This window comes from Zalophus californianus, chromosome 3 (genome assembly GCF_009762305.2).
Source record: "Zalophus californianus isolate mZalCal1 chromosome 3, mZalCal1.pri.v2, whole genome shotgun sequence".
NCBI lineage: Eukaryota > Metazoa > Chordata > Mammalia > Carnivora > Otariidae > Zalophus > Zalophus californianus.
This window is the reverse complement of record NC_045597.1, coordinates 69,029,025-69,317,382: the sequence shown is the minus strand read 5'-3', so window position 1 is coordinate 69,317,382 and position 288,358 is coordinate 69,029,025. Positions and strand designations below refer to the sequence as shown.

At 35.2% G+C, this 288,358-nt stretch overlaps 2 protein-coding genes across 9 annotated transcripts in view; one reads left to right on the top strand and one right to left on the bottom strand.

Annotated features, from left to right (window-relative positions):
- The window catches only part of N4BP2L2 (NEDD4 binding protein 2 like 2), an 83,360-nt gene extending 22,483 nt beyond the window's left edge, over nt 1-60,877 (bottom strand). The window contains exons 1-6 of the mRNA XM_027589356.1: nt 60,711-60,877; nt 57,862-59,123; nt 48,284-48,408; nt 44,329-44,417; nt 43,863-43,939; nt 40,578-40,724 (exon numbers count right to left, since the gene is read on the bottom strand). Of these exons, the coding sequence (XP_027445157.1) occupies nt 40,578-40,724; nt 43,863-43,939; nt 44,329-44,417; nt 48,284-48,408; nt 57,862-59,123 (1,700 nt within the window). The 5' untranslated portion in view covers nt 60,711-60,877. The remainder of the gene's footprint in view (nt 1-40,577; nt 40,725-43,862; nt 43,940-44,328; nt 44,418-48,283; nt 48,409-57,861; nt 59,124-60,710) is intronic.
- A 20,940-nt stretch (nt 60,878-81,817) lies between these two features.
- On the top strand, nt 81,818-277,289 carry PDS5B (PDS5 cohesin associated factor B). 8 transcript variants are annotated; one of them, XM_027590030.2, is made up of 36 exons: nt 81,832-81,942; nt 134,707-134,757; nt 149,433-149,559; nt 152,507-152,710; nt 155,550-155,636; nt 155,741-155,838; nt 156,466-156,592; nt 162,173-162,253; nt 166,347-166,487; nt 171,622-171,737; nt 174,557-174,651; nt 183,308-183,453; nt 185,547-185,698; nt 186,878-186,991; nt 193,887-193,968; nt 196,796-196,844; nt 199,033-199,172; nt 200,982-201,097; nt 206,948-207,053; nt 209,449-209,609; nt 220,426-220,549; nt 223,141-223,299; nt 235,595-235,663; nt 237,028-237,164; nt 239,265-239,388; nt 252,840-253,044; nt 253,914-254,028; nt 255,981-256,113; nt 259,017-259,136; nt 260,300-260,362; nt 260,955-261,100; nt 263,879-263,984; nt 268,540-268,979; nt 269,070-269,180; nt 272,018-272,156; nt 273,455-277,289. In XM_027590030.2, exons 2-36 carry the CDS (start codon nt 134,732-134,734, stop codon nt 273,488-273,490), a joined length of 4,395 nt encoding a protein of 1,464 aa, XP_027445831.2. In that variant the 5' UTR covers nt 81,832-81,942; nt 134,707-134,731; the 3' UTR covers nt 273,491-277,289. The 8 variants fall into 8 exon arrangements, with proteins under 8 accessions (XP_027445833.1, XP_027445831.2, XP_027445835.1 ...); XM_027590033.2 differs by having other exon boundaries at nt 81,867-81,942; nt 149,419-149,559; XM_027590032.2 differs by lacking the exon at nt 134,707-134,757 and having other exon boundaries at nt 81,818-81,942.
- Nucleotides 277,290-288,358: the final 11,069 nt, after the last annotated feature.

The window sequence follows — 288,358 nt, the reverse complement described above, 5'->3', positions numbered from 1 at the left end:
GCCACAGCAAGCAGACAACAAAAAGAAATCAAAGGCATCCAAATCGGCAAGGAGGAAGTCAAACTCTCACTCTTCACAGATGATATGATAGTGTATGTGGAAAACCCAAAAGACTTCCATCCCAAAACTGCTAGAACTCATACAGGAATTCAGTAAAGTGGCAGGATATAAAATCAATGCACAGAAATCAGTGGCATTCCTATACACCAACAACAAGACAGATGAGAGACAAATTAAGGAGTTGATCCCATTTGTATTGCACCCAAAACCATAAGATACCTAGGAATAAATCTAACCAAGGAGGCAAAGGATCTGTACTCAGAAAACTGTAAAATACTCATGAAAGAAATTGAGGAAGACACAAAGAAATGGAAAAACGTCCCATGCTCATGGATTGGAAGAACAAACATTGTGAAGATGTCAATGCTACCCAGAGCAATCTACACATTCAATGCAATCCCCATCAAAATACCATCCACTTTTTTCAAAGAAATGGAACAAATAATCCTAAAATTTGTACGGAACCAAAAGAGACCCCGAATAGCCAGAGGAATGTTGAAAAAGAATAGCAAAGCTGGCGGCATCACAATTCTGGACTTCGAGCTCTATCACAAAGCTGTCATCATCAAGACAGTATGGTACTGGCACACAAACAGACACATAGATCAATGGAACAGAATCGAGAGCCCAGAAATGGACCCTCAACTCTATGGTCAACTAATTTTCGACAAAGCAGGAAAGAATGGTCCAATGGCAAAAAAGACAGTCTCTTCAACAAATGGTGTTGGGAAAATTGGATAGCCACATGCAGAAGAATGAAACTGTACCATGTCCTTACACCACACACAAAAATAGACTCCAAATGGTTGGAAGACCTAGATGTGAGACAGAAGTCCATCAAAATCCTAAAGGAGAACACAGGCAGAAACCTCTTCGACCTCAGCCACAGCAACTTCTTCCTAGAAACATCGCCAAAGGCAAGGGAAGCAAGGGCAAAAATGAACTATTGGGATTTCATCAAGATAAAAAAGCTTTTGCACAGCAAAAGAAACAGTCCACAAAACCAAAAGACAACCGACAGAATAGGAGAAGATTATTTGCAAATGACATATCAGATAAAGGGCTAGTATCCAAAATCTATAAAGAACTTATCAAACTCAACACCAAAGAACAAATATCCAATCAAGAAATGGGCAGAAGACATGAACAGACATTTTTCCAAAGAAGACATCCAAGTGGCCAACAGACACATGAAAAAGTGCTCAATATCGCTCGGCATCAGGGAAATCTAAATCAAAACCTCAATGAGATACCACCTCACACCAGTCAGAATGGCTAAAATTAACAAGTCAGGAAAAGACAGATGTTGGCGGGGATGTGGAGAAAGGGGAACCCTCCTACACTGTTGGTGGGAATGCAAGCTGATTCAACCACTCTGGAAAACAGTATGAAGGTTCCTCAAAAAGTTGAAAATAGAGCTACCATATGATCCAGCAATTGCACTACTGGGGCATTTACCCCAAAGATACAAATGTAGGGATCTGAAGGGGTACGTGCACCCCAATATTTATAGCAACAATGTCCACAATAGCCAAACTGTGGAAAGAGCCAGATGCCCATCGATAGATGAATGGATAATGAAGATGTGGGGGGCGCCTGGGAGGCTCAGTTGGTTAAGCGACTGCCTTCGGCTCAGGTCATGATTCTGGAGTCCTGGGATCGAGTCCCGCATCAGGCTCCCTGCTCAGCGGGGAGTCTGCTTCTCCTCTGACCCTCCCCCCCTCTCGTGTTCTCTCTCTCTCATTCTCTCTCTCAAATAAATAAATAAAATCTTTAAAAAAAGAAGATGTGGTATATATATACAATGGAATATTATGCAGTCATCAAAAGGAATGACATCTTGCCATTTGCAATGACGTGGATGGAACTGGAGGGTGTTATGCTGAGTGAAATAAGTCAATCAGAAAAAGACAAGTATCATATGACCTCACTGGTATGAGGAATTCTTAATCTCAGTAAACAAACTGAGGGTTGCTGGAGTGGCGGGGGGGTGGAGGGAGGGGGTGGCTGGGTGATAGACATTGGGGAGGGGTATGTGCTATGGTGAGCACTGTGAATTGTGCAAGACTGTACCCTCTGAAACAAATAATGCAATATATGCTAAGAAAAAAAAAAAAGAAGAAGATAGCAGAGGGGAAGAATGAAGGGGGGGAAATCGGAGGGGGAGACGAACCATGAGAGATGATGGACTCTGAAAAACAAACTGAGGGTTCTAGAGGGGAGGGGGTGGGAGGATGTGTTAGCCTGGTGATGGGTATTAAAGAGGGCACATTCTACGTGGAGCACTGGGTATTATGCACAAACAATGAATCATGGAACACTATATTAAAAACTAATGATGTAATGTATGGTGATTAACATAACAATAAAAAATTAAAGAGAAAGCTAGTAACTATGGTTTGTAACTGCACATTTTGTTTTCTACATGAGACTAATGCGTTTAAAGGAATTGTTACTTTATGTCTTGGGGCACACAATGTATAAAGATGTAATTTTAATACATCAACAACCAAAAAAGGTTTGGGGATAGAAATACAAAGGAGCAGAGTTCTTGTATGTTATTGTAGTTAAGCTGGCATAAATTCAAATTAAAGTGTTATAACTTTTGAGGTTAAAATCCATACAATAACCACAAAGAAATATCTATAGACTATACAGAAAAGGAAATGAGAAAGGAACTTAAACATTTCACTGCAAAAACTCATACAAAAGAGACAGTAATGCAGAAAAAGATGGACAAAAAGCTATAAAGCATACAGAAAACAAATAGCAAAATGACAGAAGTTCCTTCTTATCAGTAGTTATTTTAAATGTAATGGGTTAAATTCTCCAATCAAAAGGTAGAGATTGATAGAATGGAAAAAACATGATCCAACTACATACTGTCTACAAGAAACTCACTTTAGCTCCAAAGATACAAATAGAGTGAAAATGAAAAGATGAAAAAATATTCCACATGATAGTAACCAAAAGAGAGAAAGGGTGCCTATACTAATATCAGACAAAATAGACTTTAAATCAAAAAAGATCATGAGGAAAAAAGAACATTATATATTATAATAAAAGGTTTCAAGATAAAAGAATGTATAACAATTATAAACATGCACATAATATCAGACCATCAAAGTATATGAAGTAAAAATGACAACACTGAAGGGAAAAACAAACAGGTGTACAATAATTTTGGATATCTTTCATAAATGGATAGAACAATGAGACAGAAGATAAGTAAGGAAATAGAGGATTTAACATAGTAAACCAATTGGATCTAAGAGACATATACAGAACACTGTATCCAACAACAGCACAAATATTCTTCTCAAGTACACATGGGACATTTTCCAGAACAGATTATAAATTAGGCCATAAATTAAGTCACAATAGATTTTAACAGATAGATATACAAAGTATCTTTTACCAAAATGGGATAAAATCAATAAAAGGAGTAAAAATGGAAAACTCACAAATTTGTGGAAATCAAACAACATATTCTTAAATAACTAGTAAATCAAAGAAAAATCACAAGGGAAATTAGAAAATACTTTGGATGAATGAAAACAAAATCACAACATACTAAAATGCATGGCATACAGTGAAAGCAGTGAGAAGGGAAAAATTTAAAGTTATAAAGACATTTAAAAAGACCCCAAAGATTCCAAATCAGGCACCTTAACTTTAAAACTTTAAGGAACTTAGAAATAGAAAAACGAACTAAGTCCAAAGCTAGCAGGAGGAGGGAAACAATAAAGGATTAGAATACAGACAAATGAAATAGAGAATAAAGAAACAATAGAAAAAAATTAATGAAATCACAAGTTCTTCAAAAAGATTAACAAAATTGGCAAGTTGTAGCTAGAGGGCCTAAAAAAAAAAAAGAGGACTCAAATTACAAATCAGAAATGAAAATGGGGACATTACAACCAATTCTACAGAAATAAAAAGAATAATAAGCAAGTACTATGAAAAATTATATGCCAACAGATTGGATAACCTAGATGAAATGGAAACATTCCTAGAGACACAAAACCTACCAAGACTGAATCACTAAGAAATAGAAAATCTGAATAGAACTACAACTAGTAAGGAGATTGACTCAGTAATCAAAAATCTCTGGACAAAGAAAAGTCCTGGACTTGATGGCTTCATTGATGAATTTTATCAAAAAATTTTAAAACACCAATTCCTTCTCAAAGTGTTCCAAAAAAAACTGAAGAGGAGAAAACACTCTGTAATTAATCTGTATTATCAGTATTATCCTGACACAAAAGTCAGACAAAGACACAAAGAAAGAAAACTGCAGACCAATGTCATATGAACATGAAAGCAAAAATCTTTGACCAAACTCAGCAGCATATTAAAAAGATTATAGAGGTGCCTTGCAGGCTCAGTCAGTAGAGCATGTACCACTTGATCTTGGGGTTGTAAGTTTGAGCCCCACGTTGGGTGTAGAGATTACTTAAAAATAAAATCTTTTTTTAAATAAATAAGTAAATAAAAGGATTATAAACTATGACCACGTGGGAGTGATTCCTGGAATGCAAGGATGGTTCATCATATGAAAATTGATCAGCGTCATATACCATGAAGGAAAAAAAAATTAAATTGATCATCTCAATTGATGCAGAAAAAGCATTTGACAAAATCTGGTGTTCTTTCATGATTAAAAAAAAAAGACAGAAACACTAAACAGGAATAGAAGGAAACTACTTCAACATAATAAAAGCCATATATGAAAACCCACAAGAACATCATACTCAATGTTGAACGACTGAAAGCTTTCCCTCTAACATTAGAAACAAGACAAGGATTACCACCTCTATTCAACACTGTATTAGCAATGTTCTAGCCTGAGCAATTAAGCAAGAAATAAAAGGCATCCAAACTGGAAAGAAGGAAGTAAAATTACCTGTTGGCTGATCATATAATCTTATATGTAGAAATTCTAAAGATTATACAAAAAAATTGTTAGAGTTAATAAATAAATTCAGCAAAGTAGCAGGATATAAACTCAATACACAAAAATCAGTTGCATTTCTATACACTAACAATGAAAAATCTGAAGAGGAAATTACAAAAACAATTCCATTTATAACAGCGTCAAAGAGAATAATATATTTAGGAAATAACCAAAGAAGTGAAAGACTTGTACAATGAAAACCAAAAGGCATTACTGAAAAAAATTAAAGAAAATATAAATAAATGGAAACATCCCATTTATGAATTGAAATTCTTAATCTTGTTCAGATGTGACACTACCCACAGTGTTCAAAAGATTCCCTCTCTAAATCCCAATGACTTTTTTATAAAGAAATAGAAAAATCTATCCTAAAATTCATATGGAATCTCTAAGGGATCCTAAATAGCTAAAACAATTTTGAAAAAAATAATAAAGCTACCATAATCAAAACAGTGTGGTACAGGCATGAGGACAGACATATAGACCAAAAGAACAGAACAGAGAGCCCAGAAATAAATCCTCATGTATATGGTCAAATGATTTTGACAAGAGTGCTAAGATGATTGATGGAGAAAGGACAGTCTTTTCAACAAATAGTACTGAGAAAACTGGACATCTACATGCAAAAGAATGAACTTGGACCCTTAATGAACACTATATCCAAAAATTAACTCAAAATGGATCAAAGACTTAAATGTAAAATCTAAAACTATAAAAGTCTTAGAATAAAATTGGGGAAAGACTTCACAACATTGGATTTGGCAATGATTTCTTGGATATGACACCAGAGACACAGACAACAAAAGTAAAAACAGAAAAACTGAACTTCATGAAAATCAAAACATTTTGCACATCAAAAGACTATATGAACAGAATTAAAAAGCCCACAGAACAGTAGAAAGTTTTGCAAATCATATATCTGATAAGAGATTAATATATAGAACATATAGAAAACTTCTAAACTCAACAACAAAACAACTTGATTCAAAAATGAAAAAGGACTTGCAAAGATATTTCTCCACAGAAGATATACAGATGGCCAATAAATACATGAAAATATTATATCACTAATCATTAGGGAAATGCAAATCAAAACTACAATGAAATACTACCTCACAGTTATTAGGATGATTACTAATAAAAAAAACAAGTGTTGGCGAGGATGTGGAGAAATTAGAACCCCTATGCATTACTGTTGGTGGGAATGTAAAATGGTGCAACCTCCATGAAAAATAGTATGGCTGTTCCTCAAAAAATGAAAAATCAAATTACAATATGGTCAACAATTCCACTTCCGGGTATATACCCCCAAATAATTGAAAGCAGTGTCTTAAAGAGATACATGAATATCTTTACAAGGAGTAGAACCCATCTATTAATACTTTAAATAGAATCCAAATAAACAGGTAAAAGTGGAGAAAGTTGATCTGATTGAAGAGTGTGACCAAAAAACCCATTACCCAGATTTCTACCACCTAACTGTAGTAGTGACTAAACTCCCCACTCCCCCGCCCCACCAGCTTCATTAAGGTATGACTGAAAATAAAAGTCTTCTGTGGAATACGTGAAGCCTACCGCTTGAGGCCATCACCCTTTTATCATTTTATGAAGAAGCCTCAGACTCATTCATACTCTGACCCAAATCACTTTCTCTAATCCATTTTGCATTCTCTCTACACCAAACTTATATGCCAATACTCATTTACAGGTATCCAAGACTTCAGAGGATCTGTAAATTCCCTGAAACTGGAGTAAAGTGTAAATAAGTATACGTGAGAAATTTTTATAGGAAGGGGGACTTTCACTGAATTCTGAAAGTGGTCTGTTAGCCAAAAAATGCTGACGCCCTGTTTCTGGTTCATCACATCATGGCTTTAATTCACACCTCAACTCATACTCAGGACCAATTTTCCTGTTTTTTCCTTTGCTTTCCTCCTTGACCATTATTCAATTTCTTCTGTAAATACATCACTCAGGGAGTGCCTGGGCGGCTCAGCTGGTTAAGCTTCCGACTCGATTTCAGCTCAGGTCATGATTTTAAGGGTCCTGAGATCAAGCCCTACATTGGGCTCTGTGCTGAGCAGGGTGTCTTTTCTCTCTCCCTCTGCCCCTCCCTCCCCTTTAAAATAAATAAATCTTTATTTTTCAAAAAAGATTTTACTTATTTGTCAGAGAGCGAGAGCATACACAAGCAGGGGGAGAAGCAGGCTCCCCGCTGAGCAAGGAGCCTGATGCAGACTCAATCCCAGGACCTTGGGATCATGACCTGAGCCAAAGGCAGATGCTTAACCCACTGAGCCACCCAGGCGTCCCAGTAAATCTTAAAAAAAAAAAAAAAAAAAAAAAAATCATTCAGTCTAGACCAGTCTCTAGAACTTATATCTCAAGGCAGATGTCTTACTGCAGCCTCTGGAGCTAAAAGCAAATATAGCCCATACTGTCTTTGTTTTGTGTAATGAACTTCACAGTTTAACTTCAAAATTCAAAACTTAAATGTGTTTGTGTATATGTCAATGCAAATACGTATAATTTAAATCTTTATTGGCTCTGTTGCTTGTATGAAGATATGGGGTAAAAAGTATGTATATAGAAACCATCAACAATATTTATGGCTGGCTGTGAATAGACACTGTTGGCTTACTTTTATCTTTTTTATTTCTTAAATATTGCATGAAAATGTCAATGAAAGTTATAGAAAACTTAACCAAAGCTCTACAATATCCTAGAATATAGCCAATGACTGATTCATAATGGGTGATGAGCAGTAATTTAGTGAATAAGTGAACTCTTATTCATAGTGGGTTTAGTTGTTCTATCAGATTGCCATTAAAATTAGATGACAAAAAAAATGCATTGATCTTTGGTATATCTGAATATATACAATGAATTGTTATAGTGGGCTTTATACATCTAGTGTGATTACAAATAGATTGCCTATAATTAGACTCTTTAGTCTCATCATATTTCATATAGCTTTCCTCTCAGTAGGTAGATGAAAAAAAGACTGCTTCTACCCTGAATCCTAGAGAACAAAAGCAGAGATTATAAAACTAAACATAGTTTACATAAATTTTCATGTTATTTTATTTTTAAAGATTTTATTTATTTATTTTGACAGAGAGAGAGAGACAGCAAGAGAGGGAACACAAGCGGCGGCGGGGGGGGCGGGTTGGAGGGAGAAGCAGGCTTCCCACAGAGCAGGGAGCCTGATGTGGGGCTTGAACCCAGGACCCTGGGATCATGACTTGAGCCGAAGGCAGACGCTTAACAACTGAGCCACCCAGGCGCCCCTTCGTGTTATTTTATCTGTCCTCTTAAGAGCAGTTCGATTTTTCATTTTGTTTTGGATACAAAATTTAAATTTCTCTTACACTAACTGCATGTAACAATATTACCCTTTGCATTGAATTTTGTTATTTGGTTCTATATACTGCTAGTTTGTTTGGCAAACAAACATGTATTCAGACTTCTATGCTTATATCAGTGTATTTTTACATTTGATTACTTTTTCAACTTTCACGGATTTTTTTCCTAATTATTTCACTAAGGAGATAAACCTAAGCATTGATGTTGGAAACACTAGCCATTATTTTAGGTTTACTAGATCACTTACAGCCCAGCACTAATGTTTACGAGAAAAATCAAGTTTCAAGTTGGTAAACCCCCTTCTTACACATGACTATAGACACATATACAGAGACTTTAACAACCAGCATTTTCACAAATGTGTGTATCTGAAGATGAGTCCTGTGAGAGCATGGAATGAACAAAGCAAATCCATCAAGGTACAAGATAAATAAGTCAAGTTCATATGCTACCGATGGAGAGAAGTGCCATCTTGTTTTTGAAAGAACAAAGTCAAAGAAAGAGCAAAATTGGCATTTGATGATTAGACTGTTTCTCTTCAGCTTGTTTTAACCCAATCTATATTCCTATTAAAATTTTATTAAAACTATGTTTCTTGCTTATAAGTACTTATTAGTAAGACTAATTAGTGCACAATAATAAAATATATTTTTGTAGGCTGCCCATCACTAAAGTTCAGATACATCTGGGATCGAGACTGACATATGGTTAAAGACTGACAATTATGGTTAAAGGAACATGCCAAGTACCCTTTTTTATACTTACCTATATGGGGGTAGAGCAGGAGTGGGTAATGGTATTGCATGGGTTACTGTTTATTTTTTTTAAATTTTTGTTTACATTACTTTTTAAAACTTAATTTATAAAATAACAATCTAGTAATTTTATGCCATAGCTTTTCTTACTAACATCCCTTAGCATTTACATAACACATTTACAAGACAGGATTGATACTGTCAGGCTCACTATCAGAAGTTGTATAAGTCCCGGTCTAAGTTAAATCAGTCTGAAGTGCTATAAGTTGCATTTAACTTCATGCATATCATTTAAAAACATCTGGCCAACTCTGGAAAACAGTATGGAGGTTCCTCAAACAGTTGAAAACAGAGCTACCATATGATCCAGCAATTGCACTACTGGGTATTTACCCCAAAGATACAAATGTAGGGATCTGAAGGGGTACGTGCACCCCAATGTTTATAGCAGCAATGTCCACAATAGCCAAACTGTGGAAAGAGTCAAGATGTCCATCGATAGATGAATGGATAAAGAAGATGTGGTATATTCACACAATGGTATATTATGCAGCCATCAAAAGGAATGAGATCTCGCCATTTGCAACGACGTGGATGGAGCTCGAGGGTGTTATGCTGAGTGAAATAAGTCAATCAGAGAAAGACAGGTATTATATGACCTCATCGATATGAGGAATTCTTAATCTCAGGAAACAAACTGAGGGTTGCTGGAGTGGTCGGGGGTGGGAGGGATGGGGTGGCTGGGTGATAGACATTGGGGAGGGTATGTGCTATGGTGAGCACTGTGAATTGTGCAAGACTGTTGAATCACAGATCTGTACCTCTGAAACAAATAATGCAATATATGTTAAGAAAAAAAAAAAAGAAGAAGATAGCAGGAGGGGAAAGAATGAAGGGGAGTAAGTCGGAGGGGGAGACGAACCATGAGAGACGATGGACTCTGAAAAACAAACTGAGGGTTCTAGAGGGGAGGCGGGGTGAGGGGATGTGTTAGCCTGGTGAATGGGTATTGAAGAGGGCACATTCTGCATGGAGCACTGGGTGTTATGCACAAACAATGAATCATGGAACACTACAACAAAAGCTAATGATGTAATGTATGGGGATTAACATAACAATAAAAAATTTTTTAAAAATCTGGCCAAAGGTTTTCCATTCTTAGTAATTTTTTATTAATGTTACTTTTGATGATTATGATCCAAGATAGTAATTACTAAAAAGTAGCTAAAAAATGTATTATTATTTTAAAGTATATAAATACTATTAAACTATGTTGGATCATTTTTACATAGATAACCTCATAATAAATTATTGTCATAATGTCAAACAGACTTTAGCTATAAAATTAAAACTTAAAAAAGAATATAACAATTATGAGAATACTTAAAATGCAGGGAATTTTCAACTTACAAAATGTTTTCTAAATGGCTGTTTTTTACTTTAAAGCAAAACACATACAGTGTTATAAAATGACATTATTATATTCATAGGCCAACCACAAAAACATTTCATTGAAAATGTGTGGTTTGTTTTACTTCCTTTGTTCCCACCTTCCTTTGTTCCTTTTTTTTGTTTTTCTTTTGTTTGTCTGGTTTTGAGAGTGGCATAATATAATTATTATTCTTCTCAAATAAGATTAGGGTCATACTTTTTTACCCACACAAGAAGGAAAGAAAAAGAGTTCCTGAAGTAAATTAAAAACAGTTGGAAAGGAAAGCAAACTACATTTTAAAAGATGTTCAGAACTTCCCACAAAGAAAAGCTCAGGCCCAGATGGCTTCACAGATGAATTCAATCAAGTATTTAAAGAAGAATAATACAGCAACTTTTCATAAACTCTTCCAAAAAAATAAGAAGAAATGTACCCATATTTATTTTATGAAGACAGTACCATTTTTATACCCAAAACCAAAGACATCCCAAGGAAACTACAGACCAATACCTCTTATGGATATATTTGCAAAAACCTAAAATAAGCAACAAACAAACAAAAACTAGCAAACTGAATCCAGCAACACATAAAAAGACTTATATAGCATGATCAAGTGGGATGTATCCCATGAATGCAAGGTTGGTTTAACATCCAAAAATCAATTAGAATAATACACCGTATCAATAAAATAAAGTACAAAAACCCCATGATCATTTCAATAGATGCAGATAAAAGCTTTACAAAATCCAACATTCTTTTGAGACAGAAATGCTTTAAAACAGAAACAGATGAAACCATCCTGAACTTGATATTAGACTTCTATGAAAAAAACCACAGCTAACATCATAGTTAATGGTGAAAAACTGAACATTTTCCCCCTAAAATCAAAAAGAGATAAGGATGGGGCACCTGGGTGGCTTGGTCGTTGGGCGTCTGCCTTCGGCTCAGGTCATGATCCCAGGGTCCTGGGATCGAGCCCCATGTTGGGCTCTCTGCTCAGCGAGAGTCCTGCCTCTCCCTCTCCCACTCCCCCTGCTTGTGTTCCCTCTCTCGCTGTGTCTCTCTCTGTCAAATAAATAAAATCTAAAAAAAAAAGAGAGAGAGAGAGAGAGAGACACAAGGATGGGTGCCTGGCTGGCTCAGTTGGTAGAGCATGTGACTCTTGATCTCAGGGTTCTGAGTTCAAGCCCCATGTTAGGTATGGAGCCTACAAGAAAGACAGAAAGACAGACAGACATACAGACAGACAGAAAGAAAGAAAAAGAAAAAGAAAGAAAAGAAAGAAAAAGACAAGGATGTCTGTTCTCACCACTCTTATTTAGTATTGTACTAGAGGTTCTAGTCAAGGCAAATAAGAAAGAAAAAGAAATTAAAAATCTTCCATACTGGAAAGAAAGAAGTAAAACTATCTCTAGTCACTAGTCACAGATGACATGATCTTATATAGAGAAAATCTTGGGCATGGGTGGCTCAGTCAGTTAAGCATCTGCCTTCAGCTCAGGTCATGATCCCAGGGTCCTGGGATTAAGCCCCATGTCGGGCTCTCTACTCAGAGGGTAGTCTGCTTCTCCCTCTCCTCCTGCCCCCACTAGTGCTCCCTCGCTCAAATAAAATCTTTACAAAACAAAAAAAAAAAATCTTAAGAAATGTACTAAAAAACTATTAAAAACTAATAAACTAGCTCAGCAAAGTTTCAGGGTATATCAATATACAAAAATCAATAGTATTTCTATACATTAGCAATGTACAATCTGAAAATTACCAAAATTCCTTCTACAATATCATCAAAAAGAATAAAATATTTAGGAATAAATTTAACAAAAGCAACTACAAAACATTTTTGAAAAAAATTAAAAGAAGATCTAAGCATATGGAAAGACATCTCATGTTCATGAACCAGAAGATACAGTATTGTTAAGATGGCAATGCTTCCCAAATTGATCTACAGATTCAATGCAATCCCTATCAGAAATCCCACCTGCCTTTTTTGCAGAAATTGGCAAACTGATTCTAAAATTCATATAAAAATTCAAGGTCCCCAGATGGCGATAATAATCTCAAAAAAGAACAAAACTGGAGGACTCATACTTCCTAATTTCAAAACCTGCCATAAAGCTGTAGTAATCAAGGCTGTGTGGTACTGGCATAGGATAAACCTAGAGAGCAATGGAAGAGAATTGAGAGTTCAAATATAAACTCTTATATTTATGGCCAATTGATTTTTGTCAAGTAATTCAATGGAGAAAGACCAGTCTTTTAAATAAATGTTGGACAACTGGATATCCAAATGCAAAGAATCAAGTTGGACCCTACCTCAAACCACATACAAAATTTAACTCAAAATAAAGACCTAAATATAAGAGCTAAAACCACAAAACTCCTATTAGAAAAGATAGGTGTAATCTCCATCATCTTGAATTAGAGAGTGGTTTTTGAGATAACAACAAAAACACATGCAACCAAATAAAAAAATAAATTGGATTTCATCAAAACTTAAAGCCTGTTTTTCAAAGGATCTCAAGATGGTGAAAAGACAATCCACAGAATGGGAGAAAATATTTGTAAATTATGTATCTGATAAGAAATTTGTACCCAGAGTATATAAAGAACTCTTACAACTCAATAATAAAAAGACAAACCCAATTTAAAAATGGACAAAGGATCAGAACAGACCTTTCTCCAAAGAAGATATACAAATGGCCAATAGGCACATGAAAAGATGCTCACCTCATTGCCATCAAAAGGAGGCAAATCAAAGGCACAATGAAATGCCATTTTACACCCGCTAGAATGGCTATAATAAAAAAGATGAACAGTAACAAGAATGAGTGAGGATGTGGAGAAACTGGAATTCAGAAAATGCTTTAATTATGTACTCTTTGCTGAGTTATATACCTTGTCTGCAGTGATAAAATGTGAACATAAACCTTTTGTACATGCAACCAGTAATTATTATAATTAAATTATAAATAAATTATAAAATTACTGTCATTATTTCAATTAAAATTTTAAAAGTAAAAAATAAAATATTCAGGTAATAAATTTCAGTTAATATAGTAGGAAATATTCAGAAAAATAAAGATTGAGCTTGTAAGACTGCTTACAACATACTGAAGTAAAAAAAATTACTATAAAACAGCAATAATGGCTCATATTTCCTATGTACCTGCTATGGGGCAGATATTTGTTATATATATATACATATATATATATAATTTCACTTAATCTTACCTATGAACGACCTGTGAGGAAAGTACTATAATCATCATCTTCCTCATTTAACACATAAAGAAACGGAGACTCAGAAACTTGCCCAGGTCACATAATTAATAAACATGTGGAGTTAGACTTAAACTCAAGTCTAATTCCAAGGTCTATGTTCTCAATCATTACACTATATAGCTGTCAAAATTATATATCCCACAATTATAAAAGATATATATGTATTTGTATATTTACATATTTCAAAATATGTACATATATTTAAAAGCACGGGAATATGCAAAATGTAAGTGGTGGTGAATTATGGGGTTTATTTCTTTGAGATTTTCTGTGTTTCCAGAACTTCCTACATTGAACATGTCCTGCTTTTGTAATAGAAAAAATATATAAATGCATCCCTGAGATGTTCTTCAGTAAATAAATTAGGCAAAGCGAAGAAAAAATATAAATATGTTTAAAGTTTTCTCAACATTTAAGCTTCACCCTAGAATAATAAATATACTTGTGCATTGATTGAACATAAACTTGTCCCACATACAAAAATAGCCTGTGTGCAAATTCAGTTCTAACTAATAATACCCTAAAATTATTGTTAACACTCATCTTCTAAAAAAGCTCTTTATTACTTGATGATTTCTCTATATCCTCATCATTCATGAACAGGAGTAATTCCAATTAGAACTGTAGTACTGTGTTTTGAGCCAGTTTTTTCCTGTTTCTATCATGGGAACTCTGAAGATTTCACTTTGCTTTAAATGCTATTATTCCCAGTAATGATGATGAACTGCAGATTCTCAAAGATAACATCTAGCTTATTCTTAAATATACTGATTTCATTACATCCATACAGAGTCAAATTGTTTAAAAATGTATGAAGAGACAAAGCAGCATATATTTTTAAATATATTGGATAAAAGTCACCATTTTCCTGAAAGTTAAATTCCCCAAGGGAACTAGTTAATTTCCAAATCTTCTAATACGTTTTCAAATAAATTCTCATTACTGCAGTGGGATTGCTTCAAATACAGAAAAGCCTTTTTACTTTCCCTTGACAAGATCATGCTGCTGCATGCATAAAATTCATGATTAACAAGGTAAATGAGTTCAATATTCTAACATATTAACTCCAGTTTTATCAATTACATTTCCCATCTTCTTTTACAAATCTAGTTTAATTGCCAAGATTTGGACAGTTCTAATTCTTTTTAAATGATGCTTGCAGTTCATTTTTACTGCTAATAAATAATTTACACTGACAGTATTGCTTCACAGATACCCACTATTCACTAAGAAAAATGTACAGCTAATTATAATTTATTTTGTTATATGGTCATAAAATAAATACGAAAAAACTTGGCTTGGACTTTATGTTGTTCAAAAATCCCCTTAATAACTCTTTAAACCAAGATTAGGAGAACCAAGGTAGTTAAATGTCACTTTCTCAGGTAAAGCCTATTCTGTCCCCCAAGTTTAAAACTGCAACAACTCCCTCCCTCCCCTACCCCCAACACACGCCCTCTTACCCTGGGCCAGACCCTATCATCTTTCACCTGCTTTATTTTTCTACTTAGCACTTACCACCTCCTAACATACCATGTGATTAGTCTTCTTTGAGTTCTTATGAAGTTTTATCTGTTTTGCTCCCAGCTGACCCCCAGTACCTAGAATAGTGCCTGTGACACTGAAGGTGCTATTAAGTGAATGAAATTTTACTACTAGGTTAACAGTGGGAGCTGTTGCTTTTGTTTGAGCTTATTTGGTGACTTATATAAATATGTGGAAAATGCAATGTTTAATTTTCCAATTAGAGTAAATCCTCATTTTTCACCCTGTTTATTTTTTTATTTTTTAAGACTTTATTTATTTGTCAGAGAGAGAGAGAGCACGCACACAAGCAGGGGGAGTGGCAGGCAGAGGGAGAAGCAGGCCCCCTGCCGAGCAAGGAACCCAATGTGGGACTTCATCCTAGGACTTTGGGGTCATGACCTGAGCCGAAGGCAGACACTTAACCGACTGAGCCACCCAGGCACCCCTTTCACCCTGTTTATAAATGAGCAGGGAAACACTTTCTCCAGTAGCCTCAACTGAGACATGCCAATGCATTCACAGTTGAAGAGAGGCTTATATCCCTAGGACAGTGGCTCAGCACCTGAAAATACAAAACAAACCCAAGCAGAGAAAATTCATAAGTAAGGGATTTTGCAGGAAAGGGGAGCAGGAGGCTGCTTTTCCTTTTTTATATTCTTTGGGACTCACATGACCCTTCTTAGTTATTAATCATATCAATATTCTTCTTCATTGTACTTATATATACTTTACATGTATTATCTTATTTAATCTTCACAACAACCCTATGAGGTAGATACTATTAACAAACCCGCTTTACAAATAGAAGACATTAAAATTTAAGTAATTTTCCCAAACATCTGATAGGTGGTAGAGGTCTCTGGCATTTAAAGTTTGCATTCTTAAACACTATGCAATACTGCTTCCCAATTCAACATGACAAATTATATGGTCATGATGAATTCCAAGAATTCATAGATTCCAACATCACTATTATTACCTAACACTGCTTGTGTTATACAGAGACCAAATACAAGAGAAAGAGAGAAAGAGACAGAGAGAATTTCTGTAGATGTTTTTGGTAAAAAGTTCTAGTAATCTGAAATTATTAACAATATCTTTTGATGTACTAGTCATACCAAAGAAACTTTAGGCTACAAAATAGTTAAACCAATAATCAAAAGGGAAACAAAACAAACAAAAAAACCCCAGAAGTTCACAATAATTTATCAATTAAAAACTGCAAAAAGTGGGGCACCTGGGTGGCTCAGTCATTAAGCGTCTGCCTTCGGCTCAGGTCATGGTCCCAGGGTCCTGGGATCGAGCCCCACACTGGGCTCCCTGCTTGGCGGGGAGCCTGCTTCTCCCTCTCCCACTCCCCCCGGTTGTGATCCCCCTCTCGCTGTGTCCCTGTCAAATAAATAAATAAAATCTTAAAAAAAAAAACTGCAAAAAGTGTTACTTACTTACAGAGATTCTTCCTAATTGAAATGGTCATTTATTATGGAATTTGCATATATGGAAAAATAAATATTACTTCGTAAAAAAAATATCTTTTTTACATATTCTCCCAAAAGGCCTAACTCTGACAATTTGAAAAAGCAAGAAATACTAGCTAAATGACTTTCTGAAAACTACAGGAAAGAAAAATATATTATGAAGCTTGTTTAAGTTGACTTCTTATCCTAAGCCTGAAATGAGATAGGTGATAGCCATACATGATCTCATATGCACATCATCCCTACTGCCTTATGATTTAGCACTTTCTAATGATGCTTATTTTGCTTTTTTTAACTTGTTTTTATTTTTTTAATATTTTATTTATTTTTTGACAGAGAGCGCGAGAGAGCACAAGCAGTGGGAGCAGCAGAGGGATAGGGAGAAACAGGCTCCCTGCTAAGTAGGGAGCCAGACTTGGGGCTCTATTCCAGGACCCTGGGATCATGACCTGAGCCAAAAGCAGACAGACAAACCCTTAACCGACGGAGCCACACAGGTGCCCCAAATGATGCTTATTTTAAACATCCCAAACACCAAGATAAAACTTTAAAAATTGTTTTCCTACATGTATCTTACAAGTATTTTTAGTCTCAACATGTTTTCTTATCAGAAATTAATATGATTAAAGTGAGAATTCATTAATTTACTATGCTTGAAAAGGATATTAATACCCTTTCAAATTGCAAACTTAAGTCCTGCTTGGTAAATCCCATCAGTAGCGCGCAGTCTTAAGATAGCCCTGATTTGCTACAACTTTTCAAGTTCCTAACATGTTTGACACATTTAAAAGTCACAGCTGGTATTTTAAAATATAGTTAACTATGCATCTAAATCTTTCCAAACACGAAAATAAGAAGTATCATCCCCTCTAAGAATAAACAATTTCCAAAACTGGATGTCCTCATAAGCACAATTTTAAAGTTTTATACACTTAAAATTGGGGGGTTATTTTTAAGCCCATCATTTATGCAAACAGAAAGAACTGATAGAAATCAACAGAATGTGTGCATTTGAAGCCCTTATTTTGTAACACACACAAAAAATCATATACAACTTGGTCAATTGACAGATCTCAATAATTCTATTCACTGGAAAATGGTTCATGCCCCTAGATGTTTTTATAACAAATGTTTATGTCAATTAATGCCTTCCATGTGTTGTCACTGCAAATAAGTTACCATTACTGTACTGAGCCATAGTTATTTATACCTTAAATGACTTCAAATGTATTGGAACTACTTTCTGGCTTTCTTTCAAACAGCCCCACTAGTTAAGCTTTTTGAGTTCTTCTATCTACATTTTATAGTGTTTTTGTATCATTAAATGTTTTTAGGCTATCAAATCTAATTTCTTATTCTTCTCTCTGGGACTGCCCAGACTACCACCACCTGCTACTGCTAAAAGATTTGTGGTAGCAAAACCATTAAAATAGCCTTATTGGAATTTTGTACAAAAAACGTAAATTGCCTCAGAAGAGAGAGTCTTTAAATTAAGGATGTGGGTATACAGAGCATGTGCTATCTACTTTAACAAATCATAACTCTTTTCTTTTGAGATTTTAGTCATGTTCCAAACAAAATTCATAAGGCAATAACTACTGACTAAGTGAACTGTTCTTGTATTTGTGATTTGTTTGGAGTGAAAGAATATCTAGAACAGGATCTGGAAGACAATAGGTCCTCAATTAATGTATATACATATAGCCTGCATGTATACATTAATCATACATTTGATGATACAAAAACACTATAAAATGTAGGTAGAGGAACTCAAAAAGCTTAACTATGTGGGGCTGGTTGAAAGAGAGCCAGCAGAGTGTGAGTGTGTGTGTGTGTGTGTGTGTGTGTGAGTGTGTGTGTGTGTGTGTGTGTGTGTGTGTGTGTGTGTGTGTGTGTATTTAACAGACACAAAAAGGGCCTGAAGGATGCACACCAAACTGTTAACTCTGTTTAGGAAGTAGAATGTGAAGGGGATTACGAATAAAAAGGACTGTTACCTTTGCTTCACCTCCTTCTGTGTGAATTTTTTTAGGTCACGCTTGAATTATCTATATGTATAATTTATCCCGGTTTGTGTTTCCCAAGACAGTTCAAGCACAACAGATCATTTCCACACTATGTCCTTGAGATGACTGTCCTCACTGTGTACATGCCAGTCACACTTGGAGTTCTCTCTTCTTGCCACAAGATATGCTCACATGGAGCAGCTCCCACTTAAAGCTGCATAGGATGCTAACCAGTGCTTTTTCACAGTTAAGTAGCATGACTTTAAATCATGCTTCAGAATACACTGGTAGATTTTTTTACTTTCCTGCTTACCGTTGTTCTCTTTTTGGCTCATGACATATTATGTAAGTGGATCCTACCACATACAGTATCAGTGGACTTATGACCCAAACTATATAATCTTTGTAATGGGCCAGCTACATTCCTAGATCTTACCAGTGACCTTATTTTTCCCTTTATGTTCCAAAGGAAAAACTGTCTAAAAAGTTCAATCTTAGGTCATCTAAGTCTATGGCAATAGAGGTCAGACAATGCCATTCTTCTATAGATCTCTGGCTATTTAAGAGTTAGTTTGCAACACATTTTCTGGCTCTCTTCCAGGCAGCAGACAGCTTGACTTCTTGGATTCAGTTTTTACTTCTCCATTTCACACATCCTGTTGTACACATAGAATTGTGACTTTGTGACATGTAGAACTTTAAATCGTCTAAAAGTAACAAAAGCCCTACCTATGTATAGTACCTTCATGTTTAAATTGGTACACGACCTTGATCTTCCTTAGGCTTTTCTCATCAGCCATTATCCCCACAATCATTCAACAGAATAGTTGAATCATGCTTTATGCTGCTTTTAATATATAAATTAAGAAGGAAATCAACTTTCATTTAAGTGCCTTAAAAATCTTCATGATCTTTTCTGGATAGCCAACTTGGCAAATGCCAGGGACTCAGACTTAACGATGAATATTAAAACACTACAAGCTAATATTACTCAGCATAAATACTTATTGAAATTTTTGGTACAGGCAAGAAATGACTGAGGGGCGCCTGGTGGTTCAGTCATTAAGCGTCTGCCTTCGGCTCAGGTCATGGTCCCAGGGTCCTGGGATCTAGCCCCACATCGGGCTCTCTGCTCAGCGGGAAGCCTGCTTCTCCCTCTCCCACTCCCCCTGCCTGTGTTCCCGCTCTCACTGTCTCTCTCTGTCAAATAAATTAATAAATAAATCTTTAGGAAAAAAAAAGAAAGAAAGAAATGACCGAAAGCCAGGAATCCTGGATGCTAGTCCCAGTACCTCCAGTGAAATTAAGTGGCAAGTTATTTCACTTCTTTGGACCTCAATTTCTTCATCTACAAAATGTGAGTTTTTAGCTAGATTACTTTTACCTAAAAATCCCTTTTAGCCCTAATATCCCGTTTTTTTAACATGTTAAAATGCTCTGCCAAACAGAAAACAGCAATGTTTAGTATTTTTTGCAGAATCTAGAGTATACCATAAATAGCACCTCATTAATATTAGCAGTATTTATAAGAAAACAAAAAGGTATTATCTTTTTTTTTTTAAGATTTATTTATTTTAGGGAGAGAAAGCATGAGCAGGAGGGGCAGAGGGAGAGGGAATCTCAAGCAGACTGCGCTGAGCATGGAGCCTGACACCGGGCTCAACGTGACAACCAAGATCACAACCTGAGCCAAAACCAAGAGTTGGATGCTCAACCGACAGTGCCACCCAGGTGCCCCAAAAGGTTATTATCTTTATATGCAATATTTGATTCATGAACTGGGACAGTAATTTGTAAAAGGTCACAAAATTATAACATAATGAGAACAATGATTCTGATCTTTTTTTTTTTTTATTTTGATCTCTTGACTGTAGTATTCTATTCACTCTACTATCTTTGTTGCTCTTTTGTTATATTTAGAAAGCAGTATGTTTTAACCCTTTTCACCCCCAATCAGCCAACCTGCTCTCTAATGTACTCAAAACTACCCTGTTCAATTCCTTACTGCTTGAAGTCTCCACAGCATTCTCTTTCCCCTTCAACTCCTTTACTGGAATAATTACCAATGATAATTTCTTACCTGTTTCCCACAGACATGCCTTAGAATTCTGGGTGCATTATTTGTCTCACTTTCTACATAATTTCTATTAATTTTCTAATAAATTTAAACCACATGCAGAAAGATCTGTCACTATCATCTCTACATTCACGAGTATCCGCTTGGAGCTTGTACCTTTATACAGACCCCAAACATTCTAAGTAGCATCATAGTTGAAAAGGACACCAGAGACGTTTTGTACTATTTGCTTCAATGGTTTGGGACGTTCCTCTTTCAGTGGCCTTTCTCATATTCCCTTCTAGGACTTACCAAGCTCTTGGTCCTTGAAATCAATTTATGAAATTAGCTTTCCAAGTTTTCCAAACATTTGCCTTGAACACTCCTTCTGCATCACTCCCAGCTTCCCTGAGCAAAATATCCCTGCTTACCTGAGGTCTCCAAGATGTAAGCTCTCTCACCCACCTGTCTGACAAGAACCTCAACCAAGTCCATTTGCTCTCACCTCCCTACACAAGTTTTCAGACTTGTCCTAAAACTAGCAAACACAGAGACACTGTTAACTCAACATGTGCAAGTGAGAGGCACACACACTCTGTTCCGTAGATCCAGGAGAGAGGGAAGGAGGCCAATTCTAACTTCCAATCAATTCCCGCCAATAGCAGAGATAAGGAGGTATTCACCTAACTTCAGGCACTCTCATCTCATAGTCTCTCTAGGACACGACCTATCCCAGAAAAGAATTAGAAGAAAACTGGAGACTATACAATTTTCTTATGCATATAAAAACTGCCATGGATACCCAAGAGTCCATGACTCTCAGACCTTAAAGGGCTACAATAATGTGGCCAACACGATTTGTTAAAATACTTAAATTCTTCTGTACCATTTAGTATATAATTATCCCGGGCCCCTTCCAATTTGCAGCCCAGCCCCTTCTCTAGGACCCCGACTGACCCACTAACAAGTTAATGAATGGCACCACAAAGGGCCCATATAGGTTTCCTCTCTAGCACAGTAACCAGCCTCAATCATGACCAGTTGGTGCCCATGCAATCAATCCCCAAAAATCTTGCCTCCTGGACATTGCTATTGGCTCTGTTCAGGGACAGACCCGCTAGGACAAGCCTGTGTTTCACCTGCCTTTCCCACCCATTCCTGGGGAAACTCAAGTGGGTCTTGACTAGGAATAGACCTGGCACTAGCAATCAGCTAGCCAGATCCTGTTCTTTCATGTCCCTCTGCTAGAGCTGGCCTGGAAGATAGTGGGAGATGAGATACCAGTGGCAATACCACTGGCACCCCAGCAGGCCCTTTCGGCAAAAGGCTCCTACTACTCACCAGAGTAGTGATCCCCCCAGAGTTGCCTTCATGTGATTACTTACAGGAACTGCAGCTTCCCCAGGATTTTGACTGAGACAGCCAGAAAGGGAGCAGATGTGCAAGCTGGCCAACAGGCTGACCACACCATTAAATAATTTGAACATTACCTCTGTAAAAACACATATGCAATCAAGCTACCTCTGGGTTTTGACCACCCTTTTGACATACCTGAGACTCACCCCTGGTGAGGAAGACAAAGATACTCGTTGACTGTGCCAAGGGGTGGGTCAGTTAGCTGAAATGCCATCAGATTCCAAATTCCGACTGCATACTCAAGAGCCATCTTGCAATGACCCCCTCACTCAGAGTGTATTTCCATCAATAAGAACTCTCAAATCTATCAGCTACCTTAAGAATATGGGTTCTGACCTAGCACCTCTCACTATTCCTGCCCAAGACTTGACCGGTCAGCCCAAGTCAGGGTGGGTAGGGTTAGGTAAGGCTGTGGTGAGGAGTCCATACAAATGGAAGTGGACTTGTGCTCATCACAGACAAACAAGGCCTTTTTTAAATAACTAAAAAAAAGAAGTCTGATTAAATAACATACTTGGTGATCCCACATCTCTGTCAGATGGTTATATTCACTTCCAGGGTGCAGCTCAGGTCCTTCAGAAAACAGAGAGTGAAACATTACATGGGTTCAGGAGGATCCCATCTTCCTCTGTTAAATGCTGGTGCTTTTAGTAGGGGAACAAGAACAAAAACAGAAAAACAAGGAACACTGGATCTACTTACAGAAAGGCTCATCATTCCACTCATCTTTAATTTTAGTCAATTCAGAGAGACCACCTTGTTCCAAAGTTTTTAGGTTTTTATAACCTATATATCAGACAGCTAAAATAACCCAGGTGATTTTGTCACATAAGCTGGAAAACCAGGAAACAATAAAGGTCATTCTACCGTGGTCCACCCAAATCCTTTGTAACCCTCTGGTCACCACTGAAACTAAAACAAATAATCAAATTTTACTAACCGAGATATGGTTAAACATAAGCTATGCTGGACCAAGTTCAGGGCTACCTGGAGTGGCTCCCCAACCCAGAATGCTGAGGAAATGGAAGAGACCACACACTATCAGAATGTCCGCTTGGACTTATGAGTGGCATAAAGCCCCACAAGTTGTATGCCTGTCAAACCACTGCTTTGAGAGGGTGCCTCAGGCTACTCCACACATTCAACAAACATGACAAAATGTCTGGTGGCTTTCCAACTACTGGTAAGATGTCCACAGATATTTCTTCTTTCTATTACTACTCTGTCAAGTATAATCCATTCCAAACAGTGCTATTCAAAAGTATTATCCACACAGATGACAGTCCATAAGCAGTTTGCTACTAGTCCACAACTACAGAAATTGAGAGTAAGTTTTTAAAAACTTCTATAGTAATCTGGATTTTTATATCTGTTGAATTTAACAAAATATTTATATTTAAATTTTTTTCTAGTAATTCACTTTACAGAAGTATCAGCCTGTGATAGATTATAAATTTTTAAAAACTAAGCTTTCACCACAGTTTGAAAGGTGCTTATCTAAAACAAATGGAACTATGTCATATTTCTGCTGAAATCTCTTTAGTGACACCCATTATCTGGATGACAAAGTCTTAGTTCATTAACACTGTCAGGTTCTCCTTGATCTAACCCTTTGATCAGACTACCTCTCTGGAGCAAAACTTCCCAATAGTGTGCTTGGCAACGCTTCAAACGGTGAAAGGTAAGACCATGAACGTGGCTGTGCCAGATGGAATTTCCAAGCCCTAGGACCAGTAGCTTTGGAAAGAGTAACCTGGTCCATTTACGCCAGCAAATCCTACAAATTTTGTTTTCTGGTATGTGTCATAATGAGGAAAAGACTGAGAACTGATGCCTGAAATTATCTCCCACTACATTATAAGCCCAATTTCACGCTCCAACAATGAAAAACCTGTTTTCCAACCCATCCCCAAATTTGTATTGCTAACCCAGAGCTCTCACCTGAACACACTACATATTCTCCATCTCCATTTAGATGCATTCCTTAGGTGACATCTCAAACTTAACATGTCCAGAAGTGAACATCTGTTTTCCTTTCCAAATGTGCTCCTCCTACATTATTTCCCAGTAAACTTTTTCTCTCTCATGTCTATTATTTGATCTATTCAGCAAATCCTGCCAACCTAGCTTCAACAACTCTTACCAACACCTTTACGCCCCTGGTTGAAGTCACAGTCATCTCTTACTTGGATTATGACAAGAGCCCTGCTTCCACTCTTACTTAAAACTGATTCTCAAGACAGCAGCCAGAACTGACTTGTGTAACTTGAAACATAAGTTCTGAATATAACTCAGAACTCTTGAATAGTTTCCCATCTCAAGAGGAGTAAAGGCCTATGTTCCTTCAATAATTCACAAGGCCCACATTATTTGGTTGCTTCTTCCTCTTGGACTCTCTTCTACTATTTTGCTCTATGATGATCACCTGGCTCCAGGCAAATGGATCTCCTGCTAGTTCTTAACCACACCAAGCACAGTCCCACCTCATTTGGGCCCTCACTTGCAGGATCCACTGTCTGGAATGCTCTTCCCTCACTGCTGTCTTTGCTAATTCACTCTCTTCAAGTCTCTGCTCAAATATGACCTCTTCAGTGAGGCCTTTACTGATGACTCCAGGTAAAGTGTCACCCATTTTCCTAAGCCCCACCTTGCCTGTCCCATTTATGCTGCTTCCAATGTTTCCCATAGCACTTATCACCTGACCTATTAGATGCTTATTTATTGGTGTAGGGTCTGCTTCCCTACACTGACTCTAGGAGGGCAGAGGATTTGTCTATTTTGTTCACTGCTGTATCTCTATCACCTAGAACAATGCCTGGCACACAGTAGGCACTCATGAGATACTGCTGAATATATGCATAAATAAATGCATTACTGTTTCCTGCCTCTACGCCCTTCATCACTCAGTTGGTATTGCCTATAGTCCCTTTTCCCATACTTTTTCCCTTGCTAAAATCCCACATTTAGACTAGGCTTAGGCATCAAACTCTTCCAGGTAGACTTCCCTACGCTTAGTCTTCTGCATTTCATTCACTGACTACCACGTCATTAATGGAAGAGTGGAAAAGCAGAAAACATTTTACTGCCTCTTCTCACTACTGGCTCGTATTTCCCAAACACATTTCTCCAATCAGATTCCACTCCCAGTAGCTACCGCTTCCACCTATTTCCCTACTGCACTGAGTACTCCTTCTACATACTGGCATAGATTGTCCCAAGAATCATGATATGCCTGATGTACTTATTAGGAAAAACATAAAGCATTCTGATATGCACTAGGCAAGACAATTCAAGGAAGACTTGTTTTCCTAGTCCAATTCTGTAACTTGAAATTAGTCCATTTCCCACCAAGAAACGATATAGCTAACATAAATAAAGCATGCCTCCAGCATTTCAACACCATTCATGACATCCTTGCATGCAGCCAACCTTACTTACTAAGTTCTTTTTCAGTTTCTGGTTCCTGACTCTTTTTGTCTTCCAGTTTACCACACCTTTGTTTCATATTTGTTGACTGAACTTATGTTTCCTCAGCATAATCTTAGTGTTTTCTCAGACTTACAGTTAGAAGACCCATTATGGCTCTTTATCCTGCTGTGGGCAAGATGCTCCCCTAAGCTTCAGTTCTGGAGACCTACTATTGGCTCTGCACCCTCGGCAAATCTAACCTAGCTCCTATAAAGGGAGAATTCATATAACCAAACACACACGTCTTGAACATGCCACATCATTTCCATACCACAGCAATTTATTGACATCTTACTTGGGAAGTCTCAAGATTAATTATTATTTTTTTTAAAAAAGATCTTATTTGACAGAGAAAGAGAGAGAGCACGCAAGCAGGGAGAGTGGCAGGCAGAGGGAGAGGGAGGAGCAGGCTCCCCGCTGAACAGAGAGCCCAAAAGGGGGCTCTATCCCAGGACCCTGGAATCATAACCTGAGCCAAAGGCAGACGCTTAACCGACTGAGCCACCCAGGCGCCCCTATTTAACTAATTAAAAACTGCTTTTTCTTCTGATTTCCCTTCTCCATTGAATGCTACTTATTCTGCCTACAGATAACCTCATTTTTCTATAAGCAAATTGTTTCTGAATATAGTAACTTCTTCTACTTCACTGTAAGAGTACATAATAATCTGAGTCAAGAAGAATGGTATGTCATAAAAAATTTAGAGTGCTATCATTTAAAAAAAACAAAATGAGGGGCACCTGGGTGGCTCAGTCAGTTAAGCATCCGACTCTTGATTTCAGCTCAGGTCATGATCTTGGGGTTACGAGACAAACCCTGTGTCAGGCTCTGTGCTCAGCAAGGAGTCTCCTTGAGAGTCTTTCCCTATCCCCCACCCCCACTTGCACACACACGCTCTCTCAAATAAATCTTTAAAAATAAATAAATAAAAATGAGATACTACTAATTATAACTTAAAATATTACAAACTGCCTCTTACCTTTCAACACATACCTTCTTCCCCTTTGCCTAACCAATCTCATGACAACTCATCACTTCTGTAACTGTATTACAAAAATTGAAAACCAACACACAAACTGATGTTCCTATTTTGAGTAACTCATTTCATAGAAGCCCAGGCTGAAATTAACTGTTTCATACAACTACAGGTAAGCTGATATCACACCAAGACACGAACATTAAAGGGCATGTATGAGAAACAAGAGGAAAATTGTCTCCATGAAGACTAAGAGAGGAGGGTAAAGTCTCACTACTTTCATTATGCCTGGCATTAAAACAAAACAGGGGCACCTAGGTGGTTCAGCTGTTAAGCGTCTGCCTTTGGCTCAGGTCATGATACCCGGGTCCTGGGATCGAGCCCCACATGGGGCTCCCTGCTCGGCGGGAAGCCTGCTTCTCCCTCTCCCACTCCCCCTGCTTGTGTTCCCTCTCCCGCTGTGTCTCTGTCAAATAAATAAATAAAATCTAAAAAAAAAAAAATCCTTCTTTCTTCTCTTAGAGAAATGTGTTTGTGTGGTGTTGCCTATACACTGCTCTGTGAAACTAATCATACCAAATTTGTCAGTAAAAATGGGAATATCAAATTGACTGGATCATACCAACAGTCCATACAACACAGATGAACTAATAGTGCTGATATGCATGCTAGAAGGGCACATGCATCATTATAAATTGTTTTGAGCTGTTCTACAGCTTAACTCAAGGGCCTACGTTGATGAGGAAGGAAAATGAAGATTTTTTACAAATTTAATAACCAAAAAAATCAAACTTTATCCTTCTCGATATATCCCAGCATTTCTAACTAGTTAAAAATCAGTTGGTTTGTTTCCTTCTCTGCCTATTCCTAGTATATATCAAAAGAGGTAAAATCATTAAAAAGCAAAACAAAATCACAGAATTTCAGGGCTAACGCAAGAGCTAACTCAAACTCTTAACACACTCATCTCATTTAATCCATCCAATAACCCTATGTTATAGAATGAGAAAGTATTATCCTTACTTAATTATGAGGACAAGTTTCAGAAAGTGGCTTGCTCAAGCTGTAGTCAGAACTGCTAATGTTATCTTCTAATTATGTAATTTCGAATTCTGTGTTTTACTCTAAGTGGAGGTTTCTGTCCTTCACAACAATCCCTAAGGTGCCTTGAAGGACAGTCTGAAACACAGAACTCAATTATACTGTGAACACCTCCAGTGTCAGGCAATCTTCTGAATGAAACACATGCCATTTTTAGAAAGCTCTGAATTAAAAATTAAGAACCACTGATCCAGTCAAATATCCTTATTTTACACATGAAGGAGCTGCAGAAGAGAGAAGGAAATATCTCACAAATGTCTCTCAAATAGCTAGTGTAATAGCTGTGTATTAGTTTGGTAAGGCTGTGACAAAGTACCATGACTGGGTGGGTGGCTTAATCAACAAATTTATTTTCTCAGAATTCGGGAGGTTTCAAGTCTAAGATTGAAATGTCAGCAGGGTTGGTTTCTTCTAAGGCCTCTCTCCTTGGCTGATAGATGGCTGTCTTCTTCCAACATCTTCATATGGTCTTCCTTTTGTGTGTCTGTGTCCTAATATCATCTTTTTATAAGGATACCAGATATTAAATTAAGAGCCCATCCATATGACCTTATTTTATCTGAACTATCTCTTTAAAAGCTCTATCTTCCAAAACAGTTACATTCTGAGGTACTAGGGGCTAGGACTTCAGCACATAAATTTTGAGGGAACATAATTCAGTCTGTAACACTGTAACACTCTACTTTCTGGTCCCTATAATTCATGTCCTTCTCATAAGCAAAACACATTCACTGCATTCCAACAGTTCCTAAAGTCTTAACTCATTCCAGCATCAACTCTTAAGTCCCATACCTCATCTAAATATCATTTAAATCAGGTATTGGGTGGACTTGAGTTAGGATTCATCCTGAGGCAAAATTCCTCTTCAACTGTGAACTGTGAATCTAGGTAAGTTATCTGCTTTCAAAATACAATGGTGGGACAGGCAGAGGATAGACATTCTCATTCCAAAAGGGAAAAATCAGATATAAGAAAGGGGTAATGTGTCACACACAATTCAAAAACTAACAAGGCAAACTGCATTAGATTTTAAGGCTAAAGAATAATCCCTCTTTGGCTCCACGCTGTCCTCTGGGTGGAGGCCCTGCCTTCCAGGCCCACAGGTGTGGTATAGCCCCACCCCCTCAGACTGGGGGCTCTGATCCCATGGTGGCGGGGAGCAGCCCTGCCAGCTTCTGAACCTTCTTCAGGGCCATCCTGTTCCTTGACATTATCTCCAGAACACATACTTTCTAACTTTTCACAAGCATAGGCTGAGAATTTTCCACATCTTCAAGTTTGGTTCCTTTTTGCTTAGCAATTCCTTCCTCAATTTCTCTCTCCTCTTGCGTTTTACTATAAGCAAGGAGAAATGAAGCTGTGGATCTTCACACTTTGCTTAGAACTCTCAGCTAAATATTCAAGTTCATTACACAAGTTCTATTTTCTACAAAACAGAGGAATACAATTTAGCCAGTTCTTTGCCACATTCTAACAAGATCGCCTTTTGTTCATTCTCCAGTAACATTTACATCTCAGGCTCCACCAAAGCATCTTTCTCATTTCTACCAAGACTCTTGTCTGTGATCATATGTATATCTCTCCAAGACAACAGAAACCATCTTTCCTTTCACAGCCCTTACCAGAATTACCTTCAATGTCCACTTATCTACTCACAATCTCCTGAGGCAAGCCTGGCTTTTTCTAACATGCACCTCAAAATTCTTCAAACCTCTACCATACCCAGTCCCAAAGTCACTTCAGTACTTCTAGATATTTATTAGAGCAGCATCCCACTTCCCAGTACCAAAATCTATGTTAGTTTGCCAAATCTACAAGTACCACAGATTGGGTGGCTTAAACTACAGAAATTAATTTCCTCACAATTCTGGGGGTTAGAGGTCCAGGATCAAGGTTTCAGCAGGATTGATTTCTTCAAAGGTCTCTCTCCTTGGCTTTTAGATAGCAGTCTTTCTCCTGGGTCTTCACAATGTCTCCCATTTATGTGTCTATCCTTATCACTTCTTATAAGGACACCAGTCATATTTGATTTGGGCCCAACCACATGATCTCATTTTATCTTAATTACCTTTAAAGGTCCTGTATCCCAAAATAGTCATATTCTAGGTACTGGACTTCAACACATGAACTTTGAGGCAACACAACTCAGCCCATGACAGGCTGAGAATACTCATATTCACTTTTTGTATAAAATACTGAATATTACTCTTTCCTAGCCACTGTGCTAGCTGATGACCATGAATGAAATGGTGAGCTTAACATACAATGTCTGACTCAAAATGTGACTTAAAAATGAGGGGAAACAATCACATAATCATACAAATTAACAAATAAAAAGTACATGAGAACTTATACCATGTATTTTGGACCTCGCCAAGCCTACTATGTCCAAAAAGGCTTCTTTGAAGAGCTCAAATCTGAAGGATGAGTATGGAAGGGGTGTGTACACACAGAACTTTCCAGGAAAGGAAACTGAACAGCAGAGTCAAGGAACTGAGAGGTAGTCAGTGGGGCTGGAATACAGAAAGTAAGAACAGTAATAAAACATAAGGTTGGAAAGGAAGGTAGGGGTCACATCAACCAGGGTCTTAATTATCATTGTATGGTTTCTGGTCTTTAGCCTAACAGTAATGGGAAGCACCTGAAAAGTTTTACACGTGATTATATTTTCATTTTATAAAGATCACTCTGGAAGGAGAGTGCTGGTAATGTTCTATTTCTTGAGCAGAGTTCTGGCTACATGGATATGATCACTTTCTGAAAATCTGAGCTATACACTTAAAATTTAAGTACTTTTCCACATGTCCATTATACTTCACTCTGGTTAGACTGTGCAAAGGATTAAAACAAAACAAGAACTGATGTGGGGACTCAAGTCTCAGAGATAATTCAAACTAGAGAGATGGCAATCAAAAATGGATGGATTCAAGAGATATGTGAGTGGCAAAATCCACAGGCCCTGGTTGGTGGATTGAGTATGAAGGGGGAAAGGAGGTATCAAAGAAGACTCCCAAATTTCTGGCTTGCAGAAATGGATGGTAGATCCATTCACTATGTAAGGAAATCCTAGAAATCCAGAGATGGGAGAGAAAGTCGCTGTTCAATTTTCCAGGCTTAAAAGTAAAAATATTAGGTAGGCAGGTAAGTAAAAAGGTTGAAGCTCAAACACCAAGTCTAAGTAGAAAATACATTTGGGGACCAATACTATTAAAAGCAGTGGGGTACCAAATCCTTCAGCCAATATTTAATGAGCTCCTACCATATTACAGGCACTGGTTTAGATTCTGTGGATACAGCTCAAACAAAAAAACAAGTTCTCATGGGACGTATGTTCTTGTTCAGGCAGACCCCCGACAAATCAGTATCAAATAAACAACTTCAACTACTAATAAGTACTATGATGAAAACAAAATGATTCAACGTATTGAGTGACAGGGATAGGTCTATTTTACTTAAGATTGAAATAATCAGGGAAGCCCTCTTTGCAAAGGTGAATTTGAGGTGAGACCTGAATGTTCAAACAGCACTAGGCAGAGAAGGACAACATTCTAGGAAAAGAGCTAGTGCTTAAAGCAAAATCAAGCTTAGCACGTTTGAAGAACAAACAAAAAGACCAGTATAGATGGAATGTAGTAAGGGAAGGGGGAAGAGTTGTGCAAGTCAGGGTCAGGGAAGAAGTAGAGTTTAAGTGGGGAGTGATGTAATTTACATTAAAAAAAATTTTTTTTAATTATAGATTACTTGCTCTGTGAATAAAATTATAGTGTGACAAAGAAAAGTAGGGAGACTACCACAACCAAGTGAGAAATGATGTAATCTCATGGGGAAAGCTAAAATTAAGAACAGAAGATGGTCTAGAACTAAAACTTAAGTAATTTTAGAAAGCAAAGACCAAGAGGAAGAGAAAGCAGCAAATGAGACCAAGAAGTACTCACAGAGATATGAACAAAAACCTTATCAAGGAAAAGTATTTTAAGGAAAAAAGTGATCAAGAGTCAAATGCTTACTGGGTAGTCATATGAGGACTGAAAAAAGCTCATCAATACAGAGGAACATTTGGAGACCTTAAGATCTATTTAGAATGATAGAGTCAGAAGCTAAAATGGAGTGGGTAGATAGTATCACAGTTGAGGGGAAAATGACAAAAGTCACAATTCTTTAGTTTGGCTATAAAGGAGTAGTGTCAAGAAAAGGGGGCTTTAATGGGAGTGCCTGGGTGGCTCAGTCGTTAAGCATCTGCCTTCAGCTCCCGTCATGATCCCAGGGTCCTGGGATAGAGCACCTGCATGGGGCTCCCTGATCAACTGGGAGTCTGCTTCTCCCTCTCCCTCTCCACACTCCCCCCATCATGCCTGTTCCTCAAATAAATAAATAAAATCTTAAAAAAAAAAAAAGAAAGAAAGAAAGAGAGAAGGAGGCTTGATCGTGTCTGAATGTGGACAGACTAAGGAAAGAAAGACTAAGAAAGCAAGACTGAAGTTACAGAGAGAAGGAATAACTGACGACATAAAAAGAGTCCGAGAAAGCAGTAAGAGATGCAATCCAGAACACAGGTGAAGGTGTTTAGATTGGAGGAGGGCTACCCTCTCTACTGAAATAGAAGAGAGAATGGATACAAACGGAAGTGGAACTCAGATTGCCTGACTCTTAAAACAATGTGTTCTTTCCACTAAAATTATGTCATGAATATGCTGAAAAGTAGAACTGAAGAAAAGTTAAATTGAGGTTACTTAGCCTAAAGAAAGCAAATAGTAACTCAATATATATTATTTTTCAAACCAAAAATAATTATATGAAGATGTCTATCAGTACCAGGTATTCTTTATGCTGAATAAAGACAGATGTGTTCAAAATGAAAAGAGATAAAGCACTTGATCTCTCTCTCTGAACTGATCACAGTTCTTTGGAAGAAGGGCTCTGAAAAATGACTTTAGGATAAATACCCAAAGTATTTTTCTCAGATTTTTTGAGAATTCTGCAAAACTTTAAAGCAAAAAGCAAGAGAATAATTTTTAAATGACCCTAAAAGAAATGGATAATCAAAAGCCTGAAGGTTGCTTTCGTTGTCTGTATTCTAGGATTGAATTTCTTGATCCTAAATCATGAATCTAAAGACTACTGGTTCAAAATCTGAAATAAAAGGCTCTGATGTGTTAGATACGACAAGTTAAATGGATGAGCATTCCCCTCTGCTGGTCTGCACATTCTCACCTCTAGCAATTATCAAACCCAAGTACCTCACACTCCATCTCCATGTCTCCTAAATTACAAATTACCCAATAAAGTTGCTCTACTTAGATCAATTGTGTCCTTAATATCAAAGGGTTGTTGACTGTTTTAGGGAGAAGACTATGTCTACCGTTCAACATTTTATTGACTCTTTTTAAAGGACAAAGATCCAAAGGCCTAGTTGTGACCAAGGGTGACAAGGAAGACCCTGTTTTATGGCACTTAGGATACAAGATAATCTTTTTGAATAACTTGGGCTCTACTGGTTTTTGAAAAGCAAAGGGAAGAAATAGGGAGGGAGAAATACCACTTTTGACCACTATCCTTCTAGCCTTAACAATTTCTTCCCTATCATTCCCCAGAATATATATATATTTTAAAGATTTTATTTATTTGACAGAGAGAGACACAGCGAAAGAAGGAACACAAGCAGGGGGAGTGGGAGAGGGAGAAGCAGGCCTCCCGCGGAGCAGGGAGCCCAATGCGGGGCTTGATCCCAGGACCCTGAGATCATGACCTGAGCCGAAGGCAGATGCCCAACGACTGAGCCACCCAGGCACCCCTTTTCCCAGAATATTTTTAAAAATAGGTTTTTTTTCTCATTAATTTTAAATTAATTCAAAATGTCTAGCCCAGGCCAAGCCTCCTAACACATTTCCTGTACATACTTGAATTTACTTATATTTGAATTAAAATGTTTTAACCACATCTTTGCCAGTGTTACATTGTACTATATTCCAACAACCTCAATTTGATAATGTGCTGCTTTCTAGGCCCTGAACTGAAAACTACTTTAAACTACTGATGAAACTAATGCTATTTCTTTTCTATTCTGATTTCACATTTAGAAACAGTTTAAAAAAAAAAAAAAAGAATCACAATCTACTCTAGGGATTAAGAAAAACCAAACAAGATCCAGTCCTTCTATTTTTTAGGTTAACTAAAACAAAATAAGGCAAATACTCAATAATTCTTCATTCTGTACTTAAAGGTTTTCCTTGTAGAATCTTACTCAATATTTTATATAGTAAACTTAAGTAACTGACTATTTTATTGTTCTTTAATTTTGGAAAATTAAACAACACAGAAGAAAAAGATGCTATTATAAAAGAAATGCTTAATCCTTCAGAAATTCAGAAAACTGATGTATCAAATTTCCATAACATCTACTACTATAGCACACTTAAGGAATATGTGAACATTGAAAGAAAAATAAAGACCACTTACATAACAGTGCTGATCTATTCTGGGAAATATTGCCTCAAAATCAGCAAAACAAACAGCTTATGTAATTTAACAATCCATTTATTGAATACTACACATTTCAAAAGCTAATTAAAATAAAAAATTAAATTTTTGAACATTAAAGCATAATAGCATATGTAAAAATTCAATTGAAAAGATGTTGCTGAAATATGATTACCAATTGTATCAATATATATTTTGTCGAAACATTAAATACTAAATATATATTTTGTCGAAAACATTAAATACTAAATACTCTACTTTCAGTCTTGACTTTTTAAAAATAGGACTCTAAATAAATGGCGACTTACAGGTTTCTTCATTCAATTTCGTTGATAAATTAACATACCTTCAACCCTACAAATTCAAAGGTACAATTAAGACTGATGAATCACTGACCTCTACCCCAGAAACCAATAATATATTATATGTTAATTAAATTTAAATTTAAAAAAAAAGAAAAACAAAACAAAACAAAGGTACCATTAAAGTTGCCCTCAACTCTTCACTGGCATTTCTTTCCTACCTTAAAAAAAAAAAAAAAGATTATATTGGTAGTAATTTTTAAAAAGATGACTATGTCTAAAAGATAAAATGGGCTATAGTAAGGACTATGTCTGACCTAGAGTTGGATCCCAGTTACATCTCTCCCCAGAGAAATTATGTTGGAGAACTTTGCTTAACCTCTGTTAAGTTTTTGTTTCTTCTTTATAAAACCCTTGTAGGACTGTTATGAAAACTTGGAGCCGTTGACAATCACAATTACAAGAGAGCTTGGCACTGACAGGCATTAAATAAATGGCAGCTACTTAAATGAACATTATTATATTAAGGCTGTTGCTATTAAATTCTTATTGCTCATTGTAGCAGCATTGCACAGTATGAAGCACTTGTAGAGACTGAACTCAAAACAAGTTATCAGCTTTCCTTCAAAATCACTCCGTTCTTTAATAAGGATGGACTGGAGAATCATGATGTAACAGTGAATTCTACAATACTGAATTCCCAACTACTACTTACCAACAAGTCTATCATCATGACACTTAAGTATTATAAAATAAATTTTTCTTGAATTCATACATCCAAGTACTATGCCATGTTTATGGGATTCTTAACTAATGAGTAACACATTGTTAGACTTTTATAAATCTTTCCAAGCATTTTCATATCTAAGTTCTAACTAAACGGCAGGGTCAGGAAACCAACTGCAAAGCTGCTTGTCTATAAATATAACATGGTTAATTATATAAGGTTCCTAAGGAACAATGAGTTCACTGAAACAGGAGGGAAATAGTTACCTCCATTTTTGTCAGCCACTTACCATCCCACCATCGTCATTAAAAACGTTATGCAGTTACACAAGGATGGCTGAGCAGAAAATGGACAGAAGAAAAAAAATGTGTACAGGAAAAGATTATGAAAGAAACAAGAAACATGATTTATAATACTATTAAGAAAAAATAATAAAGGCAGAGAAAGAACACACAATCCCTTCCCAAAATCAAATTTCATTTCTTTATACTAAAAAAACTTAAGAGTTCAGGATTATAATTGAAGAGACACTACGGAGTTGTACAACTGTAATTAACAGTTGTAGGTGAACTAACCCCAAGGGTAAAACCTTGATTTTATATGTCCTAACCAGGAATGCAGTTAAAACTGCAAGACAAGAAAATAATCCAAATAAAGTGTGTTTCAATGGACTCTACTGAATTTGAACACAATTTTAACCATGAATGAACAGATTATTCTTTTTTTGCCTTAGTTACTAATAAGTTTAAAGGCAAAAAAGCCCTAGGTCATCTTAAAAATCTCTCAGTCTTCCCACTAATTTACAAAAAATTCAATTAAAAATACATTTTTTACAACTGGAAGACACTCCCAGATGAAGTCTTCAGTTACTCACCAAAGTAGGGATAATGCTTGTTAATGTGATTGTGTCTTGTTCTAAGATGAGGAGACAAATTGTAACTGCGTCCATGCTAAATAAAAGAATCTATTTTATTCATACTTAAATTTAAGACAGCTTATTGAAGTTAATGGATCCTATATTGGGAAGTGTATTATAATATGTGATTACCACAATTATCACACCTGGAACGCAACAGGGCTATCATTCAGAGAACAAAATTTGTTAGGAAAAAGGAGAAAGAAGAGATTATTTCTAAACTAAATTACTAAAATAAACTTCTATTAAATGCACCCAAAGTCAAAATTTTCCCACAGACACAGCCTTAGCTTGAGGCTCTCTCTTCAAAAAGTTATTTGTGCTATTCTTTCCCCTTGTTCCTGTGCACAATTTGACAGCGACAATGTGTTAAGAATTTCCAGAGAAGATATATTAAAAATTAAGCTCACAAATGTATATTCTATTATAAAACTTATGCCTTCTAGTGTAAATGTAAATAAAGATATTGAATGTAAATGATAACCAATCTATTACAAGTTTTCTGAACCTAGCTGTAAACATTATAATTATAAATTTTCAAGGTTTGCAATTTACAAACCATGCAAAAAGTGAGAATTTTTTAGACTTAAGATACTTAGCAATTTGAATCAACTGAATTAATTTAAATGTTGTTTTAAATATGTAAAAAGGAATCAGAAAGATGCAAGAGAAAATCACTACTCCTCTTTCAGAACTTATGTCATTGAACAAACTAAACAGTACCTTTTACCATCCTAAGGACATTTTAAGAAGAAATCTGATATACATATAAGGAGACCGATTATTTTAATAATACCTTAATCTTAAAATAAAAATTGGTATGCCAATCTTAATTAGTAAAGAGAAAGAAAACCATCAAAAGGGAGCTATTCATTACTTTTTTAATACAATCCCTCCTTCCTCTGTAAATTCACAAGAATTACATCTAACAATTTTAATAGAAAAAAACTTTATTTATAAATTGTAACCTATAAAACTTAACTCTGAAACCATTAACTCAATCTTCTTTTTCTGCTACCACCAAATATTTATTCTGAATGGTCATTGTAACAAAACTAAACCATGCTTTGTTATGATTCTAGACTAAGGTGTTAATTCTATTTAATGAAATGTTAATAACAATCACACACACACACACACACACACACACACACACACACACACACACACACACACACACACACACACACACACACACACACACACACACACACACACACACACACACACACACACACACACACACACACACACACACACACACACACACCCCCCCCTTAGGCCCTAATAACAAATTCTCAGTTACTGCATTCATGTTAGAATACTACACAAAATTTCAATAAAGACTAGCAAACCTATACAATCAAGGCACTAATATATAAACAACCACATTTCTTCAACATTTTCCAAAGAGAACACCACCAATTTTCTTTATAAATACTTATAAAACCAGGCTCAGAAAATCAGATATTTCTGCAATAACAAAAACTCGAATGTGGTCAAAATAAAGATTTCATATCCTTTAAAATCATGAACTCTTTCAAAACTTACCTATGCATAAGACTAGAAAATTCCACAGTCTATATTAGACAAGAAATAACCAAACTTCAAATACTTAAATCCACCCTACTGCTCCAACAAAATACAACCCAATCTTTTATAACAATCTTACTTTAAAACAGACATAAAATACTAAAAAGTTAACATTTTTTGAAAAGATGAATACTGAAAATAAAGATTATCTATTTAAAAAGCAGTACCATAAGTTCAACTTAATTACCACATTAAGTATTTTTGCTAGCAGGATTATGACATATAGAAAACTATAAATTTGTTTATCAAAAAGGAAGTGGTTTTTATACCAAGCCTATGAAAAAACAACTTAGGTTAAGCTGCATTCTACTTAACTAAATGTATTTTATCTTAGTTAAATATGATGACTAACGCCCCACGTTTATTGTTTGGGATGGAGAGACCATCTTAGGATGGGGCACAGGAACTGGGGGCTATTCCATTAAGAATATAACTGGGGGCATAAAAAAACAAGAATATCTGAATACAAGAAAAATCTTGATGAAATATCTTTAATCAGTAAGTTTTTTGATTTTTAAAGATTTTTATAGACTTAAAACCAAAGCAATGACTTGTAACAGTGATTTTGGTATCTTTCATTGCATATTCATACTTCATTGTTATTGTTCAAAAAATAAAAACAAAATTAACCAGAATGCTAATGGGGGAACCATATTAATTTAATATGCTTAGAGGAACTATTAATCTTCTGTCTTTAAAAAAACCTTCAAACCTTTTCAGAATGTTAATTTCCCTGCCTCAGTATGGATTTATACTAAAAAAAAATCAGCAATGATTAATGATCTCTGCATGATTATTTAAGTACTCAGCAGTATTGAAAGATGAAGTTGATCCATAATAAAATCTGGAAATTTATTTCAGACTTACTAACATGAACATATTTCTTTATAATTTGTATCTTTCAAAGGCAATTCTCTACTTCCTTAAAATAAATTTGGCTAATTAAGCATCTATTAATCAAAAAACTATAGATTCATAGCACTATTACTCCTAACAGTTTTATAAAGACAGAGGGAAAGGAACACACAGTATACATCTGACAGTTGTTTCATCTGTCCCCAAATTAAATCCTCTATACTATTTTCAAAATGTGCTAATGTACATAATAAAATACTGGAAAAACACAAGCCTAAATACCAAGAAGTATTACTCTGAAACAAAAGAATACATGAAAATAGTGAAGAAAATGTGTGTATGTATAAATATGTATACATTTACACACAAAACATGAGTTAGCATATTTGCTGTATCATATTTAGTTAAGATGAATACATACAAACACACGTTAAACAAAATAAAGCAAAGTAATACCAATTCAAACGTAAACAGCAGTGAATAGTACAAATAAATAGAAATCATATTCTTATCTCACTAAAAGCAATGTAATACAGACCTTGCTGAGAGTACTGTATTTAGTTTTGAGACTTGCGCTTAGTATTACTTAAAAAGTAATATATAGATGTGGGAGAACATTTAAAGTAAGGTTGAAAAGAACAGCAAAAGGTTTAAACAATGTATGATGAAAAATTACTAGATTTAGGATGGGCTGGGTTAGGAGGAAGTAAATAGGCCATGAAATATTACCATGTAAAACATCTGAAGGATCATAACATTTTTTTAAATAGGATATAACTAGCTAGGGTTTCTTCCTTAAAAAGAGCAAATCAAAGATGAGGATGAATTACAAAATCTCAGAAATGAATTCCATCTCAGTTTTTAAATTTTAAGTGACAAAACACAATCTAATAAAGAAAACTATCCAATGAGACATATAGTTGGTCTACAAAAAAACTGAAACCAGGAGAAATAAAATATCCTACAAGGCAAATCTTACAATTAATGCTAAGGACCTGTCCAAAATATTTTTTATATTAGAATTATACAGTGTTAAATAGAGAAAAGTGATATATTACCAGAATAACCTGAAAAGCTTTTTCTAAGTATACAGTGATTTCCCTATTTATCCATTCCAGAACCAGAGATTGTGGAAGGATAGGGGGATGGTTTGAGAAGGGTGATGAATATGGATATATTATATATCATGAAAATGTATATTATGGAGAAAACAACCCAGGTGGTTGATACACCTACTGCTGTATAGCATTTGATGGAGAATTTAAGTGATATGCTAATTATAGCTTAGAAATATTTTTGTCATATAGATGAATTTGCAGAAACATAATTTTACCTGTATAATGAATAGAAAAATCAACAGAGGTGCCTATATCAAGTATTTCTTATATATTTAAGGTAGTTAAGAAAAAATACTAGTATTTTATGAAAAGTTAGATTTAGGTATGAGCTATAAAACTACTCAATATTATCTACAAAACAGATACAATTAGTTTAAAATTCAGTTGTAGAAAAACTATTCTAGTCCTACCCACTCTACTAAGGTGTTTTCATAATTCAAAGGATTAACAACAAAAAATTATAAAAACATTTAAAAAACAATTTTATATAATTTTTATTTACACTTTAGGATTTAAACAACTTGCTGGGAACATCCTTTGTGAGGCAACATAGTCTTTTTTTTTTTTTCATTTTAAACTATTTAAACTTCAAGATAGGCTCACTAATTTTTTTCAAGGGCAAGCCAACAAATGTGTTAGCTGAAAATAGCCAGTTTAATGATTATTTGTAACAGAGACTTGATTATGTGAGCCTAGAGAGCCTCCCCACCTCTGTCTCCCCTGTGAAGGAGGAGGTCTTTGTGTGCTTTTGTGTGACGGTTCCACTGAATTCATTACAATAGAGATGGACATTTCGTATTCGTAACGATCCAACATCTGAGCAATCTTCTTTCGAGATACACCATGTTTATTCCTCCTACCAAAAAAGAAAAGGATTTTATTTCTTTAGAATGTATAAGCTTAGAGATTAAACTGTTTTAGAGTAACAGAGTACAGATTCTAAATTATATTTTACAAATAAATACTAAAAGATACATCTCATTCACCCACATTTTAGACAAAAAAAAATTTATACTGGCTCTCAAAATTTTTAACAATATTTTAAAAAGGTTTAAAGATACCATAAATCACAGCAAAATGTTAACTGATAAAATCTTCCTCACATAAAATTACCAATTCATTGAACCATGGAGTTAATCTTCCCCCCTCTTTTAATAACAAAATCAAAGATTATGAGACAGTGTTTTGGGAATTATAGAGGAAATGAGTGGACTTTTAGGACTATAAAAATCAATATAAAATATCACTTTTCAAAGTTATTTTAGGACACTTCCTTTTGCATTTTTAAAATTTATTATCAATACCAAATTATTATTAGAGATGTAACAACTTGGACATATTTCACAATGTTGAGTGACAGAAACTAGACACAATGAACACATACTGTACTTTATTTACATAAAGTTTGAAAAAAATTAAACTATGGTGTTAGGCAAAATATGTTTTAGAAAAAAACACACATTAAAAAAAAAGAAAGAAAAAAAGACACATTCAAGAGAAGGAAGTAATTACCAGGGAATTCTTACTGGGAAAAGGAATTCAAATAACTTCTGAGGTGTTGATAACGTTCTTATAACATGGGTAATGGTTAAATGAATATTTGCCTTTACAAGAAATTTGTTAAGCTGTGTATTTATATTTTATGTAATTTTCTGTGAGTTTAATTATGACAACAAAAAGTGGTTTAAAAATTATTCTTGACCCTCAAAAAACATTTTACAATTTATTTTACCCTTGTAGTTTTCTATAACTTGACTTGGACATGGCAAAACACATAGGAACATATTTTACATTTAATGTTATAGTTCTAGATTTACTAATGCTAATTAATTTTTCCCAGAAAAGAGACACAAAGGAAATGTTTACTTTTTAAAACTATTGATGTTTATGTTCAAGATGAGAAGAAAAAAGAAAAAAGGACTATAAGACAAAAAAAGAAAAAAGAGGAGGGATCTGAAGTTGAAACTGGCAAGATATGACTAAATCCACAAGATGTCAAAATTGGTAATTCCATCAATTTACCAAAAAAAAAAAAAAATCTGTCAAACTATTCTACATATCAGTCAAACTGATTTTATTTTGTAAAGTCAATTATATTAAGAATTCTAATAAATTTCAACAGTCCCTCAATGTTAATGAAGCCTAACTGTATTTCACCAATTCATTTATTCTGCATAACCCAAACAGCTCGTCTACCTGGGGTGTATTATACACACAGAAGCAGATGAATAATACTAGTTATTAATAAACCTATCCATTTTACTCACATATGAACACATAGTGTGCAAATCAGAAAGGGAAAAACGGGTAACCAAATGAATAAAAGGCAAGGGGAAAAAAAAATTAGTTGAACATCATACACAGAATAACATTTAAGCTGAAAGAGGGCAAGCTGAGGTGGGGGGAAAAAAACTGGTTTTTAAAAAAAGGAAGTCATGGCTGCACAACTCTGTGCATATACAGTTGACCCTTGAACAACATAGGTTCAAACTGTGGCAGGTCCACTTACATGTGGCTTTTTCAATAAATATAGTCCAGTAAAAAAGCCACATGTAAGTGGACCTAGGAGGGCACTTGGTGTAATGAGCACTGGGTATTATATGCAACTGATGAATCACTAAACTCTACCTCTGAAACTAATAAAACACTGTATGTTAACTGATTTAATTTAAATAAAAAAATAAAAAGTAAATATAGCATAGTACTGTAAATGTACTTTCTCTTCCTTATGATTTTCCTAATAACAATTTCTTTTCTCTAACTTACTTGATTGTAAGAATACGGTATATAATACAGGTAACATACAAAATAGGTGTTAATCAACTGTTTATGTTATCAGTAAGGCTATTAGTAAAGATTTTGAGGGAATCAAAAGTCATCATCAAAAATGGACTCAAAAATCCATTATCTGTGGATTTCCGACTGTCCCAGGGGTCAGCACCCCTAACCCCTGCCTTGTTCAAGAGTCAATTGCACTGAAAACCATAAATTGTAAACTTTTAATGCATAAAATGTAAGGTATGTGAATTACATTTCAAAGCTGTTAGGAAAAGCAGAGAGGGAGAATAAAAACAAAGAAAAAGAGTCAGGAAAACCAGTGACATGAGGGGAAAGGGACAAAGGTAAACACAAATCGAAAGCCAGGGCTGAAGGTAATAAAAGTCCATAATCTCTCACTACAAATTTTGAAATCTAAAATGGTCTGAAAACTCAGTTTTTCGTTGATTCATATGGCAGCAAAATCTAACCAAACCTGTACTGTATTTGGCAGCACAAAGTATATTTTAATCTAATAGCTTACTCAGAACGAACACTAGATTATGTAGAATCTTTCTTATCTAATTAGAGGACTAGTAGTGATTTGCCACAGAAAAAATAAGATGTGTGATTATGACATGCTGCCCCAAACTCTGCTAGGGGTATTATGATTCTGTATATGTACCATATTACCTTTCTATTAAAAAAATAAACAAACAAAAACAAACCCTGAATTCTAAAACACACTGGTTACAAGGATTTTGGATTATGAATCTACAGATTACGAACCTGTAGTAGCAAAGATGGAAAAGAGAAGGAAGATGAAAGCCCCAAGTAAAAAGGTGATGGGAAGAAAAGTCTGAAGGGCAATGCAGGTAAGTGGTCTGCAGAAAACCAGAAGGAAAAGTTCTAACTTTTCCAAAGTGTTCTGGATTTCCACTAGCATTCAATGAACTATGAAACAATGTAGGAATTTACATATGAAAAAATAACACACACACTTAACAAGGAAAATTTAATAAAACTGACCAAGGCAAGGTACCCCAAGAAACTTTAAGTCAATGTTCCTCTTGACAGAAAGTGAGTAGTAGTCCCTATGCACAAATAGCAAACATATGACAAGCAAAAGCTAGTAAACAGTAAAGAAACTGTGTAAAGGAGAAGAGAAAGAAAAGAAGATAAAGACTCAAAAAAATTTTTCAAAGATAAGGATTCAAAAAAAATTTGAGCGCCTTACTTTTCTAATTCTTCAGGATCAAATTTCCACCAAGTTTCAGGTTCATGAAACTCTACTCTGTATCCTTTTCCTATGGCCTACACAAAGGAAAGGAAGAAAACAAAAACCCAGAGAATACTTCTTAAAGTAAAAAAGAAGGCAGATAAATAGAAGTTTCATTTAGACAATACTTCTAAATTTGTTTGACCAAGAAACATTTCACTTTTAAATAATATGTCCACAAAAATGTTAAGACCACATAACCGGACAATTTCGAATTACTGTCTTCAAGTCCAGGCAAAACTAACAAGATGAGCATATTTCTTAATAAGTACCAACCCCAGTTTTTTAAAAACTAAGTTAACGAACACACCTCTTTAGAAAACAGGGACAAATGTTTATGTAATGATCAAAGTAACCAAAATTTCAGAGTATGAAAAAATGGGTAAGAATAAAATATTAAAACTCTCTCATATCACATATTTACCATTTCCACATATGGTTTCATTTCCCAAGCTTGTGTATTAGTGTTGTCTATTATAACTGGAGATCTCCCCTGATTGATAGCTTGTTTTGCTGAAATAAAAAAATAAATTTAAAAAACAAAAACCAGAAAACTATTAGATTAAAATATACAAAATAAAACTTAAACATTATTAAGAAAATTTCTATATCTCTAAAACTAAAACTATGCAATTTCCTGAGTTAGTGCAGTGAACAACAACAAAAAGACTCCACTAGGTTAAAAGGGAATTAAGAGACATAAGCACAGGCAATGTGTATTCTCTGGACCAGATACTGGTTTTGACAATGACATTTGGGGAAAAACATTTTGTTGAACTCACAACTAAGAAAGCCTTCAGTCTATAGCTAACTTTGATTTATAGGAAATATATGAACAAGTTACTTAGAATACAGTCTGAGTATGAAAAGAGATGAGCCTTTACTGACATGGAAAGATGAAGACTGTTAACTGAAAATGGCAAATTATAACACAATATGTAAGTATGACCTTATTTTGGTCAAAATATAGAGATCCAGGAAGAGTTACTAAATATCAAAAGTGGTCATCTGAGGGTAACAGGAATATCAGCAATCTATGCTTATCTGTATTTTCCAAAGTTCTACAATTACAAATAATGCTTCTGAAATACGAAACTTATATACCAAGTAGCTAAGTACTACAGTTCAACTGACTTTGTAAGTATTTTTTAGGACGAGAATTCTCAAATTAGGAGCTGGGATCACATGGAAATTTTCTACACTACATCTTCCTATCCCTTTGCCATCTCTTCCCCCACGAGATAAGAATCACTGCCACAGTGAGCCACTGTCAACAACAGGAGTGTGTGTACCCCAAGTGTAAATAGACAAGAAACATAATTAAGAACCTACAATAAAATTTAAAAGGCTGAGGCAAAAGGCAATGATATGGAAATTTTGCTGGGACTTAGAATTCAAAACACTAAGTTCTACATAATGAAAACACTTAAACAGATGTCTAAGGGCAGAGAGTATTCTCAAGGTTAGTTAAGTAGTAATGACTATGGTGGAATACATATTTGGGAGAGAATGTCTCTAAATACCAAAAGAAATTTAGAATTTGGGTCATAAATAGGATATCAAGATGCTATCATCTTACGTTGCTCTATCCCTAATCATAAACTGTGATCAAATCTTTCATTAAAAAAAAAAACTTACTAAACTAATCCTCTTAATGTCTAATGGTTAGGCTGGCACCTCCAAGGAGAAGCTTAAGAATCAAATTAAATCTCTGATTTGCAGGAATGGGGAGATTATCCTCTTTCCATGAAAAATCATCATACGATACCACATTCCAGTGTACTCCAGGAGGAAAGAGTTCCTAAGTAAATAATGTTTGAATACCCTAATAACAAGAGTCATTTCTTAAACAAAAGAACCACCATACTCTAAGAAACAGACCGACACCTCAAAGAGGTTTTTAATTTATAGGTGGTCTAACATGAATTTAAGATTCTTCTAATAATACACATGAAGCATACGAGACTCCCAGAATGGTAACTGGCATTTAAAAGTGTTCAATAAACATCTATTAAAGAGAAATTTAGTCTTAAGTAAGTCATGCTTATAATTTTCAGAACGTTCAATAATCGCTAGTTATCATTACCTTGGAAAAATTTATGCTATACTGATAATAAAACCAGCAGTTTAAACACCATTTTTTTATTCAGCAAGTATAACTCACATAGCATAAACATTTATTGTAATATTCTAGACTGGTATTGCAAAGAGAAAAAAATGTCCGATACAAATTTCAGTCCACCAAAGGTATACTTTCTCTGTTCACTGCCCTTATTCATTCCACTCAACACCTACTACTATTTTCCTTAACTTAGTCCAATAACTCCAAACATTTTTTGGAATTGCAATTCATCATTACTTGATTTACACAGTAATGTTCTGTGGCATAATGTTCTGTGAAGAACCAATACTAGGAAACAATCTTATAATCAAACTTATTTCACATTAAACGTTTTACTCAAAAATATCCTCACTGTAATTCCTTACTGTGAAAATTGACAATTAAAAAGAAAAGCATTCATCCTGTTTTTCCTGTGTATACTGTACTAAATTTAGGACAACCCTAATTGCTATTTCTAGGTGAAAGTTCTTCATTACAGAAGAATTCTAGCATGGAAGGAATGTTAGACCTAGAAAATCACCATTTTGCTACCTTTAATGAAAAGTCTCATTCAGGAAACAATCCACTGTTGGATAAAACCATTACACATAAAGTTGATACGGAACTTGATAATGGAAGGAGTAGGCTGTCCCTTTGTAGCTATTAATCAATCTTAACATCACTAAAACTGGGACAACCAGAAATATGCTTACCAAAAAAATAAGTTGAACCTAATAAATCCTCCTGTCTAAAACTAACTTCTATTTAAGGAAATACAGGAGAAAGAAAAACAGGTTAAATAAGTTACCACAAGGAAGCGAACAGACAACCACAAAATATGGGACATTCTATAGGACAACCAACCAACTTCTGCAACAAATTAATGTTATAAAGGCAAAAAGAGGGGATAAAAAGAGGAAAGAGATTAATATACTTAAAAGAAACATAAAACTAAATGTACTGCCAGGATCTGGCTTGTATCCTGATTCAAAAAGAACAACTGTAAAGAAATACGTAAGACAATGGGAAATTTCATTACAGGCTGGGTATTATATGATGTCAAGGAACTGTTTGGTTTTTTGTGTTTTTAGGTGTGACAATGGCACTGCAATTAAATAAGATGCCATTAAGTAAGAAAAAGGTTAATTTGAAATGCATGCTATCTGATGTCTAAAATTTGCTTTAAAAACCTTAGCAAATAAAAAGAGAGGGTGTTAAAACAAAAAAGATAAAAGCCAATAAGGCAAAATCTTGATAACTGATAATAATTCTGAGTGATCGGAGGTATGGGGTTCATTGTAACTTAAGTTAGATTTAAATTTTTTCGCAATAAAAACAATTTGTTTAATCATTAATACTCTTCATCTTTTAAAAAAGAACTTACTTAGTTCTAGATCAAAAGTTTTCAATCCTTATTGCAACATTAGAATATCTGGGTAACTTTCCCAAAAAATATTGGTGTTTAGATCCACTCCAGACCAACTAAACCAGAATCTCTGGGGCTAAGATTCAGGCATAAGTTTTTTTATTTTTATTTATTTTTTTTAAATTTTTTAAAGATTTTATTTATTTGACAGAGAGAGAGACAGTGAGAGCAGGAACACAAGCAGGGGGAGTGCGAGAGGGAGAAGCAGGCTTCCTGCCGAGCAGGGAGCTCGATGCGGGGCTCGATCCCAGTACCCTGGGATCAGGACCTGAGCGGAAGGCAGACGCTTAACGACTGAGCCACCCGGGCGCCCCCAGGTGTAAGTTTTTTTAAAAGGTTCCCAGGTGATTCAAATGTGCAGTCAATTCCAGAATGAGAAAAAATTGAGAGATATAGTTCTAAAAAATGAATTAAGTAGATTTTTTGTAGAGTAGTATCAATGGGAAAAACTTTAATATTCACAGGCATTTTATTTCTAGCCTTAGAAAACATTAGCATTACTCTTAGGGAAATACCTTTTGAGAATATACAATAGTATGAAGAGTTGTCTGAATTTATTCATGAGGTATAAAATAAAGGATATCAAAATATCCCACACCTCTATTTTACCAGCTTATATGGGTACACTATTTACAATTTGCAAAATACACCTATCTAAATTCTCTAACAACAACCTTGATCAAGTAAGGCAAGTATAACTATCCCTTCTAATAGATGAACAAATTGGTCTCAAAGCTATTTAAATGGCTTGCCAAAGTCATTCAGCCGGTAAAAGTCAAGTTGAGAATAAAAACTCAAGTCTTCTGACTCCTAGTCAAATATTCCATCCCAGAGACTTGGCCCAAAACAAACCTCTGTTCTGGTTCCAGTCATGGGCATCACCAAGTTGATTAACATTATACCTGTACCCATCTTGATGGTGAAAATAGTCATCAGTGCTGAATACAATGCCATCACGACTCTGACCAAGCAGAATTCTGTTAATGAAAGAAATCATAAGGTGCCATTTATAAAATCTATAACCATCAAAGATAAGTCACACAGGAAAGTTTATTAAATGAATCTCTGGTACTTACCTGTAAGTATATTGCAAACAGAATAGCACAGGAGCTGAACCTTAAGAAGTTTTCAGATTTCAAGTATCACTTCACACTTAAATCTACACAATTACAACCAGTAACAAAAACTTTTTAGGTGGCATTTGTACTAAGCGGCATTTGTATTGCCACTTTTAAAAACACTCTTCAACCAATCCCAAAATTATGTCATTATCTGTGTTTTAACTTTAGTGAATTTTTTTCTTTAAATTTTTATTGTTATGTTAATCACCATACATTACATCATTAGTTTGTGATGTAGTGCTCCATGACTGTTTGTGCATAACACCCCGTGCTCCACGCAGAACGTGCCCTCTTTAATACCCATCACCAGGCTAACCCATCCCCCCACCCCCCTCCCCTCTAGAACCCTCAGTTTGTTTTTCAGAGTCCATCGTCTCTCATGGTTAGTCTCCCCCTCCATTCTTCCCCTCCTGCTATCTTCTTCTTTTTTTTTCTTAACATATATTGCATTATTTGTTTCAGAGGTACAGATCTGTGATTCAACAGTCTTGCACAATTCACAGCGCTCGCCATAGCACATACCCTCCCCAATGTCTATAACTTTAGAGAATTTTTATGTGTTAAAGTTGCCTAAATTTAGTGCAATAAGTAACCTAAAAGGCAAATAAGCCTAAACAAGCAATTCATCTGGGGAAAACTCTATTTGACCTAAGATAGCTTTACTGAACTCATTTCCACAAAGCGCAAACATATATGACCTAAAAGTGGAAGTCAGAAATAGCTTGAGACTTAAGGTTGTGAAATAACCTGTGATCCTCCAAAGTATAATCAAACTTTAAAACTGCTAAGAGATTACATTACTAAATGAAGTCAACTGTTAAGCACTAAAGAATACACTCTTCACAATAAATCAATAATCAAATTTCATTCTCACAATATGATACCACCTTAAATTTCTAAGTACGGATTGATTAGTGTTCAGAGAATTCCCAAAACCAGTGACTCATGAATAACACTAGGAGTGTGCTGAGAAAAGGTAAAACACAGTTAAGAGAATAATCTGGATCTAACAATAACAGAAATATTTTGTTGTTTCCCCCCCACCAGCCATTAGGCAACTGGGTATCACTCTGTAACTTTTTGAGGGGGGAAGGGACTGGAAAGTGGTAGAAGAGATTGAGAATAGAAGAGTATTGTCATGGAGTGATTCAAGAATACATACCCCCTTATTCAAAGGAATAAGAAGGACTCTATTAAACATCTCTCTCCTTTCCTCAGCTTATTATAAAATTGTATACAGGTATACCTCAGAGATACTGCAGGTTTGGTTTCAGACCACCACAATCAAGTACCACAATAAAGGAAGTCAAAATTAATTTTCTGGTTTCCCAGTGCATAAAAGTTATTACTAAAAAAAAACAACATATACACCTTAATTCAAAAATATTTTATTGCTAAGAAATGCTAACCATCATCTGAGCTTTCAAAGAGTTGGAATCTTTTTGCTGGCAGAGGGTCTTGCCTCAACGTTGATGTAGGCTGACTGATCAGACTGGTGGTTGTGAAGGCTGGGGTGGCTGTGGCAATTCCCTAAAATAGGACAATGAAGTTTACCCCATCCATTGACTCTTTCCTAAACAATTTCTCTGTAACATGTGATGCTGTTTGATTGCATTTTACTCACAAGAGAACTTCTTTGAAAATCAGACTTAATCCTCTCAAACCCTGCCACTGCTTTAGCAACTAAGTTTATGGAATATTCTAAATCTTTTGTTGTCATTTCAACAATCTTTACAGCATCTTCACTAGTGGACTTCATCTCAAGAAACCACTTTGCTATCCATAGTAAGCAACTCATCTGTTCAAGTTTGATCATGAGATTGCAGCAATGTAGTCCCATCTTCAGGCTCCACCTCTAATTCTAGTTCTCTTGCTGTTTCCACCACATCTGCAGTTGTCTCCTCCACTGAAGTCTTGAACCCTTCAAAGTCATCCATGAGGCTGGCATCAACTTCTAAACTCCTCTTCATGTTAATATTTTGCCCTCACCCTATGAATCATGAATATTCTTAAGGGCATCTAGAATGGTGAATCCTTTCCAGAAGGTTTTCAATTTACTTTGCCCAGATACATCCAAGAATCAGTATGTATGGCAGCTACAGCCTTACAAAATGTATTTCTTAATAATAAGGCTTGAAATTCAAAATTACTCCTTGATTCATGGGCTGAAGAATGAATGTTGTGGTAGCAGGCATGAAAACAACATTAATCTTGTTCTACATCTGCACCAGGGCTTTTGGGGGACCAGGTGCATTGTCAGTGAGCAGCAGTATTTTGAAAGGAATCTTTTTTCTGAGCCATAGGTCTCAACAGTGGGCTTCCAATATTCAGTGAACCATGTTGTAAACAAATACGCTGTCATTTAGGCCTTGCTGTTCCATTTGAAAAGCACAGGCAGAGTACATTTAGCATAATTCTTAAGGGCTCTAGATTTTCAGAATGGTAAATGAGCACTAGCTTCAACTTAGTCACCAGCTGCATTAGCCCCTGAGGAGTCAGCCTCTATTGAAGCTAAGGCATTGACTTCCCCTCTCTACCTATTAAAATCCTAAATAGTAACTTATTCCAGAAGGCCATTTGTCTACATTGAAAATCTGTCATTTAGTGTAGCCACTTCTGTTGATTATCTTAGCTAGATCTTCATTAATTATCTCCACTAGATCTTGCTGCAGCTTCTATACCAGCACTTGCTGTTTTTCCTTGTACTTTTATGTTACGGAGACAGCTTCTTTCCTTAAACCTCATGAACCAACCTCTGCCAGCTTCAAACTATTCCCTGGTAGCTTCCTCATCTCTTTCAGCCTTCAGAGAACTGCAGAGTTAGGGCTCTGGGTTAGGCTTTGGCTTAAGAGAATGTTGTGGCTGGTTTGATCTACTATCCAGACTATTCCAACTTTCTCCATACTAAAAGGCTGTTTTGCTTTCTTATCATCTGTGTGTTCACTGGAGTAGCACTTTTAATTTCCTTCAAGAACCCTTCTCACACTCACAATTTGGCTGCCTGTTTGGCTCAAGAAGCCTATCTGGACTTTTGGCATGCCTTCCTCACTAACCTTAATCACTTCCAGCCTGTGATTTAAAGTGAGAGATGTGCAACTCTTCCTTTCACTTGAACACTGAGGCCACTGTAGGGTTATTTACTGGCCTAATTTCAATATTGTTGTGTCTCAGGGAATAGGTAAGGCCTGAAAATAGGCAGAGATGGGAGAACAGCAGGTTGATGGAGCAGTCAGAATACACATTAACACATATCAATTAAGTTTGCCATCTTATATGGGCACAGCTCATGGCACCCCAAAACAACTACAATACTAACATCACTGATCATGGATCACCATAACAGATATGATAATAAAAAACTTTGAAATATTGTGAGAATAACCAAGTGACATAAGGACACTAAGTGAGCAAATGCTATTGGAAGAAAGGAGCCAAAAACTTGCTCGACACAGGGTTACCACGAACCTTCAATTTGTAAAAAGTGCAGTATCTATGAAGTACAATTAAAAAAGTTATGCCTGTATATTTTATAATAAAAATAAAATTGCATAGACAAAAATAAAAAAAGATTTAAACATGCATTTCCACTTACAGAATTACAGTTCAAATTATTTCAAGCAAAGCAAATGAAATTAAATGGTTGTGAGTCTAGAGTTGGATTTCTTTCTTAAACCACCGTACTTTTTCCAAAATACACCACCTAACATATTTGACACCTTATTTGTTTATACAGATAACCTAGAATATAAAACTGCTACAATATGAGGCACCTGGATGGTTCAGTCGGTTAAGCATTCAACTCTTGATCTCAGCTCAGGTCTTGATCTCAGGGGTGTGAGTTCAAGCCTCGTATTGAAAAAAAAAAAATGCTACACTATTAGCATTCCAAACCAAAGCTCAATCACCTAAAATGATTCTGATCATAATCAACCTTATGATAACCTAATTATATTTAACAGTACCAGAAAACTGATACCATCTTTCTTAGATACCTTGTTTCATTTTTTCCATTCTATTACTTTATTTGCCTGATTTTTCAGACGTTAGTAATACCATACTGTAAGAGTAGAGTAGCTTTTGTATCCAAGGAATGTTTTAACCTCAAAAAAGGTGGGGATGGGGGAGGCGTGGAGAGAAAGGGTAGGAGACAGCACATCAATTTACATCATTAAACCAAGTAAACATCAAACATGAATAAACCTCTTTGAAGAACATCTTAAATATATAAATCATAATTATAGCAAATAACTTTAGCTTGGAGAGAGACTTTTTTCTTTCCAGGCTGTTCATGCAGCTTTTTAAAATTCCATGAATTATCTGGGGCACCTGGGTGGCTCTAGTCGTGGGGCGCCTGGGTGGCTCAGTCGTTAAGCATCTGCCTTCAGCTCAGATCATGATACCAGAGTCCTGGGATCGAGCCCCGCATCAGGCTTCCCTGCTCGGCAGGAAGCCTGCTTCTCCCTCTCCCACTCCCCCTGCTTGTGTTCCCTCTCTCGCTGTGTCTCTCTCTGTCAAATAAATAAATAAAATCTTTAAAAATAAAACAAAATAAAATTCCATGAGTTATCTCAAATTATGAAGCTTTATTTTGGGGACTTATATTAAAAAAATACTTATGATCAATTTGGATATATCTGATGCCATACAAACCATCTGAATAAAAGATAAATTACTTAGGAATATTAGTATTTTCAAAATTCTTGTAGTCAGATTCTATTAAAACTCTCACAAGTAAGGTATTAAAATGAATTCTCCAAACATCAAAACTTAGAACTCTGAAAAATGAAGTATCTACTAAAAAAAAAATCAGATATAGGCCCACTCGCTACTTGATTTGTATTTTTTCAGAATGTCATGACCCATTTAATATTCATAACAACGTTGCTAATTTCATATTTACAAATCCAGAAAAAGAAAATGACTTCAGAAATCAGGCCACCAGAGTTACATAGCTGCATGGGAGAGCCAAAACTAATGGCTTACAATGATCCCGGTATTCACACCCTTATATAATCCCTTCCCCTTGAGTGTGGGTGGGAGTCAGTGACTACCTTCTAACTAATGGAATATGGCATTGACAGAATGTCACTTCTGATACTAGATTACAGGGAAAAAAAAGTGGCTTCTTTCTTGGGCTCAGAGCTGGCTCACTTTGTCTCATCACGCTGTGTGTGGAAAGCAGCCCAGGGAGCAAAGAACCAAGAGAGGTCTCCAGCCTGTATATAGCCAGCAACTAATGGAGGCCCTCAACCTAACAGCTCACAAGTAACTTAAGTCTTGTTGACAACCTCAAGGGAGATCTTCCAAGAAGATCCACCCCAAAATAAACCTTCAGACCAGAACACAGCCCTAGCCAACACCTTAATCAAAGCATTGTTAAAGACCTTGACCCAGAGGCACCTAGATAATTCACGCAGGCGCCTGTCCTTCAGAAACTGCGAGATGGTAAATGTTTGTTGCTTTAACTCAGTTTTTAATAAGGTAATTTGTTACACAGCCAGATAACTAACCCAGTCTGTGCTTCTAATTCTTCACTGAAGTAAGGAACAAGTGAATCCTGTTCCTTAACCCTGTTTTGAGAACCCTACTTCCCCAAATGGCCTATTACTGAGTTAATTTTCATAGTTTTTATTTTTTTCATACTTCATTTTTACAACTTCTAAGAACTGTACATTATTTTAATACATCCGTGTGCATTTACAAAGAGAAGTGATTTTCTCAAAAAAAATCTGAGAACTGACACTTCATAAACCCTTTACCTCCTTATTTACTGAGTGGCCCCTGCATACCCCTACCCCAAAACCACTTTACTGGGGCACCTCATTCTCTAAACACTCCTTAAATTAAGAATAGAGATCAACATAAGGAAAGGTCAATCTTTCCTCTGGAGTTTAAACCGAGATCTCCAAAAGCAGGGAGAAAAAAAAAAATCTCTTCCCCTCTCTCTTTAAACTGTAGTTTCTTATGGCTGCTATAACAAATTACCACGTATTTGGTGGCTTAAAACAACATGCACTTATTGTATTATAGTTCTGAAGGTCAGAAGTCTGAAATCAGTTCCACCGTGCTAAAATCAAGGTCTGGGTAGGCTGGCATTCCTCCTGGAAGCTCCAAAGGAGAACCTGTTTCCTTGTCAAATTTTTCAGCTTCTAAAAGCCACCTGCCTATCTGGGCTCATGGTCCCTTCCACCATCTTCAAAATCAGCAGTGTAACATCTCTCCTCTCTGAAAGTGCTTCAGTGTTTATCTCTGTGATCAACTCCCAACATTTTGCTAATATAATAATGAAATTAGTGGCCTGTTTCTGAAAATATATTCACTCATTGGTGAAATCAGTACAGCAAAAGAAATGCATATTAGCTAAAATATTTTAGGTTCACCCTTTCTCCTCATATGAACAGGGTATATGAATCTAGCAAAATCTATAGCCCAGACCCCTAGGAATGACACCCAAGGCTTGATCCCTGAAGGGTCCTGTGTCAACCACAGACTCAGAGGATTCTGTTTAGCTGATGTCAATTACAATGGTAACAAAATTCCACAGCTAGAAATTGTTGAATTCTGCCTGAAATAAACCTTTCATCAAAGCGCTGTCAGTTTGCCTAAAAGGACAAAGAGCTAGCACTTTCACATACCTACAAAGGTGTATGAACTGTTTTGCACTAGCTTATTCATAAATATTTAAAGTCTGTGCTTGTGTTAGAATTTAACCTAAAACGTACTTCATTAAAATCTGTTAGCAAATTTGTGGGTAAACAATTAAGTAAAAACTTGGTAACGGTAAGTACTATATGAGTTCAGAAGGATTACGGAAGACTGAGATGATAAACCAAAACCTCAAAAAGCAGAGGCATTTGAGAGAACCTTTGAATAAGTAGAGTCCTGAGAACAATGAATGAACAAGTATCATGTGTCCTGCAGTGGAGGGTAGGTGCTAGTCCAAATGCAGAAGGACAAAAAGACAAACAGGTGGGTAAGGACTAAATTAAGGAAGAAGAGGACTTGAAAACTACCCCCAAAGAATCTGAACTTTACCCTCCTATGCTTACTACCACACAGCAAAACTAAACAATGCTACCTTTTAATTTAGTGCCCCAAATCAACCCAACTTTGATCTACCAAATCTTCACTCCTTTCTTTCTTCAAAGCTCATTTTGAAAGTTAACTCCTACGTAAAGCCATTCCCCCACCACAGAATATCTAGCTTTCTATCCAGTCCCAACCAACCAATCTTACTTCATTCAAAATGTGGTGACCTAAACAGCTACTCCTACCTACTTCTTTAAACAAGCTCCTGAAAGTCAGGAGACAGTTATAGGGCCATGCTTGCAATAGATACTAAAGTGAAGGAGCAGGGAAGAAACATGCTATCATTTGTATCTCTAGTTTGACCTCCTACCAGTTCTTACTTCTCCCAAGCCCTTTAACCCAAACTTAATTCTCTTAAGCCTCTGCTCCTTCTGTGAAATGAAAATAACACAACCCATTTTACAAGATTTTAATATACGAAAGTACTCTGTAAACTGAAATCATGACACAAATGGCAGTTACTACTATTCTTTTCTTACAACATACATCTGATTCGTCAAATATACGTTACCATATATATCACCTCTATCATCTCCCACTACAATTACATCTCCTTGAAATTCTATTGCAATACCACTACTTTATTCATCTTCAGTTTCAACATACCCCAATGTTGTTCCAAATCTAATCTTTCTTTCTTACATTTATTCTATACCCACGCATAGTCAGGTGACCCTAGCTAGGAGATTCCTTCACATAATTTCCAAATTTCAACTATTTCTTTCCTCTGATATTACATTCTAAATCTAGGAGACTGCCCGTGTTTGTGACACTTCATTCTTAATTTCTATCCTTTCTAAAGAGTTGAAATTTCACCTTCTCTACAAAATCTTCATTAAAATAAGAATAGGGGCTCCTGGGCGGCTTGGTTGGTTAAACGTCTGCCTTCAACTCAGGTCATGATCCAGCGCCCCCACTCCTTTGTCTGGCTCCCTGCTCAGTGGGGTCTGCTTCTCTCTCTCCTTCTCCTGGTGCTCTCTCGATCTCCTTCTCTAACTAAATAAAAAAAAATCTTTTTTTTTTTTAAGATTTTATTTACTTATTTGTCAGAGAGAGCGAGAGAGCACACACAAGCAGGGGGGCGGCAGGTAGAGGGAAAAGCAGGCTCCCCGCTGAGCAAGGAGCCCGAAGCGGGACTCGATTCCAGGACCCTGGGATCATGACCTGAGCTGAAGGCAGATGCTTAACTGACTGAGCCACCCAGGCGTCCCAGTAAATAAATAAATAAATAAATAAATAAATAAATAAATAAATAAATAAGAATCAAAATGCAAAATTTAAATTCATTTACAAAGATCACAGCTTACAGGCTAGCTTGAAATGTATGGTAAATTTAATCTTTCTTTAATTTACTGCTTCTGAAGAAACTTCTGTTTAGACTGTTTTGCAAGTAAATATAAAACATTTACACAATGGTTCTTTGGATTTTATCCTTGCTGGAAGACATCAAACAGTTTTCTTTTTCTCTTGATCAGTCATAAATCCTGAATCATCCTACAAAAGCTACAAAGAATCTGTAATGCTTTTCTTTGTACTATTTTTCACAACTGCACAAATGAATTTAAGTGCATCAATATTCTTTTTTAAAAATGCAAACAAAAACAGGAATTTGAAACATTCTGTCATACAATAAAACATAACCAGTTCTAACTCCATTTAACTCAGGTACTGCTCACTTGAGAATCCTGAAACTTAAATAAAAAAAGAGTTCCCTCTGCCAAAGATATGAACCTGCACAGTGCTGAAAACAAACTCACAGCTCCTTTTCCTTGGTTTATCTCATTTGCTTCTCACAATTATTCCAGAAAAATAAGTATTACCCTGTCTATTAACAGATAGCAAAACTTGTCCAAGGCCATAAAGTTTGAAATAACTGGGTCAAAAGCCCAAATCTTCCAACCCTAAGTCCAGCTCTGCTTGGATAGCTGACTTAAAAAAGGAAGGCCAGTACAGTTCTCAAATAGCATTTACTTGCATCACTGTCATAATTATACACGGTGTATCTATTTTTAAAACCCTTAGCAGAATCTTTATGTCAATTCTCCTTTCCTCCATCAGAAAACATCTTTTTAAATATTTACAGTGTCAGATGTCATTCTCAAGTGTTAACAAATTAGATTTTCTACTAGAAACATGAAAGCATTTGTCATTGATAACTACTATCATCTATGATTTTTAAGTAATGAATTACCAAGCATTCACTTGGTATCCTTTACTCACCGAGACAACGTTGTTTTCCCAGAACCAGGCAAACCTCTTAAAAGAATAAGTAACTTCTGCAATTTATTTAACTTTTCCTCTTGAAACTGCTGGTTCATAAGCCTGTCTGTTCCATTATGCTTGTCCATAGAAGGATCTTTCCAGCATCCTTCCCTGGTTTCACAGAAACCATTACTCACATATGCATCTTGCACACTGTAACCATTTGTAGGGGAATGATCTCTACTGGTATACTCACTACAGTCAATATAGTCATTGTTCTGATCAAAAGAAAAACAATGCCAGTTAATGTGACAACTATTTACATAACAGCCATTTTGATGCTGAGACCCATCTGGAGCATGGAAAATATTTGATGGTGGATTTAGTGGAGCATTAAATCTTTGCATATTTAAATGATAGTTAAAAATGGGAGGAGGAGGACCTTGGGGTACTATAAAAGAATGCACTGACTGCCATTCAGGCCCAAAGGAAATTAACGAATCTTCACAGAATGCAGGTATTACTTGTCCATTACAAGGATATTTGCCTGGTTCATTCTCCACCTGCTGCTGAAAACCACAATGTGACTGAAGAACATTACTAATATCTCTTTCCTTTCCTTCTTCAGATTTTAACAGCTCATTATAATGGTCCTGATAATACGTAGTAAGTTTTTCCTCAGAGGGTTTGGGTTCTTTACAACTGCCTTCCAAATCATCTTTTTCATTTTCAAGCTCTTCAATTTCCTTATAAAACTGGAATAATTCGTTGTCAAGCTCTGATTTTTTGGAGTTGAATTTCTGTTTCTGTTCTCGTCCTCCTTTGCCATCTGTACCACTGATTGCATCTGAGTGATTTCCCCTTTCATTACATTTCTTCTTCTCAGGAGGTTTGTAAATGGGTCCTATAAATGCTTTACTTGTGCTATATATCTCATCATCTTTGGATACCAATGCAGGACTTGCATCCTGTAAAATCTGTGGATCAATGGATTCAATAACATCTGATCTATTATTGCCAGGAATCTCATCATGCACAGGTTTCACCAAGTCTGTAGTTTTGGTTTTGTCCTCCTGAGGATAACTATGACCTCTGACATCAACAATGGTCACAGGGACCCAATCATTCCCAGTTTTCTCTTGGATTCTGTGGAAATTAGCACTACCATGATGGGAAAAAACATACGCCTCTTCAGTTGACTTCAGTTTTTTATAGCATGGTTCACCTGTTAGTTCTTCACCATGATCCAAAGATTTCGCTTCAATTTCACCATAAGGCATCTGAGGAGCAAATAAATCATGTAATTAATAACTAATATTTTAAAAATCTAAACAAAAGTTTTTCAGAAACAAGAAAACAGAAAAGACATTTAAATAGTAAATTTTCCTAGAATACAAAAATTACAAAATTGTAATTTTAGAACCACTTACTATTTAAGTATTGTTATCACAATTTAGGGAGGGGCCTCACTGAAGGTAAGTAAGGATCTTTTTTTTTTTTAAAAAGATATATCTCACTTTTAATCCAAATGATGCATTTTTTAATAGATTTTATTTGTCAGAGAGAGAGAGCACAAGGAGGCGGAGCAGCAGCTAGAGGGAGAAGCAGGCTCCCTTCTGAGCAAGGAGCCCATGCGGGGCTCAAACTCAGGACCTGATCAGACCTGAGCCCAAGGCAGATGCTTAAAGGACTGAGGCACCCAGGCATCCCTAAATGCATCTCTGAACTTAAAAACTTGGAAGAATTTAAGTAAGTTTGGAAAATTGAATCAGTAATATGTTTTGATGATATACACAGCTGTGTACTAAGATGAAGAGTAAATCTGCTAGCCAAACTGACACCTATCCAAACTGGCTGTGATAAATGTCTTCATAAACTCTTACTGTTTAAAACCACTATATCCTTCGGAGTAAATGGATTCAGCTCTCAAACCTCAGCATCTCCTTAGCAATCAAATGTTAGATACTCAAACGCCGAACTTTACAGACCCTTTTCCTGTGAAGAATATGAGTGGTTTCCAAATGGGTGTACAGCATTTTAAAAGAAAAAAAAAACAACTTCAGTTGCACTAAGAATGACTCAAATATATCAAACATATCATATATAACCTGAGTCCCCTGGCCTTCTGACCTCCAAAGAAGGTGGCCCGGGCAAAAGTGCGTCACCCAGTGATATATATAATTTATACATAAATCTGGCAACTCCCCAAATCAACGCGTTCATCTTTTCCACATGCTTGGTCAATCTGGAAGATAAATTCTGCTTCCCTTGAAATTTCTTAGGGGCCCTCAAAAGTGCAATCCCAAACGCTGTTTTACTCAATACTTCATTCTGCTCGCTCTCTGGTATTCCTCCAACAGGGCAGAACAAGAAAAAGGCAAAAAAGACGAACTAGACAACGATACAAGTAGGCCCACAGAAACTGAAAAAAAACAAAAACAAAAAACAAAAAACGACTGTAAAGAACGCGGTCCTATCGGAAACGCCCCTCCCACCCCCACCCCCGCCTCCGACCACCTCCCAGCTTCTCATTTCCTCATTCGAAATACCATAAAAGTCTCAAGGAACAGAAAGACGGTTGCACTAACAGAGCGTGGCCTATACACAACCTGAGTCCCCTGGCCTTCTGACCTCCAAAGAAGGTGGCCCGGGCAAAAGTGCGTCACCCAGATTCTTTTCTCCCAACGGAGACATGTTCAGGTTCTGTCTAGGAACTCAAGAGATATCCTAGACTCAAAGGTTCACTCCGGGCTTCCACGTTTACGGCTAATCAAAAGGGTCCGGCCAAGAGCAGACGAGAAGCCTAAAAACCCGAGAAACGTCACCACCATTACCCCACCCTTACTTAAAATGGGGTATTTACTCACCTTACACTACATTGACTTTTACCTCGCAATAAAATCGTGGTCTAGAAAGATACGAACATCTGAAAAGGTGAAAGCAAAGCGCAAACACACCCCAAAGCACAGAGGAACTAAAACCCAAGCCCTCAGCGTCTGGGAAACTGCACCGCCGTACGCAAGATGGCGGCCACCTCGCGATTACCCCGGCAGAAATTACAGATTTGCGCTCGGCATTGTGGGAACTGAAGTCCAGCGTTTACACTGGGCCTGTTAACCTCAGTCCTCAGAGACTGGGTCTCCCAGAATCCATTGCGTGATATACGCAGAAGCGATAACCAACGTAAACCCTAACTAGTTCCTAGATTTGGAGCTGGGAAGTTATTTAGAACTGTCAACTTTGGCTAAAAAAGGCAGCGACCCGCTCTGGAATTCATCCGTAAAGGAAGAGAGAACGTGAGTGCCTGGCACCCAAACAGATACATAGGCCGCTCGCAGTGCATGCTTTTAAGACTTTCTAGGATACAAAGAATCAGGCTTTTCAAAGGGGTCTCCACATTTGGTATCACCAAGTAGGGTTGCTGGCGTTTCTACGAAAAACCACTCGGTAATCTCAGGCTCACGTTCTTCTATCCATGTGAACAATCACTGCAGCAGAGCCTTAAGTACTTATGAGAAAGTTATTTCGTATCGTAATTGTGTTGTGTTTTGTTTTGAGAAAGACCAATTACTGAGCGTTCCCACTTAAAGAGTCAATTTCTGACAAGCACTTAGAACAGCAGCTGGTAAAAAAAAAAAAAAAAAGAACAACTTGGCAATCTCAGCTCAGAGTCCCATCTCTCTTCCCACCACCTCCCCACACTCTCCATGGTCGCTCCCTCCCCTGCATCCTTTCCTGCCACTACAAGTAAACTGCTAATGTCTGCGTATTGGAATAAATCTTCCTGTTGTGGTAGTTTCTAATTTATAAATATAACAGTTAAAATCACAGTCTGGAATATTTGCATTTGATTATTTAATAGCTTTATGACCAAGAGGGCTTAGGCTTATGACCAAAGCAATTCATCCCCTTACAAAGAAAGACTCTTCTCAAATACAAATTCCCACATCAACCTTTGATGTTTCCTCGTGGTTAGATCCAAGTTATGCATCCTCGGTGGAAACAACCACGTAAGTGAAGTTGTGTCTTTCTCAGGTTATTATATTTGAAGGTTCAGGATGTATGTCCATTATAAGATGATATTAATCTTTATCACCTGATTATCAAGGTGTTTTCCAGGTTCTCCACTGTTTATTTTATCCCTTGCAACTAATAATCTGTGAAAAGCTACTTTGAGACCAAGCAAATACCTTGCTCCTAATCAAACTCTACCTTGTGGTTCAACCTCCATTGGATGATCTTGCTGCAACCTATCTTTACAATGATGGTTACAAACTAGCTTTCCCCCCCCCCCCACCTAATTCCTTCAAGGACTCCACATTTATTAGTGATGATGCTACTATAAAGAAGAGCTCTCCTTATTTACTATCAGCATGAATTTATGTTTTCCTTTTTGTTCAAGAAGTCCATAAAAAAATCCATTACTGTCTTTATTATTTATTTAGTTAGTTAGTTATATTAGACTATTTTGAGGACAGTTTTAGATGTACAGAAAAATTGAGTAGATGTAGTACACAGTTCCCATGTACCACACCCACCCACGTTTCCCCTATTGTTAACCTCTTATTATTACGATACATTGTTATAATTAGTGAACCAAATATTGATACATTCACATGAATTACAGTCCATAATTATTTCTTTAACTTTTACCTAATCCCTTTCTGTTCCAATATCCCTTCCAGGATACCATATTACATGTAGTTGGCATTTCTCTTTAGGCTCTTCTTGGCTGTGACAGTTTCTCAGATTATGCTTGCTTTTGATGACCTTGACAATTTGGGGAAAAACTGGTGAGGTATCTTGTAGGATGCCCTTCTACTGGAATTTATCGGTGTTTTCCCATGATTAGACTGGGGTTATAGGTTTTTGAGGGGAAGACCACAGAGGTAAAGTGTCACTTTCATCACATCATAGCAGGGGTACACACTACCAACATAATTTGTTTATGTTAAACTTGATCACCTGGCTAAAGCAGTTTGTCAGAGTTCTCCATTGTAGTTTTTCCCCCTTTCCATACTGTACCCCTTGGAAGGAAGTCACTGTGCACAGTGCACATTTCTGGTTGTTAATCTCCCCCTCCCTTGTTTGTATAATTTATTTGGAATTCTTCCACATGGGATATTGTTCTGTTCTTCCCCATCCTTATTTTGATCCTCAAATCATCAGATTTGGCCAGCTTCAGGTTGGCTCCCTTTGACCTGGGGGCACCTGGGTGGTTCAGTCCATTAAGTGTCTGCCTTCGGCTCAGGTCATGGTCTCAGGGTCCTGGGCTGGAGTCCCACATCGGGCTCCCCACTCAGTGGGAAGTCTGCTTCTCTTTCTCCCTCTGTCGCTCTCTCTCAAATAAATAAGTAAAATGTTTAAAGAAAAAAAAGAAGAAAGAAAGTATCCATCCACTTCTATTTTCTCAGGAGTTTTAAATTAGGAATAAGTGTTGAATTTTGTTAGTGCTTTTCAGCAACTGGACATATTAATATGGTGAATTGTATTAATATTTCCTAATATTAAACCATACTTTCATACTTTATATAAGTCCCACTTGGTCATAATACATTATTTACTTAGTGTATTACTGGACGTTATTCACTATATTTAGGATTTTTGCATTGGTATTTGTAAGTGATTTTGGTTTGTAATTTTTTTGGTCTTATCATAATCGGGCTTAGGTATCAAAGACTAGTCACTGATGGAGAAATTAGAAACAAAATAGACAAAATAGTTGAGAGTTCTACTTTCCCAGTGTCCTTTGATTTTCTTTCTCTGAACATCCTTTAATAAGCCATATTTTGTTGTCTTCACATTTTTTGGTTCTTGTGGGCCTTCACCTTTCCCATTAATATTTTTATGAGTAAGGACTACCCTTGGTGTGAACCACCTTTGAACTTTTGCATATAGCCACATTGTTTATGCTGAATTGTTTAAAAATAAACTATAGACAACTTACAACAGGTCACAAACCAAGTCCCAGTTCATTTGTCCTGCCTGTCTCATTTATATTGCCCTGCTTCCAAAATGACACTGGGAGGCATTTTGTAAATAAAACAATACATTTATTTACTTATTATGCTCAGTGCACTTGTCCCTGAAAGTGACAGTATGAGTAAATCCTAAACAGAGAAGCAAGAGAGAGCATTTTTCCTTAGCAGTGGTGACAGCAAGGAAGGTGGTAGGTAACAACACAGGTGTAATTAGGCCAAGGCTAGCTTCTCAAGTTGGTCCTGCCCTTGCAATGCCCACCATTCAATCTTCTAACAAGTATGTTCTCTGGTGATGGGCATTATTACCCTCACTCATCTTTCAGTCTGTCCTCACAGAAAAACCAAACTTTACAAAGGATATGACGTACCAGACTTCACACAAATAAAATGATACAAAGAAATGGAAGTTGAAATAAGCAATTCTTTTCAAATGAACGCTAAGGAAGCTCTTCTTAAAACTATCTTGCTGGTGAGCGCTGTGAGTTGTGTAAGACTGATGAATCACAGACCTGTACCTCTGAAACAAATAATACATTATGTGTTTAAAAAAAAAAAAAAGAAGATAGTAGGAAGGGAAAAATGAAGGGGGGAAATCGGAGGGGGAGACGAGCCATGAGAGACTATGGACTCTGAGAAACAAACTGAGGGTTTTAGAGGGGAGGGGGTGGTGGGATGTGTTAGCCCGTTGATGGGTATTAAGGAGGGCACGTATTGAATGGAGCACTGGGTGTTATTCGCAAAGGATGAATCATGGAACACTACATCAAAAACTAATGATGTAATGTATGGTGACTAACATAACATAATAAAATAAAATAAAATAAACTATCTTGCAACAAAACTACATAAATTTTTATCCTATTCATAAAGAAAATCTGCATTTGACAATTTCTATATCTACAACAGGAAATTTCAGGAGGTTGGGTAAAAAACTTAATTTATGCAATAAAATATTTTATAGTTTTATTTCATGCAATATAATTAATTCCCACAAATTTTTATGGATCTGGACATGAAACCATTTCTAATCAGGAGTTGCAGAAATAACATCTTTCTTGGCTGTTTAGTGCCAAGGTCATTGGAAAGTATACCTTGTAGGCAATTTTTCAGAGCAGCTAGTCAATATATTTGCTTTTTAAAAAAACTATGGAGCTTCAATAAAACCTCATATATGACTTCCAGGGCTTCACCAATTTCCATCAGTGGTGTGATTTATTGATTTTTCCATTATAAATATTTGTAGTTACCATGCAGTAAAATTTATTTTAAAAAATAGTGACATTTCATTACATAAAGATGATATTTATTATTTTTAGAACCTACAAATGCAGAAGCTGAATTTTTTTTTAACTCAACCATTGTTTAAAACTGCTGAGAGGAGAGTGATTGGGGGATGGTTTAGTAGTGTTTTTCCTATTTAAAATTTTTCCCTCTATTAAAGTGATGCGTTGTTATCATAGAAAATGTGGAAATACTGAAAGGATAAAGAAGTTATATTATTTGGTGCTAGCCATAGATACCAACTCTGACTAGATTAAACAGAAGGGAATTTAGGGGAAGATATCAGAGGTATGATAAAGAACCCAGGCTACATTACATTGGCTAATACTTCCAGCACAATATAGTAATGGAGATAGTAATCATCTTTGCCTTATTCCTGACTTTAGTGGAAATGTCTTTAATTTTTCTCCATTAAATATGTGTGTATACATATTATATTATATTATGTTATATTATATTATATTATAAGTATCCATCTGGGGGCACCTGGGTGGTTCAGTCCATTAAGTGTCTGCCTTAGCAGTAGTCCCCATGAGGAAAATGGCTTTGTCGGTCTTGTTTGCTGCTTCATCTCTAGCAACTGGCATATTTCCTGGAACCTAACAAGTGTTCAATAAATATTTGTTGAATGAATGAAACATAGGACATTATTTTATCACTTACCAAGGAAGTTGACAGGAAGAGGAAAAAATGACTGGGGAAGTTACAAGAAACACTAAGACTTAAAAAAGGCCAGGTGACCAGAGGATTGAAAGGAGCTAGACCTGGGTATGTGAAACAGTGTGCAAGTCAAATCAGCAAACATTTATAAAAGCTCTGCTCTGTTCAAATCATGAGGTCATGTGGTATTTCACTCTAGTGTCTTCTAATCTGGTCAGAAAGAAAGAAAATTAGCATAAAAATAAGAAATAAAAGCACAATGTAGTGAAGCAACATTTTTTTTTTTTAAGTACGCTCTCCCCAGTGTGTGGCTTGAACTCATGACCCTGAGATCAAGAGTCTCATGCTCTACTGACTGAGCCAGCAAGGCACTCCGTGGAGCAACATCTTTAAATTAATGAAAGAAAAAGTGGTCAATTTAGAATTCTATACCCCGTGAAACTATATTTCAAAAACAAAAGTTCAGTTCTATAAATACTGAACAAATATATCATTGATGGTGCTGAAAAAATTGGATATCCATATTTTTTTAAAAAGAGAAAGAACTAAGATCCATGATTTGTATCATATACAAAAATAGCACAAAATCTATTATAGGCCTTTAAAAAAATCTCCAAAATACAAAACATCTCAAAGAAAACTTAGGAGAAATTATTTTTTGCCTTGGTTTAGGCAGATTTCTTAGATCCAACATCAAAAGCATGATCCATAAAAGAAAACAATAGAAGTGGTTGGCAAATTATAATTGCCGTGAAAATTAAGAACTTGTGTTCTTGGAAAGGCACTACTAACAATAAAAAGACAAGTCATAGACTGGCACAAAATATTTGCAAATCACATATCTGCTAAGGGATGTGTATCCAGAATATAAATAATTCTCTAAACCCAAAACACTAAAACCCAATATTTTTAAATGGGCAAAAATTTGAATAGACACTCAACCAAAGAAGATAAATGGATGGCAAATAAGCACATGAAAAGATGCTCAACATCATCAGTCAAAACAAAAGTGAAAATTAGAAAATTAAGTCAATTATATATATGAATATATATAACTACACATCTATTAAAAATGTCCAAAATTTAAGAACAACCATAGCAATATTGACAAGGATGTGTAGCCTCTGGAATTCTCATACATTGATGGTGGTGTAAAATGGTACCACCACTTGGAAAACTATTTGGTAGTTCCTTCAGAGTTAAATATCCACCACCATATGATCCAGCCATTCCAATCTTAGGCATTTACCCAGGAGAAATGAAAACATAACCAAATGAATATTTGTACACACATGAAAAATATGTTTATAACAACTCTATCTCTAATGGTCCATAATTGGAAACAGTGAATATTGGAAAATACCCATCACTAGGTCAATGGATAAGTAAATTGTCATGCCATACAATGGAAGACTACTCAGCAAAAAAAGGCCTATTGATACATACAAAACACGGATGACTCAAAATAATATTGTTGAGTGAAAGAAGCCAAGCAAAAAAGAGTACAGACAGGTACAGTATGATTCCCTTCATCCAAAGTTCTAGAAAATGTAAACTAATATATAGTGACAAAAAGCAAATTAACTTAGGGGTTAGAGGAGGGTGAGATGGGTTAGGAGTTGAAGAGTAGGAGGGAGAGAACTCAAAAGGGCACAGAAACTTTCGGGAGTAGTGGATATGTTCTTTAATTTGATGGTGTTGTGGCTTTCGTGGGTGAATATGTCAAAACACCAAAATGGTACACTTCAAATATGTGCATTTAATTGTATAGCTTTTTTATTAACTCTATTTAGTCAATCTTATCACCATTATATCTTCCAAAAAATTCCTCAAAATGTCTGGCTTATTTGTGGCATTCTTTCTGGCTTCTATTTTAAACTGGAAACATTTTAAACCAGCTAGACTCTGGCTTTTGTATTCAACTAAGCCATAGATATTCCAACACAGGATTCTCTTCAGAAACTAAAATCATCACCAAATGATGAAAAGATAAGAGATAGAAAATTAGATACCCACATAAATATAGGCATGTCTATAATTTACAACTTAAAAAGCGTTGGCCTCCCAGTACTCTCTCCTATCCCACATCTTGCTGCTCTCATGTGACCCCTACATCTATATTTACCTTCCCTGTTTGCTTTGGGAAGTGTTTCTATGCTGCTTTGATGTTTCCCCTTGGTAAGATGCTACTGGTTCCTCTGCTTCATTCCATTGTAGGATTCTTGCACTCATTTACTTTCTTGTAACATGCCATTGGAGTGACCACCATCTCCTCCTGAACAAGCATTCTTTTCATTTCATAGGGCTAGAGTGAAGAGATAGAGGACTGTGCCACTACACATCACAGGTGTCATGCCTTAGACCTAAAGACAACGAGGTTTCCGCCTGGTCTCATGAGATGGTCCTACCTTACATGAGCAAGTTGTTTCCATTTCAGAAACCCCACCCTTGTTACCAGTTAACTTTGATTCCCCTCAGATTAGCTAAAATATCTCTAAAAAAAACTGAAGGAGATGAAAGACAAACAGATTGAAAGGAAACTTAATGCTTTCTGAAGGTTTTTGATGACAAGATGGGGGCATAGCTCAAATGTCATTTCAAGATCAGGTATGCACACATTCAATCTGATGGTCTCTTGGATATCTCCATCCAACTATGCAACCATACAACTTTGGTTTTTCTGTTTCTGTGATGGTAGTTGGTTGTGCACTGAATAATAGAACAGCACAAACATGGCAACAGCAGCATGGATGTGTGGGGATAAGTGAGTGGAATTGTGAATAAATGCCATGCATCTCAGATAAAATTAACACAGCAGGATGGGTGGGAGGGGGAGATTATTCTCTATTTTAGGTATGCTTAGTTTGAGGGAGTGGATTCTTCTAAAGGAGATTCCTAGTAGGCAGTTGGGAATGTGTGACTTAATTTCACTAGAAAAACAACAACAACAACAAAACTCCCCAAAATCAGAGCAGGAGATAACTTGGTTGGCAGCTGCCTAGTGCCTAATAATCAGTAAAGCCATAACTGAATGAGATGCTTCAGGGGAAAAATATAGAATAAGAAAAACAAGAAGTTCAGAACTGGATCTCAACATTAAGAAGAAAAGATTGGAATCAGCTTAATGTCCATCAATAGAGGACTAATTAAACAATTATGGTACATTCTTACAATGGAATGCTATGTAGCAGAATAAAAGATGAGAAAGTTCTTTCTGTATTTATATAGGATGATCTTTGAGTTAAGTTGTTATTTGAGGAAAGCAAAATGCTTAAAAGCATGTACTGTATGATACTATGTATAAAAAGGTGAAAATATAGGCACACACATATGTGTGTATAAAATGTCTCTGGAAGGAACACGTGAAAACACACTGGTTGCTTTTGGAGAGGGGCTGGGGGATGAGAAGGGATATTTCGCAGAATACCCTTTTGTAACTTTGATTTTTAAATGATGTGAATGTGTATTTATTTCACTATTAAATAAATCAACATTTGAAAGAAAAGATTAAGCTTCTGTGTGCCTCTGTTCAGAGATTTAGGATCCAAAGAGCTACTGCACTGTATAAGGCATAGAGGGACAAATGTAGTGAAGTGCCCCAGAACGGAGCAGTAGGGAGGGGGACGATGGAATTTGACACTGTTGTTGGGAGTGATGAATGCCCTAGAAAGTCAAGCATGGGGTAGATGGAGAGGAGGTTCATGGTGAAGAGGCAAGGGGTGAAAAAGAGAAAAGCCATGTTCCTTAGGACATTATCTAAAAGGGAGAAGACTTACTTACTTATGGAGGGAAGATAGTCTACAGGCAGTGTCTCTTGCCTGGTTGTGCTCAAGGCTTGTTTCCACCCTTCTGGTTGTGAAGAGTCTGGTGAAGTGTTCTATAAGGTAGCACCAAGCCTATCTACTATTGTCTTCTCAGTACATCCACATCTCTGCATTCACCAAGGTCCTACCACAGCCCAGCCCACAGTGGTGGGCCATTTTTCAATCCTTAAGTGCCCATTGTTGTTTTCTTGTAATAGATTGGATTGTCATGTAAAAGTGTTCTTGTTGCCTCCTTTACTCCATGTTTATTATTCATGTAGTTCAACCTGAGAAACTTCTTTCATTATAATTTAAACATCTTAATAAATAGGATATTTTAGTGTTATAGATAGCATATTACCTCAAATTCATAGTGCATGGCCGTTTTATTTGCATTTGTCCAAATATATTACTAGTACTGTGGCAATAAAAAATACTTTATTTCAAAAGCCTCAGCTTCTATAATCTACATCCATAAATGATGGGTTCTCAACCCAGAGAGCTTTAAAGTAAGTAACAAATAGTGCCAGACACTCTTCTAAATGCATTACATATTTGAACCATTGAATCTCCTGAATAGTTCTATGAAGTAGACACTATTGTGATCCCTATTTTACAAACCAAGAAACTGAGGTTCAGAAGGGTTTTGTAACTAGAACTTGCTTAAGGTCATAGAGCTGGTAAGAGGCAGAACTCTTACTATTTGAAACTCTGCAATATATGCCTTCTGGGTCCACACTCTTAACCATAACCATGTTGACTTTAAATTTAAAGTAGAAATAATGTCTTGAAGAAAATAAATTTAACCTTAGGAGAATTTGAATGTGTTCCTGTTAAAATTATTATAAAAATTTTAAGTTCGATCTATAAAAGGATATTATAAAATGTCATTGAACTTGTAAAAAACATACATAATATATACTTGTTATAACAAGTCAAAAATACATGTATATAAAGGAAAAGATAATCATGTCCCCACCAGCCCTCCCTCCACCCAACTCCTCTGAGGTAACCAGTATTACCACCATGGCATGTCTCCTTCCACATCATTCTCCATGTTTATACAAATATATACACACATATATCAGGTTTCCTCCTTGCTTCTTCTCTTCTTTCTGCTCCCTTTCACAAAATGGGATTGTTCCCTCCACATGTTCTTATAGCTCACTTTTTTCCAGTCCTTTGCTGGGAAACATTTCACTTTGATATCATACCCCATTGCTCTGTGGAAATTCTCTCTTCTGATAACTGTGTTGGGCAGAAGGACCTTTGGAGAAAAATGAATCCTGCCCAACTAACAGCCTGGGTCTGTGAGTGGAATTCTGACAAGGCTGAGATGATCCTGTGGCCATTGTAGAAGGGATACTGTAACTGCACACAACAAGGGACATCACTGTGACACTGTGTTACTGTGAAGTCTTTGGAATCGTTCCTTTGGTAATTGTGTTCTCCTTACAATTGTTAATAGGCAAATCGATAAAACAAAAGGCATTTCTGTATTTTTCTGGGAGAAAGGGGTAGTTGGGGAGTGGGTATGTGCTATGGTGGGCGCTGTGAACTGTGTAAGACTGTTGAATCAGACCTGTACCTCTGAAACAAATAATACATTATATGTTAAAAAAAAGAGAAGATAGTAGGAAGGGAGAAATGAAGGGGGGGGTAATCAGAGGGGGAGATGAACCATGAGAGACGATGGACTCTGAGAAACAAACTGAGGGTTCTAGAGGGGAAGGGGGTGGGGGGATGGGTCAGCCTGGTGATGGGTATTGAAGAGGGCACGTTCTGCATGGAGCACTGGGTGTTACATGCAAACAATGAATCGTGGAACACCACATCAAAAACTAATGAGGTAATGTATGGTGATTAACATAACATAATAAAATAAAAAAATAAAAAATAAAAATAAAATAAGCTCTGAAAAAAAAAAGAAAAAGAAAGCATTCTCACTTCTCATACATAGTTCAGCCCTGCTGCAACCTGACTTCCATCTCCCATTGTGCCGTGAAAAGTGACTGCACTAGTATCTCCTTTGGATCCTAACCTCCAGATCCACGGATTCCTTTTTGTCCTTCTCTCCCTGTGGCATTTGACATTGTGGACCGTGATTTTCTTTTTGATGCTTTCTCCTCCTACCTCTCTGTTCTGCTTTTGCGGGCTCTTCTTCCTTCTTGCTTATCCAATATCAATGATCTTGACGATTTTGACCTCAGCCTTTTACTTCACTATTAGTCTCCATATTCTCTTTAAAAGAGTGCATGCAAGTCCTAATGCTTCAACTAGTTCTTCCTTACTGAAAACTCCCCTTATTTTCATCTCTAACCTTGCTCCTGAATCCAGCCAAATGTATCAATTCAATACCACCACTTGGAGATCTTCCAGGCAAATAAAAAGTGCCATGTTTGAATTCATCATTACCTATTCCGCACTACAAGGCCCATTCTTCTTGCAAGTTTTTTTATTCCAATTTCATGATACCACTGTCCAACTAATTCCCCAAGCCCCAAACTTGAATGTCTTGACTTTTTGCTTACTCTGTACACCTCATCTGTCACCTTTTAAATAGCTCTTAATTCTGTTCCCTCTTCTTTGCTACCATGGCCTGACACCTTCATTATTTCTCCTCTGAATTACTGAAATAGCTTCCTAAACAAACCATCTGCTGCCATTCTTCTTTTCTATAGCCCATTCTCCACAAGGTGACAAGTTATTTTCTAAAAAGTAAATCTGATCATAAATTATAGAAACCTGTACAAGGGGCACCTAACTCAGACTTGACGGGTCAGAGAAGGCAACATCTCAATCCGGGCTAATGAGATTTCATCTCAAGGAAACTATTGGAATTAGTTGATAGTGGCTGTCAAGTGTCCTGGCCTTTCAAAGGACTCGAAGCCTCATCAGGGCTTAGGGAGAAATATGAGGCTGTGTCATTTAGCAGGAGATAGGTGGTTAAGGATCTTGTAGTGATTCTAAGTGGGACTTCATCCTGAGGGCAGTGAGATGCCATTACATCCAGAAAGTCACTTGGTCAGATTTCCATTTTAGAATGTACTCAGTGTAGAGAGATACGATAGAGGTCTGTAGTGGAGGGTTGCAAAACATTTTACAAGCGAGGAAATTTGAGGTTCAAAAAGGTTAAGTATACCTCCCAAGATCATATAGCTAGCTACTAAGTCTGGAGCCCAGTTGCCTCGATCCTAGGACCCCGGGATCACAACCTGAACTGAAGGCAGATGCCCAATGACTGAGCCTCCCAGGTGCCCCTAAGAGGTTTCTTATAGAACACAGAATTACTCACCTATAGAATTTAATAATAAGTTCCACTTACTAAGTGAATACAATATCCCAAGAATTGTATTTGCGGCTTCATATACGATATTTTGAATTATCACAACATCTCTGAAAGGTGGTTGATATTATTATTTAGATTTTCCAAATCATTAAATTGAGTATGTGAAAGGTTAAGTAACTTGCCCAAAATTCACAGTGTGGGGTTGGGATCTAACTTAGTTTTATTGGACAGCAAAGTCTACTCTCTTTACACAGGCTTACGATGCCTTTCTGTGCAGATGTGTTGTATGTATACTTATATACTTTAGGTAGGTTTCACCTTGAGGAGTTAACTCATTTTTAATTAGGCTTCTTTATAATTTACTTCAGGCTGTCGCTAAACCAACTGAGCAACACAGCTACCCTCCTCTGCCCATTTTTAAAATCAGTTTGTTATTTGTTTGCTATTGGGTTGTATAGGTTCTTTTAGATATTAACTCCTTATCAGAGATATGATTTGCAAATATTTTTCCCATTTAGTAGGTTGCCTTTTTATTTTGTTGATCATTTCCTTTGCTGTGCAGAAGTTTTTTAGTTTGATGTAGTCCCACTTATTTTTGCTTTTGTTTCTTTTGCTTTTGGTGTCAATCTTTGGAATTTAATTTAGAAACCAGGATATGTTTTTCTTTATTTCTTGTAAATTGGTACTTCCATCTAGAGGCCTGATCAGATTTAGTCTAGATCATTATGGCAATATTACTGCCATAGGTGCTGCTATGTTCTTCCATCGGAGAACATCCACTGTTTGGTTGTCCTTCTGTGTGATGTTAGCAGATTTGTATGCTCAGTGTCTGCATCTGTTATTTTCATCCAACTTTTAAAAAATGATGATATTCTAATTCTATCATTCCTTCTTTATTAGCTAGACTTCTGTTCAAGGAAAACTATATGATTATCCACTGGCACAGTTTGTATAGACAGGTAGGATAAATGATGGATTCTTTCCCTTTATTTGCCAGATTTCAAAATAATGAGTTGGTTTGTTAGCAATCTCCTACAATGATTAAGTGCTTTTATTTAAAAAACATATCATGAACTTATGGATTTAAACATTTTATTTTACAATTCATTACTGAACTGTTAAACAATGAGGGTATGTTAAATAAATTATGATATATAGACATGATAGATTGGTAGTGTATAGTCACTGAGAATAATGATAAAAGTATATGTTTATTCACCTGAAAGTTATTCATGATATTTTTTTCAAAAATTATTTTCGATGTTAAATAGATAATCATGGTACCAAAGGTGAAAAATTTCTCTTCTACCATTGTCCCCAAGCTACCCAGATCCCCTCCTAGGAGTCCACTGAGTTTCTGTATCCTTATATATACTTTCAGGTGGTTTAGAGTTGATAGTTCAGCTGCTATGCATTGGTGTGACTGTATTAGTTGTTAAAATAATGAAGGACTTCCATAAGTCTGTTACATAATTGGTTCCCTGAACTCTTGAGTACTCTCCTTCCTCCTTGGGCATTCCAGCCCCTTTCTTTCACCCCCCAGACCTTGCCCACCATCCATCAACAAAAGGGTGAATGCGAGGACGCCTGGGTGGATCAGTAGGTTAAGCGTCTGCCTTCAGCTCAGGTCATGATCCCAGGGTCCTGGGATTGAGTCCCACATTGGGCTCCTTGCTCAGCGGGGAGCCGGCTCCTTCCTCTGCCTGCTGCTTCCCCAGCTTGTGCTCTCTCTCGCTCTGACAAATAAATAAATAAAATATTTTTAAAAAATAAAGGGTGAATGCCTGGCACACCAGGGAACATTCAGCATCCTGCTCAAGCTACAGCCAATATCCATTCTGATTTGTTCTTGCCTGTTCTGTACAGTTGCAAATATTTTAAATATTATCCCTGGAGGTTTCCATACAAGCAAATACAGCTTATATTTTTAAGAAGATAAGGCAAATTATAAAACATTATAAATATGTATTTAATATATACTATATTAACATTACAAAATATATAAAAATTACAAATTTTTATAAAATGTAAATGTATGGATAAAATATATTCTGGACTGACATACAACAAAGCATTAAAAGTAACTTTCTATAGTGGCATGATTATGATAGGTATTTTTTCCTTTTTTAATAAAAATTATGTATTTATCTGAGAGAGAGAAAGCGTGTGCATATGTACACACAAGAGGAGGGTCGGAGGGAGAGAATCTTCAGCAGACCCTCAGCTGAGACCAGAGCCCTATGTGGGTCTAGATCCCAGGACCCATGAGATGATGACCTGAGCCAAAACCAAGAGTGGGATGCTCAACCTAATGAGCCACCCAGGTGCCCCGTTCCCTTTTAATCTTAACTGCATCTCCAGATTTCTCTACAATAAACACAATTTACATGTCAAAAAAAAGAGAATATACCTAAATTGGTTTTATTTCAGCAAACTAAAGAAACAAAACAAAACAAAAACAAAAAAACCCCAAACTTTTTAAAGTAACGTGAATATTTTTCAACAGCTCCATCTGCTGGTCGCTGAATAAAGTTAATTTTCAAATATTACTGTATTTATATTTACTACAGCCTGAAGAAGAAATACAATAGGATGCTTCTCACATATCTTTGAAGAGTGAGTATCAGGAGTCAAGTTAATTTGCCTGCAATGAAAAGTGGTAGAAACTTGGGTAGCTATAGGGTGGGCTCTTACCCTAGACACAAACACAGACCTGTTTGCCTAGAACAGAAACATGACATTGAAAAATTGGTTTGGTGTTTTGGCTATCTTACAATGGAATGCTGATTTTGATGATTGTGCAAAATAAAAATACTGATTAGATATTGAATATATAAGTATATGAAATATATCATATTGTACAAATTCATCCGCTTTTGCCCAAATATTCAGAGCTGCAGTCTAAACTCTCCTGTGTCATTCTCATTATTTTTCAAGTGAAATTGCTCTATTATTTCCTGAAATTGAATTGATGATAAATGCTTTCCTAAACACAAATCTCTTTAGATGGTAGTGAGAGATATGATGTTTTGTATAAAAATCTCTGTTATCTAACTTTGGAGCTGTTAAAAAGTAAGATTTATCATTATGCTAAGTAAAATAATCTAGTCATGAAAAGATGGATACTATACAATTCCACTTATATGAGGTATCTAAAGTAGTCAAATCCACAGAAACAGAAAATAGAATGGTGGTTATGAAGGACTGGGGCAAAGGAGAAAAGGGGTGTTGTTATTTGATGGGTATAGAGTCTTAGCTTTGAAAAATGAAAAAGTTCTGAAGATCTGTTTCACAACAATGTAAATAATACTTAACATTATTGAACAGTGCACTTAAAAATGGTTAAGACATAAATTTTATGGTATTTTTTACCACAATAAAAAGGTTTATTATATATATAATATTAATGTTATATATTATATAATACATAATATATACACATATATAATGCATTCAAAATAACATATTGAGGCAAACATGCACCACACTTGAGATTCCATTTTTCTTATCTTCTCACAGGTCAATCTTTATTTCCATAAATTCATAGCATTTGCTTGTGACTTACATTTTAAAAACATATTTCAAACATGTTTTTGAGATAGAGTGAATCCCAGTGAAATTACTTTCTAAATTAATTGGAAGATGTCAAGATTCACTAAAAATTTCTCCCTATTTATGTATTCCTGGACAAGTCATTTAGCTATTTGGGTCTCAGCTTCTTTATGTAAAATGAGTTGAAAGAGGTGATCATTTCTATGCTTCGTGAACCCTAAAATTCTCAAAATGTTTTCATGCCAATCTTTCTGATGCCCTTCCCTAACCAGCTCTAAAGCAATTATATCTGTAAACACACTGGTAATAAATTTTAAAAAGGTACCATCAAGTAATTAAAGGTTTATTAGGTGCCTTTTATACAAGACATTACACCTAGTTTGAGCCTATAAAAAAAGAAGTCTCCCCTCTACAATGGGTAGAAGTGACATGAGCTTATAAAGAACATACTTGTTAAATATACATACATATGTATAATTAATATAGTATCCACACCTTATTTGGAGAGATGATTGAGATCTTGGACAGGAACAGGGAATGTTTTATTTTTACCCTTATTAAAAAAAAGGTGAGGTGAAAATTTTCTACAGTTGTAAATAGCATAGGCAGTAGATTATGGACAGAAAAAGAAAATTAAGAGGAAGGGTAAACCTATAGGCAAAAAAGTCATGGGACAAAGTAGCATGGGTGTGGAAAGTAGGAAAGAAGTAAAGAGTAATAAATAAAAGTGGCTAAGTAAAGGAATCAGGTTGAAGTAGGGGTGGGCCCTTATATAGCTTCAGACTTACTTAATTGACATGAGTAGGAGCTGCCTTGGATGAAAGACAATTAATTAAAATCAAAATATAAATAAGAGATTTGGGAGAAAGTCCTCATTTTTATTCCACTCAGTCATCTGGTCAGATCATTCTATTACTCATTATGTCTAACAATGTGTAAAGAAATTTATTCTAAACAAAAATATGTTTAAAGAAGCTCATGTATTACTATAGGTATGCTTCTGTTATCAAGTTTAACTGCTTGCTGTGATTATGGTTAGTTCTAATGGCTAATCATAATATTTCTTAAATTAATTCTCATTTGCTTTCTTACAGAGCTAAACCAATGATATATTTGATATAAATATGAAATTTAGAGTAAGTCATTATTCTACATTAAAAACATGAACATAAAATAACCATATACATATATACTATATATGTGTAATACTATGTAAGTATATATATGTCTGTATACCATATATATTGAAATATATATGGTATTAGCATAATTCATAACAAGCTTCAACAGTTGCAAAGAATATATAGTGAAAAAATGTTTGCTATTTATTACAAGTTGTTAAAAAGTGGCATTTTCGATTCCAGGGTCTATTGGCTGTGCTGTCAACAATGGGAAATCACTTGTCTCATGTGCTTACAGAGCACTTGAAATATCACTAGCAGGAATTAAGATGTGCTTTAAATATACAGTGTGAACAAAAGAATGTAAAATATCTCATAAAATATTTTATATTGATTGCATGTGGAAATGACAATATGTTGGATATACTACGTTACATAAAATACTATTAAAAGTAGTATCACTGGTTTCTTTTTACTTTTTAAAATTGGAAGATTTTAAATTGCATACATGGTTCACATCATATTTCAGTTGGACAGCATGGATTTACGTGTAAATAAATGCAATTTTCTCCCATTAATCAAGTGCAGGCCCATGTATTGCATACACTGCTGAATGCTGACTATGGCTAAGAGTGAATGGTCTTTGCTTTGGCTGTTCTGCCCTAAACATTCAGGAATACTCAGCATTCAGCAGCTCAGACCTCAATCACAATGGTGACCTATGCTATTCAACTCCCAGGACACCAAGTGTGTATATTTACCCAAACGATATTTGATAACACCCACACACATTTCTTCAAAGATCCCGGAGAGTTTTTCAGAAAAAAAATTTTAGTATAGTGTCTGCATAGCAGATCAGGAATACCATTCGTTATTAGGTAGGTAAAAAGATGGTCTAGAATTCTTTAAGGAACAAAATGTACTTACAACTTGTAAGACCATTGACCTCTAAGACCATGTTCAAAGGCAAACGTTTTCCTTTCTTTAAGAAGAAAGTGAAAAGGAAACTGTCTTGCTTATGTTTGCTAGCTCTGGTATTACGAAGTAGGCAAAGGTCACCTTCCCCTAATCTTCCTTTGTGGCATCCTTCCCCTTCTAGCTCTTCTCCCTGTTTGGAAACCCCAGCACCTTTCTCAGCTCTGTCTCTTTTATCTGTCTCTCTCCATAGGAAGGAAAATAATCTGTTATTGTAAGACAATAGAAGGTTGGGCTCAGAGGCACATGCAGTTTGCAGAAATTTCCCAGGTGATTTTGGGATTGTTCCACTCCACTCCAGTTGAGAACCACTGCCCTGAGACCAGACGAATGTGGCATTCTTCTAGCAATATTTGCATTTTAAAGAGGGTCACAGAAGGGGCACCTGGCAGGCTCAGTCAGTAGAGCATGCCACTCATGATCTCAGGGTCTTGAGTTCAAGCCCCACATTGGGCATATAGCTTACTTTTAAAAAATTAAATAAATAAGTAAAAATAAATAAAAGGAATGGGCAAAAAGAGAACAATATTTAAGGGGTGTCTGGATGACTTATTTGGTAGAACATGTGACTCTCGATCTCAGGGTTGTGATTTTTGAGCCCCACGTTGGGGGTAGAATTTACTCTAAAGAAACAAAAATAAAGAGGGTCACAGAATGGGCACAGTGCTTAATACAGGGAATTAATCATGGAGGGAGGAATTCTAGGCACCAGGAACTGAGTTTTGGATGAGGGTGGAGGAGAAGAGCCTTTATGCTATTTTTCCATGATGGCTGCTTCATGAATAAGGGTCTGACTTCAGAGTTTTGGAGAAGATGGCTTCAGTCCGTCACCTGATTGCCTAATGCCTAAACATCACAAAGTTAATTTCTACTTGGCTTAGTCTCTGCTAATAGATACTAATGGGCTAGCAGGTTACACTTTTCAAGTAACATAACCACGTTTCAACATGTTTTCTGGAGATCCAAAGTCTTAACCCAAAGAATTAGTCTAGTGGGAATTTCAGCACTGTTGGAGGCTGGCAGGGGTCATGTTTGCAGCTTGACTGGCCTTTGGGATGTACTTCAAATTACACAGAACAAATAACAGCCTATATCTATGTAGGGCCCAGTCTCCTCATTTACTAACTAGTTGTCTAGCATGCTGATATCTGATACAAATCTTACTACTTTTAGAATGAAATGATAAATGTGAAAGTAAAATATTCTGATCAGACACGGCCTTTCAGAAATTCTCTTGTTTTTTTTTCTTTTGACATACTCACACAGTTTCTTACAGCTCAGCATACTTCCCCTGCATTTTGAAAGTGATTCTGACTTGCATTATTTTTGCTATTCATATATTTCAATAAATATAATTGCCAACGCTAAGTACTATATTTCTAGAGGAGTACATTCATACAACATTCTATTTTCTTTTTAACCTGGAAATTATTTTCTTTCCAATAGCATTAACTGAAATTCTAGACCCTCAAGAGACAATTTTTCAGCATACATCTGCTGACATACTTCCTACCACAGCCTGCAAGATTCAAATGTCCCCTAGATGGGTAGGGCGGATAGTCAAGACTATATGATTTCTGGCTTCAGGTGTAGAATAACAAAGATTTCAGAAACCATGCTCTAGTGTAGTGAAGCTAGTCTAGTAGTGTAGCGGAGTGTAGTAGAGGAGTATTCAAAATGTACTGGGGCAATGTCGGTGTTTTTAGGGTTGTTCATATTAACTATGTGCATTAATGATGTCTTCCAACTTCCTAATCCCCTTAACCTCAGCTTTATACCTTTCCAAAAGAAAACAAATGTCCAGATAACCCAAATACGAGTAATGTGGTAGGCAGAATAATAGCCCCCAAAGATACCCCTGTCCTATTCCTCAGAACCTGCGAATATGTTAGTTTATATGGCAAAGGGGAATTAAGGTTGCAGGTTGTTTTAAGTCACCGACTTTGTGATAATTTGTTACAGCAGCAGTAGAAAACTAGTACAGCTGGTGACTGGATTTGTGGTTCTTTATAATCAAAGATAATTCTCCTAACCAAGTCTGTATAAAATCAGCATTTTTTTTACATCATTCCCACATAATTCCTCTTTCTCCAAGTAGGCAGCAGTCACAGCTAATTTTTGAATGGTTTATATTCTTAACGATCTTAAATTATGCCACATCCAATTATATTTCTCCTGATATATTACAATTTGGTTATTTTTTGGACTTTATATTTATTAGATCTGTTTTAAGTTCACAGCAAAATTTAGAGGAAGGTACAGAGATTTACTACATACACTTTGTCCCCACACTTGGTTATTTTTTAAAGCCTAAAACACAGAGTTTATTTTTGTTTGAAAACCAATTTCAGATTCCAGTTTTCTTAGTGTTGCTTTAAATGAAGGTTTATATTACTAATTTCTGTAAATCCACTTGCTGTTGTATAAGACATAGTTTCTTTTGTTAGAAACTAAGCTTCTTTGAGGCCTTAAAGATTTTTCCCTCTCTCTGTCCTAATAGTAATTGCCAGATCAACTCTTAATACACTCCCCCCATGCTCCCTTTGGCAGCACATATATTAACACACTCCCCCAAAGCTGCAGGAGGGAGAAGCGGCACCTCCTGGGGGGTAAAGGGGTTAGAAACCTAACTCCTGGAAGGCGTCTTCGCGGTATCCAGATTATTTCTCCCTCCAATAAGGACAACCGTGATAACAAACGAGTGAAATGCTTTGTTACAGGTTGAATGACTGTGTCCCCCTCCCCACCTGGCGCTGAAACAATTCCTCAGAATGGGAAAGCTGTGGATAAAGTAGAGACCTAGTACACACAGCGTAGAAAAAACTATTTTTATGGTATTTTGAGATGACTAGGTAAGAGTTACCAAATAAAATGCAAAGTAGTTAATACCAATTTCATTTACATGGCACGACATCAGTATTCAGTTTCAGTGTCTTAAAAAATACCCAACTTCTATCTCCAAAGTTAGAGATAGGTAACAATTTATGTGATTTCGGCAAAAGTCGAGGAAGCCGCAGAGGCAGAGAAAGCATTGACAGCTGCGAGTCTCGCTGCCACCACGGCCACAGCGGCGGCGTGCCGGTGTGGCTGCGTGCGCGCGCGATGGGGCGGGGCGGAATTGGGCGCGCGCGCGGAGACGGGGCGGGGACAGGGCGGGGCGAGCCCAGCGGGCCGGCGGGCGCGCGCCCGCGGCTGTCTGGTCGGCAGGGGGCGCTGCGCACCCACGCCGCGCACTGCCTGCCCCCGGGTGCTGTCCGCGGCGGTTCGATTGGAGCAGCCGCCGAAGAGCGCTTGGCGCCATTTTGAAGCGGAGAGGAGGAGGAACGGCCGGGCTGGCTGCGGAAGGGGAGGGGGGGGAGGAGGCGATTGGATGCAGCGGCGGCGGCGGATCCCGGAGAGCAGCGGAGTGAGAGGAGTAGCGAGTCGGGCACCCGGAGGTAGGAAACAATTCAGTTAACGGAAAGAAAATGTCTCTTCTCTGGTCGCCGTGCTCCATTTTTCAGCGCCCGCCACCGCGGCTGTGTCTGTGGCGGGGCTGAAGCGCCGCCCGCCTGCCAGCCGAGACTCGCCTCCCGGCATTGGGGGCTGCAGCCGCCGGCTGCCTGGCGGCGGCCCGGGCGGAAAGTAGTGGGGCGCGGGCCGGGGGCGTGGGCCGGGCTGCGCGGTGGGGGTGGGGAGGGCCCCGCGGCCGGCGCGCTCCCTCCACGCCGCGGGCTCAGTCGCAGCCTCGGGAAATTAAACTTGCCGCCCTGGCCCCAGCCGGGGCGCCCGCGGCGGCGGCGGGCGGTGACCTTGCGCGCGGGCGGGGGTCCGCGCCCCGCAGCCCGGCCGCCCGCGCCCCGCCGCCGCCCCTCCCCCCGCGTCCCGGCCGGCCGGCGGCTGTTTCCCGGGCGGCAGGCGGGCGGCGCGGTGCTCCTGTTGAATCCTCCCGCTGGCGGGTTTTCCCCCTTCCGGGCGAGGGGTGGGGAGCGCGGGTCGGGGCTGCACCCCGGGCGGCGTGCGGGCCTCGGGCGCCCTCGCTCCTCCGCCAGGTCCCCGCGCACCTCGCCCGCGCCGCCCAGCCTTTGCTCCGGGCGAGGAAACGGGCTGCTAGAGTGACATTTTTACACTGTTACTTGCCAGTCGCCGGAGATAAAGCGCGCTAACCGCGGGCTCGGAGCTGGTGCTGGGGTAACCTGAGGACCTAGTGGAGGAAGAGCTCAGCACTGGCTGAAGGGACTCCTCCCGGGCGACGACTGGGCTCTGGCTTTCCTTTAGGAAGCCTCGGAATTGGAATGACAATGAAAATGGTGTGCAGTTGTAAATAGTTGACATTTTTGCACCAGTTATCTTAGTGACACTTGAAAAGTTTTTGGTCAGAAGGAAAACCTTGTATGTTGCTGCTGCTGTTGATTTTTGGTACATACGTTCAAGCTACGCCAAGCAGAGGTACAGTTATTTGAGGGAATGAATCTGAACCCTGAAATGCAGCGCCTCGCCTTTCAGACTTGCCATGTTACTGCTTACCTTCCCGGAGAGCGTGTAAACTCAGGGAAGGGTTTGAAAGAGCAGTTCCCTACTCTCTCAACACATGTTTTAAGAATCCTCACTAACCCAATAAAAGGGAACCCTTTATTTTGCTTTGAAGAATATGCTATGAACTCTCTTTTTATACATTTATTATGAAATGTTGGATGGGCAGTGCTATCCTGAACGACCCTACCTTTATTAAAGAGTTCCGGAGACTTTGGATACAGCCTTTAATTTCGAAGGCTGGTCAGCGGACTCCAGTGAGTTGGGAGTCTTCTACTGTCTTCCTAATGAACTTTAAAAGTTCAAGTGTGATTATAAGGTGAGCTGTAAATAAATTACAGTTATTTAAAACTTGAATGGGTATACAGTCGTTGTTCTCAGCTAACACATGTAAAGTTCCAAGATAGAGCATTTTCTGTATTAGCTTATGTAGTAGTACTTAAGTAAAACAGTTAAAAATACAAAAGTGTGGTATTAAGCAAAATAAAGGCTAAAAGGACACTAATTATGTAGTACATTTGTCAGAGATGTTAGCATTTTTAGGGACAGTAAGATGAGCGTTCCCATGGTGTATGCAGGTCAGTTTGTGGAACAATTAATCTTGTATCACTTGGTGATAGCAGAAAACCTAATTGAAATTTATAGTGGTAAGTATGTAGGTGAAAAGTTTCAACGTAGGACGTCTTATGTTAACATAGATTTATTCTCAAAAACTTAACTGTAAAAAACACGTCTTCAATCAGAACATTACTCTCTGGAAATAAATTTACAAATACATATAGAAAAGGTGCACTTTAGACATTCTTTGATTACCGAAGAGCTGAAGTAGTGCCTTTTTTTTTTTTTAACGGCTTAAAAAAATTATTTTTCCGGGTGGGTGTTACTTCAAGGTGTGAATATTTTAATTGACAAGTAAAGTTTGAATTGGTCTTTTTTTTTTTTTTAAGAACTTTTGTGCCCTTTCTTATTTTCTCTTTTTTTTTTGAAATTGATTCTCCTTGTATTAGCTTTTTTTTCGCAGCAGCTTTTGTTTTCTTACTGTTGCTTTTAATCCTGTCGAGTTATGTCTGTCTTTCCCCTCACTTTTTCCAGGAATTACAGGAGATAATGTGAGGATAGTGATTCTTGTCACGAGATGTCATGTAATGTTACTAAGCTTATTTGACAGGTAGTCTGAGTTGGCTGTTGGATAAAAGTTGCTTTATTTTTAAATTTATTTAAAAATTGTTCTGCAGTTTTAACGGATCAAAGAATAACATTTTGAGGACTTGGCTTTATCAATAATTTGTTAAGCCTAAATTAAAGTGATACCCTGTTTAGACCGGACCCTGATGAAGAATGAAATGATAGAATATACCCAAAACTTAGTGAGGAGGGGACTATTTTGGGAAGTGTTTTTTTTTTCTCCCCTGCTTTTCGCTCATGAATTAGGATTGTCCTTTGGCTTCCTCATTGCTACTTTTGTTTTGATCATGTGTGTCTACAATTAACAGAACTCAACTGTGATTTGGCTTGGATGACAAGTACTGTAAATAAGTTAGAAAAGAATAAATTGATGTTTCCTTTGTCAGTGTTAGCTATAAGGAAACTTAAAGATGGTCATCAACTCACCATGTGCATGAGAAATTAGGTTCAGGTTGTAATTTAATTGATTTATTCAAAGTCACAGTCCTCTTCATATGGTGGAATTGGGGTAACTCAGTTTCTTGTGGAAGCTTAGAATCTTCTATATTGTCTGTATTGTTTAATTCAGGACTTAAGTAATATTTAAAATTACTACCAGATAGCATATTATCCTTTATTACTTTCGCTCCTCTTCTTTTCATTCATTCAGTCAAGAAATAAAGTTTCGAGGTTAACCATCTGTTTCAGAGTCTGGTTTTAATAATTTTTATCCAGAATTCAGTCCCCTTAAGTTGTCTTAGAAGATAACCTCTTGCATGTCTTTCTCTTCTGGAGCTGCTTGATCTTTCATTGTGCAGTGTTACTCGACATGGCATTTATTTATTTTTCCCGAAACTTGTAAGCCAGAGTAATTTTGAGGTTAGTATTAAACTTTACTTTGTTATAAGATGTATGTGTGTGTATGAGTGTGTATTTTTTTTTCCCACTTTTAAACTCAGTTTGCTGTATAAGTCATTTGTCACTTCCAATTCAAATACATATTTGGAGAAAATTGTGTTTAGTTTGAGTATTCCTGTTTGGAAATGTTAAAAATTCCAAAAATACTTAGTTTAAAAATAAGCCCAGTAATTTCTCTGAGAATGTATTTACTTTTTAAGCGTATTTAAGAAGCTGCCAAATGGTTTGCAGTTCTGACTCCTTTGTGTGTAGAAGTCAGCTGTTCCTCACATTATAATGTTATCAACCTGATTATAACCATTTTCCCCAATACGTGGAAAAGATTTTTAGCTTTTTCTCACTAATTAGTTCAAAAATAGGGTAAGTTTGCTGCTTTGAGACTGTAATTGTTTTAGTTGGCAGGGGTGATCATGCACAGTGAGAAAATTATGAAGATTAAACTCAAATGAGCAAAATTTAGTTGTTTAAATCTTAAAGCCATTAATCTAAGATATCTAAAAAATCCATAAGAATTACTGTGTTCTAATGATTAGAAATTAATAAGAAGCAGTAATTAGAAGTACTTGGCTTAGTTGTAAAACTTAAAAGTGGCTAAGGGGATTGGAGGAAGACTGATTAAAGCAGGAAGCATCTTTAAAGGGCCATGACCTGGAAGTACTCCTCTAACCTGCCTCTCCCTTCGACACAGAATGCTCTAACCTGATTTAGGTAAAATGAGCAAATATTAAGCTTGCATATACATCTAGTACCAGAGATGATGCAATAAAAAGGACTGAGATTTTGCCCTATAGAAGTTTAGAGTAGTGGTTGGCCACCTGCACCAAGGTGGTGAGAGTTGAGAAAACCAGACAGTAAGATCCCTGCTGTTAAGTGATTCTGCAAGGGTCTGCGTCCTCTTAAGTAATAATTGAGATTGTTCTTCTTTATGTGGGAGAGTGAAATTAGCCAAAACTAGATATAAAACTGTGATAGGAGGAGAGGATATTATAACCATAAGCATTGTCTTTCTAGGAGAGGTTGTTAGGGGCCTGATAGGAAACGAGAGTTTAAGGTTCCCTGGGCAGTGTAGGGATTCTTTTTCTCATTTTTCATCTCAGGTGATTTTAGAGTGAAGCGATTTTAAAGAAAAATCCCAGATACAGATCCAAGATAAATCCTCTACTAGCCGAAATTGGCATCAGGCAATTTTAGTCAGCCTTTAGATATTGAGATGAGGGAGGGGGAGTGTGTGGACAGTTGATGGTGAGAGTAGTGGTTAAGGTTGTAGGGATTAGAGGAGTTTGTATGTTTTAAGTTAAAAGTTGTACATGTAGGGGTGCCTGGGTGGTTTAGTTGGTTAAGTGGTTCTGCTCAGGTCATGATCCTGGGGTCCTGGGATTGAGCCCCGCATTGGGCTCCTTGCTGGGCAGGGAGCCTGCTTCTCCCTCTCCTTTTTCCCCTCCCCCACTCATTTTTTTTTTCCTTCTCTCTCTCTCAAGTAAATATATAATCTTTAAAAAAAAAGTTGCACATGTATATGATAAAAAACCTTCTGATGGTACAGAAAAGTAAAAATAAGAGTTATTTTTCCTGTTCCTCCCAAAGGTAATCCACTGTTAACAGTTTCCAGAAAGTTTACTTTTCAAAAAATTTATACAAATAGTATTATATTGTTTACCTTTTTTAAACTGCAGTTTACTTTTTGCCTAATTAATGTTACAGAGCTGTTTTCATATCGGCACATACAGATTAACATAATTAAAATGATTAGAATATTTTATTATATGGATGTATAATAATTTTTTTGTTCTGACTCCTTTTGAGTGATATTTAGGTTGTAACAATTTACACTAACCAGTGGTATATGAATATGCATGTTACATGTTCACTAACATTGGACTTTATTAAACGTTATGCTTTTTGCCAATTTGATAGGTGAAATTTTTATCTTGTTTTGGGTTTGCATTTCTTTGATTATGAGTAAGGGTAAACTCTTTTTTTGTACAATTATTGGGCAGAGGTTACTTGTAGCATATACTTTAGATTAAGTGGCTTAATTTACTTGACTCCTCCTCCCGCTTCCTCCATCTGAAATGAACTGAGAAGGGTGCAGCTTTTAAAGAGAATATTTTAGAGACTGTGACACCTTGAGGGATGCATTGCTTTGAATGGAGAGACTACAGTCCTAGACTTTGAACTACCAAGGGCAACATTGTGGGTATTGATAGCCCTTAACTTGGTGTTAAAAAGATATATAAAGGCAGGAAGGGAGATTTGAGAGTGAGGGCAAATAAATTTTGTATAGGGTCAGCTCTGTCTTCTACTGTCTGCTTCTCTTGTCTCACTACTCCCCCTTCCCACTCTCAACTGTCATTTCATTTTTATTTATCCTGTCATTTGGTTTGCTCCTCTTCCCTGGCTGGGATGGCAGCCTTGACCTTGTTATTTCAGTAGTTCCTCCAGAGATGAGGGACACTTAGTTTTAATTATAAGGAAAACTGATTTTGCTTCAAACCAATCAAAGAGAGAGGATGTTATTTCTAACATCCTTTACATCTATTTTCTGATCTTTAGCAGTACCTCTCTATAGTTGATATTCTGCTAGAGTGTCAGAAGCTGAACTGTATTGAAATCTGGGGATGTTGACATGACTATATGGGTTTTGTTCCTGTTTAATCCTTACATACTACCCTCAACTACAGCTTCATTTTTTTTTTTTTTTTAATGAACTGAAATTTTTCCTTGTAGCCTTGGGAGGTGATTGGTTTAAAGGGCTCTTGCCCATCACCTGGATCCCCTCCCTCGCCCCCCCCCCCCACAAGTGTTAACTATGTAGAGGTGATGTTAATTAACTTGACTGGCGATCTTTTCACAGTGCATATGTATAGTATCAAAATATTAGGTTATATACTTTAAATACATATAATTTTTGTATGTCAAAGATACCTCAGTAAAGCTGTAAAAAAAAATAAAAGCTCTTGTCTGTCTCCAGTTATCGTATACACTAGTTAACATCAGATAGCTCACCCTTTTTCATCATTACCTCGAGTCGTGGCCAGTGGTTCTCAAATGTAGGGGTTTGAGACACCCCCCCCAACCTCACACCAGGACATTATTTGGCAATGTCTAGGGACATTTTGGATGTCATAAGTGGGGGGGGAGTGGGGACAGTGGTGCTACTGGCATCTAGCAGGTGGAGGTCAGGAATGTTGCTAAACATCCTATATTGTGTGGAGGCAGCCCTCCACAATAATTTTTGGCCCAATATGTCAATAGTGCCAAGGTTGAGAAACCCTGGTCTAGGTAGAACTAGTCCAGGAAGACTGTAATTCACCCCAGCTCAGCCAAATTAGGCCTGCCTACCAACTTTGATAGTAGCAGTCAAGCTATTTCATGTGTATTTCATGTAGTCTTATGCTCAAAATGGCAAGCTTTGAAATATAAGTCTTGAATACCTTTTTATTTTCTTGGTCTCTTTGGTAGCTTTCTTTTTAGCTTTTGACCTTCTCCCTTACCTTTATGATGTAACCTAATTGGGTAAAGGCATTTTTTTTTAAACTTTTTTTTTTTTTAATTTGACACAGAGAGACCGCAAGAGAGGGAACACAAGCAGGGGGAGTGGGAGAGGGAGAAGCAGGCTTCCTGCTCCGCGGGGCTCGATCCCAGCAGCCTGGGATCATGACCTGAGCGGAAGGCAGACGCTTAACAACTGAGCCACCCAGGCGCCCCGGGTCAAGACGTTTCTGACTTGAGCAGCGGTAGGAGCATATGTAGGCATTTGAGGTAATGCTTGATGAGTGAAGCCCTTTCTAAGGAAGGCAAAAGAGCTTGATTGAGTATATAGACTTAGAGTGAAGACTGCTTAGGTTTTTACTCTGTTTCCATCACTAGTTAGCTCTGTCACCATGGGCAAATTACCTAATTTTTCTAAGCCTCGGTTTCTTAATTTGTAAAATGGGGATAATAGCAGAAATCTCACATTTAAAAACAGCTTAATTCAGCTATAATTCACATGTAATACAATTCACTCATTGAAGTGTACAGTTGGGGTGCCTGGGTAGTCGGTTAAGCATCTGCCTTCAGCTCAGGTCATGTGATCCCAGGGTCCTGGGATCGAGCCCCACACTGGGGCCCTGCTCATTGGGGAGCCTTCTCCCTCTTCCCTGCTTGTGCTTGCACGGGCGCGTGCGCACATGCTCGCTCTCTCTCTGTCAAAGTGTACAGTGTTCTAGTACATTCACAGGTTTATGCAACCATCACCATAATCTGATTTTAGAACATTTTTTTTATCTCCCATAAAGGAGATAGCTGTCACTTCCTATCACCGCTTATCTCATTGTTTTTTTTGGGATAAGCCAGACCAAATGCTTACTCTGGTACCAAGTTGGTAAAAAAACTCAACAAAAAACTTAAAAGTTGATGCAGGAATACTGCATTTGTTGCAAAAGTCCATGCACATCACTTTAGAGAGGGCAAAGATGGATCATTGTTTGTTAAATGGATATTTACATGCTATATTCAAGAAATTTGTGCTCAGAAATAAGAGGAAAGATATTTTGTCAATTATGAGATGTATATTCAAGTAGGAAGAAAGACTGGTAGTATAAAATGCCAGTTATAATTATAAAATAATTTACGACAAGGAAGAATAAAGTTTTTTCAGAAAGGTATAAACAAAATATCTGAAAATTTGGAATTTCTCACATTTAAATTTGGATATTTCACATTTAAAAACAGTCTGCTTCTCCCTCTACCCTTCCCCACCTGCTTGTGATATCTCTCTCTCTCTCACACACTCTCTCTCTCTCAAATAAATTCTTTAAAAGGAATTAGATAAAAGGAGATTGAGTAATCATGTTAGGCTGAGAGCAAGGGAACCATGAAAAACTTCTTGAAAGAGGGACTATTTTGGCCAAGTCTTAGATGGTAAAATAGATTTTGACTCTATTAAGAACACCTGAAGAATGCTGTACTTTTTGAGGTATTGGTGTTATCATCATCATCATCATCATCATCATCATTTTTTGCTGCCTCATGCTGCTGCCAAATGATTGCCTCTGGTAGCTACACCCCTGGTCTTTTTTTGATGTTTCTAATCTGTTGTGAATTTGGGAAATTATCTAGATTATTAAATCAGATTTTAATGAGAGCTTGATGTCTGTGAGAAAACGATATGTGTGTGTGGCCTTATGGTGTGTCTTTGAATTAATTGCATTTTTAGTTTATTTTTTGGTTTAATTGGGTTTATAGAATAAATAATGCCTAGATAAGTTAGGCTGATATAAATGTTTTCTTCTCCAAGGCTTCTAACAACTGGTATCCCTGACCTCTCTCCTAAATTTCCTGTCGTCCCTTTCTAGTGTAGTATCATATGGGACACAATACCTCCAGTACAACATGTTAAAAACTGAGCTGCCTTCCTCTACCCTTTAACATCCTGTGTTGGTTAATAACACAGATATCTTTTTTTTTAATAAGTTGTAAGAGTTGACTAGATTTGTTATCAATTCAGAAACGTGGGAGTCTTCTTGATATCTCCTTCTTCTTTACTTCTCCTATCAAATGAGTTACCAAATCCCGTTTTTTCTGATACAGCATTTTCAGAGTTTTTTTTTTTAATAAATACTGTATGCACATTCATACTTCAAAAGTGAAACAGCAAAAAGAGGAAAAAAGATACACAATCAGAAGTTTCTCATCCATACCTCTTCCCATCTGCCAAAGAGTTCCCAGATTCTTTTCCATCTGCTGAGTTCCCAAATTCCTATCCCAAGTTTACTAATGTTATTGATTTCTTATATATCCTTTTGGGGATTTAAAAAGTACAGCCATATGCAAATAGGTTTATCCCTTCTCTCAGTACTCCCTCCCCTCTGTCCCGCCCCCCCCCAGATGTTTTACATCAGTGTTGGAAACTGTTTTGCCTTTTACTTTTTTCACTTAACAATATACACTGGAGATCTTAACTTACTAGTGTATAAAGTGCTAGTGCTCACTCACTCTCTCTCTCTACTTCTATCCCACTTGACAACTGCAGAGTGTTCATTTTTCTTATGAACCACAGTTTAACTGGTAGTTTAAAATACGAGTTATCATTGTACAGTAATTTAAAAGAAGGCAGAATAAAGTTTTTTCTTATGAAGCCCACTGATGGGCTTTATAAGCTAGATTGTTTCCAGGTTTTACTGTTACAAAACTTCTGCATTGAGCAACATTGTACATATATCATTTTTGTACATATGCAGGTGTGTCTGTAGGATAAATTCTTAGAAGTGAAATTGCTGGGTCAAAGAATCTAACAGGTATAATTTTGATAGATACTGTTAAGTTGTGTTTCATAGAGGTAGTAACAATGTGTATGTGAGAATACTTGTTCCCTTATACTCTTGCCAACACAGTATATAATCAAACTTTGGATTCTTGCCAATATGATAGGTGAAAAATGGTATCTCATTGTAGTTTTAATTAATGTTTCTCTTACATGTAAAGCTGAGTGTCTTTTCATATGGTTAAGAGCCATCTTATTTTTTTTTCTGTGAACTGTCTGGCATTAATCTTTGCCCATTTTTCTGTCCATTTCTTAAATTTCTCTTCAGTCCATGCGCCATTGGTTGGTTTACTAAAAGTAACCATGACTTGCTTGTTTGCCTGCATTGCCTTCTGTCTCTCTGCTTCCACCTTCATTCTCTTCTAGGCTATCTCTTATACTCTTAGTGGAGTGACATTTATAATCACAAATTTGAATGTGCCATTTCCTTGCTTAAAACTATTCAGTGGCTCTTCGTGGTCTCTGTAATCTAAATATCTTACCATTGGTTTCGTACCTACCTCCCTACCTTGCCGGCATTTCCTGTCACTTTCTCTTGGACTCTCTAAACTCCCAAAACACTGAACTGCTCAGAGCTTCCCATTGTATTAGACCCTTTGTCGCTGTGTCTTTGTATGCAGTAATTCTCTGCTTTAATGGTCCATTCCTGCTTGTCCACATGTCCAGACTCCTGCTTTTCATCCCCCACCTAATAGAAAGGCTTTTCTGATACCTGACTCTTCTTTTGGGCAATATGTGGTGCTTTTTTCTGCTTTTCACAAGATCCTCTGTGTATCTCTATAATGGAAACCCTCATTTTAATGTGTTTTATTTAAGTGTGTGTTTCTTGGTTAACCTTTGAGGGCATGAACTTTGTTATTTTGGAACCTAGCATAGTGTTTAGCACATAGGAGATGATAAATATTTACTGAATACACATAAATGTATATATATATACACTAAACATACATCTGGACAACCCAAGACTGAGGGGAAAAATGGAAAAATAATACAATGAACTCACAAATTCTTTTTTAAAATTTATTTGTATTTGATTTATTTATATCAAGATGTAAACTAAATACAGTAAAATGTACAAATATTTTGTGCTCACTCTGATGAGGTGTGACGATTATATCCATGTAATCAATACCCAAAAGATGATACTGAGCAATTTTGTCAACCCAAGAAGGTTCCTTGGTTGCCTTTTCAATTCATTTCCCTCTCCCCCAAGCACTCTGATTTCTAACAGCATAGATTAGTTTTGTTCTGTCTTTATACAGTGTGTGCTTTTTTGCATTTAGCTTCTTTGACTTAACATATATATCCAGATTTATTCATGAAGTTGAATGTATCACTTTTTCTTTTTATTGCTGAGTTGAATTTCACTGGATGAATATACCAAAGTTTATCTTTTCTAATGTTGATGGACATTTGTGTTGTTTCCAGTTTTTTTACTGTTAAGAATAAGGCCTATAATGGATCTTCTTGCGAACAGTTATTTTCATTTCTCTTGAGTAAATATCTAGGAATGGAATTGTGAGGTTATAGGCAGATGTGTGTTTAACTATATAAGAAACTCCCACATAGTTTTTCAAAGTGATTTTCCATTTTATACTCCCACATATATGAAAATTCTAGTTGCTGTACATTTTGTCAGCATTTGGATAATCAGATTTTTTAATTTTAGCCATTTTAATTGGTATGAAATGATTTCTTAGTGTGGTTTTATTTTGGATTTCCTTGATGGGTAATGATGTTGAGCAATTTTTCATATAGTTACTGATAGTGTATTTTCTTTTGTAAATGCCTCTTCCAAGTTTTCTGCACATTAAAAAATTGGATACCTTTTTATTATTGATGTATAAGAATTCTTAATACAGTTTGGATACAAGTTTATCAGATGAGTGTATTGAATATTTTCTCTCAGTTTGCAGGTTTGTCTTTTCCTTAATAGTGTATTTTGATGAAATTAATCAATTTTTTTCTTTAATAGATTGTGCTTTTTGAGTTGTAAGAAGCCTTTGCCTATCCAAAAGTCATGAAAATAATTTTCTGTGCTTTCTTTTAGAAGTTTCATAGTCTTAACTTTTACGTGTAGGGCTCTGATCCATCTTGAATTGATTATTATGTATAATGTGAAGTAGGGGGTCAAGGTTCATTTTTAAAAGTACATTTATCCAATTCCAACATCATTGTTTGAAAAAAAAAAAAACTCTTTCATTTCCTGCAGTGAATAGCCTTTGTGTCTTTGTTCAGAATCCTTTGAACTTACTTGTATAGATTTATTTCTGGACTCAATTCTGTTTCATTTATCTATTTGTTTCTTCTATGCCAGTGTCATACTGTCTCTGTTACCGTAAGTTTTGGAATCAAATAGTGTAAATCCTCCAACATTGTTTGACCAATCTGATTCTTTTGTTTCCATATAAATTTTAAAATCAGTTTGTCAATTTCTATTAAAAAAGGCTTTTGGGATTTTGATTAGGATTGTGTTGCTCTGTAGAGACATATAGGGAAAAATGACCTGTAGCAGTATTCAATGTGGTAGCCTGTAACATGGTTCCCATTTGTCTCCGTGTCCTTTTCATAGCTACCTTGCACATTTTATTAGGATTGGTCTGTGTGACCAATAGAATATGGTAAAAGTGATGGTATATCACTTTTAATTTTAGGTTAAAACAGACACGGTGGCTTGTTACTGGTCTTTTTCTTTCTCTCTCATCACTCACTGTAGAAGAAACCAGATACCATAATGTAGAGAGACCCATTGTCAAGATTGTGAAGGATCTGAGATTGTACCCTACTTGTAAGCTAACAAGTTAGCTTACTTCAGTTTCATGGATGCTGATAGAAAAGGACATGAGGCTCCTGGGTCAGAGTCGAAAGACTGTTTACTGTCATTAATGTGCTATAGTAGTAGCTAGGGTATCAGCATTTTTGTACCAGTTCCTTGAGAAGTATGGTTTATAATGCTTTCTGGAAGCATGGTTGTGCTAGCCTTTTAAAACTGTTAAGGAAGGATTTCCTCTTCTGTGTTCAGAAGTAGTTTATATAAGATTTGTATATCTTTAATGTTAACCATCTAAGCATGGAGGGTTTTTTGGTGTTTGTGTGGGGGAAGGATTTTGATAACATATTTTGTTTCTCAGCAAATATATGGTTATACAGATTTTCTATTTTATCTTGTGTTTTTCAAGCAGTTGTTTTAGGTCATCAAATCTCTTGGCATAAAATTGATAATTTTCCATTGGGTCCTTTTGATCCTTTTAATACCCATAGGATCTGTAGTGATTGCTCTTTTATTCCTCATGTTGATAGTTTGTATTTTACTACTTTTCTGGGTCATTCTTACTAGGTTGTAGCAATTTTATTTCTTTTTTCTCACCACAGTTTTTGGTTTCAGCAATTTATATTAATTGGCTTCTGGTTTTATCTTGATAATTCCTTTACTCTTTTTTTCTGTTGGTTTAACTTTTTTTCTAGTTTCTAGTTTCTTAGTGTGGGAATTTAGATATTTAAATTTAAGACTTTTTAAATATAAGCACTTAAAGCTATGATTTTTCTCTAAGCATTGCTTAACTACAAATCAGATGTTTATATATTTTATTTTCATTATTAAAAATTTCTGTTTTTTTGTGATTTCTTTGACTCATGGATTATTTAGAAGTGTGTTGCTTAATTTCCAGGTGTTTTGAGTTTTCATAGCTAGCTTATTATAGTTGATTGTTAATATAGTTTTGTTGTGGTCGGAAAACATACTCTAAGATTTCTGTCTTGAAATTTGAGACTTATTTTTTGGTGCGGTATATGGTCTGTGATACAACTGGGTCAAGCTGGTTAATAGTGTTTTTCAAATCATCTGTATCAGGATCAGAAAACTTTTTCTGTAGGGCTATATAGAAAATACCTTAGGTTTTGTGGATTATAGCCTTTGTTGTAGCTATTCTCATTGTAGTGCAGAAGCAGTCATGGCAATATGTAAATGAATGGGCATGGCAGTGTTCTAATAAAACTTTATAAAGGCAGGAAGAGGGCCATGGATCTACCTTGTAGTTTGCTGAACCCTGATCTGTATGTCTACAGGAGATTTTTTTTTGTCCATTTCAGTTGTTGAGAGATGGGTATTGTAACTTCCAGCTATAACTGTAGATTTGTTCATTTTCCCGTAACTTAATCAGATTTTGCTTCATATGTTTCTCTAATGCAGTTTTTGCCTCAAGGTCTCTGATTTTAGGTGCATTCTCATTTAGTATTGGTATGCCTTCTGGATGAGTTGATCTTTTTGCCTTTGATTATTTTCCTTTACTGAAGTTAATTTTTTTCTGATATTAACGTAACCATGTCACTTCTCTTATGTTTACTATTTACATTCATGATGTATAATTTTTATACTTTTAACCTGACTTGTGTTTTTTCAAAGTGTATCTCTTATAGACGGCATATATTTAATGAACTTCCTTTTCATTTTTTAAAAGTTCCCCTTTATTTTTTATTGTAATTGACACACAGTGTTACATTAGTTTCAAGTGTACAACATAGTTATCTAGCAAGTTTATGTTATGCTCTGCTCACTGCAAGTATAGTTATGTGTCACCATATAACACTGTTACAGTACCAAAAACTATATTCCCTGTGCTGTACTTTTTATCTCTGTGACTTATTTATTCCATAACTGGAAGCCTGTATCTTCCAGTCTCCTTCACACTTTTTGCGGTATCCCCTCACCCCCCCACCCCTCTGGCAACCATCAGTTCTCTGTATTTATGAGTCAGTTTCTTTTTGTTTAGTTGTTTACTTTTTTTAGACTCCACATGTAAGTGAAACCATTTGGCATTTGTCTTTCTGACTTATTTTACTTGTCATCCATGTTGTTGCAAGTGGCAAGTTCTCATTCTTTCGTTTTTTTTAAATCTCATTTTTTAAAATATTTTTTCAATGAATTTTTATTTTAGAATACATTTAAATCCCAGAAAAACTGTGACTAGTAGAGAATATACACCACACTCAATTTCCCTTATTAATATCTTAACATTAGTGTGGTTCATTTGGCACGATTAACTAATATTGAAACATTATTATTAATTAAAACCCACCATATATTCAGATATCTTTAGTGTTTACCTAATGTCCCTTTCTGTCCCAGGACCTTATCCAAGATGCCATTTTACAGTAAGTGTTTTTCATGTATTTCCACTGAAAAGTTACTTTCTGTTCCCCTCCCCTTTCCATACTATACTTTTTGGAAGGAGGTTACTATATGCAAACCACATTTAAGGGGGTAGAGACTTACATTCCAGTGCCTTGAGGGGGGAATATTTACATAAATTTCTGGAAATTCTTCTGCATGGAAGAATAGAATTGTCTGTTTTTCTCAACTTATTTTTTTAAATATTTATGTATTTTTTTATTCTATTGTAAAGTTGGCTCATTTTATTTTTATTTTTTACTTACCATTTTTTAAAATTAATATATAACGTATTATTGGTTTCAGAGGTACAGGTCTGTGATTCATCAATCTTATATGATACCCAGTGCTCATTACATCACATGCCCTCCTTAATGTCCATCACCCAGTTACCCCATTCTCCACCCCCTTCCCCTCCAGCAACCCTCAGTTTGTTTCGTATGATTAAGAATCTCTTATGGTTTGTCTCCCTCTCTGGTTTCATCTTGTTTTATTTTTTCCTCTCTTCTCCTATGATCCTCTGTTTTGTTTCTTAAATTCCACATATCAGTGAGATCATATGATAACTTGTCTTTCTCTGGTTGACTTATTTTGCTTAGCATCATACTCTCATTCCATCCACGTCATTGCAAATGGCAATATTTCATTTTTTTGATGGCTGAGTAATATTCCATTCTGTGTATATACCGTGTCATCTTTATCCATTCATCTTTTGATGGACACCTGGGCTCTTTCCATAGTTTGGCTATTGTAGACATTGCTGCTATAAACATTGGGGTGCATGTACCCCTTTGGATCACTATATTTGTATCTTTGGGGTGAGTACCCAGTAGAGCAATTGCTGGGTCATAGTGTAGCTCTATTTTCAACTTTTTGAGGAATCTCCATACTGTTTTCCAGAGTGGCTGCACCAGCTTGCATTCCCACCAACAGTGTAGGAGGGTTTCCCTTTCTCCGCATCCTCACCATCTGTCGTTTGCTGACTTGTTAATTTTAGCCATTCTGACTGGTGTGAGGTGACAGCTCATTGGGGTTTTGATTTGTATTTCCCTGATGCCGACTTATGTTGAGTATTTTTTCATGTGTCTGTTGGCCATTTGGATGTGTTCTTTGGAGAAATGTCTATTCATGTCTTCTGCCCTTTTCTTGATTGGATTATTTGTTCTTTGGGTGTTGAGTGTGATAAGTTCTTTATAGATTTTGGGTACTAGCCCTTTATCTAATATGTCATTTGCAAATATCTTCTCCCCTTCTGTCAGTTGTTTTTTGGTTTTGCCGCCTATTTCCTTTGCTCTGCAAAAGCTTTTTATCTTGAAGTCCCAATAGTTCATTTTTGCCTTTGTTTCCCTTGCCTTTGGAGACATGTCTAGGAAGAAGCTGTTGCGGCTGAGGTCGAAGAGGTTGCTTCCTGTGTTCTCCTCTAGGATTTTGGATTCCTGTCTCTCGTATAGGTCTTTCATCCATTTTGAGTCTATTTTTGTGTATGGTATAAGGGAATGTTCCAGTTTCATTTTTCTGCATGTGGATGTCCAATTTTCCCAGCACCATTTGTTGAAGAAACTCTTTTTTCCATTGGATGTTCTTTTCTACTTTATTGAAGATTAGTTGACCAAAGAGTTGAGGGTCTGTTTCTGGCTTCTCTATTCTGTTCTATTGGTGTGTGTGTGTGTGTGTGTGTGTGTGTGTTTTATGTGTGTGTTTTTGTGCTAGTACAATACTGTCTTAATGATTACAGCTTTGTAATAGAGCTTGAAGTCCAGAATTGTGATGCCACCACCTTTGGTTTTCTTTTTCAACATCCCTTTGGCTATTCGGGGTCTTTTCTGGTTCCATACAAATTTTAGGATTATTTGTTTTATTTTTTTGAAAAAAGTTGATGGTATTTTGTTTGCATTAAATGTGTAGATTGCTCTAGGTAGCATAGACGTTTTAACAATGTTTATTCTTTCTACGAGCATGGAATGTTTTTCCACCACTTTGTGTCTTCCTCAATTTTTTTCATGAGTGTTTTATAGTTTTCTGAGTACAGATCCTTTGCCTCTTTAGTTAGGTTTATTTCTAGGTGTCTTATGGTTTTAGGTGCAATTGTAGATGGGATTGACTCCTTAATTTCTTTCTTCTGTCTCATTGTTAGTGTATAGAAATGCAGCTGATTTCTGTGCATTGATTTTATATCCTGCCACTTTACTGAATTCCTGTATGAGTTCTAGCAGTTTTGGGGTGGAGTCTTTTGGGTTTTCCACGCGGAGTATCATGTCATCTGGAAAGAGTGAGAGTTTCACTTCTTTGCCGATTCGGTTGCCTTTTCTTTTTGTTGTGTGATTGCTGAGGCTAGGACCTTCCTGACCTTAGGGGAAAAACTAGCTCTCAGTTTTTCGCCATTGAGAATGATATTCGCTGTGGGCTTTTCTTATATGGCATTTGTGATATTGAGATATCTTCTTTCTATACATAAACTGTGAAGAGTTTTAATCAAGAAAGGATGTTGTACTTTCTCAAATGCTTTTTCTGCATCTATTGAGAGAATTATTTGCTGCTTGTCCTCCCTTTCATTAATGTAGTGTATTACATTGATTTGTGGATATTGAACCACTGTGGCAGCCCAGGAATAAATCCCACTTGGTTGTGGTGAATAACTCTTTTAATGTACTGTTGGATCCTGTTGGCTAGTATTTTGGTGAGAATTTTTGCATCCGTGTTCATCAAGGATATTGGTCTGTAATTCTCCTTTTTGGTGGGGTCTTTGGTTTTGGGATCAAGGTAATGTTGGCCTTGTAGAAAGAGTTTGGAAGTTTTCCTTCCATTTCTATTTTTTGAAATAGCTTCAGAAGAATAGGTGTTAATTTTTTTTTTTTTTAATGTTTGGTGGAATTCTGGGAAGCCATCCCACCCTGGTCTCTTGTTTGTTGGGAGAAATTTTTTTTTTTAAGATTTATTAGAGAGAGTGAGTGAGAGAGAGAGCATGAGCAGGGTTCAAGGGCAGAGGGAGAAGCAGACTCCCCGCTGCGCAGGGAACCCCGTGTGGGACTCGATCCTGGGACTCGGGATCATGACCTGAGCTGGAGGCAGACACTTAACCAACCGAGCCACCCAGGCACCCTTTTGGGAGATTTTTGATTACTGCTTCAATTTCCTTGGTGGTTTTGGGTCTGTTCAGGTTTTCTATGTGTTCCTGTTTGAATTTTGGTAGTTTATATGTCTTTAGGAATGCATCCATTTTTTCCAGATTGTCTAAGTTTTTGGCATGTAGTTGCTCATAATATGTTTTTATAATTGTATGTATTTCTTTGGTGGTGGTTGTGATCTCTCTTCTTTCAAGGTTTTACTAATTTGGGTGCTTTCTCTTTTCTTTTTGATAATTCTGGCCGTGGGTTTATCAGTCTTCATAATTCTTTGAAAGAACCAGCTCCTAGTGTAGTTAATCTGTTTTACTGTTCTTTTGGTTTGTATTTCATTGATTTCTGCTGTAATCTTATTATTTCTCTTGTTCTGGGTTTAGGCTTTATTGACTGTTCTTTCTCCAGCTCCTTTGGGTATAAGGTTAGGTTGTGTATTTGAGACCTTTCTTGTTTCTTGAGAAAGGCTTGTATTACTGTATACTTCTCTCTCAGGATCACCTTTGCTGCATCACAAAGATTTTGAACAGTTGTGTGTTCATTTTCATTTGTTTCCATGAATTTTTTTTTAAAATTCTTCTTTAATTTCCTGGTTGACCTATTCGTTCTTTAGTAGGATGCTCTTAGCCTCCATGTATTTGAGTTATTTCCGAATTCCATCTTGTGATTGATTCCAGTTTCAAAGCATTGTGGTCCAAAAAATATGCAGGGAATGATCCCAGTGTTTTGGTACCACTTGAGACCTGCTTTGTGATCCAGTATGTGATCTATTCTGGAGAATGTTCTGTGTGCACTTGAGAAGATTGTGTATTCTGTTGCTTTAGGATGGAATGTTCTGAATATATCTGTGAAGTTCATTTGGTCCAGTGTGTCATTTAAAGCCTTTATTTCCTTGTTGATCTTCTGCTTAGATGATCTGTCTATTGCAGTGAGGAGGGGGTGTTAAAATCCCCTCCTATTATTGTATTATTATCAATGTGTTTTTTTAGTTTTGTTATTAATTTGCTCATGTAATTGGCTGCTCACATGTTAGGGTCATAAATATTTCTAATTGTTAGATCTTCTTGTTGGATAGACCCTTTAATTATATAGTGTCATTCCTCATCTCTTACTACAGTCTTTGGTTTAAAATCTAATTTGTCTGATACAAGGATTGCCACCCCAGCTTTCTTTTGATGTCCATTAGCATGATAGATGGTTTTCCACCCCCTCAGTTTAAATTTGGATGTGTCTTTGGGTCTAAAATGAGTCTCTTGCAGACAGCATATCGATGGGTCTTGCTTTTTTACCCAGTCTGATACCCTGTGTCTTTTGATTGGGGCATTTAGCCCATTACATTCAGAGTAACTATTGAAAGACGTGAATTTAGTGCCATCATATTACTTGTAAAATGACTGTTACTGTGTAATGTCTCTGTTCCTTTCTGGTCTATGTTAGTTTTAGGCTCTCTCTTTGCTTAGAGGATCCTTTTTAATATTTTTTATAGGTCTGGTTTGATGATCACAAATTCTTTTAGTTTCTGTTTGTCCTGGAAGCTTTTTACCACTCCTTCTATTTTAAATGATATTCTATCTGGATAAAGTATTCTTGGCTGCATATTTTTCTCGTTTAGCACCCTGAATATATCATGCCAGTTCTTTCTGGCCTGCCACGTCTTTGTGGATAGGTCTGCTGCCAGTCTAATGTTTCTACCCTTGTAGGTTACATATCTCATGTCATGAGCTGCTTTCAGGATTGTTTCTGTCTCTGTGATTTGTAAGTTTCACTAGTAAGTGTTGGGTTATTGATCTGTTTTTGTTGATTTTGAGGGATGTTCTCTGTGCCTCATGGATTTTGATGCCTGTTCCCTTCCCCAGATTAGAGAAGTTCTCTGCTATAATTTGCTCCAGTATACCTTCTGCTCTTTCTCTTTCCTCCTCTTCTGGGATCCCAATTATTCTAATATTTTGGTATCACATACCTCTCGAATTCTCCCCTCGTGATCCAGTAGTTTTTTGACTCTTTTTCTCAGCTTCTTTATTCTCCATGATTGGTCTTCTATATCACTAATTCTCTCTTCTGCCTCATTTATCCTAGTCATTAGAGCATCCATTTTTTATTCCATCTCATTAATTGCCTTTGGATTTCAACTTGGATAGATTTTAGTTTTTTTATTTCTCCAGAAAGGAATTCTGTAGTGTATTCTATGCTTTTTCTTGAGTCCAGCTAGTATCTTTATCGTTGTTATTCTGAACTCTAGTTCCAACATCTTATGTCCATACTGATCAGGTCCCTGGCAGTCAGTACTACCTGTTGTTCTCTTTTTTGAGCTGAGTTTTTTCATCTTGTCATTTTGTCCAGAGAAGAATAGATCAACGAGAGAAAAAATACTAAAATGGCAACAACAACCCCAGAGAAATATACACTAAACAACTAGAAGAGACACTCCCACCAAAAAAGGAAATAAAATAATCTGTGAAGTGAGCAGAATAGAGCAATACCCTGGATTCTGTGTGTGTTTTGGCCCGTTTTTTAGAAAACTAGATCCCAAAATTGTAATGAAAGAAAAACTTTTGTATGTATAAAAATAAAGTTAAATACAATGAAAGGATAGAATGTGACTGTAAAAATGGAAATGAAAGACAAGAAAAAAACAAAAGAGAAAAAAACAACGAGAAAGAGAAGGGGTATAAACCCCACATGAACAGAGCAGAGCAATACACTATCTTCTGAGTGTATTTTGGTCAGTTTGTTAGAAGAAACTACATCTCAGAATTGTAGAGAAAGAAAAACTTATACACAAAAATAAAATTAAATATGTGGAAAGGATAGAATATAACTGTAAAGATGAAAATTAAGACTTCAGCAAAATAAAAAAAGGAAGAAAAAAACAACAAAAAAAGGAATATCATACAGGTGACTAGAACAGAGCCATAGACTAAATTTTGGTTGTATTTTGGTCTTTAGGAAGAAACAGCATCCCAAAATTATAAAGAAAGAAGAACAAATATATACAAAAATAAGGTGAAATACAATGAAGGGATAAAATAACTGTAAAAATGAGAAATAAGATTTAAAAAAGTTGATAAAATAAGAAATTGGTTGAAAGAGGAAAGAAAAAAGTTAAAAACAAAATTAAAGTTGAAAGACTGAAGAATCATGGGAAAAAGCCATGAATTCTATGTGCTGTATTCCCCTAGCGCTGGAGTTTTGCAGTTCTCATTGATGGGTAAACTTGGTCTTGCCTGGATGTTCTTTCTGATCTTCTGGGGGAGGGGCCTCGCCTGTTGTGTTGATTCTCAAGTGTCTTTTCCTGGGCGGAATTGTACAGCTCTTGCCAGGGGGCCAGGCTAAATAATCTGCTCCGGTTTGCTCTATGTGGCTTTTGTTCCCTGAAGACTTTCTGCACAGCTTTAGTGGATGAGAATGAAAGTGGTGGCCTCCCAATCTCTGGCCTCAGAGCCCAAAGCTTGTGGCCCCACTCCTCACTGAGCCCTTGGAGAAAAGCAGTCACTTCTGTTTTCCTGGTCTCTGGCCACACTCCGTGCTCACCTGGCCTGTGACTGAGCGTTATCTTAGGCACACGACCCCATTTTGAATCTCCACACCCTGCAGACTCTGCAGCGTGCACCTGCCCCGCTCCTCCTGGGGGAGCAAGGGAGGACTCGCTGGTTCTGCTGCTTGTTGGACTTTTGCTCGGAGGGCATTGGCCTGACTGTGCCACAGTTTGTGGTTTATGGCAACCCTGAGCTGAGAGCCCACTCCTGGGCTCACTCTTTGCAGCCAGTTTCACTGCTCCAGTTCCTGGGAACTCTACCACTCTCAGGCACACCTGGTCTTTCTCTGATTCGGAGGATCCTGAGACCACACTGTTGCAGCTAGGGTTCTGCCCCTGCTTAGCCACCTGAGCCTCGTCCCTCACTAAAAGCAGACTTCTAAAAGTTCTGATTTTGTGCTCAGCTGCTATATCACTTTCTGGTAGCTGGCAGTAGAACTTACTCATCCTATAATTGGAAGTGTTTACTCTTTAACAAAGTCTCCCCAACTTCCCCACACCTCAGCGCCTGGCAACCATCAATTTACTCTCTATGGGAGGTCTGCTTTTTCAGATTTCACCTATAAGTGAGACTATACAGTATCTGTCTTTCTCTGATACATTTCACTTAGTGCAATGTCTTCAAGTTTCATCCATGTTGTTGCAAGTGACAAGATATACTTTTTCTTGACTATGTTTTATCACATATATGTGCGTGTGATACAGATTATGTATGTGACGTGTATATGTATACCACATCTTTATCAGTTCATCGTTTGGTATTTTCATGTTTTGGTTATTGTGGACAATGCTGCACTGAATATGGGGGTCTTTTTATGCCCTTTTTAAAATAACATACCCTTCAGTTTTAGTATTTTACTTTTTTTTAAAAGCATTTCCACGTATCTATGGAGATTCCCCCATGTGATCATGTTCTCCATTAAGTCTTTCAATATGTTTATAGTAGCTGCTTTAACATCCTTGTTTGTTAGTTCACTTAGCTGAATTATTTCACCATCTTTTTCTTTTTTAACTGCTTTTCTCTACTCTTGACAATATGTCAAATTTTCCTGCTTATTTTCATGTCTAGAAAGTTGTAATTGTAGAGTGGACATTGTGGATGATACATCATCTCTAAATTCTCTTTATCTTTCTCTGGTGAGTGTGATTAAATTTCTGGCTGATCATGTTGAACTTGTGGTGGCTTTGTCTTACACTTTAAGATGGGTCTGTGGAAAGCCTGAGGTGATTTGTAATGTCTTGTAACTTGGCTCGATTCATACTCCAGGCTCATGTCTCTGCAGTGGGAAGCAGCTGATATTGCTGCTGAATTCTTTCAACTTTCCACTTGTTTTCCGCTGGGCTCCTTGGAATCTTCCTTGAACATATACAGTTCAAGGGTCCTTGAATAATTTGATGGAGTTTATATTAGTTTTTGAGGCTTCCGTTGTTGTGGCTCATTCCTTTACTGAATTTCCTCTCTGAGTTTTTAGCCACTCTTTGACCATGAACTTCAGTAAAACTGCACCTTTCTGCTTGACGTCTAGTGGACTTGTGTTATTGCAGACTAGCAGTGGCCTCGGGAAAGACCGTATAAATTTGAACCTGGTGTACTTCTCCTCTTTCAGTGGTTAAATCTCCCAATTTCTGCCTGCTCTTGCTTGCTTTTTTCTGCCTTCAAATCATTTTAAAAGTATTCTATCCAGAATTTATAATTGACGTCTGTGGAAGGGTTAGTTTAATGAGTAGACAAAAGCTACCCCACCATTGTTAGAACTCTTCACAGACTAATTTTCATTCATTTCAAACTAGGCGTTTAAGCACAGTTGCTGTTAACATACACCTTGTTTTAGAGTTACACATTTTTAGAGTAAGGTGGAAGTTCGCTATTGTTTCACTTACTACATTCACTTGGCCTAAGTAGGTAATTATGTAGTGAAGAGCCAGGAGCTAAAGAATGTTTATGAAGGCTGGTAAAAGGGACAGCTATGTTTTTGCTGCTGTTCCATCTCCCCTTTTTTGGGGGGAACCTTTGATAGACAGCAGTGGGACACTTGGGACCAGATAATATTGGGGGAAAATGTCATTTTTCAACTGTCTTTGACCTTTTCTTATTATTTTTGCTCTGTAGGAAAAGTACTAAAATGCAAATGTTTCAACTGTTTTTCTCTTAAAATTTATGTTCATGGTAGGGCTGTTAGACATGTATTTTTCTTTAAGTGGCTAGCTGGGGACCAGCTCAGGTTCAGAGGACCCTTCAGGATCATTCTACAAAAACTTGAGTTTATGGTTCTGCCTTCAAACAGATTTAAAAAAATGTGCTTCAGAGGGAAATGGGTGAGTTGGTTTAGAGATGGCGTATCTTCTAAGAGATTTATTGCTTTATGTTTTCAACACACATCTAAGGTTAACATTAACGTAGTCTAAAAACACTAATACATTAAGCTGTGTTGATTTTTAGTTTTCTTGAATTTGGACAGTCTATTTTGTTGTTTTAATGTGACTATAACTTTATAAGAAGGTAGATTTTAAAATTTGGACTTGTCCCTTTAGAAAGTAAATGCACTTGAAACTTAACTATTCTTCAGGTAAATCCTAAAGTATTTTTGCTGATGGAGGGAAAGTGAGGTATGTGATAGCCCCAGTCTATATTTGACTTTTTCTTTTTAGTTGGGTGTTATGAGGTGGAGAAGAGAAAGGTAGACACATTCAGGCCTTTGTACAGTATTCTAATCCCAAATAACATTTCCATCTCTATCAGTTAGAGTTTGGTTAGAGAAGTAAAATTATTGCAGTGATTGATTTTTACCAGTTGTGGGAACTGGTTATATACTCCTGAGTGTGGTGCTAGGCTTGAAGTCAGCCGGGCCGACATGTGGAAAGGAAAGATAATCATTAAGTAAGGTTAAACTGGAACATGGAAAGAACATTTGAACTTAGAACCAATAAGCCTGAACTTCTACCTTTATTGCCTTCTTACTGTTACCAAACCTGCAACTCTGATGATGTAGATAACCTATAGTAGGTGTGGCACACCTGACCATGGAGCTGCACCCAACCTGCTGCAGTATTTCTTGGAAAAACAAAGAAGGAGATCCAACAGGAGCTAGGGGAGCTGTGGCCGCAGTTGCTACCTCATGCCAACACAGGTGGGCCCAAAGATCCATGACAATGTGAGAACTGCAGTACTACCTGCCCTTACGTTGAAGTTCTAAATATGGCTGTTGCTTCACTTTTATTTCCTAAATTTCATGGGAATGTCTTCTGAGGCAAACCTTAACCTGCAACCATGCAGGGAGTGAAAGTTGGAGAAATGTAGTTGCAGCCTAGCTAAGATGACAATAAAAAGTCATCACAATCCATTCTTTGACATCATGGCACCTATATACACCTCTTTTAATCATATTCAACTTACAAAGACAGTTGTAAAACTGTACTTTTGATGAACATAATGCAACTATTCTTTGTCCAACTGATAACATACAAATATTCTTAAAAGAGGAAGAAAATCTGTTTATCCATAGTTGGGTTCATTTTTTTTTTTCTACTTAAGTCACATTTTCTACTTAATATCCTGTAACTTAAATACTGATCGGAGATTAGCTACTGTTAGATGATTGTGGAAAGGGAGACCAAAAAAAATAAAATTGGTCAATATATATATACACACACACGTACACCCACCCACACACATATATCAATTTCTTATATCAAAATAAGGAAGAAATAATAGAATGTTCATTTCTGTAACTAGTCACGTGGTTGTAGTTGCTATCTATAATTGGCTTTTCCTGCTGTCATTCCACATTCCTTCTGTTCTCGGCAAGTACCTCACCTGGTTGTGGTTGCTTGCCTGGTGGGGTGACTCAAACCTTTATTCCTTAAGGGTCTGGGTCATTAGCAGTCCTGCCTAGATTGTTTCCAGTGACTTTTATCACATTACATGGAAATACTAAGTGGTGTCCCAGAGGAACTCCTGCATTTCAGACATATTTTTTCTTAGCCCCTCTGTGTGGTAGCAACCTAGCTTCCTCATGATAGTAAGATCAGTCCACCCCAGTTAGTTCTGTAACCTTCTCCTTTGTTGATTCATTGGCATGAAAGGCCCAAAGTGGCTGGGTGGTGGTCTCAACTTCAGTTTAATGGAACCATTGCTGTATCCCTTGGTGGAAACTAAGATCCACCAAGGGAACTATATGGGCATAGATGCATATAGGTGGGTAGTTGTTGTGGTGTGTTGTATATCAGTGAATTGGGAAGCAAAGTACATCAGTAAAGAGCAAGAATGAGTTAATAAAAATTAATATAGGTACATTTCAGAAAACACCGGGAGTTTATCAGGATACCTTGTACACAAATATTTATTTACATTGAAAGAAATTAACTATATCAAGAAAAGTACATGTGGTTTTTCTTTTTTTATTATTTAATACTTCAGCTAATGAGAAGGTGGTTATTAGCAATTTAGTTCTTTTTTTATTTTTTATTTTTAAAAGATTTTATTTATTTAACAGAGAGAGACACAGCGAGAGAGGAAACACAAGCAGGGGGAGTGGGAGAGGGAGAACAGGCTTCCTGTGGAGCAGGGAGCCTGACGTGGGGCTCAATCCCAGGACCCTGGGATCGTGATCTGAGCCGAAGGCAAACCCTTAACGGCTGAGCCACACAGGCACCCCAGCAATTTAGTTCTAATTCTAGGTCCAGTATACTTTTTGCATTTTTTAAACCTAAAGGAGAAAAACAAGAATTATATTTAGTATTTTGAGCTTTTATAAACTTTCAGTAATATGGAATAGTAAGCATAAATGACATCTCTTTTTCACAAAGGAAAATGCTATAGTAGTATTGTATGTCATGTTTATTCAGAAGCTGTAGGTAATATAATGTAGTAAGTAGGAGGGTGAGCTTGGGTACAGACTGCCTGGCTTTAAATTCCAGCTCTTCTGTTTACCATGAATTTCTATTAGATTATTGCTCTGTAACAATCCTGCCCCCTGTCAGAAGAAAAAAAAATTGGTGGCTTAAAACAAGTGTATATTATTACTCATGAATCTGTGGATCAGATGGACCGTTCTGATCATCTGGGCTAGATCTGGCTCGTTTCATCTGGGATCACTCATATATCTTTGGTCACCTGGCAGGTTGGTGGTTGGTGGTGGGGGTGCTGCTTTAGGGTGCTTTCTCACATTTCTGGTGGGTTACTGGCTCTTACAGGGGTGACTGAGGCACATGTCTCTCATCATTCATCAGACAGGTCTGGGCTTGTTCACATGGCAGTATTCTAAGAGAGGTAGTGGAAACATGTGAGATCTCTTGAGGTCTACACATCGAACTGGCATGTCACTCTACCATGTTTATTGGCTAAGGCAAATCAGGAGGCCAGGCAAGATTGAAGATGAGGGGAAATCAACTTTGCCTTATGGGAGGAACCATAGTGTCATTTTCAGGGGTTATGGATACTAGAGAATTGGGGCCATTTTATAATCATTCTGCCATACAGTGTGATCTTGCACAGGTCTCTTATCTCTCTAAATCTGTTTCCTAACCTGTAAAAAGGGTTAGGAGAGTAATGATATTTTCTGAGATGATTTTGAGGATTAGTTAACTTATATAAATTGCTTATGGTAGTGTCTTGATATACTAAGGGATTTGTTTTGTTGTTTTTAATCTTGAGATACTTGCCTTTGAGAGCAAGTACGTGTTTAAAAATATGGATTCTGGAACTGACTGTATTGGAGTCTTTGCCCCACCCCTTCCTGGCTCTTCAGCTTTGGACAAACTGCTTAGCTTTTAAAACGTTTTTGAAAAGTGTAGATGAGGCTAAAATTACCATCCTTAACTGTTTAGAGCCATCTAATTTTTATTTTTATTTTGTTAAAGATTTATTGGTCAGAGAGAGAGAGGGAGAGCGCGTGCGAGTGAGCGCATGGGCAGGGGGAGCAGCAGCCAGAGGGAAAAAGCAGGCTCCCTGCCGAGCAAGGAGCCCGATGTGGGACTCAGTCCCAGGACCCTGAGATCATGACCTGAGCCAAAGGAGACGCTTAACCAACTCAGCCATCCAGGCACCCTGCCATCTATTTTTTTAATGAAGCAGTATTAATTTCAGTGGTTAGTTTGCTAATACAATTATGGATTTTACTGATTTTACCCATGTGAATTCATTACACAGAGATATTTCAGGTTGGAGAAAAACTCTCTCATAATATTTTATCTTTATTTATTTTTTAGTCTTCTTTCTAAGCTTGTCCTGCATAATGTCATTTATTTCCATCTCTTCCATTCTCTTTTGGTTACCCCCACACCAACATCTGAAGTTTAACTTCCCACCTGATTTTCATTCATTAACTGATTTTTCTTTCTTCTGTTCAGTTAATCATTAAATTTACTTTTTCCAAACCTAGGCAGAGGATTTTGGATGAAATTATAAGCACACACAAAGTACAAGAGAATATATGACAGTCCTCAATAATTTCATATATCCAGGACTCAGAAATTCCATTGCAAACTAACTAAAGATTCTGCTGGAAAGGGAAGCACAGACAGATTCATAAAGAACCCTGAATGCTCAAATTTATTTTTTCTTGAAAGCAATGAGAAGTTTAAAAAAGAAATTTTAACCAAGGAAATAAAATGATCCAAACGTCTGTTACATAAATTATCTTGATAGTTCCTGGAGGATGGAGTGGAAGAATGGAGTTGGGAAACTGGTTAGGAGGCTACTAATTTAAGAAAAAAATGAAGACTTGTACAAAACCAAAAGCCACAAACATAAAGGGAAGGGGACCTGGACTAAAAGAAAAGTAACAGGCATAAAGGAGGAGAAGAGTGTGAGAAAGGAAAAAGTAAATTATATATGGAACTAATGGAACCAAAGTGATAGTAAAGTTAAAACATTTTCCTAATTGAGATATAATTGACATACACCTGAAACTAATGTAATGTTATATAACATGATTTGATAACTTGTATCTACTGCAAAATGATCACCACAATAAATCTAACATCCATCACCACATATAGTTATAATTTTTTTTCTTATGGTGAGAACTTTTAAGATTTACTCTTTTAGCAATTATTCAGATATACATTGCATTATTATTAACCGTAATCACCATGCTGTAGCTTACATCCCCAAGACTTTGTTATCTTGTCAGTGGAAGCTTATACTTTTGACTGCCTTTACCCATTTTGCCCACTCCCCACCTTCTGCCTCTGGCAACCACCAGTCTGTGTCCTGTATGTATAAATTCAGTTTGTTTGTTTTTGACTAACGAGGCTACATGTCAGTGAGATCATACAATATTTGTCTTTCTCTGACTTACTTCACTTAGCATAATGCCCTCAAGATCCATGTTGTTGCAAATGGTGAGATTTCCTTCTTTTTTATGGCTGAATGATACTCCACTGTGTGTGTGTGTGTGTGTGTGTGTGTGTGTGTGTGTGTGTACACACACACTTTCTTTATCCATTAATCCATTGATAGGTTGCTTCCATTTCTTGGTTATTGTAAATAATGCTGCACTGACCATCGGGATGCATATGTCTTCTGAATTAGTGTGTTCGTTTCCTTGGATAAATGCCCAGAAGTGGAGGGTATTGTGTGGAGGCACAAAAGTTTTTAATTTTAATCATGTCCAGTTTATTTTTGTGGTTACCCTGTGAGCTTTTGATATGTCTAAGAAACCATTGCCTAATCCAAGATTGCAAAGATTTAAACATGTGTTTTCTTCTTAAGAGTTTTATAGTTTTAGCTCTTATATTTAAGTCTTTGATCCATTTTGAGTTAATTTTTATATATTATTTGAGATATGTGCAAATTCATTCTTTTGCGTATTGATAACTTGTTCCCTAGTACCATTTGTTGAAAAGCCCATTCTTTTCCCCCATTTAATTGCCTTGACATCCTTGTCAAATCGATTGTAAATACGAGGGTTTATTTCTGGACTCACAGTTCTGTTCCATTATTCTGTATATATTTGTGGTAATACTACACTTAGTTACTGTAGTTTTGTATTTATGAAATTGAGAAGTGTCAGTTTTCCAGCTTTGTTATTCCTTTTTAAGGTTAGTTTTTGTCTATTCTGGATTCCTTGAATTTCCATGTGAATTTTAGGGTGAGCTTGTAAATTTCAGGAACATTGTTAGCTGGAATTCAGAATGGATTTAATAGTTGCTCTTAAATATTTATCTAATGATTGTTTTTTTATAATCTGTGAAGTAGGCCAAGTAGATACTACCATGTTTATTTACTTTTCCAGAATTAGAAACATTTAAAATGGTTAAGTGAGTTTTTATGGTCACATTTAGTGCGTCAAGCCAAAAGTTTTTGACTATTGACTCCAATTGTCAGCTTCTTTTCACTCCACCTGCCAACATGACTTACCTTCTTTTCTTTAAGACTCTTGTTAGAGGTTTAGTGTTTCTCTAAGTCTGTTACTATTTAATATTAGTAGAGATTGATTTGGCTGAATGAGTTTGTCCCTTTTACTGATTTTTATTCATGTATGTATAAAGTAAACACATGGTATAAATGGATAGATTCATGAGTTTTCACAAACTAAATGTTCCCTTGTAACTAGCATCTGGATTAAGAAACACACATTAGCAACACCCCAGAACTCCTCCTTTGTGCCACCTTTTAGTACCCCTCCAGGGGGCTCTTACCCAGACTTGTAACATCATACATTAGTTTTTCCCATTTTTGAACTTCATCTAAATTGACTCATACTGTGTATAGTCGTTTATGTCTATTTTACTCAAAATGATTTTGAGACTCATCTGTATTATGTGTGAATGTAGTATGTTGCATGTAGTAGAATAAGCAGAGGTATTCCTGGCACTTTATTATTGAATTGCTTCATGTTATTTTCATTCACTTACCAGTTAATTACATAATTATTTGTCCAAAGCTGAACTGAGATTCTTGGTGATTAGAATTTTGGTAGGATAAATAGATAACTGATATATAAAGGTGAAGTAGGCTACTGTGATAATTTATTACATGAAGCTTATGTATTGAATCATGAGTAGACAGCTGCTACTGAAACTGCAATTTATTGCTTTGGACCTTTTCTGTAATTTTTAGCTCTTTGTGACATTTTTATAAGGAGTATGATAAGAAAGTCTGTCTTTGAACATTTATTGACCTAGTCATCATGGTTTAATGAAGAGAGTATGGGCTTTGGAATTAAATCTAGAATTCAGTTCCAGTATTATCAATTACAAGTGTTATGACCTCGTGGGATGTGGACATGTTGCTTCTTTTAATATCTAATCATGAACATCATATATCTCAGGATTGCTGGAAAGATGAGTAATGTAGTATGTTGCATGTAGTAGTTCTTAAAAATAACATAATTCCTGGAAAATAGGTACTCAGCAAATACTAGTTTTATTCTTTCATTTACTATGTGGTAAGTACAATAATTTGCCAATCCAGGGATAGACTTCTGTTTTCAAAAATATTAAAGTATTTTTATAACATACCTGCCTACAGCCGAAGAATTCCTTAATTCTGTGAAATATACTACATTTTGGGTTCTAGAAATTTCTCAAGATGCTAAGCTAGCAGTGGCAATTACTTTTTCTCTTCAAAAAATGTTTATATTTAAAATACACAAGTGGGTATTGTATATACCATTTTGACTTTTCAGTGTAATTTTGGCCCTTGATCTGGGTCAGTACATAAATTGCCTCATCAATTTTAGTTTTGCATGTTTATACCAAAAATTACTTAACTTTTCAATTGCAGAAAATGTAGGTAATTTTTGATATTTTGCTATTGTACCCACCTTTGCATGTATAAATACAAAAAAAAATGTAGCCCAGGATGCAGTTGCATGGTATCTTGGCATTTGGAGAAAGGAAGAGTCAAGAGAATGGGACAAAAACAGAGCCAAGAGCAGAAATGGAACCATGCCGGAAGCCTTCTCTACTTTGGGGTTATTTGTTTCCCAAGACAATAAATCCCTTTTTGTTGTTGAAGGTAGCTGGACTGGGGAATTTTGTTCCTTGACACTTCAAGAATCCAAATGTCTATTGTGACCACCCTTACCTTGTATTTGTCTAAATGGAAATGCTCTAGTATTTTGTAATTAAGTTTAATTATTTGCTCTTTACTCTGAAAAGTAGTTTATCATAGTTAAGAATTTTCCTTCTCTTCCTTATTTGTTCTGAGGAATTTAAATAAATCAGGAATAGTGAACAGTTTAATGTAGATGATTCTGTGCTTTTTCTTCTATCTATTAATATAATTCATTCATTAATAGATTTTCGGATGTTGACAGTCTTTGCAGAAAGAACTCATTTGCAAGAAGAGAGATCACACTTTAGTGTGACAATAAAATCATGTGCATTTTATTTGTCTCATCTAAAACAAATTCTTGAGCGATGGTTCTCTGGCTAAGAGTGTTGTATCCCCATTTACTTAAGTCGGTTTTATCCTAAACCATTTATTTACTCTCCAGAGGGATGGAATTATCCTGATTATCTTGGCCAGTTAGGGACTATTTAATGAAGTTACATGTTACTACTACCCCAAATTTATTGTGGCTGCATCATCAAAGAAGATGTGATGGTTGTGGTTGGAGGCAGCAACATATCCACATTGTTTTGGATATCTTGGCATTTAGAAATATGAGATAAATAAGAGTCTGAATATTGGAAAGGAACAGGCCAGGGTGGCATATACTGCTATTGGCTTTTTTCTTTTCTTTTTTTTTAAAGATTTTATTTATTTATTTGAGAGAGAGAATGAGATAGAGCATGAGAGGGGGGAGAGTCAGAGAGAGAAGCAGACTCCCTGCTGAGCATGGAGCCCGATGGGGGACTCCATCCCTGGACTCCAGGATCATGACCTGAGCCGAAGGCAGTCACTTAACCAGCTGAGCCACCCAGACGCCCTATTGCTTCTTTCTTGCAGATGGAATTCATATTTGTTACGTGTGCTTGGGAGGGGGCTGGTCCCTAGTGGATCCCAAGGTTTAATAAGAGTTTAAGTCATTCATAGCAACTTCATTTCCCTTGTTAGCATCTGGCTTTAATTATGCCTTTATCACCTGTTTCATTTTTTTGCTAGTTCAGTGGGTATAAAATCTTTCCTCACTGTGGTCTTAATTTGTATTCTCATTATTAAGGAGAGAGGAGACAACTTGTGAAATGTCTATTGGATATTTTTTCTTTTGGGATGCACCTGATAGTGCCAGTTTTTCCTCTTCTTTTTGTTTTTGTTTTTTTTTGCTATTATTAAGTGTTCTTTGGAAAAAAAAGTTGGTTGAGTTGCAAATATCCTTGCCCACATTGAGATTTGTTTTTTCACTTTTTTAGTGTTTTGTGAAAAACAGACGATCTTAATGTAATAACGTTTATCAATTTTTTAAATGTCTTATGTATTTATATTTAGTTTGGTTTAAGAAATCTTTCCAGACTTGGGTAATAAAGTATTCTTTTTAAACTTTTGTCTTTAATCTCAGCTTACTGGGGATGCTTTTCTTTTTTTCCCACCAGTAGGGTAGTGATTAAAATTTATTTTTCCCTGTATGGACAATCAGTTTTCTGAGCTTCATTTATTAAAGAGCTCATCTTTTCTGCAGTGGTCTGCAAAACTAATTGTCGTAATCAAGTTTCTGTATATATGTAGGTCTGTTTGTAGACTCAGGTCTGTTTCATGATCCGGTTGTTTCTCCTCACTGTAATAATACCACACTGACTTAATGAGTACAGTTTCATATAAGTTTTGCTACCTAGTAGGGCAAATCCGTGCACTTTATATTTATTTTTATTTATTTTTTTAAAAGATTTTATTTATTTATTTATTTGAGAGAGAGAAAGAGAGAGCATGAGAGGGGGGAGGGTCAGAGGGAGAAGCAGACTCCCCGCTGAGCAGGAAGCCCGATGTGGGACTCGATCCTGGGACTCCAGGATCATGACCTGAGCCGAAGACAGTCGCTTAACCAACTGAGCCACCCAGGCGCCCTGTGCACTTTATTTTTAAGGGATGTTTCAGCATTTTGCATGTCCAGGTAATTTTAAAATCCGGTGCTAAGGTTTTGGGTAGCTCCATTTAATTTCTGTATCTGTAGAATACTTTGGGTGAAAATTGACATATCTGTGATGTTGATCATCTTTATGATATGAGAATAGTATATCTTTGTAGTTATTTAGCTTTTATAGGATTAGTAAGATGTTATAATTTTCTTTAAATAGGTTTTAGGTATATGATTCTAAAATATAAATTCTAAAAATGTTCCTTATAATCTGCTTTTTGGTTTTTTTTTTTTAAAGATTTTATTTATTTGACAGATACACAGCGAGAGAGGGAACACAAGCAGGGGGAGTGGGAGAGGGAGAGCAGGCTTCCCGCCGAGCGGAGAGCCCGATGCGGGGCTCCATCCCAGGACCCTGGGATCATGACCTGAGCCGAAGGCAGACGCTTAATGACTGAGCCACCCAGGCGCCCTTCTGCTTTTTTGGTTTTAAATTACATTTTTACTTGCTTTGGTTGGTATGTGGAAATCATGTTTTTTTTGTATACTAATCTGTCTACCTTGCTAAGCTTTTAGTTTCCAAATATTTTGCTGTTTTTGAATTTCAGTATAGTCAACTGTATCATCTGAAAATAATGAGGCTATTTTTTTTCTAATTCTTACACCATTGATTTTTTTAGTGTACTGGCTAGAATCTTCTGGTAAATAGCAGGAAGTGGTAGTGATAATGGGATTCTGTTTGTTTTTTGGCTTTAGAGGGAATGCTTGATATTTTTCACCATTAAGAATGTTGTTGGTTTTTGGTAGATAACCTTTATCAGGCAAGCACATTTTCTTTGTGTTCATTTTAGCAACTGTGTACTGATTTCTGCATCTATTGAGATAGTTTTCTTCCTTCAATTTGTTGATGTGGTGAATGATATTGATAGATTTTTTTGGTTATAAACCAATCTTGGCATTGTAAGATATCCCACCCCCTCCCCTCTAGAACCCTCAGTGTGTTTTTGAGTCCATCTTCTCGTCTCTCATGGTTCGTCTCCCCCTCTGATTTCCCCCTCTTTATTCTTCCCCTCCTGCTATCTTTTTCTTCTTTTTCTTTTTTTAACATATATTGTATTATTTGTTTCAGAGGTACAGATCTGTGATTCAACATTCTTGAACAATTCACAGCACTCACCATAGCACATACCCTCCCCAGTGTCTGTCACCCAGCCACCCCATCCCTCCCACCCCCCACCACTCCAACAACCCTCAGTTTGTTTCTTGAGATTAAGAATTCCTCATATCAGTGAGGTCATATGGTACATGTCTTTCTCTGATTGACTTATTTCACTCAGCATAACACTCTCCAGTTCCATCCACGTTGTTGGAAATGGCAAGATTTCATTCCTTTTGATGGCTGCATAATATTCCACTGTGTGTGGGTGTGTGTGTGTGTGCGTGCACACACACACACACCCACACACCCACACACCCACACACCCGACATCTTCTTTATGCATTCATTGTCGATGGACATCTTGGCTCTTTCCACAGTTTGGCTGTTGTGGACATTGCTGCTACAAACGTTGGGGTGAATATACCCCTTCGGATCTCCACATTTGTATCTTTGGGGTAAATACCCAGTAGTGCAATTGCAGGATTGTATGGTAGCTGTATGGATTAGCCTGGTGATGGGTATTGAAGAGGGCACGTTCTGCATGGAGCACTGGGTGTTATACGCAAGCAATGAATCATGGAAGACTACATCAAAAACTAATGATGTAATGTATGGTGATTAACATAACATAATAAAAAAAATATAAAATAACCCAGACTTGGTCATGGACAGCTGCACTGTCCAGTGTAGTGATCACTAGCTACATGTGGCACTTTGAATTAATGAAAGTTAAATAAAATCCAGTTTCCTGGATATACCACCCACATTTCAAGTGTTAAATGTAGCTAGTGGCTATCGTATTGGACAGCACAAAATATACATTTCCATTACTTTGGAAGGTTTCCTTGGGCAGTGCTGTGATATAGCCATCTTTTTAAATACATTGCTGGAGTTAGTTGGCTAATCCATGTATGTATGTTTGCTTATGAGTTTGTAATATTTTGTGGCTTTCAAGTCAAAATTACATTAGTTTCATAGAAAGAGAGGGAAAGTATTGTTTTTTATTTCTGTTCTCTGGGAGAGTTTTTATAAGATGAAATCAGTCTTAGAAAATTTGAAACACCTCATCAAGCCTGATGTTTCTTTGCAGAAGATTTTAATTTAATCAGTTTCATTAATGGTTGCTGATCTTTTCAGATTTTTTAACTTGTTTTTGTTACTCATATTTGTTTTGGAAATTATATCATCTGAGTTGTCAGATTTATTGCCATAAAGTGGGAGTTTGCAAACTGTTGCCTGCAGGCTGCCTGCTCCTTTTTGTAAGTAAAGTTTTATTGTAATAGAGCCATGCCCATTCATACTGTCTGTGGTTGCTTTAGTGCTATAAATGCAGAGTTGAGTAATTATGATGGAAGGCATGAACAAAAACATTTACTATCTAGTCCTTTAAGAAAAAGTTTGCCAATCCTTGGCTTAAGTATTCTTTATCATCTTAGCAATACTTCCTATAATGTCATAGTTACATCTCTTTTGTTATTCCTAATGTTAATAATGATTTTTCTATTCTTGATCAGTTTTTTTCTGAAGATTTTATTTATTTGACAAACAGCGAGGGAGGGGGAGCAGGGGGAGCAGCAGGCAGAGGGAGAGGGCGAAGCAGGCTCCCCTTTTGAGCAAGGAGCCCGGACACGGGGCTCGATCCCAGGACCCTGGGATCATGACCTGAGCAGAAGGCAGATGCTCAACTGACTGAGCCACCCAGGAACCCCTATTCTTGATCAGTCTTGTCAGATTTACCGTATTTTGGCTGTTTAGGTGTATTCTTCTAATTAGTTAATTTCTGCTCTTAACTTTATTATCTTCTTTATTCTTTGGGTACATTTTTTCTTTTCCTGGCTTTCTAAATTTCATGCTTAGCTTATTTATTTTAAGGCTTTCTTTTTCAATATAAACATATAAGGCTTTCAGTTTTTCTTTCTGTACTAGTATCTCTAATTCCATCAAGTTTTGTGGTTTTTTTTCAGTATCACTGAGTTATAAGTATTATTTGTGTGCTTTTTCTTACATACGGAAATATGTATCTTTTTGTTTTCTAATTTAATTACATTTTAGTCAGGTGTGGTGTGTGAGATTTAGATTCTTTGGAATTTTTTGAGACATGCATCATATATCAGATTGTCCTCAGTTTTTATAAATGTATGTGTCTTTGATAAGATTATGTAAGGGTGCAAGGTTAAATGATTCACAAATCAAGCTTCTTAATTATCTTAATTCAGTCTTCTGTATCTACTAATTTTTGTAGTGTGTAATTTATCAATAGTGGAAAAGTATGTTAAAACTCCTGTATTGTATTGGTGGAAAGTCATTTTATTTCTGTGGTTTTATCAATTTTTGGTGTATTTTTATTTTATTTAATAGTTTATGTAAGTTTAAAGTTACTTTCCTGGTGATTTGAATCTTTTACTCATTTTGTGATGACTTTTTTATGTCTTACCATTCTTTGTGTTTTAAAATGTTTAGTCTGATAAGAACGTAGGTATTCAGCTTTCTTTTTCTTACAGTTTTTATTTGCCCTATTTTTTCCCTTTGTCTTTTTTTTAAAAGTTATTTTAATATTACTGCAGACAATTTTTTAAAAGTTTTTTTTTAATTGAGTAAATTTGACGTATAATGTTTTACAAGCTTAAGGTGTACGGTGTGTTTGGTAAATTTATGTGTTGTGATACGATTGACAAGGTAGCCGTATTTATCACAGTACATAATTATAGTATAAGATTATTGTCCAAATTTATTATGCTGTGCATTTATTTTAGTACTCATTGCAAATTTGTATCTTTAAATACTACCCATCTTATTTCCCCTAGGCCCTAGAAATCAATGTTTTACTCTGTTTTGTATAAGCTTTAACTTTTTAAAATTCCATATATATGTCTTAATCATATGTACTTATGTTTAAGTCTTTGATTCACTTTGGATTAATTTTTGTGAGTGATGTGAAATAAAGGTCTAGTTTTATCGTTCTGCATGTGTTTCTCTATTTTTCCCAGCACCATTTGTTGAAGAGACTATCTTTTCCTCCATTGGATATTCTTGGTTCCCTTGTTGAATATTAGTTGACCGTATATGCCAGGATCTAATTCTGGGCTCTTTATTCTGTTTTATTGGTTGATGTGTCTGTTTTTGTGTCTGCACCATACTGTTTTTTATTACTTTGAAGTATAGTTTGAAACCCAGAAGCATGGTACTTTTGGCTTTTTTCTTTTTTCTCAGAATTGCTTTAGCTGTTTGGGGTCTTTAGTAGTTTCATACAAATTTTAGATTGTTTCTGCTATTTCTATGAAGTTTGACTTCGGTATTTTAATGGGGATTGTGTTCAATCTGTAGATGGCTTTGGGGAGTATGGCAAGTTTAACAGTATTAATTCTTCTAATCTATGAACGTGGGATGTCTTCCTATTGTTTGTGTCTTCTTTAGTTTCTTTCAGTGGAGTCTTGTAATTTTCATTGTGCAAGTCTTTGATTTTCTTGGTTAAAATTAATCCTAAGTATTTTTTGTTGTTGTTGCTATTGTAAAGCTGATAGTTTTTTCTTTTGTATGTATTTCATCATTGGTATGTAAAGGAGTGCAACTGATTTCTGTGTTTTGATTTTGTATGGTGCTATTTTACTGAAATCGTAGCTTATTATTATTATTACTTCTTTAAGATTTGCTAATATATTTTGGAGAGAGAGTGCACAGGGCTGGGCAGGGGCAGAGGGAGGGTGGAAGCAGACTCCCTGCTGAGTGCGGGAGCCAGATGTGGAGCTTGATCCCACAGGACCCCGAGATCATGACCTGAGCTGAAACCAAGAGTTGTACACTTAACTGACTGAGCCACCAGGGTGCCCCTATTGCTTAATTCTAAGAGTCTTTTGGTGGATTCTTTGAAATTTTTCCATGGGAAATTGATCCTTGAACAATACAGAGTTTAGGGACGCTGACCCCCTGTGCAGTCAAAAATCTGTTATAACTTTTGACTTCCCCCCCCAAACTTTAATACAAATAGCGTACTGTTGAGTGGAAGCCTTAACCAGTAACATAAACAGCCAGTTAACATGTAGTTTGTATGTTTATATGTGTAATATACTGTATTCTTACAATAAGATTAGCTACAGAAAAAATATTAAGAAAGCCGCAAGGAAGAGAAAATACATTTATAGTACTGTACTGTGTTTATTGATAAAAAGCCACATATAAGTGACATGGGCAGTTCAAACTTGTGTTAAGGGTCAGCAGTATAAGATCATATCATCGGCAAATAGTGACTTCTAATTTTCCTTTCAGATTTGATTGCCTTTTATTTCTTTGTCTTGCTTAGTTACTCTAGCTAGGATTTCCAGTGTTATATTGAGTAGGAATGGTGGGAGTGGGTATTCTTGCTCTTGATCTTAGAGGAAAACACTTTGAATTTTTCTCCATTGAGTATAATGTCAGCTGTGGGTTTGTTTCATATGACCATTATTATGTTGAGGTATGTTCCTTCTATATCCAGTCTGTTAAGGGTTTTTATTATGGAAGGATATTGTATTTTGTCAGATGCTTTTTCTGTGTCTTTTCAGGTGATCATGTGATTTTTGTGTTTCATTTCATTGATTTATGATACATTTATTGGTATGTGTATGTTGGGCCATCCTTGCATCCCAGGGATAAATTACACTTGGTCATGTTTTATTATCTGTTTGATGTGTTCTTGAATTGAGTTTGCTGATAATTTGTGGAGAATTTTTGCATCTGTATCCTGCTCTATAGTTTTCTTGTAGTAACCTTATCTGGTTTTGGTATCAGGGTAATGCTGGCTTCATAGAATGAGTTTGGAAGCATTCCCTCATCCCTGATATTTTGGAAGAGCTTGGTGTTAATTCATCTTTAAATGTTTGGTAGAATTCTCCAGTGAAGCCTTCTGGTCCTGGCTTTTCCCATGTAGGGAGCTTTTTGATTACTTATTCAATTTCTCGGTCTGTTCAGATTTTTCTGTTTCTTCCTGAGTCAGTGTTGGTAGGTTGTTTATTTCTAGAAATGTAGCCATTTCTTCCAGGTTATGTAATTTTTTGGCATGTAATCGTTCATAGTAGTTTTTCATAGTTTTGTTGTTGTATCAGCTGTAATTTATCTTGCAATATTGATAAGCAGTTTTTCCATTTTCATTTGTTTCTAGATAATTTCCCCTTTGATGTCTTTGATCCAGTATTGGCTAGAAGTATGTTGTTCAGTTTCCACATATTTGTAGAACTTCCTACTTTCCTCATATTGATTTCTAGTTTCATATCTTTGTGGTTAAAAAGATAGTTGGTATGATTTCTGTCTTAAATTTGCTCAGGGGTGCCTGGGTTGCTTAGTCAGCTAAGCGTCTGACTCTTGATTTCTGCTCAGGTCATGATCTCAAGATCTTGAGATTGAGCCCCATGTTGGACTCTGCACTATGTGGAGTCTGCTTGTCCCTCTCCCTCTGCTCCCCTTGCCCTCTCCTCCCCCATACATGCACATGCACTCTCAAATAAATACAAATCTTTTTAAAAATTTTGTTCAGCTTTGTTTTGTGGTCCGTCATATGTTCTGTCCTGGAGAATGCTCCATATGCACTTGAGAAGAATATGTCTTCTGTTGCTATTGAATGGAATATATTCCTGTTAAGTCCATTTGTTCTTTTTTTTTTTTTTTTTTTAAAGGTTCTATTTATTTGAGAGAGAGAATGAGAGATAGAGAGCATGAGAGGGAAGAGGGTCAGAGGGAGAAGCAGACTCCCCGCCAAGCAGGGAGCTCGATGCGGGACTCGATCCTGGGACTCCAGGATCATGACCTGAGCCGAAGGCAGTCGCTTAACCAACTGAGCCACCCAGGCGCCCAAGTCCATTTGTTCTTAAAGTGTGGTTCAATTTCAATGTTTCCTTGTTTTTTTTCTGTCTAGAAGATCTATCCATTGTTGATAGTGAGGTATTGAAGTACCCTACTCTTACTGTATTGTTGTGTATTTCTCTTTTAAGATCTGTTAGTAATTTGCTTAGTATATTTTGGTGGGAATATATTTATGATTATTGTATGTTCTTGATATACTGACCTTTTTGTCATTATATAAAGACCTTCTTTGTCTTTCGTTACCCTTTTTAGCTTGAAATCTTATTTTGTCTGATGTAAATATGGTTATTCCTGTCTTATTTTGGTTTCTGTATGGAATATTATTTTCTATCCTTTCTCTTTGAGCGTATGTGTGTTGTTAGAGCTGAGATGAATCTCTTTTAGGCAGGCTGTAATTGGGTCTTGTTTTTTTAATCCATCCAGCCTCTCTGGGCCTTTTGATTTGTAAGTTCAGTCCATTTATATTTAGGCTGATTACTGATACGTAAGGATTTACAACTGCCATTTTATCTTTTGTGTTCTGGTTATTCTGTCTGCTGTTTCTTTTTTCTGCTGTTTCTGTCTACCTTTGTATGTTGGTGGTTTTCCATGATAGTTTGTTCAGTGTCTCTTTTTTATGGTTTGTGTCTGTTCTAGATTTTACTTAATGGTTGCCATGAGGTTTACATAAAACATCTCATGGATAAAATAGTCTTTTTTCTGTTACTAGCATTTTGTCTTCATTTACCTATAAAGATGTTCCATCCTTCTCCTTTAATATTTCAATCTCACGTTATCTCTTTTTATGCTGATTTTTTTTAAAAAGTTACAGAAGCTATAGTTATTTTTAATGCTCTTTTCCTTTACCTTTCATGCTGTAACTTAGAATTTAATACACTCTCCTAAAAAAGTTATAATTTTCTAATTATATTTATCATGTTAATCGCTCCTTTCAGCATTTTTCATAAGGCAGGTCCAGTGGTGATGAACTTTAGCTTTTGTTTGTTGGGGAAAGCCTTATTATCTCCTTCATTTTTGAAGGATAACTGCTAAATAGAGTGTTCTTGGTTGGCAGTTTCTGTTTCAGTATTTTGAATATGTCATTCCACTCTCTCCTGACCTGTAGCATGTCTGCTGAGAAATCTGCTGGTAGTCTAATAGGGGTTCTTTCGTAGGTAACTTTTTTTGGGGAGGGTTGGGGTGCCTTTAAAATTTTTTTCATTGACTTTTGATAGTTTTAATACGCTGTTTTATGGAGAAGGTCTTTTGTCTTGAGGTAAGTTTTCAGCACTTATTTTTTTAAATATACTATTTGCTTCCTTCTCCCCTTTTTCTCCTTCTGGCATACCCATTAATCTTATGTTGGCTATCTTAATGGTGTTTGGTAGTTCTCATAGGGTTTCTTCACTTTTTTTTTTTGAAGGTTTTATTTATTTATTTGACAGAGAAAGACACAGCAAGAGAGGGAACCACAAGCAGGAGGAGTGGGAGAGGGAGAAGTAGGCTTTCCGCCGCTGAGCAGGGAACCCTATGTGGGGCTCAGTCCCAGGGCCCTGAGATCATGACCTGAGCCGAAGGCAGACCCCTAATGACTGAGCCACCCAGCCGCCCCAGGGTTTCTTCACTTTTTAAGAATCTCTTCTTCCTGAATTATTTCTGTATTCTTATCCTCAAGCTTGCTTATTCTCTCTTCTATTTGATGTGCTTTATTTTCAACGATTTCTAATGCATTCCTTAGCTCATTTATTGAGTTACATTCCAAATTCTGTTAGTTTTTTTTTTAGAATTTCTCTTTGGTAAGGTACTCTTTGTGTTCATAAACTTTATTCCTGAGATCATTGTCTTGCCTTTCTGAGTTTTCTTTTAGCTCATTGAATTTCTTCATGATGGCTATTTTGAGTTATCAGTTAGATGACAATATTTTGTGTCTTTGGATTTTGTTGCTGAAAAATCGTCATTTTTTAAATAATTTTTTATTGTTATGTTAATCACCATACATAACATCATTGGTTTTTGATGTAGTGTTCCATGATTCATTGTTTGTGCATAACACCCAGTGCTCCATGCAGAATGTGCCCTCTTTAATACCCATCACCAGGCTAACCCATCCCCCACACCCCCCCTCTCTAGAACCCTCAGTTTGTTTTTCAGAGTCCATTGTCTCTAATGGTTCGTCTCCCCCTCCGACTTACTCCCCTTCATTCTTCCCCTCCTGCTATCTTCTTTTTTTTTTCCTTAACATATATTGCATTATTTGTTTCAGAAGTACAGATCTGTGAAAAATCGTCATTTTCTTTTTGTGATATTGTATTACCACAATTTTTTATAGTGTTTGATGAAAAGTGCCTTTGCTGCTTGCATTTAGGTAGTAAACATCTTTCCTATTTATGTAAAGCTTTATTTCTTTTCATTCTAAAGTTCAACAGGTTGGTAATTAGAAGCCTTTTTGTTTTCCAGAAAATAGGGGGGAAGAAAAACCCAACAGTAAAACTGCCTGAGAAAAAAAGTGTGGCAGCAGATTTAGGGGAGGTGTGTACTTAGCACTTGGGGCTTTGGGTTTGCCCACAGCCCAGTAGGGGGGTTCCTCTGGTGGTTGGGGGGCTCCTTGGTGGGTCCTCTTGCCATAATCTTGTGGCAGAGAGTAGGAAATGCTTTTCTTCAGTTCTCCTTGTCTTCTTCCCTTTACCCTTTCCTTCTCTAAGTCACTGTGGTTTTTTTCTCAGAGAAAGCAGTAGGTTTTTCCAGCTGCAGCATGCATGGCTGAGCAGACTCCCAGTGATTGCCTTCATCCTCCACTTTCTTTGCCAGAAAGGCCATGCTGCCTCCCTGCTGGATCTGCTGCTTTCTCTGCTGCTGCTCGCCTCTGCAGCCTCCTATCCACCCACTCTTGGGTACACAGATAGGTGGATTGTTTGGGTGTCCTGTTGTGCTGTGCAGAGGTGCTTTTTATTGGATTATGGATGTGTGATTAGTTACAAGTTTAAGGAGAGAGAAAAAAGGAACTCACTATGCGATGATGTTGAGATCTTCCTACATTTTTTTTTCTATTAGGTGTGGTAGTTATAGTCTGTTTCTTCCCTTTAAAAAATAGTTGATACCCTTTAAATTCTCCATTGCACAGTTAATTTTAAGATTTAAAAACTTGGCCCTTTTCAAAATTGACACAAAGTTCTTTTTACTCTGATCAGCACTCTCCTCCCAATTTCCATGATGATGTTGCCCAGGATTTTAGTTCTCTTTTTTATCCCCCATATGAGACTTGTTATTATGTACAGTGTTTATTTGTATTTTGCTTTCCATGTTTATAATTTCTTTTTAGAAAATTTTTATTAGGGTTTTGAAGTTTGCTATCATCTGATATCTCTTAATTCTTTGAATTTTTCATGTTTGTTTCTTAGTCCTGTATTTTAGGTAGTTTCTTCAAATTACTGATTTTTATGACTCTTTTTCTACCCATTTATTTTATTTTATTTATTTATTCATAAGAGAGAGAGAGAGAGAGGCAGAGGGAGAAGCAGGCTCCCTGATACAGGACTCAATCCCAGGACCTTGGGATCATGACCTGAGCTGAAGGCAGATGCTTAACCATCTCAGCCACCCAGGCACCGCCTTTCTGCCCATTTTTAATCCATTTAACCCATTCATTGCAATTTTGAAATCAGCCATTAGTATCTTTGTTCTTTTTCAGTTTTTCCTGGTGATTTTCAGAAGCTTCTTTTTGCTAGCGTATCTTGTGTTTTAATTTTAAAAAACCCCTTTTACATTTCATTTGGCAGTTAAATTTTAATATTTGAATTCAGTGATTCATGTTCACACTTGGTGTTTCCTTAGGTGTGTATGATTTGTGAGCAGGACTTCTATTTTGTTGAGCTTAATACGTGGAAAATTGGGAGCTTATATTGAGAAGTTTTTTAATTCCACAGAAGCTTTGCTTTTCCATCTAAGAAATAGGACTTGTTATATATTGGGAACCTCCTGGGGTTTATATGTTTAAAGCATGACTCTCAGGTTCAGCTTGCCTCCTTGTAGCTGGCACAGAGCTGATAAGGACATTTGTGTGGAAGTGAAGGTGAAGTGTAGAAATCTCCTTATAGATTTTCCTTTTTTTGAGTTCAACGTGGTAACAGGTTTCTGCTGGATCTTTTGGGCTCTTTATAATACATAGTCTGTGTTACTGAATACGGATGTCTCAATTTTTTTTAAGTTGTATTCATTAGGCTCTTCACTGTCTCTGTTGATATTTAAAATTTTTAGTAAAGATTTTATTTTTTGCAAGAGAGAGGGAGCGAGAGTGCACTCATGAGTGGAGGGGAGGGGCTGGGGGGGGGAGGAGACTCCCTGCTGAGCAGGGAGCCCAGTGTGGGACTCAATCCTAGAATCCTGGGATCATGGCCTGAGCCGAAGGCAGACACTTAACCTACTGAGCCACCCAAGCGCCCACTTTTGTTGATACTTAGTTATCTCTCCCCTCACCCTTAACGGAAGGTTGGGACTATTGTGCTTTCAGGTCTCCAGAATTTTCTTGTTTTACCGTTGCTGCTTTTCAGATAGTCTACTTTTATTATGTATATAAGTTTCTCCAAGTTTCATTCAGAGTGTTAATTTAAAAATTCTTTAAAATTTCTTTTGTACCTTTCTGTATTTATTTTTATTTCACTTGGCCTGTTTGCTCTGATTTTCAGTTTGTGCACCTCTTTTGGACCCTCTGAGTCTTGTGTGCATGTTGATTTATCCTTATGCAGTTATAAGTGGGATTCTGAATTAGTCATTATTGATAGTGGGTGTGGGCTGCTTCAGCAATTGTACCAGTTAGGATTATTTTCTCTAGATGAGTTCTGCAAAGGAATGGGTGGCTCTGATCTTCTCCTGTGTAGGTTATCTCTGGTATGGTAAATGAACTGAGACAGGCTTTAAAAAAGTAGAATTATTTTTAGGGTATGTGGGTTGGGAGCATACTGGCAAGTCTTATGTCTCCCTGGAACAAGACAAATGGCTGAGAGAGCATTTGGGTCACAAAATTCCAAATGATTTATCTTGCAGTCTATGCCAAGTCAAGAAAACTCATATGAAAGCTCTTTGCCCATCTTAGTTCTGTTTTGATTTCTGGTAGCATTTCAAAATCCTGTTTGCTGTGTTATCTGAGCTGAGATTATTAACAGGAATTAGGAAATAAGTTGCTATAGAGGTAAGAGTATGTTACTGGAAGATTCTGTTTGCTTGTTTGTTAATTATGGTGGGCCAAAGCTAGGGAAGCTTCCATTTTATTGTCTTCAGTCCATTCCACCCCATTTCTTCTTTGTTGGGGTGGCTTCTGGAGTTTTGGTTTTCCTTCTGTCAACTATCAGCATTGTCAGTGACCTTCTGATCTCTAACGCTGCTTCTCTTTCTTTGGTCATTTTGATGGATTTGGGGAAGAGGAGAGATGAATGTTATAATGTGGTTGACAGCTGGCAAAATCAGTTGTGTTGAAAAAGATTCAAAAGTTTATTCTTTTGTTTTCAGGTAGAAAAGTTTTTTCTTAACTAGAGAAAAGATTTTGATGATTTTATTTTTTACGTTGAGCTCTAACGTATGCATGTTCACTCTTTTCATATTGTTTCCCTCCCTTTTCCCCACCCTTTTTCTGTTGTTTTTGTTTGGTTTTTGGTATGCATAATGAGGTGGAAATCGTAAGGTTTCTCTTTTCTCTCTTTTTTTTGTTTGTTCCTTTATTACCAAATAACTTTTTGTTCTCTCCTTGCTCCTCCTGTTCGCAAACACTGAAAAAAATTTCTTTTGATAGCTTGAGAAGTCATTGAGGCAATTTCTTAGGCCAGAGGTTTTTTGTAAACTGGGTTTCAATTGGAATAGAAGATCTTATGAATTACACACAAAAAGGTTATTTAATGAGACTTTTTTTTGTTGTTGTTAGCATATTTATGTATTGGGTTGTATTGCAGTTAAAAAAAAAAAGGTTTGAAAGTCATTGTCCTGGCCTTAGGCTGTTGATTGTAACCTGTGCCTCCCAAGAGTCAGTTTTTCAAAGGAGATCTTCTGTGGTGCTGAGCTGTTTTAATTGAAAGGCTGGGGCGCTTTTGCCCCTTTACCTTCAGCAGCCCTAGCTGTTTGTTGAAACCTCTGGGTTCCAGTGACTGCTGTTACCTGTGTGGAGGATGTATGCCAGAGTGTGGTCCTAGGCTCCTTCTCAGCCACAGAGACTTCTGCTTTTTAGATATTTTGTAATTTAGAATTTGGTGGGGGATTTTGAAAAAAGGGCTCAACTGCTAAAAAGTGTTTGAAAAGATTGTTAGATAACCAAGACTTTGAGACTAAAGTAGTCCTTGTCTTTAAATAAACGTAAGACAGGCAACATTTGGGTACTTTTTTGTTTAATTATTGTATTCAACTTTTAGTTTTGTTTCCTGGTTTTCTAGAATGAAATGTGATGTGAACGCCCTATCATTTTCATTTTTTATGTTTTCAGTCTTTGCAGTTTTTTATTTTCTTTAGCCCATTACCAACGAAGATAGGGTAGAGATGATGTACCCTAGTGCAACTTACAAATATCTGTGAGAATCCCTTGTAAATACACGGTGAGAGGTTCCCAAAAGTGCTTGACTTACAGTGCCCTTAGTGTTTCATTCCATTTTTCATAGAGCCAAAAAATAATACTTAATAGTCCTATTTCAGTTAGGTACAAATAACTTAAGTATTTATGGCCTTGGAATTACATATACACTGAAAGAAAAAATATTTTTTATTCTTAAATAACAATAATTACTTATTAGTGGGATGTGTTTGCCTATAGGTCATAGACAAGCCCTCAAGTCTTAGAATCAAATTGGATTCTGCAACCTCATTTCCTATTTCTCATTGATTTCCATGCAGTACTTTTTATCACATCAGCTGCCTCCAAACCCAGTTTCTCAAAGATGTGGTACCTTCAGAAGGAATGTAGAATGATCTCATGTTGAAATGAAATTACCTTGAGCTAGTAGTTCATTTGGTGTCTGACAGATTTTGAGAATTGTTATGTTTTCTTTGATAATTAAAAAAATCCCATAATGCCTGTGAGTTTGCTTTGGTGTCCTGGGTGTTTTCAGATGTCTTGGAGCATCATTTGGTAATTGCAGGTGTAGGGGTTTACAGTTTTTAGAGCAGTTAAGCAAATTGTTACTGTCTACATTTTATAAAAGAGAAAATGAAGCCATTTCTATAGGATAAGCTATAGGTATTTGTATGAAGCCTATTCAGTTGCATCTTAAAAGACAGTCTGTATTCTAAAGTTTACTTCTCATGGCTTTTTTTTTTTTTAAGTACTTCATTTTCTGTGAGTTTTTATGCCCTTTTTGGAAAAGAATACTTAGGTTTGCTAGGGGATTGAAAAGAAATATTTTCTTTCAAAGTGAAAGATAGCAAAACCATTTTCTGTATTGATGTTCTTTCTGTTACTTTGTTTTCCTGGGAAAATAAATGAAATAGATCAAAAATTAATTTTCAAGTGAGTAATTGAGTAATTGCATTAGTGGATTTGTGAATAACAACTCAACCAGTGTTGGAGAGCTGAATAGTAAGAATTGCAGATAACTGTGTAAGCATATGATATAATAAGATAATAAAATTGTAATGTTTCAGACCTGGAAGAGATCTAAGATGGGTTGAGGATGGAGATGAGGGTTCGGTCATCAAATGGAACTCACTGGGTCATGTAATTGAATTCTGTATCTTTTAGGATCTTCTAGTGGAAGGTGATGAGAGGAAGGAAGAAAGAGGACTGGTTAGAGAGAGATATTGTGATTTTATTCTTGTTAAAGTCAGAGGTGTCTTTGACAGTTCAGAATATTTGTACTCTTGGCTCCTGCCATGATATACAACCTTGAATACCTTTTGCCTAGTCTTCATTTAAAAATTCAATTTTAAGAAAAAAATGTTAACGAAGAAAAGCAAAGCTCAAAGAATAGCAGTCCATAGTAATTGTAGATTATTGGCTTTTTGTTCTTTAAGGATTGCTTTTAAAAATGCTTTATTACAAGTACTTTGAGATAACATATGTATAGGAGGAATGTTTTCCATCCCAGGCTCAAATCGTGTTTATATTCCATTTTTACATGCGTAACATTGGAAATAATTTTGAATTCTGTATTTCCCATTAATTTCTGTACGTATTTTTCCATCTTTCTAGAAGGGCTTTTATTTTTGGTAAATGTGGTGGTACTTATTTTATGAAAATGTCATTATACCCATATTTGTGTGTGTGCGCGCATCACGCGCACACACACACTTGAGAATAATACTTTTCTCCTCAGCATTAGTATAGATTAGCTGATGAAACTTGTTCATTTTAACAGCTGCACAATATTCCATAGGAAGATTTACCACACTTCATTTAGCTGTTTCCTTGTAGATGTCAGGTTTTTTCCATGTTTTTTGTTTTATTTTTCCACTATCAATAGTGCGAAGATGAATATTCATGTACAATTTATACTGACATTTTTGTTCTTGTGAGATCGAGTGAGAAGAGGGTTTACTGGGTTGAAGGGAATGTGTCTTTAAAATTTAATAGATATTATGAATATATTTCTTCTTAGAAAGGCTGTAATAATTCACATTTCCAAAAACACTGACAGATAGCTGGTTTTCAAGTTGTTCCTTTGGGATTTCCTTCACAAGAAGAGTTGGGGTCATTGGGGTACTGATCACCCGGTTCAGCAAGAGCAGCTCTTTTAATCTGTTCACTATATTAGACATTGTTATAAGATTTTGGTTAGAAGAATGAGTTTCATGATTAAAATAGTTTTGAAGTTTGAAGAATCATTGCTCTGTGTAATTAGGGTTTTTTTTCCTAGATTAAATTAGACATTGAGATTACTAACTTTTTCGATGCTTGTGTTGGCTCCCCATTCCTGTAGAATTGTCTTTATTGAATCATATTTTAAGTACTTTGAATTGGGGCGCCTGGGTGGCTCAGTCGTTAAGCGTCTGCCTTCGGCTCAGGTCATGATCCCAGGGTTCTGGGATCGAGTCCTGCATCGGGCTCCCTGCTCTGCGGGGAGCCTGCTTCTCCCTCTCCCCTCTGCCTGCTGCTCCCCCTGCTTGTGCTCTCTCTCTCTTTCAAATAAATAAAATCTTAAAAAAAATACTTTGAATTGTGCTTTGACTTGCATTGAGGGATTAAAAACAGTAAATAAAACTCACTTCTGTGCTTATTCTAGGTATGTTGCAGGGTTATCCTTCCTATCACTTAACTGACCTACTGAGGGTTCAGTGAGGATTCAGGTGTCAGAAAAAGTTTCACTTACCCTAAACAAATTTTAGGTTTTTCAGTCATAGACAATGTTAGTCTTACAGTTGATATATCTGATTTCTTCATCTTATGCTCTTTGAGGTTAGTTTCCTAGTGATTTATTGGTTATGTACCATAATTAATAGCATTCCCTATTTTGCTTTTGAAATAAATAAAACCAAGAAGTTAGGTATGTTCCTGTGGCTCTTTCCTGTCATATAACCATGTAAATAACTTCCAATTCTGTTATTCAAGAGCTTTCTGATCCTGGATAAATCAATCAACTTTTCTTGACCTTGGTTTGTTCATTTGTTAAATAGGGATGATAATAAAATGACAGTTGGTGATGATTTTTCAAGAACATCTTTTAGTAAATTCAGTGACAGGTTTTATAGGCTTTTGTGATGAAAGAAAAAAAGGAACCATAGCACAGCCCATTGATATTAAATACGTGACCGCTAGGACAAATGTGGCTCAAACCTGGAGCTTTCAGATGTTAACAAATATGTATATATATATTTCAGGTTTTGTTTTTGTTCAGATTTTGTATTTTTTCCTGATTCAGTCTTGGAAGAGTGTATGTTTTTAGATATTTACGCAGTTATACAATCTTCCTAGTTAGTAACCCAATTAAAATACTAAAGCATCCCTTAATTTTATTTTTTTTGAGTCATTAGCCTTCTAGATATTATAAGTTCTGCACCTTCTCTCTAGAAAAAAGCACATTTTCGCACACATGCAGACTTTACTCTTTCAGATGACTACACGGTTCATAGACCTCTTAAAGACCATTTTTATGGGTTTCCTACATGGAACTTCAATTTAAGGACTGATTGGGAGTCTTGTTCTCAATCTAGAGCGCATTTTGCCCTGCGGGGGAATTTGGCAATATCTGGAGACATTTTTGGTTTTGTCTAAAACTAAGGGGGATGGTGAGGTGTGTGTGTGTGTGTGTGCGTGCACACGCATGTGTCTCTGTGGTACTGGTATCTGGTGGGCCAAGGCCAGGCATGCTGCTATCTTGGAATGTACAGGAACACTCATATGCTGACCCACAATAAAGAATTCTGAGCAAAAACATCAACCAGTGGTGCTTAGGTTGAGAAGCCCTGATCTAGAGGAAGAAATGAATTGGATTTCCATCAAGAATCCTTTATAATCCTTGAAATCTAACTGGGCTTCATTGCTGACAGTTGAGTAGTATGTTGTTCAAGCTTGTAATCTTTGGGCCTCACTCTGTCTTGAATATTCTTTTTTTTTTAAGATTTTATTCATGAGAGAGAGGTAGAGGGAGAAGCAGACTCCCCACAAAACAGAGACCCCAATATGGGACTCGATCCCAGCACCCCAGGATCACGAGCTGAGCAGACGCTTAACTTACTGAGCCACCCAGGCGCCCCTGTTTGAATATTCTGCTGTTGGTATTTGTATAATTTATTTTCTTACTCTTATTCAGGTTTCTGCTCAAATGTCACTTCATCAAAATGTCTTTGCAATCTAAAACTGCTTCCTTCTCCACTTACCCTTAATTTCCTTAACATTTCACATTACCTAACACACACACATACTTATTTGTTGTCTGTTTCCCGCCAACTTTAAGTTCCACGAGAGCAAGAATCTTTACTGCTGTATCCCCTGTGGCTCAAACAGTGCTGGGGTATATAATAGATGATCACATATTTATTGTTAAAAGAATGAATGGCATGAGTCTGTATTGTGGTAAGCTTGTGTTGTTTATTTTGGTAAAGCCCTATGTTTTAGAGATCAGATGTGCAGATGGTAAGGTTAACAACCTTTTGTGAAAATTAAGGGTTTCTTACCTAACTCCTCACCTGGATGTAGCATAAGCTGAGTGTATCTGCTAAGCAAGGATTAAAAAGAAATAGGTCTTTGATCTAGAATATGAATCAAGTACTTGAAGTTGTATTTACTGTTCTTCAAACTTGTTTGACCATAGTAAATATCTGAGACATCCTTAAAAATGGGAAATCTGAAGTCCCTCCCCAAATCTACTGAATCAAAATTTCTAGAGGAGAAACCAGGACATCTTTATTGAAAATAAACAGGAAAAGTATAGTTTTCAACAAATGATGCTGGAAGAACTGTATTTCTACATGCAAAAGAATGAAGGTTGAACCTATATTTCAAACAATATATAAAAATTAGTTCAAAGTGGATCAAGAACCTAAAGAGTTAAAACCATAAACTCTTAGAAGAAAACATAGTGGTAAAATTTCATGACCTTGGATTTGGCAATAAATTCTTAACCATGATATCATCAGCAAGAGCAATAAAAAAAAAATGGATAAGTGTGGCTTCATAAAAATTAAAAACTTGTGCATTAAAAGACAATGTTAAGAAAGGGAAAAGACAGTCTACAGAATAGAAGAAATTATTTGTAAATCGTATATCAGATAAGGATTTACTATCCAGAATATATAAAGGATCCTGCCACTCAACAGCAAAAGGACAAATAACCTAACTTAAAAATGTCAAAGGACTTGAATAGACATTTCTCCACAAGGAATCCGTAAAATCCTAAGTATATACCAAAAAGAATTGAAGGTGGGTTCTTGAAGAGTTATTTGTACCCCTATGTTTATAGCAGTATTTATAATAGCTACAGGTGGAAACAATCTGTCAACAGATGAATGAATAAACAATGTATGGTATATATGTACAATGGAATGTTATCCATCATAAAAAAGAATGACGTTTTGATACTTGATACAACATGGATGAATCTTGAAAGTATTCTGAGTGAAATAAGCCAGACATAAAAAGGACAAATACTGTATGATTACATTTATATGAGATACTTAGGCAAGTTAATGAAGACAAAGTAGATTAGCGATTACCAGGGGCTGGGGAGAGGAGGGTATGGGGGCTTCTTTCTTAATGGTTATACAGTTTCTGTTTGGGGTGATGAAAAGTTTCAGAAATAGATAGTGGTGATGGTTGTATAACTTTGTGAATATAAACAGTGCCACTGAATTGTACATTAAAAATGGCAAAAATGGCAAATTTCATTTTATATATATCTTACCACAATAAAAAATTAATAATGTATACCAAAAGCTGTTGAATTGTGTACTTTAAGAGTGAACTGTCTGGTATGTGAATTATACCTCAGTAAATCTGTTTAAGAAAACAAAAACAGGCATTTATGTTTGGGCAGCAGTACCAAAGAACAAAATTGGGTTGATTTTGGCCAGGAAGAATATAAGGTAGATATTGGCAATTATCTGTTATAAACATAAAAACTCTTTCTAATTCTCTCATGGCAGGAGCAGCAGTTTCCTAGTCAGGGTGATGCAGCTGCAAAATACATCTAATAGGTAAAGAAATTATTGGACATAATGCAATTGTGAATAACTGAAACAAGTAATATTAATGAGATTAAAGTACTTGTGCACACTTTCAAAATTTATATATTAAGGAATATCTTCAAATATTTATGTACTATGTTTGTTTTGGTATGTTTCCTATTATAGGGAAATTGTGAGAACTTTATCAAATTAAACTTTTTGGTGGACTTCATATACAGATTTATCTTCCAGTCATTCTCCTCCCAGTTTAGTAATTATATTTCCATCTACAAGGCACATAACTTAAATTTTTAAAAAATTTTGTTGTGGTAAGAACAGTTAACATAATAGAGAACAGGAGAGAAGTATGCTTTAGTGGGAGAAAAAAGGTTAAGACAGTAAGAAAGCTCTGCCCATGAATGGAAAATATCCTGACCCTTTCTCAGACCATACCAGGTATGGTCATTTATCTCATTGGGATCCCTGTTACTTCCCCTAACCTTAACGTCCCTCACCCAGGGAACTGAGAAGAAAATTGTTTACAGAGGGCTGCTATGTTCAGTTATAAGGCGTATGGTGTAAGTAACTTAAATAGTGCCAACTCAGAGAGACCTGTACTTTTATTTTTTTGAGACCTACACTTTAAAAATCCAGTACATCTTGCATAATACTACATTGTATCTCTTTAAGACTGCAATAAAATGGACATAAATGTACCATCTGTATTGATACCTAAGGACCAGAGCATACTGTATGTAAAATGAAGTGCACTTATTAATTCTACCTAATTAAAAGTAATATAGTATTTATAATGACCAACATTTAATTAACAACTTTATCTTAAAGGTTTTGTAGTTACAGTATTGTAAACTTAAAAATTTTAAAGTTCTCTTCACAAAAAAAGAAAATTTGTAACTTGTTAACTAGACTTATTTTAGTGATCATTTCACACCATATACATATACTGAATCATTATATTGTACCTCTAAAACTAATATTAATGTTATGTGTCAATTATATCTCAGTAGAAGTTTAAAAAACTTTAAAATGTGGGACCATATATTATGTTTGAAGTTATAGTGGATGTAGATGTTTGACTAAAAAGATTGTTTAGATTTATTGTGTCATGAAGAAAAATATGTTCTATAACATATTTTTAAAGAACTTTTAAAATATGTTCTATAACATATTTTAAAGTGATCATCTAGATCTATAGATGCAAAAAAAAAAAAGCCTGAAAATCCTGATGCAAAATTGCCTTTTTTACAAGCAGAAGATTTAATAGTGTCAAGAATCCTTAAATCTGTGTTCATCTATTTAGTACAGCTTCAAGTGCAGATGAGATATCTGTGAGACTGTTTCCCTCCGTTTAACAAAAAATTGAAGGCTGTTTTTAATTTTGCTGAATCTTTTTCTCTTACTAATACAGTACTACCTTCAAGGGCCTACATCTTGAGAAAACCTGAACTGTTATATTTAAGGCTGAAAAGTTTGATTATGATGCTGGGAACAAATGCCAGTGGAGACTATGCCTGTATGTTATTTGGATTGCTGTTGTTTTGCTAATGTTCTGTTTTAACCATTATTTTGAAAAGTGATTTTGCAAAATGTGAGATTTTTCTAGAAAGGCACATATAACAACAGATACCTGTACTGTTTGTTTTTTCAGACCTAGCATATTTTCGTGCTTTTTTTTCATTGTTCAGTGTTTCCTCTGCTTCACAGTTACCTTGAATCCTAGAATCCACACCTAGCCATTCTATTGTCTTCCACAACTTAAATTCCAACTCTGTGATACGCTGCTGACAACCTTCTCTACCATCTGACAGAATGAATTGTTCTCTTTTGTGTTTTCTTTATAACACTCATTTTATGTGTGTAAGTCCATGATTTTTAGTAAGTTTAGAGTATATAACCATTGTTCTCCAAAGATTACTGGTGTCCATTTATGGTGATAACTTTCTCAACCCCAATCCCAGATGACAACTCATCTGTTTGCTTTTTTATGGATGTTTCATGTAAATGTAATCTGTGCAATATGTAGTTTTTTGTGTCTGGCTTTTCTTATTCAGAGAATGTTTTTGAGGTTCATCAGTGTTATATATCAGTGTTTTATTCCTTTTTATTCCTAATTAGTTTTCCATTGTATGGATGTACCACATTTTGTTTATCCATTCATCAATTAATAGATATTTGGGTTAACTTTTCGGCTGTTAAGATGCATTGTTACTTAACTTTGCATATAAAAATCTTCATGGAACACTTTTTTAAGTGCAGGTGTTTGGGCCTGAGTGTTAGGAGATTCAGTTGAGTTCCAAAAATTGGGAACCATTAGGTTAAGGTTTGGGAATCAGGTATGGATTAGTTCCAGTATAGTTGCTGGATAACTTCAGCATAGTTAATCTCTTTGATCCTCAGTTTCCTCATTTATAAAATGGGCATAATCATGTAGTTCATCTCATAATTAAGAATATTTGTTGAGCTCTTGCTTTTTTGCCCATCACTGCATTATGCATTTAGGTATACAGTAGTGAACAAAATTGGATTCTTGTTCCTGTACAAGTTCAGAAGGGACATAGACATTAGAGGATAAACACCTATAATTATTATAAATCCTTTGAAGGTAAAGTACAGGGGTGATGTTGAGAGCATGTAATAGAGATTTAATTTAGTTTGGGCAGACTCAGGAAAGCATACCCGAGGATTGACATGTGAGACTTGAAAAACCAGAGAAGGGATGACAGGAGGAAAGAGTTTTTGAAGCGGAAAGAATAGTACACACTGAGACAGAAGGATCTTGGTTTGGTGCTTTTAAGAAATAGAGGTGTGACAGGAGTATAGTGATTAAAGTGGTCAGATTAGTATATTTAGAACTTATTCTAAGGGCATTGGGAACCTATTTAAGTATTTTGAGTTAAGGCAGTGATATGAAGAGATTAATGTACCTTAGTACATTAGATCATTAGTGTTACCATAGATCGTCCTAGCTGCTGTTTGAAGAATGAATTGGAGGTGGCTTAGATTAGTTGTGGTGAAATGATGGACAAATAAAAATTTGTATTTAGCGGGTAGCATTTACGGGACTTGGTTGCTTTTAAATGTTGAAAGGGTCACTCCCCCAATTTTCTGGGAGGAACGAGTTGGGTACTCTAAGTCACCATATACAGAGAGAAGATAGAAGAAGGAAGGTTATTTTGGAGGGGGAAGAAGTTGGGAGATAGTTTGTTGTTTAGTTTTGGGAATTTTAAGTTCAATATGCCTTTGTGAATAAACCAAGTGGAAATGTTAACTAGTTGTATATGTGGACTAGGGTTCATAAGAGATCTGTTGGTGTAGGGTATGTATTATTTTAAAGTCTTTGGAGTAGGTTTTAAAAAGCCTAGGGCAAAATTCTGGAGAAAAAATATAGGTTAAAAAGTGAATAGGGGTGCCTGGATGACTCAGTAGGTTAAGCATTCGACTCTTGATTTCAGCTCAGGTCTGCAGGGTGTGAGTTCAAGTCCCGCTTTGGGCTCCATGCTAGGCATGGAGCCTACTTAAAAAAAGTGAATAAAGGGTAGGAGGAATTGAGTTCTGATGAATTACTAATATTTAGAGCCTGGATAGAAAAGGAAACAACAAAGAGAAGAGTGACCAGTAAGGTAGGTGGAAAATCAGGAAGAGATAAAATGGAGTAAAAACCAAAGGAAAAGAATGTTTCAAGAAGGAGGGTTCGATCAACTGTGTTTCATACTGCTGAGCGATTAAGGATTAGAAAAGTGTTCATTTGATTCGACAACATGGAAGTCAGTGATGACTTTTAGTTAGCTTTTATTGCATAGTGAATCACCCCGAAACTTAACAGCTTAAAACAACCACCATTTATTTGGCTCCTGATTCTGCAGGTTGGCAGAGTTTGGCTTAGCTGGGCAGCAGCTGGACAGTTCTACTCATCTGGGTCAGCTTTAGTGATCTCTCACTTGGGCTTCCTCATGCATCCGCAGGTATACATCTGTGATCACCTGCTAGTTTGGCTGGGGCTGGCTTGTTCATGATGATCATGGCTAGAATAACTGGGACCTCTCATTTTCTAGTGGAATAACTTCTGGGCTTGTGCACTTCAGTAGAGTTCCAAGAGCAGCAAGTCAGTAACCTCAAAGGCAGAAACACTAAGCTTGCCAAATGTCCCATTGGATCAAGTCATAAGATCATTTCAGATTCAAGGGCTGGAAAAACACTTTTCTTGATTGGAGGAGCAACAAGGGTGTAGATGCAGAGAAGGGAAAAATCTGCTGCTGTTTTTGAAGTCCGCTACAATGATTATGGCAAAAGCATTACTGCTGGTGATGGTGGGTGTTGGAAACAAGATTGTTAGTATAAAGACTAGATGGGAACTGAAGACGTGAAGGTAGGAAATACACTTTTTGAGAAGCTTGACTGTGAAGGTAATTTGAGAGAGAAGATAGTAGTAGCTGGAGGGGTATTTTTAGTCTAAGCAGGTGTGCTCTAGTATTCCTTCCACTCAAGAACAGAGTCTATTGGGTGCTAAGAGAAGGGATCTAGTAGACACAGGGTACTTATGCAGAGGAGAGAGGAGACAGCTAGTGAGGTCAGTCTTTGTGGGATTTTGTGTACCTATGAGAGGATTAGTTTTTGATAGAAGGCTAACATACTTTCTAATAACAGGAAGGAATGAGAGAATGGGTATAAATACAGTAGGTGGGCCAGTAGATTAGTGATGGGAGACTGAGGGAAGTTCCTGTTTGTTAGAGCTTCTATTTTCTCAGTGAAATGAAGGCAAGTTTAAGAATAGGGGGTTGTGCAAGAATGTGTACAGCGTGAGGTTTGATGTGCATAGAAGAATACATAATTTTATTCCCCCACTGAATAGGACATTGAGCTGATGACTGACTAGAGAAATACCAATCATTCAATAAATGAGAGATACCATCATTATTAATATAAAAAATACTATTTTAAAAAGATTTAACAATACTTTTTGTACTGTTAGTTAGAAACTGGTATTAGTTGAGATGTTTTAGGTCCTGGGGCTCTTTCTCTGTTTGAACCAGTTAAGTTTAACCTTACTCCCTTCTGTAAGATTGATGATCCTTAAAAAGAATGTAGGCAAGAAATACATTAAACATTTTATAAATAAACATTGCCAAAAATATGAACAAAATGAGTTTGTTTTCTGAAAGGACTTTCTGAACCATTTAAAATTACTTTGCTTAATCAGAACTCATAGGGATAACTACTAAATACACTTAATTTGAATTTAAAAAAGATTATTTCAAGTTACATGGTGCCTTAGTGGTAACATTGTATATGGAAAAAAGCTTTTTGTTCGAATAGTTGGAAAATAGGTAAATGTGGCCTTAAGGTTATATACTTAGGGAAAATTAACATAATTTATTTATCTTTTATTCTCTTAGAAAACACAATAGCTTTTTAATTGTCCCTGGCCTAAGAATAAGCCTAACAACTTCTTTGTAATGACTGTGTACTGGAAGGGTTGTCTTTATGGAGGGCACCATCTGCTGGTTATAAGAGGTACCGGTTGTGGGAAGACTGCCCTTTGCAGTTTCCAGACTCTTCACAAACCTTTTTTCCTTCTAATTCCACCTTTACCTGAGTAAAGTCCCAGGAAGAAAAAGGGTTTTTAATAAACATGGGAAAGTAGGGATTCTAGTAGTGGTTTGATTTGATTTGTGACCCTGAACTTGTCACAGATTGGGTTTTTAAGCAAATTCATCATGAAAATGGCAGATGCCTGTCTTTATCTCTTCTCACATCAATTAAAAAGTGATTCCTATTACTCTTAACCTTGCTCTTCTTTCCCATTCACTGAAAGGATCTTTAAATATTTTTGCTTCAGTCTTATTTCATCTTAACACTTATTTACATCTGATAATATCAGAATGAAGAATGATGATACCATTGATTTTTGTTCCTAGAACTGTCAGTATGATTTTTAAAGAGACTGATATATTTCCTTTAATTAATAATCATTTTGTTTGAACTTATTCAAAGATTGTACAAGCTGTTTAGTATTAGAATATTTTCTTGTGTTATTTATCGTTCATACTGGACATAAAAATGTAAATATAACAACACATTGCATACAATGAAATTAACTGTTTTCTGAAGGTATGCATTTCACATTACCCTGAAAACAGGGAAATTCTGGATTATCATGGTTTTGCTATAAATTGGTGAAATTTGTGTACATGTTAAATGGAGAAAGGAATTTGTCCTTTGTTTTATAGTGTATATAGTACATAAAATGTATTCTGACACTGGTCAGTTTTATATGTTTTTTAAGTACAGTTGTTATTTTTTCATTTTCAGTGTATCTACCCTACCTTAAATATGAGTAATTGTAATTCCACGGAGATGAAATAAATTGTCAGATAATTTCTTTGACAGTCTTAAACCTAAGAGGAGCAGCTATATATCACTATCTCTTATTTTTATTTCTGATAACAATTGAAGATCCTACGTATTTCCTATATCCTTCCCTTCTTCCTCAGCATTGCTCCCTTTCCATCTTCTTTACACCTTTTTTCTCTTTCTTTACACCTTTCCCTCTTCTTTGCACCTTTTTCTCTTTCTTACACCAGTTTGCTGTTTATTCCTATTATTCTCTGAAAACTTCTTTCTTAAAGATCACCTTGCCAGGTCCAAGGGAGTATTTGCTGAGGTCGTTTTGTATGTTTCAGTAGTATGTATTTCTGAAATATTGAGCACTGTATGCCACCACCCCTTCATCTTCAAACATTTTTTTTGAGGCTTAAAAAAATTATTTTTTGCTTTTTTACCTTTTCTGACTCTCTTCTCTTTTTCTTCCTGTCCCCTCCCCGTATCAGTATAGATGTTTACTCAAGGTTCAGTCTTGGTGTCTTAGCTAATCCTACACATTTTCTTAACTGATCTTGTAAATTCATAAAACATGAGCTGTACATGGTCCTAAAATATTTTCTGGCCTTGGTTTTTCTCTAAAACTTCAGATCTACATTTTGAGTTGCCTTCTAGACCAAATTTTTTTCCCAAGACTTAATCTCTCGATCGTTTTTCTCTATCTCCATTATTATGAGGGCAGAGATTTTATGTATTTTGCTTATTATTGCATTTCTAGTGTCTAGCATAGTATATTGCACTAAGTAAATTCCCAGTAAATATTTAAGTGATTGACTTTCAAGGAACAAAGGTTTGAATCTTGTAATCATCTTCTACTTCTCTTATTTTTTTTTCTACTTCTTTCTTAAAATCATTCATAAGTCTTTGAATCCGTTTTCTTATTTTCCCATGATTGCCTGCAGTCAGCTCCCCCTTCTGACCTGGAATTTTGTAGCAGTTTCCTAATTGGTTTTACTGTATTTGATTTGATTTTGCCTCTCTCTGGTTTGTATTGCCTGTTGTAGCCACCATTTCTTAGAAGAGTTCTGGTCATTTATTCAGCAAGGATTTCCAGAGTACCTGCTTTGTGCTAGGCTCTGTAATAGATGCTAGCATAAAATTGATATGCTATCCTTGGCTTACAGAGCTTACAGCCCTAGTAAGAGAAACAGACATAAAATATGTTCACTAAATATGATGTGGTAAGTGCTAATTATGATGTGTTCAAAGTTTTTAGCTGTAGGGGGAGGAGCCTTGCTCTGCTTGGAGAAGTCAGGGAAAGTTTAAACATAGACTTATAGACTTGAGTGAGAATTTGAGGTACATAGAGTTTGCTTGGTAGACAAGGGCCAGTAAATATGTCTTATGCTGAAGAAACAGCTTATATATATTCATGGAGATATTTCAAATCTGCTTCTCCTGTTTATAAAACTGAAGTGCGTACTGAGTAGACCTGCCCCTTTGTTGGTTGGCTCTTATCTTTTCTTCCTTAGCTCCTTTTATTTCCTTCCACTTTTTCCTTCAGTCACACTTCTAGATCCTAAGTAACAAATTCTGAACTTTCTTCTCTAGATTAGTAACACATTCTGAACTGTTTTCTCGGTCCTTTTTTTTGTTCTATATATTATTACCAAGTTCACTCCCATTCACTTACAGAAGTGGGCTTTCTTTCAGTTTTTTATTTTCTAAGCTTGTTATTTCTGTTAGGATAATTTTAGAATTTATTGTGATTTAATTATTTAGGGGGACTTTGTCGAATAGATTTTTGAGATCCGTCTTACTCATTTTGCCCTATAGTCACTGCTAAAGAGTTATGTAAGTAACAAGCACTTGACAAATTTTTGACTATGACAAATTTTTTGACTGTGTGGATGAGTTTATTCTGCAAAGGCACCATGTCTACATTAATTTAGTTGCAGTTTGTGGTTACAGTTGTGTATCTCTTGTTAGGAATGGTCAGTATCAGCTTTTACTTCTGTCAAGAAAGGCAGAGACTTTGTTACGTTCCACGTGCTGTGGAAAACTGGGAATCCTGTCACATTTATTTAACTTCCCCTGAAATGATTTGTTCTGGGCCTTTGTTAAGTATCTTCTTTGGTTGAAGGAACACAGCTATGACTTTGGTTCTTGCTTTTCCTAACCTGAGGTCATGTAATTGTTCTCCTGCATTATATTCTAAAAGTTTTTATATTTTGCTTTTATATTTAGGTCACGAATCTACCTGGAATTCATTTTGTGTAAGGTGTGAGGTATAGGTATGATGTTATTTGAGGGGGGGGGCTATTAGAATGTCTCAGAACTTGAAAAAATTTAAAAAAACTTAAAAACTTTATTGAGCTATAATTTACATAGCATAAAATTAATAAATTTTACCTATTTCAGGTGTACAATTCAGTGATTTTTAGGCAAATTTACTGAGATGTGCAGTCATCACCCTAATTACAGTTAATCCTTCAGTGGATTCGGGTGCCTGGGTGGCTCAGTCATTAAGCGTCTGCCTTCGGCTCAGGTCATGATCCCAGCGTCCTGGGATCCAGCCCTGCATCGGGCGCCCTGCTAGGTGGGAAGCCTGCTTTTCCCTCTCCCACTCCCCCTATTTGTGTTCCCTCTCTTGCTGTCAAATAAATAAATCTTAAAAAAAAAAAAATCTTACAATGGATTCTTTTTAGGTTTTTCATCTTGAGCTCTCTGCACAGTCCAGTAGTGTTGGCCACTCTCTGTCTTGAATTGAAACTTGGTGTACCCCCCTACTTTCCGATACGGCTTCTCTGCATCTTCTCCCTACCTCTTTGATCATTTTCAGATTGCTTTGCAAGCTCTTTTTTGTCTGTTTCTTAAAGACGTGTCTTCTCTTATCTTTTCTCACTTTACAAGACTTCCTGAATGCTCTCATCTGTGCCTCTGGTTTTAACTGTCGTTGAGGATTCCCAAATCTGTCCCTAGCTCAGACATCTCTTTGGAAATCTAACTGCCCACTGGCCGCTGCCATCATCATCATCATCATTTTTTCCTCCTCCTCTCCCCCCCTCCTCCCACTCCTCTTCTTTTTTCCCAGCAGATGGGGCAAAGCATTTTATTTCCCAGAGGGTACTTGAAAATCCTCTAATTTTTTTTATAAGATTTTATTTATTTATTTGAGAGACAGCAAGAGAGATCACAGAAGGAGAGGAAGAGGGAGAAGCAGACTCCCCTCTGAGCAGGGAGCCCAATGCAGGAGGGCCCATCCCAGGACCCCAAGATCACGACCTGAGCCGAAGGTGGATGCTTAACCCACTGAGCCACCGAGGCGCCCCAATCTTTTCTTTCTTTAAAATGGATTTATTGGGGTGCCTGGGTGGCTCAGTCTGTTAAGCTTCCGCCTTTGGCTCAGGGATCGAGCCCCATATCCCTGCTTCTCCCTCTCTCTTTGCCCCCTCCCCCCGGCTCATGCTCTCTTTCTCTCTGTGTCAAATAAATAAATAAAATCTTTAAAAAATTGATTTATTGAACTGTAACTGATACAGAGAAAAAAAATGCATGCTTATTATATACAACACCTGTGATACCATTACCACACAGCTGTCACTTGAGATAAACACAGTTATTACTTCTAAATGTTTCCTTGTGTCTCTTTGCTTTTTTTTGTAAGAACACACTTAACATGAAATCTACCCTCTTAACAAATTCGTAAGTGTACAACACTGTATTAAGTGTAGGTGCTATGTTGTATGGAACATTCTACAATTTAATCATATTGTCTAACTGTTAACTACACACATGGAATAACAAATCCCCATTTTTTCCTCTCATCTCCTGGCAACCACTATTTTTATTTTCTGTATCTGTAAGTTTGACTTTTTTTTTTTTTTTTAAGATTTTGTTTATTTATTTGACAGAGACAGCCAGAGAGGGAACACAAGCAGGGGGAGTGGGAGAGGGAGAAGCAGGCTTCCCACTGAACAGGGAGCCCGATGTGGAGTTCAATCCTGTGACCCTGGGATCATGACCCAAGCCAAAGGCAGACGCTTAACGACTGAGCCACCCAGGTGCCCCAAGTTTGACTATTTTAGATACCTCCTATAAATGGAATCATGCAGTATTTGCCCTTCTGTGACTGACTTAAATCACTCAGCATAACATCTTCCAGGTCCATCCATATTGGTGCAAATAGTAGGATTTTCTTCCTTTTAAAGCCTGAATAATGTTCTGTTGTACATGTAAACCTTTTTTTCTTTATCTATTTATGTTGCTCATGTTGATGAGCATTTGGGTTCTTTCCATATTTTGGCTATTTTGAGTAATAACTGCAGTGAAAAAGGGTGTGCAGATACCTCTGAGAGTTAGTGATTTCCAATTTTTTTGGGTATATACCCAGGGTCAGGATTGTTGGATCATATGGTAGTTCTATATTTAATTTTTTTGAGGAACCTTCATACTGCTTTCCATAGTGGCTGCATCATTTTAGAATCGCACCAAGAGTGTACAAGAATTCTTTGTTCTTCACATCTTTGTCAACACTTGTTAGCTTTTGTTTTTTTGATAATGGCCTTCCTTACAGGAGTCAAGTGATATCTTGTTCTTGATTTGCATTTCTCAGTGGTGAAAATAGGAAGTTTCCTTCTAAGATCAAGAACAAGACAAGGATGCCCACTCTTGCCACTTCTATTCAACATGGTACTGAAGTCCTACCCAGAGCATTTAGGCAATAAAGTAAAGGCAAGAAATAAAAGGAATCCAAATTGGAAAGGAAGAAGTAAAATTCCCTGTTCACAGATGACATGATCTTATATGTAGAAAACCCTTAAAGACCCTTCAAAAAATTTTGTAGAATAAATTGTTAAGTTGCAGGATACAAAATCAACTTTTTATGTACTACCAGTGAACTATCTGAAAAGGAGATTAACAAAAGAATTTCTTCACAATAGTATCAAAAAGAAGAAAGTTACTTCACAATAAACTTTACCAAGGAAGTAAAAGACTTGTATACTGAAAACTGCAATATGTTGGTGAAAGAAATAAGACAAATAAATGGAAAGATATCCAGTGTTCATGGATTGGAAGACTGAATATTATCAAAATATTAGGCAATATTTGGAACTTTTTTGTTTTCTCTGATCTTTTCTTACTGATATGCCTCGCTGCTGTTTTCATATATTAAATTTCATGTATATAATATGAAGGGTCTGTTTCTAGGCTAATATTTCCCATTAATCCTTTTTTTTTTTCTGCACCAGTACTACATCATCTAAATTACTTTAGCTTTATAATGGGTTTTAATATTTGAGAACGAATCCATCTACAGTGTTTTTCTTCAAGTATCTTGCTACTTTGGCCTCTTGCATTTACATATAAATTTTTTAAAAATTTGCCATGTTTCAAAATCAAAACCTAGGCTTGATTGGGATTGTACTGACTACATAATCACTGGAAAGATTTGCTATCTTTATAGTATTTGAAACTTCCAATCCAGTCTATGATATCTCTTTATTTATTTAGGTTTTCTTTGATTTCTATCAGTAAAGCTTTATGATTTTCTCTGTAAAAGTACATCTTTTGTTAGATTAACTTGTAGTTTATGCTCTTCTATGTAAATTGTATTTTTAAACTTCCTATTTGCTATTCATAGGAATACAGTTGATTGGTTTGCTTTTAAACCTTTTTATTTTGAAAGAATTATAGGTGTAAAGTTGCAAAAATAGTACATAGAATTCGGTAACCCTTCACTCATCTTCTGCCAGTGGTGACATATTTTGTAACTGAAGTACAATATCAAGTAAGGAAATTGACATTTGTATAATGTTAATTAGATTACTGATTTTATTCCGTTTTCTCAAGTTTTTGCACAATATTTTTTTTCTCTCTCTCTTTGTCTCTGTGTAGTTCTGTATATTTTGATCTTGTTTATAGATTCATGTCATTACTATCACAGTCAAGATACAGAATTATAAAGGAATTCCATAATGCTACCTCTTAGTTTCATCTGTGTACCCTAGCAACCACTAATCTGTTCTCCATGTTTATAGTTTTGTCATTTTGAGAATGTTAAATTAATGAAACCATATAGCATGTAACCTTTTGAGATTGGCTCTTTCAATAAGCATAATGACAGTAAGTTATTGCATGTATCAGTAAGTCAGTTCTTTTTATTGCTGAGTAGTATTTCATTGTGCGGATCTATCAGAGTTTGTTTAACCATTCATTCATTGAAGGGCTTTGGATTGCTTCTGGTTGTGGGGTATATGAATAAAGCTCTTACAAATATTCTTGTACAAATTTGCATGAACACAGGCTTTCATTTCTTGGGAAGAATTCCCAAGAGTGCAATTGCTGATTTGTATGGTAAGTACATGTTCAGTTTTATGAGGAACTGCCAGATTATTTTCAACTATGGTTGTACTAGTCTATGTTTCCACCAGCAGTGTCTAGATTCAGTTTCTTCACATCCTTGCCTATATTTGATGTTATTGCTATTTTCTATTTTAGCTATTCTAATAGTATATGAGATCTCATTGTGGTTTTAATTTGCATTGCATTTTCCTAATTATTGGTGTTGAACGTTTTTTCATATGCTTATCTGCCATTTGAATTTCCTCTTCAAATGTCTGTTCATGTCTTTTGCCCATTTTGTAATTGGATTGTTTAGTGTCTGCATGGTATTATTTTCTCAACCTTTTACTTTCAGCATTTCATATCCATATATTTTCTTTATGTTTTTTTGTAAGCTCTTTATAGTGAAATTTTAAAATCAGCGTTTTTTAACGTGATCATGTATAGCATATATGTATAGTGTAAAGTGCATAGTATGTGCTAAGCAATGTTGGAAGTGCTATATATATTTACTTATAGCTTCCAACTTTTGTTTGGCTAATTTATCTGTATTTTCATCCTGTTCTTGAAAATTATATTCCTTGGTTGTAAACTTTAGCTTTGCAATTATATTCTTTTCCCACATTGAGGATGACATTTTGCTGTCTTCTGGCTTATATTGTGCTGACTTACTAGTTTATAAATACTGTTCCTTTCAAAGTAATATGATTGCTTTAATGCTTTGTTTTCTACAATTCTTCTTACTGAGTTTAATTCTGTTTGGCTTCTTGAATTTTATGCTGTTCTACTCAGATAGGGGCCTGTGCCTTCATTTGTCTTTTGGTACTCCCATGAATCATAAGTTAAACTTCTCTGTCCTTTCTTCTTTATATTCTTTTGATTTTTCTTCCACTTCACTAATTCTAATAGCTTTTTCTAATCTAATAAACTTGTCCATTGAGTTTTTAATTTCAGTTTTTGCATTTTTGTTTTAGAAGTTTGACTTTTTGTTCTAGTTTGCTCTCTATAATTATTTCTTGAGTTATTTTAGACTTTTATTTCTTTAAAACAATAAAATAGTAGTTTTGTAATCTGTTTGAGAATTGTAATATGTGAAGTCTTTGTGTATCTTGTCTTGGTGCCTGGTATTTCTGCAGATTTTTGCATACAGTGTCATGTGGCCTTAGGTGCTTGATTATTTTTGACTTGATAATGCTCATTGTCCTAGAAACCTCATGGTGGGGATTCTTTGAGGTATAGAATTTTACTTACATTTGGTGCTTTGTGGTACTACCAGACAGGGGTCACTGCATTTATGTGTTGAGGTTCTCTGGATAATTTAGGTAATGTGAACCATAGCAAATGTGCAGGCCCATGGCAGAAACTAATTAGCTGAATCTGTTATTATGTTGCTCTGCTTAGTACCAAGGCAACTTTCTCTGCTGTTCCCTGTGGCTGTTGATGGGGGCATGGGCGCATGTTGATTTCTGGCTTATCTTTGTGGGTGTTATCTTTCTGGAGACACAGTAGTATTGTGCACTCATGTCAGGAGAGTCTCTTTTTTGATGTTCTACCTTGCCAGGTTAAGAGTTAGCTCTGTCCCCCTTGCCTCATAAGACCACCAAAACTGAATTCTAGATTTGTCAGGGTTGGCAAATGCCCTCAGGGTTTAAATGGATATAATGCTCAGTGCTCCATTTACCTCTCTGGATTCCTGTATTCTCTTTTATTTGGGACAAGTAATTTGTGGTGCTTTAAAAAATAAGCTTATTTTGGATTTTTTTCTATTATTTATAGTTTTTGTAGTTGGAGGGTTAAGTGCAAATAACCCAACTTACCATTAGTAGAAATGAAGTGAAAATACAATTGAAAAAAATTGGGGAAATGCTTAATAAAATGTTTTTCATTAATTAGATAAGTGAATTACTATAAATTAGGAAGTAGTTATAAATTATTTAGTTGGGACAGTTACTTTTCATGTTTATTATTAATTTTGTTTATGCCTGTTTTTTTGTTTGCTTCTAACAGTTTTCTTATTTTAGGGGTAAAAATATTTCCATCATGGCTCACTCAAAGACAAGAACCAATGATGGAAAAATTACTTATCCTCCTGGTGTCAAGGAAATCTCAGACAAAATATCTAAAGAGGAGATGGTGAGACGGTTAAAGGTGAGTAGAATTGTGTTATGTTTTGGGACATCTGTTTAGGGTGGGGGGTTACCTGTGGAAATCACATAGGGCTATATTTTGTTAGGGCACCTTAAAAAAGCAAATGAAAGCTAAAAATGGCAGGGAAAGGATCAAGGAGAGGGGAAGTAGGTACAAAACTGTAGGGTTTCCTTAGCTACTGTTAATGGGAGAACAACTGGAAAGGTGAAGCTTAGATTTTCTAGGGCCTCCTATACTTGGGTATAAAGAATAAATCTGTAGTACTCTTATATTCATTGTTGTCTGTATAAAGTTCTCCTTTGTCCTTTATCTCATTTATTTTACAAAAACAATCATTTTAATCTAAGAAAGGAAGTTTTAAGTCTTTGTACTGAGCACTCAGTCTGTATTTTACTTGCAAGTTATTTTGGAGTAGGTTAAAGAGCTTTACTTTCAGCTTTTCTCTCTGCTTCTGATATGCAGCAATGAATCAAGATTAATGGTGACCTTCCATAGATGAGGTGGTTGCTGTATGGCTAGAGTCTCTTTATATGTGTTTGAACAATATTTTACCTTTTCTTCAGGGCAGTGATGGCCCCTGTGATTGTAAAATGGTTAAAGGAGCAGAGTGGCCAAGCAGAATGCTGAGCTGATTTATCAGTTAGTTGAGATGTTCTTTATTTTTGAACATTTTCCCCCTTCTAAAATTGCATGTACCTAGACGTTTATGTTGCTTGATACATTATTATTTGTCTCTATTTCAAGACTGGAAAACCTGCATTAATTAGTCATTGAAGACCCTGGAACCTTAAGGCAAAGTACTGTTTTATAGCTGTTGCTGCATGGTTTATTTTTATTAGAAGAAAAGGACTCTAATACTCATAAATTCCATATAAAGTCTTAGTTTTGTGCATATAGTATTAGAATGTCAGATATCAGATTTTTTTTTATTCAAAGGAAAAGACATCTTTGAGCAGATTAAAATTACTGATATGTGCTAGTTAGGAACTTGTGTATATTTTGTTAAAAATAGTGAAGCTACAAATCCTTTGTATGTGACACTTTTCATTTTCTCTGTATCAAATTCTCTTGACCTTGTTGAATTTTTAGAGAAGTGAATACTTTATTTCTTCAGATTAGTTTATATTTTAGCAATGATAGGTAAACATCTCTGTTTGCTACGAAACTGTTAAATGCAGAAGCTATACTTATAAGTTGATTAGCATTTCCTGTCTTTTAGAGATGTTATTTCCTCAGACATCTTCTTTAATAGATGACTTATACATGAGCAGTTGGGTTTAATAACACCATTTGAGTTGTAGACAGTTTTGAGGAATTCTCATTATCTAGCCCTTGCGTACACTTTATTGTTAGTTTTGGTGGAATGATTTCCACAGTGTTCACATTTAGTGTTTGTGATATGTTTTCATTATTTTTTAGACATTTATGCCCAGCAGTAATCTAGTTAATATACTTTTTTCATTTATTTTCCTAATTTACACTTACTATTTTTAGCAACCTTCTTAGAGAAATATAAAAAGGATTTAATGTGGGCTGACAGTAATTTTTGATATGTACAATTACAGGAGTAAGTTTTATAAATTAAAAGTTTGTTAACATATAAGGTGTCATTATTTATTATATAATTTCTAGAGTTTCCTATAATATTCTATTCAAAATATACTGAACCTCTCTTTTGTGAATAGAGTCTAGAAAAAGAAATGGTTTCCTGCATGTAGGTCTTTTTTTTTCTTCTTTGCCTCTTTTCATGATATGCCTAAGCCATCAAACATATATCTTAAGATAATAAAATTTAAAAGTTAGGAGAGTAGTCCTGGACCTTGTACCCATAAACTAACTATAGTGCCAGACTGAAAGGATTAGTCTACAGTTGGTTCTGGCATCTGGTATAGTAGAACTGAGGGTCTGCCCTGTGAGGAACACTGTTCCCCAGCAAGGCATTGGAGAACTTATTACTCAGAAATCTAACTCTGTAGCAGAGTAGAAATCCTTGTATTTTTCAAGGACCAAGTCATAGATACTGATAGTTGGTGGCTAGCCCTACTTGTTGATTAGTATTTGCAGCACCACCTAGTGGATGCCAGATGGTCACCTTTCCATTAGAGTTTTATTTAAATGTGTGTTCCTGTCAAGTTAGGCAATTTAAAGTCTCATCTGAGGTAAGAATAGTATGACTGAGGGTTCATTGTGACAACTAATACTGAAATTAGAAAAAGCTTTTTATAAAATTCAACTAGTACCATTCCTCACCATTTTTATTTCTGTCCTACTACTTTTATGTAAATGTTTTTGCAAAAGGAACCATTTCCTATAGGTTCTTTCTGCTTACTCCATACGTGCCATTGAGTCCTACTAATAAACTGTCCATGTCATGTTCTCTTTTACTGTGGCACAAGAAATATTTTGTTGGATGCTATGGTAGTCACTTTGTGGTAGCTTTTTAACGTTTAGGAATACATCTTCATCATCCTTTCTTAAATCTGTTTATTCTTTTTTAGCTGAATGTATAAATCCATGTATCTGGAGTGGTTTATGGGTCACATGGAAGAATAAATTGTTTTCTTCTTTTCCTAGGTTTTTTCTTTAGAAGTATAATAAAAGGAGTAGGTATATTATAAAAAGGGGTTGCTCTTTTTAAGAAGGACATAATCCTTGTAGTCCATTTGTAAAAGTGAGACCAGAAACTCCATGCAAGGCTAGTTTTAAACTTTTTATCTGGTTAGCAGGTATGATGGGTACATGAAAAGTATTTTAGTCTTTTAAAAGAAAAATTATTTTTCTTGTAGTTTTAGAAGGATCTTGTTCTCTCAGATACTTTCAAGGGAAAAATGAAAGTACTGTGTATTTTTTATTTGAAGGTTAATCTTTGCAATTAATACGGTTGTTATTTCAAATGACTATTTTTACATGAAGGATTTCATTATTTCATTATTTTGTTTTTGAATAGATGGTTGTGAAAACTTTCATGGATATGGACCAGGACTCTGAAGAAGAAAAGGAGCTTTATTTAAACCTAGCTTTACATCTTGCTTCAGATTTTTTCCTCAAGCATCCTGACAAAGATGTTCGCTTACTGGTAGCCTGCTGCCTTGCTGATATTTTCAGGATTTATGCTCCTGAAGCTCCTTACACATCCCCTGATAAACTAAAGGCAAGTACTGATTTAAAGAACTTCCAAGAAATACTTTCATTTATCTTTCTAACTAAAATGGGACTTAAAGTATTTAGATAATTTCTTGGGATTCTTTGACATTGACTGCAGCAATCTTTGTTAAACAACTTCTTCTTCTTCTTCTTCTTTTTTTTTTTTTTAAACAACTCCCCCACTCCTCATTTAGTACTTACTTTTGTAAAACAGTTTTTGATCTTTAGGATAAGAAGTAGATTAGTGCAGTGTATTCTATACTTTTTATATTTATTATCATTAGTTCTGTTTCAAAAACACTTGGTGGGGGGGATACTTCCTTTTCCCTTTTGAACATCTATACTGAAGACCATATTCATTATTTAAAACATAGTATGTAGTATAAGCTTGAATTTATACTATATGAATCCTAGTGTGTGTGTGTGAGATGTGAATTGTTTGGAAGAAAATACAGTGAACGAAATTTTAATGGAAAGGTAGAAAAGACACCTAGTACTTGGTTAAAGTAGTTGTAAGTAAAGCCATATGAATGGAAAATCTTTACAAGATGGAAAAAGGGGAATAGCACGATTAATTCAGCTGCTGGAAAGTGTGAAATTACTAGAGCTGTACAAAAAGATATTGAATAAAACAGATTAGATAACTAGAAAAATCAGTAGTAATAAAAGATAATTGTTGGGGGGGGGTCCTGGGTGGCTCAACTCAGCTAAGTGTCTGTCTTCAGCTCAGGTCATGATCCCTGGGTCCTGGGATCCAGCCCAGTGTCCAGCTCCTTGTTCAGTGGGAAGTCAGCTTCTCCTTCTCTTCTCTCTCTGCCCCTCTCCCCTGCTTGTGCTCTCTCTCACTTTCTCTCAAATAAAATCTTTTTAAAAAAAAGAGGTAATTGTGGAAATTGTGGGTTAGAGAATGAGTCTATAGGAAGATTATTAATACCAGTGTGGAGAAAATGATGGCAATTCAGGTTTATTTCATTTAACAAGTATTGATGTTAATTATGTGTTAGGAACTGGATTTACAGTGGTGAAAAAGAGTCCTGATATGAATGATTCCTGATAATTGGGAGTGAGGAACCTGCTCATTTGATCAAGTCTGCCAAAATTCTAGCGTGGAATGCCCAAACTGGTTTGGGCATGATTGTTTAATATTTTAATTGGTAAAGAATCTCAGGATAGTGAGAGTATTTGTCACTTGAAGGTAGAATTGAAATGCAGAATTTGAGAATGGTCAGAGGTTTAAGTAGATAACATGAGCTGATCTGTGGAGTTGTGTACCCAGGTATATATTTTGCTTTCTAATTATAAACCTCTAATTTGGAAATGGCCTGTGGGGCTCTTCCTTACTAATGTCTTGTTGTCATTTCTAATTTAAGAATGCTGCTACAGGTTTCTTCTACCTCTCCTGTGTTTCTCATTTTGCATAATCATTGACTTATTTCAGGGCTTTAGGGTAATAAAAAGTCCTCCTAAAAGAATACCTACACGTCTGTCCTATTTATAACAGGACGGTTTATAAGAAGAATATTGAGCTGTGATTAAATTAGAGTCTTTTGGGATTATTCCATAGCTGAAAAATTTACAGTATCTTACTTTTTCTGGTCAAAATTTTTGGTCTTCTTTAAATGCGTCTTTTCTTTTTCACTGTTGATTAGCAGAAAATTTGTATTTTTCTTTGTCTGCAGTGGCAGGAATAGAAAATTGTGACACTTTGCTCATATTTCCACTGTAAATTTATCGTTATCAGAAAACTCTTTTTATACACTTGGCTTCATGTGTAGGTCAGTGATTGTTGGAAAGGTTATAAATGAGTGACTGTTGTCTATCTCCAGGTAGTCATTGTGGCACTTGGTTTTCTTTTAGTCACACTAGGAGGATTTATTCACAAAAGATGTATTTTGTACAGTACTACTGTCAAAGTGACCATTTTTGAAGGTATAATTTCCATAGTATTTTTTTGAAAAGCTAGTCATTAACTGCATATTTTTCCCTTTTAAAAATATTTATCATTTTACTTATACGGAAAACATTTTTTCTCTTTTCTTTTTATTTATTTAATATTATTTATATTTATTGATTAGCATGATTCCTTTGCAGAATTAGCTTTTATAATTACCCTTTTCCAAAATTTTAAGAACATCCTCTCCATAAAAATTGCCTTAAGGGACATTGAACCTATCTCTATCCAGGTAAAAAAGGAAGATGTAGTAAAAAAATCAAAAGCCAACAGATGGAAATAGATTGAGAAATGGTGGGAAAGAACAAGTAACTTTAATGATTAGGTAGGAAGCTTGAAAGTTAACTTCTACATGTCTTTTTAAAATTTCTAAGTTTCTGTGATCTTTTGTCTTTTCACTTGGTGATTTATTTTGGAATTCTAAGTTTCCTACACTGTGTTTTTGCTGTATAATTACCTATATAGTGCTGTTCAGCAAACCTAATTAGCTCTCAGTTACATTATTAGTATAACCTTTGTTACTAGTATGTAATACTAATACTAGTAACATTATAGATATAACCTTTGTTATAATGATAATAGGATAAATTTTGGTTTACTAGTTTCCGGGTCTAGTTTTTTAACTTGCTTTAAGATGAAGTGTTCTTCTCTAAGATCATAGTAAACTATTTACTTATTTTCCTGTGAAGGGTAATAAGATATTTAGTGTTTTCATATGACAAGGTTTTATATGATAAGGTTCTTTTAAGAAGTTCCAGCCAAATACAGTCTTCCCCCTGGTTTTTAAATTTATCATGGTTGATACACATGAGTGCTGAATTAGCTTTAGGAAGTTAGTGAATATTTTCATTTAAGATTCATAATCTAAATAATACTTTGTCTCTCTTTTTTGAAGGATATATTTATGTTTATAACAAGGCAGTTGAAGGGACTAGAAGATACAAAGAGCCCACAATTCAATAGGTATTTTTACTTACTTGAGGTAAGCAGTATATCTTACAATGACATTTTAAATTGGTTTTTGTGCTTGTATGTTTTTACTAATTAAAGTATTTAACCTTTCTTTTTTTTTCTTCTTATTTTTAGAACATTGCTTGGGTCAAATCATACAACATATGCTTTGAGTTGGAAGATAGCAATGAAATTTTTACCCAATTATACAGAACATTATTTTCAGTTATAAAGTAAGTTTATTTTATTAGGCATGTAACTTTTTTTTAATATAAAGAATTTAGAACTTACAGGTGAATATGTATAAACTATATTTGTTATGATGAATATTTGTAACGCTAAGAGTTGTAACTTAAGAACTCATTAACATTTTTTAGAGATGTTTTAAAAATGAATAGAACTTAATTTTATATTGTAAGGTATATACAAGAGTGGCATAAGGCAATCTATAGCCAATATAAAAATATTTTTTGGCTTATATTTTTATCTTTTAATTAAATATTACTCTCTGATTCATGTAAATAGTTGAGTTTTTTGGTGTATTCTTTAATATCTATTAGAATTAACTTCAAAGCAATTTGATTTTCTGAACTTAAGGTAAAACTAAAGATGACATTTGATTTAATTACTTTTGATTGTGAGACCGGTTAAAATTAGGGAAAAGTAGTCCAGGAAATGTAGTTTAAAAATATATTTTTGATACCACTGTAAGATTTGGGAGAGAGGGAAACTTTAAATGAATATATGGAATTTGATTTAATTAATATTTTAATACCATGTTTTATAAAGTAGTGTTTGTCAACACCATGTTATGAGTAAATCCTGTACACTTTAAATAAAATATCTATTTTGAATTTCAGCAATGGTCACAATCAGAAAGTTCACATGCACATGGTAGACCTCATGAGTTCTATTATTTGTGAAGGCGATACAGTATCTCAGGAGCTTTTGGATACAGTTTTGGTAAATCTGGTACCTGCCCATAAGGTAAGTAGCAATATATACTGAAATATGTCTAAAGCCCGTTAATATTAAGGTCAAGAGTTTGTGCTTATGTTCTGAATATAATTTTTCCTGCTTCAGCCTTAGTTTTGGAGGATCTGTTTTAATTGATTAATATTAACATTAGTCATGTTTAATGTTTAATGAAACATGGTACACTTGTAGTTACTAATTAAATAGATGTAGTTTATATGATAAAATATCTGTAATAACTCAGTTTTGTATGTGATATGTTTCAGGAGTGATAGCTACTTAGATGCTATCACATAACTTTATATGTCAGGAGATGCTGAAACCAATTAGAGCCTTAAGTGAAAGATAGCAGTAGTGTAGGTGGAGAGGAGGGGTGAAATTAAAAGGGAAGTCTTTACTAATTTGTAGATAAAGGATATGTTGATGACAGTGTTTCTTCCCTGGGTGATGTTAATCAAGATGTGTGTTTGTGTGTCATGTTCCTTGAAAATGATTAACTCTCCAGTAAACAGTTGGAAATAATGGTTCTGTGAAAGAGAGAAAAGAGAGAGGTTAAAGAGAGGGACCAGTCACTAGTATAAAGATCTGTGCAAACTGAAGACCTTTTTGGCAAGGTATAATCTAAGTTTTATAGGTATATGACATTCACACAAATAGTGCTTCAATGGAAATGACCTCATAATTTAATATTTCCAGACTCTTAAAGAAAATAGTCCATCAATGCTGAAAATCAGATACTGCAGATAGATTTAAAAATTCATATAATACATTAGATAAAAATAATAAATACCCTTAAAAGAATTTAAGATCACATATGCTTAAAAGGATCAAAGACATAAAAATAAGAGTTAAAAACATGATAGCTAGATATATGAAAGGAGAAGTTTAGGAAAAAGGTAAAAATGAGAAATGGTCATTGAAATTAAGATCCCTATAGGATTATAAAAGATATTTAGAGAACTGGGACACAGATCAGAGGAAATTACACAGATAAAGAGAGATAAAGTAAACATAAAAGATACTGAGACATGAAATATAGAATGAAAAGGACCAGTATATTTAGTAGTGATTTCAGAACACAAAATAGAAAGTGGAGAAATGTTTAAATAGGAATTTGCTTAATATATTCCAGAACTGTTGAAAAGCATGAATTTATGGTTTAAGTAGCAAAAGTGTCGTGAGAGGAATAAATAAAAATAAATCCCAGTCCAGGAACATCCTGGAGAAGTTGTAGAACACCAAACCAGAGATAATCTGTAAAGCACCCAGAGGGAAAAGGCATAGCTCTCACCAAGGAATAATGATTAAACTGATTGCTCACTTCTCAGTGGCAAGGATAGATGCCAGAAGATAATGGAACTATATTTCCAAAATGCTAAGAAAAAATAATTGTGCATTTGTGTGTATATATGTGTGTAGTTGCATATCCAATTTGAGTGAAATTAAGACATTATTCATTTGTCAAGATTCTTCATGAAAGAACTACTATGGGAGTACTGTAGAATGATGGAAATTGAATTAATTGAAACAAGGAAGAAGAAATAATGGTGAACAAAGAAATGCTTTAGATAAGAACTGATCTATAAAAAAAATAGTAGCAGTAATAATTATAATGATTAATTAAAGAGATTAACAAAATGGTCCTGAACTACTGGATACAAATAATGTATAAGATTGACTGGCTTAATGGAGTTAATGAGTCATCTAATCTTGGTGGTGATCAGGAGTATAGAGCTATTGATTAACTTCTAACTTGAAGTATTCATATTAAAATTTTCAGGATTATAGTAAAAGGAATTACAATAAATATAAATGGTCTAAATTTACTACTTAAAACAGATTGTCAGATTTGATTGAAAATAATCCAGCTGTCCAATAAGAAATAAGAAGAAAATACTGTCACAAAAAGGTTGAGAGCTTTTAAAAGGTTGGAAAAAAGACTTGCCAGGAATGTACTAACTGAAAGAAAACTGAAGCAGCTTGTACTGATATTAGATATAATCATCTTTACTGGGTAAAGAAGGAATTTGTAGAAGGATAAATGGTTTAGTTTCAGGAAGGTATTCAAACTTGCATGTACATAGGCTGGAAATATATTAAGTATAAATTGAAAAAATTATAAAGAGAAAAAAACACTCACAACTTGGTGGGCCATTTTATATCACTTCTCCCAGTGATTATAAATTAAGTAGATCAGTATAAAAAGCATATTGAGGATTTGAAACAAAAACAGGTTTATAGCAACCATAATTTATCAAAAGAATAAATCATAATGGCAATTATAAAATATTTAGAAATGAGAATTAAAATGATATTTATTAAAACTGTGGGATACAACTTAAAATGTTTTTTAAATCTAATTTTATTAGCTAAGTGTCCAAGAAGTTATAAAAATATCAGAATATACAGAGTATGTAAGGAAGAAAAGAAGGAAATACAGAAATCAATGAAATAGAAAATGCAGTGATGGGTGCTTGGGTGGCTCAGTTGGTTAAGCATGTGCCTTCAGCTCAGGCCATGATCTTCGAGTCCTGGGATTGAGTCCCGCATTGGGCTCCCTGCTCAGCAGGGAGTCTGGTTCTTTGTCCCTCCCCTGGCTCATGCTCTCTCTCTCTGTGTCTCTCTTACTCTCTCTCTCAAATAAAATTAAAAAAAAAAAAGAAAATATAATGACATTTCACAAAACCTCAAAGCTGGCCATTTGAAAAATGTATTAAATAAGCAAATCCTTGGCAAGTTGAATCAGGAAAAAGGAGATCTCAGTATCAATACACAGTTTTAGAATGAGATGGGAACAGTAGCCATTAAAAAAATAAAAAGATAATCCTATGAAGAATATTTTATGGTAACATACTTGGAATTAGGTAAAAGAAATTCCTAGAAAATATAACTTGCCAAATTTGTCTTGAGAGAAAAATCTTGAATAACCTTTAACCAGCAAAAGAAATCTAATTGGTTTTAAAAACCATATTCATAAAATGAACAAAATCCCTTCCTTCCAAACAACAATGGCAACCTAAATAGAAGCAACAGCAGCAGAACACAAACCTACCACAAAAGAACTTAAACTGAGTCAGGAGATACCTACTAATGTAGCATTACAATCTTAATATCAAGCAAACTTTTCCAAAGTATAGAAAAGGAAGAAATGCTCCACAGTTCACCTTATGAGTGGAATATAATCTTCATAGGGAAACTAGACAAAACTAAGCAAGTAAGAAGAATCATAGGCTAATTTAATCTAAAGTTATAATCACATAAATTCAACATGAAATAATAACATTTGGAATGGTATAAACTAATATTGATAATGAGCAAACTGGCTTTATTTTAGGAATATAAGGATGGGTTAACATTAGAAAATGTTTGCCATAGACGAAGATATTTATGTAACTTAACAGATCAAAGAAAAAATATCAATAGATGTAGAAAAAGACCATGTGATAAAATTCAGTATAATTTATGATAAAACCTCTTAGCAGATTTGAAATAGAAAGGAACTTCCATTAAATGATAAGGATATATATGATACTGTACTTCATGGTGAAATGCTGAAGCTTTTTTTTTTTTTTAAGTTCAGTAACACTTCTCAGGGAAAAGGCAACATTGCCATTCTAATTAGCATGAATTTAAAGGTCTTAAGTTAGTGGAATAAAATGAGATAAAAGATAAAAGGATCAGAAAGAAGAAAACTGAAATTATTTGCAGATAATATGACTGCAGATAACACAAAACCGTATACAGATAAGTTTCTAGAACAAATAAGCAAATTTTGCAAGGTTGCTAGATATAAGTTCAGTATATGAAAAGCTGTTGGTATAAGTTAATAAATTTGTAGCTTTAACAAAGACTTGAACTGCTTAGCAATTTCACAAAAATGTGCAACTTTATGTTAAATCATTATAGTTTACAAAAAAGTATAAAGACTTAAATATGCTGCGTGATTTGTTATATTTATGGGATGGGAAACTCAGTGGTATCATAATGATGCCAAATTTCTGCATAGGAATAGATAATCCAATCAAAAGAGAAAGTCTGAACATGCGTGGGTGATTTGACAAACTGATTTTAAAATTCACATTGAAGAGCAAATGGCCAATAATAGCTAACCATTTTTGGAGAGGAATAGAAAGTGGGGACTTAGTCTACCACCTGGTGTTAAGACACTATTTACAGTGTCTTTACTTTGACTATAATCAGGCAGTAATAGACAAAGGGACATATGGAAGTAATGGAGAATTTACAAGTGGCTCCATAGTTATAGAAACTTGAGAGTGTGGGTATTATAGGTCACTGCAGGGAATAACAGACTATTTAATGACTTGTTTTAGGGTAATCAAATATCCATATGGGAAATAATTTATTTTTACACCATATATAAAAATAAATTACAGGTAGAATAAAGTTCTAAATCTGAAAAACAAATCTTTAAATTTTTATTTGGAAATATAAAGCAGCATCTTAATCTCATTGTGGAGGAGAATTTCTTAAGAAAGATACAGCAAGCACAAGCCAAGTAGGAAAATATTGATATATTTGATTACATTAAGTCTAGAAACTTCTCTATCTCTAAAATACCATAAACATTGTGAAAAGACAAATACAGACTAAGATATGTTATACATAAAATTGACAAAGTTTTAGTGTGTAGAATTTATACAATAAGTAAATAAGGAGGAAGAAAGCCCATATGAAAAATGACAGAGGTGGAATTTACAGAAAATTATTTCTTCTATGCCCAAAGAGTCATGTACAAGACATACAATTTAATGTCTGTGAATAGGAGAATGAGAAAATAAGCTGTAGTATATTATATGATAAAATACTAAACAGCAATTACAAATGAAATAATTCAATAGAAGCATCAGTGCAGGTAAATCTAAAAATATGCTAAATGTGGGTTTCAGGATATCTACAGTATACCTGTTTTCTGTAATGTTTTTAAATTGGAATAGCAATTCTCTTTTAGATCTTTGGTCTTGATTGTTTTTGTCATCATCAGAATCTCTTAGAAACATGTTTTCTTAAGATATTTTTTTCTTGTACCTTTTTTCTTTTCATATTTTACTGTTTGCTATGTTTCTTATTGTATCATCAACCTTATCTATGCTCTGAGATGTGCTTGAGTAAATCTGTCCCATAGCTGCCCCAAACTCTTGTTTTTCCCCAGCTGTGGGCCCTCCATTCTTGTTCACATTAGAACCCAGTTCATTCTCTTAGGATGTTTTGGTTCTTCTGGACCTGGGGTAAAACAGCCTGTATTTGTACTCAGCTGAACTGATTTGATTTCGGGACTAGGTTTAGAATGACTCTCCTCTTCTATCTGATAAACATTTATTGGTCTTTTCTATGGTTTACCTTGTGCTGTGAATGAGATGGGAAGAAAATGTAATTATCCTTCCTTGGAAGGGATCTTATGATGTAGGTAGACCAGTTAGTCTTAAAAGAAGAAAAGTGGCTTTGCCTTCTCTTTTGTTCTAATTGAGTTTAGTTTTCTCATTCATTTACTCAGGAGTAGCTTTTGGAATACAGGTAATATTTTGTTTTTCATAGTTAGAGATATGTAATATAGATATTGTTTATGTTTTTCAGAATTTAAACAAACAAGCATATGATCTGGCAAAGGCTTTACTGAAGAGGACAGCTCAAGCTATTGAACCATATATTACCAATGTAAGTCTTTCGTAATTGGTTGTCAGAAGGATTAGCCAACATTTTAAAGATAGCTAGAAGCAAAATTTTGGTAGGTAGTACATACTTTTAAATTTTGTATTGTTTAATCATTAAATAATGTATTTTCTTTCTCTTCCTTATTTAAAATTTATTTATTATTATATGGAAGGTTAGCTCTCATCTTGTTTGTTCATTCATTTGCTTCTTTTCAAATTGCCTAAGAACTAAAATAGGTCTTATTTTGGTTTGCAAGATACACTGCTTGTTTCTAATGTTACAAATAAGCTAAATGTAATTAGATAAAACATATGGAACTTCTCATTATTCAGGGAAGTTACAGCTTTTTGGAGATTATATTGATTTATACAAGAAGTAGATATGAATTAATATCAAGACTCTATAAAGTTGAAGGCAAATATGAATGGTAGCAATTTGGTGACAATTGTCTATCTTGTTGTCCCTGGGGTAGATTTCATGTACATCAACCTTTTCTGAAAAAGGGGAGAATTGCGATGATGTGAGCCCCTCAGTATCATCCGAAATCTGCTTATTTACAATTGACCATCTTTTAGCTATTTTCAGAAGAAATGTATTTTAGCTGATAGGTACACTGATAAAAGCTTATTTTAAGTTTTATTTTCTCTCCACCCATAGTTCTGTTGAGTTGCACAACTCTTGAGGGCACCATTCATATGGAATGTATTCACATGAATGGTGCCTCCTGGAACAAATCTAGAACATTAGATTAATGTTAATGTTAATGTTGGCCTCTGGAATTATGTAGCAGTTCTCGCTACTTCACGCTTTCACCCACCTTCAAATATGTAAGGGATGTTAATCTGTCTCCTGAAAAAAAGTGAGAAACAGAGTCATGTATAATCACTTATGTATTTAATTTTCCTGAAGTTTATTGACGGAGCATGTTTCCTGTAGTATATAAAAAATAAAGTCAGTATATAAAATACATCATGAAAAGATGTGCTTTGAAAAAGTAACAAATTTTATAGAACAGTATCTTGGTAAATCCCAGTTTTTGTTTCTGGCTTATGACCTTAAATAATTCTAAACACATGATGATTTGGAAAAATGTATTTGATTTGTAAGAAAATTGTTTTGGAGGGTGAACTTTCAGAAGCTGGACGAATTGTGTAATCTATTTTAATGGCTCCAAATTGTCAGGGAATTCTAAATAATGATTTCTGCAAGTTTTGTGAATCTTGGGTATTGGCCAGAATAAATTGGTTGGATTGAGTGGGTTGAGTTTTTTTCATTATTGACCTAATGGCTTTTGAAGTGTGTAGACCCCAGACATAAGCATTCTGTGTGTGATTAATTAGCCTTCCCTTTTCCTTTGCTTCAAGTGCATCTGACTATCTCCATGGCCCATTAGATACACTAGGTGAGCTCCTCCTGGTGGTCACTTATTTAAATTGGTATTGCCAAGCCAGATGTTTTTTAGGGGAATACTTAAATTTTTTTGATGCCTTTTTTTCTGGGGGGGAAAAACAAAAAAAACCAAAACAAAACAAAAAAAGAAATGGCACTATACCATGTCAGTATGTTTTCTAGAATTGGGGAAGGAAATATTTGATTGGATAATAAAAGAAAAAAAGGTCCAAGATGGAATGATGGTATTTGTTGGAGCTAGGTGATTAGGTTCATTATACTATTCTCTCAACTTATGTTTATGTTTGAAAATACTTATAATTAGAGCTAAAAGAAAAAGGACCAGAGAAATACTTTGAGCAATCTCAGGTGTTTACATTTCCTTGTTACTAATACCTTATGTTAATTGCCTGTTCTTAGTTCTTGCCTGCAGAAGTAGAACTGCCTCTCCATACTTTCTTGTGGTATCTTTATCAGAAGTTGAGGGGCAAGAGGCACAAGATTAGAATGGTCCGAGCACACTTCCAATTGTATATTCCCAGTACTTTGTCCATTGTTTGATCACTTGTTTTCTTGTTCCTTGCTTTATTTGATGGTTAGCTAAGAAGTCATTAAGAATTGCTTTTCCCCCCCTTTTGTTCCCTTATACATCTTTTTTTTCTACCTCAAATTTCGATCTAGTGAACTTAATTGTCTTATAGTATAAAATGAATTACAATATTAAAATATTCTCAGCTTAAAAAAATATTCTCAGCTTTTTTGAATTTGTACATATAGTAGCCATTATTCATTTGTCTTTCTAGTAGAGAATTAGCAAGCAAAAGTACAGGTAGGATACTGAGGTAATAATAACCACATTTCTATCTCTTTTTTACTTATTTTTTTTCACTATCAGGGATATGATATAGACACATGCAAGTTTGTTCTTTAAGTGATTCTTACATATTTAGGACTTAAATCACTGTGGTTATTATTTTAGATTATTATTTTAGGTTATTATTATAGATTATTTCTTAAAAATAAAATTTGTTCTCACTTGACAAGAAACTAAAAAGTATATGTATTTTTTGAAAAGGTCAGACTATCAGAAACAAAAAGTATTTAGTGACAGATCAAAAAATTTTCTGAATGAATAACTTCTTGGTAATTTTATTTTTCATCGGAACTTTTTTTTTTTGAGAGAAAGAGAGTGTGCATGTGTGTGAGCAAGCAGGTGGGGAGGAGCAGAGAGCGCATCTTAAGCAGGCTCCACAATGTGGGGCTCGATCTCATGACCTGAGACAAAATCAGGAGTTGGGACACTGAACTGAGCCACGTAGGTGCCCCAACAATAAAGTATTTTTTAATTACTGTATGTATATGTTTTTTTTTAAAGACATGATAGTATGGTACACTTAATAGACTACAGCATTTTTTTTAAAATTTTCAAATGTGGTTTCTCTAGACTGATAAAGAGGACAATTACATCATGTGACAAGGTGATGAGATTGGAAAGGATTATTGTGGTCTTGTTAAGGAAAGGTTAGATTTACTATTTTTAAACAGAAAATTTATGAATGGAAACAAAGTCATTTTATTTTGAGTCTGAATGAGAATTTAGCCTTTGATGTCATTAAATTCTTTTCCTATGACATTGATAAACAAGGACAACAAAGAGGTGAAGAAAGAATAGTAAAATAGAATTTGTTCTTTTCGCCCCTTCATGGCTAGGTAGTTTGTACAGGTTCATAGACATAAGAAACTTCATTTAAGAATAATCTAAGACTTAAAGCAAGCAGAAAAGACATAGAAATGTGAAATATTTGACTTTGTACTTTCCATATAGTAAGCCAGGTTGTATTAAGTGTTACTGAGGAGAGATCAGGGCTTATGCGGTGTAAAAAATTCTTAAACTACTTCTTCAAGGAGGCAGAAGATACTGTTGAGAATATGTGACATATGCTTTGGGTTAACTTTTTATGAATTTGGAAGACTTTAAATAGAAAGGAACTGGACCATTATGCCATGTATCTTTACCAGTTTTAGTAGTAATATGGTAAACAGTCTGAATGTGGAAACTAGTTATAGCTGGTTCCTTATAGAAACAAAATTGTTCAAATTTGGATTTTCTGTGTGTGTGCGTGTGTGTATGCTTTTAATTGGATTTTAATTAGTGCTGTAAACTTTGTACATATGTACACACTGTTTATCAGAATATAAAAGAAGACAAAAAGGAAAGGATTAGAAAGAGGTTGTTTTACATTATAAATGTAAAATTACATATATTAAAAATGGAATCAGCCCCCTCTATGAAAGGTGCAAGATTTTGTCTTTAATGCTGTTGTCTCCCATATGTGCTAAGGTGAACAAGATGTGATCCCTTGACTTTAAGAAATTTATATAGTAGGGAAATTAAGACATGTACACAAATATAACCATGTTACAGGATAAAATAAAGTACCATAATGGGAAAAAAAGTGCATTTGACATAGTGTTGATTGATAAGCTAATTGATAAGTTAGTACAAATTATCTTTATTGTATATGAGGTGAATTTCATGCGCAAGGTAAACTAGCCTGTAGTTGTTTTCCACTTACTGTTAAAAATGTTTTAATAACCCTAGTTTGACTTTGTGTAGAATAATGATTAATTTAATGATAATTAAGATTTTAGAAAATTCATTTTATCTATGGCATTTCTATTAATGATAAATTTTCTTTCTCAAAAGTTTTTTAATCAGGTTCTGATGCTTGGGAAAACATCTATCAGCGATTTGTCAGAGCATGTCTTTGACTTAATTTTGGAGCTCTATAATATTGATAGTCATTTGCTGCTCTCAGTTTTACCCCAGCTTGAATTTAAACTAAAGGTAAATATTTTAAAAATATTATGGTTCTGTCAACTGGATTAGCAAAGAGCATTATTCGTTGCTCTTTAATTCTTATGGTAGTTTTAGCTGAATGCTACAGATGAAGTGGTGTATTACGGTTACTTATTTACATGTGTGTACCTTACCTCTTTGTTTATCTGCAATGCCTGGCATGGTGCCTAGCATTTAGTAGCCACTTTTTAATGATGGTATTTTCCTTCAGATAATTTCCAGATAAATTCTAGATTGTGACTAACTTTTGAGGTCTAGCTTCTTTTCAAGGCACAGTTTATAGTGGTTCCCAAGACCTTGATTAGGCCATAAAAATGGTTTAGGGTCTGTTACCCACATGTTGTGAAGTATTTTCCCTATGTGCATATTATCTTACACCTATGTTGAAAGCTCCGTTACTTTTCACATAGTTCTCTGGAATCTTTTGGTGGCATGTTCCTATTGCCCTGCCATTAAATTATGCCATAAAATTGAGTTTCATTTGTAGATTTGGGGAATAGTCTTTGCTCTTTCAAATTATTACAGGAAGATTAAAAAAAGCTGGTTATAATTAATCATCTTAGATGAAACCTGATGTAACACCCAGAGAAATTCTTAAATGATTTCCATGTTATATTTCTTGTTTGTAAAAGTTTTATCTGTCTCTTTCAAAACAAGAAAATAAACAATCCGTATTTGTAGTGTGAATACCGCACAAAACTAGCAAGTGATTATTCTCATTTTATTCTGGGGTGTATTTTTGGTGTATTTCTCAAGTGAACCACTTGATTCACTGGCCTGCCTGACCCATATTTTCCCATGTAGTTAGCAATTTTGATGAGGCAGAAGGCATTCATACTTTTCAATTTTTTTATTGGTCTGATTTTCTTTTTTTTGTTTGTTTTTTAAAGAATTTATTTGACAGAGAGTTAGAGAGCACAAGTAGGCAGAGCAGCAGGCAGAGGGAGAGGGAGAAGCAGGCTCCCCCCTGAGCAAGGAGCCTGATGCGCGGGGCTCCATTCCAGGACCCTGAGATCATGACCTGAGCCAAAGGCAGACGCTTAACTGACTGAGCCACCCAGGCGCTCCGGTCTGATTTTCTTTAATAAAAATAGTGAATACTGTAAGAAATATAAAAGTAAGGAATTATCATCCCTGTTTTAAGCAAGTGTAACATCTAGCATAGAAGAGGAAAAAAATTCAGATTTAATAAGCCAGATATTGTAAGTATGCTAAAAGATAAAGAACATACAATTGAAACAAAGGAAACAGATATAGAAACATATAGAGGTAGGAAGTTGCTGGGTGAATTTGTGGAACACAAAGAATTTTATAGTTGGATAGTGGCATAAAGTAAGTTGAAATCATCCCTGACTGCACATTAGAATCTTCACCTGTGGAGCCTTAGTAAAACAAACAGATGTCCGGGCATTACACCAGAGGAGTTGTTTTGGTCAGAATTTTTGGCAGTAGAGTACAGGCGTTCAGTTTTTGTGTTTGTTTTTTTTTTTTTTTTTAGAGTTTAGAGGTCATTTTTTTAGATTGTTTTATTATTTATTTTTCTTTTTGTAATAGCTTTATTCAGATATTCACATACCATAAAAATCACCCAATTAAAGTATACAATTCATTATTTTTTAACATATTCACAGAGTCATGCAACTGTCATGACAATTAATTTTAGAACATTTTTATCATCCCCCAGAAGAAATCTTATACCCTTTAGTGGTGACCTTCCATTCCGCCAGGACCCCAGCTCAAGACAATCACTAATTTACTTTCTATCCCTATAGATTACCTATTCTAGGCATTTCTATAAATGGTATCATAGTGTATGTAGTCTTTTGTGACTGCAATCTTTAACTTAGCATAAAGTTTTCATGGTTCTTCCATGTTGCAGTTTGTGTCAGTTATTCATTCTTTTTTATTGCTAAATCATATTTCATTGTATGGATATACCATATTTTATCAGTTGATGGACATTTATGTTGTTTCCACCCTTTGCTGCTATGTATTATGAATAGTGCTATTATGAATAGTTATGGACAGAGTTTTTTTTTAATTTAAATTCAGTTAATTAACATATAATGTATTATTGGTTTCAGAGGTAGAGGTCAGTGATTCATCAGTCTTGTATAATACCCAGTGCTCATTACATTACATGCTCTCCTTAATGTCCATCACCCTGTTACCCCATCCCTCCAGCTCCCTCCCCTCCAGCAACCCTCAGTTTGTTTCCTATGATTAAAAGTCTTTTATAGTTTGTCTCCCTCTCTGGTTTCATCTTGTTTTATTTTTTCCTCTTTTGGGAGAAGATACTTGCAAATGACATATCAGATAAAGGGCTAGTACCCAAAATCTGTAAAGAACTTACCAAACTCAGCACCCAAAGAACAAATAATCCAATCAAGAAATGGGCAAAAGACATTTCTCCAAAGAACACATCCAAATGGCCAACAGACACATGAAAAAGTGCTCAACATCACTTGGCATCGGGGAAATACAAATCAAAACCTCAGTGAGATACCACCTCACACCAGTCAGAATGGCTAAAATTAACAAGTCCAGAAACAACAGATGTTGGCGAGGATGCGGAGAAAGGGGAGCCCTCCTACCCTGTTGATGGGAATGTAAGCTGGTGCAGCCATTCTGGAAAACAATATGGAGGTTCCTCAAAAAGTTGAAAATAGGGCTACCCTACAACCCAGCAATTGCCCTACTGGGTACTTACCCCAAGGATACAAATGTAGTGATCCAAAGGGGCACCTGCACCCCAATGTTTGTAGCAGCAGTGTCTACAGTAGCCAAACTATGGAAAGAGCCCAGATGTCCATCAGAAGATGAATGGATAAAGATGATGTGGTATATACACACAGTGGAATACTACTCAGCCATCAAAAAAAAAGAAATCTTGCCATTTACAGTGACGTGGATAGAACTAAGAGGGTATTATGCTAAGTGAAATAAGTCAGAGGAAAAAAAGTGTCATATGAACTAACTGATTTGTGGAATTTAAGAAACAAAACAGAGGATCATAGGAGAAGAGAGGAAAAAAATAAAACCAGATGAAACCAGAGAGGGAGACACACCACAAGAGACTCTTAATCATAGGAAACAAACCTGTTTTACTATTATTTTTATTCTTTTCCTCCAAATTTTTATTTAAATTCTAGGTAACATATAGTGTAATATTGGTTTCAGGAGAATTTAGTGATTCATTATTTAGATACAATGCCCAGTGCTCATAATAAGTGCCCTCCTTAATACCCATCCCCCATCTAGCCCATCCCCCACCCATCTTCCTCCATTAACCCTCAGTTTGTTCTGTCATTAAGAGTCTCTTATGGTTTGCTTCCCTCTCTCTCTTTTTTTTTTCTCCTTCCCGTATGTTCATCTGTTTTATTTCCTAAATTCCAGATGTGAGTGAAACCATATGGTATTTGTCTTCCTCTGACTGACTTATTTCACTTAGCAAAATACACTCTGGCTCCATTCACATCATTGCATTTGTCAATATTTCATTCTTCTTGATGACTGGGTAATATTCCTGTGTGTGTGTGTGTGTACACACACCACATTTAGAGGTTATTCTGATGTGCGCCTGGGGTTGAAAGTACTTATTTAGAGGAATAATGAGAGAAATAAGAGATGAGTTAGGTCATATTATGGGAGCTCTTAATGCTAGGCTGAGGCATTGGTTAAAAAAAAAGGTGTACAGTGTCTTCGTAGCACCTTGAGTATCGGTGTTTTTTGATATGGTCACATTTTATGTTCAGGTGTAATATTGTGGCTGGCTCAATCATTTAACCATTGTGTCATTTGTTGGAGGTACCAAAATCAATAATAAAATTGAGTTCTTTTCCTGACTTGTTAATTTCAGCCGTTCTGACTGGTGTGAGGTGGTATCTCATTGAGTTTTTGATTTGGATTTCCCTGATGCTGAGTGATGTTGAGCACTTTTTCATGTGTCTGTTGGCCATTTGGATGTCTTCTTTGGAAAAATGTCTGTTCATGTCTTCTGCCCATTTCTTGATTGGATCATTTGTTTTTTGGGTGTTGAGTTTAAGAAGTTCTTTATAGATTTTGGATACTAGCCCTTTATCTGATAATATCTTCTCCCATTCTGTTGGTTGTCTTTTGGTTTTGTTGACTGTTTCTTTTGCTGAGGGTTGCTGGAGTGGTGGGGGGTGGGAGGGATGGGGTGGCTGGGTGATAGACATTGGGTAGGGTACGTGCTCTGGTGAGCGCTGTGAACTGTGCAAGACTGTTGAATCACAGATCTGTACCTCTGAAACAAATAATACATTATATGTTAAAAAAAAAAAGATAGCAGGAGGGCAAGATTGAAGGGGGGGAAATCAGAGGGGGAGACAAACCATGAGAGATGATGGACTCTGAAAAAAAAACTGAGGGTTCTAGAGGGGAGGGGGGGTGGGAGGATGGGTTAGCCTGGTGATGGGTATTAAGGGGGGCATGTTCTGCACGGAGCACTGGGTGTTATACACAAACAATGAATCATGGAACACTACATGAAAAACTAATGATGTAATGTATGGTGATTAACATAACAATAAAAAATAAAAAAATTGAGTTCTTGTCTCCATGCTACCCATAATAGAGTAAATAAAGCAGAAATTAGTGTTTGCACGTGCAAGGCTTCATCGTATTGTTGAACTCCATTTTGAATCTGGTATGTGTAGGTGAACTGATTCTCCTTTTGGGAGACTTCACATATTTATTTCTACAAAGAGCTTAACCAGTAGAATGATACAGAATTTTCTGTTTACTGTAGGCCTGGCCTCTTCGTGTCTGTTTTTAAAAACCACAGTTTTTCAGAGGTTTGCATAGCTTTGATATGCAGTTAGTTTTTGAATTTGACTGTGAATGGAAATAAGCCTCAAATTTAAGAGGGGCCTCTAACATTTAATCAAACTTTGGGATGTATTTTCACGTAGGAAGTATGCTTTAACAAGATGATTAATTATTTATTTTTTGCAAAGTATATTGAGCATTTTTATGTATACTTTTCCATCTGGAGTTCATGAAAGTTTTTCTGTGGAATTGGGTGATGAGGAAAATCATGGGAAAATTATAATGACAATATCTACCTGATGGTTTTAAAGCTCTTTGTGTTTTGTTTTAGAGCAATGATAATGAGGAACGCCTACAAGTTGTTAAACTACTGGCAAAAATGTTTGGTGCGAAGGATTCAGAATTAGCGTCTCAAAACAAACCACTTTGGCAGTGTTACCTGGGCAGGTATATGATTTTGGTGTCCTTTTTAAAAGTAATATATGTTTCTGTCTATTTATATTATTTAAAAATGCCATCCATGTTTAATATTTTCCTGAAATTATAAAAATGAAGGTTTTATATTTTGAAAGGGATTTTTTTTTTTAATTTTATTTATTTATTTGAGGGAGAGAATGAGAGAGAGAGAGAGAGAGAGAGAGAGAGCACATGAGAGAGGGGAGGGTCAGAGGGAGAAGCAGACTCCCCACTGAGCAGGGAGCCCGATGTGGGACTCGATCCCGGGACTCCAGGATCATGACCTGAGCTGAAGGCAGTCGCCCAACCAACTGAGCCACCCAGGCGCCCGAAGGTTTTATATTTTGAAATTTTTGAGTGTTAGTACTGATTGGCCATATTTACAATTTCCCTTTCTCTTTTCATCTTATTTTGCTCTTAGTAATTTTTGAAAGATGATATGCTTAAAAAGCTATCTCAAAAAGTATTATAATCATGAAATTAAAATGTGTTATTACATAGCAGTGATTCATTCCAACTGAAAATAAATCATTGTGAGATATTGTAAGGACAAGGGTATCCACAGACTGAATAAATAAATGTTATGTGTGAACCTCCTTTGTACATTTCTCTTTTAAAGGAAGTGATAACCTGGGTTCCATATATGCTTTTAATGTCCACAAACCTGAAATTTGTTGCAAAATTTTGAGTGTGTTTATATATTTCTTTTTTTCTATGAGAAGGGTTCATTTCATTATGTTTCTAAAGGTATCCCTGACCTTGAATACATTAAAACCACTTAAAGTGTCCTGGCTGAAACCTACTTTGACCCAGAAGATAAAGGAGAATATTTTTCCTCCGTTTAAATTTTTCTCATAACAAATAATGCAATTAAGTGACAAATACATAGGATTTAAAAACTTACTCTTCTTTTTGTATTGAAATATTTGCGTGTTATAACCAGTTTTCTTTCCATCTTAATACTAGAACTGTCAATGATTATAATAAATTTATTCTCTTTTGGCCTTATTTTTCTAATTTATTAAATGAAGTATAAAATTTTATAAATGCTTGCTAAGTGCTGAATTCTTAATCTGATTTCTTATCTCTTATGTAGCTCAATAATATTTGACAACGTGCTTTAAATGAATAAATTTTAGACCGTTGTCATTTTGAGTTTGATTTCTAGACTTTTTTCCTTTAAATACAATGGAAAGTTCTTGGGCAGTAGAGCAGAATAGGTTATATGATTAAATTGTACTACTCAATTTAAAGTCCACTTAATGTGGTAAAACAAAAATACAGTTTTTACTTATAGACATTAACTATATCTTTAAATCAGGACTTGGATTACCCAGACTTTATTTTATAGGTTAAAATTTGTCACATTTCCATTACATTGTAATTTTTCCTTTCCTTTTAAAATCAATGACCTAAAACTGAAACTCACAGATTATTATCACTTTTAAGGAGCTAGAGTATTTTTTAAAGAGGTCTTACTATATTTATTTATAATGGTTAAATGGTACATGTTTAGTTGAAAAATGGTAAAGTACCTAGGGATGGAGTACTTAGATTCAAAACACTCTGGAAACTTTATATGAGACCATAGGCTAAATGTCATAACTTTTTTTTGAGTATACTTCATAGAGCATTTTTTTCTTATAATAAGGTTTTATGAATAATTTGGCGCTCATTTTGAAGATTTTTTTTTTCTCCTTTATAATACTAAATTTGTTATGGTATTAGGTGATAGAAGATTTGGAAACCTTTTGATATCACAGAATAAGATATATGAAAATGTTGAATGGAAAATTCGCACATTACTTTGATGTTTTTGTTGTTACTTAACAAGATTTTTTAAAAATTGCTCTTTTGTGGTCCAGGATAAACTAATGTATATAGGCTTTCAACATCAGTGGTTTAGAGACAGCTAGGCATCATGGGCTTTATGATGGAGGAACAGGATTCCATCTATGAAATAGTCTTGCTAAAACAGTGAATCTGGATATGATGAAGTATCTAGATCTAACAATTTGTAAGATTTAGGAGAGAAGGGGAGCCTATTAACTGAAACCAGGATAATACAGATTAGCAAAATCTAAACTGTGGAAAAACACTACATATACAAACACAGAACAATTGCTTCATCAAATAAATTATAAGGAGAAAAAAGATGGAGGAGAAATACAAAATTAAAAGTTACTTAAATAACATATCTTTCAAAGAGTTTTAATATTTTAGAGATATATACTAAGATATTTACTTCTTCATGTAAAAATTGGCTTTGGTATTAGTAGAAATGTGATGGTTACCTGGATAGGAGTTAATTTGGGCTCAGTTTTCGAGTCATGTAAAATAATACGGGGTTTAGTGCAAGATCTGCCACACTTTTGTGAATGCCCTACATTTAAGAAAGAATACTTTGAAGAAAGTATTTCTTTTCAGACACAGTTTGGGTTTTATGTAATGTGTCTTTGACCTATGCACACACATAAGCTTATAAAAACATACATATTTAAAAGAATAATATTTATAGGAAAAATCTTATTCTAATTTTTGTGCTTCAGCCAAATGTGTATTGTTTATACATGCTCCTTAAAAGTACATAGTTCTCACAGACGTCTTAGTTTAATTATAGACATTCCAAAGCATTCATAAATATAAAGCTTATCAAAACTTTGTTGAAATAGTCTAGCTTTGCTTTGAATTATTCTACATAACTTGTTTTTTTCTTTTAATTAGAGAAATAAATATAAATTGAGTATAGATTAAACACATAATTGTTTCTCTTATTTTAAAGATCATTCTATGCCTTTATATTTTATCAGGTTTAATGACATCCATGTACCAATCCGCCTGGAATGTGTGAAGTTTGCTAGTCATTGTCTCATGAACCATCCTGATTTAGCAAAGGACTTAACAGGTATTATATACCCATAATAGCAAATATGCCTAGATGTTTTTTGATGAAAAAATTCAGTTTTATGTATATGGGGAAAAAAATCCCGTTTTTTGGTTACTATGATTGGTAGAGTCATCTTCTTTCAATTCATCATCCTGGAAAGTACACTCTGAAGCTAGAATTTTTACTCCTTATACCTGTTAGTCTAGAAACACCTATTAAAAGTCAGTTTACCAGTTGAGCGCTGTGAATTGTGCCAGACTGTTGAATCACAGATCTGTACCTCTGAAACAAATAATGCAATATATGTTAAGAAAAAAAAAAGAAGAAGATAGCAGGAGGGGAAGAATGAACGGGGGGAAATCGGAGGGGGAGACGAACCATGAGAGTCAATGGACTCTGAAAAACAAACTGAGGGTTCTAGAGGGGAGGGGAAGGGGTTGGGGGGATGGGTTAGCCTGGTGATGGGTATTAAAGAGGGCACATTCTGCGTGGAGCACTGGGTGTTATGCACAAACAATGAATCATGGAACACTACATCAAAAACTAATGATGTATGGTGATTAACATAACAATAAAAAATTTAAAAAAAATTCCAAAAAAAAAAAAAGTCAGTTTACCAGAAACAATGAGTTTTTTAGTTTAAGAACAATTCTAAAGATATTTCAGGTATTTGGATTTGAACCTGACTTTGATGTTCTTTTCTCTTTTAATGTTTTGAGAACTTAGGTAAGCGTCATTAATTTGTAAACTATGCTAAATGGAGGTAACTTTCCTGAAATCTGTAATTACAAGGCATTTCAGAAATTTGCATTTTTGTACTAATAAGGATATCATGTATTTGAATATTGCTCCTCTATTAATTTTTTTTATTTTCTTCTTTTTTTAATTAAAGATTTTATCTCTTTAGGGATGTCTGGGTGGCTCAGTCAGTTAAATGTCTGCCTTTGGCTCAGGTCATGATCCCAGCCAGGGTCCTGGAATGGAGTCCCACATCGGGCTCCTTGCTCAGCGGGGAGCCTGCTTCTCCCTCTGCCTGCCACTGCTTGTGCTTGCGCTCTCTCTTTCTCTGACAAATAAATAAATAAAATCTTAAAAAGATTTTATTTATTTGAGAAAGAGCAAGCAAGAGAGCACGAGTAAGGGGGAGGGATAGAAGGGGAGGGAGAAGCAGGCTCCCCACTGAGCAGGGAGCCCCATGGGTAGGGCTTAATCCCAGGACCCCAGGATCATGACCTGAGCTGAAGGCAGAGGTTTAACCAACTGAGCCACCCAAGTGCCGTTAATTTTTTTAAATTAGGAAATTGTTCAGAAAATACAGATGACTATAGTAGCCACTATGTCTTCTTCAGAAATGTTAGCATTTTGCTGTATTTGCTTAAGAGATTTAAAAAAAAGAAAATAAATTGCAGATGTAGTTGAAATGCCTCTCATAAACTATTCTTCCTGTTTCCACAGAGGGTAGCCACTCTACTAAATTTGGTCTGCATCCTGTTTGTTTTTCTATCTATGTCACATGTATATTTGTCCATAAGTGATATATAGTATTGTTATATGCTTTGAAAATTTTATTGAAATGGTATCATTTGAATTTGATGGAGTTAAACTTTCGTACTGTCTTATGTTTTTTATTTCCATGCTTCTTGCTTTTCTTTTCTTTTTTTTTCTTTCTGTTTTCCTCTTTTCTGCTTAATTGATTAATTTTCTTTGTTTTCATTTTTCCTTTTTTCCCCTGTGGGCTTGGAAGTTAACATTCGCTTTTGTGCTTTTACTGCATAATTGATTAATGAAGTCGAAAGTTAATCAGAATTCTCTAGCTTCTTTCTGAGCAATCAAAGAACCTTGAAAGCTTTAACTCTGCATGTTCTCTTCCCATCATTTACATTATTGTTTGTTATTAGTTATTTACTCTTTTTAAAACTTTACCAACTTGTAGTACATTTTTAAATGATTTTTTAATGGTCTTTGTTTACAGTTCCTTCTTAAATCTTCCTACTTTTGAGTTTCTTTTGATAAAATGATAAAGTGTATTCTTTCATAATATTTTTAACAATAGTTTGTCATAGTAATGCTTTCAGGTTTCATTGAATTTCTACCAGTTAGGTTTAAACAGCAGGTATTTCTCACTTTCATCATTTTTGGGGGTGATATACTGCCTGGAACCCACTACCTGCCCACTCATATCTGAATTTGGACTGCTTGGTCTTTGAGCTTCTACTTTATAGCATTGATCTTCAGAAGATCTGTTTTCCTCCCTCTTTCGTCTCCCTCCTCTCTTTCCTTTCATTCTGTTTTGTGTGTGTGTGTGTGTGTGTCTGTTTCTCCTTTCTCTTCCTCCTCCTCTTTTCCCTGGATGTTCCTTTTACTGTAACATTCTATTCTTGTGTTATTGATGCACTGTTCTCTGAAAAAATTAATGGTAGTATTTTGGAGAATTTTTTTTTTCCTACAAAATGTTGTTTTAGTTAACTTATTTTTCCCACATGCTTTTGTCTGTATTTTCCCTGTTACAGGCTTTCCTCAAATGCTTGTCATTCGGTAGCTCTATGCTTATAATTAAGAGTGGAGGACTAAAAAAGAGCTGTTTAGAAAGCCCTGAATATTTGGATGGGATTGCTGACTCTGAACTTCGATTTAGGGTGATCAGGGTGGGTTGTTTGTTAGCAAACCTTTAGTTTAAATACTTCTCTTCAGATTCTCTACTGAAGAGTATCCTATCAGGAGTTTAAAAGTCTAGTTGCTGGTGTCTTTGGGACTCCTGTATTATTACTTTATTCTTTTTTATTATTGAATGGTATTCATGATAATTTGTTTATCCACTTTTTTGCTTGGTGAGTTTCTGGGTTATTTTTGATTTGGGGCTATTAAGATTACTCTGAGTATTGTTACAAGTGTTTCTATGGATTTATGCTTTTATTTCTCTTTGTAACTACTTAAGAGTGAAATTGCTAGTCATAGGGGAAATACATGTTTAATTTTATAAGAAATGACTAAGTTCTCCATATTAGCTGTACTGTTTTCCACTTGCACTAGAAATGTTTGAAAGTTCCAGTTCTTCAGTGTTCTTGTCATTTTGAATCCTAAGTCTTTTTGATTATCATCATTCTCATAGGTCTTGCTGTTTTGTTGTGGTTTTAATTTGCATTCTCCTGATGACTAATGAAATTGAGTATCTTTTATGTGTGTATTGATATTTTCTTTTATGAAGTGTCTGTTTAAATTTTAAATCCATCTTTTAACAATTGGCTTGTTTTTCTTGATTTGTAGTAGTCAATATATAGTCTGGATCTTTTTTAAAGTACAAAGAAAACTTAAGTAATTTTCCCAAGTCAGAACTTTAATGCAAAGTTTGTTGTTAGCTAAATAATAGATGTTTTGATTTTTTTTATAGCTATCTAAAATACATTTTAGATGTGAATAATTTCACCAGTAACCTTTTAAGTCCTTAAACCATTGTTTGGAATGTTTGGATGTTTACCAAAAGATAGTATGTAGTTTTATTTTTTTATGAAACATTTATGTTGTTATGTTATATGACATACAACTACTTTTCAGCCTCTGGGCACATTTTAATTTTTTTTTCTTTAATTCCCATCACTTATTTCACCTATCCCTCCACCCATCTTCCCTCAGGTAACCATCAGTTTGTTCTCTACAGTTGAGTCTGTTTCTTGGTTTGTCTTTCTCTCTCTCTCTCTCTTATTTTTTTCCTTTGCTCATCTGTTTTCTTAAATCCCAATATAAGAAATATGGGGATTTCTCAATAAATATGAGTGAGATCATATGGTATTTGTCTTTCTCTGACTGATTTCACTTAGCATTATATTTTCTAGCTTTATCCATGTTGTTGCAAATGGCAAGATTTCATTCCTTTTTATGGCTGAATAATATTCCACTGTATGTATTCTGGAATACAGTGGAGTGAGTGTGTGTGTGATATATATATATCACCACTTCTTCATCCATCTATGGATGGACACTTGGGCTTTTCCCTCAGCTTGGCTATTGTATGTAAATAATGTTGCAATAAATAGGGGTGCATGTATCCCTTTGAATTAGTGTTTTTGTATTCTTTGGGTGAGTACCCAGTAGTGCAATTACTGGCTTGAAGAGTAATTCTATTTTTAACTTTTTGAGGAAATTCCATACTGTTTTCCGGAGTGGCTGCACCAGTTTGCATTCCCACTAACAGTGCAAGAGGGTTTCCCTTTCTCCACATCCTCACCAACACCTGTTGTTTCTTGTGTTACTGATTTTAGCCATTCTGACAGGTGTGAGATGATGCCTCATTGTAGTTTTGACTTGAGTTTCCCTAATGATGAGTGATTTAAGCATCTTTTCATGTGTCTTTTGGCCATCTATTTGTCTTTGGAAAAATGTCTGTTCATGTCTCCTGTCCATTATTTAAATATTGGATTATTTGGGGTTTTTTTTGTGTTGAGTTGTATCAGTTCTTTATGTATTTTGGGTACTAACCCTTTATCAGATATGTCATTTACCACTATCTTCTCCTCTTCTGTAGATTGTCTTTTAGTTTTGTTGGTTGTTTTCTTTGCTGTGCAGAAGCTTTTAATTTTGATGTAGTCCCAATAGTTTATTTTTGCTTTTGTTTCCGTTACCTCAGGAGACATATCTAGAAAAATGTTGTTATGGTCAATGTCAGAGAAATTACTGCCTGTGCTCTCTTCAAGGATTTTTATTTCAGGTCTCACATTTAGGTCTTTAATCCATTTTGAGTTTATTTTTTGTGTATGGTGAAAGAAAGTGGTCTAGTTTCATTCTTTTGCAATGTAGCTGTCCAGTTTTCCCAACTCTATTTGTTGGAGAGACTGTCTTTTTTCCATTGGATATTCATTTCTCCTTTGTCGAAGATTAATTGATCATGTAAGTGTGGGTTTATTTCTGGGTTTTCTATTCTGTTCCATTGATCTATGTGTTTATTTTTATGCCAGTACCATACTGTTTTAATTCTACCATTTTGTAATATAACTTGAAGTCTGGAATTGTGATACCTCCGGTTTTGTTTTTCTTTTTCAAGATTCCTTTGGCTAGTTGAGGTCTTTTGTAATTCCATGCAAATTTTAGGGTTGTTTGTTCTAGTTTTGTGAAAAATGCTGGTATTTTGATAGGAATTGTACTAAATCTGTAGATGGCTTTAGATGGTATAGACATTTTAACAGTATTTGTTCTTCCATCCCATGAGCATGTAATATCTGTTTCTTTGTGTCATCTTGAATTGATTTCATCAGTGTTTTTATAGTTTCTAGAGTACAGGTTTTTACTTCTTTGGTTACGTTTATTCCTAGATATTTTATTGTTTTTGGTGCAATTTTAAATGGGATTGTTTTCTTAATTTTACTTTCTGCTGCTTCATTATTAGCGTATAAGAATGCAACAGATTTCTGTACAGTGATTTTGTATCCTTTGACTTTACTGAGTTCATTTATCAGTACTGGTGGTTTTTTGGTGGAATCTTTAGGGTTTTGTATGTATAGGATGTCATCCGCAGATAGTGAAAGTTTTACTTCTTCCTTATCCATTTGGATGCCTTTTATTTATGTTGTCTGATTGCTGTGGCTAGGACGTCTCAGTACTGTTTTGAATAAAAGCAGTGGAAAAGTACATCCTTGTCTTGTTCCTGACCTTAGGGGAAAAGCTCTGATTTTCACCACTGAGTATGATGTTGGCTGTGGGTTTTTCATATAAGGCCTTTATCATGTTGAGGTATGTTCCCTCTAGACCTACTTTGCAGAGGATTTTCATCATGAATGGATCTTGTACTTTGTCAAATGCTTTTCCTGCTTCTGATCATATGATTTTTAAAAAAGATTTTATTTATTTGTGAGAGAGAGAGAGTATGAACAGAGAGGAGCGTCAGAGGGAGAGGGAGAAGCAGACTCCCTGCTGAGCAGGGAGCCCAAACGCAGGGTTGATCCCAGGACCCTGAGATTATGACCTGAGCCCGAAGGCAGACGCTTAACTGAGCTACCCATGTGCCCTTGATCATTTGATTTTTATCCTTTCTTTTACTGATGTGATGTATCACGTTAATTGTTTTGTGAATATTGAACTGCCCTTACATCCTCGCATCCCAGGAATAAATCCTACTTCATCGTGATGTATGATTTTTTAAATATATTGTTGGATTCGGTTTGCTAATATTTTGTTGAGGATTTATGCATCTATGCATTTATACTGACCTGTAGTATTCTTTTTTTGTGTGGTTTCTTTATCTGGTTTCGGTATCAGGATGATACTGGCCTCATAGAATGAATTTGGAAGTTTTCCTTCCTCTTCTATTTTTTTTGGGATAGTTTGAGAAGAATAGGTATTAACTCTTCTTTAAATCTTTGGTAGAATTTGCCTATGAAGCTGTCTGGTCCTGGGCTTTTTTTTTTGGGAGTTTTTTTTTTTTGATTACAGATTCAATTTCATTGCAGGTAATCGGTCTGTTCAAATTTTCTATTTCTCCATGCTTCAGTTTTAGTAGGTTACATGTTTCCATATAACCATTTCTTCTAAGTTGTCCAGTTTGTTGGCATATGGGTTTCCATAATATTCTGTTATAATTGTATTTCCGTGGTGTTGGTTGTTATTTCTCGTCTTTCATTAATGATTTTATTTATTTGGGTCCTCTTTTTTTTTTGGATGGCTAGAGATTTATTAATTTTGTTGATCATTTCAAAGAACCAACTCTTGGTTTCATTGTTCTGTTCTATTGTTTTTTAAGTTTCTATATCATTTGTTTCTAATCTAATCGTTATTATTCCTTCCTTTTCCTGGGTTTGGGCTTTGTTTGTTTTTCTAACTCTTAGCTGTAAGGTTAGGTTGTTTATTTGAGTTTTTCCTTGCTTCTTGAGGTAAGCCTGTATTGCTATAAACTGCACGTTTTTTGTAGTTGGCTAAAAGATAGCTCTGAAAAACCTAGGGGTCTAACTACTTTATATGCACATTTTCAACCATTCCTCATATTTCCGGCTGCATTCTTCATCTCTGCCTTTCTCGTTGCTTGGTGCCTTGAATTTCTAAATGTTTTCATGGTTCTTCTACCCTGGAAATGAACTTATTTATTATTTTCTTCCCTTTTTGGATTTCATCTTTTTCTTTTGTTTACAAGTCATATATCTGTCTCAGTTTTGTTGAAAAATCACTTTTGCTATGATCTTTTCTCTTGTACTTGTCCCTTTTAAAAGACATTTTCTTAGGGTTTCAGGAGTGAGCTGAGATTAATATATGTTAGACACACGTTTATCTTACCTTTCTTGACAGTGTGTTTGTGAGATTCATCCTTGTGCCTTCAGCCACATTTTGAGGGACCTGGCCATATTGTGAAGAGTATTAATAGCTGCTTTGTCATGCTAACTATCAAGAATTTCTTCTTTCTCTTTTTTTCTCTTCCTCTGCACAGTTAGGATCTATAAGTTAATAGCTCTTGTATATATCTGTTTAATATGAATGATTTGTTTTAGGGAAATTGGGATGCATCTTAAAATTGATGGTGTTTTCATTGGTTTTGTCTTGGTGGCACCTGAGTATAATATCTATTGCACTTGAAACAAGTAAAGTGAAAGATAAAACTGTCTTTATCTTGGTGGGGAAATGAACTTGTGATGTATTTAACAGGCTCCATTTGAAATCAGTACTTAAAGTAATTTTCTTTACTGAGTTAGGTAAAATGACATTTCAGAAGGTTTTTTTTGGCAACATATGGTCTTTCTCATTTTTGGAAATAGTTCCTGTTATGGAATGCTTCTGGTGAAAATGCTTAAGACCTGGGCGGTAGCTTTATGGGTGTTTGCATTGTAATTATTTGTTAAACTGTCAATTTACAGGGAAGTAAATCCATTTACAATCATAAGCACTATTTGCTGTATATAGGCATGGCTAGACATATTGCTCCAAATCCAAACAATGAAATTTTAGCTTACTGGTAGTCTTAAAATAAAAAGCGGAATAATATTTTGTTATGTTCATGTTCAATTGTGGTATCTCTTCCTTAAGCCTCTAATATATCATTACTGAAGAGTGTTAATTTTTTCTTTCAGCTTTCTTAGTGTCAGGTCAGAGCTGTCATGTTTTTGACTAAATTTAAGGTCTTCCTCCAGCCACTCTTAACTGTTAAATGTTTAATTTCTTCTGTTCCCTTTGCCTTTCTTTTAGTCCAGTTACCTGAACTTTCCTTATGGTCTTCCCTATAATCTTATTTCTTGGTGGCTGGTATTTTAATTTTATTCTTTCCTAAACCTTACTCAGGGTTTCCCTAGTTAAGGGATAGAAGCTTAAATATTCTAGCCTTTTCCCAGTAGAACCACTTGACTTGGATATTTTAACTATTTAAACAAAAAACAGAAATGAAATATTTAAAGTCATATACTTCTTAGTTCATTTGTATGGTTTAGTTAATGAGGTTCAGAACTCCTTAATACAACTACCCTGTCCCCCAAATGGGTAGGGGTTTTAGTACTCAGTTGCATGTAAGTAAACTACTGTATTTTAACTAATGGACTGACCTTCATTTCTGCTCCCCTTCCTCCTCTGCTTTTAATTTTCTTGAAACATTGAACCTTCTACTTAGGTTTTATTTTGTTGTGATTTACTTACAAAGGACTTATGCAATCTTTTAAAACATTTTAATTGTTAAAGTTCCATTTTAATCAAATAAAATTTTGTCTTTCAGAGTATCTTAAAGTGAGGTCACATGACCCTGAAGAAGCTATTAGACATGATGTTATTGTGTCTATAGTTACGGCTGCTAAAAAGGATATTCTTCTGGTCAACGATCACTTACTTAATTTTGTGAGAGAGAGAACTTTAGACAAACGGGTAAGTAGGAATAATAATTAGTAGTAGTAGGCTTTTACTTTGAATACTTTAATAGTATTTCATTGGAAATATTGAGATTTAAGTGTAATTAGCCCTTTTTAGGGGGCATTTTAATATTTATGAGGTTTTATTTTTTATATTAAATTTTGTTAGATTTTTAAATTCAGATTCTCATCTTAAAAATGAGTTGGCTCTAAATGGTAGTCAGATGTTTAGCCTGGACACTAGTTTTAATAAGTGATTTGTAATGGCCTCTGACACAACTTCTTATGTTGTTGGCTCTCTTCTGTTTCTTTTCCTATGGGTATCAGTTGATAGTCTTTTAGCTGGTTGTGTTATAATTTCTGTGGAGTAGAAAATAACATGTTTTCAACTTAGCACAGCTAAACCTAGCAGAACAGCATGCTTCCAGCCCTATCTTCTGTGACCCTAAACCTTTCCTCTTGAGTGAACACCCACTTGCTGCACTCAGTAATCATTGACTTCTTAAGGAGGTACCATGTCTTCTTATTCTTGTATTCATATTGCCTGGAGTATATTAGAGACTCAGTAAAGTATGTGAGTGAATGTTCATTCCCTCCTCATCCCCAGTGCCTTTCCTTTCTGGTGTGGGTTTTACTGGATTTAGGCTTGAGTGATTTTGGTGAAGGATGAAAATCATTGATGTATTTGGGGGTTAATTAGCAAAGAAAGTGGGAGGCCTGTTGGTAGTTGTGAATAGTTTTGACTAGTAAATACTTTATGACATTTTAATAGTTGCTTATAAGGTTGATTGTGCTGTCTTCATCATTTAATGCTCTCTTTGGTAATGCTGGTTGTGGATAGAGAATAGATGGGCAGGAATTGCATAGTTTTCTCTTCAAATGTATAGGTATTAGGAATAACGTATTTTAACTAATAAATTTAGACTTGTCTTTATTGAATATCTCATAGGGTTTTAATGAAAGGTCCAAAAGGCATAAAGAAGGAAAAGGAGATTTGCCTCGTGGTAGGATAACAACCTTCTAAGTGTTCAACTAATCTTTTTCTTTGTTAGACTTGGAATTTGAGCTAAGTATCTGTGTATTGTTGGGGTCACATAAATTCACATAATTTTTGATAATCATGTTGTATTCATCATAGGGCTGCTTGGTTCATTCATACAAATATTAATTGGGTACCAAAAAATAATGGAATATGTTTATGTTCTTGGCAGTATTAGAATATGCTCTATCTTTAAATTCTCCTTAAAGCAGCAGTTTGGGGAATTAGAGATAATATAGAGAATTAGAAAATTCCTACAAACAAATTGAATTCTTATGAGTAAAGCTTTTTGAAGTCTTTTATTTTAATATGTATCAGTGGATGGTTGAGATAAGGACTGTTCTTAATCTGCTGTAAGTAATTTAAAGAAAAACTAAGAGAAGAATATACAATGAATGACAGACTGCAAAGAAAAAAAAAGACATCTGTGTAGCTTCATGAAGTTCTAAACATTACTAACATCTTACTGATTATAGTGCTGTTTGTGTAAAATTAAAGAATAAACTCATCCCAAGTTAATGAAGCAGTATTAGATATATTATAGCAAATATGTATTTAAAAAAAATAGTTGAATACATTCCTCTTACACTTAAACTTGATTCTTAGATATACAAAATGAACTGAGTGTGTTTACTCAACATTTGATGAAACCAATGTCATGTACCTTTAATTGAAGTATATTTAATATACACCATAAATGGAAAAAATGTTTAAGGGATAGGTCACAATTAGCTCATTATTTGCCTTTTAAAATTTTGTAGCATACTTTCCCTTACCAATTCTAAGTGACTTTATGTGATGGTGATTAACTTTTGTTTTTTAGGGGTAACAATGGGTCTAAGATGCATTAGAATTCTTTATACATGTTGATATCTCTGTACCTTATATAGTAGATGTATTAAAATGATAGTTGTGTTTTTTTTCATAGTCATTATAAATTGATATCCAGTAACTGAGGATTGATGAAGATATATTGTGTAAAGCAACTTAAAAACAAGAAAACAGACTTTCCTGAAATATAATGTGAGCATTTTTAAATTTTAAGAAAGCGTTTTTGTTTTTACTTTAAGTGGAGAGTGCGCAAAGAAGCCATGATGGGACTTGCCCAAATTTATAAGAAGTATGCTTTACAATCAGCAGCTGGAAAAGATGCTGCAAAACAGATTTCATGGATCAAAGACAAATTGCTACATATATATTATCAAAATAGTATTGATGATCGGTAAGTTAAGGACACCATATCTAAAATATATGGTGCTTTTGGTGTATTAAGCTGTTTTGATCTGTTGTTTTAGGTAAAGTGTTTTCTTTATAACTTTAAAGTCTCTCAGTTTTTACTGCAAGTTAAAGGTAGTGAGTGACTAGTTTTCTTCCACCAAAGCCATAAATGAAGCAGTAATGTACATATAACTTTAGGGAGGAATACAGCTTTTATGTTCATTTTTGTATACTATTTTTAAACAGAGCTGTACTTAAGAGTAGAAATGTGTAATAATTTAAATTTTATTTCATAGGTTATTTTTCAAATAAAATGTTTTCAAATAAATGAAAATAAGCCTTTTGGATTATAGACATTTTAAATAAACAGTTTCTACCGAAGAATAAAAAGACAGTTTATAATTTTATTTGAAACACATTATCTGAATATAATCTTTGTATTTTTCTATTGCAGTATAAGATTAGATCTTGTATGGATCCTAACCATTTAGTAGTAGTAAATAGATCTGTGAATCCTGCTTGCAGGATTTCACTTGATTGGATTTATTTTAAATTTTTAGATCCAAATGGTCTCACCCATAATAGATGAGAATGAGAAAATTAAGAACCAGTAGGCCACCTTACAGTTTTAAAAGTTATTAGGAACTAGGAACTAGATATCTTACGTTAACATTGAGGAACTTCATGGTTATTATTTTTATAAAATTGACATTTTTAGACTTTTTGAGTGTGCAGCATCATTGCATGGAGATTTGCATTATTATTTGCTAGTACCTTTTTATTTTAACTTTTAACCAGGTCTTTTCATGTTGCTTACTCCAGAAACTTGGAAGAATCTTAAAAATGTCTTTATAATTTTAACTTAGAGATGCGTAGAATTTGTCATTTGGAAGGACCTGGTTTTTTAACACTTTATTATTCAGATAAGGAAATTGAATCCCTCATATACACTCCAGGTCATGCAGAGGTAGTTATCTTAGCTGGGTATAGGGCTGTTGCCCGTACATCCAGCTAAATCTTTTTTCAGCCCTTCTTCTTTTAGAAGGAAATCATTGAGTTGAAATCTCCTCTCCATTTAGAAAGCAGAAACTTTTTATATGTATTCTTTGTGTGTTTTGGAATTTTATATACAAATTTAATACGTAAAAAAAATCATTACAGTACCTTCTCTGTGTTTTTATAGATTGCTTGTTGAACGCATCTTTGCCCAGTACATGGTTCCCCACAATTTGGAAACTACAGAACGGATGAAGTGCTTATATTACTTGTATGCCACACTGGATTTAAATGCTGTGAAGTATGTTTCAAACGTCAAATTTTGTTCTTTTCATCTTTTTCAGTGTATTGGATTTTATGGGGAATAAAACCACAACTGTATTTTTAAATGTTAACAATTTATGTAATACAAACATTGTTTAAATGGTCAGACACAATAAAATACTTGGCTATTTTTTCAAAGGTACTGCTATCAACATGAGATTAACAAGGATTTTTGTAAGCAATTAAAAAATAGAGCTGATTGACATGGCATCTTTCAGGATTTGATTTTTTTCCCCAGACATTCATATTGTTGTTTCAAGAAGTATTGATGTACCTTTTTGTTTGTTTGTTTTTCCTTAAGGCGTTAAGGTTCATACTGAGAATATCCTACCACCTTATTTTGACCTCATGCTCATTTGAATTTTGCTGTAGGGCAGTAGGGTACATATTTTTGTGCTGCATAGCCTCAACATAGTGTTATAGTTTGGCATACGGGTAAGCACAAATATATTTTAATGGCCATTTTTCATTCAGAAAATACTTTTGAGTGCCTTTATACAGAATTGGCATTTTGGACATGGAAGAGACATTACTAATGGAATCATACTGATGGTTAGGAAATTGAAACCTAGAGATTGATTTGCTCTAGGTTTTAGAAAATGTAGGTCCTTTGCATTCCAGCAAATGTAGTTCAAGTGGGGGATTAAGGGGCACCTGGGTGGCTTAGTTGTTAAGTGTCTGCCTTTGGCTCAGGTCATGAGCCCAGGGTTCTGGAATTGAGCCCCTCATTGGGCTCCCTGCTCAGAGGGAAGCCTGCTTCTCCCCTCTCCCATTCCCCCCTGCTTGTGTTCCCTCTCTCACTGTGTCTCTCTGTCAAATAAATAAATAAAATCTTAAAAAAAAAAAGTGGGGGATTAAATGTTCAGAAATTGGAAGTCTAAGGAGCTGCATATAATTTTCATTCCTACCTCTGCTTAATGGGACTTTTGACTTCTTGCATGGAAATTATTATATGTGCCAATTACACCTTTCATAGAAACATTGAAAAAAAGTCGTAGAGGGGAGAATGTAAATTTCTTATTATCTGCTGTATTTCAGGCAGAGGAGTTTATATTATCAATGGCTGCTTTTGTGCTTTAACAGAAGAATTGAGTAGTTTCAACAGAGACTGTCCATAAAGCTTAAAATATTTATTATCTGGCCTTTTATAGAAAAGCTTGCCAACCCCTCATGTGATATTTTTTCCTATTTTTCACATGAGGAACTGAATTCCAGAGGTCAGTTAACTTGCACAAAATCACACAAGTAGTAAGAGACAGAGTCAGGATTTGAACTCTACCTGGTTCCAAAGTTCATTCTTTTTATACTGCATACAGTAAAATATGTTACTACCATATTTAATTGATTTTAAAGCATACAATTGTCATATGCTAACACCTCTAGAATTAGAGTGCATCCTTATCTTCATGGTGCAATTGATGGCTTCTTGGAATGAATGAGAATAAGATACATAGCACACTCCCCACTCCATCCCTATTTGAGACAACCTGTGTCAAATCATAGTCTAGGCTTCTGACTCAGCTCACCTGCCATTCATGAGTAAGAATGAAAGACACTCTTAAGCAAAAAATGAGAGTTCACCACTCATATATCCTACTTGAGAAAATTACTAAAGAATAGTAATTTCTCTTGGTAAAAAAGGAAATTCAGAAGGAAGGAATAGGATGTAAAAAGTGACAAAATTTTCAAACACTTTTGCAGGTCTAAATAATCAATGCCTATAAAAACAATAATAATAACAACAAAGTTTTTTTTACAAGGGAAGGAGGTGTACATTAAAAAGTAGGTTAGCATCTGGCTGATATTTAGCCAGCACACACTTCTTGGAACAGTATGTAAGATGTCTTGAGAGTCCCTGGGATCTTCTCCCCACCCCACTTTCGCCTGTGCCTGGGCACAGCAGAAGGACCTTCAGGCCCTTGTTCTACTGCCACCTGTTCTGATTGATTGGTGCTGTGCCTTTGTGAAAAGTTTTGAATACTAGGTGGATCCTATCAGATAACGGCATGTAAGATGGTAGCTAAAATGTTCTGTGGTTCTTTTATCATAGAAGAGTGAGGACAGATATTGTTAATTAGGCTGTAAATTAAGTGTACGAATTAAAAATTTGAGTTGCTCTGAAAGAACAGAATTAGAATGTTGGCTTCCAAAACCATAGGACCAAAAAAGAATTAATGAAAACTGTAAGAAACATAATTGTAAATCGAAAACACTAAATAGCAGTTAAAAAACTGTGTGTGTGTGTGTGTGTGTGTGTGTGTGTGTGTGTGTGTGTGTGTGTGTGTGTGTGTGTGTGTGTGTGTGTGTGTGTGTGTGTGTGTGTGTGTGTGTGTGTGTGTGTGTGTGTGTGTGTGTGTGTGTGTGTGTGTGTGTGTGTGTGTGTCGATCGGGGCGCCTGGGTAGCTCAGTCAGTTAAGCATCCGACTGTTGATTTCGGCTCAGGTCATGATCTCTGGGTCATGAGATCCAGCCCTGCAACTGCCCCCCCCCCCCCCCGCCTTGCACTCCTGCTGGCTTGTGCACTTTCTCTCTCTCAAATAAATAAATCTTAAAAAAAAACTACATATATCAGATATCACTCATCATTTAAATAACAAGTATGTTTGATTGAATTAAAAAGTAAAAATGCTAATCACAAGAGATACACTGAAAAATAATGCCATGGAAAAGTTGAAAGTAAATTCCAATCTATGGACCAATAGATTCTGCAAAAATGGTTGGTAAGTGAATAGATTTTTCTCTGTTTTAAGTTAAAACACTTAAGGTATTTATAATATTTTTTAAATGATTTTTTAATTTTAACCAACATTTTGGAATTAACTAACCAACTGTAAATCTAATACTTAACATTTTACTTTAATACTTTTAACTTTACATTTGTGATTTATTTCTCCAAAAGTCTTTACATTTATTGTTATGAAGTATTTAATGCACACAAAGAAATCACATACGAGTTTTGAAGCATAGTAATAAAGTAAATATATTTGTGAATCTACAGCCAACTTGTGAACTCTTCTCCCTTTCATCCTCCTGTCTTTCACCCAGAGGAAACCACTAACCTTAATTACGTATTTTTCATTTCCTTTTTAAAAAATAATTTTATCATGGGGCATCTGGGTGGCTCAGTCAGATAAGTGACGGACTCTTGATTTCAGCTTAGGTCATGATCTCAGGGTCCTGGGATCAAGCCCCATGTTGGGCTCCACTCTCATGCGGAGTCTGCTTCTTTCCCTCTCCCTCTACCCCTCCCCCTGCTCTCTGTTTCTCTCTCTCAAATAAATAAATAAATCTTTAAACAATAGTTTTATCAAAATAAAGTAAAACATAGTTTCATCATATCTATGTATATGTATCCCTCATAATATTTATTTTTGCTTATTTTTGAACATTATGAAAGTGAATTGTGGATATAGTCTTCTGTGACCTTTTCCCCCCATTTTCTTATGTTCCTAAGATTCATCCATAATATATATAGCTTGTTGGTCATTCATTTTCTTTGTCTTTCTAGACATTATTAGACATCTTATTTTTTGTAAATCTTTTGGGTCTTTAAATTTTGTCTCATCTTTTATTTATTCATTTTCCCGAATAGTAATAATCTTGATATTTTCAATAATGTTTTTAATCCTATCACAGTCCTCACCACTCTGTATTGTAACATCTGTCCTACTTTATTCATTTACATTATTATTCTAGCTCAGAATTCATTTGAATTTATAATCTCTAATTAGTTTGAAAGGCACTTAAAAATAGCTGCTTGGCAGGCAGGTTCATGGTGAGAACTTGTTTGATAAGATCTTTCTTATGAAAGAACCATATATTTTATTCTGTGACCATGTTCTTTTGGGGAAGACAAAATACTTCCTATATTTAAAATTTTTGATGTGTATCAATTTTGGGTAAGCCCATAAGTTAACTATCTTTTTTTTTTCTTTTTTCAGATTCATTTATTTGAGAGAGGGAAAGTGTGCACATGCACACGTGCCTGCGCAAGGGGGAGAGGCAGGGGGATAGAATCTTCAAACACACTCCCCACGGAGTGGGGAGCCTCACTCATGGGGCTTGATCCCGCAACCCTGAGATCATGACCCAAGCCCAAACCAAGAGTTGGACACTTAGCCGATTGAGCCACCCAGGTGTCCCACTAAATATCTTGATTAGTGAAAAAGAGAGCAGAGGCAGGCTTGAGTACTCTCCGATCATGATGTGTGTTGCCACCTCCCCCAGGCTTCCTAGAACAACTGTTAATGACAAGAGTTAGTGGTAGTTTCAGGTGTCCTGAATGTGATGTCTTTCGTTAGGCAGGCTTTCATCTAGACCGTTTTTGTACTGCTGTGTCTGGTGGGCAGTTTTGCCAACTGGGAGCAGAATATTGGAGGAGAGGTTCTCTTCAACATTTGTACAGGTTTCTGACAGCCACCCGATGGTAGCTGTCTTTTTCTTTGAGTTAGTGCAAAGCCCTAGTGAGAAGACTAGACAGGTAATAACTAAGAATATCCATTCTCTAATCAAATTTTTCATGTTTATTTAGTGACAAAGCTGGAATTCAGGCTCATATTAAATTATATTTGTCTTCCTGTTGTAAAATTATTTCTACTTTTTTTTTCTTTTTTAAGGATTATTTAGGAAGGCAAGCACAAGGATAAATTGTCTTTGCTGCTTAAGATAATTTTATTAAAGTACTTGAGAGGATGGTTTCCCTAAAAATACATTACAATACAAAATCTTAGTGATGGTTACTTTTTGATTTACACTATAGCCATCATAGTTTATAATGGAGCTTTGGAGTTGCTTGAGATTTCATCTTTAAATTAACAAATAGCTATTAGAGGTGTAATAATTCCTGCTTTATTTTAAGTATTTTAAGTGAAGGCAAGTTTCAAAATCCAGGCCTGTCAGAAGTTGTAAGTAATGATGAAGTGTTAAGAAGCAAGAGACAATTCATTGACTTTGGAGTTCAGAAGTAATTTCACAGATGACTACTGTTTCTTTGAAAATTATTTTAATTACATAACTCTTAGTTACTAGATTTTTACAGTCCTCTGTATACTGGTCATTTTTACTGTGTACATTCTTAAAGTGTTTCAATTAAATTTTTAATGGAAATTTAATAACTTGAAAACAGTATAGTTATTTTGGTGGCTCAGTTGGTTGAGCGGCTGCCTTCGGCTCAGGTCATGATCCTGGAGTCCATGGATCGAGTCCCGCATCGGGCTCACTGCTCGGCAGGGAGTCTGCTACTCCCTCTGACCCTCCCCCCCTCTCATGCTCTCTCTCTCGTTCTCTCAAATGAATAAATAAATAAAATCTTTAAAAAAAATAAATTTAACTTCTAAGATAAAATGCTGTTGCTTTGCCAAGTACGATTTTGAGATGACCACTGTAAAGGCATTTAAGTGTCCAAATTTAAACTATTTCCATAAAAGTATCCAAAGGTATTTTTAAAACAGAGTGTTGAGGAAAATGAAAATTTTTAACAATTGTCTTGCCAATGAAAAAAAGAGGTGGTTTTATATGCTTTTGTACTATATTACTGTTTTATGGTAGTGCTTAATATGTGTGATAGTGGAGGCTAATGAAGTGTAGGTAATTGAAAACAAAATAATGAAAAGTATTTGGTTTTGGAAAATTTCCTTTTCAAATATTAAAATATGTGTGGTTCTGAATTCTGTAACAATATTTCAATAACATTAATTTCTCATGATTTCTGCATATTTTCTTGAGTGTATAATTTTAGATTTCAATTTCTGTCTGAAAAAAATATTAAGAGGACATCAGAAATTTTGCCATATAAAAATAATATTCACTTACATATAGTAATATGTAAATACATATTTATATAACCTAATAAATATATACAGGATATAAATACATGTACATGTCAAATTTATGTAGTATAAATATATATTTTATATGGAGTATATAGAATATATATTATAGTTATATATTATAGGTAATAATGTTTTATATAATTTATATAATACATTATTTAGTTAACTGTAACAGCTCAGTGAGTCCTTAAAAATCTACACACATGGGGTGCCTAGATGACTCATTTGGTTGGGATTCCGACTCTTGATTTTGGCTCAGGTCATGATCTTAGGGTTTTGAGATCAAGCCCCCTCTTGGGCTCTGCACTGGGTGGGGAGTCTCCTTGAGCTTCTCTCTCCTTCCCCCACTCACATGTGTGCTCTCTCTTTCTCTCTCTCAAATAAATAAATAAATAAATAGATCTTTAAAAAAATCTAAACACATAGATTCTACCTCTCAACAGAATTTGAGGATTAAATAAAACAAGTGAGAGCTTATTTTTTTTTTACATCGGTTTGGTTTATACATTTTAATCTTATTATAATGACTATGTATATTTACCTATAAGTACATAATCTACATTTTGTAATATACATAAACATGTAATATACAAAGTTACAATATAAATATTTCTGTTTTAGGAAAAAGTATATCCCATTCTCTCAGCACTAGAACTCTTCTGTTTGTGGCTTTGATTCCTTTTCATCCTGCCCACTGCAGGACCTTACTCCATCAAATATTCCTTTGTTTCTCAAGTTTATAATCTCTGTAGGTAATTCCTTTATCCTAGTTTATACACATGTTGCAGTTAATGATAGCTCTTCCCTATTTTTATACAAAACAAAAAACAACCACTTATGTTCTTTTTGATACAGATATCCCTTCACGTGTTCGTACCTCTTCCCTTTTGTTCCATACATCATCAGTTGCTTAGTTCTGTGAATTTTATCTCATCTCTGTCATCTCTTTTTTTAATTTGAACTTAAAAACAATGTATTTGGAATATTCTGGAAGGATTTTTATTGTTTTGTTATTTAAATTTATGTGTTTGTGTTTTGCAGAGCACTGAATGAAATGTGGAAATGTCAAAATCTGCTCCGGCATCAAGTGAAGGATTTGCTTGACTTAATTAAGCAACCCAAAGTAAGTCAAATTTAATGAAAATTTTCCTTTGATGATAAGTTTTGTAAAACGCATGTATTTCAGTTACTCCTTACCATTGCTACAGTGGTGTTGAACAACTGTTACTGTGTGGAACTGTTCTACTCCAGAAACTATCATCTCTAATTTAGAACAATGAAATCTTTAAGAAACTTATTGCATAGAAAAATTTAAAGTTTACACTTACTATATCTATAAAAGGTGATACCCAACAGGAAAGAGAATGTATTTCTTTGCATTCAGAATTAAAGTTTTTTTGTGGCTTTAAAAAAACCAGAAAATGGCTCCATATCCTTGAAAGCACAGAAAATAGAGTAAAATTGCATTCTCTCTTGCCACACTAAAATGCTCCCATTGTATAGTCTTGTGGTTTTAGAAAATTTTAATGTCATGTAATTTTAATTTCATATCTTTATATTTTTACTTATAATTAATATTACAGTAATGTTAATGTACTACTTGGTTTTCATAATTATAAGTTAATGGTGGTATTCATCCAGATGATGAATTATATTTTAGTTTTTAGACTTTTAGAATGATTCTGGGTGTTCTTTTTCCCTAGAATGTTGTTTGAGAGTGTTGTATATAGACCTATAAAAGTTATAATTCATCAAAAAAGCAGTATGTGTGGCCATTTTAAATTGCATCCAAGGAAATATATAACATACAAAAATAACAATATACTGTTATTTTTAATTTCTTCTCAGTCCTTAGTGAAACCCCCCCCAAAAAAAACCATATACTGCATGCTCATAGAACAGAGGTCAATAGAGAGGAGTTGTTTCATGTAAGGGGAGGCGAATAGTAACCTCTTTGTTTATGGTTTATTGAAACCTGTAATTATTGAACCTGCTAGAATAAGTTTTTTCTTATAATAGATAACTTAAAACTAATTGTAGTGATTCTGCTGTTTCAGTACTTTGCCGAGGAACAAAATTGGAAAACTTCCGATTAAGTTAGTGTGCTTCAGCCAATAAACATGTATTTTCAGTCAGTGTTCTAATGCAGTAAGTTAGTGTATTTCAGTTAAGCTCTGGATAAAGTGCTCTTGTTTGCTACCTAGAGCTGTATTAATTTACTTCCTTTTGGTCAAAGTTGCAAAGGTGTTAATTAAAAATACCAGATGTTTTTATATGCATGTATATAAAACTATTCCTGATTTTAGGCATTATTGAAGTCATATAATAGCAGTAGAGTAGTATGTTAAGTGTGCAGATCATATGTTGAACAGCATGATGTGTGAGACTAATAAAAAATAACTTTGTTTTTGACTCTCACTGTCCCTTTAAAATTTATTTAGTGGGAACTTCTTCCCCTTGCCTGTTGATAGCAACTCGGGAGGGTCTCATGACTTCATTCTCATGTGAAATAACAAAATACATCTCAATTCAATTAAAATGTTTTAATGTCTTCTACTTTGTGGAATTTTCCTTTAAATTGTCTTAAAATAATTACTGAGTTGTCCAGGTTAAAGAGGGAATTCTCATTAATGTGATGTGAGGTTGAAGCAGAAACCAAATGGAAGAAGATGGTAGCCCAAAGTGGAATCCTAATGAGAGGAGAATTAATAGTCTCTTATTACTTAGTATTCATTTTATACCAAGAAATATAGTAGACATTATAGAGTTAAAGGTAGAAAAAATGCAAAGCTGTGTTTATCCTTTGGGTGTTTGTATTTCTTCCTATTTTACTAGGAAGACTCTTACATGCTTATTAATCAGTGAATGTTTCTTTGCCTTCTTCATTATTCAGTCTGATAAATATTCTTATTTAGTTCAGCACTGTAGCCCTTCTACTTTATTTAATTAAATTCATTTGCTCAGTGTCACTCAAAGTGACATTATTTCTAGAATTGTACTTTTGTTGATGCTGTTTCTTTTTCATGTGGATCAACTTCTTGACAGCCCAGCAGTACCTATTTCTCCCCAAATTAAACAACAGAAATCTTACATGATTCTAGACAGATATATTCAAATACTTTAAATTCCAAATATTTGGGAATTAACTCTTGTATTTTATGTTTTGTCTCTCGCTTCCTCTTAGGAAGCTCCTTGTGAATAGGGATGGTTTATTTGTGTATTTATTTGATTTGTTGCCTTCACACCAATGTTTTTCTAGTTCAGTGTATTATAGAGTTGCTCAAAGGCATCTCTTTTTAAAGAAATAACACTAACTTGATGCAATGAATAACTAGCACTCTTAGAAACCATCATTTGTACGTGTGACTTTACATGGGGTACAGTGTGGTGAACACATTCATTCACTGAAATAATGCTAAGTTGATAAAGCAAGTAAGTAGCACTCTTGGAAAAAATCTTTTGTACATGTCATTGGCAGCTTTTTAAAATTGTCTATATCCAGTATCTTCCCCGTAAGCTTCATGACTATGCCTCATAATCCTCAGGCTTAAAAATTTTAGGAACACCTCAAGTCATTCAGAATTATATACTTGTGAACTTTTTGTTTGAGATAAGCTTAAAATTTGAAAACCAGGTTATTTTGTTCCTTTTTTACACTTAGTTGCCTTGTTTCATTGCTAGAAAAAACAAAATATCTCCCTGTTTCAAAAGGTTGGTGTAGTAGTCTCCTTTTGTTTAGAGGATGACAAAACAGGCTGAGGGGGAAGAGATGACGACAGCAGAGCATTCACCTTTCATTCACTTCGGAGTTTAAACGTAGCTCAAGAGGGAGCTCACAGCTGTGGTGGTCAGGGCATGGGCCTGGTTCTTCTTATCTAATTTTCTGAAGGGTATAATGAAGATTATTGTTAGGAAATGTTAATTTTGCTTTTTTTGTGTGTGATTTACAGACAGACGCCAGTGTCAAGGCCATATTTTCAAAAGTGATGGTTATTACAAGTAAGTTATTTCAAATATTACATGTAGAATTTAAGGTTTAATTGAAATATTTCTTTTTGATAATTTAAAGTATTTCATGGAGTTTTCATTTTTGGCTATGATAATATAGGAAAAGAGTATAAAATGTTTCTGATTTTTTTTTTCAAGACAGCTTTAGCTTTTCTTCTTTTTTTAAATTTTCATTTACTTTGCTACACAGAATTTTTCTTTTTGTGCTGGTATGAGCAGGAACTGGAGAAAGGATTTATTACATAAATTTATTTTTGGGAATTCATTCAAACTGTTACATAAGCTTACTGTGAAAACTGAATCTGTGCTTTGGTGTTGGTTGCTCTAATGTGACTCTATTTGAAGCTAATTTCGTTCTAAGCCAAATTTTAGAGCAAAGTATACATAATAAGTACAAAAGAGCTTCTTTGAAAAAAAATACTAATTTGCTTTTTTGCTTTCCAGTGATTTCAAACAAAACGTTATTTAATTGCATTTAACAGTAAATACAAAAGGATTGTGTAGCACATCTCTTTTGTTCAGTGCAGGGAATGGGTAAAGTAGCTGTTTTTGTAGGGCATTTGCTTTTCCTCCTGCTTTAGAGATCACTTTGTATAGTGTAGCACATGGACAAAGGGAATATCGGGAACACCTGGAGGAACATTTCTACTGAGCTTCCACTTGGGAATAGTGAAGAGATCTATCTTAGGTGGATTTCTGAGATGTTAACAAATATTCCAAGATGTGTATGGAAGTAATGCTCAAATACTGAAGAGAACAGTAACCGAATTAACTGAGTTTTAGACTGACAGGAGTTTTAGCATGAGTAAGGCTTTAAGACCAAAATATCTTTTAGTCTTGGGCAGTTAAACATAAATTAGTTTTCAATTTCTTTAGCAAGTGATTTTCTGCTGTTTTTAATAACTGTCTCCTTTTTGTTTGGCTGTGGATACTCTCTCTTAAAGGAGGTCATCTATAATTTTCTATTTTTTACCCTTATCTGTTTTCCCAAATTCTGTTCTGAGGAATGCTAGTATCCTGTAGGTGCTAATAGTATTGTTAGAAAAAAGGGTTTCATGGTCAAGTACGTTTGTAGAATGCCGAATTAAAGGGTTTTTTTATTTGTTTCCTCCCTCCCTTCTCCCTCTCTCTCTCTTCCTCCCACTCCCCCCCCCAAGTCTATTTGTTTCTTGAATAGTAAACCTTATTGTAACCTTTAGTGTGATGCCTGTACATTATGGAGGGGCTGTAAAGTGACATCTTCCAAAATTATTTGAAGACAGTACAGTAGATTTTTTTGTATTATAGAAACATGAAGAGATCATACAGTCAAGTATTTATAATAGGGACACTTTGTTCTTATTATCCTCAGTGATCTAGCTGAGACTTAAAGTGGACTTTCAAAGTTGTATATGAACTTGAAGACTGCACTTACTGCATTTATATTTTAAGATTTAGTTGAGTTTCTACAATTTTTATTATAATCCATAGTTCTATATTATAATTTCTGTTATTGGAAGTATCCTAGTCTGGTCCTCTATAACAGTTGTGAGTAGCCACCCCTCCCCCCCAGAAGACACTGGGATCAGCATTTTACTAGCTATAAACACTATAAGTGTTTTGATACATCAGTATATTAGGAGAGTGGTATAGAAATCATCTTTGATTCTACAAGGATTTATCCTTTCTCATGCAATAATGACACAGCCGACAGTAACACCTGAAACATTTTGCTCAGCATGTTTTATTGACTGATAGCATGTGTATATGAATTATCTCTGGATGGTTTAACAAATTAATACAATACAGGAAAATAGTTTCTTAAAGGTAAAACTTACTGATCTCTTGTTGGAAGTTACAAGAGAACAATGTACACAACAAGCTCAAGGAGACAGTAATAAATTGGTATCATTCAGGTTGACATTTAGTGCCCTTAAATATTATAAGGGGTTATTTAGAAATAGCCAGTTCAATCTTTTCCTGCAAAGATGTTCCTTCACAGTGATCTTGTTTCATATTTCTAGAGAGCAGAATTTTGTGAAAATTGACTATTGAAGTTGTTCCACAACTTCTAATTAAACTAAACCGAATTTGTAAATTAGGATTATTAATCAAAGTAATAAAAATGAAAAATGTTGATCTTTTATTATTTTGAGAAATTTCTAAAATCGTATTTTTACTGAATTTTAATTTATTTAAGGAAATTTGCCAGATCCTGGTAAGGCTCAGGATTTCATGAAGAAGTTCACACAGGTGTTGGAAGATGATGAGAAAATAAGAAAACAGTTAGAAGTACTTGTTAGTCCAACATGCTCCTGCAAGCAGGCTGAAGGCTGTGTGGTAAGGAGAGACATTTAAAAAGAGTTGGGACTCCTGGGTGGCTCATTCGGTTAAGCGTCTGCCTTTGGCTCAGGTCATGATCCTGGGGTCCTGGGATTGAGTCCCGCAGGGAGCCTGCTTCTCCCTCTGCCCCTCTTCCCTCATGCTCTCTCTCTCTCTCTCTCTCTCTTTCTTACAAATAAATAAATAAAATCTTTAAAAAAAATAAAAAATAAAAAGAGCTAATGTTTGGGGCACCTGGGTGTTTCAGTTGGTTAAGTGTCAGACTCTTGATTTTGGCTCAGGTCATGATCTCAGGGTTGAGATTGAGCCCCACGTTGGGCTCCATACTGGGTGTGGAGCCTGCTTAAGATTCTCTCTCTCTCATAAAAAAAACAAAACAAAACAAAAACAAAAAGAGCTAATGTTTGAAGAAGCCCCCAAACCTTTTTTGACTTCTTTAAGGAAATAATGTATGTTCATTATGTAGAATGTATATTCATTATATAAAACAGCACATTTTAAAATATGCGTTATTTTACATAATATTCATTATGTAAATTTTTGACACCTTTAATAAAATAATTTGTATTCATTTATGTGAATTTTGTATTCATTATGTGAAATTTATATTCATTATGTAAAATATCACAAAAATGACAGTAAACTATAACCCCTTTATAGAGACAATTACTGTTAATATTATGGTGTATATCTTCCAAAATAAGATCATATATTACAGCATTGTACATTTTACTTATTTTTATTAGTCTTGAATAGCAGTGTAGCATACCATTGAATATATGTACCATAATTATTGAACAGTCCACTGTGTTACACATTTAGGTTTTTTCCCAGTTTTTAAAGAACACTTTAGTATCTTTATAGCCAAATAATTTTTCACAGTCTTGATTATTTCTTTAGTATAGATTCAGTATTGGCTTCTATCATTATTGGAAAGAACCAGAACTCAGAAAAACATAATTATTTTGGTAGGATTTGTATTCTTGTTTGCTAATCATCTGACCATTTTTTCTTCTTGGGCATATTAGCCATTTATATATTTTTTGTAAATTGTGTGTTTTTAGTCTTTGCCTATTTTTCTGGAATGACATTTGTTTTATCTTATTGATTTGTTAGTCATGTATGTTAATTAAGCTGCAAATAATTTTCTCTCATTGTAGTTTGCCCTTTGATTTTGTTTATGATGTCCTTTACATACCATAGTTTTATGTAGCTGAGTCTATCAGCAGACTCTTCAGGGTTTTTGCATTTTATGTCCTGCTTACACAACTCCATTCTATTGCAAGTCAATGAAAGTATTTACTAATGTCAATATTTCTCAATCTGTTGCCCATGCATCTTCCAAGAGGCTTAAAAAAAAAAAGATGATTCTTGGCTCCACCCCAGATTGACTAATCTTCACAATGAGGTCCAGGAATCTGTTGTTTTAAAAAGCTTCCCTGATAATTTTACTCTCTGAAGTTTGTGTCTCCACTGAACCTGGTTTTATTCTTTTGTATTTGTTTTTATCTTTTTGGAATGTTTGTGGCATAAGGTATGAGATAGGGATCTGTTTTTATTCAGAATGTCTGTTCAGTTATTTCAACACAGTACATTGAATAATCCATCTTTTTTTCTTGTTAGTTGAAATGTTACCTTATGCAAAATTTTTAATTTAGTTTGTTTTTCTGGACTCCTTCAATTGTTGATTTGTTTATTCCAACACCAGTATTACATGGTTTTAATTATTTTAGATTCTTAATATTTTAATGTGATGTAATTTTTTAAACATATTTTTGTAATAGTTAAAAAAAATCTGCCTTACAGCGTGAAATAACTAAGAAGTTGGGCAACCCCAAACAGCCTACAAATCCTTTCCTGGAGATGATCAAGTTTCTCTTGGAGAGGATAGCACCTGTGCACATAGATACTGAATCTATCAGGTATTTTTATATAAAAATATTAAGTTTTCATTACTATTCATTCATGCTTCAGTCAGTTGCTTATGAGTACCTGCTATACGCAAGGCACTTAACCTATACAGATTTTTGTATATGTGAAATGGCTATATACTTATCTATTTATATCTGTACGTATATCTGTTCATATATATGTGTATGTGTGTATGTATATGTACACACTCATATATCGTATATTTAATTTTTCTTGTTATTTATTTTAATTTTAAGTATTACTTCATTTGGATGAGAAAATGTCAATTTAAGCCTAGTTTCTATCTGTTACCAGTATATCAGGAATTCCTCTTTTTTAGTTAGTTTGCATAGGGTAGGTAATACAAACAATTTAAATTATACTCTCAGGAAAAGAAAATTAGGTGAATATGTTGTAAAGCAGCATAGGATGCATTTTCACAGGTATTTGAGAACTGAAAGTGTTATTTTTAAAACAACCCTCATTTCAGCTTTGATATCACCTGACTGGAAAATACTTTCTTTTTATGGCTGTATTCCCTTATGTGAAATGTTCTTTTTTTTTTTTTTTTTTAAACATTTTCCTAAAATGTTTCGACTGGTTGAAAAAATAAAGTGCTTACAGAATGTATATATATATAACATTCTGGTTTACTGGTTATTAGTAGTATCTTTTAGAGATACATTAGAATCTAAATAATAATATCCCGTACCCAGTGGACCCTTTCTGGGGATTTGTTTTGTTTGGGAGGGTAGAGGGTGTAGCTTTTGGCCTGTGATCCCCTGCAGAGTAGGGAGACCCTGTTTTCGATACTCAGCAGTCACTTTGGACTCCTACTGCATCAGTTTTCATTTGAAGAAAGGACTCTAAGGTTTGAAAAACAATATAAAACAAAAAATCAGAACCCTCTGTATTAGTACAAGGAAGACACTGAATCAGTCTGAAACTCAATCCTTAAATAATCCCATGCTTTATTCAAGACAGTGCTAGTTAGGTATTGGCAAAGCATATTTTTTTGCTTTTCATTAACCCTCTGGTAGTGCAATAAGGAGTTTTAATCAGGAGATTATATTATAGTTTCATAAAATTAATGCAGATAGTGTCCAGAGGACTGAAAGAGGATTTCTCTAAAGTAGTATTTGACCTAAGAGGAAGAATGGGTAAGATTTGTTTTTATAGAGTTGGGAGAATGAATATTCTAGGCACTCAATTAATATAAACCAGCTAACTGGACAGGAGAGGACAATTAGAAAATGATTGCCATGAAAAGGTATAAAAGTGTTATAAGATAATGCTAAAAAAATAGTTGGAATCAGATGTGGAAAGCATTTAAGGTTTAACTTTAGAGCTTTTACTGTTTTAAGTCTGTTGAGGACAATGGATGCTTAATGATGGATGGGAGGAGGGAAGTAGAATGGATAGACTGTTAAGGTGTTACAGATTGTCTGTGGATGCTGGTAGTGGGATGGAAAGGGAAGATTATGTTTGAGGAAGGTTTTAATAGATGGCTCATCTTACTGGAAATGGGGAATAAAGTTGATGAGGAGTCAGAAGTATAAGAGCTCAAGTCCGAATGATGAAGCACGTAGTAATACTTTGAAAGGAATTAAGGGAACTGATGTGCTTCTTATTTGGACATGAGAAACAGTTAAAAAATCAAGGCAAATTGAGCTTAATGTGAAACTATGAGAATGGATTTGTTCCCTGCACATGAGATTGTGTAGAAAGAAGTAAAAGGATTAGAAGATCATGGACAGAACCTTGGAATTTTGTTTTTCGACAGTAGAAAAATTACAGGAGTGTAAGAACACCAGGTTATTGTAGTGTTTTGAAAGTTAAGATGGAGAAAGTTTTTACAAATAATGTGTACTATGAACAGTCAAACTGAGGTCTTTGGCTTTATTATCAGTAGTTTGTAGTGATATAGAAGGTAAGTCAAAATATAAATAAGAGTAACAAGTAGTTTAGCCCTTCTAAAGTGTCTGGGATGAGTCCAAATATTTTACATGTTTACTTATTTACCTCTTAACCATGTGAGACAAGAATTAGTCCCAATTTACAGATAAGGAACAGTGAGTTACACAGATGTTGAATAACTTCCCCACTGCTAGGAAGTGGTGAATGGCATTGAAACCCAGGAAGTCTGGCTCCAGAGCCCTCTTGGTTAACCACCACACTATCTAATAGGTCTCCAGAAATATTCCACACTTAGTCCCTTGCACCGATAGTCACTGAGTGTCCAATTCACCTAACTCTCCTGTTAGTGGTTATTAACCTTTTCAGTCCTTGCCATTTCATAGGTAAATGGTGATACTCTTTTTTAAAAAAACAATGTGTCACTAATAAAATTGAACATTTTTCTTCCCCATATATTTCTTGGTTAATTGCTTTTTAAAAAACTTTTCTATGAGGGGCTTGGAGGAATTGTCTTTTTCTTATTGATTGTAAGAATGCTTTATGAAATAGATGCCTGGGTGGCTCAGTCGGTTAAGCATCTGCCTTCGGCAAAGGTCACCATCCCAGAGTCCTGGAATCAAGTCCCACATTGTGCTTCTTGCTCAGTGGGGAGCCTGCTTCTCACTCTGCTTGCTGTTCCCCCTCCCTGCTTGTGTGTGCTTGCCCCCCCCCCGACAAATAAATAAATACATCTTAAAAAAAAAAATGCATTCCATGCTCATGGATCGGAAGAATAAACATTGTTTTAAAATGTCTGTGCTGCCCAGAGCAATCTATACTTTCAACACCATCCCGATCAAAGTACTAACGGCATTTCTCAAAGTGCTGTAACAAACAATCCTAAAATTTGTATTGAATCAGAGAAGACCCTGAATCGCCAAGGAAATGTTGAAAAAGAAAAACAAAGCTGGGGGCATCACGTTCCCTATTTCAAGCTATATTACAAAGCAGTGATCACCAAGACAGCATGGTACTGGCACAAAAACAGACACATAGACCAGTGGAACAGAATAGAGAGCCCAGATATGGACCCTCAACTCTATGGTCAAATAATCTTCGACAAAGCAGGAAAAAATAAGCAATGTTAAAAAGACAGCCTCTTCAATAAATGGTGCTGGAAAAATTGGACAGCTATATACAGAAGAATGAAACTCGACCATTCTCTTACACCATACACAAAGATAAACTCAAAATGGATGAAAGACCTCAATGTGAGACAAGAATCCATCAAAATCCTAGAGGAGAACATAGGCAGTAACCTCTTCGACATTGGCCACAGCAACGTCTTTCAAGACACGTCTCCAAAGGCAAGGAAACAAAAGAGAAAATGAACTTTTGGGACTTCATCAAGATAAAAAGCTTCTGCACGCAAAGGCAACAGTCAACAAAACAAAGAGGCAACCCACAGAATGGGAGAAGATGTTTGCAAATGACACTACAGACAAAGGGCTGATATCCAAGATCTATAAAGAGCTTCTCAAACTCAACACCCAAAAAACAAATAATCCAGTCAAGAAATGGGCAGAAGACATGAACAGACACTGCTCCAAAGAAGACATACAAATGGCTAAAAGACACATGAAAAAATGTTCATCATCATTAGCCATCAGGGAAATTCAAATCAAAAGCACATTGAGATACCACCTTACACCAGTTAGAATGGCAAAAATTGACAAGGAAAGAAACAGCAAATGTTGGAGAGGTTGTGGAGAAAACAGAACCCTCTTACACTGTTGGTGGGAATGTAAGTTGGTACAGCCACTTTGGAAAACAGTGTGGAGGTTCCTAAAAAAATTAAAAATAGAGCTACCCTGTGACCCAGTAATTAACACTACTGAGTATTTACCCTAAAGATACAGATGTAGTGAAAAGAAGGGGCACCTGCACCCCAATGTTTATAGCAGCAATGTCTGCAATAGCCAAAGTGTGGAAAGAGCGGAGATGCCCTTCAGTAGATGAATGGGTAAAGAAGACGTGGTCCATAGATACAATGGAATATTACTCAGCCGTCAGAAAGGATGAATACCCAACTTTTACATCAACATGAATGGGACTGGAGGAGATTACGCTAAGTGAAATAAGTCAAGCAGAGAAAGTCAATTATCATATGGTTTTACTTATTTGTGGAACATAAGGAATACCATGGAGGACATCAGGAGAAGGAAGGGAAAAATGAAGGGGGAGAAATTGGTGGGGGAGACGAACCATGAGAGACTATGGACTCTGAGAAACAAACTGAGGGTTTTAGAGGGGAGGGGGGTGGGGGGATGGGTCAGCCTGGTGATGGGTATTAAGGAGGGCATGGGTTGCGTGGAGCCCTGGGTGTTGTATGCAAACAATCATGGAACACTACATCAAAAACTAATGATGTACTACTGTATGGTGACTAACATAATAAAAAAAAAAGATTGAATACCTCAAAAAAAGAATGCTTTATAAAATAGGCTATTAATCTAGTTCGATTGCCTTTTAAATTTGTGTAATTTATAATAAATACTATATAATTAAATCTATCAGTTGTTTCCTTTATGATTTTTCTGCCTTTCTTTTCATACCTAGGTAGTTATGTTTTTTTTTACGTGAATCTTTAGTTGGTCTGGAATTCATTTTAGTGTAAGGTGGAAGTAGATATTCATCCTTAAAAAAAAAAAACATATCATAGCTAGTTATATCAACTCCATTGATTGAAAAATTCTTTCCTTCCTAATTTGTAGTGTTTCCTTATTATAAATTATTGTATGATTTGGACTCTTTACTGAATTTTCACTTTGGTTCATTTGTCTTTTGAGGTGTTAATGAAACATTTTTATCTTGTTGAGAAAGTTCTTTCTTCCTTCCCCCTCCCCCCAAAATTAATTGGCTGTTCCCAGACGTTAATTGATTTTTCCAGTTGAGCCATAGAATGCATCTATTGAATCTTGTCCCATACCAAGTTGTGTTCCCCTGATAACATTTGGATATTTAGTGAAAAAATGTCATTACTTGTCTTGACTTATTCAAATCTCTGTGTTCCCGTTCATATAATTCTAGAGTTTACACATAGATTCTGTGCATGTAAAACTTATTTTATATGTTTTAACTTATTGTGAATAGATTTTTCCCCTCTGTGTATTTTTTAGGTGGTTTTGGCTGATACAGAAAAGCACATTGATTTTTTTTGTGTTTTGTTGGTATCACCTCACTGAACTCCTAGTATTTTTTTAATAGTTTTTACTGCTCTAACTGTAGTGTATGTTATTTATTTTTTATAAAAAGAACAAATACCTAAAAGTATGAATGATTATTTTAGACAATTAGTATTGCATTATAAATGTTTATTTTAAAATAACCTATGCTTGTTTTCAGAAGAAAATTTCAGAGTTTTTTTTTTTTAATCTCTTCTAATTTCTAGTGAAGTTTTATTATATGTCTGTTATCTAGGTATTTTTACACCTTTCAGGAACAGGCCTGTGTGTTTCTGGCTCTTAGAACAGTGCCTGACACATAGTAATATCTGGTAAATATTTTGAAAGTGCTTAATGTTGGCATTTATCCTTATTTCAGTATACGTTGTTCTATTTACTCAATAATGAATTTCAGATAATTAGAAAACACTTATTCATGTGTTTGGGCATAATTCTTCTATGGAAAATGCAAGAATAAAAATATAGGTAGCATTAATAAACAGCAAATCAAATAACATTTGGACTTCCTTTGAATGGATAGGAAAAATACTGTTTTTGAAAAGAAGTATCTTAAAATACCTATTATAATTTTTTGTTTTGCAGTAATGTTTGGGAAACAGCTTTGTCAAATTTTTATGTGTTTGGATGTGGTCTGCATAGAAAATATTCACGATTATTTTTCATAGACATTAGTAATAAAGAACAGTTGAAAATATGACAACTTTTTTTGTCATACTTTAGTGCTCTTATTAAGCAAGTGAATAAATCAATAGATGGAACAGCAGATGATGAAGATGAGGGTGTTCCAACTGATCAAGCCATCAGGGCAGGTCTTGAACTGCTTAAGGTAAATATGCTTATGGTGAAATTAAGTGCCTAATTAGATAACTGTTTAACATACATAGAGTATATATTTTTTATTCTTGAGATTTGCTTAAGTTTTTATAGAAACTGAAATAAAATTTTCTCAGTCATTTTAGGTAATTTAGAAATTGCACATTTCCTCTAACATGTAAGCTAAATATTTTCAGGTTTAAATTGTATAATATAGCCTACCTAGTATTGTTACATTAAAATAGCAGATTATAATTTGAAGTTTTCATTAGTGAGTAAAGAAAGTGCTAGCCCTACCAAACATGGAGCCAGATTCTTCCTAAAACTCCATTTTATCTTTTATTTTGTTAGCTAAAATATACTACTGGCTTTTACGTATTATAAAAATATCAACTAGTTATTGACAAAATACAAAATTATAAAGAAGAAAACATTCATAAGCCTATCACACATAAATGTTCCTTCTGTTTTCCTTTTAAGTTTTAAAAAAATGCACACTTACCTAGTTGAGATCAGACTGCATATATACAATTTTGTATCTTGACTATTTTCCCTTATTATAAAGCATTTTTATCAGTGTTTTTTAAGAAGTGTTTTTTTAAGAGTGTCAAAAATTGTTTTTGGCTGTCATTTATTAGATGGATGCTTTTGGGCAGGTTCATTGCCTCCAGTTCTTCATCTGTAATGGAGATAATAATAGCACTTATCTCACAGAGGAGTAAATTAAGTCATGAACATAAGTTTTCGAGCACAGTGTCTGGTTCATAGTAAAAATACAAAAAACATTATTTTTTGAAATGGTATTTAGTCCACTTTTGCAGTGCCATAGAGTTCCCAACTATTTCCCTGGATATTTAGATTTTTCTAATTTTATTCTTATAATCACTACAAAGATAAATATATCTAAGATCTCTTGCTGATGTCTTTTTTTTTAGTGCTGGAATATAAAGAGAATGATCATTTTCAAAATTTTTGGATGTGTATAATTTAATAAAATTCCTTTACAGAAAAATTATACCCATTTATAATTCTGTCAACAGTGAATGTGTCTCTCCTATCTTCAGAAACATGGAATATTGTAAATCTTAAAGATTTGCTAATCTGATAAGTAGAAATAATGTTTTAATTTGTGTAATTATTGCACTGAGGTACAATCATTAGTGTTTTCCCTATGGTGAATTCATTATTTTTATCCTGTGTTCATTTTCTCTCTCTCTCTTTTTTAATCTTGTGTTCATTTTCTACTGACATCTCAATTTTTTGTTCTTTTTAACTGATTGAGATTTTTTATTCTCTTTGCTTTTTTATAGGACATATTTGATATATAAAAAATAAAATGTATTCTATTATATATGTTATAAAGTATAGTAATAAAGTGAATACAGTGAAGTAAATAGGATGCTAACTCAAATAGAGTATTAACAATACTGTTGAAGTTCCTTGAGTAGTTTCTTTTCTGTGATTCACATCCTCCAGGTATAATTGTTTTGAATTGTTCTGTTGTTTGGGGTTTATTATTCATTCTCTTATTGTCCTTTTAGTTTTATCATCTGTGTATCTCTAAGTAACATTACTTATTTTGCTTGTTTCTGAATCTTACAAATACGGCATTATGTTTAATGTTATTTTTCTACTGCTTGCTTGTTTTTACATTGCAAGCTTAACAATCGTGTCTTGTTCAGAAGATTTTTATTGTTTTTGTTTTTCAATCTGAAATATAACCCATCTGGAATTTATTTTGAAAGTATATATTGTGGGGGAGGATCTAATTGGATTTTCTCCAAATAGCTGTGTATTTTTATCAGGACTCTTTATTAAAAATCCCATCCATTTTCATTTTCTATTCCTTCTTTATAATCTACTTTAATCTAAATTCTTAATGTATGCTTGGACTAAAAAGTTTACTTTTTCTGTTTTGTTTCTTCTGATGTTAGTACAGTGTTGATTTGTTAAATGTAACAGTTGTAAATGTTACAATAGCTTTTACGATCTGCTGTTTTACCCTTTCCTAGATAATTTTTTTCTAAAAATGTTATTAGTCTCTTTTAATGACCTTTATTTAGAAGACTAGAGCTATTTTGTTAAATTCTCTCTTCTTGTTCCTTTTCTCCTCATCCTCCTCCAAAAAACCCAAACATTAACTAAAATCTAAATTTTGAGTAGAATTATATTGAGTAATTTAATTTTGAAAGAAATGACTTTGTTAGATCATGCAGTTTTCCTACACTAGAACATATCTGTTACATATTTAAGTTTTAAACTTTATTTATAGTGCTCTCATGTACTTGTTAGCATAATTATTTTTATATTTACTTTGATTTGCGTATTTCCAGTATGTAATATTTTGGATTTATACTATAAAGATGGAAAGGGTTTACAGATCATTTTTATGACTCATTTTTTTTAAGGTACTCTCATTTACACATCCCATCTCGTTTCATTCTGCTGAAACATTTGAATCTCTCCTGGCTTGTCTGAAAATGGATGATGAAAAAGTAGCAGAAGCTGCACTCCAAATTTTTAAAAACACAGGAAGCAAAATTGAAGAGGATTTCCCACATATCAGATCGTAAGTTTATTCTGATAAATATACTAGAAAATGGAAAAATAATTTACTGTTTCTTGATTTACGTAATTGTTGGAATCTTTTAAGTTTTGAGGAAATCATGTCTAGGTTATCTTAAGTTTATACCGTTCAGTTTAGATTGTCATTTCCTGGGGGAGATAGCCCTGATTGGTATTTTAGAAGATTCATGAAAATGTGGAGCAAACATGGCATTTCTTTTTGAAGCATTGATTTTGCTTAAATATTTTAATGAAAACAGTTTTATAGTAAAACGTTCTCTTGATATATCATGGCATAGAATAAACAATTCACATAAATTTAGAGTCTAATGGGAAATTTCAAAGGAATTTCAGCAGGACTGTGCATAGGACTCTTCACTATGTGATTATTAAAAGTATTGAATTGAAAATTTTCAGAAGCAGTGCTTTATTTGACTCAGGGAAGCATGGAGTAAACTTCCTAACAGCAGTGTATTTTTGTGTGTGTTTTAGTATTTCCAAGAATTGGAAATTGTGCTGTTATCCTTGTTATCTCTAATGCTGGTTGATTGTTCAAGATTCTATAATACCTCAAAACAATAAGTCTTCATTTTCTGTGGATCCCTGCTTACTTCTCTATGTGCATCTCTCCACCCTGTTCCTGGAGGGTTTATCTAATAGTTGGTTCTGATCTTGCCATAGTCTTGGTAATTAGTTTTACATCTACCTCATTACTTCTGGCTTAGCCAGTAGTGCAGTTAGTTGTGGCTGGGGTAGCATGCTTCTTCATATGGAGGAAAAACCTCAGAAAGAGACTGGACAAAGGTAGCTCTTAAAATCTCAGGTACGCTTTTTGTTATTCCTTTTTGTTCATATGAACTTAGTTCTGGAAACTCTTACTAGGACAAAGGCATTATTTAAGTGATCATTGAAACATACCAGAATTTTGTAATCATATTCTCTTTGGCAAGAGTAAGAAACTTTATTGTTTAGAACTGACTTTTTGGGGCCCCCGGGTGGCTCAATTGGTAAGCGTCTAGTCATGATCCCTAGGTCCTGGAATCGAGTTCCGAGTCTGGCAGGGAGCCTGCTTCTCCCTCTCTCTCTGCCCTTCCCCCCTGCTCATGCTCGTACTCTCTCTCAAATAAATAAAATCTTTAAAAGGAAAAAGAAAGAACTGACTTCTTAATTTTTAAGGGAATTCAGAGCATGAATTTTCCTTTGAATGGTGCTGTGATTCTCCAGATCAGAGATGAGTTTGGAGATACGCACAAAAAATACATAACTCTATATTACTGAATGCCTACTTACTGTACTATCTCATTTAAACCTTTTAACAGTTTAGTAAAATGTAGAAATTATCCTAATCTTCCAAATGAGAAATCTGATATTCACTCGAGGTAAATGGTTTTGGGTCATATAGCTAGCAAGTAGCAGAGTGAAGATTTGAATTTAGGCCTATTTGTCTGAATGCCTATGGTGCCATGTCCATAATGGCACAATTCCTTTCTTAATTAGGGTTTTGGGCAAGTTTTAGTTTGATTTATTCACTGGAAGTTTTTATTTTTATTCTAGACTGTCTTTCCTAGCACCCTTTATATCTTAAAGAAACTTTGTTTGATATATTTGTAGAACTACAAGAGCAAGGTTGAAAGGTGGACATTTTAGAACATGCAAAGGGCATTTTAAAATATCTGCTTTAGTATGGAACTGAAGTATTTAAAACTATTTGATTTATATGCTGAGTATATTTCAGATGTTTCTCATGAGGAAAATTAACTGATACTGAATACCTGCTGTGTGTGCATGCACTGTTCTTGATGAAGTAGCTCTTAGTATATGTCTTCCAGGAGATAAAAATGTATGCAGATTTTATGTTTTAAATGATTAAATTGAGTGAGTCGATATTGAGGAGAAATGATAGAGTTGAGTGTTTATTAAATTATCTTCCTTTGAATTCACCAAAATAATTCCAAAGAACCAAAAGAAAAATGTATCTGAGTAGAAGCTACCACAAACTGGACAGAATTGTTGCTAAATAAGTCATCTAGAAGGAATTGAATGTGAGAACATTGACAGTTGTTAACACATATTCCTGAATCAGGAGAAGAAGGGAATGGAAAGTAAGTGTTCTGTTGTTGGCTAATTTAGAGGAGGAGATTGAGGTATGGGCAGGCTTTGAGAGAAATAAGGAAAGCCTAATTTCTGCTGTCGTAGAACTAAAGGAGAGACTTGTGGTCACACCATTTTTCTTTGGGCTGACCTGTTTTCCTTAGCAGGAGGAGCAAAGCTTAGAGGTGAGGCTTAGAATTGTGACGCAAATGCCTTATTACCAGCTTTACAGGCACAGAAAAAATTGTGTGCTTCTCCACTAAACAAAAATGATGATGTACTATCGTTTCCGTTCTGACTTCTCCTGTCTCTTAGGAGTCTGGCTTACCCCCTGAGTAGGCAGATTTGCCAAAACTAAGAGTCCTCTTATAGCATAGGATATAGCCATAGTTCAGGTGGAGCTAGTTCTCATCATTGGCAGGGTTTCAGTAGACTCAGAGAGAAATTACACAGAGATAAAGGACTTGCTACGTTTAGTCCCAGGTCCTTCCTCCATGCTACTTACTTGGCCAACTGATTAATGAGTTGGGAGCTTTGATGTTAATTTTTTAAGAGAGGCACCCGATGTTCAGTCATTAGATGTTAATTTTTTAAGGGAGGCACCTGATAATTCAGTCACATCAGGGAGATGCTATCTGCCTTAAATGGCAGAGCCAGAGAATTTCTCTTATTCAAAGATGCATTAACAGAGTACAAATAAATTAACGTGAAACCTAAGCAGATATTTTAATATTCCAGAGAAAACTGATAATCACTATTTGGAAGAATTGAATTTTTCTAGGAAAAAAATTTTAAACCATTCTAAACTGCCAAGAAAGTTAAGCAGCAAATGATATCTGGAAAAATAAGAGAACAAGAAATATATATAAAAAAAGGGAAGTGGCAGGACTAAGGATAAAGAAGACAGGAACATACTTGTATTATAAAGTGTAATTTATTATAAGCAGCAAGGAGCAGAGTAAACAATATAGAAAATATAATTAGTAAGCTAGAGATAGAGCATGAGGAAACTGTATAGAACGTGGAAACAGTGGGCATAGAAATGAAGGCAGTTAAAATCATTTGCAGATAATGAAAAGCCCTAATTGGTTTCTGTGAAGGAAACAACAGAATAATGGAAAATGGAAAATAGTTAAAAAAAAAGATAAATGTTTAGAATGAATGAAAATGTCAATCCAGAGATCAAGAGGACTCCACCACATTCTGGTGGAATTTACTGAATTTTCAGGGATTACAGAAGTGATTTCACAAACATCAATAGCAAAGAAAAGGAAGTGTATTGTGTACAATGGAAAAATAAAGAGGTTCACTTCTTTCAACCACATAAGATTTCTGAAGTTAATGATTCAACAGCTAGAGAGTTTCAGGGACAAAAAAGAATATAACTGAACAGTTTCCTGAGTAGCCAAGTTGTGCTTAAGGACAAGTGAAGGATATTCTTTAGGACATAAAGACTCAGGAAATGTATTAATTGCCCGCTTTATATTGTGAACTTTGTCTACCAAGGTATATACTTTTTTCCTTTGCATTCAGTTTTGCTTAAGCCCCTAAATCCAACTTTCGTTTTCTTTTTGTTTGCATATCTGATTTGTCTTTTCTTATCGTTTTACTTTCAGTATTTAAATTTTAGATGTGTCTGTATCTACTTTTTAAATCTTTGAAAACTTGGATTTTACTTTTAAGGATGATGTAAATAAATAAAATTGGCTCAAGAAGAATGGGAGAAAACCTAATTAGGCTGTAATTATAAAAAAAAAAATTTTGAGAAAAGTATCCGCTAATAAAAAGTGCCAGTAAAAGTGTGTGTTATAGGAAGTATTTCACATCTACAAGAAACCAAGGATTCTAATTCTTTTTAATTGTTTAAAGCATAGGGGGAAAAAAAAAGCATTCAGATTACTTTTTACATAAAGCCAAGGTAACTAGCAGGAGTGCTAAAACTGGATAACAAATATTCCCTCAAAAGAAAACTTAAGGGCGCCTGGGTGGCTCAGATGGTTAAGTGTCTGCCTTCGGCTCAGGTCATGATCCCAGGGTCCTGGGATGGAGTCCTGCATCGGGCTCCCTGCTAGGCGGGGAGCCTGCTTCTCCCTCTGCCTCTGCCTCTCTCTCTCTGACTCTCATGAATAAATAAATAAAACATTTAAAAAAAAAAACTTAAGACAGATCTTACTAATATTACTGCAAAAATTGTGAGTAAATTTTTAGTAAAAAGAGAGTTTACTACATTAAAACAAACCATACTAATGGCTGGGGCTCCTGGTTAGCTCAGTCAGTTAAGCATCTGACTTTGGCTCGGGTCATGATCTCAGGGTCCTGGGATTGAGCCCTGTGTCTAGCCCCGTGTAGGGCTCCGGGCTCCTGGCTTTGGGTTCTGGGCTCTGGGCTCAGCGGGAGTCTGCTTCTCCTTCTGTCTCTCCCCCCCCGCCCCCACTGTGCTCTCTCTCTCAAATAAAATCTTAAAAAAAAAAAAAAATTTAAAAATATATATTATGGTCAAATGTGGTTAATTTCAGGAATACACAGAAGGTTGGTGTTAGTAAGCCTAATATATATGTTACAATTTACTATAAAATTGAGTAAAAGGGAAAAGGGCACATGGTAGGTCATTCTGATAGATGTTAAAAGGGCTTCTGACAAAAAAAATGAGTCTTATTTGTAATTAAACCCAATAAAATAGGATTGTCTTTATAACATAATAAATTTGTATCAAACCAGTAAGAATCATCGTATAGTGAACACTAGAAGCATTCCCAGTAAAATTAGGAACAAAATGAGGAAAATACACTATCTCTGCCATGATTTAACATTGCTTTAGAAGCATTAGCCAATATAATTAAATAAGAAAATAAGAGGTACAAGTGTTGGAAAGGAGGAAGCAAAGTTACCATATTTCATGGAAAATCCAAGAGAATCGACTGAAAAACTACCAAAACCAAGATAGCCAAAGTAAGTATGTAAAAATTCAGAGCTTTCCATATATACCACTAACAACTGTTTTGAAAATACTGTAGGAGTAAAAACCCACAAGACCTAGGAGTAAAATATACAAGAAATTTGCAACCTTATATTAGTGAGTGGAGGAATATAATATTCATTGAAAAAATAAGTCAGGAAAAGTTACATTACCCACTAAGTAACTGGCAAGCTCTTTTGAAAGGAAAAATCAATATAGACTGCTTATCTTGATTTTTCATATATTTGAGATAAGTCTAAGATTATCAAAGATTTTATAAAATGAATTAATAAATATTAATAACCAGCACATTTCTGTAATTCCTTTTTTTTTGTGGTGGCTGAAGGAATGCCACATCATGAAATATTGATGGATTGTACAATTAAATATCCATTTGTTGAAATATATTTATAGAGCTTCTGTATATAAGGCATTGGAGTACATAAGGTTCTGTTGGAATGAACAGACTCTGAGGGAGAATACCATTTAGACAAATGCAAATGGTATGCTGGGAAACTATTTTCAATATTCATAACTTAGAAAAAGTTAATATCTCTAATGTATAAAGACTCTTAACAGAAATATAGCAGGTTTCACAGTAGAATACTAGCAAAGGAAATGAAAAGGAAATTCATAAACTGGAAATTCTTCCAGCCCCTCAAATCAAGAAAAGACATTTATGCCAATTAAGACTAATTGAGGCACATACAAATAAAAACATGTATGTGCTATAACCAGTGTTAGCTAGCATTCCAATGATGCTCTCTTGATTGGATTATAAATTGATTCAGTTTTTCTGAGTTGGTAATGTGGTAGTACATACAAACTTAAAATGTGTGTAGTTTTCAGCACTGCAGTTTCATTTTCAGGAACTTATCCCAGAGATAATTAGAAAAGATATCTACCTAATGATTATGTGGGTCAGGGTCCAGTCAGAGAAACAGAAACCATATCAGGTATTTTAAACATAAATAAATTAATACATATGTTTGAAGGATGAAAGAGCAACAGGTTGCTTTGGTAACCCAGAGATTATGAATTCCTGGAAGCAGCATCCACCCTTAGGGCTGGAGGAACCACTGAGAAGTGGTGTTAAGGACTGTCCGTTGGATGAAAGAGCTCTGTCAGCCAGCTGACCAGAAATGCCTAAAGAAGCTCTGGGGTCTCTTATTGCAAGAACCTAACAAGAAGTCAGCTCTTGAGGGAGTCTAGAAAGTGTAATTTCAGATTTATATCTCCAGGATCTGCTCAGAGCAGATTATGGCAGGCTTAAAGCTTAAAGCTCAGAAACAAGATAAATGATTAGCATAAGGATGTTCATAGTTTTGTTGATAAGATGGAAAAAAAAATCCAAAACATCTAAATGCTCATCAGTAGGAGATTGGTTAGAATAGTTGTGGTATAGCTATCCACTAAAGAGCCATATGACCATTACAATTATTGTTTAGCCATACTTGACATAGAAGGTTCTCTCCAGCATTGTTGGTGAAAAAGTGTTTCCAAATACTATATATTTTGTATCCTCATTTACTTAATATATGTATGCATGTGTAGAGAAATTTTAGACATATATTCACCAAAATGTTAACAGTAATTATTTCAGGGTAGTGGGATTTTGAGTTTTTTCTTCAATGGTTTTTAAATGTTTTTTAGTTTTGTTTGCGTTTTCTACATGTGTATGATTATCATCGGGGAAAAAGACCTTGAATTGGAAAATCAGTATAACAAGGGAATAAAGTATTTCTTTTAATAGGAACTTATTAATAGAAAAAGCAGTCAGGAGATAGTTGTTTCATTTACATTTCACTAACATCTCAGACTCTGCCTAGTACTTCAGAATTCTTGAACGTGTTTTTTCTTTGTCTGTTGTTTTGGTTTCTGTTTTCTGTTTAAAGGAATATGCAAAACATTGGATGAGCTTAAAATTTCTCATTCTGTCTTTAAAAATTTTAATCAGAATTGCTTTTTACTTGTGTGTGACCTGTAATTTTCTCTTGATTACTAAGAAAAGGGATTATGGATGTTTGTATTGGCAAGTCTGATCTATGAGAAGACATAATCTTATCTAGGGAGTTTAGTTACTGAAGTCACTAGAAGATACTTTTTCATTTCACAAAGAAGCCATAAACCATAGACTAAAAGGATCATTTGGTGAGACTCTTATTTTTTATACATTTTATTACTGAAATTTTCAAACATACAAGGAAGTAGCTAGAATATTATAATGAACTCCCATGTATCCAATAACTAGCTTATGTATGAATAACTTAAACAGCTGCTTTTGTTTAATTTATAATTCTCCTTACTCCCCATTCCCCTTCTTTTGAAAGCAAAGCCAGACTATATATACCATTTCATCTGTACATCTAAGTAGCTCTAAAAGATAAGAACTCTTAAAAAAATAAGCATAATGTCTTTATCACATAGTTGACATTAATTGTTTAACGTTAATAATACCCAATTTTCTCAAAAATGTAATTTTTTAGTAGTGTTTTTTTCAGGATCCACATTGTTATTTGTTGACAAATCTCTTAGTGCCTTGTTTCCTGTAGGCTCCCCCTCCAATTCCCTTTTTCTCTTTGTATTTGATAAAGAAACCAGGTTTCTTTTGCAGAGTTTCACGTAGACTGATTTTTGCTAATTGTATGCCTTTGGCATATTTCAATGGGTTCCTTATATTTTCTGTAAAGTGAGAGTTGAATGCAGAGACCTGGTTGGATTCCAGTTCAACTTTTTTGTTGTTACAGGACCACTTTATAGATGGTGGTATGTTCTATCAGAAGGCACATGATATCTGGTTATTTCTCTTCTTATGATAGTTAGAAACTGATGATACTTAGTAATTACTGGTGATATTCTGTCATTCTTCACTTATTAGCTGAATACTTTTATAAAGAGGAACTTCCTATCTATTCTTTGGTTCCCCAGTGTTGCATCTGTTGTTTTTTTGTGTGTGTTATAGAACAGTGTTCAAAATAGTGAGTTTACTAGCATCCTCCAAATGTGACCAGTTAACTTGTTATCTTTTTAAAATATGCTCAGATTTATTTGTATACATACATTTACCATTTCTGTCAGTCTTCATTTTTTAGATACCTGTATTTTCATCTGGTATCATTTTCTTCTTGAATAACTTTATTATTTCTTATTGTATAGTTCTCCTTGTAAGTAATAATCTCAGCTTTTCTTCGTCTGAAAAAAATCTTTATTTTGCCTTCATTCTTGAAAGGTATTTTTTTCTCAGAATAGAATTCTAGACTGACAGTTATTTTCATTTAGTACCTAAAAGATGTCACTCCATTATTTTCTGGACTGTATAGTTTTTGATGAAAAGTATTCCTCTGTATGTATTGTTTCTCTGTATGTGATGTGTATTTTTTTTTTTTTGACAGTTTTTAAGATTTTTTTTCTTTATTGTTGTTTTTACCAAATTGATAATGGCATGTCTTGGAATGGTTTACTTTGTGTTTCTTCTGCTTGAGGCTTATTGAGATTTTGGGGACTGTGGGTCTGTTTCCATCAGATTTAGAAAAATTGTGGCTACTATTTCTTCAAATATTTTTTTCTGTTCTCCTCTCCTCACAACTTTGTTTTCTGGGACTCTGGTTTTATGTATTTTTGACTCCTTAATATTGTCTTAAAGGTCACTGATGCTCTGTTCTTACTTTTTTCCCCTGTCTTGTTTTGTTTTGTTTTGTTTTACATAGTGTCTATTGCTATGTCTTAAAGTTCACCGATGTTTTCTTCTGTAACAAAAAATCTACTTTTGATCCTATTAGTATATTTTTCATTGCAGGCTTTGTATTTTTCATATTTAGTAGTTCCATTTAGTTTTTTTTAAAGTATTTCATTTCTGTTCTCATGATGTTCATATTTTCTTCTTGGGCATATGGAGCATAGTTATAACTGCTGTTTTAGTGTCTTTGTTAATTTTGTCACCTATGTCACTTCTGGACCTATTTCTGTTGATGGATTTTTTTCCTGGTTATGTATTACCAGGTTCTTTCTACTGTGGCTGGTGGAAACATGAATCACTAGCAGACTTGTGTGTGTAGGGAATTTTTTGACTTACTGCTTTCCATTGTTCTTTTCCTGGTCTCGGGTAGTTTTTTTTCTCATGCATGGCAAAACTGATCATTATTCAGCCAATGACTTGAGACACCGCTCTGTGGATCTCCAGAATGCAAGCTCTCTTGCTGTCTTTGTAGCTCCCTCCTCTGTGGAACTTTGCCCTAGAAATTAAAGCTGCCTCAACTCCCATCTTGGTCTCCCTCAACTCCGTGCGACCCCCAGGCTCTAATTGGGTTACTTCTCCTTACATGGCAGTCTGGAGCTTTGCATGCAGTAAGTGGGGATAGATGTAGGACTCTTCTAGTGTGTTTCCCATCTTTTAGGGGTTATAGTCATGTGCTGCCTGTTGCCCAGTGTTTAAACCTTTAACATGTTTGTCTGTTTTCTGCTTGCTTAAGGTCGGAGAGGATGTCCCATCTCAGATATACTGTCATCATGTAAAGCAGAAGTCTTCTCAGTATAGTTTCAATTCATACATTTTTTTTGTAAATGAATGAAAGTAAACATCTTTTCACACATCACAGGGTAATTTGTACATCTACTTTTGAAAAGCTTTCTCTTTTTTTTTTTATGACCAACCCATTTGTCCATGATATTGCTGGTCATTCTGTATTTGTAGAAAGTCTTTACGTTAGGGATATTAACCCTTTCTTTGTGAAACAAAATGCAGAATTTCCCCTCAGTTTGTCACTTGTCATTTTATTATATTTTGCTGCTGGTGTCTCTTGTGATACTCAGTTATTATTGTGATTAATTACTGCATATCTGAATTCTTAGTACTGGAACACTGGGTTGGAATTGGGCAAGAAGGTGGATTCTGAAGTTGCTTACACTGTGAGATGTTCGAATAAACAGTTGAGCCAGGAGATCCTGCTGTATTCAGTATTCATTCTTAAGTTTTTGTGTAGTGTAATAATACTGTCCCTGAATGTTCTTCCCGGTAGCGACATGGCTCACTTCTTACTTGCCTCAGAACTCTGCTCAAGGGTTACTGTATCTGGAGCTCTTCTGTCGTGCCTTCTTTCAAGCTGTAATGCTCACGCACCACTCCCCACTCCCTAGCCTGTCCTTTCTCTTCCGTGGTTTCCTCCACAACAGCTACCGCTATTTGACATAACACGTATTTTGCTCATTTATGTATTATCATTTGTCTTGTCCCTAATATGCTAGCACGAAGTAGCATGAAGGCAAGTAGTAGTAGTATGAAGGCAAGCACTTGGGACCTTTAATAGTGCCTCCGACCTAGGAAACACTTAATTTTTATAGGCTTTATAATCCGAGCCCCCTTTTGTCGGTTGTGCTGGTATGAAGTGAAAGACGAATCAGCGGGAGAGACTTGGAAAACAGTTTAGGTCCCATTGTAGGGGTCTTATGAATAAGGTGGCAGCAGCTTAGCCGGCGTGATAGCAGTGAGAATAAAAAAGAGAAGACTGATGGGACTGACGTTAAGAAGAAATGGGTTACCATCCATGTTTCTGTTTAGAATTGTTAAGTAAAAAGGAGGGAAAAAAACCCTTGTATTTGGATTATATTTTTAATGTAGCTGTTTATGAAGCAAATTAGAGACCATTATTGAAAATGAGTTCAGGTAGATTTTTTTTGTTCTTAACAAAACATTACCTAAAAAAATACAAATGGTCAAGTATCTAGTGGAGTCTTGCTGATTTTTCTGGTTTATTGTTTTTCTTTCTTTTTTTTTTAGAGCTTTGCTTCCTGTTTTACATCACAAATCTAAAAAAGGACCCCCCCGCCAAGCCAAATATGCCATTCATTGTATCCATGCGATATTTTCTAGTAAAGAGACCCAGTTTGCACAGATATTTGAGGTAAAAAGAAAAAAAATTGTTTGTTTCGTATGTTATAGTTAAAAAACATATTAATGATTTTATAGAATGTTCACATTTGGAGAATGTATCATTTTATAGTATGTTTTCAGAATTTGAATCAGTATAATCAATTTTGATGAGTGGTTAAAATATGAAAATGATTATTCAGATGTTTAGTACTAACAAGTTCAGAAATCAAACAATTGTATAATATTTTTTGACATACATTTAGGATTAGGAAACTATTTTTTGGTAATAAGTAATTACATATAAAATTGTACTTATTGATAATAGGTAGTAGATGATTCTGTCAGTTTACAGGTTTGAAAATTAGAGTTCTGTTTATGAGATACTGCTGAAGTATGTGGAATTTTGTATGGTATAGCACAAATAATTGATATATAAAACAAACAAATTTATACTTATATAATCACTGACCTAATTTTATGTCAGATTAAATTGTCTTTTTTAAATATCTATTTCATATTATTTTTTCTACCCTTTAAGTTACTATTACCCTTTCTAAGCATTGCATTTTATTTTAATATACTGTAATCTGGGGCTATCTTTAGTATTCTTATTAGATACTTAGCATTTTTACATAAAATCCAAACTTGTAATTTTAGTTCAGGAGCCTTGAGTGAAATCAAAACAGTTCGGAAATTATGCTGAAGCTACTGTTTTAGAAACATTTATGCTAACTTTTTCATCTTTTCATGTATTATGCTAAAGACCTGAACAAGGAAGAAAAGTAGTTGTCTTTATCATATATCCTCTTGCTGTATATAGCAAATAATTTATTTTAAATTTTGTGCATTTTGCGGGGGGGAGGTATTTTCTGTGGTCTGTTTTTGTATATCAGAATGACTTTAATGAATTCATGTTGATTTAGAAAGCTTTTGTTTTTTCTTGATTAATCTCCTTTCAGTGGTGATAAAGAGCAGGATAATGCTGATAATAACTTGAATTTGTAGGGTACTTTTATTTTCATTTTGATATTATATAGCTGATATTTTATCTTTACCATAACCTAATCTGTAACCCTTCTGCTATAATGTGTAAGTTTGCTAGCTTTCTGAGAAAAGGTTTCATAGAGCTGTCTTGTCTGGCCTTCATGAGATGACTGTTAATCCAGGGTCTGACTATTAATTTCGCTTTTCCAGAAATGACTTTATTATCTTATTGTTTAAAATTGTCACACTCATTATTGAAAAAGACTGCATGGTCATATTTTTATTTATAATGTAAACAAGCTGGCATTTAGGTGTACAATGGAAGTATTGAGGGAAGTCATCAAGAATAGCAAGATGCAAATTCATTTAAATATACTTTTGACTAAATGAAGCCTCACATTACTCTAATATGTTGGGAAAGAACAGTTTAGTATTGTTTTTCGAGCCTAGAATTTTTGGTGTTCAGTATGGGAGGACAGCATCGACTCTATTAAAAGTGTTACTAAAATTTTTAATAATATATTTACTTGCTTCCAAATCAAAAGACACAAAACAAATCCAAATAGTAAAATAGTAAGTTTTCTCCTCCACCTTAGCCCTGTATCCCTAGCCACCCAGTTCTCATTCCCAGAGGTAACCAATGTTACCAGTTTCTAAGATACTTTTCTGGAGAGTATTCATTCACATACAAGTAACATAATACACATACATATGTGCGTGCACACACACACAATCACATACATACATTTTGTCCCCTTCCCTTTCTGCTTATGCCAGTGATAATATACTATAGTCACTCTTCTGATTTCTCTATTTTAAAAATTTAACATTACATTTTAGATATTATTCTATATGGGTATACGAAGAATCTCATTCTTTTGTCATGGCAGAATGTGTATTAATGATTGGGTTTTCTATCAGAATAATAAAAATAATTTCATTAGTTGTGGTATTTAATATTTGATGCTATAAAAATCCACACAAATGCATGTGACTCTGTATAATAAAAGCTTATTTCTGGCTCCTGATAAAAAGTCCAGGTGGGTGTTTAGATTGCATTCTAATCAGTGGTTTAGTCCCATAGACTTTTTTTGACAAGTGGCTTCTCTTTAAGTCCCACTGGATGCTTGGTATTAAGCCTGCCAGTGAGTAAAGAGAGAGAATATGGAGAAGATACACTTCTCATCCTTGCCTTAGTGTGGGCATGGCATACCTCACTTTTATACCCAGTCTGTTAACCAGAGCTTATTCAGATATTCTCATCTAGCTGGAGAGGACGCTGCTTAGATAGCCATCCTTTTGCCCAGGAAGTAGAACAAAAGTGGATATTGCTGAGCCCTAGCAGTCTCCCATATTCATGTAGTGTGGTCATAAAATATACATAATATGATTCTCCATGCTGACATTTTTTTTTATTAACCTACTTCTAAGATACAACTTGGGCAAAACCTGACAATATTTGAATGTGATGCCTTTTAGACATAACCTATAGAAATTTAAATGTGAGTTTAAGCTACTACTTAAAACCACGTATATGTCTTGAAACTACTGTAATTTTTTTTATTTGAACATGAAATATGTGACTAGTTTATTTGCATATTTATAGAGTTGAATGTATTTTCCTTTTCTCATTTTTAGCCTCTGCATAAGAGCCTAGATCCAAGCAACCTGGAACATCTCATAACACCATTGGTTACTATTGGGCATATTGCTCTCCTTGCACCTGATCAATTCGCTGCTCCTTTGAAGTCCTTGGTAGCTACTTTCATTGTGAAAGATCTTCTCATGAATGATCGGGTAATTGATATTTTTTCGACCTGTGTTCTTCACAGCATTATCTTCTAAAATTTTATTCAACAAAGAGAGAAGTGAAATGATGCAAATAACACTTCCATTTGGCTGCCTTCTTTTAGGTTTTCCTGTCTTTTTTAACAAGCTGTCACCTCCATTAGAACAACATTGAAACATCTCTTTAATTGAGCATAGGCATGTAACCTGCAATGCATTCCTTGATAAATACAAAATATCATTTGGTTCTTTTTCATCTTTACAGTAGGTTAATTTTTTATAATGACATCTATTTTAAAAAATGTGAAGACTGACAGGCTAGTTCACAGTATGGTTGTCATGACAATAGTTGTTTCTTTCCCTTCATATGGTAGAGAATTAAAAGAGCCCTGGGAGAAAACATTAGGAAAGAAATAGTGATTTTTGTCTGTCTTCCATTTGTCTTTGGAGCAGTGCTTGTTTGGGTGTGGGAGAACTGATGCCTTACAGTCACATGGAGTTTTATGTATGTGTGTGCATATTTATGTGTACACACACATGCAAATGTGCATGTGCAGACACATATGTAACCATCAGTTTTGTGTCTGTTGTGTGCTCAGCACTGTACTGGGTTCTTTGGAGAATTAAAAAAAGTATAAGATAAAGTTTTTCCTCTTAAAATACAGTTACAGTTCTTGCAATGTATAGCTATATTACTACATGTTTCATATCTGTCATTCTTATATTAATATGCTTTAATACTGTTAATACTTTTAAACAAATTTGTTATGGAAAAATACTTTGTGGGGATAATAGTCAAGATAATTGTATGTATTAGATCTCTAATGATTTGTGACGTTTAACTTTAGTTGACTAGAGCCCTGTAATTTGAAGACAGGTGGCTCCTGTGTTAATTACCATTGTCTCTGGCTGTGTTCTTTAGCTGTGTCTCTCAGTTTTCTTCCCCTTAAGTACAGTATTTCATATGTTCTTTAGGTCATGTGTGTTAATCATGTGTTTAAAGTTTTCTGAATCCTTACTGTGTTTTGTTTTCTTTAATGAAAAAATTTTGTTGAGATAAAATGTATCAGAAAAGTGTACACTTTTTAAGGGTATGGTTCCTTGAGTTATCATAAAGTTAACATTTTTGACCAGCTGACAATCCAGGTAAAGAAATAGAATATTACCAGCCCCCAAAAAGCTCCTGTGTCTTTTTCTTACTATTATCCCCCTCCATTCTCCCTGAAGATAACTATTATCCTGACTTCTAACACCAAAGATTAGTTTTACCTATTTTTGAACTTTTATAAATGGAATCATATAGAGTAAATTTTTTATGTCTGGCTTCCTTCACTCAGTATTACATTTGTGAGATAAATCCATCCTGTTGTATATTAGTGGTTTGTTCATTTTTGTTGCTATATAGTATTCCATTGTTCATATATACCATGAATCTGTTCTCTTGCTAGACATTAGGTTATTTCCAGTGTTAAATGCATACAGTTGTTACAAATACTCTTTTACATATTTTGTGCACTAATGTATGCAATTTCTGTTGTAGTGTAATTGTGTATCTTAGAGTATGTATAAGTTGTTTTATTTTTTTTTTAAAGATTTGTTTCTTTATTTTAGAGAGAGAGCGTGCGTCCATGCACGAGTCAGGGAAGGGGGGAGGAGGGGAGGAAGATGGAGGGAATTTCAAGCAGACTCCCTGCTGATTGAGAAGCCCAATACAGGGCTTGATCTCACAACCCTGAGATCATGACCTGAGCCAATACCAAGAGTCGGACAACTCAACCGACTGAGCCACCCAGGGACCCCTGTATAAGTTGTTTTAGTACATTTTGCCAAATTGTTTTTCTTTCTTTTCTTTTCTTTTTTTTTTTTTTTTTGCCAAATTGTTTTTCAAAGTGATTATACCAGTTAACATTCTTGTATGTGCTGAATGAGAGTTCTAGTTGTACCATTTCCTTGACTGTACTAGATATGCCAATCTTCAACATTTTAGCCATTATGTGAATGTGTAATGAATAGTACGCCCTTAGGCACTTTTTCATATATGTATTGGATATTTTGGCTGTCCTCTTTTATTAAGTGTCTGCTCAAGCCTCTTCCACATTTTTCTATTAAATTGTCAGTCTCTCTTTTACTCTCTCTTAAGATTTCCTTATGTATCCTCTTGGCAGTATGTTTAGCAGATACCTTTTCCCACTTTGTAACTTGCTCTCTCACTCTCTTAATGAAGTTTTTTGATGAACAGAAGTTCTTAATTTGGGCGTCTGGGTGGCTTAGTCGGTTAAGCGGTCTGCCTTTAGCTCAGGTCATGATCTCCGGGTCCTGGGATTGAGTTCTGCATCCAGTTCCCTGCTCATCAGGGAGCCTGCTTCTCACTCTTCCTCTGCCCCTCCCCCTCCTTGCGTGTGTGCTATCAAATAGATAAATAAATAAAATCTTTAAAAAAAACTAAAAAAAAGTTCTTAATTTTAACAAAGCCCATTATTTTCTTTTTAGTTAGTACTTACCTGTCTTTTTTGTCTATCCCAAGGTTGTGAAAATAGTCCCTAAATTATTTTCTAGAAGTATGGTAATGTACAAGCCTCTAACCACATGTAGCAATTTAAGTTTAAATATAATTGTAAATGTATTCACACATTTCAAGTGCTCACTAGCCACATATTGCTAGTGTTGGACAGCACAGAACATTTCCAGCATCTCAAAGTTCTGTTAGACAGTGTTGCTCCAGAAGCTTTATTTATTTAACTTTCACATTTAGCTATATAATCTATTTAGAATTGATTTTTATATGTGCTATGTGATAAATGTCAAGATTCATTGTTTTATTTCCATCTGACCCCACACCATTTATTGAAAAGACTGTCTTCCCTGCTGCATTTTTTTTTTAAATTGAGGTAAAATTCATATAACATAAAATGGTTAATTTTAGTCACATTTTAGTACATTCACAGTTTTTGTGACTACCACCTCTATCTAGTTCCAGATCATTTTCATTAAGCAGTCATACCTCATTTCCCCCAGCCCTGGGCAACCATCAATCTCCTGTTTGTCTTAATGGATTTAACTATTCTGAATGGTTTTTATAAATGGAATCATACAATATGTGACTTTTTGTGTCATTCTTCTGTCACTTACCATAATGTTTTTGAGGTTCATCCACATTGTAATATGTATCAGTACTTCATTCCATTTTATGGCTGAATAATATTCTATTGTGTATATATATATCACAATTTGTTTATCCATTCATTCATTGATGGGCATTTAGGTTGTTTCCCCCTTTTGAATACTGTGAAAAGTGCTGCTATGAATTTTGTGTTTGAGTATTTGTTTGAATACCTGTGTTTAGTTCTTTAGATATATTCCTAGGTATATACCTTTGCTGGATTATATGGTATTTCTGTGTTTAACTTTTTGAGGAACTGACAAATTGTGTTCCACAGAGGCTACATCATTTTACCTTCCTACCAGCCATGTATGAAAGTTCCAATTTCTCCTCATCCTTGCCAACTTACTATTTTCTGTTAATTTGATTATAGCCATCCTGGTCAGTGTGAAGTGGTATCTCATTTTGGTTTTGATTTGCATTTCTCTAATGATGTTGAGCATCTTTTGATGTACTTATTAGCCATTTGTGTATCTTTTTTGGAGCAAAGACTATACAAGTCCTTTGCTCATTTTTTAGGGTTGTGTTTTTGTTGAGCGTTAATAGTTCTTTATATATTCTAGATACAAGGCTCTTGTCAGACACATGGTCTGCATTTATTTTCTTCCATTCTGTAGGTTGTCTTTTAAGTTGTCCTTTAATCTTTTTTATTGAGCTATAATTGATATATAACATTATTTTTTTTAAGTTTTTTTTTTAAAGCTTTTATTCCTTTACCTGTCACAGAGAGAGAGAGAGAGCATGTGCACAAGCAGGGGGAGCGGCAGGCAGAGGGGGGAGCAGGCTACCCGCAGGGCAAGGAGCCCCATGCGGGACCCGATCCCAGGATTCTGGGATCATGACCTGAGCTGAAGGCAGACGCCTGACTGACTGATCCACCCAGGCGTCCCATAACATTATATTATTTTGATGTGTATAACATAATGATTCAATATTTTATATATTGTGAAACGATCACCACAATAAGCCTAGTTAGTATCCATCCCCACACAGTTACAAATTTTTTTTCCTGTGAAAAATCTAAAGATTTACTCTCTTAGCAACTTATCAAATACACAGTAACTGTAGTCACCATGCTGTACATTACATTCCATGACTTATTTATTTTATAACTGGAATTTTGTACCTTTGACCCCATTCAGTCATTTTGCCCACCTACCCCTGCCTCTGGGCCCTACCAGTCCATTCCCTGTATCTTTGATACTAGCCAGTCTGATAGATGTGAGGTTATATCTCATTGTGGTTTTGATTTGCATTTCATTGATGATTAGTGATGTTGAGCATCTTCTCATGTGCCTGTGGGCCATCTTTATGTCTTCTTCAGAAAAATTGTCTATTCAAGGCTTCTGCCCATTATTTTTTTTTAAACATTTTTTAAAAAGATTTTATTTATTTGAGAGAGAGAGAGAAAGCACAAGAGGGGGAAGTTTCAGAGGGAAAAGCAGACTCCCCGCAGAGCAGGGATCCCAGTGTGGGACTCTATCCTGGGACTCCAGGATCATGACCTGAACTGAAAGCAGACGCTTAACCGACTGAGGCACCCAGGCACCCTCTCTGCCCATTATTTAATTGGGTTGTGTTTTTTGCTGTCAAGTCGTATAGGTTCTTTATATATATTGGATATTAACCCCTTATCCGATACAGGATTTGCAAATATCTTCTCCTGTTCAGTAGGTTGCCTTTTCTTTTTGTTGATGATTCCTTTGCTGTGGAAAAGATTTTTAGTTTGATATTGTCCATTTGTTTATTTTAGTGTTTGTTGCCCTTGCTTGGGGAGACTGTTCCGAAAACATATTGCTAAGACTGATGTAAAAGAGCTTACTACCTGTGTTTTCTAGAAGTTTTATGATTTCAGGTCTTATATCTAAATCTTTTTCCCTTTTGAATTTGTTTTGTATGTGGTGTAAGGTAGTGGTCCAGTTTCATTTTTTTGCATGTAGCTGTCCAGTTTTTCCAACACTCTTTATTGAAGAGACTGTCCTTTCCCCACTGCATATTCTTGCCTCCTGTGTCATAAATTAATTGACCATATGTACATGGGTTTATATCTGGGCTCCCTATTCTATTCTGTTGATCTCTGTGTCTGTTTTCATGCCAGTAACCATACTGTTTTGATTACTGTAGTTTTGTAGTATAGTTTGAAAATCCGGGAACATGATATGTCCAGCTTTGTTGTTCTTTCTCAAGAGTGCTTTGACAGGTTTTGCTATCTAGTAGCTTAAGCCTTGCAGATGCCTTCAGTGACAACTGCTGCTATTACCACTGCTTCATCATCGTCATCATTATCTTTTTCAAGGTTGTTTTGACTATTGCTAGCCTTTTGCATTTCTGTCTAAATTGTTTTGTTTTGTTTTGTTTCTGTCTAAATTTTAGAATCAGCTTGACACTTCTCCCTGTACCACTCCCAACCCAACATATATACATACCTGGCTGGAATTTTGATAGGGCTGGTGTTGAATTATAAATTTCAGACATCATCGTCATAATACCGCCTTTCACTCTGTGAACATGGTATTCTAATCCTGAGCTTTCTGTTTCATGAAGATGGTATATGTCTTAGTCTTTAATATCCCTGGATAATGTTTCTAAGTTTCTGTGTAGTTGTCTTAGCTTTCTTAAGTATGTTCCTAGGCATTTTATGTTGTTTGATACTCTTATAGATAATAAAATTTTTAATATTTATTTTCTAACTGCATTTTGTTGGCATATGGATATGAAATTACTTCATTTTTATATTGACTTTTAGCCTAGGATCTTGTTAAAGGCAATTTTTAATTCTACTAGTTCTTTCATTTGGGGGGTTTTCTCTTTTCACAGTCATGTCATTTGTTCATAAAGACAGCTTCTTTTTTTCTTTTCCATTCTTAATGCCTTTTCTTTCTTTTTCTTGCTCATACCTTGGCCAGGACCTTCAAAACAATAGAAGTGGTGATAATGGACATTTTTATCTTCTTCTCAGTCTCAGAGGGAAGGATGGACTAATAGTTACCCAATAGAGGACTTGAAAACTTCATCTAAATGGCATATATATGACACTGCACTGAACCTAGTTCTGGCATGCTTCTTTCAACTTTGTCTTTTATTTTTTAGTCTGTTTACATGTAATGTAAATAGTGATTTGGGTTAATTTGCCATCTGTTTTTTGTGGTTTTTTTTTTAAAGAATTTATTTTTTTGACAGAGAGAGAGACAGCAAAGAGAGGGAACAGAAGCAGGGGGAGTGGGAGAGGGAGAAGCAGGCCTCCTGCGGAGCAGGGAGCCCGATGCGGGGCTCGATCCCGGGACCCTGGGATCATGACCTGAGCGGAAGGAGACAATTACTGGGCCACCCAGGTGCCCCTGCCATCTGGTTTTTATTTTCAGTTTGTTCTATCAGTTCTCTTTCCATTTTACTCTTCTTTCTTTCCTTGTTTTTGATTAAATATTTTTATTCCGTTTTCCCCTTTACTGACTTGGTTTTTACATTTTCCTATTCTTTTAGTAGGTGTCCTAGAGGATATAGCATTCTCCCTTGACTTCTGAACGCCAGTATCAATTAGTCTGTCTTAAACTTTCAGGACAGCAGGTTCAGTATTTTAGGAGCCTTAGCATACTTTAATTCCCTTTATTTCCTTATACTTTTTGTGCTCTTTTTCACACAGGACCATTACTATTATATTTTCTACAGTTAGTGTTTATTTAGATTTACCAATATCTTTTCCCTTTTCTCTTTTTTTTTTTTTAAGATTTTTTATTTATTTATTTGACAGAAAGAGAGAGACAGCGAGAGAGGGAACACAAGCAGGGGGAGTGGGAGAGGGAGAATCAGGCCTCCCGCGGAGCAGGGAGCCCGATGCGGGGCTCGATCCCAGGACCCTGGGATCATGACCTGAGCCGAAGGCAGATGCCCAACCGTCTGAGCCACCCAGGCGCCCCTCTCTTCTTTTTTCATTCCTTTTTGTGTATGTGATCATTTTCTTTATACTTGAAGAATTAAAAGAAGTATTTCTTTTAGTGTGGATTACTGCTCATGCAGTCTCTCGGTTTTTATTTGTCTGACAATGTCTTTACTTTGCCTTCATTTTTTAAAGGATATTTTCTCCAGGTTTAGAATTCTAGCCTGGTATATTTCCTCCCCTCAGTAATTTGAAAATATTATACCATTATTTTTCATTTTCTTATCTTTTCTCTTGAAATCGGCTGAGAGTCTTGTTCCTTTGAAGGTTTTCCTTTTGCTTTGAATAATCTTTTCTATTTTGCATTGGCTCCAGTTTCACAATGATGTGTCTGGGTGTGCTTTTCTTTGTATTTATCCTACTTGGGGCTTGTAGTTCTTCTTGAATGTATAGTTTTGATGTTCTGAATAGTTTTTGTTTCATGTTCTCTTTCCTCTCTTACTGCAGTTCTAATTATACACTCAAAACATACAATTTCTTTTGCTGTGATCCAGCTGTTTGACACCTTTATGTACTTTTCTCCATGTTCATGCATCATTTTTTGTTTTCTTCTGACCTGCATTTGAATTTACTAATTCACTCTTCATATTTGTCTAATCCTATGTTAAGCCCATGTGTTGAATTCTTAATTATACTTATTTTATCTTTCAATTTTATAATTTCTTTGTAGTTTTTAATATAGCTTTTAGTTCCCTGCCAGAATTCTCTGTCTTGTCATTTAATTCTTGAACTTCTTTAATTAAGTTAAAGTTTGTATCAGCCTTAATTTCTAGACCTCCTGTGGCTCTCTTTGTCTTGTCTGTTTTTTTCTCTTATGTTTTGGTAAAATCTTTTCTTATACACTTTTTTTTGTTTTGTTTTTGTTTTTGTTTTTTAAAGAGAGCACAAGCAGGGGGAACAGCAGGCAGAGGGAGAAGCAGGCTCCCCGCTGGGCAAGGAGCCCGATGCGGGACTTGATCCCAGGACCCTGGGATCACAGCCCGAGCCAAAGGCAGACTCTTAACCGACTAAGCCACCCAGGCACCCACACATGTTATTTTTGATTGCATGGTAGACTTTGCATATGAAGAATGTTACAGATAATTTGAGGACCTGAATGACTTTGTAATTCTTCTAGAGACGACTTTTCCTTCTGACAGGTAGTGGAACTATTGTCAGATCAGTTTGGTCCAGGCAAGAATGCACTGATTGGAAGCTGGGCTTCAGGTTTTGACAGGCTGATTCTTTTTCTGGTCACCTTATGTGTAGGGTATATTTGTTAGGGAGCCATACAGAACTCTAGGGTGTTTAACAGGGACTCTGTTCTTTATTGGGCCCAGAATTCCATTTTTTTTCCTTCCTGCTCTGTGACAGTGATGAAGACATTTCTCAACCTTGTAAGTCTTTCACTTTCAGAATCAGTTATTGTTTGTATGAGAAAAGCAGTCCTAGTGCCAGACTCAAATCTTGATTTGTCTCCTCTTTTGAAACTTTGCCCTGCAAATTCTCACTGCTTTGGTAGCTCTTTTATCACCTTCACATTGATTTTTAAAAAGATCTTTTATCCAGCCTTTCCATTTGTCCCAATGGAAGATAGGTTCAAAAAACCTAATCGGCTCTTGCCAGAACAGAACTTTCATCTCTTTTAACCCATTAATTTGTCTTATTTTAATGTTATATTTGATATGTACAAAGGAATATATATTTAACATTTGTGTAACTTGTTTTATAATAATACAATGAACATTTATGAACTGTTAGCTCCTGGTTTATTACTCTCCAAACTTTTCTTTTTGTTTCTTCTCTGCCCAGGTAACTACTGTGTTGAATTGGGATTTATTATTCCCTAACTAGAACAGAACACCACTTTAGCACATATATGTCTCTGAGTAACATACTTGTTTTGGTTTTGCTTAATTCTTGAGGTTTATGAGTTACACCATATGTATTCTTGGCTGACTTGCCTTTATCATTACACATTTGTTTCTTAGAATAACCCTCCCTTGTTATTGCATCTAGCTGTGTGCGATTCATTACTCTGTATTATATATCACGTGTGAAATTTCTTATATTTATTCTCTTAGTGGACATTTGGAATATTTCCGTTTCTTTCCTCTTTAGAACAGTGCTCCTGGGAAGGTTCTTAGGCCTTATGATGCAAATGAGCAAGAATTTCTCTAGATTATATTTATACAAGGAAATTGATGAATAACAGTGTCTAGACACATTTAACTTTTCGTTTTATTCCTGAATTACTCGTCAAAATCATTGTTAAAACTTATTTTTTTATTAGCAGTATATTGTACCCATAAGTGTCAGATCTTCTAATTTTTGCCCGTCTAAAAGTTGGAAAATAGTGTCTCATTATAGTCTTAATTTGCATTTCTGTGGTTACTGATTAAGTTTTTATGTCTAGTCACCATTCATGTTGCCTCTTCATGAAATTCCTTTTGAGGTCTTTTGCCTTTTTTCCCGAGCTTTTTGTCTTTTCTTCATAGGTAATCTTTACACACATTAATACTTTTTCAGGTATATGTTGCAATATCTTCATAAAAGATGCATAAAATCTCATTTATGGTGTGTCTTTTTACTCCTTTTATGGTGTCCTATGAACAAAAGTTATTAATTTTAACGTAGCTAAATTTATCGTTCCTTTCTTTTGTAGTTAGTGCTTTTTACATCCGTAAGAAATCCTTCCCTACTCTAGTGTCATAAAAATAGTCTCCCATATGTTCTAAAAGTTTTAAGATTTTCTTTTCACACTTAAAAAATTTAATCCATCTGGAATTGATTTGTTTGTTTGTATGCTGTAACTTAGGATTTCATTTCTTTTTACTTCCCATAGGACAACCAAATTTTCCATCAAAAGTTATTGAGTAACCTCTCTTTCTTTCAGTCCTCTGCATTGTTACCAGTCATAGGGTGTATAGCCTCTGTTCTTTACCATTGCTTTGTTTGCTCATCTACAAGATGTCTTTCATTAAAGTTTTGTAATTTTCTTTGTAAAGAAAATTTAAAAATTTTTCTTGTACAACTTTGCTAGGTACTTCGATTTTTTAAATTACATTTTTATGTTTGTGGTTGATTTAGATAATTATTTTATAGTTTTGATCTTCTATCCATCTTTCTTGCTAAACTTTTTTCTCCTTATTTTTAATTATTTCTGAAGAATGCCATTTTGGGGACGCCTGGGTGATGCAGTCGGTTGAGTTTCCAACTCTTGGTTTCAGCTCAGGTCATGATCTCTGGGTCGGGGTGTCGTGCCCCACATCGGGCTCTGCACTCAAAGCAGTAGCTGAGTTACCTGAGTTGCTATGCTGTGGTATCGAGCCCCGCATCGGGGAGTCTGCTTGAGACTCTCTCTCCATCTCTCTCTGCCCCTGCCCCCAACACATGCACACACGTGTTCTCTTTCTCTCTCTCTAAAATAAAATAGATCTTTTTAAAAAAAGAATGCCAGTTTTGATTATTTTCTAATCCTTGAATATTTTGTCTCTATATTAATTTCCTTATATTTCTATATGTGCTTCCTCTACTTACCATTTTTTCATCTCAACTTCGTCTATCAGTTTTTTTGGAAGTGGTGTATATTCAAGTCACTGTGGTACTGAAGTTTTCTATCTACTCTTTTTTTAATCATTTTTGTTTTGATTAATTTTGATACTCTTCTGCTGGTTGTCCAAATGCTCATGAATTTTATATCTTATTGTGGTGTAAGATTTAAAAAAATACTTCAATATCCTTTTAATTAAATCCATATTCCATTTCATGTTTTTTATCTTGACTAGTGTATTTTTTCATCCTATTATTTTTAGATTTTCTGTCATTGGTTTTGTTGCATCTATTTTGGTTTTATATTATTTTTTGAACCATCTGATAGTCTGTTGGTTTTATTTATAATAACTTTTTCTATTTTGTAATATATGCTGATGGAATTTTTTCTTATGAATTAAATATTTTAGTGGAGTATATCTTTGAATAATTCTTTCAAAATGGCTTATTAATTTGGAAACTTTCTCTCTGTCCTAGCTTGCTAAAAATATTTTTTTTCCTTATTCTTGAGTACTAGAATCCTGTGTTTCAGGGTACTTGGCTGCAGAAAATCCAGAACATTGTTTTTTGGCATCTAGTCTTGCAGCTGAGAATCTGAAGTTGATCTGATTCCCGCTTCTTTTCCCCCATGGAATCTTTCAGGATCTTTTTAATATACTTAGTTCAGAAATTTCATCAGAATGTTACTAATGTGATTGCTTTTTCATTATTTCCACTTTTTACTTCGAAGGCAGTTCTGAAAGGAAGTGCATCCTAAGTTATATGTGTTTCATGAGTTTGCCTTCCGGATGTTGGGGCTTTCTATCCTGTTGCCAGAGGGTTACCCGATCTGCTATTTGATTTGTTTCCTAGGCTGCCTCTGGAAATCACTCCTGTCAGCTGGCGGTACACTGGATCTCCAGTGTTCCAAGATTGGGTTCAGCTCTTTTGTCACCTTACTTTAATTTCCTGGCTGCCACTGTAAATGTACATCTTGAAATACCTGCATTCTATCATCTCAGGATTATTCTGTGATTGTGCTGAAAAAAAAAAATCTAACTTTTTTGGAGGATGTTTCCTTTCTGTGCTTTTTATGGAGATATAAACCTAGCCCTGTTAATGTGTTTGCTGTATATTTTGTGTTTTAAAAAATTTTCTAAAGATTCTGGTCTTCTTTTTGGACCTTTTTGTTTTCCAGCCTTCGTGTGTGTGTGTGTGTGTGTGTGTGTGTGTTGCCATTTTGGTGGGATTTCGGTAGGAAGATACTAATGCATCTTCTTTCTTACCTACAGTCAACTGCAAACCTTTCTCATTTTTCTTCTGCTCAAGATATTTTGTATATACCCTTTTCCTTGTTTAAGAACTACGCTTTTTGACTGTGTTGATTTTTATCCTACTCCTTGCCAGCCGCCTTAAATAATTGAATCATTATATTCAAAGGCTAAGTTAGGAAGTATATATAAAAGGTTAAAGTCAGTCCTACCTCACACCTGAAAAGAACCAGCTGCTGATGGATGTGTAAGTGCTTTATGTGGGTGTTAGTGAAGATAAATCTTTGAACCTTTTTGAGAAATAGATGAGATATTTTAGTCATCTGTAATGACTGTCCCTGCAGAAGGTAAAGATTTCATTCATTCACTAAAAATTAATTAAAGATGAACATTCTTATTTATGTTTTAAAGTTCTTCATTTTTGTTTAGCTCCCAGGAAAAAAGACAACTAAGCTTTGGGTTCCAGATGAAGAAGTTTCTCCTGAGACAATGGTCAAAGTGAGTAATATGCATAGATCTATTTATTTTAATATACTCATTAGATTGTATTATCATTAAAGGTGTTAAAATTTCTATTCCTGTTGTAAAGATATGGCTATTAAAATCATCCAAGTTTTATATTTATTGTATGACATCATTCCATGTACTCTGAGAGTATAGGGCAATAATGAGAAACCTGGGGCCCTATGGGCAGTTGCACATAATCTGACTTGGGGAAAAAAAAGTGTTTGAAACTGCCTCCATGTTGCTGCTTCTTAGCTATCAACCTTTTAATGGCAAAAGACGTTTCTGATTTTCTTGTGTGCATCTCCTGTTCAGCAAAGATGGCCATCTAGGTTTTAAGACTATTCATCTTTTCCATGGGATTTGATAAAATTTTTTATTTTTATTTTTAAAAAGTTCAACCTGTTATTCCTTGAATTACAAGTAGTACATAAAAGACTGCTTATTGCTAGTGTAGAGAGTATTGATTTACTAAAATGATCTGTAGTCTCTGCCATAGACCTCATTTCAATCCACTGTCCAAGGTGTGTAGGCCAGGAACAAATATATTAAATACTGTTTTTCTAGTTGTAGTTTCATGTAAATCCATTCATATTGTGTATGTATGTGTATACTGGTTTATATTTCATATTAGGAACTACTTTGTCATGCTATTCCAGCTTCAGATTCTAATACTGTTTCTGTAGACCTATAGAGTAGCTGATGGAATGATGCTTGATGCTTCTGAGTTCCAGTATAAACCTGTTTTCTCAGCATTGGTATTAAGCAGCAGTTTTGTGTAGTCAAGCACTGGACTAGAAGGCAGGCTTCCTGAAGTTAAGCTCATGCTTAACAAATGGCCCAGAAAAGGGATCTGAAGAGTGTCTGCCACATGCCATTGTTCAAGACACACTTAGCTCCTTAGCCATAGATCTGTAAAAAGCTAAGATAATATGTGAAAAAGAGTTGTTGGAAATATGAGAGGCAATAACAGGGTTTGAAGTACTTTAGTACTTCGTAATTATGTAGCACAAAAAATGGGAATATAATTTGCAGTTGGGAAATTAAGTTTTCTGACTAGGGAAGTTAACATGATTTTACTGTGAATTTAAAGAATAGAGTTTATGATGGGGAAACGTTAAAAAAACAAAAAGAACCAGTCTTTAGTTAAATCATTCATTTGTCAATTGCCTGGGTGGGAGGGTAAAACATCTTTAAGACATCCAGTTATCTTGATATATGCAGAAAAGAATGATTCTTTTTTCCTTTACTTTTCTTAAAAAGCATTCATTAAAACCATTTCATTTTTTTTTAAGGTTGATAACGGAATTTCTTTAAAATGTAGTAATGTTGTATTTGTCAATTTGTCTTTTAAATAGATTCAGGCTATTAAAATGATGGTTCGATGGCTCCTGGGAATGAAAAATAATCACAGTAAATCAGGAACATCTACCTTAAGATTGTTAACTACAATATTGCATAGTGATGGAGACTTGACAGAACAGGGAAAAATTAGGTATGTAATTATTATTTCAAAATTCTTGCACACTATCTCAGTATCTGGTATAATCTCAGTATCTGGTATAATTGGTATAATAATGGTGCAGTTTCTTTTTAAGAAAGTAGCTAGTTGAACACTACATCAGAAACTAATGATGTGCTATATGTTGGCTATAATTGAACATAATAAAAAAAGTAAAAAATTAAAAATAAAATACAAAAAAAGTAGTATTCCTGTGTATGTGTGCATATATTTTTATTGTAATATGCTTTTGTATAGTGGTCATTTCAAAATGGCAGTCATATGTCAGAGGCAGGGTATTGCTATATATTGTAAATATTTTTAAACAACAGTTGTTTACTTTTTTGAATATCTAATATGTGAAAATGGTTAGTAACTTATCAGTAACTAATGTTTTCCATTCTTGTTAATGTCTAAAGGAAAAAGAACACACTAGATAGAAGACGACGTACTGAATCTATTTCCAGAAGTATAAATATATGCAAACTTAAAAATGTACTAGATGTAAATTATATAAATGCACGCACTTTGTTTTGTTTGAAAGATGTGGTTTAGTATGATGAATGAAAAAGTGGACCCTGGAGCCTGGAATCAAATCCTGACACCACCATTTACCAGCAAATTACTTTAACCTTATGTCTCAGTTTCTTCATTTATAAAATAGAGATAATGATTATACTTATCTTGTCTAGCTATTATAATTAAATTAGTCATTATTTATGGGCTTATTTAGATCTCATCTCACCTGCTTTTATTCATGTTATTCTTTAATGAAATCAAATGTGTATTTGAATTCTGCAAATATATGTGAATTACATTAGTTCACTTTTAAAACAAGTCTTTATATAGAAATTCAGTCTTCAAAAACTTAGTTGTAAAATATTTAATTTAATTATTTATCTTTATACAAAATAAGCTCCACTAAGAAAAACAGACTTTCCTTTAGAGGTGGTTGATATAATAGCCACTTGGAATATTGCTGTTGATGCACTGAATAGCACCTCTGGGACATGTAACTCCAGAACCTTATAAATGTTGGCATGCATTCAGTCAGTATTTTTACATGATCCTTAGAAAGTTAAGTGGGGGTTGGGGTGCCTGGGTGGCTCAGTCGTTAACCGTCTGCCTTCAGCTCAGGTCATGATCCCAGCATCCTGGGATCGAGCCCTGCATTGGGCTCCCTGCTCTGAGGGAAGCCTGCTTCTCCCTCTGCCACTCCCCCTGCTTGTGTTCCCTCTCTCGCTGTGTCTCTCTCTGTCAAATAAGTAAATAAAGTCTTTAAAAAAAAAAAAAAAAAAGAAAGTTAGGGGAGGTTCTTAAATCAATTCAATCATTAGATTTTAGAAGACCAAGAGTGTGTCTTTTATGTCACTCTCAGTGCTTGCTATATATATGGTAGACACATACTTGTTTTATGAATATTGAATCTTTTACTGTGGACGAACATAGGGGGCACTAGTTAAGAAGTTACAACTTTCCCTCCTTTTCAGTCTGAAATCCCTGTAATTTATCTAATATATCACTATATAAGGAAGGATTGTTTAGATGTGTTTTATTAGTTAAGAGTTTACTAATCTTTGAGGTGTGTCCCATTAAGCAGAAGTTTTCTTAAATTAAAAGGAGCTTCTTGGTAATATTTGAAAAGTTGAATTCTAACTAAAAATTGTGATGTTTTCCACTACACCTGATTTCATTCTTCTTTTGTACTTAGCACATTAGTTTTAGTTGACTTGATTAACAAGTTAGGACATTTTTGTACCTAATCTGTAGGTAAACACATATCCATAAAAAATCCATGGTGGAAGACTTTAGACCCAGTAACTAAACATACAAATAGATTGTTCTAAGCTTGGCTAAAAGCTGTTTTGTGTAGGATGAGGGAATTAAATGACTTTAGTGTAGAGAAGAGTTTTGTAGTATTAGACATCATTTTCCAAGGTTAAATAAACATAATAGGGTGTTCATTATCACTAAGTTGTGTTCCATCCTTCTTTTGGCCACAGAAATTTTTACAAAATTAGGTATAGCAAATAGGAATGTTTTTGTGTAAACATTTAGAACTCTAACTTTCTTTTTTGCTTGCTTATTTTTTAGTAAACCAGATATGTCACGTCTGAGACTTGCTGCTGGGAGTGCTATTGTGAAGCTGGCACAAGAACCTTGTTATCATGAAATCATCACATTAGAACAGTATCAGCTCTGCGCATTAGCTATCAATGTAAGGAAGATGGCCAAATAGAGTATGACTTTATATGGTCTTTGACTTTTAGGAAGAAAAAAGTCCACCATGATGGTAGAGATATGTCTTGAATTGTCTCCTTTTGGAAAATGTATTCATGAGAAATGTTTCAGAGTTCTAAAACTGTTCTTTGATTTTTGGGTTGCTAACATAGTACATTTGCTTCTTGTTACTTGTAGTAGTTCTGTTCTACAGAGTCACCCCAGTCACTGAATTAGCAAATACTGAACCATTGCTTATAAGGAAAATATACGGGTGGTTTCGCCAAGCCTCTGGTCACATTTTTGTCAGCCTGTCAGTACATAATTTAAAGATAAATTATTTAATATATAGTCATGTCATTAACATTGAATTCATGACCAACAGAGCTGTAACTCATGTCTCAATGAAGCTTCACTAACATATTTTCTTCCTAAGGCACATCACAACCTTCTTGCTTTTAGGAACACTAAATAGCACTATGACTGGGAACTATTTTAAACAACAAAATCACCAACAAATGTACAAAAACACAAAAAATGTGGAACTAAATAGACTCTCAAAAGGACATTTGTTTCTAAATATGAGAGCTGACATAACAGGCAAAGCATTGCTTTGTTCAGCTTCAGCTGGGACATGGGTCAGACAATTCAGATTGTTTGTTGCTCTGCTCATGTACTCACCAGTGACCCTGAAGATGCTTCAAGCTTTGATTTTGGGGTTACAAATAAATTTTAGTGAGTAGGTGAATTCACAGATTTGGAATGTTTGTAAATAATGAGGATTTGAATGTATTTAGTTCTTTTTTTTTTTTAATGTTATGTTAATCACCATACATTACATCATTAGTTTTTGATGTAGTGTTCCATGATTCATTGTTTGTGTATAACACCCAGTGCTCCATGCAGAATGTGCCCTCTTTAATACCCATCACCAGGCTAACCCATCACCCCCCCCTTCTAGAACCCTCAGTTTGTTTCTCAGAGTCCATAGTCTCTCATGGTTCGTCTCCCCCTCTGATTTCCCTGCCTTCATTCTTCCCTTCCTGCTATCTTCTTCTTTTTTCTTTTTTAACATATAATGTATTATTTGTTTCAGAGGTACAGATCTGTGATTCAACAATCTTACACAATTCACAGAGCTCACCATAGCACATACCCTCCCCAGTGTCTATCACCCAACCACCCCATCCTTCCCACCCCCCACCACTCCAGCAACCCTCAGTTTGTTTCCTGAGATTAAGAATTCCTCATATCAGTGAGGTCACATGATACATGTCTTTCTCTGATTGACTTATTTCACTCAGCATAACACTCTCCAGTTCTATCCACGTCATTGCAAATGGCAAGATTTCATTCCTTTTGATGGCTGCATAATATTCCATTGTGTGTGTGTGTGTGTGTGTGTGTGTGTGTGTGTGTGCGCGCGTGCGTGCGTGTGTGTGTATATATATATACGCACACATACACATACATACCACATCTTCTTTGAGTTGTATATAAAGAGCCCAATGGACATCTTGGCTCTTTCCACAGTTTGACTATTGTGGACATTGCTGCTATAAACATTGGGGTGCATGTACCCCTTCGGATCCCTACATTTGTATCTTTGGGGTAAATATCCAGTAGTGCAATTCCTGGATCGTATGGTAGCTCTATTTCAATTTTTTGAGGAACCTCCATACTGTTTTCCAGAGTGGCTGCACCAGCTTGCATTCCCACCAACAGTGTAGGAGGGTTCCCCTCTCTCCACATCTCCGCCAACATCTGTCTTTTCCTGACTTGTTAATTTTAGCCATTCTGATTGGTGTGAGGTGGTATTGAGGTTTTGATTTGGATTTCCCTGACACCGAATGATGTTGAGCACTTTTTCATGTGTCTGTTGGCCATTGGGATGTCTTCTTTGGAAAAATTTCTGTTCATGTCTTCCTCCCATTTCTTGATTGGATCATTTGTTCTTTGGGTGTTGAGTTTAAAAAGTTCTTTATAGATTTTGGATACTAGCCCTCTATCTGATATGTCATTTGCAAATATCTTCTCCCATTCTGTCGGTTGTCTTTTGGTTTTGTGGACTGTTTCTTTTGCTGTGCAAAAGCTTTTTCTCTTGATGAAGTCCCAGTAGTTCATTTTTGCCCTTACTTCCCTTGCCTTTGGCGATATTTCTAGGAAGAAGTTGCTGCGGCTGAGGTGGAAGAGGTTGCTGCCTATGTTTTCCTTTAGGATTTTTATGGACTCCTGTCTCACATTTAGGTCTTTCATCCATTTGGAGTCTCTTTTTGTGTGTGGTGTAAGGAAATGGTCCAGTTTCATTCTTCTGCATGTGGCTGTCCAATTTTCCCAACACCATTTGTTGAAGAGACTGTCTTTTTTCCACTGGACATTCTTTCCTTTGTCAAAGATTAGTTGACCATAGAGTTGAGGGTCCATTTCTGGGCTCTCTATTCTGTTCCATTGATCTATGTGTCTGTTTTTTTGTGCCAGTACCATACTGTCTTGATGACAGCTTTGTAATAGAGCTGGAAGTCCGGAATTGTGATGCCACTGGCTTTGCTTTTCTTTTTCAACATTCCTCTGGCTATTCAGGGTCTTTTCTGGTTCCATACAAATTTTAGGATTATTTGCTCCATTTCTTTGAAAAAAGTGGATGGTATTTTGATAGGGATTGCATTAAATGTGTAGATTGCTCTAGGTAGCATTGACATCTTCACAATATTTGTTCTTCCAATCCATGGGCATAGAATGTTTTTCCCTTCTTTGTGTCTTCCTCAATTTCTTTCATGAGTATTTTATTGTTTTCTGAGTACAGATTCTTTGCCTCTTCGGTTAGATTTATTCCTAGGTATCGTATGGTTTTGGGCGCACTTGTAAATGGGATTGACTCCTTTATTTCTTCTTTTGTCTTGTTGTTGGTGTATAGAAATGCCACAGATTTCTGTGCATTGATTTTATATCCTGCCACTTTACTGAATTCCTATATGAGTTCTAGCAGTTTTGGGGTGGAGTCTTTTGTGTTTTCCACATAAAGTATCATATCATCTGCAAAGAGTGAGAGTTTAACTTCTTCTTTGCCAATTTGGATGCCTTTTATTTCTTTTTGTTGTCTGCTTGCTGTGGCTAGGACTTCTAGTATTATGTTGAACAGCAGTGGTGATAGTGGACATCCCTGCTGCGTCCCTGACCTTAGGGGGAAAGCTCTCAGTTTTTCCTCATTGAGAATAATATTCACTGTGGGTTTTTCATAGATGGCTTTTATGATATTGAGGTATGTACCCTCTATGCCTGTACTCTGAAGAGTTTTGATCAAGAAAGGATGCTGTACTTTGTCAAATGCTTTTTCTACATCTATTGAGAGGATCATATGGTTCTTGTTTTTTCTTTTATTAATGTATCACATTGATTGATTTGCGGATATTGAACCAACCTTGCAGCCCAGGGATAAATCCCACTTAGTCGTGGTGAATAATCCTCTTAATGTACTGTTGTATCCTATTGGCTAGTATTTTGGTGAGAATTTTTGCATCCATGTTCATCAAGGATATTGGTCTGTCATTCTCCTTTTTGATGGGGTCTTTGTCTGGTTTGGGGATCAAGGTAATGGTGGCCTCATAAAACAAGTTTGGAAGTTTTCCTTCCATTTCTATTTTTTGGAAAAGTTTCAGAAGAATAGGTATTAATTCTTCTTTAAATGTTCGGTAGAATTTCCTTGGGAAGCCATCTGGCCCTGGGCTTTTGTTTGTTGGGAGATTTTTGATGACTGCTTCAATTTCCTAGGTGGTTATAGGTCTGTTCAGGTTTTCTATTTCTTCCTGGTTCAGTTTTGGTCGTTTATACATCTCTAGGAATACATCCATTTCTTCCAGATTATCTAATTTGCTGGCATATAGTTGCTCATAATATATTCTTATAATTGTTTGTATTTTTTTGGTGTTGGTTGTGAGCTCTCCTCTTTCATTCATGATTTTATTTATTTGGGTCATTTTTCTTTTTGAGAAGTCTTGCCAGAGGGTTATCAATCTTGTTAATTCTTTCAAAGAACCAGCTCCTAGTTTCATTGATCTGTTCTACTGTTCTTTGGGTCTGTTTCATTGATTTCTCCTCTGATCTTTATTATTTCTCTTCTCCTGCTGGGTTTAGGCTTTATTTGCTGTTCTTTCTCCAGCTCCTTTAGGTGTGGGGTTAGGTTGTGTATTTGAGACCTTTCTTGTTTCTTGAGAAAGGCTTGTATTGCTGTATACTTTCCTCTTAGGACCGCCTTTGCTGCATCCCAAAGATTTTGAACAGTTGTGTGTTCATCTTCATTTGTTTCCATGAATTTCTTAAATTCTTCTTTAATTTCCTGGTTGACCCATTCATTCTTTAGTAGGGTGCTCTTTAACCTTCATGTATTTGAGTTCTTTTCGACTTTCTTGTGATTGAGTTCTAGTTTCAAAGCATTGTGATCCAAAAGTATGCAGGGAATGACCCCAGTCTTTTGGTACGAGTTGAGACCTGATTTGTGACCTAGGATGTGATCTATTCTGGAGAATGTTCCATGGGCACTAGAGAAGAATGTGTATTCCGTTGCTTTGGGATGGAATGTTCTGAATATATCTGTGAAGTCTATTTGGTCCAATGTGTCATTTAAAGTCTTTATTTCCTTGTTGATCTTTTGCTTAGATGATCTGTCCATTTCAGTGAGGGGGGTGTTAAAGTTCCCCCACTATTATTGTATTGTTGTCGATGTTTTTCTTTGCTTTTGTTATTAATTGGCTTACATAATTGGCTGCTCCCATGTCAGGGGCATAGATATTTACAATTGTTAGATCTTCTTGTTGGATACACCCTTTAAGTATGATGTAGTGTCCTTCCTCATCTCTTATTATTGTCTTTGGTTTAAAATCTAATTTGTCTGATATAAGGATTGCCAGCCTGGCTTTCTTTTGGTGTCCATTAGCGTGGTAAATGGTTTTCCACCCCCTCACTTTCAATGTGGGGGTGTCTTTGGGTCTAAAATGAGTCTCTTGCAGACAGCATATCTATAGGTCTTGTTTTTTTATCCAATCTGATTAGCTTGTATCTTTTGATTGGGGCATTTAGCCCATTTACATTCAGGGTAACTGTTGAAAGATAGGAATTTAGTGCCATTGTATTGTCTTTAAGGTGACTGTTAACTGTATATTGTCTGTGTTCCTTTCTGGTCTCTGTTACTTTTAGGCTCTCTCTTTGCTTAGAGGGCCCCTTTCAATATTTCTTGTAGGGCTGGTTTTGTGTTTGCAAATTCCTTTAGTTTTTGTTTGTCCTGGAAGCTTTTTATCTCTCCTTCTATTTTCAATGACAGCCTAGCTGGATATAGTATTCTTGGCTACATATTTTTCTCATTTAGTGCTCTGAATATATCATGCCAGTCCTTTCTGGTCTGCTGGGTCTCTGTGGATAGGTCTGTTGTCAGTCTAACGTTTCTACCATTGTAGGTTACAGATCTTTTCTCCCGAGCTGCTTTCAGGATTTTCTCTTTGTCTCTGAGACTCTGTAAGTTTTACTCTTAGATGTCGGGGTGTTGACCTATCTTTATTGATTTTGAGGGGGGTTTTCTGTGCCTCCTGGATTTCGATACCTGTTTCCTTCCCCAAATTAGGGAGGTTCTCTGCCATAATTTGCTCCAGTATACCTTCTGCCCCCCTCTCTCTTTCTTCTTCTGGGATCCCAATTATTCTAATATTGTTTGGTCTTACAGTATCACTTATCTCTCGAATTCTGCCTTCATGATCCACTAGTAGTTTATCTTTTCCTCAGCTTCTTTATTTTCCATCATTTGGTCTTCTATATCACTAATTCTTTCTTCTGCCTCATTTATCCTAGCAGTTAGAGCCTCCATTTTTTATTGCATCTCATTTATCTCTCCAGAAAGGGCTTCTCTAGTATCTTCCATGCTTTTTTCAAGCCCAGCTAGTATCTTTTAAAATCGTCATTCTGAACTCTAGTTCCAACATCTTATTAATGTCCGTATTGATTAGGTCCTTGGCAGTCAGTACTGCCTCTTGTTCTTTTTTTTTGAGGTGATTTTTTTCTGTCTTGTCATTTCGTCCAGAGGAGAATAGATGAATGAGAGAACAAAATGCTAACAGGGTAACAACGTCCCCGGAAAATTTACACTAAACAAATCAGAAGAGACTTGAAACCGGGGGAAAAGAAATGGAAAGAAAGAAAAAAAAAAAAGAAAAAGATGAAAACAAACAAAAAAACAGAATATGATCAAATATAATCAGGCTGGTACATAGATCAGTGCCACACACTAGATTTTGGGCATATTTTGGTCTGTTAGAAGAAAGTGCCTCCCAAAACTTTAAAGAAAGAAAAACTTATATATGTACAAAAATAAGGGTTAATATGATGGAGGGGTGGAATATGATTGTAACGATGAAAATTATAAAAGATTTTATAAAAGGAATTGATAAGAAGTTGGTTGAAAAAAGAAGAGGATTTAAAAAAAGGAGAGAATGTGATCAGGCAGGAGACTAGAACAAAGCCATACACTAGAGATTTAGGGTATATTTTGGTCTGTTAGAAAAAAACTGTATCCCAATATTTTAAAGAGAGAAAACATATATATACCAAATATAAGGTTAACTACTATGAAGGGATAGAATATGACTATAAAAGTGAAAAATAAAAAAGATTTTTTATAAATGGGATTGATAAGGTGTTGGTGGAAAAAGGGAAAAAAAATTTGAAAAAAGTAAAAGAAAATGAAAGTTAAAAAATTGAAAGTCTAAAGAATGTGAAAAAAGCCATGAATTCTATGTGCAGTATTCCCCTAGTGCTGGAGTTCTGCCGTTCTCATTGATGGGTAAACTTGGTCTTGGCTGGCTGTTCTTGCTGATCTGGGGGAAGGGCCTGTTGCCGTGGTTCTGAAATGTCTTTGCCGGAGGCGGAATTGCCCCGCCCTTGCCGGGTGGGGGCTAAATAATCTGCTCCGGTTTGCTCTCTGTAGCTTTTGTTCCCTGCAAGCTTTGGAGGACGAGAGTGAAAGTAGCGGCCTCCCAATCTCCGTCCCGGAGGAGCCGAGAACTCAGGGCCCCACTCCTCATTGCGCCCCCAGAGAAAAGCAGTCAATCACTCCTGTCTCCCCGGTCTCTGGCTGCACTCCGTGCTCACCCGGCCTGTGACTGACAGTTTCTGTCTCTGGTATCGGACCCTGTGTGGAGTCTCCAAACCCAGTAGTTCCCTGCGGTGTGCTCCCGCCCCGCTCCTTCCTGGGGAGGAAGGGGAGTCTCCCCGAATCTGCTGCTTGTTGGGTCCCTGCTGAAAGAGCAGTGTGCGGATCACGGTTTATGTCAACCCTGAGCTGAGAAACCACTCCTCGGCTCCCTCTCTCCAATTGGCTTCCCTGCTCCCCATACCTGGGAGCTCTGCTGCACTCAGGCACCCCGGTCTTTGTTTGACCCGGAGGGTCCTGAGACCACACTGTCCCAGCGAGGGTTCCACCCCCCGCTTAGCCACTGGAGCGACGTCCTTCAGCGGATCCGACTTCTAAAAGTTCTGATTTTGTGCTCTGTTGCTCTGTTACTTGCCGGTAGTGGCCTATGGAGGCCCCCTCCCCCGCCGTCTATCCTCTGAATATCGTCTCGGATTCACTTCTCTGCATGTCCTACCTTCCAGAAAGTTGTCGCTTTTCTGCTCAGAGAGTTGCTGCTATTCTTTTCTTCCATCTCCTGTTGAATTCGTAGGTGTTCAGAATGGTTTGATCCCTATCTGACTGAATTCCTGGGACCAGACGAAATTTAGGTCTCCCTACTCCTCCACCATCTTGCTTCTCCCCCCGAATGTATTTAGTTCTTAAATGGAAGAAAAAAATATGCAGAAATGTACAGTTTTATAAAGATACCATATAGATTAATTTTAGGTCAGAAGCGTTTTTTATTCAAGCCAGTTAAATTTTCAGCTTATTAACAGTGATACTAATGGATTCATTAGTATGGTTTCATACTCCGGTCTTACATATTTCATATTAGAGTAACATAATATTTGAATTGTATCACTTTGGAAGTTTTTAGCGTCATTGAGAAAATTAAAAAGGACTTCCGTAATAGTAAATTTGATATATCAGTATGAGTTTTTAATTCATTATTTGGTCATTTTACACTGAATTTTCCTGTTCTTTTCAAGTAGTCTTATGTATAAGAATTAGGCATTTATTTCAGGGATAATTACAAATTTTCTCTCCACCCTTCCTTCTGTTTATTTAAAAATTAGTGCTTATGTGTATCCCCTAGACATAAACAATCATTTGTTTTTTAATTGTAATCATTTTGTAAGTTTTTGGTGCTTTAGTCTTTAAAATAGCTATTCCAAATCTTGTTTATAATTTGTTTCAGTTTTAGTGTTGTAATTCAGATATGAACACTGACCCATTTGAAAATGGGATTTTGGGGAGTCCATAATTTCCTGGTTTAGTTTTCCTCATTTAATTTTAGAGATAATTTTATTTTGCAAGAAAGTGACAGTTGTTTAAAAAGTATATATTAAATTTCTTAGAAGAAAACCTTTGTAATTTTTTAATTTGTGATTCAACAATTTTTAATTTGTTGATTTATCATGTTCTTGGTCTGATATTTCTAAGGGTGTTGATGCTACCAGTATTGAAGTGGAAATTTTTACAGAAGTATGGAAATATGTGAAAGAAATGGGCTTTGTTTTAAACTTACTGTGTATAAGAAGTATGTACAAATTGTAAAATGTCCTCTGTGAAAAGCATCCACACTTAGGAACTTCTAGAGATTTTCTCGAACACTATATGTTATATATTACTATCTCAGTCACCAAATTCCCAAGGTGGAAGTTCAAATTGCCTAAGTTTTAAGATGGTTTTTGAATTCTGTTGACTGTGGAACATATTTTAATTATTAAAAGTTATTTATTAGTATATTCTCACAACTTACAGACATGGAGTTACCCTCTTCTGAACAAAACCTTTCCCTAATTCTGGTGTTCTTGTAAACCACATGCCTAGCTCTTTTTTTTAAACCTCCAAACCTCAAAGAGTAATCCATATCTTTGTCTTACTCTTTTATCTCTCACTCCTCATTACTCATACTTTTGGCTTTTGCCTTCCTTCTTTTTCCAAAAATGCTTTGCTAAAGGCCTCAAATCCAATATCTTGGTCTTCATTATACATGCCCTTTCTGCATTATTTGACAGAGCTCGTTGCATCTTTATTCTTGAAATTCTCCTCAGTTTCTATCCTGATTTTTGTCATAGTTCTCTGACTACATTTTTTGTTGTTTTTTTTCCCCCCTTTAAATGTATGTTTTCTTTCTTTCTTAAAAGATTTTACTTGAGAGGGAGGGAGACCCAAGAGCATGATTGGGCGGGGGGAAAGGCGGAGGGAGAAGCAGGCTCCCCACTGAGCAGGGAACATCCTGATACGGGGCTCGATCCCAGGACCCCAAGAGCATGACCTGAGCCTGAGCCAAAGGCAGATACTCAGTCAACTGAGCCACCCTGGCACCCCTATAAATATATGTTTTCTATGTGGATGTCCCCATGACTAAATTTTCCACTTACACATTTCTTTTTTGGCCGTCTCATTGTCTATGTAGATGACTCCCGTACTAGCAACATTAGCTTTTTTCAAGTCAGAGTCTGGTCCCACTTCTAAGGTTAAACAGAAATTTCAAACTTTTGTGTTTTGTGAATATGAAGACTAAATTCATAATCTTTCCCAAATCTATTCTTTATTGAGATGTAGAGCCTCAGTAAGTGTTAAATAAATCCAAATGGCATTCTTAGATTGAAAAGCACGATTTATTTTTGACTATTTGGTTGTCCTTGCACCTTGTTGCAAAAGTGCAGATAATCTGTCGTATACGTATTATATCTTTCCATTCGTATCTTCTTAACTATTCTTTACCACCATGATCATCATTAGCTCTGACCTAGACTATTGTGAGACTTTTCTTCTCCACTGTGAGTTAAATTTCCCTATCACAGTTCCAATCATATTATTCCCCCACTCAAAAATATTTAGGACCTTGGGGCGCCTGGGTGACTCAGCCGTTAAGTGTCTGCCTTTGGCTCAGGTCATGATTCCAGGGTCCTGGGGACCCTGCTCAGTGGGAAGCCTGCTTTTCCCTCTCACACTCCCCTTCCTTGTGTTCCCTCTCTTGCTGTTTCTTTCTCTCTGTCAAATAAATAAAATCTTAAAATATTTAGGACCTTATACTTGTAAAAAAGAAAAAATTGCATATATTTTACAGGTTGGCCATTCGAGCCCTTCTAATTTGTCGACCCAAATATACATTTTTAACCCACTACCCTTATCTAGCCTCATGTCAGGGAAGCTGAATATTTCTTTTCTTTTATGTGCCTGTAGTTTGCTGCCTCTGACTTTCTTCTCGCCCTCCCATTTCTACACATCCAAATCCGACCCTTTTTGCAAATCAAAGCTTAAACACCAACTTCTCCACAAAACTTGCTCAAATTCTAACAGCTGGTCTCATTTTTATTCCCCACAGATTTTATCTACAGTCCTCTGATACATACATGCCTTGTGCTTTCTTTCTTTATGTACCTGTGGTTTATTTCTCTTACTTGAGTTGAGCTCTTTAGAGGAGTATTGTATCTCAGAGGCCTTTGTTATATATCTGAATAGAAAGTAAACCTGGAGAAATAGAAATTCAATAATACAAATCTTGCTATTATTTAATAATTAGCTGAGTATTTGAGAATTTGAATGCAATTCATGAACTATGTACTGTACGTTGTTCTAGGTTCTGTAAATACAGAGGCCACTAAAAGTGAGTTTACGTAAGATGCAGACTAAAATTAATTTCACAGTAGTGAATAAAAGCTTTTAATTGGAACTCTATCTTGGAGGAAAATGTTTTGTAGTATTAGACACTATCTTCTTTTTTCCTTATATTGAACCAAATATTGGTTATAACCATAACCATGAAAGTATGAAGTGTTCACTTTTCTGAGAGTATATTTTTTCTGATAAAAATTGTATTACTCTGTTCTGTACTTCACATTTAACTTTTATAACATAGTGAAAAGGGTAATCATCTTTGCAAAAAGCAAAATAAACATTTGAAGACTTCCTCAGTTCCTAGGAACTCATCTTTTAAATCTTTATTCAGATGATTCTATCTGATGTATCTGTTTGTCATCATTCTTGTCAATTTTCTCATCTTTTATTACTGTGTCGGTTGCTTGCAAATGATTTAACAGTTCTTCTCTAACTTCACTTTAATGACTTTTTGGAATCTTACTACCTTTGCCATATTAATTTGCATTGTTAGATCCTGAGTGATTTGTGAGAAAGTGACAAACATGGTCTTGTTTGGGAATGTATCTGAATGTGGTGGGGGGAGGGATGTGTTGGGGAGATTAATTTTTTAATGGATGGTATGCTCATTTGTGAATATATTTGTGATATGTTCACTTATACAGTTTGTAATTGGGCATTTTCATGGTAAATAATCAGATAATGAAGATTCCTTTCCCACATGGGAATTTTAATACTGAGGAAGGGATGAGTTAACATTAACTTTATTTTGTTGAGTGTGAGGGTAGATAATAGATAATATTTCTACGAAAGCTAGAATGCTTTCTAAAAGGTATTTGGTATAACAAACTGAAATTTATATTTTTTATATAATTTTTAAAAAAGATTTTATTTGAGAAGAGAGAGAGAGCACCAGCATAGGGGAGAAAGAGAGGGTAGAAGCAGACTCCCTGCTGAGCAGAAAGTCTGACAGACAAGGGGCTTGATCCCAGGACCCCAAGATCATGACCTGAACTAAAGGCAGATGCTTAACTGACTGAACCATCCAGGTGCCCATTATTTTCTTTATATATATATATGTATATTTATGTATGTTATATATAAATATAATTTTATGTATAAATATTTTATATATAAATATAAATTTACATATACATTCTTATATATAAATATATATATAAATTTTTAAAAATTTTATTTGGGAGAGAATAAACTGAAGTTTAAATTAAATGAAAGAAGATATACAAAATAAAGATTTAAAAATAAGTGCAAGATGTTATGACTTAGGTTTTGAAGAAAAACAAAATGAACATTATAGATAGTAGAAATAGTATATATCACATTGCAATAATATGAAACATACCACACTTTGTGTTAATTGGTGGAGGGTAAGGTGTAATTATGAAGGTCTTTGTATGTCTATAGAAGATCTTTGTATGTCTCATATATGACTTAAATATCGAACTTTGTCCTATCGTTTTTTCCACAGATAATCTGTATATCAGATATTGTGCTAAGTTTAGAGGCACAAAGGTAAATAAAGATATAGTTCTTGTCTTTAAGGAATGAGCGGTGATAGGTAAGACCTATAAACCAATATTTTAATACTGTATAGTAAATGCTATGCTGGAAATATACATAGAATGCTAAGAGGGCACAGAGCTGGTTGCCTGATAAAGACTCCACAGTGATTTCTGAAGCTAGAGGAGCCATTGTTAGAGATGAGGAGGAGTTGGTTAGGAGAATGGAGGTGGGTGGTTTAGGAGAGGGAGTAATAGGGAAGCAGGCACAGCGGTAATGAACAGTCGGTTCATTTATAGAACTGAAAGTAATTTGGTGTTTCTGAAATTGATTAGAGTTGTGCATTTTAATCTGAAAATGCAAAATGTATGAAAAATCTAAAATATATAAATTGGGCAGAGTTTTATCTTGCTCAGTAACTGAAGTAGCCTAATATGAGATACCGTTTAAACTATTTTTAATACCTTAACTTAGGATGGATTTATATGTACTAGTTTTATCTGTTTTAAAAGTACATTCAGGGCACCTGGGTGGCTCAGTCAGTTAAGCATCTGCCTTTGGCTCAGGTCATGATCCCAGGGTTCTGGGATCCAGCCCTACATGTGGCTCCCTGCTCATGGGGCATCTGCTTCTCCCTCTCCCTCTGCCCCTCCCCCTGCTCATGCTTGGGCTCTCCATCTCTTTCTTTTTCTCTCAAATAAGTAAATAAAATCTTTTTTTAAAAAAGTACATTCATTGGGGTGCCTGGGTGGCTCAGATGGTTAAGTGTCTGCCTTCGGCTCAGGTCATGACCCTGGGGTCCTGGGATCAAGCCCCACATCAGGCTCCTGGCTTAGCAGGGAGCCTGCTTCTTCCTCTCCCTCTGCCTCTCTCCCTGTTCATGCTCTCTCTCTCTCTCTCTGTATCTCTGTGTCTCAAATGAATAAAACCTAAAAAAAAAAAAAGTACATTCATTATTTTCTAACACATGTAACTGGTAGTTATTAATTAGGGTCCAGGTGAACACTCCAGCCTTGAAATTAACATATCACAACATCTCAGTCTTACGGGCAGAAGCAATGGCTGTGAATACACTTACTCTCCTTTACCCTTCAAATTTTGTATTTGGGGTTTTACTTACTTTTGCTGCCATATGAGTAATCTGTGGAATAATTATGTCTTTACAGGATGAATGCTATCAAGTAAGACAAGTGTTTGCTCAGAAACTTCACAAAGGCCTTTCCCGATTACGGCTTCCACTTGAGTATATGGCAATCTGTGCACTTTGTGCAAAAGATCCTGTAAAAGAGAGAAGAGCTCATGCTAGGCAGTGTCTGGTAAAAAATATAAATGTGAGACGCGAGTATCTGAAGCAGCATGCAGCTGTTAGTGGTAAGCATATATGAAAATGAAAAGTATACTTTTCTATCCAGTTTCAGTTTTATAGAACACAAAATGATGTTATTTATTGTCTAATCGGCAGTCGTTAAATATAAGGTTGTTACTATTTTTCAGTAACTGCTTTCCTTTAAAAAAGGTCATTTTTAAAATATAAATGCATAGGTATGTAAATAGCAACCCATATCTCTTTATATAACTGACTAAATGGCTAAGGAAAATAAGCACTGACACTGGATATACTTTAAATAAAACAGTAAAATACAGATAATATGTATAAAGATTGTCTTAAGTACTATCTTTTAGATTAAAAAAGTACAGGTCTTCCGTTTTTCATCATTCTCACCTGGAGCTGATGTTAGTATCAGGTGCTTGTGTGCCTGTTTTTAATCTCCTCACTTTATCCCATCTATGTTATTATCAAATAGTATCATTCATCCTGTATTTGTGCAGTATTAACATTGAAAGATGTATCATATTTTTGCTTAGCGGCTTAAGGGAGTCTTAAACATACAGTTGCTCATAATAAGAAAAATGGATCTTATGTTTCTTAATTTCTTAGTCTTGGATAGTTTGTTCTGGTCACTTTTTACCATGTGCATTTGAAAATGAAAATATGTGTCTTTATAGCCTCAACAAATGGTGCATTTAGTAGGCATTTCAATATTGGACGTGGTGGATGAGTAAATAAACTTGTTTTTGATGTTCCTCAACACTAGACATTTCAGTATATTTTTCTTCTAGCTATGTGGGTAAACTATTGGAATGCAGGAAATAGGGTATCAGAGTCAGACAGAAAGAGTAAGATTTGGTTTTCTAACAACCTGGATATTTTTGTTTTGTCTTGTTTCTTTCTTTTTCAGAAAAATTATTGTCTCTTCTACCAGAATATGTTGTTCCATATACAATTCACCTTTTGGCACATGACCCAGATTATGTCAAAGTACAGGATATTGAACAACTTAAAGATGTTAAAGAGTAAGACTTTTCATTCCATTTTCATGTTTTCTGAAGTTTTTTCTCTTTGCTGCTGATAATGGAATCTCCATTATAATTAGTTTATTAGATTTATTTAATTTCTTAGGAGTTTAAGGTTCTTTCCCTTATTTGTTCTCTTGTTTTTCTTTTTTCATACCATCTCTTCATATTTCATTTCCTATGTGATTTCCCAAAACTGAATTTAGCACAATTACTGTACTACTGTTCTGTTTCTCTACCATTCTGGCATTTCTTTTCTAGGATGCAGTCCATTAAAAGCTTCTGTTCCAGTTCCTGTCTTTTCCTACTTTCTTCTGCAACTCTGGATTTTCATGTGGGCTTTATTCACAAAGCACTTTTTCTTTGCAGTAACTGTCTTCTTCTGTAGGAAGAGAGAATGGTCTAATTTAATAATGGGCCAAGTTGGTAACCAGGGAACTATCACACTTACGACTTCATTGGTGATTCTCTATTTCAAATTTATGACACTTGTAATTCTTTCAAAGATTATTGTTGAGAAGCCAGAAAACCATCTATGCCTGTGTGTGGAATAGGAAAATATAATGGTGTTTAGAGAAGTCTTTTTAACACCAGCATAGTTCTTTAAGTTTGCAACCCTAGTTCTCTTTCTGCTATAATAAAGGATTACCATTGTGGTTTTGAATAAATGAATTTATTATGCCTTTAGCTTCCTGTTAAAATAACTGCTGGTTTCTTAGTTCATAGAAATATTTTATAGTTAAATATTTGAGGTGCCTTAAGAGAATAAAATCAAATTACTTACAACTTTCTCATGGCAAGGGAAAAGCCGCAGTTTCTGTTTTTTTAAAAACAAGCAATTCTCCCAAAATGAGTTCTGCGTTAGAGTGATTGTAACTAATGAAAACTTTTAACCACTCCACTTTCTCAGAGAACTTTGGTTTTTGAAATACATTTAATATTCTTCAGAACTTACTAAACATTTGGTTTATTTTTAAATTGCCCCAGTACAGCCATGAGTAATCTCCCCATTCTGTCAGAGAGCTACTCCAGGAGAACTTATCCTATACTGAGGTCCTTAAGGTTATTTTTCCCCTTCTAGAATGATACCTTGCTTCACACTTCTCTCTTCTTCCTTACTTTTCTCCTCTGTGCTAAAACCCTGTCCCATTCTGTCTGTAAAGTGATAAAGCACTTTTGGTTTGTTCTAGAATAGAGTTTTATGTAAATAACTTTAGCTAGTGAAACTTCCTTTTAATATTTCCCTCTTTAAGCAAAGACAGTATGTGTAGTTGTCAGCCATCACTTTTTCTTCTCTAACTTATTCATGGAGATTTTTTTTTAAAAAGATTTTATTTATTTATTTGAGAGAGAGAATGAGATAGAGCATGAGAGGGGGGAGGGTCCGAGGGAGAAGCTGACTCACTGCTGATCAGGGAGCCCGATGCGGGACTCAATCCCAGGACTCCAGGATCATGACCTGAGCCGAAGGCAGTCGTTTAACCAGCTGAACCACCCAGGCGCCCATTAATGGAGATTCTTAACTACTGAGTGGGGTAGTTCTATTTTCTTGAAAACTTCCAATCAGGATTGCAGTCAGTCTTGAGTATTTGAGGCTTCATTTTATCCATGGCCCAGTTATTACTTTAGGCAGGCTCTTCCCTCCCAGTCATTGCTAGGAGTTAGGATCACTTCATTCTCTCCACCATTTAAGTTCGTTTTTTACCTACCTCCTTGGGAACATTAGTGAATTTTTGGGAAGGGGTCTTAGGAATTCACACCTACATTGTTGGTAAGTTATGATATGTATGTGTGATGTACCTTTTTTTCTCTATTGATTGATAGCTGGTTTTCTCTTTTTAATTTTTTCCTTTTGTGGAATTTATTGTATTTATATTTAGAATTATTTTTATCTATATTAAGCAACCAGTTTTTTCCACTTCATTTCTTTTTCTCCCCCCTCCTTTTTTTAGATGTCTTTGGTTCGTTCTAGAGATATTAATGGCTAAAAATGAAAATAACAGTCATGCATTTATCAGAAAGATGGTAGAAAATATTAAACAAACAAAAGATGCCCAAGGACCAGATGATGCAAAAATGAATGAAGTATGTAATTCTTTTTGAATAATTATGATTCCATGTTGATATAAGCATTCTAGTGTAGATATGCTACTTCTGTAGTATGTATAGACATTATCAAGTCTTTTTATTAGTATTTAATAATTAGTATTTCTATTAGTAGTTTGAATTACCGATGTAGAATTACTAATACGGAAGTTAGTAGTAATGCTGTTACAAGGAAATAATGAAAATAGTAGTTTAACGTACAGTGTTGTACTGAAAACTGCATGTCGTCATAACCTTAATGTGCTTTGCCGATAATTGCATTGTTTTTACAAGTTGAAGGTTTGTGGCAACCCTGCACTGAGCAAGTCTCGTGGCACCATTTTCCAACAGCATTTGCTTATTTCATGTCTCTGTGTCACATTTTGGTAATTCCTGCAGTATTTCAAACTTTTTCATTGTTACTGTTTATGCTATGGTAAACTGAGATCAGTGATCTTTGATGTCACCTATTGTAATTGTTTTGGGGTGCAACAAACTGTACCCGCCTAAGATGGCAAACTTAATTGACAGATGTTGTGTGTGTTCTGACTGCTCTATCCAGCAGCCGTCGCCCCATCTTTCTCCCTGTTCTCAGGCTTCCCTGTTCCCTGAGACACAGCAATACTGAAATTAGTCAATTAATAACCCTACAGTGGCCTCTAAGTGTTCATGTGAAAGGAAAAGTCACACGTCTCTTACTTTAAATCAAAAGCTAGAAATGATGAAGTCAAAAGCTAGAAATGATGAAGTTTGGTGAGGAAGGCATGTAGAAACTGAGATAAGCTAAAAACTAGGTCTGTTTTGCCAAATAGTTAGCCAACTTGTGCATGCAAAGGAAAAGTTTTTGAAGGAAATTAAAAGTGCTACTCCAGTGAAAACCACAAATGACAAGAAAGCAAAACAGCCTTATTACAGAGAAAGTTTGGCCTGAATAGGAGATCAAACCAATGATAACATTCCCTTAAGCCAAAGCCTAATCCAGAGCAAGGCCCTACTCTGTAATTCTGTGAGGGCTGAGAGGTGAGGAAGCTGCAGAAGAAAGCAGAAGCTAACAGAGGTTGGTTCATGAGGTTGAAGGAAAGAAGCCATCTCCATAACATAAAGTACAAGGTGAAGCAGCAGGTGCTGATAAAGAAGCTGCAGCAAGTTACCCAGAAGACCTAGCTAAGGTAATTAATGAAGGTGATTACTCTAAACAGTGGTTTTTCAATGTAGATAAAACAGCCTTCTTTTGGAAGAAGATGCCATTGAGGACTTTCATAGCTAGAGAGAAGTCCGTGCATGGCTTCAAAGGACAGGCTGACTCTCTTGTTAGGGGCTAATGCAGGTGGTGACCTGGACCTGAAGCCAGTGCTCTTGTACCATTCTGAAAATCCTAGGGCCCTTCTGAATTATGCTAAATTTACTCTGTGCGCTCTATAAAGAGAACAACAAAGCCTGGATAGCAGCACATCTGTTTACAACATGGTTTACTGAATATTTTAAGCCCATAGTTGAGATCTGCTAAGAAAGAAAGATTCCTTTCAAAATCTTACTTCTCGTTGATAATGCACCGGTTCATCCAAAAGCTCTGACAGAGATATACAGTGAGATTAATGCTGTTTTCATGCCTGCTAACACAGCATCCATTCTGCAACCCATGGATCAAGGAATAATTTCAACTTTTAAGTCTTACTATTTAAGAAGTACATTTTATAAGGGTATAGCTGCCATAGATTGTGGTTCTTCTGATAGGTTTGGGTAAAGTCGATTGAAAATCTGGAAAGGATTCTCCATTCTACATCCATTAAGAACATTTGTGATTCATGGGAAGGAGTCAGATTATCGACATGGAGTGGAGTTTGAAAGAAGTGTATTCCAGCCTTTGTGAATGACTGAGGGGTTCAAGACTTCGATGGTTGCAGTAACTACAGATGTGGTAGAAATAGCAAGAGAACTTAGCAGTGGAGTCTAAAGATGTGACTAAATTGCTGCAATTTCATGATAAAACTTTAATGAATTAGGAGTTGCCTATGATGGATTAGCAAAGAAAGTGGTTTCTTGAGATGGAAACTACTCCTGGTGAAGATGCTGTGAAGATTGTTGAAATGACAACAAAGGATTTAGTGTATTACACAAACTTAGTTGATAAAACAGGAGTAAGATTTGAGAGGATTGACTCTAATTTTGAATGTTCTGTGGGTAAAATGCTGTCAAACAGCATTACACTACAGAGAAATTGTTCATGAAGGGAAGAGTCAGTCAATGCAGCAAACTTCATTATTGTCTCGTTTTAAGAAATGACCACAGTTCAGCAATCACCACTCTGATCATCAGCAGCCATCAACATTGAGGCAAGACTCCCTACCAGCAAAAACATAGCAAGTCACTGAAAGCTCAGATGATGGTTAGCATTTTCAGCAATAAACTTGTCTAAAATTATTTATTTACCTATCTTTCTATCTGTCTGTCTGTCTATCTATCTATCTATCTATCTAATCTGGGCTCCATGCCCACTATGGAGCTTGGTGTGGTGCTTGAACTCATGATCCTGAGATCAAGACCTGAGCTGAGATCAAGAGTCGGATACTAAGCTGACTGAGCCACCCAGGCACCCCTGCAATAAAATATTTTTTAATTACTTATACTATAATTACATTGTACATTGTTTTTTAGACATAATGCTATTGCACACTCAGTGGACTATAGTATAGTGTAAACATAACTTTTATATGCACTGGGAAGCCAAAAAATTCATTTGACTCACTTAATTACAACATTTGCTTTATCGTGGTGCTTTAGAGCTGAATCCGCACTATCTCTGAGGTATGCCTGTACTAACTGCATGTTCTAGAATTAATTCCTAATTCACAGAGTCGAGGATGCCACCTTAAGTATCTAATTTTTTTTTAATACCATTGCAGAAACTGTACACTGTGTGTGATGTTGCCATGAATATCATCATGTCAAAGAGCACCACATACAGTTTGGAATCTCCTAAAGACCCAGTACTACCAGCTCGTTTTTTCACCCAACCTGACAAGGTAGTTATTGTAGATTTTGTTTGTATAGATCGAAATAAAATGTATTCTCAGCCCTAGGTTATGGGAAGATTTCAGGATCAAGAGCGTTCTACTAATGTCATGGAAAAGTCACTATGAGTCTTAACTAATGTGGTTCAAGGCTAGAATATGGGCCAAACTAGAGGACACAAATAAGGTTCAGAGATTAATTAAGATAATCTAGAGTTTGCATTCAGAGTTTTATGCCAGTGTGTGAGTTCAGGCAAAAATGTGATCAAAGCATGTAGAGCTGTCGTTATTGGCCATTGATCCAAAATGGGAAGGAGAATGCTGATAGAGACACAGTCTGAAGTTATATAAGCCTTGATTGAGATTCATAACTGGTATGAAGAAACAAGCAGAGAACTGATACAGGAACAAGTTCAAGACCCAGGGAGCATTACAAAAATGTTCCTAAACCACTTTTACAAAACTTAAGATACAATAGGTGTTTTCCAGAATCGTTCTTAGAGATTCATAATGCACCTAAGCCTATTGACTGAGAGTATGGAAACTACCACTACTGTTTTTGTATTTATGTTTGTTTTTAAGTAAAATACTAATTAAAGTTTAACCAATGTATAGTGATTTACAACAGCCTTGTATGTAGGCTCACCCAGTAGCTAAAAGGGACTGTCTGCTTTTACCTTGTTGTGATTAAGATAACAGGAGTATATGTGGTCTCTTCTCTGGAGAGTATTGTTATAGAAGCATGGTTTTCTGATGCGCTTACAGAGCTCTAACATGTTAGAGTACAAATATGTTTTGTTAATATTGGAGTTGGTATGAAATTAGTTTAAACTTATTACAGTATTTATTTATTTATTTTTAGGGGAGGGGAGGGACAGAGGGAGAGGGAGAAAGAGAATCTTTAAGCAGACTCGCATGACACGGGCTCAATCTCAAAACCCTGAGATCATGACCTGAACTGAAATCAAGAGTCAGATGCTTAACTAGCTGAGCCACCCAGGTGCCCCTTATTACAATATTTAAAATCAGTGACTGAAATTTTGTGTTTGATTATTTAAATATGTATTTGATTATGTACTGTGAAACAAAAGCTGTTGTATGCTTTGTTGGCTTCGAACCACCTCATGTATAGTGTTTCAGTATTCACTGACTGCAACTTTTTCCCTTGCTTGTAGAATTTCAGTAACACCAAAAATTATCTGCCTCCAGAAATGAAATCGTTTTTCACTCCTGGAAAAGTACGTTTTGAGAGTCATTCTAATTTTTATGTGGTAGTTTATTTTAGTATGATTATTGGCATAACTATGTTATTTTGTATTTCTTTAAAATTGATATATCTTAAGATAAAAAATATAATTATTAGGCATCTTCCATTTGCTAGTTAGAAATAATTATATTTACTGTATAGATGCAAGCTGAGATACATGAACTTATTTTGTAGCTTATAATAAAGCCCTGGAGACCTTGAACTTCAATATCTTATCCTGTAATATCAAGAAAAAAGTCTTAAAGTTAAAAACATCTTCTTATGTCCTTCCAGAGCAAGAGTCTGATTATCTGTTTTTGTTGACTGCACATTTTATTTGTTCTCACTTTCTATGTAAGCCTTTGCCTCCAGATAGCTAAAAAACGTAACTGTTATGCCATCTGTATAGTTTTTCACTTGTACAAGTGATATTCAATTCATAATCCTTATTTTGTTTAAGGATAGGCATATTTGTGTGTGTGATTTGTATGTAAACACTTCGACAGATATTTTTTATGGCTCTTTACATGTAAATTTCTTTTGGCTTTAATCAAATAGAAAGAGATATGCATTTTTCATTTCAGCCTAAAACAACCAATGTTCTAGGAGCTGTTAATAAGCCACTTTCATCAGCTGGCAAGCAATCTCAGACAAAGTCATCACGAATGGAAACTGTAAGCAATGCAAGCAGCAGCTCAAATCCAAGCTCTCCTGGAAGAATAAAAGGGAGGTAAGAACCTAATATATTTTACATTTAAGGATTCCAACAAGGCAATGAGATTTAAAATAATGTAACCCAAAACATTTAATGTCAGTGAATGGAAATCAGTGCATACCTGAACATTCCCATTTAACACTGGTAGCCATTTACAAGTTCTTACTTATTTGCTCTCTTATTTTAGATAGGCACTCCATCTTAGCCTTTCATATTTTAGCTTGTTGGTATAGCCTGTGTTGGTAGACGTAAGCTAAATGTCTTGCAGTTGTAAAACTGTTATATTATGGTACATCTGTACAATGGAATACATAATCATTAAAAATGATGAGGTATGAGCTAATATGAATTATTTCGACAATACATTATTGAGTAAAAAGGCAAAGAATAGAACAGTATTATAGTATTTTCAAGTTTTTAGAAAGGATTTGTATTCACATTGGCTTTTATATGCATAGAAAGTTTCTGGAAGACTACACAACGTCTCATGGTAATCTAGTGTAGGAGGGAGATCATTTTATATACGCTTTGGTTTGAATTTCTTTTTCCTGTGTACATGTATAAACTTTTTTGTTTAAAAAATTGTTTTAAAATTGTACTTTCAAATCACGCTCTACAGATTTTTCTTTTTAAGAAAGAAGAAAAGGGAAAATAATTCACATTTTCACTAGTTTTGGCATAGTGCTTTGTACACCGTTTGTTAGCAGCAGAACCTTGTACGGGGCTTAACTGCCACTGTGTATTGATTTTGTTTAGTTTTTAGCAAAGACTGTGCTGTCTTTTGTATTGTTTAGAACCAGTCAATAAAGAAAGGAGACATTCTGAAATTTCTTATCAATTTCCTTGTAATGAATAAATTGTCAAGTGATACATAATATAGTAGAAATTGAACAAAAATTACATTTATAGCTCTTGTTTTAGATTCCTGTATTAATACATATTAGTGGCTGATACCTGAGTGTCCCTTCATTTATATCATTCGGACATTTTCTAGTGGATGGCCTCCTACTTAACATTACCAAAACATTTCCAGCAACTCATTTCCTAAATTACTGGTTTTTCTTGTCGAATTTGTGGTTATAATCAGAGATCTAATTCACCTAGTCATTTAGGCTAAGAGCCTCAGTGTTGTCTTTGACTCTTCCCCCTACGCTAAGATATTGCTGTGGAGCCTAGTGATCTGATTTGTACTTTTATTAGATTGCCTTGATTGTGGAGAATAGAGGAACTAGAGTTGAGGTAGAAAAACCAGTTAGGAGTCAGCTAATAGTACTTCAGGGAAGGGATAAACTGGGAAGAAGATGGTAAATAGTCAAATTTAGGATTTATTTTGATGGTAGATCCAAATAGTCTTGCTGATGGGTTAGATGTGAATAGTTACAGAAAGGGAATATTTAAGGATGGTACGGGTACCTGGGTGGCTCGGTCAGTTAGGCGTCTGCCTTCCACTCAGGTCATGATCCCAGGGTCCTAGGTTTGAGCCCCGCATCGGGCTCCCTGCTTGGCAGAGAGCCTGATTCTCCTTCTGCCTCTCTGCCTGCTGCTCTGCCTACTTGTGCTCTCTCTCTCTCTCTTTGTCAAATAAGTAAATAAAACCTTTCAAAAAAAAAGGATGTATCCTAGGTGTTTTGCCTGAGTATTTATATAGGTGGTGGTGCCATTTACTGAGATGTAAAAGCCTTTGAGGAGGAATAGGCTGTGTGTGTGTGTGTGTGTGTGTGTGTGTGTGTGTGTGTGTGTGTGTGGTGCCATTTACTGAGATGTAAAAGCCTTTGAGGAGGAATAGGCTGTGTGTGTGTGTGTGTGTGTGTGTGTGTGTGTGTGGTGCCATTTACTGAGATGTAAAAGCCTTTGAGGAGGAATAGGCTGTGTGTGTGTGTGTGTGTGTGTGTGTGTGTGTGTGTGTGTGTGTGGTGCCATTTACTGAGATGTAAAAGCCTTTGAGGAGGAATAGGCTGTGTGTGTGTGTGTGTGTGTGTGTGTGTGTGTGTGTGTGTGTATTTTCTGGGGAGATGTGGAAAAGAGGAGTGTCCAAATGACTGTTTTGGCTGTGTTAAAGTTGAGATGGCAATTAGAGATTCAAGTGAGTGGGCAATTGGATATGTGAGTCTAGAGCTCAGGGTAGCTTCTGGGTCAGGGATTGAGATTTAGGATTTAACAATGTTTAAATGGTTTTTAAAGCCAGATTAAGGATGTGATCACCTAGGACAGAAGACAGCCTTTATACCAATAAATGAGAGCATGTGCTATTAATTCATTTAGTAAGTATTTATTGAATGCCTACTTTATGCGTGGCACTGGTATAAGTGCTTAGTATAAATTGCTAAGTACAGTTGACCAAAGATCCATGCTTACATTCTAGCAGGGGAAGATTAGTAGAGAATCAACATAATAACTTTATTGTGTTAGAGGGTGTTAAGAGTACAGAGAAGAAAAAGTGGAATGGGGATATGGGAGAGAGAGGGAACAGTGCAGATTGTAGTAATATAGGCCAATTCAACTTGCTAACAAGAAAAGTTTTAATTTACTTTATGTACCCACTCCAAAATAGAATTTAGTTTTTAAAAAGACTTAGGAAAAAAACTAAATTTGTGATTTTTAAAGTTTCCCTATTATGTTAAATTAAATGTGATTCATTGCTTGTTGGTTTGTTGCTAAATATGATAGAATAAAATGGATACTTTTTTGAAAAGAATGAAACTTCCTCATAAAGCTATAAGGCTACACTAGGGAACAGAAAAAGCTTTTAAGTTATTTCATTGTAATAATGATTATAAATGTCTATATTAAAAGGCTTGATAGCTCTGAAATGGATCACAGTGAAAATGAAGATTACACAATGTCTTCACCTTTGCCAGGAAAAAAAAGTGACAAGAGAGACGACTCTGATCTTGTAAGGGTGAGATATTTGGTTTGATTTTATAATAATTATAATAATAATGATAAAAATAATTTTACTGTATAAATAATTTTTACACCGAAACCAGTTAATATCATTCTCAAATTCGACATTTGATTTTCTTTTAATGGTTTTAATCACCAATTTGGGTTTATAATTATCCTCTACCATGTAATTTAAACATATTGACTCTCTTGTGTTTCTTGTCATTCTAATAAATGATCTTTATTCTGTAGACCTTTGAAATCAAACATGCCAGTCCCATACTCAGAACTGCTTGGGTTTTTTTTGTTGTTGTTGTTGTTCTTGTTTTTAAAACACAGTAAGCTTAAACTTAGCATTGGAGGGGGGAGGTAGAATAAGGGTCCTTAAAGGTTCCTCCATTTTAGATGATTTCTTGAGCCTTTCATTACTAAATAAGCTTCTAGTAAAGAAATGCTACAGTCTTCATAAAGGCCGCCTTTAGTTTTTAGATTTTAATAACAATGATAACTTGTATGATAGAAACAATTTATAAATGTTATTTAAAGACAGATTTAAGTTTTAGTGCAGATATAAAATACAGTTATGTATTCCAGCACCACCTGATAGCCTTAATAATTGGACACATTTTGGCTTTCTAGGTTAGCTTTAAACATTTCTTGAATAATCAGTGAGGCTGTCTGAATCAGTTTCTTTATCTCTAAAATGTGACTCCTTAGCTGGTAAGGTTTATCAGAATAAATGAATTAACCTAAGTTAATTGGTGTTGCTGCTGTTTTATTATTATAAAGATCAATATTTTTGATCAATAATTAAAGTAAAAGTTAATGCATTTGAAACTACTCTCTTAGTAGAGATGGAAGGTTATTAATAAAATACTTTTGCTTTCGCTGAAGTATTACTGCCCTTCTTGTCTTCCACTGGTCCAACATTACATATCCCAAAAAGTTTAATAAATTATTTTCAGTTGTTTTCAATTTCTTCAGTAATTTGTTTTACCAGGTTGTTTTTCTTCCACTTAAAAAATTATCATTCTAAAATTCTTACTAAATCCTTACTATTTATACTGTAAATTCTGATTTTTATTGGCTGTTTAAAAATTTTGCCCAAGCAGAGTTAAAAATTGATCGCTTAGCCAGAAAGGAATCCTGTTATCTGGATTTATAGAAGAGAACCTTGATTGGAAAAGGTATTTATGTCTTCTAGTCCTACTTCTCATTTAATGCAGAAATTCCTTCATTAGCATTTATGAGAGTTGGTTAGCATATGCTTGAAAATGCCTTAGGTGGAGAGCTTATAATTTCTCCTGTTTCTTGGAAACGCCAGCTAGGCCACCCATACCCACGTGCTGTCTTGCCCCCTTATCCCCACACCCCCCCAGAACTGGGAGATGTGGTTGTGATGAACGCTTAATGTTTTGTTATCCTATAAATTCTATATCTAGTTCTACCTTTTAGAGCAATGAAGAACAAAGTCTCTATATTTCATAGAAAAGTTTTGAAATTCTGAGCTTTTGAGATTGATTTGTATAATTATAATGGAGGCCTTTGGCTTCCTTTTGTGTAACATTGCATCCATTTTCAGAAATACTACAAGAACCTTATTAATAAATATCAACTGAAATATCCTCAAAGAGGTTAGCATTATGAGACAGAAGTTCAATTTAAAGACCAGTAGATTATAGTGAGAGAGTACTGTCTTTGCATATGCTACTACTTTGATGTTAAAATTTCACCACACAGGAATTATTCTCCATATACATTTATATTCAAATACTTAACTTTACAGATAATATATTTTCCGTTTCCTGCTTCAAACCTCAGTTTTATACTCCCTCTGTTCTTAAGACAATGCAGTGCAAAATGAAAAAGAAACTAGAGAAGGTAGTGCTTTAGCAAACTAGATTATTTTATAGTATTCTCAAGAAAACAGACATAGAATATCCTATTAACCACCAACCTTTTCCAGGGCATAAAGGAATTCAACTACCTTACACATTTTTGGACATCAAAATGAATTGTAACATTTTAAATTAGAGGTGGTAATTTTAAATTTAGTTTTAGTTCAATATTTCCCTTATCTATGCATCTCTGAGTAACAACAATTAATTATTAATTTATGTACAAAACTCTAAATAAACATTAACAAATTAAAACCAGTCACAGGTCTATTTTTCCTGGGATGTAAGGATAATTTGATGCTAAGAAATCTTTTAATATAATATGGCAAATCAGTATGCCAAATAAGAATATAACAAGATAATCTCAGGTCATGTCAAGAAGACATAAATACAATTTAAAATCCACTCTTGATATATATGAACTCTTAATAAACTAATACCAGCGGGATACTTCCTTAACACGCTAAATGTTTTACTGTTTAAATCAGTAGTTATTAATTCAGTTACTCTTAAGTTATTCTTCATAAAGGCAAAATGCTTGAAGCATTTTTATTGAAAATCAGCAAAACAAGCAACCTGTTGTCATCAATATTATTTAAGATTGTTCTAGAATGTTTGACAAATTCAGGAAGACATGAAATAGTCAAAGATATGACAGTGAAAAAGAGACATTCGTTTGAACTCTTAGAAAAATAAGCAATTGAAAAACTAAGAATTTAGCATGGTAGCCATATAAATAGATGTATGTATGTGCATAACTTAACTTTATTCTGTTAATTTTTCTTTATATCAAGTATACACTTGGGTGAAAGGTGATTTCCTTCACCACAATAACCACTACAACAACAAAAATAGGTAGGTAGACAGACAGACAGACAGACACATCCATCGATCTAAAACTTCCTTAAAAAAGAAGTTGGGGGAAACTATGTGGAGATGTCCAAATTGAGAGACATACAAGATTTGAAGAGAAAGAAGGCATACCATGTTCTGTAATGGGAAAAATGAATAAGAAAAGATAACCATTCTTTCTAAATGAATCTACATGTAATTATAAAATTCCAGGGTGATTTTAAGTCCATGTAGAAGAATAAATATAAAAAGGAGTAATAAGATCAGCCCAGCCAGACACAAATGTATTTATTTATAATTAGTAAAATATTATGCTGCTGTTACAATAGCTCAGAAACCTTATTAATTTTTAAAACATAATACAAAATAAAAGAAGCATTATAAGTCAGTGGTTTCTTTTTAAATGATTGGAATACTCTGGGGGGTAGATAGGAAAAAGAGTTTAAACCTTCATCTCAAATCCTATTAAGATACAATAATGTCTTAGTCTGCTCAGGCTGCCATAAAAAATACCATAGACTGGGTGACTTAAACAACAGAAATTAATTTTCTCACCATTTGGAAGGTTGGGAATTCCAAGTTCAAAGTGCTGGCCAATTTGCTTCTTGGTGAGAGCTCTCTTCCTGGTTTGCAGATGGCCACCTTCTCACTGTGGACCCACATGGTGGAGAGAGACAGAGAGATTTCTCTGGTGTCTCTTCCCATAAGGAACTAATTCTATAATGAGGGCCCCACCTACCCTCATGTCCTCATCTCAACTGAAGTATCTCCCCAAAGACCTTTTCTTCAAATACCATAACATTAGGGGTTATAGCTTCAACATGTGAATTTTGTGTGGGCACAATTCAGTCCATAACAAATAGAACTAAAATTTATATATACACAAGAATGTAGATTAAAATACTAAGATTCCAGTATGCAAATGGGCAAAGAACATAATACCAGCAGCATAATTAGGGAGTTTGTAGACAGGAAACAAAATGACTATTAAACTAATCAGATAATTTTTGTTGTTTTCTACCACTGATTTTTAAGAATGTAAATTGGCGTAAACTTTTTGGAAATAAAATTTACATTTATTTATGGGTTTTATACATGTATGTGTATGGAGAAGCTATAAGGGTTCATACCGTTCTTGATTTCTTTGGAGAATTTCCTCAGTTTGCATCTTCTGCTCAGTGCCTAAATTCTCTGAATGTAGACTAGGCTTTTAAATTTGAGTTACCAATTAAATAATTTAAATTGTTTTTTTTTGTTTTTAATTAGTTCATGAAAAGAAGCAGTATCAGGTTCAAAAGTGTTTTCAAAATTTTTAATAAGTGATGAATGTTTAACTTTTTGTATCTTGCAACCTCTGTTTATAAAATAAAAGTTTTTTATGGTGTCTAAACATGATATATAGCATAGTTGATATTTTATGTTGTAAACACTGTGTAGTAAAATTAGAATTACTTAAATTGACTATCAAAGCAGATCCATTATACTTTAGTATAGTTATCCATTGTTCATGCAAGGAATTTAGAAATTTTTTAAATGAAATAAATAGTAGCTCTTCATTAAAATGTATAATTTAATAAAATACTGATCTTGAAAGGTTTCCATTTGAGGCTCTCTAGCTTAAGTAAAAATAAAAATTTATCCTCTTACTCTGGATAATTTTTTTAGTTAAAATACAAGTAGTTATGGTTCTGATGGGCTTAAGAACTCTACACTTTATTTAAGCACATTTTTATGACAAAGTGGATAGCATATTTTTTGTTTTATTTTTCAAAATATGCACACTTACAATTTTATGTTTGAAATTGTGGTTTTTATTCCTAGTCTGAATTGGACAAACCTAGAAGCCGGAAAAAAACACCTGTTACAGATTCAGAAGAAAAATTAGGTATGGATGACCTCACCAAGTTGGTACAGGAGCAGAAACCTAAAGGTAGTCAGCGTGGACGGAAGAGAGGCCATACGGCTTCAGAATCAGATGAACAGCAGTGGCCTGAAGAAAAGAGGCTCAAAGAAGATATATTAGAAAATGAAGATGAACAGAACAGTCCACCAAAGAAAGGTAAAAGAGGCCGACCGCCGAAACCTCTTGGTGGAGGTACAGCAAAGGAAGAGCCAACAATGAAAACGTCTAAAAAAGGAACCAAAAAAAAATCTGGACCTTCAGCACCAGAAGAAGAGGAAGAAGAAGAAAGACAAAGTGGAAATACAGAACAGAAGTCAAAGAGCAAACAACACCGAACATCAAGGAGAACACAACAGAGGTAAGTACGTGCAACTCTAAACTGCATATGTTTCGTAACTATGTCATAAATCATAATTTGATGCTATGCACATTTGGGTCTTCTCCAAAGCAGAGCAGAATCTCCTGAAACTAGTGCAGTTGAATCCACACAATCCACACCACAGAAAGGACGAGGAAGACCATCAAAAACGCCATCACCATCACAACCAAAAAAAAATGTGTAAGTTGTAAATAATATTAAATTTCAAACCAGTTTCAAATTATTTTGCAAAAGTTCAAAAATTTTTAAATATACATAGGGCTATATTTAAAATCTCATATATTTACTCCCATTACACTAGGTAAGATAAAATTTTTATAAACTTACCTAGGTGATTGATATCCCAATTAACTCTCTGATAATATTTGTACATTTCTTAACAGGTTTTAGGCAAATATTTTTAAATGAGTAACATATAGTTTATTATTTCCAATACAGACTTTATAGTACCTAAAGAGATGAGAAGGTATTTTTAAATAATCACATCTTACTGACCAGGTTGCCTTGTCATTGCACACTACAGTTTTTCTTGATGTCTTTCCTCAGCAACTTAAAAAAAAAAAAAAAAAAGTTTTTACATTTTTGCTTTTATTCTTTGAATTGTGTAGGAAAGTAACAGGCATTATTTTTCTTTAAATTATATCCACAGAAATTATCACATGTAGATCTGAGTTTTTGATGTTTTGAATTTGTTTCTTTTCTAATCAAATTAACACATCCATATCTACATATAAATAGTTTTAGAAGTTCACACAAACATATGTTTATAAGAAGTTACAATAACAAATCTGTACCTAAGATTATTAAAGTAGCAGGAACATCAGTACTGTAATTTGTATATTTTGCCCTTTTTTCTCAGTTATTTAAGTGGAACTAAAATAGCATGTCTTCCTTCCATTAGTCAGAAATTCTGCACTTTTCCTGAGAGTAATCCCATTACATAATTACATCAGTGCGTTGGCTTTTCAGACTTGCCAGCAGCGCGCCTTGGCCAAATACTTACCTTAGAAGTCTTTCCCGTTCCTGTGTATTCCACAGGAAGAGGAAAAGTTGCCTGAGTGTCTAGCTACTTCATGCCCTCTTCCATTTAACTTTTTCCTTGGGTAAAAAAGTAAAGGTAAGTATATTTTTGTGATAGCTTTGTAAATGTGTTTGGATTCAATTACGGAAAATAACTGTTTTTTAAACAAATTCTTAAGGAATATTAAATTTCCAGAATTAATTTTATAATGAGGAAATAACAAAAATATCTTTCAGGCTCATAACTGTAATTTGTTTATATTTGGGCATCAAAAAATTAAGGACTTAAATGATTATCATGTCATTTCCTCATACGAATGTTCTAAACCAAACAAGTATTTCTTTTAAAAATCAGTGCAAAAAAAAGACTCTATATTCTGTCTTAACAGTGTATCTTCCCTTCACGGGGAACCTCTTTTTTTAGAACTAGTAGAATAACATATGTTATGATCTGCCTGTTTTTCTTGTTCTGACCTCAGTGGAATTGAGAAAAACTGAATCAAGTAAAAAAAATTACTTGGTTTGAGTGTGGATTAAACAATACTTTGGATTACCTAAGAGAAGTGATAAACTGTATTCTTAATTTTTAAAAAAAGTTACCATACAGAGAATAAGGTGATGGTTGCCAGAGGGTAGTGGGGGTGGGAGTATGAGCAAAATGAGTGAAGGGGAGTAGGGGATATGGGCTTCTAGTTTGGGAATGAATGAGTCATGGGAATAAAAGAGCACGGTGTAGGGAATATGGTCAGTGATACTGTAGTAGCACTGCATGGTGATAGATGGTAGCTACACTTGTGAGCATAGCATAATGTATAAATAAGTTGAATCACTACACCTGAAACTAAGGTAACGTGTGTCAACTGTACTCAAATAAAAAAAAGTTTTTAATGAAAGAATATATATGCAGGTAGAAAAATATCGAGAGGGAAACATTTGATTAAATGGTGGTATCTATTACATATATTTCATTGCCTCCTGTGTTTCAGAGAGTATGAGGTGCTGGGGGATATGGTGGCACAGAGTAGACCTGATTCTTGTCCTTATGGGATTTACCATCTAAATGGGCATGTAGTCATTGCATAATCACACTGAAATATGGAATTCTAAATTGTGATATGTGCCCTGATGAAATTTAGGGTACTGTAAGAGAAAGTAATGGAAGGGCTAGGGAATTGGGAAGTTTTCTCTTTGGAAAGTCACAGTTGATTTCTTGAGAATAGTAGGAATTAGGCTGATGGAGAACAGGAAGAAGAACACAGTTGGGGGGAATATTGGATTTGAAGGTTCCAAAGTAGGAAAAATCTTGGCCAATTCAGAGAGTTGAAGGAAGGCAAGAATTTGCCAGTGTAGTTGTGAGGAATTGGGGAGTAGAAAGGGAGGAGAATGGACAGGTACCCCAGGACTGTCTGCAGGGCCTTATATACTATATTAAGGAGATTTATGGAATTTCTCTCAGTATAGCAGGGAATTGTTGAGGGGGAATGAGTGACATCAGCTGTTTTTACATTTTTAGAGAGGAAGTAAAGAGATAAGAATGGCTTGGGAATGTGTAGAAGCAATAGAGGTGGAGAGAAGTGAATAGGATTTGAGATTTCTTTGTAAGAATTATGGGACTAGATGAAGAGTGGTACAGTAGTAATGAAGAGTGGTACAGTAGTAAGAAGGACTCCAAATTTTCTGTTTTGAGAAGCTCAGGAGATACAGATGCCATTTACTGAGTTGGGAAAGATAAAAGGAAGAGCAGACTTTGGTTTATGTTTTAAAATCTTTTATGGTATTGGTCTCAGTCACACATGTTTTTGTTACTTGGTCAGTGTTTGTAGGTGAGATTCTAGGATTAAACACTGGTGTAGGGTTTAGAATAAGAAAAATATTTCTTGTTTTGTAAGGTAATGAAGGATAAAAATGATAATAAATGAGAATTTATGAAATATTTAAGGCATTTTACTACTTCAAGATCAGAATGTTCATTTTATTTTACATCTGTTTTACTCTAGCCGTGTAGGACGCTCCAAACAAGCAGCTACTAAAGAAAATGATTCAAGTGAAGAAGTAGATGTGTTTCAGGGTAGCTCTCCTGTCAATGATGATATTCCACAGGAAGAAACAGAGGAAGAGGAAGTTTCTACAGTAAATGTATGTGTTTATTAAAGTACCATGTGTGATAGTATAGAATATAGAATAGAGTTGGTAAATATTTGGTAAGATACATATACTTGCTCTTACGTATAAGTCTAAGTGCTTTTCTTCATTAGTTTGTAGAGTTGTTTCATCTACCAGCTTGAATAATTAGAGAGCATCCGTTATGGAATACTGAGACTCTGAGAATAATAGCTGTAGCCTCGTGAAAATGTAAATATCAAGTTGAAAGCTGAATGTAGAGAAGAACAAGTAGCTGTCTGATATTGACACTTCAGGCATTTAAGTTGTACCTTGATTTTAGAGCACTGTTATATGTTAAATAGACTGTGGTTTATGTTTCTTGACTTTTTTCTTTGAGTTTCACAGTAGAAACTAGAAGTTAACCATATAGGATAAAATCACGTCTTTGAAATTTATAAAATTGGTAATAGACCTTTCTTTTACAAAAGTAGGAATGTGATTCTTCCTGAGATAATTTTTTTTAAGAATGGCTTTGTCAGTTAACACATCTTGAGTATTTCTTGTTGGAGGAAGTATAGTTAACACATTTAAGTAAGGTCTGTTCTCTTGATGATACACTGATGCTCAGTCTTTGAATCACTACAGCCAGCCATCTTTGTTTGAGAAACCTGTGTTATGAGATGTAGACCCAGAGTTGACCCCCCCCCCCCCTGTGCTATTTAACATAATCAGCACTTATGTCTGGGCCCGGGTTGTAAAGGGGTTATGACCACAGAAAAATATCTGAACTGTGTGGTCTCAAACTTGTTGTTGGGCTTGTTTCTTAAAGTATTTGTTTATTGTTTTGAATATAAAAATAAGGCTGAAGAGTTCATTGTGATTAGTGTCTTCATCAAAACAAAACAAAACAAAAACTGCACCATAAATTAATTAATTTAAAATCCTGTTCTGTTTATATTCCTCTTTATACTGGTCTTTTTTGAACTAAAGTGTTATTATGCTTTCATTAGTACTTGCCAGTAAATTATAATATGTCTGAATTTCAGATTATTTCTGTGTATTTAATGATTGTTATGATCCACATTCAATAACTGTTTTCCCAGAAAGACAACTGTAAGCCTAAGTTCATAATGATCAAATGTTTTCTTTTACCACAAAAACATAAGTGGAAAAATATTTGCAATTGTTTTTCTTGCTGTTGACATTTCTGTTCATTTCTCTTTAAAATTATTAAATAGAAAAGTGAAATAGTTTTTTCTTTCTCTGTTGTGGGAAAAGCTATCTGCTATGTCTAGTATTTTTATTAAGCATCTGGTAATTTTTCTTTTAAGGTACGGCGGCGAAGTTCTAAAAGAGAAAGGCGATGAACAAATGTAATTAATAACTTTCTATGTGAAAGCTTTGAGAAGAAGCATTTTTTTGTCAAGCTTGAGGCTAAGTAAAGCCTTTGAGATGCACAAAGCGGGACTGCCAGAGAGTGGACAGTTGGAACTTCCTTTGATGACCTCATGTGTTTTGTGGTCACAGCGCTTTAGCCATACGCGTGGTGATAACATTGACTATGGAGTCTTGTGGAAGTGTGATGTCCGATGGCTATGTAGACATAAACTAAAGAAGAAACTTGTAAATATATTTTTTCTCTTTTTACTTTCTCTTTCTTTGTTTTTCTTTGTTTTTCTTTGTTTCTTTGTTTCTTTCTCTCTCTCTTTCTTTCTTTTTTCTTTCTTTCTTTCTTTCTTTTTTCTTCTTTCTTTCTTTAATGTTTCTGACTTCTAAAGTGCTTGTATAGCTTTTATCTGCGGCTTTAAACTGACAGTACCCAACTGTTTATTGGATCTATTGATTTGGAAAGAGTTTGTTAGGATAGATCTTAAGCAGTAGTCTGTCAGTGTTAGTATTTGTATTCTCTGCAATTTTACTGTGAAAAATTTTTTTCAACAAATGGTGTCATTTTCTTGATGTCATTGTTTGTTGGAGAGTTAAATCGTCTCTTTCCCTTGTGTATCTTACCTAGTGTTTACTCCTAGGCACCCTTAATCTTCAGAGGTGCTATACTGTCTGCCATTACACCTGAATGGTGCCTCCAGTGGGAGGACACCATGCAAATTGTGAAATAATCCTGAAGTTTGATTATTTTACACCTCAGTATTGGTCTCAGAATTTTCTGGCCTTTCATGGCAATGAAAATTTTAAGAAAAGAGAGATTTAAAATATTTTAATTTTAAAGAGTGTGTTATAAAATAATGTACTGAATTCTTTATCCCATTTTATCATCATCCCTTTTCAGTTTTTATTAATCTACTGTATCAATAAAATTCTGTAATTTGAATTAGTTTTTAATAGTCTAGAATGTTATTGTGTATAGATATTTCCTCTTGAACATTATGTTCAGAAGATGCAAATTATTACACTATAATATAAAATCTGATATATACACATAGAAGAGTTCCAGTTCTCCATAACAGTGTAAAGTTAATCAGAAAGAAAAAATTTTATTGATGCAGTGTGTCTTTATAAAGCTGTTCTTGAAAGCAAGTGTTTTGTATTTTATAGTGAGTTGCATGTTTATGAAAAAGTGCTGAAAATGGGATGTGCTCTTTTCTGTAAATTCATATTTAGCCATAGTATATGATAGATTGCCCCATAACATAGTTTTTCATCAAGAGTTTATTATTGTACTTTATTTTGGAGCCAAAAACTTGTTCTTGGGCAGGGGGGACAGGGTGGGAGTGATATATCCAACTATCTGAGCTACTTACTGTAGGTATCACAATCTTATAAATTTTGAATGAAATTCCACTTCATCTAGATTGGGAGAAGTGGAAGTTTATTTGGATTTAGAGCAGTTCTTTTTTTTTTTTATCATCGTAATCTGCAAAATATAAAACAAATTACTTAAGTCAGTATCCTTTATACAGTTTTGGAAACTGTATTTTGAACCAAAACATAAAAGTTACTTAATGCTTGCCTAAATTCATTGTAGTATTTCAGGTGCTGTTCTTTTGTTTTTTCCACAGTTAACATCGGAAAAGAAAATCATATCCTAACTTATTAAATTTATTACATTGAATAATGGAGCATTTTCATATAATACACCATTATGTTTAAGGTATATTTCCAAGATTGGTTATAATAGATGGGGGATATAATAAAGAAACTATTTTGGAAAATGACATTTTACTATTTTCCAATGTATATCACAATTGATGTGATTATTTTTCTTTTAAAGATTTCTTCATGTTTATGAAACGGCCTTTTATTTTTAAAAAAAGTGTTTTGAATTGTGTCTTAATCTCTCAATATTTAACTATTGTTCATTTCCAACAGTACTGACACCAGTGATTATGGGAGGCTGCTGTATACAAGGCAGCTAATGTTAGACCAAGATGCATTGGTTTTTAACTGTTCCATGAGCTCAGTTCTCCCAAACACGCTATTTGTATCTCAGCAGTACAAAGGCATGTTTTTAAATCTATAAAATAAAGAATAAGGGATAGCTTTGTATTTTTGTCGTTGACTAAATTGCACCGGAAATGTTTATGGAAGTATATCTTTAAGACCATTTTATAAAACATAATGAAAACATGATTGTGGAGGATTTTTATTTGCATGATCATAGTTAACCAAATTTCATTGCACATTAATTCTGTACATCAGTTCACAAAAAAATGTTCATTGTAGATTTTGTTTAATGCCAATAAGTCTGTGATTTAACAACTTGTCTGTTCACTTTTTGGGAGGATTATGATGTAAATTTTCCATTTTTCTGTAGAAAAATAGGTGCAATAATGATCAAAGTTTTGATGTCCTGAGTCTTCATCGTAGGGGATTATTTTATTATGTTTAAACTTAACATTTCATATGCTAACATTTGGAGAGCCACATACTATATAACTAAAGTAAAATTAAGTATGTATACAACAGTAATTGCTAACAGTGGTTAGCAAAGTCTTCAGTGATAATGTTCGTTTTGAAAAATATGTACTGTATAAAATTAAGGAAATATTTAACTCACTGTAACAAGTTCCATTATGAAAATCTTATGAGTCTTCAGTGAGGTTATCTTGCTGCACTCTGTAGCAAGTTCATTTAATCTACATTATAATAAGATTTCTTGCTGCAGTGCAACAGGAAGCTTTTTTTCAGTGATCTCCACTGTATATGTAAATTACAAATGTGGCTGTAAAACTTGTTCCAGGTATTAAAGGTTACATTACTTTCTGTATCTTCGTACAACTTGTAAGTTTGATTTTTCAGATTTCCTTTTGCCCACTTGAAGATTGTCAGGAATTTAAGAATTTGTTTAACTTAGGTATATCTCCCCTACCACATAGTATTATGTCACCATAATGAACAATTGGTATTTAGATAGATAACCAATTTCAGACACATTTTTGGATTTTCTGTGAAGTTGAATAAACATGAAAGCTAATATGTAATTGTATTATTTTATTTATGTGAATTAATATATATATATTTAAATATGTTTACTAAATGAAGAAAGGCACGTTTTGATGATTTTTGATTTTGGAGCCTTTGTTGCATGAAAAGGAAATGTATTTCCCAGTAACATTTTTTCAAGCTTTTTGTTTAAACTTATGTAAAATTTTGGCTAACAGAGATTGCTAAGTACTATTTAAGTTAAAGGATTGCATAAACTGAAGAAAATAAATGTATCCTATAAACTTTAAAAGTAAGCACTGAGAATATAAGTTGCTAGTGGCACTTTTATTCATTTGTTCAGCAAATACTTATTGAGTGCTTACTATGTGTTAGGCTAGTTACAGAGAATAAAGTGTGATCGAGATAGGTAAGTCCCTGCCCTTGCAGAGCTTACGTTCTCCACAAGGGGGTGGGGGAATAAGGAAACAATAATTAAATATATAATATAAATGTCAGATTGTGAGAAGTGTGGTGAAAAGAAAAGGAAAAGCAAGATAGACAGTAGAAATGATTGGAGGAGAAACTATTTTGTATATTTTGGAGCTATGTTACTTAGCACATAAACTATCAGGTTATTATCCTGTTATTATAAAAGTTACACTTTTATAATTATAAAACATCACTTGATATCTGTACAAATACTTCATGCCTACTTTGTCTGATATTAATATAGGCATACTGGTTTTGTTTTGTTTGCATGACAAACCTTTTTCTGTCCTTTTATTTTCAACCTATTTATATATATCCTTATATTTAAAGTGTATGTTATGTTAACATTTTATACTTTCATCTTGCTCTTTTATCTAGTCTTAGAATCTTTGTTCTTTAGAGTGTTTAGACTGTTTACTTTTGGTATAATTACTGATGTAGTAGGTTTTAAATCTTGCTATCTTTTTTGCCAGTCTTTTCTTTATTCCTTTATTTCCTCCTTTTCCTACCTTCTTTTGACTCAGTCAGGTACTGTTGACCTTTGAACAATGTGGGGATTAAGGGTGCCAACCCCCACACAGTTGAAAATCCACATAGAACTTTTGAGTCCCCAAAAACTTAACTACTGATAGCGTACTGTTGACTGAGAGCCTTACCAATAACATAGTTGATTAACCCATATTTTGTATGTTGTATGTATTAGATACTGTATTCTTAAAGTAAGCTAGAGAAAAGAAAGTTTTATTAAGAAAATCATAGAAAAGAGTAAGTACTTTTACACCACTGTACTGTATCAAAAAAGAATCCAGCTCAAACTCCTGTTGTTCAAGGGTCATCTGTACTTACTATTATTCTATCTCTTCTGTTCGCTTTTTAGTTGTGCTTGGTTGTATTATTTTTCTGTGGTTACCCTACAGATTATAGTATCTGTGTTTGGCTTATTATAGTCTGTGTTATATTAATGCTTTTACTACCTTCTGAACAGTTCAAGAACTTTAAATTGGTTCAACTCCATTTGTTGCCTCCCCACTCTTTGTGCTATAGTTTTCATATATTTTGTGGTTATAAATCCCACAATATCATTACCTTAAATAGTGTTCTTTCTTAGTTACATATACATTTTCTCTTCTCTTTGCTATTTTTTTTTTTTTTGATAGTTTTGTGCTGTCATCTTAATTCCTTTTCTGTCAGCCCGAGGAACTTCTTTTAGTATTGCTTATAGTGCAGGTCTTGTGGCAGTTAACTCAGCATTTGTTTGAAAGGTCTTTATCACACCTTCATTTTTAAAGAGTATTTTCTTTGGATACAGAATTCTAGATTGGCATTTTTATTTATTTGGCAGTTTGAAACTTTTCATTCTATTTTCTTCTAGTTTTCACGTTTTCTGTTTGCAAAACAGCTGAAAACCTTTGCTCCTTGTAGGTCTTGTGTCTTTTTCCTGGCTTTTAGGATTTCCTCTTTATCTTTGTTTTCAGCAGTTTGCTGTGGTGAGCCTGCTTATGGTTTTCGTTTTATTTATCTTGCTTGGGGTTAACTGAGCTCTGGAATCTGCAAGTTGATATATTCTATCAGTTTTAAAAAATTCTTGGTCATTATCCCTTCACATATTACTTCTACTCTATTATTGCTTCTTTCTTTCTGACACTCCAGTTATAAATATGTTGTACTGCTTGTGTCCCATGTGCTCTTTATTTTCTTCCCTTTCTTTCTACTCTTGTTTTCTCTCTGTGCTTCAGTTTGGATATTTCCAATTGATGCATCTTCAGATTTGCCAATCTTGTGTTCTGCCTTGTGCAGTCTTCCATTTAGCCCATCCAATTAGTTAATTTTGAATAGTGAATTTTTTAGTTTTAGAATGTCCAGTTAATTGTATTTTATAGATTTCATTTCTCTATTGAAAGTCTCTTCACTCATTTCTTTTTTTTTTCTTCTTAACAGTGCTGGCAGAGATTTGAATTCTGTAACTAACTCCAACATCTGAATCATCTGTGGGTCATAATCTATTACCTGATTTTTCTTTCTTGATTATTAGTCACATTTTTCCTGATCATATTTCTTTCTCCCTGTATCTAGGGCTTGTAATTTTTTTCTTTTATGCAGGGCAGTGTGTATAAAAGAACTGAAGGGTTGAAGTTGATGTGATTCCCACCCCCCCAGAAGATTTACCTTCTTTTCTGTTACTCATTGTAGGGATTGATTACCTCAATCCATGGAGTTGGTCTTGGGGTACAGTTTTAGGTTGACTCAGTCCACTTGTTCCAAAAGTCTTGAGGGTAAGACTCGTATTATGTGCGACAGGCCTTTTCCTTTAGCGTACCAAGACTATAGAAGATTTCATTCTACCTTTCCAGGCCAACCTCTCAGCAGGAAGGCTATTTTATATAGAATAGTCAAAGAAGATTCTTTGAAAGGGTGACATCTGAGCATGGACTTCTCTTATATGAGGGATCAAGCACTATGAACACCTGGGGAAAAAGTATTAAAGGCCGAAGGAAGAGTAAGTGCAAAAGTCCTTAGGGAAGAATGAACTTCAAGTGTATCAGTAATTTCAAGAAGGCCAATGTTTTTGAAGTGAAAGTGACCATGGGATAAAGGGGTAGGAGGGAAAGTCAGGAGATTGCGAAGAGCCAGATCATAATTGTATGCCTGTCAGGAGTTGTGTTTAGAATTTGATGGAAATCCATTGTAGGACTTTGAGTAGAGGAGTGGCAAGAACTGGGGTTTTTGTTGCTGTTGTTGTTAATTTGAAGAAATAAAGTTGAGAGGCACCTGGGTGGCTCAGGTCATGATCCCAGGATCCTGGGATCAAACCCCACATCAGGCTTCCTGCTCCTCGGGGAGCCTGCTCCTCCCTCTCCCCTGCTTGTGCTCTCTTGCGCTCTCTCTTAAATAAGTAAAATCTTTTAAAAAAAATAAAAAAATACCATTGACCCATGAACAAGGCGAGGTTAGGGGCACTGAAACCCCTCCTTGCCCCCCCGAAGTTGAAAACTTGCGTATGACTTTTTAGTCCCCCCAAATTTAACTACTGATAGCCTATTGTTGACTGAAAGTGTCACTGATAATGGTCGATTAACACATATTTTGTATGTTATATGTATTATTATATACTGTATTCTTACAATAAAGTCGAAAAAAGAATGTTGTTAAATCATAAAGAAGAGAAAATACATTTATAGTACTGAATGTATAGGAAAAAAACATCCATGTATAAAGTGGACCTACACAGTTGAAACCTGTGTCGTTCAAGGGTCAGCTGTTCTTGCAACTCAACGTGTCCACAATACTGGATACGTAACCTTTCCTTCTCATATCTGGTCATCTTTGTATATCTGAAAATAGAACTAGCATTCAACTAGTAATACAAGTCAAATCTAAAAATTGCCCCTGACTTCTTTCACTTACACTGTTATCTAGTCCTGTTGAATTTATCTCCTGATTATCCCTAGAATTTTTCTACTTTTATTATTATTATTATTATTATTATTATTTTATTTAAGAAAGGGCATGTGGGAGGGACAGAGGGCGAGAAAGAGAATCTTAAGCAGGCTCCACGCTCAGTGTAGAGCCCAATGTGGCACTTGATCTCACAACTCTGAGATCATGACCTGTGCCAAAACCAAGACTCGGACACTCAACTGACTGAGCCACCCATTCCCACCAATGTAATCTCTTTTAAGTTCTTAATCATTTCTTTGTCTCCAAACTGGTATACTTATACTTACTCTTGCCTGACCTCAAATTCATTTTCACAATGTAGCCAAACCGTTGTGAAATACAGTGATCCCATCTACCCAGTAATGACAGCAACAATAATAATAAACAGTATAAATCCTACAACCCTTTAACAATTTGCTATTGCCTTTAAGATAATGTGCTCCACAAAGCTCTGCATCTTTGGTCACTAGGCAGTCTTTATCCTTTGCCAGCTACACTATTGTTTCAGTCCCTTGCACTTAGTTGCCAGAGGTACAAGCTATTAGGGTATATATAAAGCTGTATAGACATTCAAAAGATGAAGCATAGTCTATTGTCTCTGCCCAGAGCACTCTTCCACCTCCTGCTATATCTATGTTTCATACTCACACTACAAGTGAGAATTTTCCCTAAGGCAGCTTTTCTCAATTTCTGTGATCAGGGCAAAGCCCACTACTATGTGCCCCCTTAGCTTACCTCTCCATAGCACTTAGCACAGTTGGCATGTGGATTATTTCATTTATGCCTGTCCTGCTGCCTCCAGAATGCTCACCTGTATGAAGACAGAGATGATACATGTTTTTGTTGACTAGTTTATCTCTAGTGCTCAGTATAGTGTGTAGTGCACATGGTAAGTGCTCAAAAGATGTTTGTTGAATTAACTTTAGTAAAATTTAGATAAATTACGGGCATTAAAATGTAAGATCAAGGAACCTGATAATTTTTTGTGCTAGGTACCTTATTTAAATCTTTTCATAAATTATCATCTCACATAGTCCTCACTGTAGCTCTGTACGTTAGTTGACGGTGTGTATGCTCTTTAACATGAGGGAACTGAGGATCAGAGATTGTGGTTTACCCAAGGTTTCTCATCTCTGAAGTGGTGACTTAAGATTCTATTACATCTGTTAAACTCCAAAGCCATGCTCTTTCTATACTACCTCAAATATTAATCATCATATCAACATTGAATAAATATTAATACATTTTAAAGTAGTGATAACATAATTCTTCAGTTCTGTTGGGATTTCCTAGTCACAAGGATGAATGTCATATTGGACATGTTTTCCTGGATACTCTGCTACCTGTTTGCTTACATTATCTCCCATTAGGAGAAACATGTTCATTATCAACATTCTTTACAAATAAAGAAACCTAGACTTGTTCAAAGGTCACAGAACTATTCAGAATTGATGGTTTTAATTCTTAGACTTGGTTTGGAGTAGAATTCAAATAACTTACTTAAACCAAAATGGCTATTTATTGTAAGCATAGAAAATGCTTCAGGCTTCGATCTCAGAAAGTGATGGATAAAAATGTAAATTTCATTTATTGTACATAATTTACATTCTTATTTTAAGAGAGAGAGCATGAGCAGGGGTGGAGGGAGGGGCAGAGAGAATCTTAAGCAGGCTCCATGCCCAGCGCGGAGCCCAACGTGGGGCTCAATCTCAGGACCCTGAGATCATGATCTGAGCCAAAATCAAGAGGCTTAACCAACTGAGCCACCCAGGCACCCCCATAATTTACATTATTGAGCTAATGTGTTTTAACTCTGTTCACTATGTAATCTACATTATGGCCCTTGGGTGCCTATAGTTTTGTATAAAAATCTTGGGTGAAAAATGACCAGAGAGAAGGTAATACAGTTAACACCTTATAGATGTGTGAATGATTGGGGGTTGGGTGCACCAGATCTGTTCATTTGGGAACCGAGAGACCTATTTGGCTGAGGTGGAGAAAAAGTTCTGTTGTGGTTGGGAAGTGGGAAGATACTTTGCACAAGTAGTTTGAGAGAATATTGGGTAGGGCTTTGAATTCTAAAACCAGCTAAGGGAGCTACTGATGACTTTTTAGAGCCAGAGAATAAAAATATGAAACTTAAGACATTTAACATGACAGCTTTAAAAGAGTGTGTAATACAGTTAAGGGACTATAAACAGAGGTCCAGTTAGTTAACTGTAATATAAGAAGATTAGCTTACTAGTTTGCTCTGAAGAAACAATTACCTTGTCTACAAGATTCAAACCGTTCATAATGGGAAATTGTTAGAACTGAGTTCTATAGTTCCATTATTCAGATAGACAACATTCACATTAACAGTTAAACATTTTTGTTTCTATTTAAAAATTAACACAGGGACTTCTAAATACTTTCCTATAGGAAGGTAGAAACAACACACATTCAGAGCACAGTATGTTCACTAGATCAGGATTTCAGTCTGTCGTACTTTCTCACTCCTATATACATAGTATCTTTTATTTTTATGTAAGCGGGATCATATACCTTTCTATAACTTTCTCCTTAATGTTCTTATAAGGCTATCAGAACATAGGGGTTTATCTCACCCTTTTAACAACTGCCATGATTTACTTAACTATTCTGTTGGGCATTTGGGTTATTTACATTTTTTACTGTTAGAAACAGTGCAGTAGATGATCATCTCTATGTCTTTGTGCTAAGGTGCCAGGTTTCCTATAAGAAATAGATTCCTATGTAGAGAATTGTGATGTTCTTTAAATAATAAATTCTGCCCAGTTGCTTTCTAAAAAGTGTACCAATTAATGCTTTTTAAATTTTTGTCGGTCCAGTGGTTACAGAATTACTTTGTTTTCATTTTCATTTCTCCAATTACAAGTGAAATTGCATTGTTGCATAGGTTTTCATTTGGATTATTTCTGTCTGATGAATTACTTGTTCATATTCTTTGCCCATTTTTCTATTTAGTATTATTATTTTTTTAATCATTGTTGTCTCTAGGTAAAAAGGGAGGAGGTAGGGATGGCTTATGGACTCCAGCCACACTGTGTTACATTTCCTTACAAAAAGGTACTGCTGTTTTGAGCTAACCTACAGTCCCTTCTTATCTGGGGTTTTACTTTCTGTAATTTCAGCTACCCACGGTCAACTGTGGTCCAGAAGCAGGTGATCCTCCTTCTGAAGTATTGTCAGATACTCAGGAGTAGCCTCGCGCTGTCACAGTGCCGGTATCATTCACCTCACTTCATCTCATCACATAAGCATTTTATCATCTCACATCATCCTAACAAGAAGAGTGAGCCCAGTACAATAAGATATTTTGAGAGAAACCACATTCACATAATTTTTATTACAATACATTATTATAATTGTTTTTTATCAGTAATTGTTAATCTCTTATAATGCCTAATTTATAAGTTAAACTATACCATAGGTATGTATGTATATGGAAAAAACATAGTGTATATCTAGGGTTCAGTCCTATCCACATCAGGCATCCTCTGGGGGTCTTAGACGGTACCCTGCTGTGGATATGGGGAGACTGCTGTGTGTGCTAGAAGTAGGCTTACCATCTTTCTTTACTTATTCTCGCATTATTCTCTTATTAAATATGTGGAGGTTACCTTCTTGTGAGTCACTTACCTTTAAGCTTTTTAAAATGGTATTTTCTGTCCTATAATACAGAAGTTTTTCCCCTTTGTGAGCTCAAATCTGCATTTTTCATTATGGGTTTTGTGCTAACTACAAGATTCTGAAAATATTTTCGTGTTTTCTTCTAATACTTAGGGTTTTTTTTAATATAATTTCATCCATCTGGGGACTATTTTTATATATTGTGTATGATTGTGATGTAACTTAATTTTCTCTTAAGTGTATAGTTAACTTTTCTTAACACAGTTTGTTGTATAGTTTCTCCTGGTTTGAGATGCCACAGGTATCATGAACCTAAGTCTCTTTATCTACCTGGATCTCTCTGTCCATGCCTATAACCAACATCTAATATAATTACTATACCTATGTAACATGTTTTTATATTTGGTCTGAAAAATTTTCCTAAGTTTTAATTTTAACATGTCTTCTTATTCCTGGCTATTCTTGTTTTCTCTTACTTAAAATACCAACATCTTTACAATAATACTAAGTGTGCTCACTGAGATAGGTTTTTTAAACAGCCTTCCCTTCAGTACAATTTTATTTTCTTCATTAAGACTAGGCTTTGCATCTTTCAAAAATGTTTTATTACGCAGTTTAGTATCATTCAAACATTGTTACTGTTATCATTCTTTTATTTTCTAATTGGTTATGCCCGCTATGTTGTTTTCAGCTGCTGAATTTGTATTGGTTTAACAGTTTTTCAGTTAATTCTCTTGGATTTATTAGATAGATAAACTCTCTCCAAATAGTTTTGTCAGTATTATTTCATATCGTTCTGATACTTATATATCATGTTTTTCTGGTCTAATTGTGTTGGTTCGCACCACTAGAGTACTGTTAAATAGAAAGCATCCTGCCTTTTTCCAGTTTAAGAAAGTTTCTATTTCTGTTTAATCAGGGCTATTAAAAAAAATAAAATTTGGAGTATGTGTTGAATTCCATGTTTGCATAACAGTTTATGTTTTTTAAAAATATAATTATTAATGTAATGAATTATGTATACAATCATCCTTGCTTTGGTAGGATTAACCCAGCTTGGCTTGGTCGTGCTGCAGGTGTGCTAACATTTTACTTAATATCCTTATATTCCTGTTGAGCAGCAGCGTTGGTTTATAATTTCCTTTGTTATGTTATCCTTATCTGAGTACTGGATAAAGGGGTTTTGTTAGCCTTCTAGAATTAGTTGAAAAGCTCACTGTATTTTTTGATGAAACGATTTGTATATTGTAGGAGCTATTTACTTCCTGAAATCTTTTTTTTTACTTTTTTTTAATTATGTTAATCACCATACGTTACATCATTAGGTTTTGATGTAGTGTTCCATGATTCATTGTTTGCATATAACACCCAGTGCTCCATGCAGTACGTGCCCTTTTTAATACCCATCACCAGGCTAACCCATCCCCCGGCCCCCTCCCCTCTAGAACCCTCAGTTTGTTTCTCAGAGTCCATAGTCTCTCATGGTTCGTCTCCCCATCCGATTTCCCCCCCTTCATTTTCTCCTTCCTACTATCTTCTTTTTTTTTTAACATAAAATGTATTATTTGTTTCAACTTCCTGAAATCTTGATAAAGCTTACATTTAAATTGTACATGGTGCCTTTTTAAATTTTATTTTTAAAAATTCCAAGTTAAAAATATTTCAGACATCCAGGAAATAATACAGTAGACCATCATGATCTCATTCTCCCAAGTTTAAAAGATGTTAACACTTTACTATATTTTTTTCAGTTCTAACCCTCCCCCACCCCCAATACATACACATGTTTTCTCCTCTCCCTGTAAGTGAGCAGCAAAATCTCAGGAATGTTTACCAATCGATGTTGCAGTGTTTCTTTATTGTGTCTTAAGAATAAACATTCCATAATTATGCCACAGATGCTGTGGAGTGTTTGAATTTACGTTTGTCCCTTCATGGGGAGGATACGCTCACTTTTAGTATATGTGCTATGCAAAAGCTACATCCTTCTTTTGTTTTTAATAAGAAATAAGATTAAAAGGTGTGGCTAAGGCTTATAACCTCTTTTGCCCTTTTTTACTAAGAGATAGCTACCCTGATATTAATGTGTGTCTTTCCCCTATTTTCATCCTCATTTTACACATGTATATTTTTAAAAAAATACATAGGAGTATTTTATGTGTTTTTAAATATTATGGAAAAAAGCCCATTGGATCTATAATTTTGAAACCTGCAGTTTTTCACCCAGTACTGCGTCTTTGAGATAATAGCCATGTCAATACCTGTTGATCTCTCCATCCCTGAAATTGGTATGCTTCTTCAATCAGTAATGTCTTAAAATTGGCAGCTTTTCTTTCTTAATGACAAAATAATGGTGTACCTTAAAATTGATGTCATCTAAGATTTGATTAAATCCTGTACTTAATTCCTCTTAATTCCTTTTGTAAAGCATTCTATTGTTTGAGTATACCACAGTTAATCCATTATAAAACACAGTTAATCATTTATCTTGTTGATGGATAATCAGATATTTTGCACTTTCACTCTTACAGACCAGTGCCAAAGTAAACAAGCACAAAAGAACCATTCTGAATGGAAATGTTGAATTTAATGAATATGGTTATGCTACTTTTAGATACTGCCAAATTGCATTCCAAATTAGTTGTATTACTTTATATTCCCACCAGGGATGCCTAAGAGCTTTTGTTTGCTTTTCATTTTTAGACTTGTGTCCATTTGAAATTAACTTTGTGTATGCTCTGAGTTAGGGGTCTTATTTTTTACAAATGCATAGCCATTCACCTCAGCACTATTACTGAAGAGTTGGTTCTTTCTTTTATTTCAATGCCATATGTGTCATATACTAAGTGCCTTTATATAGTGACAATGTATTAAAAACTCTATAATGTTTCTAGGCTCTCTTTTGTGTTCCATTAGTTTATGCATGTACCTCTAACAACCAGTATATTTTCATATTATAGTTTTGTAGGAAGGCATCTCCCTTATTAGTACTCTTAAAAATTGTGTTGACTTTTGTCTTCTCACATGTCCACATGAATTTTAAAATCAGATTGGTAAATTCTGGGAAAAGTCCTTAGGATTTTTATTCAAATTGCATTGAATTAAAAAAAAATTTATTTTGGAGAGAATGACCATCTTGTTGATACTGAATCTTCCAATCCATGAATACAGTCAGGTGTTTGGTATCTGTCTTACATCTATCAGTAAAGTTGTACGTAACAGTCATGCAAATTGTATCTTTCCTTAAAATTGCTTTTTCTGATCGTTGCTGTTGGATAGGAAAACTAGTTTAATCTACATTTACTCCTTTACCCTGAGTCCTCTGGGGCCTGGGCCAAAACTTTTTTTAGGAGCTGGAGCTCTTATTATCTTTTTAGCCTCTTTTATGGTTATTTAATACAAGTTTTTTACTTTTTCCTGAAGTGAAGTTGTGGTAGCCCATATTTTCCTTGGAAATTGTGATTGTCTGGATTTCAAAATTTGTTGGTAAAAGTTTTTAATGGGTTATTTTATTTTATAAATCTCCTCTGCAGCAGCTCCATGTATTTATTTTTTCTTGACTCAAAAATCTTTGGCATGTCTTGTTTTTCCCTGTTACTGGATTACATTGATGTTTTCTAAGAACCAGCTTTTGGTTTTATTGATTGTTTTTTTGTTGTTGCTTGTTATCTTTGTAATTTCTACAACGATCTTCATTTCTTCTTTCAACTGTACTTGAATTTATTCTTCTTTTCATCTCTTGGGTTGTATACTTTGCTCATGTACCTTTAGTCTCTTTTGTTTTCTAATGTAGACATTTCTGAGTACTGCTTGATTACATTCCAAGGGATTTTTGTTTTGTTTTTGTTTTTTGTAGTGTTGCCCTTATTATTCCTTTCTAAACAGCTTATAATTTTAGTTTTGATGCTTAAGCTAGGTGATTTTTTATTTTCTCCCAGAGGACTTCTAAAAAAATTCTGAACACATAGGTTGGGGGGGTGTTTTTATTTTATTATCTTTTTGTGATTAATTTTCAATTTAAATATGGGCCAAGAATGTCATTTGTGTGATTTGCTTCTTAGTATTGAGAGATTTTTTGTGTGTGTGTTTCCATATGTGTCTGAAAAGGAGGTTTGTCCACAGTATTTTAGGTACCAAATTCTGTATATGAATGTGTGTTTTAGATTGAGCTTTTTTATTGGATTATTTAAATTTTTATATCTTGTTTTTATTGTCTGGCAAACCTGTTGATTAAGAGATAGTTCTGTTGATTTCCCCCATAAATATTGTGAATA

Bases quoted from the DNA above. Each gene is read 5' to 3' on its own strand.
- PDS5B (XM_027590030.2), top strand. From the start codon at position 134,732: ATGCAGCTGCAAAATACATCTAATAG. The intron at 166,488-171,621 runs GTAAATATTTTA...GTTTTGTTTTAG, and splicing joins AGCTTGAATTTAAACTAAAG to AGCAATGATAATGAGGAACG. The intron at 254,029-255,980 runs GTAAGACTTTTC...TCCTTTTTTTAG, and splicing joins CAACTTAAAGATGTTAAAGA to ATGTCTTTGGTTCGTTCTAG.